Source organism: Dasypus novemcinctus, chromosome 2 (assembly GCF_030445035.2).
Source record: "Dasypus novemcinctus isolate mDasNov1 chromosome 2, mDasNov1.1.hap2, whole genome shotgun sequence".
NCBI classification, from domain to species: Eukaryota; Metazoa; Chordata; class Mammalia; order Cingulata; family Dasypodidae; genus Dasypus; species Dasypus novemcinctus.
In genome coordinates this window covers 143,887,463-144,175,820 of record NC_080674.1, presented here as the reverse complement: position 1 = coordinate 144,175,820, position 288,358 = coordinate 143,887,463, and the positions used below count along the sequence as shown (strand labels likewise).

The 288,358-nt window shown below is 41.8% G+C and overlaps 2 protein-coding genes across 2 annotated transcripts; both read left to right on the top strand.

The window, feature by feature from the left end:
- The first annotated feature begins 98,425 nt into the window (after positions 1–98,425).
- On the top strand, positions 98,426–256,690 carry TRPC7 (transient receptor potential cation channel subfamily C member 7). The gene is made up of 12 exons (XM_004467395.3): positions 98,426–98,834; positions 107,784–108,561; positions 164,881–165,063; positions 203,642–203,806; positions 211,949–212,165; positions 218,779–219,012; positions 222,731–222,995; positions 239,149–239,344; positions 243,792–244,013; positions 246,001–246,081; positions 253,516–253,591; positions 255,824–256,690. Coding segments are annotated over exons 1-12 (2,589 nt in total). The 5' UTR covers positions 98,426–98,832; the 3' UTR covers positions 255,994–256,690.
- Positions 256,691–279,555: 22,865 nt separating this feature from the next.
- SMIM32 (small integral membrane protein 32) lies at positions 279,556–281,134 on the top strand. Its single transcript, XM_058279109.1, has one exon. It carries the CDS (start codon positions 280,142–280,144, stop codon positions 280,448–280,450), a length of 309 nt encoding a protein of 102 aa, XP_058135092.1. The 5' UTR covers positions 279,556–280,141; the 3' UTR covers positions 280,451–281,134.
- Positions 281,135–288,358: the final 7,224 nt, after the last annotated feature.

Genomic DNA, 288,358 nt, shown 5'->3' with positions numbered 1-288,358 from the left:
ACAATAGTGTTTCTATGCATTACCACTGTGCAATCTGGGGGAGGATATCGGGAAAAAATTCCATTTATAATAGCAACTAAAACATTCAAATATTTAGGAATAAACTTAACCAAGGACATAGAGGACCTGTATTCAAAAAACTACAAAATATTACTCTAAGAAACCAAAGATTATTTAAATAAATGGAAGGACATTCCATGTTCATGGTTTGGAAGACTAAATATCATTAAGACGTCAATTGTATCCAAACTGATTCAATGCAATCCCAATAAAAATTCGAAAAGCCTTTTTTGCAGAGCTGGAAAAAAAATTATTATGAAATTTATTTGGAAGGGTAAGGGAGCCCAAATAGCCAAAAAGTTCTCTAAAAAGGAACAAAATTGGAGGACTCACTTCTAACCTTAAAGCAATGACCTTAAAACAGGATGGTACTGGCATAAAGACAGACACATTGACCCATGGAACTGAATCAAGAACTCAGAAATAGACCCTCATATCTATAGTCAAGTGATTCTTGACAAGGTGGTCAAGTACTCCAAGCTGGGCCAGAACAGGATATCCATATCCTGCTGGGAGAACTGGATATCCATATCCAAAAGGAAGAAAGGGGACCCCTATCTCACACCTTATATAAAAATTAACTCAAAATGGATCAAGAACCTAATATAGAAGTGACAACCACAGAACTCCGAGAAGAAAATGTAAGAAAACTTCTTCAAGATCTTGTGGTAGGAGGCAGTTTCTTAAACCTTAAACCCAAAGCACAAGCAACAAAAGAAAAAATAGATAAATGGGACCTCCTCAATATTAAACACTTTTGCACTTCAAAGGACTTTGTCAAAAGGGTGAAAAGGCAACTGGCTCAGTGGGAGAAAATATTTGACAGTCATACATCCGATAAGGGTTTAATATCTATGATATACAAAGAAATCATATGACTCAACAATAAAATGACAAACTACCAGATTAAAAAATGGGCAAAAGACTTGAAAAGACAATTGTTTAAAAAATAAATTCAAATGGTGAAGAAACACATGAAAAAATGTTCAATATCACTAGTGATTAGGGAAATGCAAATCAAAACTAAAACAAGATATCATTGCACACCTATTAGACTGGCTGCTATTAAAAAGATGGAAAACTATAAATGTTGGAGAAGATGTGGAAAGATAGGAACACTATTCACTGTAGGTGGGAATGTAGAATGGTACAGCCACTGGGAGGACAGTTTGGCAGTTTTTAAGGAAGTTGAATATAGACTTGCCAGGGGAGCCAGCAATACCATTACTAGCTTTATACCCAGAAGAACCAAGAGCAGAGACACAAACAGACATATGCACACTGAAGTTCATGGTGGTGTTATTCACAATTACCAAAAGCTGGAAACAACCCAGGTGTCTATCAACCAATGAACGGATAAACAAATTGTGGTGTACACATATGATGGAATATTAGGCAGCTCTAAGAATAAATTAAGTCACGAAGTATATGACAACATGGATGAACCTGGAGGATATTATGTTGAGTGAAGCAAGCCAGGCACAAAGGGACAAAGGCTGTATGACTGTGCTATTATGAACTAAATATATTGTATAAACTCGTGGAGTTAATAATTAGAATATAGGTCACCAGAAAATAGAAGGAGGGAAGAGAATGGAAAGCTGAAGCTTAATCTATGAAGAATTGGTAAAAATGTTGTTTATAAATCTTTGGAAGTGAATTGAAATGGTGAGAGCATATCATGGTGTTTGTTTAACTAGCAGAGATATTATATGGGTATGACAGTGGTTGAAAGGAAAGGTCTAAAATCATGTATATGACTAGAAGGAAAGCTAAAAACTGTAACATGGGACTGTATAAGATAATAAAACCTCATGTAAAATACAAATATGGGCAATATTACATATATAAGACTGTTTTTATAAAATATAAATACAAATATACTAGACAGAAGGAAAAATAATAGTAGCTACATATGGTAGAGGAAGCATAGCAAGATTGAGAGGTGATGAGTCTTGCTTGTTTTTTGTTTATTATTATTATTATTGGAATAATGAAAGTGCTTTAAGAATAATTGAAGTAATAAATGCACAAATATGTGATTACACTGAATACCACTTATTGTACACTTTGTATCCAAAGTGTACAAATTATGCTTTATTACTATTTAGCAATAAAATTGATTTGAATTAAAAAAAATAAAGGCCTTCTACAAATAACAACAACAAAAAAACCTGAATAATAATAAGGAATTATAGCCAAGTCACTGGAAAAGACAACATGGAATGTAAAATGTATTCAAAAGAAAGCAATAAAGGAACAAAGGAACAAAAAACAGGAAGAATAAATGGTGAAAATATCAAGATTTACATAAATTTAATCCAACAATAATAACAATATTAATACTGAGTGTAAATGAGGTAAAGACTTTAATTAAAAGATGATCATTATGGATTTTTAAAAAGTTGTGGTCCTTTCACTTTAAGTAAAAGACACAAACATATTGAAAGTGAAAGGATTGAATAAAGATATGCTATGCAAACAGTAATCATAATAATAAAGCTGGTGTGCTTATATTAATATCAGACAAAATTTTAAATATAAATATTTAGGAGATAAAATTTATCTGAGATATATCATAAATTGTAAGATATATGATAATGATAAAATGGCAATTCAGCCTAAAAGCATTATAATCCTAAATATATATGCTCCTAATTAAAGATCATCAAGGTTAATGAAACACAAATTGACAAACCTAGAGATGAAAAGAGAAAACCACAATCATAGAAATTTTATCACCCCTCTCACAATAATTGATAAAACAGGTAAGCACAATAGCAGTAAGTATATTTAAAAACTGAACATTATTAACCAACTTGACTTAGACAACATTTACAGGACGCTACTCCTAACACTTCAGAATACACATTTCTTTCAAGTATGCACATGAGTATTCACCAAGATAAACCATAAGCTGAGACATAAAAAAGTCTCAGTAAATTACAAAAGACTGAGATATTATAGAGTATGTCCTCAGACTAGAATGTTATTAAATTCAAATTCAATAACATATCCATCTAATAAAAAGCATCTCTAAAAAATCTGCAGTTAATATCATACTTAATGGTGAAAAATTGAAGCTTCCCACCCAACATCAGAAACAAGACAAAAATGTCCACTCTCACCACTCCTGTTCAACACAGGTATAAACCTTCAGAACACTGGACAAGGCAATGGTTTCATAAATATGACGCCAAAAGCACAAGCAACAAAATAAAAGAAAATAGATAAATTGGATATCAGCAAAATCCAAAACTTCTATACCTCAAAAGACACTATCCAGAAGAGAAGAACAACCAGTAAGATGGAGGCAGAGTAAGGAGCTCCTAGGGTCAGCTCCTGCCACAGGAGAGTTAGTAAGCACCCAGACTTCTCTAGAGCTAGCTGAAGCACCTGTGTGGGGACTCCAGGAGACCAGAAGAGCATCCTACAACATCCTTGAAGGAATAGAAGGAGGAGACTGCCCATCTGCAGAAAAGACTCATGAGTAGAACACTCCATGCCACAGAGGCCAGTGCCCATCCCCTTTGGAGGAACAAGTCACCTTGGGAGCTGTTCTGCAGCTGGAATTGAAAGCTCCACTTTCCAAAAACAGAGGAGGAAGAGATGGTTGGGGATCTACTTCAATTACTGATAAGTAAATTCAGCAGGCTAAAGTATAATCCTGGGAACAGCTAAAGTTTGAGACTGTCCAAGTCAGAAAGAGCCAAGAGCCGGCATCTTAACTCCACACCTGTCATGAGGGGAAATGGGGCAGACTGAAAATCACAGAGCTGGTAGGGACCAGTTTCTTTCCATCCAGGTCAGATTGCAGCTCTAGCCTAGGCCCCAGTGCCTCCTCCAGCAGGGAGGAAGCTGCAGGAACCTGCACCAGCCTCTCCAGGAAATTAACATCCAAGCAACGGAGGCTGGTGATTATCCTACTCTGGTGGCATAAACCACCCCAGGAACTATTCTGTGGCTGGAATTGAAAGTTCCATTTCCCAAAAACAGGGGAAGAAGAGATGGTTGGCTGCCAATTTCAGCAACTGATTGGCAGATTTGGCTGGCTAAGCTATAACCCTGGGAACAGCTGGGGTGTGAATCTGCCCAAGTCAGAAAGAGGCTGGTGGCCACCATTTTGATTGCCCCAGGCTGAAGGGAAGCCAGGCTGATCGAAAATTACAGTGACAGTAGGAACCAGTTTCTTTCACCCAGATTGGCCTGCAGCCCTAGACTAGGCTTCAGCCCCACCTCTGACAGGGAGGAGGTTGGCAGGCCTTGCACCAGCCTATCCAGTAAATGCACATACCTTTGGCTGACACAGACTGAAAATCAGAAGCCTACCAGGCAAATGTGGTCATCTTGGACCTGCACTGCCTAGATTGCTACCCACACCTGCAATTCCATCCCTGCCACAGGCAGGGGAGAAAGGGGGATGAAGCTTCATCAGTCTTTCTAGGCAAGTACAGTCTAGGCCTGAACAACTTGGATTATTCCACACAGCTGTGACTCTGTCCTTACCCCTGGTGATGGAGAAAGTTGGGAGCTTTATTTGTCCCTGGTGCAATGCGGGCAGCTTGAGTCTCCACAACCTATAGCACCAATGACAACCTTGGCTCCTACTGCACAAACAGCAAGGGAGAAAGGGCAGGAAGCCCTAAACTAAAGTGAAAAATCAGACCCAGAAAAATACTCTAGTAAGCTAGATGCCAAGACACCAGCAAAAAATTACAATCCACACCAAGAAAGAGGAAGCTATGGTCCAGTTAAAGGAGCAAGATAAGCCTCCAGACTACATAAATGAGATGAGACAACTAATCATAGATGTTCAAACAAATCTCCTAAATAATTAAATGGGAGGGCTCAAGAGATTAAGGATATTAAGAAGACACTGGATGAGCACAAAGAAGAATTTGAAAGCATACATAGAAAAATAACAGATCTTATGGGAATAAATGAAATTTAAAAAACATTGGAATCATATAATAGCAGATTTGAGGAAGAAGAAGAAAGAATTGGTGAGTTTGAAGAAATGACTTCTGAAAGTGAACATACAAAAGAACAGATGAAGAATGAAAAAAAATTGAACAAGTTCTCAGGGAACTAAATAACAGCAAAAGGCATGCAAACATACATGTCATGGGTGTCCCAGAAGGAGAAGAGAAGGGAAAAGTGGCAGAAGGAATATTTGAAGAAATAATGGTAGAAAATTTCCCAACTCTATTGAAGGACATAGATATCCATGTCCAAGAAGCACAATGTACTCCCATTCAAAAAAATCCAAATAGACCAATTCCAAGACACATACTCATCAGAATGTCAAATGCCAAAGACAAAGAGAATTCTGAGAACAGCAAGAGAAAAGGAATGAATAACATATAAGGAATAAGCAATAAGATTAAGTCTGATTTCTCACCAGAAACCATGGAGGCAAGAAGACAGTGGTCTGATATATTTAAGATACTACGAGAAAAAACTTACAGCCAAGAATCTTATATCCAGCAAGACTGTCTTTCAAAAATTAAGGCAAGATTAGAATATTCACAGATAAACAGAAACTGAGAGAATTTCTAACCAAGAGACCAGATTTTCAGGAAATACTAAAGGGTGTGCTAAGCCTGAAAAGAAAAGATGGGAGAGAGAGGCCTGGAAGAGAGTCTGGAAATGAAGATTAGATCAATAAGAGTAACTAAAAGTGTCAAAAGAGTGATGAAAATAAAATATTACACATAAAACTCAAATAGTCAGGAATACTTAACCAATGATGTAAAGCACTTGTATTCAGAAAACTGCAACTCGATGTTAAAAGAAATCAAAAAAAGGCCTAAATAACTGGAAGAACATTCCATGCTCATGGATTGGAAGATTAAATATCATTCAGACATCAATTCTACTCAAATTGATATACAGATTCAATGCAATCCTGACAATTCCACCAGCATTAAAAAAAAATTGAAGGGTAAGGGGTCCTGAATAGCTAAAACATCATAAAAAGGAAAAGAAAACCCTCATCTCCAGACTTTAAATCATACTACCTAGCTATAGTGATAAATACAGCATGGTACTGGCATAAAGACAGACATATAAACCAGTGGAACCAAACTGATGATTCAGAAACAGACCCTCACATGTATAGTCAAGTGATTTTTGACTAGCCTGTCAAACTCACACAGCTCAGGCAGAACAGTCCATTCAACTAATGGTGCTGAAAGAATTGATATCAACAGCTGAAAGAAGGAAAGAGGACCCCTATCTCATGCCTTAACCAAAAATTAACTGAAAATGGACCAAAAACCTAAAAATAAAAACAAGAACCATAAAACTTCCAGAAGAAATTGTAGGAAAATATCTTCAAGACCTGATGGTAGGTGGTGGATTCTTAAAGGAGATGAGAGGAGGACTGAGATGGATTACTAATGTTTAATATATGTAGAAGTTTTAATTAGCTTTACTGTAAAAGTGTGGAAATGTATAGTGGATGGTTATACATAGTGAGTAACAGGTAGTTTATAAATGGGGATGCAGCTCCAAATGATAGTCTAGATTGTAAATGCCAGTTGACAGAATGCTAGAGAATAATCTAGGAACTGAATAGCACAGTAAACCAAGAGATGGATGAGAATTGTGGCTGTTAGTGCAGATGCTAGAGTGTCCTTTGTGAGCTAGAGCAAATGTACATCACTACTTCAGGATGTTGGAAATGTGAAGAAACATGGGAAAAATACAGCTGGAGTGACCTATGGACTGTGGTTAGCAGTAATAATATAACATTCTTGCATCTATGAGAAAGATGTACTGTGTTGATAATGAGGCAGTATGGAAAATGTGAGCCAAATGTAACTATGGACATGGTAACAATCAGATGATATTATCTTATCTGTAGCAAATGTTCCACCACAGTATAGTGTGTTGATGGAGGGGTGTTGTTTGGGAATTCTGCACATGTGTGTGATTGTTTTATAAATTTACAATTTCTGTCATAAAAATATATTTTAAAAATAATCATAGGGTGGGTTGGGGGGAAAACGCACCAAATGTAAGATAAGGACTATGATTAGTAGTAAGATTTTTACAATATTCTTTCATAATTTGTAACAAACATCTCATGACAATGCAAAGTGTTAGTGGAGGGTTGATGTATGGGACCCCTGTATGATGTTATGCATGTTTGCTTTGTAAGTTCACAACTTTTACTATACACTTAATTGTTTATGTATGTTCATATATAAATGATATAAAGATAATAATAATAGGGTTGGTTGGGGAAAAATACTTTGTTTAGTAATAATATTTTAACAATGGTCTTTAATCATTAGTTAAAAAGGTTCAACAACAATGCAAAGTTATTGGTGGGTGAGTTATGAGAGTCCTGTATGATGTTATATATGTTTGTTTTATAAGTTTAAAGCTATTATTATACACTTATTATTTATGTATGTTTATGTATGAGTGATAAACTTCAACAAATTAATTTTTTTTAAAAAGTAGATGAGTGAGTCAGAGAGATGAGACATGAGAAGGGCCCCATCACTGCTGGCTTAAATGACAGAGGAAGGGTGACATGAGCCAAGGAAAAGTGGTGGCTTCTCAAAGCAGGGAATGACCCTTAATTTACAGCCAGGAAGAAAATGGGGACCACAAAGAAGTGAATTCTGCCAACAAGCCAAACAAACAGAACCCAGATTTTCTCCCAGAACTACATAAAGGAATGCAACGTGCTCATACCTTGATGGTGACTTGGTGTGACCCATACTGGACTTCTTCCCTACTGAAATATAAAATAAATTTGCATTGTTTAATTTTTTTAAAAAAGACACTATCCAAGAATGGAAAAAGAAAACACATAGAATGGGAGAAAATATTTGCTAACCATCTTTACCATATATCCAGAATATATAAAGAATACTTACAAATCAGCAACAAAAAGACAAAGACTCCAATTTAAAAATGTGCAAAGTATCTCAACATAAATTTCTTTGAAGATGTATGAATGGCCAATTAGCACATGAGAAAGGGATCGACATCATTAGTCATTAGAAAAATGCAAACCACAATGAAGGAGGCAGCTGTGGTTCAAGCAGCTGAGCTCCCATTTACCATATGGTGGATCCAGGTTCAATCCCTGGGACCTCTGGTTAAAAAAAAAAAGGTGTCCCAGACCCACACGGTATGGAGAGGCACAGGCCCATACCAAAAAGATGATGGCACAACCAGATTAAAACAAAAAATAAAACAAACAAAAAAAACCCACAATAAGATACCATTTCACATCCATTAGGATGGTTATACTAATTTTAAACATGGAAAATAACAAGTGCTGACAAGCATATGGAAGAATAAAAATGCTCATACATTGCTGGCAAAAGTGTAAAATAGTATAGCTGCTATAGAAAAGTTTGGCAGTTCTTCAAAAACTTAAAGATAGAATTACCATATGACCTGGAAATTCTACTATAAGGTATACACTCAAGAGATTTGAAAATATATGTTTACACAAAACTTTGTACCTGAATGTTCATCTCATTATTCTCACTAGCCAAAAGGTAGAAACAATCCAAATGTCCATCACTTGATGAATGTAAAAATAAAATATGGTACAGCCATACAACGGAAATATTGTTCATCCATATAAAGGAATGAAATATGGATACTCGCTACAAAATGGATATACCTATGATGCTAAGTGAAAGAAGCTAGTCAAAAAGATTAATATTTCAGTCGTAAAAGACTACCTATCCACTTACACAAAATGTCATGAATAGGCAAATCCACAAACAGAAAGTGGATTAGAAGTTGCCAGAGGATGGTGGAGCAGGGCATTGGTATGTATAGGATTTCTTTCTGAGGTGACGGAACTATTCTAAAAGTAGTGATGATGGTTGTACCGAAAATCACTGAATAGTTTACTTTAAAATGGTTCAACTGTCTGCATGATTTTTCTGTAAACTTATAACTTTTCTAATTTAAGAAAAAAATGGTTCAAATGGTGAATTTTATCTCAATTGTAAAAAGTCTTGAATGTGAAAGCAGTCTTATAAATACAAATACACTAGAAAGAAGGAAAAGAATAGCAGCTGTGTACAGCGGAGGGAAGCCTAGTGAGATAGAGAGGTGATAAGTTTTGTTTGGTTGATTTTTGTTTATTGTTATTATCATTATTAATATTAATATTGGAATAATGAAAGTGTTCTAAGAATGACTGAATGATGAATGCAAAAATATGTGATTATACCAAATACAATTGATTGTATACTTTGGATAGATTTATGCTTTATTATTTATTATTTATGCATAATACTATTATATGAATATGTGTTTTTTAAAAAGTCATGAATGACAATGAAAATCAATAACAACATGATATCTAGAAAATCCCAATTATTTGGAAATTAAAGAACACATTTCTAAATAACCCATGGATCAAGGAAGGAAACACAAGAAAAATAGAAAATGATTTGAAACGAATGATAAAACACAAAACACTTCATATCAAAACTTGTGGGATGGAACTAAAATAGTCCTGTGAGGGAAATTTATAGCTTTACATGCTTGTATTAGAAAAGAAAGCTTTAAAAAATAATAATCTAAAGGTACATCTTAAGAATCTAGAAACAGAAGAGCAAATTAAACCTGAGTTAAGAAAGAAAGAAATTATAAAAATCAAAGCAGAAATCAACAGAATGAAAGAGAATAAGCAATAGAGAAAATTAAAGTCAAAAGTTGACTCTTTGGGAAGATTAATAAATCGACAAATGTGTAGCAAGGTTAATGAAGGAAGAGAAGAGACTGATAATTAAAATTATATGTTTGAGAAATGACAGAGGACAACCATAAAGTTAAGATGAAGACAAGGATATATTATAAATAACTTTATGCCAATAAAAATCCATTCATGATTAATAGAAACAAAACATTTAGGAAGCTAGGATGCAAAGAAAACTTCTTCAATCAGTAAAGAGAATTTATGAAAAACATACAGCTAACATCACTTTGATGTTGAATGCCTGAATGCTTCTGTGTAAGATTGGGAGCAAGTAAGGAATGTGTGCTACTGCTTCTTCAAATTAACATTGTACTAAGGGTTCCTCATCATTTCAGTAAAGCAGAAAAATAAATGAAAGGAATAGTGATCAGAAAAGAAAAGATAGAACTATCATTTTGCAAATCACACGACTGTCTACAGTTAACATCCTTTAAGAAATACACATGCACACACATATACACAGTCTACTAGAAAGTACATGTGAATTTAGCAAGGCAACAGGATACAAGTTCACTATGCAAAAAGTAACTACATTTCTACCTATTAGCAACAAATAATTGAAAATTGAAATTTAAAAAATACTAGTTTCAGCTCTAACATGTATTGAGCATAGAAGTCATCACTCTTGTCCTTCCAACAAGAAAAACTGAATAAACTAAAAATCAATGACTTGGACCCATCAGAGAAGTAAGGTTTCAGAGTAAACCTCCACCTTGAAATCTGAAGAGAGGCAAATCCAGAGTGACAACTAAGATCTGCTTATTTGGAACAGAAACCCATAGAGCTTAGGCTGGAAGGAACAATTAAATGATATGTTGAAGGATTGCTAGAGACTGAGTATGGACTAATGTGATCATAAGGAATTCCTTGGGGCCATAGTTTTAGGGGGCTACCACTTTGAGATTCTACCTCCAGGAACCCTGCCAGGTTCTCATGGTGAAGATCGCAGAAAGATTATCTCATGGCTCTGGCAAGGGGGAGAAGACTAATCATTGTGAAATACAGCTAGAGAATTTTTCAAAACAAAGGCCAACTCTGTAGGGGAAAAGAATGTATGAGAACATTATGCCATCTGGGGAAAGAACATTCCTCCCACTCCAGACATTTCCCGACTTCCTATCTCACCAAAGTGGGAGAGGAAAAAAAATATACCAAAGGGAAAACATTTATGAAGATCACAGCTAAGAGACACAGGCCATTAAAAGCCTGAAATTTAATCATAAGATAATAAAATACTTCCCTTTCCCCGTACTTTACAAATACACCAATACAGCTCCTGTATAGTAACAGTGTATTACAGCTGAAAAAAACTGCAAAGTGCAGAATATCTCTTAAGAGTAAAAATTAGGAAAGTCCAAAGTCAAAAGTGACAAAAACAGGAATACTAGAGGAACTGGAAAACTCTGGTACCTTCAGATATAGTAAACATGAAACAAAGCCCAACTTCTAATCAAATTAACATAATTTTTCTTGCTAAAGGCCTATTTACCTCAGTTACTATTACCTTCTACATGTCCTACTCCCAAGAAAAAGTTACAAAGCATGCCAAAATCAAGAAACACAAAGTTAGAAGAGACAAATCAAGCATCAGACAGAAACTCATGTATGATATACATTGTAATTATTATACAGGACATTTAAAACAATGGGTAATATGCCTAGGGCTCTAATGGAAAAAAGAAGAAAATGCAAAAGAACAGATGGTCAATGTGAGCAAAGGTATGGAAATTCTAAGAACATGAGGAAATGCTAGAAATAAAAAGCAATTTAACAGAAATGAAGAATGTCTTTGATGGGTCCATCAGTAAACTGGACTTCACCAAGGAAAGAATCCGTGAGCTTAAATATGGTCCAATAAATCTTCTCAAACTGAAAGGCAAAGATGATAAAGAATGGATAACAGAATGTGCAAAATCTGTGGGACACTCTCCTCTGGTGCCCCCTGCAGTAGGTAGTGCAGGGCTCAGAATAATTTCTTGAATGGATGAATACCTGAAGCTTGGGGATAGAGTTATTACCAAACTCCCTACCTAAAAGAACTTTCAATTGTTTCCTCATTCTCAGGGCTATTAGTAGAGGGACAATTTGGAATGTTTTCATCCTCACTAAATATTCAGAGAATGAATGCCCTATTATCCCTTTCCCCCTCTTTAGTTAAAAATGCTGTGACATGAGGAATAAGCTCTTGCTCAGTCTGCCACTAGACTAAATGAAATGGTGTCATTCTGTAATCCAGAACTTATTGGCACAAAGAGAATCAGCCTGGTCCCAAGAATGGCAAGATTAGGTGGAAACTCCAGGTTTGTGGGCAATACAGTGTATACAGGGATGCCAAATGAATGTGAAGAAAGACCAAGTGGCATGGTCAAAAGCAAGAGTTTCAGCTTCCAGCATGCTTTAGAAAGGCATCAGTACCAGGTAACTTAAGTGCAATGACTATCCTGAAACTCCTGCCAGGTTTGTTGGTAGTAAAGGGGAATGGGAATGAGCTAATATTCAGACACGTATCCCCTTCCTTTCTAATCAAACAAAGAGGCTCTGGTGCTACTTAATTACTCTACAAGTGGTATAATGAATTAGTTTTTTAATAGCTGAAAGAGGTTGAGATGTTAGAACAAATTTCCTTTTGAGATAATGGACTTAAATTATTGACCTGCTTCTGGCATTCTGAGAAGGTGAGAGTGAAAGGCCACTCCTACCCTCAGAGGATCCTGGGGGGTCATTTGGGACATTAGAAGGTAGTTCACAAGCTCCCATAGGAGCTTTCTAAAGGCCGGGAGCCACACCAGCTCTTCTGGGATGTAGGTCTGGCTATGACCTGTGGGCACACAAGGGCAGAGAATGACTGTCCAGGGTGGGTGGATATTCTCAGCTCAGTGACTCTGATGTCTAGTGTGTTGGCATGTGGGAACATGGAAGCCCTTTAGTTCCTAGAGAGCTCAGGAGGAATCAGTTGTTACCCCCTGACCTCTGATCTCCTGGACTCTGGGAGAGACCAATTAGAGTGTCATGCATGCCTTCCTCACTCCCCCAATTCAACACCCACATGTGTGCCCCTCCAAGTCATCTCCCTCCCTTATCTGCCTGTTTATTCACTCAGATCCAATGGAAAAGGCACTCTTCCATGAAGCCTTTCCTGATTACCCAAAAACATAATTAGACACTCCCTCCCCTGTGCTCTCACAATTCTTTTATACCATGGAGGAGGTAGCACTAGAGCAGGCCTTAAAGAACGGGTAGGATTCTGGAACAATTGTGTACATGAAATATGTACAGGGGCTAGTTATAGTGTGGAATTTTGGAGGAGTGAATGTAATCGTTCACTTTCTCCCTCATGTATCCATTCACTCACTCAATATATATTTTCTGAGCTTTGGTTTAGGGCCAGGCACTATGCTCATGGCTGAGAATTCACTGGGGACCCTGACAGACATGGTCCTGTCCAACATGGAAGGATGGTCTAGTGAGCACCAATGCTGGTCTCTCTCATATGAACACATCTACTTTCAGAAAACAGTGATCTGCCGTATTAGAAATTGTAGTACCTGTGTCCTCCTGACCTGCTGGTTTGGTCTCAGGGAAAGAGTTGGGGTTTTACAGCAGATTAATAACAAAACCCTACAGGTATTTGCATACAGTAGAGAGAACCACAATCTCTATCTTATTTTTATATACAAATAAGGCTATTTCTTTTCTGTTTTTACTACATGCTAGGTAAGAATCTCCTTAGATATTTTATATCTCTGAAGCTAACAGTGGGATATATTTTTCTGGATTTTTTTTCATTTATTTCCCCATAGAAAGAAACCTTTGTTTCTAAAAGAAAAGAAAATCTCTTCATCAGCTATATATCCTCCGGAAATACAGATGAGCTGGATTATTCCGACCAAGTTTAGTGCTACAGCATTTATCACAAGAAGAGAAATAAGATTGTTTGGATATGATTTCTCTTTGAGAACTAGTCAGAAAAATTGGAAATGGGATTTTCATATATTTAATTTGTGTCATTTCCCAGAGAAGTGATCCCAAAAATTGGGAAGGTTTGACCTCAGTTTGATTTTGCTATAGCTGTCCTGTGCTCCCTGTTCAATGAGTCATGTAACTTAGTAATCTTCTAAGTGTATTAAGTGTAACTTTCTTTTGGAGAAATGGGTGATATTTTTTGAAACAATGGGTGATTCCCTGGAGGGTCAGAGAATGGTGGAAGCATCCGAGGCTGGGGGTCTAGGAGCCAACACTGCAGAGGAGAGGAGAGGAGATCTCAGCTACCACTGCCGGCGACCAGTCCAGGCTCAGGTTGTAAAGGGAATCAGGGGAGACTCTAGCCCTTAATTCATTTAGCAAAGATCCCTCAGCAGGCCAAAGGCCTCCAGACCCCAGTGAGAAACAAATAATTACCCTATCTAGTGCAGGAGATAACCAGGGTGCTGAGAGCCATGAGAAAATTGAGAATAGGGTGCCGGGGAGCCAGGCAGAAGAGCACCTACCCCAGCTCCCATGAGAAGGGAGAGGCACCGTGAAAGGAACAGGAAGAGGTGATGCTTGACAACAAATCTCAAAGAGCCAGTGGGAGTGAGGCAGGTAAGCAGGCGTACAAGCTATTCCAGAAAGCACAAAAGCTGTGCAGAATGTGGAGCATGAACAGTTCACAATGCACTCTGCAGGTCACTTGCTTGACTGGCGTACGGGAGGCACAGGGGGAGCAGGGTAGGGAGGAGGCTGGCTAGATTGTTGGGACCTATTAAGCACAATGTTTAACCCTTGTCAGCGCCCAACCAGCAACCAATATTGGAATCTTCCTGGGTGAGTCTGGGCAAATTACGTCACCTTACTAAACTGGTTTCCTCATCTATAAAATGGAGATAATAGCAGGGCCTTCCTCATAAAGTTGTGAGCACATTAGCAATGAACACAATAGACACAGTTCTGCCCTCACAGACTCTATTGAATAACATGTAATAAGCTTGGCCCAATGACTAGCACAGTATAAGGCTCTTTTATTATTATTACTCTTTGATTTCTCTCGAGAGGGAATGTTCTTCTTACCAACCTGCATTTTCTTGGGACTAAAAAAGTAACTTTCTGTAGAAGCCAATCAGATCATGCTAGCTTTCCTAATTCATACCCCACTGTGAAGGTGTGGCCCTATGTGGCTGTTTCAGTGATAATTAGATAGCACATTTATTTCCCTTTTAATTGGTACATTAAATGCATGCCAAGGGGAGGGACATCAATGACATATGGAATTGAACTATTTGTACAAGGAAGCCAGCCTCTATAAATTAATAAGGAAATTAAACGGACTGCAAAGAACTTCATATAGTCCCCTATGTTTTAAGGAAATGGTCCATCTATCCAAAGTCATAAGTACTAAACACACTAACCAAAGTCATAAGTAAAACATTAGCAAGTTGAATCCAGCACTATGTTTAAAGAACGAAAACTGAGAACTTAAGGAAGGTCACTGCGTCAGTTCCAGAACGGCTACATATTAGAAATGTATTATTATAATTAATCACATCAATATATGGAGGGATAAAAAGGAAATGGCTGTTTGATCATGCCAGAGCAGTTTCCACTGAGTGATAGAGAAAGGGCTTAGACTACAGTGAATACAAGAGCAAATTAGGTGATGAAGCAGAAACAGCAGTTACAGGAGAGACTTTGGAGGCCTGGCAGAATGTGCACAGGAAAAAGAGAAATAGTATGGTAGTTTAAGACAGGGCACATGGATAAAGAAAGCTAGGTATGTGTTTGTGTCTGTTGTGTGTGTCTGTTAAGGTCTTAGGTATTAGCGCACATTTATAACCTGCAAGAAAGAAGGAATATACAAATATAAGAAAAGGGGAGGAAAAGAGGTAAACTATCTATTAATAAGATTAAGAGCACAGACTATGGAGCTAGGCTCTATGGATTTGAATCCTGTCTTTACCACTTACCAGCTGTGTGTTTGGGCAACTTTACCTAACCTCTCTGTGCATTAGTATTCTCACCTATAAAATGAATAATAATGTTACCTTCCTCAGAGAGTTGCTATAAGGATTCAATGAGTTAATATTGGTAAAGTGCTTAGAACAGCTCCTGGTGGTGGTTGTTAAATAAAATCAATTTTCTCTACTAAGTATGCATATGTCCTTAAAGAGTAGATCCTAATGCATTTACATGCTGAGTTTGGCTTAGAGAGTGGCCACATTTGAGCAACATGGAGGCTCTCAGGAGGTAACTCTTAGGCACCCTGCAGCTCTAGGCCAAGTTGAAATTTCAAGCACACAGGCTCATAAGCATAGTCATCAGTTTCAAGGGCTCATAAGCATAGTCATCAGTTTTAAGGACTCATAATTGGACCATCCTTCTTCACTGTCTTTGCTCTTGCACCTGGGGGATTGTTGCTGTTCCACTGGGGAATGTGACAGAGCTCCCCTGGCTAGGGACTCAGCACTCCCTCAGTTGTCATGTGTAACTCTACCCACTATGGCAATACCCAACGATTACCTTCCCCCCAGCATGGGACATGATTCCTGGGGATGAACATCCTGGCAGTGAGGGATGACTACCAATCACCAGCTGGTGATGCAACTACAAAAAGATCTTGAATAAAAGGGGAAATGGTAAACACAAATGAGTTTATATGGCTAAGAGACTTCAAAATGAGTCGGAAGGTTATCAGCAGGGTTGCGCTTATGCACGTCTCAGCAGGATCCCAGAGACAGCCAAAGTAGATACAACCCCAGGTACTGGTGCTCCTGAGGGCTATGAAGACACACAGGTTCTACAGTAATGGCAGAAGTTCTGGAGTTCGTGCCTTGTCAGGGGGCTCTACTTTGGAATTTGTGCTCCTGAGTGTGATGGAGTTAGACTCAGATGTGACCTTTCTACACATGCCACTTCTGTCACTTTTACTGAACCTGTGGCTGGTGCTGGCATTGGTGTACACTCAGGAGACTTGAATCCCCGGACTGACCATGTGCCTCAGCAGAGGTGCAACACCTACACTCCAGTTCATTGGTCTTACCCAGATCAGCTAACAGAGAGGTGAAGATGGTCAACCACCACACCAGGGAACCAAAAGTGCCTACAGCTGCAAGCAGGAAAATCACATCCATCACCATGTGGGACCTAAGTCCCCTCTTGATTTAGAGATGTAGTAGACATCACCATCCCTGGGTCCACAGGATGGAGGAATAAAATATGGATTAGAGTGGACTTACTGTTAGTCTACTATAGAACTATTATGACTCTAGCAATGGAAGAAATTGTATCATTGATGTGGAGACAGTGGCCATAGTAGTTGCTGAGGGCAGGGAGAGGGAAGAAGAGAGGTGATATGGGGGCATTTTCAGGACTTGGAGTTGTCCTAAATGATATTGCAGGGACAGATGCTGGACATTATATATCCTGACATAAGCAACTGAATGGACTGGGGGAGATTGTAAATTACAATGTAAACTATTATCCATGTGGCGCAGCAGTGCTCCAAAATGTATCAACCAAATGCAGTGAATGTGCCACAATGGCCAAAGAGATTGTTGATGTGGGAGGAGTAGGGGCATGGGGGTGGTGTGTTGGGTATATGGGAACTTCTTATATTTTTTAATGTAACAGTTTTTGTGATCTATGTTTCTTTTAAAAAAGACAATAAAAAATTCTAAACAAAAACAAGTAAGCATATAATAAGTGTAGAATTCATACTCAAAAAAGAAAAAAGAGTAGATTTTATTTCTGACAGGATATTTAGAGAAGGTTGGAAACAAGGAACTGAGAGTATACTAGACAATTAAAGGAAGAGTTGAGATCAGGAAAGACCGGTCAGTGTTGATATCACTTACATTCATCATCAAAAAGAGGGTTCCACAGGGTACTGATGACAATGAGTTGGCCAGAAATACCAAAATTCCATTGTCCTGGGAGATAAAGACATGGCATAACCCTGCCCTGCCCATTATAACAAGAGAAGGAAGAAGAATGGCAGGTGAAAGTAGGGGGAGGCAAAGCAAATGAAAGTGGGGTTCAAGGATGAAAAGAGAGAGACTAGGAGGAAAACAGGGTTAAAGGCAGACTTTCACATGTTGTTCTATTTACTTCACTATTATTTGAACCTATGACAATGAAATTGTATTAATGTATTACTTAGGTAATTAAAAAAATAAAGTGTAAGATGTTACCATTGGTGGGAACTGGGTAAAAGGTACCCAGGGTCTCTGCTTTATTTCTTAACAACTACATATGAATCTACAATTACTTCAATAGAAATTTCAATTAAAAAAATAATAAAGAGGAAATGTTTAAAAGAAAACCCCATATCATCATCACTATGTTTCCAGTTGCCACTGCCTTGATGAGCAGATGAGCATATATTTTATATGCAGAAACTAAAAGGATGATAAAAAGCACATTTTCTTTGTACATGTGGTGATGTGCAAGGGGAAAGCCAGCAAACAGTCTACCAAAAGCTGGTCAGAATGTTCTTTGGTTTGGTCTGTTTGCCATGATTCCTGGTCTTGCAACAGAGGATACCTAAGTTTTCAACATACCAAGTGACCCAGTGCCCAGAGGTAGACACATGGGAACCAAGTTCACAAGACTGGCAAAGGAAACCAGACTGCCAGGGCAGCTTGGGAACTCAGAACTACTTTTTTTGCTTAAACATCGACCTGCGTTTAAATCCCTCTGCTGTCACTTACTAGCTGTGCGGCTTTGAGTAGTCTTCTTAAATTCCCTGGGTCTCTGTTTCCTTATTTGTAAAAAACAATTCAATTAAAATAGTACTACCTTATTTGGAAAATGTCATGGGGACTTCAAAACACATGGAACAAACACACCGATGTCCACTTCCTCTGAAAATAACAGTTAAGGAACAAAGTAATTATGATCTGCAAGGCCAAAGAAAATAGAAAGAAGATAAACGGGGAGAGAGACATAAACAACATTTTTAGAAAATAGAAAAGTTGTTGAAGGAAAGTAACAGATTGTCCTGAACAAAAGAAGCAGAAACCTAAGTGTCCATGCAGCCTTCTTTGTAAAATCAAAGTATTAAAACACTAGAAGAAAATTTAATAATTCATGGTTCTCTTTTGAAAGTGCAGAAAGAAGGCAGTTGAGCGGCTGCACCAGGACTAGACTCCACTTCCTAACTCAAATTCCAATATTTTAGTATTAGGCATTTCTTTGTCCTTGACTTGATATCTAAGCGGGAGTCATGCATGCTGACCAAAGTCAAGGTTTTCTATTTTTGTAGGTCAGGGCCTCTAGGGCCATGAGGAGAAAATGAGGGTTTCTGAGGTGGGAAGGAAAGAAAAAGGTCTTAGGAACTAGGAGGAACACCAGGATACATTCTGCAGCCAAACAGAATCTTGGCAGCCTGTTAGACTGCAGAAAGTATCTGCAAGGGCAGAGAAGCACTGCTGAAGACAGTGACATAAAGGAAGCTGCTTTTGATGTTTTGAAACGAGTGGAGGTTCAGAATTAATTTCCAGCTGGTCTGGTCCCAGGTGACAGCGCTGCTGGAAGCTTGAATGAAGTTCAGCAAATTAATCTTGCATATTTTATGGGTCCTGAATGCTGTATACATAGTATTCCTGAGGTTGATTGCCATCTCAACCAGTGCAGGGGAGATTTGTTTTATGATGATTTCAATTACAGATAACTGTTATACCCGGAATCACACATCAGTTACTTGTAAACCAGATTGTGTTATGAACACAGGCTGTTGAGGGCTAAAGGCTGTTCAGAACATGCTTTTAATTCAAAGCTGATAAGACATTAGCTCTGTTCCTAGAGAAAGAACTTCTCTTCCTCCTATGTTTCGTGTGCTTTCCCACTGGCCAAGTCCCTGCTTTGCATCTGGACTCAAACAGAAATGGAATGCGACAGCAGCATTGCTGCTTTATACTCATTTCTGTTTTTTTTTGTTTTTTTATGGAAATAACCATCATTTTAATATTGTTATTTGGTATACAAATCTAGGCAGAGGAAAATGACCGGGTAATCCTGACACCTTCAAGATGAATTCCCTGCAGTATATAAAAGGTGCCTGTCTTCCTCCAACCAACCTAGTGGATGCAAAGGGTGCTGCTCAGTGGCTACGTGTGATGTCTAGAAACACAGGGTGGTACTGCAGGAACCACTGGGCCTGGGCTGCTGATGAAATAAATGTATTTTTTTCTTTTTTCTTTGCCATGCTTGGGTGCCTGCAAGTCAAGACTTCCTTCACATAAGCCATCACTGCATGTGCATCCTAAGGCAATGCTCTGGACGTCCCAATGCAAGAGAGTCCAGACCTTTGCACAAGTGGTAGGCCTTTCCAGACACCTAGGGCATCACAGCTGGGAAGGCAGGTGCTAGCTGAGCCTGACCTTGCATGATACTGGGTGGAGGTCCAGAGAGAAGCAGGGCCCTCCTCAAGTCACAGAGCACTGAGGTCTTACCTCAGACTAAAAGCAAACCTCATTGTTTCAAGTTCAGTGGCAAAGTTTGGAAACCCATTATCTCTATTTTCTTACTGGTTCCTCATATTAGAGTCTTTGAAAGGGGAAAATATTTATGAAATTGTTCCTACAATAATAGTCTCCATCTCTTATATTTTCCACAAAACCTCATCTTGAAGGATGCCGTACTGTTGGGTTCTCCTTCCTGCTTTAAGAACCTGGTGGCCAGCACTGCAGCTGTGCCCACCCCCCACCCCCCAACCATGAACAAATGTGGGAAAGCAGAGTGGCAAGGAGCTAGCCCCACCATCCTCCAGAATTTGTGAGTTTAGGAAAGAAATTTCTTTCCCCTCCTCTACATTTGCATAGGTTTGACCCTGCATGCATGAGTCCTAAACCCTCTCAGACTTTGTCTTTCTAGGCTACAGATAACTCCCCTGTGTTTCCATTCCAGAGCCCTGGCATGAGTCCCATGCAAAATAATGTAATTTTTATTTTGATTTTGATGAAGAGAAACAATGTATTGTTGAAATTTGTGGTGATCCCCAGAAAAAACACAAGTCTACATCTTCACCAGCCTGTGACTCTGAAATAAAGATGCCCTTTTTTAATACCTAAATTTTAACGCTTGTATACTACTCATGTCAACCTCTCTAGCATCTCCCCAGTAATTTCTCCAAGCTCTTTCTCTTGAGCCTTCTTGTCTGGTCAAATACCACTGCCTCTTTCTCCTAGTCTCTGCTGATGATGATCATACCACCCCAACTTTGTGTGTGTGGAGGAGGGTGTCACTGGGCTTTCTAATTCCCCACAACCTGAGAATAACAGTGATGTTAATAAGATTTCACAGGTTCAGGGAACTTCTTCCCAAAAGGTACCGCACTCACCTGGAGCTGGCCCTTCTAAAGGTCCTCAGGCTCTATCTCACTGAGTGGGTACTTAGCAGCCAGCCCTTGCCTATCCCCCAGGATGTCCAGATGCCAAGGGCCTACTCACTGCCTTCACCAGGATGCTCCAAGCATCTTCATGCTCACTACCTCACCAACATCCTCTTAACTCTTCACTCCAGATTAAAAAAGAAGTCATTCCACATACCCATATAATGTTAGCATCCTTCCTGCTCTGGAATTCACTTCTTTCCAGGGTGATGGACAATAGGAACTCCTATTCCCTTCAGGAAGACACCAACAAACTGCACTCGGGAAACAAAAGCCATAAAAGGCAGCATTATATAATAGTCAACAATATGTTAAGCAACAACTGGTTGTTTACTATATAAAATAGCTGCATAGAGATACACCAACAGTCAGATCCAACCTGCCCTGTGCTAAGCCTCTTTTTTTCCTCACCAAAAAGAGATGAGTAGAGGCCCGTGTCCCTCTGCCCTTCTGTGAGCACATGCCAGAATGAAAGGACACGTGTTTTCCAAGAGCAGACATGCGCAAGCCAAATCCACAGGTAAGAGAAATATAAAATAAAACAACAGTCTCTAATGCAGTGGGGTCACAACTGCCAGCATTGCTGGTTGACTTTTCAAAACAGAACACTTAAAATCTCAGTCCGCAGCACTTTCACTTGTCTTTGGTGCATTCGAGACTTCCCAAAGAAAAATCGGGGCCTTATTTAGTGCCCCACAAATACATGATGGAAAGGGTCCCCATCAAAGAGATAGTATGTCCAGAAATTAAAGAAGTTCTGCCCCAAAGACAAATTGTAGTGCTCACCCAGAAATATTGAACCACCTTCGACTCCTCAAATGGCAGAATTTCTAGCTTCTAAAAGAATTTTAGTCTCTTTCAGACTTCCTGCAGCAATCAGATGATGCTCTAAACACCTTCCAAATGGAGATACTAACATGGATGTTTCTACACACTTTAATCCTCTGGGGGTTGCTGAAAGGGCAGCTTCTGTGTTTGGAGAAAAGAAAAAGGAAGTCACAAGACTGCAGGGACATACTCAGCATAACTAGGTATTAAATTTTTGGTAAATTGACACCTTTAAGGAAAAAAAATGATTTAATAAAGATGATGGCTCAATTTGGCATATCAGTTGCTTTAAATGCATCAATTTTTGCCAAATAAAGAAGTAGATTTCTGAAGGTAAATTAGAAGTAGATGAGGACCTAGTCTCCTACATGTACCTGGACCTAAAGAAAGGGAACACTCAGTATTCAATGAAGCTGCAAATGTTAGGAACATGCTCTCTCATTTTAATGGCAGAGGAAAATCAAATCTAACCCTCTGGAACACACCACTCTGTGATTTGGGTCAAAAGCCACCCTGTGAGCTCCACTTCTTTTCCCATAAGTTTCACCATTCCGCCTTGGGCACTTCCACTTTGCTGGACACGGCCACTGGCATCCCACTGCCTGGTCCACATTCCACACCTTCCCTAAGTGGATCATGGTCGCTGAGGTTCTCAAAATGGTTCAGGAATATGAAGCTGGGAAAACTGTAGGCTACCCAACTTATAGTCTCTCAAAGAGGTCCAGAAAGAGTGCTCCTTAGTCATCCTATTCACAAAAACCTAGTCATAACATCCAACAAAGGCCAACAGGGGCATAAGGTAAGGGGTAAGCACTGGAGAAAGCCCTTTCACACTGTGACAAACCACACTTCTCCCTGATAGCTGCACCCAGTTTGCCCTGCCTTGTTCCTTCTTCCTTTGGAATGAGTTCTCTCCAGGAGGCTCCTCAACCCTTCATGAAAAGGGAATTTTGGCTTGTTCACCTAACAGTCTACCATATATGGCAAGATGAGCCTGATGCCCAGCTGACTTTAAGCTCCTCATCTGCACATCTGTGTTTTAGTTTCCTAGCTGCTAGAGAAAATAACACACAAAGGGTTGGCTTAACAACAGGAATTTATTGGCTCATGGTTTCAGAGCTAGAAGTCATGCTTCCTCCCAAAATTGGTATCTTCTGGCTGACCAGCCATTTTAAGATTCCTTGGCTTTTCCAGCTCATGCAATGCACAGGGTGGTATCTTCTCCTTTCTCTTCCAGGTTTCTCTTTCAGATTCTAGCTTCTGGCTGCTCCCCATGTCTTCTCTCTACATCTGACTTGCACTCTCCTTATAAAGGACTCCAGTGATCCAGATTAAAATACAACCTGCTTCAGTTGGGCCATACCTTAATTGAAGATAATATTTTGGAGACTCTTATTTCATTTTTTAACAATAGTCCTTACCCACAGGATAAGGCATTGGGACCTGAGCATGTCTTTAGTGGGGGACACGATTCAATCCCCAAAAATGCTACACCAGCATGGAGGGTAGAATTATTGTGCTTGCCCTTTGTATCCACTCTGAATGTGCCCATGCTCACTGGCCTCCCACTTTAGGTTTTTGTGCCCACTCCTGCCTCAGGTCCTCACAAATGCTGGCTGAATGGACTGTTTTTTAAAGGAGACTCTAAGTACTAGACACCAAGGACAGAGGGAAGAGACATGGCTGGCTGCTAGGATGTCACTTCTGCCTGGTGTTGAGATTGCTTTCCTCAGACTCCTGCAGAGGTGGGAGTGAGGGGGGCTGGCCATACTTCCCTTCCTCTTTTCTAACGACTCCCTGTGGACTACCCCTTAAATGGGCATCTGCCTCAGGAAGAAATAAATTAGATACTACATGTAATGAACTTAGCACAGTGCCTAGCACGTAACCAACCCTGACCCAAACATGCCCGTGCTCCAACATGTTCATTAATTCACATATCTCTTTTGTTTTTTAAATCATCACTGAGTATCATATCACATGCAATCCCAGCTTTAGGGAACTTAGAATATAAGAAACACCACAGACAATACATTACAAACACATATAAAGAGAAACATCAGGAACGTATCTATGAGAGAAGCAACTTCCAGTGTAACCAGAATGTTCTCCTTAGCATTAGAAATAACAATGTCCCATGCTTGTGCTTTCAGGCCCAGGTTCCCCCATTTCTTTGGTGAATTTAACTTTGTCCCTTTTGCTGATGATGTCTTGGTTCCCTTCAGCTTCTTCTTTGGTTGACAAGGAAATGAGCTGATGAGGTGTAATCTTTTAATAAAGAAAGTACATATGGAAACATCTGTTGGCTTCATAAGTCAACCATCTCCATTGCAAGCAGTAAAATTATTCCTATTTTTCCTCAAATGCTCTATGGGGAGTATGAGCGGGGAGAGGAAATCACACCTGAGGCAAAGCAAACACTCTTCCTCTGTCTCTCTTGCCAATATCACTAAACTTATCAACGCCATAATTGGAAACCTTGGCTTTGAGCCAAGTGTTGTCTTTTGACTCTGTGGTGGGAGGTGGGGGGAACCATAAAATTTTAATTGCTCTACATGCAAGCACAGGGCCACCTGCCCTATACTTTTATGTCATGTCAATTATCACAACCTCTAGTCCTACCAAGTGATGAGGCTTCACTAGCCAGACACTCAGAAAGAGGAATAAAAAAAATGTTACCTCCCCAGGGGCCTGCAGCTCTTGACTCCATGATTAATACTTATAATATGGGTCCAAAGTTATTTCAAAGCTCTGGAAATTCTACTCATCAGACTGATAAATGGAGGGTCCCTCTGTTGCTGAGGGTGCAGAATGAAACAGTAGCCTGGAACATTAAGCCACAGCTCCACAACGGCCGTGACCACATCCCTCACTGCCGAACCCCTAGTCCATTGAACAGTGCATGGCACAGAGCAGAAGTACAATAAATATTTGTATCCCCCTTCTGACTGTTCCCTTCACTTTCCCCCCTCCTATACCCATGCACACATACAGGGAAACACAGCCACATAAAGACTCTCCTAGACACTCAAACAACACACACACATAACACACTCAGATATACCACACGCACACACATACATGCACATATCTTTGCCTTAACAACAAGGTTTGGGACTAGAATTACCATTATTTTTTTCATCACTTTGAAACCCCATTTTATTAATGAAAGCAAAGTGGGGTCCTCTTTTGCTTCATTGTTGGCCAGTTGCTTTGGAAGAGCCATTAGAGGTTTCCTAAACCAACCTCTTCATTTTAAAGGTGGAAAAACTGAGGTCTAGGTGGAGAGGGGAATTAGAGATGGTCAGGAATGAATCTGGCTCTTTGCTTCCTAAGCTAAATGGTCCAGAATTCCTTGTGGTGACAACTTTTTGGCCATCTCTCTGACCACAGTTAACCTGATAAACAAAAAGGCTGCCATTTATTGGGTGTCCACCATTGGCCAGGCATGAGACTGGGACCTTGACACACATTATCTCTAATCTTAATATCAGTACTTTAGGGCACATATTATTTATTACCTGCATCAAAGAAACAGTTTTAGAGAGGCAAAATATTAAATCAAACCACATGAAATTGACAATATTCAATCATTTTTGCCCTTCAAATATAGTAAACTAATAATTTGCCCCAGGCCCAAGAGCAGGTAAGCGGCTGAGCCAAGCTATGCCCCCAGAGCCTTTCCCCCTGTGTTGCAGCATCTCTGAGTAAGTACACAGCCCAGCTTCTCAGCTCCTCTGCCCTTCACCCAGTCTTGCTCTCTATACCATTTCATCTTGGCTGAACTCCTGGCCTTCTTTCATGACTTGGAAAAGAGCCTCTGCCCTCTACTCTGCACACTGAACCTCCATCTCAGCTGTCCTCTGGTTCTCTGGATCTCAGCACTTTTTTGCTTTGGCACTTTTCATTTCTCATGAGGTCTCTGACCATCCCTTTAACTCTTCTTTAATCCACAAGGACTTCTCATGCCCGCACTGAGCATCTCCTGTCCACGCTGGGCCAGAGGGCTTCTCTCTTCCCCTGGCCTGGCCATCGTTGTCCTCATGTGGAGTCTTCTAAGCATTTACTCTGCACATTTTTACAGTTTATTTTAAGTATAGCTAGGTACTCCGTTGGCTTTAAAATTATGTCCACAAATTCTTTGACACTCTTGTCTTCGAGAGGTAAAACTTAACTTCCCTGCTCCTGAATAAGGGTTGCACTTCATGAATATCTCCTCACAAATGGAGTATAGCAGAAGTGATGGTATAACAGTTCTGAGAATTAGGTTATAAAAAGACTGTACCTCCAGTTGGATGCTCCCCCCACTCCCACTTCTCTCATGCACAGCTCTGTGGGTGAAACCTACATGACAAGAAATTGAAGATTCCTGCCAAAAGCCACATAAATGACCTTGGAAGAGAAACCTCCAGCCCCAGTCAAGTCTCAGAGAATGCAGCCCTGGCCAACAGCTCAACTACAACCTCATGAGACACCCCAAGTTAGAACCATCCAGATAAGTTGCTCATTGATTGCTAAACCACAAAAACTACAATATAATAAATGTTGTTTTAAGCTGCTAAGTTTGGGATAATTAAACAACTAATGCAGATACCTTTGGTCTTAATTGGCAGAAAGATGCTGCTCCCATCACAGCTGGGCATCCATATGCATTTTCCCTATCTATTCTCCACACCACCTCCCTAAATGAAAACTGGCATGTACTAGCTCCCTTCTTCGTGTCCTTCCTTGCCAGATGCCCAGTGATTTTCAGAACTGAACTAATGAGTATTTTCAATTTAGCCTTTGTTTTCTAGTTCCATTTAATTAAAAAGGAACAAATTAATGAAAAGTAAAAAAACAAACAACAAAATCTCCAAAGATATCATGTACCTGCCTGATGTGAGGATAAGCTGCTGCAAAATGACTTACATAGTTCCAGCATCACCCAAATAAAACATTTCATTGCTTTTGTTCTTGGGTTCTGATTTTGAGCTACAAGATGAGAATTTTCCAGTCCACTGAAATGCATGCTAACATTAAAAGCATCCAAAATGGTGACAAAGACAAAGTGCTGAATGTCTAAAATAAAAAGAATTTTTGAGTCCAATTCTCAGGACTATCACTTTGCCCTGTGTGGGCAAATTATTTGGAACATTTATGCAAGGATAAAATCCTACAGCTATGAACACTGAAGGTCCCTCCAGTTACCTAGTGACCATGGAATTCTAGTGAATAGAAGTTGATTTAATGTCAGTGGACTTAAGAATCCCTACTGGGAGTTCAGAGGTTTTTATCACAGGAGTGCTACTGTGATAAGATAGCAAGTACTTTCTTTAGGCCACATAGGCAGATGCACTTGGCATTTTCTTTCTTCTTGGCTTTGTTCCTCTTGTCTCATCCCTGTCTCACACTCCCTCTTCTGGATGTTAAACCACTCAAGTCTTTTCAGAAGAGTTAGGGACAAGTTTCATTACCTGTGGCAGGCCTATCACCATGGAACTCAAAACTATTATTTTTTTCTTGTTGGAGAATGCTTACCAATTACTTAATTAATTTGAAACAATATCATTTCTAACCTTTGGGAAATAGGCAAGAAAATCAAGTTGAGTTTTCTAGTTATTTAGCAAATAGCTCACAGCAAATAGTTTTGGTTGTGGATACCATCGCTCCCTATTTCTGTGCCATTTCATTCCCCAGCTCTGCTTACCCCCCAAGAACAGCTAATAGGTGTGTGCATCTTTTAGAATCCCAGGACTCTGGTTGGAGCTGATGTTAAAAATCTACCCATTCTTGGAGCCACCAAGCCTAAACCTCATCTCATAATAGGTGCACACTGAGAACAATGCCTAATCCCAAAGGTAAGCCTGTTCAGTTTGGCAGAACCCAGGTCCATGGCTCTCAAGATGAAAGGTGGCCTAAGAAAGAGGTGACATTCAAGGTAAGATATGACTAGAAAAGGTCACATGCATCACACAAAAGCAAACTGTAATTAGAAACAAAAATAAGCCTATTTTTTTTTTAATTTGCTTTTGGAATTGCAGATAAGGAAATTTCAAAATGGAGCATGTGCAGGCGTCCACTCACCAACTCCACTGACTAAATGGATTTCCAAAGCAGCCAATGTCTACATTGTCAAAGCCAACAATGAGAATAAAATCTGTATTTCAAGAAAGCAAAATCAGCTTTCACCACTCAAATCTGATGATTTAGAATCTCCACACATGCAGTAACTTGAAAAAGAGTGAAACAGTTTGAGATCAAAACCTGCCATCACACAGGTGGTTGGAAGAGAAAGTAATTGGGACCATATCAGGGGCATGCATTATGGTCCCAACTGTCAATAAACCCTGGGATTTGCTACCTAAGCTCTCTATGCCTCAGTTTCATCACTTATAAATGGTGATATTAATAGAATCTTCCTCACAGAGTTCATGTGAGAATTAAATAAGACCATATATGAGAACAGCTCCTGGCACATCAGAAATGCTCAATCAATATTAACTATTGTTGCTGATGTTACTTTTATTATCATCTCATTTTTTTCTCTGTAGACAGATCCACATCCAAACGTAATGTTAATAGTGAGAATGGGGTCAGCAAATCAGATAGATTCAATGTTTAGTGCTATCAGCCAAGATTTCTTTATAGGGTAGGTTTTATCAATGGGGCCAGAATATTCCAAACCTGTTGCTTAAAGCTTGCTCTACTCAGGTCAGATGAGTGCTATTTATACAGTTTTCTGAAGCTCTCGTCTATCGTTCCTTTTTATTAATAAATCAAATTCTAGCAGTCTTTCTGGACCAAAAATCATTATTTCTCTTGTAGATCCATTCCTTGATCTAGCCCTTTTATGCACAATATGCATTAAATGTTACATTTACCTCTCAGGGGGCTCTCTTACTTTCTTTACTTTCTAGCTCTTGGTGGGCACTAGAGACCCCAAGAACTTCTTTCATTCTTTCCCAAAAAAACTTTTTTTTGGAAATCTGTATAAAAATCCAAAGAATTTAAGTCAGATATGCTTTATAGGTTCTTAGTAGTCTGATAAATATTCCCTTTCTGAGTCTGATGAAAGCAATTTTCACTGAGGCTTAGTGTTGTTACTTTTTCCTACTTAAAATGGAGTGGGGAGGAAATCACTGACATTAACTTATAACTAAGGTGACTTGAAAATATAGTTTTACTATGTACAATCCTTCTAGAGTTTGGGTTTGTCTGGGCTCATCAAGGGCATTACAGCATAACCGCATTTTGGGACCACATTTTGAAGTTAGCAAAAGCAGTTGAGCAACATCAGTAATAATAGTTTTCGTAAGCCATTTTTCATGATTTCTAAAACTGTCCTTGCTGGTCCCAAGGTGTTTGGACATCGATTTGGAGGGAAGGTAACAGAGAGGATCCGTCTGTGAGGAGGATTCCCTCCTTGGGTAGGCAGAGCCAAGGCAGCTAGCACCGTGCCGAGCCCGGGGCGGGCAGCGGCCAGGGTAGCCTAGCTGGGCCGCGGTGGGCAGCGGGGGCAGGGGATCCGAGCCACGCTGCGGTGGGCGGCGGGCGGGAGAGCCGAGCCCAGCCGAGCTGCGGCGGGCGGCGGGCGGCGGGCGGCAGGCGGGAGAGCCGAGCCGCGCTGTGCCGCGGCGGGCGGCGGGCGGGGAAGCCGAGCCCAGCCAAGCCTAGCCGCACCGCGGCGGGCGGCGGGCGGGAGAGCCGAGCCGCGCTGTGCCGAGGCGGGCGGCGGGCGAGGGAGCCGAGCCCAGCCGACCCTAGCCGCGCCGCGGCGGGCAGCGGGCAGCAGGCGGGGAAGCCGAGTCGCGCTGCGCCGCGGCGGGTGGGCGGGGAAGCCGAACCCATCCGGGCCCAGCCGAGCCCAGCCGAGCCTGGCAGCGGGGTTTCTGTTCTTTGTTTTTTGTTTTTTTTTTTAATTTTTTATTTTACTTTTGTTGTTGTTGTTGTTTTTTTAATCCTCTCTTTCCTGTCCCCAATATTCTTCTTATACTATTTTATCTTAACAATGCAATAGGTCCTACAGGAAATACCTCACATTTGCTGGGTTTCCTCACCCTCCACTGCCTCATTTCTCTGTGAATAGATTTAGCCTATCTACACTATCCCCTTTCCCCTACAACTTGATATCCTCCACCATCTGCTATCTCTCCTATATACCATCTCCCTTTCTTTGATCCATGAAGTGTCTAACTCTTAATTTCTAATACCTTTGTTTAGTTTTCCATCTGGTATTCGTCCCTGAAACATTACCTTTCTTTTCTCTTTCCCTCTCTCACGAAAACAATACCTCTTAGTACGTACCACATTCCTCCCATATTCAGTCATCTACCTCATTATAGGTACTTTCCTACTACTATAACTCTACACAATTTACATGATCTAACCTCCATCCTCCCAGAACTCATATTGTTGCTTTGTTAACATATATCACCAATACTACTTCACACTTTTTCCTCCCTTACACAATTGCCTTTCCCCAGCACTAATAATTTCCTTTAAAGTGAGCTTAACTAGCAATAAGAAAGTGGAATAAGAAGAACAAAGTGACAAAGAGAAGATATAACACTTATGTAAAAACAACAGCTAATTAATCTCCAAGACTAGACAAAGAAGCTAAGGAACTGATTAAACCCGTCAAGAAAAAATGTTGACAAGACAGCAACAAAAATCTACAAACCAAATCAGTAATCAGGAAAACATGGCTGAATCCAATCAGGAAGCGGGGCAGGACTTCGCACAAGCAATGAAAGATCTCAGAACATTTATCACCGACAAATTTGATGAAGTAATGAAAGAGGTTAACAGCATGAACACAACACTTGGAGGGGAAATTGCAGACATGTGCAAAAAAATAACAGATATGATGGAAATGAACACCACAATTCAAGAAATCAAAAATACACTTGCAGCAAATATCAGCAGACTAGAAGAGGCAGAGCAGAGAATTAGTCATGTGGAAGACAGTGCATTGGAAATCAAACAGATAGTAGAAGTGGTCAATAAAAAGGTAGAAAAAATCCAGATAGGACTTAGGGACCTGAATGATAATGCAAAACGCTCAAACATACGTATTATAGGCATTCCAGAAGGAGAAGAGAAGGGAAAGGGGTCAGAAGGAGTGTTGCAGGAAATAATGAATGAAAACTTCCAAAATCTACTGAAAGAGACAGATGTACATATCCAAGAAGCACAGTGCACTCCACAAGTCATAAACCCCAACAGGCCCACCCCAAGACATATACTTGTCAAATTATCCAATGCTCAAGACAAAGAAAAAATTCTAAAAGCAGCAAGAGAAAAGAAAACCATCACATACAAGGGAAACTCCATAAGGTTAAGTGCTGATTTCTCATCTGAAACGATGGAGGCAAGAAGGCAGTGGTATGATATAGTCAAGATACTAAAGGAAAAAAATTTCCAACCAAGAATACTCTATCCAGCTAAACTAGCATTCAAAAATGATGGAGAGTTCAAAATATTCACAGATAAACAGAAACTGAAAGAGTATATCAACAAGAAACCTCCCCTTCAAGAAATTCTTAAGGGAGTTCTGCAGGAAGAAAGGAAAAAACAGGACAGTCAGAGATGGAGGAGAGTGTAAAAGCAACAAGAAAGACAAAAATAGAAGGGGAAAATAAAATAATACAAACAAAATATAACAAACACAAATCCAACCAAAATATGGCTACCATAAATAACTCTCTAAACGTAATAACACTGAATGTCAACAGATTAAACTCACCTATCAAAAGATTCAGACTGGGACACTGGATAAGGAAATACAACCCATCTATATGCTGCCTACAAGAGACACATCTTAGACCCAGAGACTCATGGAGGTTGAAAGTGAATGGCTGGAAAACAATCATACAAGCAAACAACAACCAAAAAAAGGCAGGAGTAGCTATATTAATATCAGACAAAATAGACTTTAAATGCGAAACAATTGTGAGAGACAAAGAAGGATACTATATTTTAGTGAAAGGGAAAATCTGTCAAGAAGATCGAACAATCATAAATATTTATGCTCCTAACAAGGGCGCCTCTAAATATGTGAGGCAAATGCTGGAAAAACTAAGTGAAAGAATAGATGCATCTACAATTATAGTGGGGGATTTTAATACACCACTATGAACTCTGGACAGAACATCTCAAAAGAGAATCACTAAAGAAACAAAACATTTGAACAGTATATTAGAAGAGCTGGATCTAATAGACATATATAGATCATTACACCCAAACACAGCAGGATATACATTTTTCTCAAGTGCACATGGAACATTCTCCAAGATTGACCATATGCTAGGCCACAAAGAAAGGCTTAATGAATTCAGAAAGATCGAAATCATACAAAACAATATCTCTGACCATAGTGGAGTGAAGGTGGAAATTTGCAAGGGACAGAGACCCAGACTCCACACGACAATTTGGAAATTAAACAGCACACTCTTAGAAAAACAGTGGGTCAAAGAGGAAATCTCAAAAGAAATCAATGACTACCTTGAAACAAATGATAATGATAACACAACATACCAAAATTTATGGGATGCAGCAAAAGCGGTACTGAGAGGGAAATTTATAGCCATAAATTCATATATCAAAAAAGAAGAAAGAGCAAAAATTGGAGAACTAACTGCACTTTTGACGGAATTGGAAAAACAACAACAAAGTAACCCAACAGGAAGAAGAAGGAAGGAAATAACAAAGATAAGAGCAGAACTAAATGAAATAGAAAATAAGAAAGCACTTGAAAAAATAAACAAGACCAAGAGCTGGTTTTTTGAGAAGATCAACAAAATTGACAAACCTTTAGCGAGACTAACAAAGAAAAAAAGAGAAAAGATGCAAATACACAAAATAAGAAATGCGAAAGGTGATATCACCACTGACCCAACAGAAATAAAGACTATCATAAGAGGATACTTTGAAAAACTATATTCCAACAAAAATGACAATTTAGAGGAAATGGACAAATTCCTAGAAACTCATAAGCAGCCCATACTGACGAAAGAAGAAATTGATGATCTTAACAAACCAATCACAAGCAAAGAGATAGAATCAGTCATTAAAAATCTCCCAACTAAGAAGAGCCCAGGGCCAGACGGCTTCACAGGTGAATTCTACAAAACATTCCGGAAAGAACTAACACCAATCCTGTTGAAACTATTCCAAAAAATCAAAACAGAAGGAACACTGCCTAATTCCTTCTATGATGCCAACATTACCCTAGTACCAAAGCCAAACAAAGACACCACAAGAAACGAAAATTACAGACCAATTTCTCTAATGAACCTAGACGCAAAAATACTTAACAAAATACTTGCTAATCATATTCAACAACACATTAAAAAAATTATACACCATGACCAAGTGGGATTTATTCCAGGTATGCAAGGATGGTTCAACATAAGAAAATCAATCAATGTAATAAACCATATAAACAGACTGAGAGAAAAAAACCACATGATTATATCTATAGATGCAGAAAAGGCATTTGACAAAATACAGCACCCCTTCCTGATAAAAACACTCCAAAAGATCGGAATACAAGGAAACTTTTTGAACATGATAAAGAGTATATATGAAAAACCAAAAGCCAACATTGTTTACAATGGCGAAATCCTGAAATCCTTCCCTCTAAACTCAGGAACAAGACAAGGATGCCCATTGTCCCCGCTCCTATTTAACATTGTCTTGGAAGTACTTGCTCGAGCACTGAGACAAGAACCAGATATAAAAGGCATTCAAATTGGAAGGGAAGAAGTCAAAATTTCATTATTTGCAAATGACATGATCCTATATATAGAAAACCCTGAGAGATCTACAACAAAGCTCCTAGAACTCATAAATGAGTTTAGCAAAGTCGCAGGTTATAAGATCAATGCGCAAAAATCAGTAGCATTTCTGTACACCAATAATGAGCAAGATCAGGAGGAAATCAAGAAACAAATACCATTCACAATAGTAAATAAAAAAATCAAATACTTAGGAATAAATTTAACTAAAGAGGTAAAAAACTTATACATTGAGAACTATACAAGATTGTTCAAGGAAATCAAAGAAGACCTAAATAAATGGAAGAATATTCCCTGTTCATGGATAGGAAGACTGAATATTATTAAGATGTCTATCCTACCAAAACTGATCTACACATTCAGTGCAATCCCAATAAAAATCAACACAGCGTTCTTTAAGGAACTAGAAAAACTAACTATGAAATTTATTTGGAATAGAAAGAGGCCCCAAATAGCGAAAGACATATTGAAAAAGAAAAACGAAATAGGAGGAATCACACTTCCTGACTTCAAAACATACTACAAAGCTACAGTAGTGAAAACAGCATGGTACTGGCATAAGGAGAGACACACAGACCAATGGAATCGAATTGAAAGTTCAGATATAGAACTTCATGTATATAGCCATATAATATTCGATAAAGCCACCAAACCCTCTCAACTGGGAGAGAATGGCCTATTCAACAAATGGTGCCTGGAGAACTGGATAGCCATATGTAGAAGAATGAAAGAGGATTACCATCTCACACCTTATACAAAGATCAACTCAAGATGGATCAAAGACCTAAATATAAGAGCCAAGACCATAAAGACCTTAGAAAGCACTGTAGGGAAACATCTACAGGACCTTGTAATAGGAAATGGCTTCATGAATATCACACCAAAAGCACGAGCAGCAAAAGAACAAATAGATAAATGGGACTACCTCAAAATTAAAGCCTTCTGCACCTCAAAGGAGTTTGTCAAGAAAGTAAAAAGGGAACCCACACAATGGGAGAAAATATTTGGCAACCATATATCTGATAAGAGACTTATAACTTGCATATATAAAGAACTCATATATCTTGAAAACAAAAAGATAAACAACCCATTTAAAAAATGGGAAAAAGACTTAAACAGACACTTCTCCAAAGAAGAAATACAAATGGCTAAAAAGCACATGAAAAAATGCTCCAAATCTCTAGCTATCAGGGAAATGCAAATCAAAACTACAATGAGATACCATCTTACTCCCATAAGATTGGCAGCCATGAAAAAAACAGTAGAATACAAATGCTGGAGAGGATGTGAAGAAAGGGGAACACTCATCCATTGCTGGTGGGAATGCAGAAGGATCCAACCATTCTGGAAGACAGTTTGGCGGTTTCTCAAAAAATTATCCATAGATTTGCCATATGACCCAGCAATACCACTGCTGGGTATATACCCATCAGATCTGAAAACAAGGACACAAACCGATATATGTACACCAATGTTCATAGCAGCATTGTTCACTATCGCCAAAAGTTGGAATCAATCCAAATGTCCATCAACAGATGAGTGGATCAATAAAATGTGGTATATACACACAATGGAATACTACTCAGCTGTAAGAACTAATACACTACAATCGCACGTGATAACATGGATGAACCTTGAGAATCTTATGTTGAGTGAAGCAACCCAGGCATTGAAGGACAAATACTATATGACCTCAATGATATGAAATAAGTTAACTGACTCAGAGAGCTAGAGTCTGGAAAAGTGGCTTACAGGAAATCGGGGGGTGGAGGAAGGATGTGAGTTAATGTCTGCAGGGGTGGAATCTGTGATAAGCTGGCGGTAAGTATGAGCACAAAGAAGGGACAAAATGGGGGCAAGGGGTTACCTTCGGGTGGGGTTTTCTGGGTTTGAGGGGGGCTGGGGATGGGAAGAGGGGTAATATTGTCCAAGAAATAGGTGGGAGGGAGGGGCAACATACGAATATGGGAGAGTGTCAGAAGTTCGTTGAGAACTAAATGTTGAGTAAAACGTATCAAAGTATAAGTAGGAGGGTTACCTGGTTAGGATGCTCAGGGGGTATGGTCTGATGCGTGACGGACTCCGGAGGGAATAGCTGAAGGCTCATTTTGCCAAGGTGGGTTCTACCATTGGGTAGGGTGGACCCATATCCTGGGGAAGACTAATGCCGTCGAATAGAGAGAACTGTATCTCTCGTGAGAAAGGACGGCTCCCAGGGTATTAGATTGGCAGGCGTTGTGGGCCCTAAGGGGAAGGGAAAATGGATGTGGAATGGATGGAACAAAGGTAAATAAGGGGGCAAAAGAGGAGTTATGTGAGAGTACATGAGGATGAATATAAAACAGCTAATATTACACCAAAAACATATAGGGGACGACAGACTAATAATGAAAACCATAAGACAAAACATAGGATAACTAAAAAATTTAGAAAACTGTACAGCCTAAAATATGGACCACATAGTAAGAACAAATGTCACCTTGTTTGAAAACTATAGTTTTGGAATCTGTACATCAGTTTCAGGAAATATGATATGAATAAGCTAAAAGATTATTGCTGTGCAAGGGAAAAGGTTTTATGGTGGATCTGGGGAAATACTGTATATTGTATATATGAATTTCGGTGATCTAAGACTCTTCTGAAGCTGACAATATGTTGGGATTCACTTTACGGGAAGTTTTGGATCACAGAGTGGTTCAACAATGGCAGCGGAGGAATACTGATATGGGATGTTATTGACAGGATTTATATGGTTGACAGGGAGTTATACAGGGCATATGCCCAGGGTATATGGTAATGTCTATATATACTCGTAGTGGAAACAAAAACAACAGCTGGGGGGGTACTGGGCTCCTGGCCGGGGGGTCACTGTTGTGGGCCCTGGGAGAGCAGCGGCAATCCTCCAGGTGCAACGGCAAGAACCAGGAAGGAAGGAGGGCCCAACAGTGGGCTCATGATACTAATGGTTACACTTTTGAGCCTATACACCTGCAATAAGAACAAGGCCTAGAGTAGCATTGTGCCTGGGGGTTTCCTCCTGACAGCCTTCATGTTACTCAAACGTGGCCACTCTCACAGCCAAACTCAGCGTGTAGATGCGATGCATTCCCCCCAGCGTGGGGCACGACACCCGGGGATGAGCCTCCCTGGCACTGAGGGATCACTACCACATACTAGCTGAAGAAGCAACTAGAAAATGACCTTGAATTAAAGATTCAATGCAGAACAGCAGAATATACCTGTCTACATATAATAACATGACTTCGGGAAGCTGTTTGACCTAATGTAAGGGGGAAATGGAAAGGAGAAATGAGATTATACGGCTGTGAGTCTCTAAAAAAGAGTCTGGAGGTTGTCAGAAGGAATACCCCTATGTACAACTGAACAGAGTCTAAGAGACAGATAAGGTAGATACAACCCCAGGTATTGGTTCTTTTGAGGGATAAAGAGACCCACGGGTTCTATGGTCATGGCAGAAGGGGTTCACTGCCATGACAGATAGCCCTTCTTTGGAGCTGGTGTTTCTGCGAGATTGAATTGGACTCAGAGGGGATCTCTTTTCACAAGACTTGCATGCTACTTTATTGGAATTGTAGTTGGTGCTGGGTTTAAGATATATGTAGGGGATTTGAATCTCTGGACTGATAATATGACACCCAGGCCCAGAGCCTCAACAGACTTCAGCTCCTACACTTTGATTTATTGGACTTACTCCACTCAGCTAACATGGAGTTGAAGAAGGTCAACCACCACAACATGGAGCCTAGAGTGTCTACAACTGGAAGCGGGAGGAGTGCATCCAGTACCCATGTGGAATCTAAGCCCTCACTTGACATAGATGTGCAATGGACACAACCAATCCAATGTCCACAGAGAAAATGTGGAATGGGTGTGGGAAAGGTAGCCATGGTGGCTGCTGGGTGTGGGGAACGGGAGGAAGAGATGAGATGTGGAGGTGTTTTCGGGACGTGGAGTTGTCCTGGATAGTGCTTCACGGACAATTACGGGACATTATAGATCCCCCCAGGGCCCACTGGATGGAACGTGAGAGAGTCTGGGCTATGATGTGGACCATTGACTATGGGGTGCAGTGATGCTCAGAGATGAACTTACCAGGTGCAATGGATGTGTCATGATGATGGGAGAGAGTGTTGCTGTGGGGGGAGTGGGGGGCAGGGGCAGTGGGGTTGAATGGGACCTCATATTTTTCATAATGTAATTTAAAAAAATAAATAAATAATTAAAAAAAAAAACTGTCCTTACAAATAGGTGATCCTACTTAATTATATGCAAGGGATACTTCAAGCTAGATAATTAACCAGGCTTCCTTTTCAATTATAGGGAATGAATCCCCTTTCTCTGAAGTTTCATTCCGACACAATATGGTTGAGCGTGTTACAGGTTCCTGGCTAAGACTGGAAGAGATCTTCTCATGTGCAAAATGCTTTTTATATATTGCCATCATTAAGTTTTCACACACAAAAAATACCTTTGCACTAGGTATTATGTTGATAAGATATTGATAGGTCCATTAGCCTACACAAAGACTAGAACTAGTAAGAGATAGATTTGGGGTTTGGTTTGTTCGTTTTTGAGTCTTAATTCAGTCTGAGAAGCAGAAGCCACTCTAGATATTTCAAGGAGAAAGAGATTTAATACAGAGAAGCAAGCTACAAAATTCTTGAGAGGGCTGGAGGAGCAAAAAGAGGGTCATGGTGTGATTCAAGGATGAACAGCTCCAGGCAGTCAATGCCCCCCAGCCCACAGAGCCTGCATGCTGCTGATCCAGACTTCCTGGCTCCTGTACACCTATACAGATGCCACAGGAGTCCATGGACCTCTTCTGCCACTTCCACAAGATACTGCCATCTGCTGATGCCACTGCTGCCTGGACGAGATGAAGAAGTTCCCTTCTTCCTGCCTGCACCTAATTTCTCAAGTGTTCTCCCTTTGGAAGAACCTAAACAAGATCCCTATTGAAATGGGAATGTGCAAAATGTAGTTTATAGACTTTTAGCCCATGACGTACAGAGAACCAAGAAGTTTGTGAATAAAATTCAAAGGGCTCAAGAACCTGGATGACAAAAATTAATGATATGACTATTTTCACCAACCTCTTACTGAATTTTAGTATATCACTCCATTATGCATATAGGTAACGAACCACATAAGAATTAACAATACTCTTATTTTTTTACCAATACATGTCACAGGTAATTTCATATCAAATCATATTTATCACAATATATCTCAAGAGCTCATCCCTAACAAAATTATAGTGGTTATTAGATCCATCATTGGATTTCATTATTTAATGCTTTAATAAAGAAGCATATATATATAACTAGATCACAATTTTTAATATATTTTCATAATCAAAATATTTGATTTATTTTGAAACCTTATGCATTTTATTTTAGGCATTTAAAAACATTATTCTGAAAACAAAGTTCATAGGCTTCATCAGATTGCTGAAGGGGTCAGTAGCATAGAAATAGTAATTATTCCTAGCCTAGAAGAATAAGGCTTATTCTGAGAACACACACTATCCAATATCTGAAGCCATCTCTGACAGACTCTGGAATCTGTCCTTGAACAGTTATACTCTACAGGGCTTAGAGTAAGAGTAATCCTTTGGGTTTTTTGGATGCCAGCTGGCCTGGCATTAATACAGTCTTGGGAATCCTCATTGAACAACCAAGGAGTAGCTGTATTTTTTGTTTTTCTGTTTTTTTCATCCAAAAGATCAGTCCTTTTGTGATAGAGTCAACATCTTCCAACATCACTGAAGAATTTCACTCCATGTCCCCCACACATTGCCTTTTCATTTTTAAAATGTCTATTCCAGTAACTTCTTCAGAACCAAGCAGCTGGCACCTTTTTTCATCAAGTAGAGTAAAGAGATGTACAAAAAGTAAATGTTGGATACGATTAGAAAAAGAAAGAAAGGTGTTTCCCTTAGCCTTTTGCCATGAAACAGCTAACTCAAAATGCATGTATGTAGTATTTCCTTTTCTGAGAAGGTTTCGGGTTTCCATCTGTGAGTATAGATGAAAAGATGAATGATATTTGTCCTCACACATCCAGAATGTCAGAGCTAGGAAGACCTCATTTACAGATAAAGAAACCAAGAGAAATATTGTATAGTGATTAAAAGCTTCAGCAGTAAATTCAAATGGATTTGGGTCTGAACCCTGGTTTTTTTTAACTACTTGTGAGGCATTGGATTCAAACCCAGGCTGAGAATCTTTTAACCTCTCTAAGCTTCAGGCTCATCATCTATGAAATTGAGAGAATTTACTTCTCAAGAAATTTCCCTTGTAATATTAAATGAGATAAAGCGTGTGAGATGATCAATATGCACAATGAATATTGTTGCACAAACAGGGACAAGACTACACAAGGTCTGAGGACTGCAGAAAAGGGTCTAAGACCCAGAGTTTCTGGCTCCTTCTGGAATATTCTTTTCTACATGAGGATCTCCTATATGATTGCTTTCTTTTTTCTTGGACTTGGCTAGGCAGTTTATAACCCCATGTCAGCTTTGTGAACTGCCTGACGCCTTTCTAACTTGTGCCTAGAGAAGGAAAGGTATAAAAACAGCATGTTTCTGTAACAGGCAAAGGCCCCATGAGCAAAGCTTGTTTCTTCCATCAACAGAAAATGAAAAAATAATAGTGGACCAGCCAAAGACAGATGACAAGGGAACTTTTAATCTTATATCTACTAGCAAGCTGATTTCTGGACTCTAAGCTGCATGTGATCAATTGCCTATACTCTTCCTAAGAGAAATATGGTGGTGGGGAGAAGAGGAGCCTAAAATTTGGGCTGTGGGAGGTCAATCTGACAGAGCACTCTGGACATCAATGACGGAGTCAGTTTGGGAGGTCAAATGACCCACCAGCCTCTCCTCCCACTTAGGTCTAAATTTTCTTCCTCTTTGACTGGGTTCTAATAATTTCAGTCACCTAATGTCTTCAGTGCAGCAGTTCTCTCCTTCCTCAGCATCTTTAATGGCTCCCTTTTACCTGCCTAATTCCTTGGCCAGCTTGGCCTATGAGGCCTTCAACCATCTGTGCCCAACCACTTTCTGAGGCACTCTTTAATTTAAGAATGCCATGCTCTCACTGAATTGAGCTCCTGTTGTTTCCTGTATCCGAGACTATCCCTGTACTTCCTTCTGCCTAAAGTAACCTCCCCATCCAATGCTCTAAATTCTACCTCCGCCATTCCAAGCTATCCTTGAAGATCTGCTCAGTGGCCCATCCTTCATCCATCCTTCTCTAAACACCCATAAGCATTCATCTGAACCTCTCATATGGCACTTATCACTTGCTGTCCTCTGTATTTATTAATATCCTGGTTTTCTGTCCCCTGGTAAAGCAGTCATTCTTTAAAGTGATGTCCATGTCCTTTGGATCCAGTGCCATTTTTTTAATCCTCCCCAAGACCTTGCAGAGGGGAAATGCTTAATACAACTGAGGCCCCGGATTGGAATTTAAACTCTGTGAGGTTCTGAGATCTGTGGACATTCAATAAAATCTTGCATCTTGAATTAAAGAAGTTTCTTTATTTTTCTCCAACACCTTGATATCAAAAAGTTGTTTTATGCTACAGTGAAAGTTTTATTTTGTTTTCCTGAGTAGAAGAGCCAACTGTGTGGACTGCTACCTCACAGCTGAGAAAGCGATGAGCACCCAATAGCAACTGAGGTTTGTATGAAACACAGCAAGAGCCTTAAAAGGGCCTGGAAGCTGGAAGGGCCTCACCGTACATTTATCATCCAGTGAGAAGGAGCCATGCAGGAACAAAGAACACATTCCCACTTAAAAGGCCCACTGCTAGATGGTTTCATCCAGAGATAGGAGTAGACTTCTACTGAGTGACCCACTTAGCCTCTCTCAACCTCTTCATAGCTCAGAACAAGAGCAAGTCAGGATCAGAGGACAAAAAAAATCGATTCAGGCTAAGACGACCAACTATACCAGTTTGCTGGAAAGTCAGGGTATATTAAAAGGGATCAAAAGGGGTGCTGATGCAAAATACCAGAAATATGTTGGCTTTTATAAAGGGTATTTATTTGGGGTAGAAGCTTACAGTTATCAGGCCATAGAGCATAAGTTATGTCCCTCATCAAAGTCTGTTGCCATGTGTTAGAGCAAGATGGCTGCCAATGTCTGCAAGGGTTCAGGCTTCCTGGGTTCCTCTCTTCCCAGGGTTTGTTACTTTCCAGGCTCAGCTGTTCTGTTCTCTCCACAAGACTAGCTATAGACTATCAGGCAAATGGCTCAACTCTCTTTCTAGGGCCTCTGCCTCTAATGACCCTTTTTTCCTTCCTCATGTATCTGCTTCTCTGTGTGTTTACTTCCCAGTGCTCCAATATCAAAACTCCCAACTCTGTCCTTTGCCAGGTCTTTTCTCTGTGAGTCCAACCCACCAAAGGGTGGGGACTCAACACCCTACTGATGTGGCCCAGTCAAAGCCCTAAACACAATTTAATCTAGTAAAAGAGAAAGCTCCAACAGGCCAGTTTACAAACAGAATTCAGGATATATTTTTGGAATTCATAAATAGTACCTAACTGCTACATAAGTTTTCTCAGAACATGAGACTTTCAGTGCCAAATCCAAGAAAGTCCCAGACAGACCTGGACAAGTTGGTCATCTTAGTTCCACCCAATACAAATGCACCTACTCTGTATTGGGTACCAGGTGAGGCTCCGAGAATTCAAAGATAGGTAAGACATTTCCTGCCCTCAAGAATTTCACAGTCTAAAAGGCAAACAGGTAAGCAAAACAAATCCTGGGATCCCATGTAGTCTTGCCTTAAGAGGTAAATTCAAAGAAATACCCAACAATTAACTGTAATTAAAAAGCAATTCTGCATCCATGTGGAATCTAAGCTCCCTCTTGATATAGATGTAGAGTGGACACAACCATTCTAAGGTCCACAGGATGGAGGAATAGAGTACGGATTAGAGTGGACTTACTGATATTCTATTCATGAGCTATTGTGATTAGTAATCAAAGAAAATGTAGCATTGGTGTGGAGAAAGTGGCCATGGTGGCTGCTGGGGGTAGGGAGTGGGAGGAAGAGATGTGATGTGGGGGCATTTTCGGGGGTTGGAGTTGTCCCGGGTGGTGCTGCAGGGACAGTTACCAGACATTGTATGTCCTCCCATGGCCCACTGGGTGGAATGTGGGAGAGTGTGGGCTGTGGTGTGGACCACTGACCATGAGGTGCAGCAGAGCTCAGAGATGTATTCACCAAGTGCAAAGAATGTCCCATGATGATGGAGGAGGTTGTTGTTATGGGGGGAGGAGTTGGATGAGGGGAGTGGGGGGTATATGGGGACCTCATATTTTTTTAATGTAATATTAAAAAAATAAAGACAAAAAAAAGCAATTCTGGAGAGGCGGCACAAGATGGCATCTGAGTAAGTACACCATCATAATCTCTCTTACAAAAGATCAACTATGTGGTGACAGAGTCCTACTGGAGCAAGCTGTTTCAGGACCTGCAGGGCGGGAGGTGTCTGGACATCAGTCTGGAGAGACTGCAGCAGAACTGGTGTTTGCTCAAGGTAGAACTGCGGGTTTCTAACACTGAATGTGGAAGCCATGGGAAGGTAAATCCCTCCCCGCCTAGGGCTAAGAGCTGTGTTCACTGAGAACTCCTGGTCGTGGGGCAGAGTTTCCAAGCCCCGTGTCCCCCAAACACGTGAACCCTAAGCCTGGGTCCCCTGAACCCCCATGGCCCACGCTAAATACTCCGAGTCCACATTCTCCCGGGCCTCTGTTTCCCGAGCCCAGCACTTCCAGAAATCCGGCATTGCCCTACCCCTCTGGACGCAGACTAACTCCAGAAGTGGGAGAGTTTAGGTGGGAGGTGCAGAGGGGCCAAGGAGTGCAGGTTCAATTTTCTGGTCCCCCCCCCTTTTTATTGAGTTTGGAAGAGATATTAGCTGACTTGGGGAGAGCCTAGGAATAGAGAAGAAGCAAATCTCATGAGAGACCCAATTTACCTAAACACCCTGGGATAGGAAACTTGGTCTGGGAGAAGGTGGAGTCAGAAAATTAACCAGCCCCCTTGTAGCACACCTAAGGGAGAGGACATGCTTTACAGGCTTCCAATAGCATATTTAGGGTTCCTGGCAAGGGGTGGGTACTTTCTTGAGAACTTAAGAGTCATTACTTTCTCAGTTGAGTTGGTTCACTGGGGACTCATTTGAATTTCCTACAGGAGCCCTCACATAGCCTTCCTGCTGCCTTGGGAGAGAAGGAAGTGAGGAAGGGAGAAAAAGGGAAGGTCAGACTCCCAAGCAGTTTATTCAATTGCAAAGAGGATTCTTTGCCTGAGGCCTTGCCTGGTCTTTTCTTGTTTTTAATTCCTCTTTATCCCCACCCCACCCCCATTGTCCATTTTTTTTCTTCTTCTTTTTACTCCCCTCTCTCTGCTTTTTTTAATTCTCTCTTTCTTTCTCCTTCCCCTCCCCCTTTTTATATTTTTTTATATTAGTGCTACAGGCAATGTTGCTTATTGACTGTGCTTCCTCATCCTCAATTTTCTCTTTTCTGTGTGTAATGATTTTGGCTTCCAACGCTATCCCCTTTCCTTTACATCATTCTCTTCTCCATCATTTATTGTTTCTCTTACATTCCACCTCTCTCTGTTTAGCCCCCACTATTTTCTGACTTTTTATCTCTAATAGCTCTAATCTGTTTTCTATCATTTATTCACTCTTTATGTTATTGTGCTCTCTTTTCTTTTTCCCTCTCTCCTGATCACACTAACCATTTAATTCATACTATATTCCTCCCCATATTCAGTTTACTATCTCATTATAGGTACTCCACTTTTTTACGGTTGTAACTATACACAGCTTTCATCAGTTCTATATCCACTCTTCTAGATCTCATATGGTTCTTCTGCTAACACTCACTATCAATACCACTATTATATTTTTCTTTTCTTACCCATTCTGCGTTCTCTGGACCTAATATTTTCCTTCAAGGGAACTTAGCCAACAAGAAGGAAATAGAAAAAGAAGAAAAAAGTGACAAAGAGAGGACTTAATACGCACATAAAAACAACAACTAATTAAACCCCAAGGCTAGAATAAGAAGATAATCAACAGAATAAACCCAACAAGATAAAATGATGACCAGACAACAACAAAAAACTACAGACCATATCAATAATCGGGAAAACATGTCCCAATTCAATGAACAATCTAAAAACCAGGAAGAGAAGTGGAACAAGTAATTAAAGCTCTCAAAACATGTATCATGTACCCATTCAATGAAGTGAAGGAAGAGATTAAGCATATTAAGAAAACACTTGGAGAGCATACTGAAGAAATTGTAATCATGCACAAAAAGATAACGGATATGATGGGGATCAACAGCACAATCCAAGAAATCAAAAATACACTCTCAGTGAATAACAGCAGACTTGAAGAGGCAAAGGAAAGAATTAGTGATGTGGAAGACAGTCCATCTGAAATCAAACAGATAGTAGAATTAATTGATAAAAAGATAGAAAAAATCCAGCAGGGACTTAGGGACCTGAATGATAATGCAAAATGCACAAACATATGCATTACAGGCATCCCAGAAGGAGAAGAGAAGGGAAAGGGGACAGAAGGGGTGTTGGGGGAAATAATGGCTGAAAACTTCCCAAACCTATTGAGGGAGATCGATGTACATGTCCAGGAAGCACAATGCACCCTTAACAGCATAAATTCCAACAGGCCTACCCCAAGACATATACTTGTCAAATTATCCAATGTACAAGACAAAGAGAAAATACTAAAAGCAGCAACAGAAAAGAGAACCATCACATATAAGGGAGGCTCCATAAGATTAAGTGCTGATTTCTCATCTGAAACCATGGAGGCAAGAGCGCAGTGGTATGACAATCAAGGTACTAAAAGAAAAGAATTTCCAACCAAGAATACTCTATCCAGCAAAGTTAGCATTCAAAAATGATGGAGAGTTCAAAATATTCACAGATAAACAGAAACTAAGAGAGTATGCCAACAAGAAACATGCCCTTTAAGAAATACTAAAAGGAGTTCTGCAGGAGGAAAGAAAAAAACAGGAGAGACAGAGTTGGAGGAGAGTGTAAGAACAACTGAAACAACAAAAAGACAAAAATAATCAAACAACATAAGACAAATCCAAAGAAAATATGGCTAATATAAGTAATTCCTTCCTTGAAAGTAATAACACTAAATGTCAATGGATTAAACTCACCAGTTAAGAGACACAGATTGGAAGATTGGATAAGAAAATATGACCCATCTATAAATTGTCTACAAGAAACTCATCTTAGACCCAGGGATTCAAGGAGGTTGAAAGTGAATGGCTGGAAAACAATCCTATAAGCAAACAATAACCATAAAAGGGCAGGAGTAGCTATATTAATATCAGACAAAATAGACTTTAAATGCAGAACAGTTGTGAGAGACAAAGATGGACACTATGTATTAGTGAAAGGGATAATCTTTCAAGAAGAATGAACAATCATAAACATTCATGCTCCTAACAAGGGCGCCTCCAAATACATGAGGCAAACACTGGAAAAACTAAGCAAAGGAATAGATGCCTCTACAATTATAGTGGGAGACTTTAATACACCACTATCAACTTTGGACAGAACATCTCAAAAGAGAATTAATAAAGAAACAAAAACTTTGAACAGTATCTTAGAGGAGCTGGACCTAATAGACATATATAGAACATTACACCCAAATATAGCAGGATATACATTTTTCTCAAGTGCACATGGATCATTCTCCAAGATAGATCATATGCTAGGCCACAAAGAAAGTCTCAATGAATTCAGAAAGATCAAAATCATACAAAACAACTTCTCTGACCACAGTGGAGCAAAGCTGGAAATCTGCAAGGGTCAAAGGCCCAGATTTTGCAACAAGATATGGAAATTAAACAACACACTCTTAGAAAAACAGTGGGTCAAGGAGGAAATCTCAAAAGAAATTAATAACTACCTTGAAACTAATGAAAATGATAACACAACATACCAAAACTTATGGGACACAGGAAAAGCAGTACTATGAGGGAAATTTATAGCCACAAATTCATACATCAAAAAAGAAGAATGAGCTAAAATTGAAGAACTAACTGCACACTTGAAGGAATTAGTAAAAACAAAAACAAAAAAAAAACAAACTAACCCCAAAGGAAGATGAAAGAAAGAAAGAAAGAAAGAAAGAAAGAAAGAAAGAAAGAAAGAAAGAAAGAAAGAAAGAAAGAAAGAAAGAATTTCAGAGCAGAACTAAATGAAATAGAAAATAAGAAAGCACTTGAAAAGATAAACAAAACCAAGAGCTGGTTCTTTGAGAAGATCAATAAAATTGACAAACCCTTAGCTAGACTAACAAAGAAAAAAAGATGCAAATACACAAAATAAAAAATGAGAAAGGAGATATCACCACTGACCCCACAGAAATAGACTATCATAAGAGGATACTTTGAAAAACATATTCCAACAAGAAGGACAATTTATAGGAAGTGGACAAATTCCTAGAAACATGTAAGCTGTCTCTATTGATGAAAGAAGAAATTGATGATCTCAACAAACCAATCACAAGTAAAGAGAATCAGTCATTAAAAACCTCCCAACTAAGAAGAGCCCTGGGCCAGATGGCTTCACAGGTGAATTCTACAAAACATTCTGGAAAGAACTAATGCCAATCTTGCTGAAACTCTTCCAAAAAATTGAAACAGAAGGAACATTGCCTAACACATTCTATGATGCCAGAATTATCCTAGTACCAAAGCCAAACAAAGACACCACAAGAAAGGAAAATTACAGACCAATTTCTCTAATGAACCTAGATGCAAAAATCCTTAACAAAATACTTGCTAATTATATTCAGCAACACATTATATGAATTATACACCATGACCAAGTGGGATTCATTCCGGGTATGCAAGGATGGTTCAACATAAGAAAATCAATCAATGTAATACACCATATAAACAGATTGAAGGAAAAAAAATCACATGATCATATCTATAGATGCAGAAAAAGCATTTGACAAAATACAGCACTCTTTCTTAATAAAAACACAGCAAGAGATCAGAATACAAGGAAATTTTCTGAACATGATAAAGGGTATATATGAAAACCCACAGCCAACATTATTTACAATGGTGAAATCCTAAAATCTTTCCCTCTAAGATCAGGAACAAGACAAGGATGCCCATTATCACCCCTTCTATTTAACACTGTCTTAGAAGTACTTGCTCGAGCACTGAGGCAAGAACCAGAAATAAAAGGCATCCAAATTGGAAAAGAAGAAGTCAAAATTTCATTATTTGCAAATGACATGATCCTATACACAGAAAACCCTGAGAAGTGCACAAGAAAGCTTCTAGAACTCATAAATTAGTTCAGTACAGTCACAGGTTATAAGATCAATGCACAAAAATCAGTAGCATTTCTGTACATCAATAACGAGCAATCTGAGGAGGAAATCAGGAATCAAATATCATTTACAATAGTAAATTAAAAAATCAAATACCTAGGAATAAATTTAACCAAATAGGTAAAAGACTTATACACAGAAAACTGCACAAAACTATTCAAGGAAATCAAAGAAGACCTAAATAAATGGAAGAATATTCCCTGTTCATGGATAGGAAGACCAAATATTATTAAGATGTCTATCCTACCAAAACTGATGTACACATTCAATGCAATCCCAAAAAAATCAATACAGCATTCTTTAATGAACTAGAAAAACTAGCTATGAAATTTATTTGGAAAGGAAAGAAGCCCCAAATAGCCAAAGACATATTGAAAAAGAAAAATGAAATTGGAAGAATCACACTACCTGACTTCAAAACATACTACAAAGCTACAGTAGTGAAAACAGCATGGTATTGGCACAAGGAGAGACACAATGACCAATGGAACTGAATTGAGAGTTCTAATATAGATCCTCATATATACAGTCATATAATATTTGATAAGGCCACCAAACCCTCTCAACTGGGAGAGAATGGCCTCTTCAACAAATGGTACCTGGAGAACTGGATATCCATATGTAAAAGAATGAAAGAGGATTATCAACACACACCTTATACAAAAATCAACTCCAGATGGATCAAAGACCTAAATATAAGAGCTAAGATGATAAAGACTTTGGAAAGCAATGTTGGGAACCCTCTACAGGACCTTGTAATAGGAAATGGCTTCATGAACTTCACACCTGAAGCACGAGCAGCAAAAGAACAAATAGATAAATGGGACTTCCTCAAAATTAAAGCCTTCTGCACCTCAAAGGAGTTTGTCACTAAAGTGAAAAGAGAGACTACACAATGGGAGAAAATATTTGGTAAACATATATCTGATAGGAGACTTATATCCTGCACATATAAAGAACTCCTATATCTTGAAAATAAAAAGACAAACAACCCATTTAAAAAATGGGGAAAAGATTTAAACAGATACTTCTCCAAAGAAGAAATAAAAATGGCTAAAAAGCACATGAAAAAATGCTCCAAATCTCGAGCTATCAGGGAAATGCAAATCAAAACTACAATGAGATACCATCTTACTCCCATAAGATTGGCAGCTATGAAAAAAACAGAAGACTACAAGTGCTGGAGAGGATGTGGAGGAATGGGAATACTCATCCACTGCTGGCGGGAATGCAGAAGGATCCAGCCATTCTGGAGGACAGTTTGGCGGTTTCTCAAAAAACTAGCTATAGATTTTCCATATGACCCAGCAATTCCACTGCTGGATATATACCCCATAGAACTGAAAACAAGGACACAAACCAATATATGCACACCAATGTTCATAGCAGCATTGTTCACTATTGCCAAAAGTTGGAATCAACCCAAATGCCCACCAACAGATGAATGGATAAATAAAATGTGATATATACATACAATGGAATGCTACTCAGCTTTAAGAACAAATACACTACAAACACATGTGATGGCAAATATAGTATGAATATGTAAAAAGGTTATTGCTGGGCAAGGGACAAAGTGTCTGATGTTGAATATGTGGGAATACTGTATATTGTATATATGAATTACTGTGGTCTAAAACTTTTGTGAAGACAAGCTTAATAATTAGAAGGAAAAGAAAAAGAAAAAGAAAGGACATAGACACTGAGGAAGAGATGGAAGAAGTTGCCTTGCCAATTGTGCGTATGGGGCAACACTTACTGCAGTGATGGAAGGCAAAACATCAAAAAACAAAGCTTTTTTTTTTAATTTTTTCATACCCCAATTTATTTTTATTTTAATTTTTCTAAATTAGTATGTATTCTATATCTAACCTCTAAACCCATCACTATATTCCATTTTACTATTAATGGAACCTGGCAATATATTGGGCTTCATTTTGGGGGGGTTTTGGACCACAGAGGGGTTCAATGGTGGCAGGTGAGGAATACTGGTGTGGGGTGTTATTGGTGGGGGGTGCATGGTTGGGAGTGAGTTCTCTGGGGCATATGTGTGGGGTGCATAAAAATGTTGGGATATTTTCATAGTGGTTACAGTTGGGAATGATGGCTGGGGGAGTGCTAAGTTCCTGGCTGGGGGAGCTCTGTCGCATTCCCTAATAGAACAGCAACAATCACCCGAGTGCAATGGCTAAGACCAATAAGGAAGGATGGTCCAACAATGAGCCATTGATGCTAATGACTATGCTTGTGGGCCTGTGGGCCTGAAATAAGAACTAGGCCTAGGGCTGCAGGATGCCTAAGAGTTACCTCCTGAGAGTCTCCATGCTGCTCAAATGTGGCCAGTCTTGAAGCCAAACTCAGTATGTAAATGCATTGCCTTCCTCCCAGCATGGGACATGACTCCTGGGGATGAGCCTCCCTGGCACCGAGAAATTACTACCAAGTACCAGCTGATGATGTGGCTGGAGAACGACCTTGAATAAAAGGGTCAACTCAGACTAGAAGAATTTCTCAGCCTACATGTAATATCAGGAGTTAAAAATGCTTTTTGACCCTGAATAAAAGGAGGAAATGGAAAGGACAAATGAGTCTATATGGCTATGAGTCTCCAAAAAAGAGCTGGGAGGTCATCAGAGGGGTCACACTTACGCACACCTCAGCAGAGTCCCAGAGACAGCTAAAGTAGATACAACCCCAGGTATTGGTTCTTGTGAGGGCTTCAGAGACCCACAGGTTCTATGGTCATGGCAGATGGACTTCAGTGCCATGTCAGTTGGCCCTACTTTGGAGTTTGTGTTCCTGAGTATGATGGAGTTGGACTCAGGTGTGATCTTTTTTCACAAGCCTCTCCTGTCACTTTTACTGGACCTGTGGTTGGCGCTGGAGTTTAGTGTATACTCAGGGGATCTGAATCTTTGGACTGTCCATGTGATAGCCAGGCCCTGAGCCTCAACAGACTTGCAACTCCTACCCTCTGGTTTATTGGACTTACCCCAGCCAGCTAACAGGGAGGTGAAGAAGGTCAACCACCACACCAGGGAGCCAAGAGTGCCTACAATTGCAAACAGGACAACTGCATCCATCATCCAAGTGGAATCTAAGCACCCTCTCAATACAGAGGTGGAGCAGACATAACCATCCCAGGGTCCACAGACTGGAGGAATAGAGTATGGATTAGAGTAGACTTACTGATACTGTATTCTGGAACTAATGTGATGATTAGTAATGGAAGTAAATGTAGCATTGAGATGGAGAAAGTGGCCATAGTAGCTGCTGAGGGTGGGTAGTGGGAAGAAGAGATGTGATATGGGGGCATTTTCAGGACTTCAAGTTGTCCTGGGTGGTACTGCAGGGACAGTTACTGGACATTGTATAATGTCCTCCCATGGCCTACTGGGTGGACTGGGGGAGAATGTAAACTATAATGTGGACCATTGACCATGTGGTACAGCAGTGCTCAGAGATGTATTCACAAAGTGCAATGAATGTCTCATGATGATGGAGGAGGTTGTTGTTATATGAGGAGTGGAGTGAGGGGGCTGGGGATGTATATGGGGACCTCATTTTTTTTAATGTAACATTAAAAAAATAATAATAAATAATGAAAAAAAAGTAAAAAAAAAAAGCAATTCTAGGGAAGCAGACTTGGCCCAATGGATAGGGCGTTCACCTACCACATGGGAGGTCCACGATTCAAACCCCGGGCCTCCTTGACCCGTGTGGAGCTGGCCCATGTGCAGTGCTAATGCACACAAGGAGTGCTGTGCCACACAGGGGTGTCCCCCACATAGGGGAGCCCCATGCATATGGAGTGCACCCCATAAGGAGAGCCACCCAGCATGGAGGAGAGTGCAGCCTGCCCAAGAATGGTGCCACACACACAGAGAGCTGACACAGCAGGATGATGCAAGAAAGGGAGACGCGGATTCCCAGTGCCACTGATAAGGATAGAAGCAGTCACAGAAGAACATACAACGAATGGACACAGAGAGCAGACACGGGGGGGGGGGTGGGGGGTGGGGGGTGGAAAGGGGAGAGAAATAAATAAAAAATAAATCTTAAAAAAAAAAAAAGAGCAATTCTAACCTCCATTTGTCTGGTTCCAAATCTCCCCCATCACATGGTGTGTCTGAGCCCCTTGGACATCCTCAAACTCAGCTCCCTCCAAGAGATCTCTCTGGTACACTCCTCACAAGGAATCCTTTTCCTTCTCTCTTCCCTGAACATGCAACACTATATCCCTGCCAGAAGTGCTGCTGGGACCAAGCCTCGTCCTTGTCCATTCCAGGAAGGCTGAGGAACCTAGCAATTCTATAGTCCCAGTCCTCCCTCTCTTCCCAGAGAGAAGCCCCTGGGAAGTTCTTTTCTTGCTCTGACTGCTTTTTTCAAGAAATTGTCCACCTCATTTTACTCACATAAGCATATTATTTCAGACTGCTCTGGTAAGTGCTGTGGTGAGGTTGATGCATGCACAGGGAGGGGTGTGGCGACAAACGTGGGCACTTAAGTAGTTATGCAGGGAAGGGATAAGACAGGGGCATAGGGATACTACTGGGTGGGACTTTGCAGGCTTGAGGGGGACTAGGGTTGGGAGGATGGGTAGGATGGTCCTTGGAATTGGGGGGAGGTTTTGGGTGGAAGAGGTGAATATGGGAGATTTTCAGGTACGTGGTTGAAACTATAATGTTGAGAAAACTCTTAAGAAAATAATAAGGAAGGGTTACTTGTTTAAGGTGTTTGATGGGAGCATATTGCACAAGGTGTTCCTGGGCCAGGCTCCTAGGGAGTGAGTGAGTGCTCATCTTGTCATAGTGCATTATATCATTGGGTGGAGACACATACAGTGAGTGGGAAGGTGTTGTACCCCCATCCTGGGAAGCCTGATGTTCTCAAACAGAGGGAAGGGTGTCTCTCAAGAGCATTGGTGGCTACCAATTGGGGAAGACAGTGTAGTGTGTCAAGCCCTCAGCATTGTTGCAAGTGTCTATGAATCTGGTACTTCAAGCAGTGAAGCTTGGTTGTCACTGTGGGCCCTGAGGGGAGAGGGAGAGAGAAATAGAATAGATGGAAGAGGGTGTAAACGGGGGACAATGGAAGTGTTCCACAAGATCATATAATGATAGATATAGACTATATTAGATTTTACCAAAAATTTATAAAAGTGTATAGTCTAAAATATAAACCATAATGTAACTAAAAATTTAGAAAAGTGTACAGTCTAAAATATAAAACATAATGTAAACCAAAATGAAACCATTGTTAGTAGCTATGTTTCAAATCTGTACATCAGCTGTAGCAAATATAACATCCACATGTAAAAAGATCATTTCTGGGGAAGGGGGAAAAGGATTTGATGTTGGGTATATGGGAGTCTCCTATGTTGTATATGTGACTTTTCTGTGATCTAAAACTTTTTTGAAGACAGAATTAAAAATTTAAAAAAAAAAAAGGATGTAGACACTAAGGAAGGAATAGAAGAGATTGTCTTGCCACTGTACATACAGGGCAACATCTGTTACAGTGATGAAAGGCAAATCGTTGAAAACAAAGTTTCATGATTTTTTTATTTTTTAATACCCCAATTTATTTTTCACTTTATTTTAGTTTTTCTAAACTAGTATGTATTCTATTTCTAATCTTTAAACTTATCATTTCATTTTCCTACTAATTGAATTTGGCAATATATTAGGCTTCATTTTTTAAGAAGTTTTGGATCACAAAGGAATTCAACTATGGCAGGGGGGGAGCACGAGCATGGGGTGTCATTGATATCAGACACATGGATGGGAGGGAGTTCTCCAGGGCATGTATATAGGGTATATAAAAATGTTTCAATATTCGTTGGGTATTGTCATAATAGGTAGAGTTATATACGACAACTGAAAGAGTGCTGAGTTCCTAACTGGGGGAGCTCTGTCACATTCCCAAATAGAAAAGCAACAACCCCCCAAGTACAAGGGTAAAGACCAATGAAGAAGGATGGTCCAATGGTGGGCCTTGATACTGATGACTATGCTTGTGAGCCTGTGTGCTTGAAATTTCAACTTGGCCTAGAGCTGCAGGGTGCCTAAGAGTTACCTCCTGAGAGCCTCCATGTTGCTCAAATGTGGCCACTCTCTAAGCCAAACTCAGCATGTAAACATATAACCTTCCCCCCAGGATGGGACAGGAATCCCAGGGATGAGTCTCCCTGGTGCCAAGGGATTACTACCAATCACCAGCTGGTGATGAAACTAGAAAAAGATCTTGAATAAAAGGGGGAAATGGTAAAGACAAATAAGTTTATATGACTAAGAGACTTCAAAATTAGTTGGGAGGTCATCAGAGGGGTCGCACTTATGCACGACTCAGCAGAATGCCAGAGTCAAAGAAGATACAACCCCAGGTACTGGTGCTCCTGAGGGCTACAGAGACACACAGGTTCTACGGTCATAGCAGATGGCTCTGGAGTTTAGTGCCTTGCCAGTGGACCTTACTTTGGAATTTGTGCTCCTGAATGTGATGGAGTTGGACTCAGATGTGACCTCTCTACACTTGCCTCTTCTGTCACTTTTACTGAACCTGTGGTTGGTGCTGGGGTTGGTGTGTAGTCAGCAGACTTGAATCTCTGGACTGGGCATGTGCCAGCTGGGCTCTGAGCCTCAGCAGAGTTGTAACACCTACTCTCCACTTCGTTGGACTTACTCAGGTCAGCTAATAGGGAGGTGAAGATGGTCAACCACCACACCAGGGAAAGGAGAGTGTATACAGCTGCAAGCAGGAGAATCACATCCATCAGCCATGTGGGATCTAAGCCCCCTCTTGATTTAGAGGGGGAGTGGACATCACCATCCCTAGGTCCACAGGATGGAGGAATAAAATATGGATTAGAATGGACGTACTGGTAGTCTACTATAGAACTATTGTAACTCCAGCAATGGAAGAAATTGTGTATTAATGTGGAGACAGTGGCCACAGTAGTTGATGAGGGCAGGGAGAGGGAAGAAGAGATGTGATGTTGGGACATTTTTGGGACTTGGAGTTGTCCTGAATGATATTGCAGGGACAGATGACAGGCTTTATATATCCTGTCATAACCCACTGAATGGACTGGGGGATAGTGTAAACTACAATGTAAACTATAATCCATGTGGTATTGCAGTGCTCCAAGACGTAGTCACCAAATGCGATGAATGTGCCACAATGATGAAAGAGGATGTGGGAGGAGTGGCGGGAGGTGGGGGGTGGGATATATGGGAACCTCTTATATTTTTTAAGGTAATATTTTTTGTGATCTATCTTTTAAATAAAAGACAATTAAATTTTTTAAAATTAAAAAAATAAAAGGCAGAAAAGCAGACACTTGGTCCCTGAAACTAAAGCAGGCTCTGTCTTACGGAGTTGGGGTTTCCCACTGTTCCAGACTCCAGAGGAGTGTTAACCGTGAAGGCAGAGGGCCCCGGTAAGTCTGCATCCATTCAACCCACAAGCCAAAGGGCTTGAACTCAAAGCAAAATGGACAAATTAAACCAACGGTGCTCTGTTTTCTAGACCACTCACCAAAAAAAAATCGCTTTTTAAAGGGGAATCGGGCAGAGGTAGCTAGATCTGCAAGACATCTACTTGGTTACTAGTAATGGGAATTAATTCTGTCCCAAAAGGAACACAAGACCTCACTACAAAAAGTGCTAGAAACACATTGGTTGGGTGTGTGGCAAACCCTCTGCATTTTAGTTACTATTTACACCTCAGGGCCCTTGCCATTATCCTTTGTGGAACATCATTATTATTGTGAGGCTAGGATCTTGAGCAAGTTATTTCACCTCTCTGTGCTTCAAGTTTCTACCTCTGAAAGGTACCTCCAAGACAATTAAATGAGATAATAGCTGTAAGATGCTTAGAATAGTGTCTAGTACATAGCAAGTATCACAGTGTTTGTTAAATGACTTTATCAGCACAGTACCATTTAATTTACACTTACTTTATGCAAAGCATTATTCTCACAACAGTTCCACAAGGCAGGCAGTGTAAAATGATCAGGCAGTTTACGGCCCAAGGAATTGAGGCTCAGAGAGGAAAGGTAGCTCAGTCCAGGTCACATGGTTGATAAACGGCAAAGTCAGGAGCTAAACCCAGGTCTATCTGGCTTCAAAGCCCAGGCTCTTGACTTTCTTGCTACCCTGACTTCCCAAACCAAGATTTGGAGAACAATCCCTGAGAGAGTTAGTCTACGACTTTCACTTAAGTACCTACCTTCTCCAGTACATGCCACCTCCCCCCCCCCACCCCGAAATCCAGGGCTGGGTATTGTAAGTGGGAGCTGCACTTTGTAAAGAGTCACAGCCATGAGGCAGACCCACCCCACGTAGAAACCCACAGGCCGGGCTCAAGCCAGACCCTGTTGCCTAATAATCAGCATAGGCCCCAAGAGCTCATGGGAGAACCAGTAAAATCATTTCTGCTGAAACAATCTGCTCCTTTCCAGCCACTGTGGTAATGACTCACAAGAGTGCCTCCCTGGGAAAAAAACTCCCTATCCTCATTGCCAAGTGACCCAGAGACCCCAGGTCACCGGACCATGTTCCCTTGCTGCTGCCCTCCCTTGCCAGGAGAAGAGGACCATCTTTGACTCAGGGCAGCTCAGAGGAGAGGCTCAGGCCAGGACAGAGGACAAGGGATTCCCCAGCCGAAAGCCACAGCTGCACCTGAGAATCAACAATAAGAATAGCAATTATAAGAATAAATGCAGTGGCTCTTACACATGGAAATAGTGACCAATGTGAATTCAGGAGTGAAGAGCAGGGAGCTTGTTTGAGCAACTTACACACATCAGCTCATATATTCCTTGCAACAATCCTAAAGCATTATTAATAATCCCATTTTGCAGAACCAGAAAGGGGAAGTGACTTTCCCAAGACCTCGCAGCTATTGAGTGGCAGAGCAGGGGTGAAGATCTAGCTCTGTCTGACTCCAGAGTCTGCAAGTCTCTCGCCTCTGCTCCAGGAAGTATCCACAAATCCATTCCTCCTCAGCAGATCTCACCTGTAAGCAACAAGCTTTGTTTTTCTGCCCCACCCCAGGCCATGGCTTCCTGGCCAAGATGAAACAGTCCAACAATTCTTCAAAGCACATTTGACCAAAGCATGGAATCCCCAGTGCAAATAATTTTCAGAGATCATTTATATCAATAAATGAGTCTGTTCCAAGATTAGAGTCTGTATTAAAGCTTCCCCTGAGGAACATTAGCCTGGCTTTGCAAACTCAGCAATCAAGTACAGTCCCGCTGCTCTATAACGTGACTGCCTCTCTCCTCCTTAAGTGATTCTGGCTATTACCCAAATGTACCTCAACAGGGTTTCTGCATCTTGCTGTGGACCTTAGACTGAGAGACATGTCTCTAGTAAAGCTTACACCTTCTTCCTTCTCAGTGCACAGCCTCAGCTTAAGCTGTGAATCTTCTGGGCTCTTCTTTAAGTTGCTCCACACTGAGAGAATTCTGCCCAGGGCTTCCCTGAGGGTTATTAAGGCAGGTTCCAGCATGAGTCTCCATGACAACTAGTGCCCTTTGCATGATATATTTGCAATTGGATGGTCTACCACAGTCCTACAATCCATTCCATTGGTGGTGACTGGGTGCAGCTGACTATGATAGACCAGATCATTCCTCTACAAGGAAGAGTCTTCTAGTACATGGGAAGAAATCCTCACAAGTAGCTTCTCAGCAGATAGAACCATGGTTGGGCTGAAACCTTAGTGTTCCCCTCTCCCCTGGCACTGACAGCCCCCGTCCTTGCTCACTTCCCCTAGATGCCCTGGGGGTTGGTGATTTGTAGTTAAGAGCATGGGCTTTGAAATTAGACAAAGTCAGGTTTTGTTTCCAGGTAGGCCATGTGACTGTGTGACCTCAAGCAAGTTGCTTAGCTTCTCTGAGCCTTGGTTTCCTCATCTATAAAGCAGAGAATATAATAACACCTACCTCACAGAATTGTTGTTAATGGTAAAGTGGTTAAAAATATACAAAGACAGGAGTGGATGTGTTGAGCACCTGCTTCCTGTTTATGAGGTCCCAGGTTCAATTCCCGGTACCTCCTAAAAACAAAGAAAACAAACAAGCAAATGAAAAAAACCACCTCTCACTGGGGAATGGATGTAGCTCAGGGACTGAGCAGCTACTTTCCATGTACGAGGTCCTCGATTCACTCCCCAGTGCATCCTAAAAAATACATACACACACACATGAAGACATTATAAATTAGCACAAGGCTGGAAAGCAGTAAGCATTCAAAACTAGTAACCATTCATAACACATTGGTTGGTAACTACTCAAGGTATCAACCTCCACACAAAGGCTGATGACTTGCAGGTCTGTGTTTCCATCACTAACTGCCTCCTGGGTCTCTACTTCTGAGGTACATAAATATCTCAATCTCAAAACATACAAAACAGAACCCTATTCTCTCCAAAACAGCTTTTCCTCTTACAGCCTAATACAAAAGACCTTTCATCACTTGGCTAACTTCTAGTCCCTGCCATATATAGCTTTAACTCTCACCTCTGGACCTTTGCATGACTATTTTCTCTGTCTGGCATCCCCATGCCCTCTTTCTCGGGTTAACTCACTCCTATTTTTTTCTGTCCAAGCATCAGTTTCTCTGAAAGGCTCCTCTAACACATCTACAACCCCAGACTGAGTTAGATCACCTCAAACAAACTTCCATAGCACCCTGGCCTTCTCCCATCATTGAACTGGAATGGCCTGTATGTTAGATAAGTACTTCAGTCTACAATATAAATTGTGAACAGCCAAAAAAAACATTCTTTATTTCCTCAATAACTGGACTTAATTCCATTTGAGCTCCAAATCATAATCTCAGTCTCTCCAGGTAATATCAGTTAATTTAAGATTTTCTCAGTCAATATGGCAGCACTCCCAATCTCCGTATCTTCCCCATTTTGGGTTTGGGTTCTGACGGTCTCATTACAGTATTGTGTCATCAGGGGGTAGGGAGAGAGATGGATGGGTTATCTGCTCCTCAGTTGTCATCAGTAACCCATGCTGGCATCTACTGAGATGAGTCCACTCACTTTGATCCTCTGTTGTCAATCTACGAAGGTCTTACCTCTGCCCCATGATCAGGCCCTTCCAAATCCAGCACTACCCTGGTTAATTTATGCTTGTTTGGGTACATGGGAGTCATTTACATATTCTCCATGCAATGCTAAGCTCCATTGACTGTCTCAAAGTCAACTGTCCTAAAACTTCATTACTCATCCCTACTGCCCCTGTGTATCAGGATAAACAAAGAACTTAATGAGTCTTGCATTCCTCCAAGTCTCCATTTAGAAAGTGAAGTTGTCTTCTGCTCTTGGTTGTCCCCAAACCTACGTGGATATTCTATCAATTCCCTCACGCATCCTCCCTAAAACTCAAGGGAGGTCAAGGGATGCTGTCTATGTGAACAGCACAAATACTTATTTCCATTGTGTTCCCTCCACTCTCCTTTTCTCATCCCAGAGAATATTTATCTTTAATAAAGTAGGGGGAAAAAATTTCCCACTGATCTTACATTCTTTAAATCCTGTGTCCCTTCAAGACAAAGTCTTTTGGAGCCTTAAATGCTTAAGCTTTTGAAATACAGAAGTCTTTTCTTTCAAACAGTTGTTTCTGCCATGTTTTCAAACATATTTTGAAACTCAAAAGTCAAGACTTGATTCATATCTTTTGATACTCTACTGTATCAACCTTCCTCTGAGGCAAAGAATGCCTCAAGGTCCAGTTTGAATTGGAAATGTGGCGTAAGACCAGAAGAAAGTTACTATGAACTCAAACACAGTAGTGAATACATACTACCCAACACCCTAAGAAACAGAATCCCACTACGTCTCTTTACTTGTCTGATTCTCCACCCAACTGAACTCTCTGAAAGCAATTTCTTTCACTGATGCTTACTATGTGCTCAATAAATATTAGTTGAATAAATAAATAAAACATGATTACTTCCTGTTCAATGTTTGGAATTTCAAGAAATAAACAACATAACAGACTTTAAAGTGTAGTTTAGATGAATAGTACAAAGGGAGCAAAGATGTTGGAATGGTTAAGTCAACAGAATGGCTATTCTTGATTACTGCATGATATTTTTTCAACATTTACCAAGCAGTTATTATGGATCTGACAACATTAGATGCTTTATATATATTATCTCATTTAATTCCCATCTTAGAGATGAGAAAATGGAGTCTTTTAGGCATCAAGACTCCTAGTTTAAGGGGCTCATTTCTCTCACTAGCAAATGGTCTTTCTCCACAGAATGTCCACCAAGTTCAATGATTTAGCAGATGAGGTACAGTGAAAGAGAAGACATAGAAAGTTACAGAAACTGAACATCTTTCCTGGCATCCGTGGCACTGGCCTCATTCAATCTGCAAGTGAAAAACCCAGGAATATATTTCTCATTTTATTTCATGTTTTGCATTATCAATTTCTGCACTGAGATAAATTCATCGAAGTTAATATGGGAAAACTGGTAATAATTTCAGGAAGGCTGTTGGAAACCTCATAATGCATTTGCCCTGAGGCTCATAATTTGACTTTCAATCAACATAGCTGAAATACGTGGCATGAAAATTTTATAGCAAAAAGAAAATGTGTGTGCAAGGAGGAAACCTTCTTTAATGAACTAATTATTTACTTTCAAAGGGAAAACATTATCATGTAAATCACAGGCGCATTGTTCCTCAGATTCTGGCTGGAATATTGGGATGACAATGCTCTCTAAAACCAAATGTAGTCATTTATTCAGATTCATCCTAAAGCTATTAGTATAGCTTTATTATTTTTTATTTTATTATTTTTGTTGCAAAATTGAAGACTAGAGAGGAGGCAGTTATATGCAAGGGAATGGCCACTAGACTGAGCAAAAGATCTAGCTCAAACCAGGGCTCTCTCTCCCTTTTCCCTTGCTAAGTCACTTAATGACCCTGACCTGACTTTTTCATCTGTTTCCTAGGGATAGTAATATCAGTCCAACCTATGGCAAATGGTTCCTGTGATACAAATTGTGGCATTTTGAGATTATTTATGAATCCCAAAAAGAGAAAGCTTATGTTTGTTAACTAATCTGTTCCTCTGGGTGTGATACTTTTTGATTGTATTAAATTCAAAGATTTTAAGTTTATTTGATAAGATCAATTTAGGGCTTTTGATTTGACCATATCAGTAGGGCATGACTCAGGTTAAGTCGTTGCCCCCCTGGAGGGCTGATATAAAGGGACCCTCACTCAAGAAGACACAAGGAAGAGAAAGGGAGCTCAATCAAGTTTGATCCTGGGGTCCCAGGGAGAAAAGAGCCATTTCACCCAATAGTTTGTAATGAAAGAGAACAGAGCATCTGAGCAGCTGAGAAGGCCTGGAACAAAACTAGCCCTATGCCAGGGACTGGTATAGTAAGCCCTGAGAGACCAGGCAGAGATCACCCGCCATCTTGCTTCAACACATGGCAATTGACTTTGGTGAGAAAGTAGCCTTGAGTTGGACTCTTTAGGGTCTTATAACTGTAAGCTTTTACCTGAATAAATACTCCTTATAACAGCCAACAGATTTCTGATACTTTGCCTCAGCACACCTTTGCCAACTAACACATATATAAAAGAACTATGTGCACTGGAAAACACCATGCCCTTGTGAAAGGAGAGAAGGTAATCTGGCTAACCCTGACTGCGAGTAACAACAAACACTTCTGCAGTGCTCACCCTGTATCAGCACTGTTCTAAGAGTTTTCAAATATTAATTCGTTTAATCCTCTAACAACTCAATGAAGTAGGTATTAATACTATTTTATTCCCATTTTATAGATGAAGAAACTAGTCAAGAAGGATAAGTAACTTGCCCAAGATAGTAAGTAGTAAAAATGGGATTCTTGATCATCTGGCCCTAGGATTTCTGTTCTTAATGCCCTCAGGAAGGATGTCTTCCAACCCACCTCCCAGCCTCTCCTCAGACCTCTTTATCCTTTGATACCACAGTAAAATTATACTTCTTTGGGCCATAAAATCAGTAAAAGAAGCACATCTCTCCAAACTTGTATCTGCTTTGGGGTCTAGTACCACTACCCCATCTAGAACTGTATTTATGTATCCTATAGAGATATGTCCCCTATAACTTCTGCTTCCTGGTCTGCCCTTTGCCTCTGGAGTCATGCAGAGGTAGGTAAAGCACCTCCACATGGGAGCAGTTCAAATACTGAAGACATCCTCAAGTCCCTTATGAATCTGACCCTTTAACATTTTATCCCATTGGATGTTCCGAGGACTGTTCCAATTCCTTACCAGCCACCTCTGGGTACCTCTGGTCTTTTCCCTTAGAGATGGGTTATCTATGATTGGATGTCCGACCCCAAGGGCAGTCTGTCCAGAGGCTAGGTCTGCCATTTCCTATAGCCAGGACTGTGCACAGCACACTACCATCACAACTGAAATTCCTGTTTAATTTTCACACATAGTTGCCTCCATCTGAGCTTAGCTTCCCTCCAGGCCTGATGTCTGAAGACCCTGAGACACAGAAGCTCTTTCTGGTACAGAACAATTTTCTTGATTTAGGAAGGCTCAGCCAACTCTCAATCACCAAGGGACTGATGATTGTTTTTGGAATAAGCCCAGCCCCTACTTCACACAACCTCCTTGATTCTTCTTCTCTTTCTCCCTCCTTCAGGTCCCCTTCCTCAGCTTCTCTAGTCATTTACTAATTCATTCATTCAACAAAGATTTATCAAGGCTCAAATAACTGGCATTTCAGAAGCTATGACTGGAAAATATAAGAACTGTTTAGCAGTTTTGAAGAACGTAGAGATTCAATATATTGATTTTTTTAAGCTTTTAGGAAATTGCATAGATCTGATCTAAACAGAGACTCTCTCTACTTATCACAGTATGATATGATTCTACCATTGCTTATATCAAGTATTCAATAAGTGCTGGCTGAATTTAAATAAAGGTGCATATATCGTATAATAACCTATAATGTGTCCAAATGCTTGTTGCAAGGAAGACAATGGAGAAGTATATTCTCCTTATTTTGTGGGTTCTACCACTGATGTTTTCACCTTGCAAATGCATTGAGAGTAACAAAATCAGGTAATTTCCAAAGAAACTTCTCAATAATGAAAAGCATTTGTAGATTTTGTTAGGGACATCCTTTATTCTGACTTAGTTGTTGACTCTGGGAAATGTTGATACCAAATGGTTTGTTTGTTTTAATAATAATTTCCTTAGGTGTGGGCTTTTTAAAATTTCCTGTGTGTTCATAACATTTCTCTGTATAACAAATTATTTCACCCTCATCCAAAAACAGAGTGCAGTTGTTAAGTCAACTATCCCTGAATGAATTATTATCAATTATAAATCATTTTTCAGGCCTGCAGCTTTTTAGAGAGCTTTCCTTTCCCATTCTACATGGTATCACTTATCTAGTGCTACCTCAGAACTCAGTAGCTTAAAACAACAGCCATTTATTGGCTCATAATTTTGTGGGTTGGCAGGCTTCAGTGGGGATGGTGTGTCTCTGCTCCACACAAAGTCAGCTAAGTCAACTCAGTTAGTGAGAGAGGATCTGTAAAAGCTTCAATCAACCATCTGGGAGCTTAGTTCTGGCAGCAGGCTGAGGTGCCTCTGTTCTCTTCCAGGTAGCCTCCCTCTCCAAGTGGTCTCTCTCCAGCAAGATGGCATGGATTTCTTTACATGGTGACTTGGGTTTCAGTGCACAAGCAGAAGCTTTTGTAAGAAATTAAGTGTATCAGGTAAAGTGCTCATCACAGTGCCTGGTAAAGGGTGAGCATTTAATAAATTAGACCTGGAATAGACATATTTTCTTCTCATGAAAATGTTCACCCTTTCTTGGTGAACCTAGCACTAGAAGACAGACTAGATTTTCTTTGACCTGGAAGCAGGATTGAGACTGAAAACACTTACCAACCTGTGCAGCCTTGGACTAGCCAATCATAAATGAAGTCAGTCTTAGGTCTGGGGCAGGGTCTAAAGCCCCTGCTGTGCTGAGCACTAATCTTGGAATTGATGCATCTTAGGGAGGTCCGGGAGACCCCACAGAAAGGCTAGGGAAGACAGAGGAGCAGAGAAAGCACTTGAAGTATTACTGACCAATAAACACAGAAATATTTTAACTCCAGGTATGATCATACAGATGTGGAACAGCTAAAACAACACCCCAACCTGAAGTTGCAACTGCTCAGGCCCCTCTTCTGCAAGTAATTTGCTTAGTGCAGCCAGCCTGGAAGAGAGGAGCCAAAATCTCATCCCTCATGTCTAAAGGAATAGAGTTTACAGAACCTCAGTGGTACCTAACAATGACTCAAACTAGGAAGCAAAAATACAATCCTGCAATTCTGTTGGAGCCCCACTGCATCTGTTAGCCTGAAAGTCAGGGATGGCAGATAAAGAGCAATCAAGAAACAAGTGAAACTGTACATCAGAGGGGAACAAGTGAAGAGTGTTCAAAGGCTCTGAAATGGAGAGAAAATAGCGAGGAACTCAATGTGTGCAGCAGGTGCAAGTACTTGAAGTCAGGTCAGCCAAAGGGGTAGAGATCTTTAAAATGAATAACTGAGAGGCGAAGTGGGATTCCTTGGGAAATATTCATACAACCACTGTGTGGTAGATTGAGGTATGTACCTCAGCAAAACATTCTTACTATTAATCCATATTCCTATAGTATGAACCCATTTATAAATAGGAAAATATTATTTCTGGTGAAGGTGTGGTCAACTGAATGTGGATGGATCTTAATCCATATTACTGGAGACTTAGAAAAAAGAAGAAACCAGAAGACCAAGAAAGCCAGGGGAGAAGCCAGAAGTCAGCAGAAATGAGAAGGGCGGAAGAAAGGAGACGACAACCCTGGGGGATGGGAGGCAGAGATACAAGCTGAGGAACCCCAAGGATTGCCAGCAGCCAGAACCAGAATGCTACGGATTCCAGGAGAAAGTAAGTCTTGACAATATCTTGATTCTGGACTTCTTCTAGACTCAAAACCATGAGCCAAAAAAAAAATCCCTGTTGTTAAGCCAAAACCACTTTGTGATATTTGTGATAGCAGCTCTGGCAAACTAAGATGTCTGCTAAGTCCAAAGGTCTATGCTTAGTGCTAAGAGGCCCAAGAGCAGTGAAAGCTGTACCTGCCCTCAAGGAGCTCATGTGCACTATAACCAAAGAGCCCACCACCCCTACCCTTAAGCCAGGAACACCAGTGAAACCAGTGAGTACGATAATGCAATTACATGGACAGGAGGCTGGGGGATAAATTCCAGTTAGAAGGGGCAGGATGGAGGGGCCAAACAGTGCTTGGCAAAAACATGTTAATTGTGTGATGGAGACTGTCCTGGGCTAAGCCTTTGAGCAATTATGACAACTTTGTCAGAAATTCACAGAGCGCCTGAGATAAAATTCTGATAAGCCTACAGAATAAAGTCCTATTGCCCCAGCCTAGCAGGCAAGACCCACCACAGTTCAGCTCTGACTTACTTTTCCAGCATCAATGGCCCAAAATGGAATTGTACAGAATGGGGAAACAAAAAAGCACATTGGCCACAGGATTATTGTGAAGTACATAAGTAAAACCTGGCTGGTCTACACTTGGTAAATGCTATGATTACAATGACATTGTACAAAGTTACTCAGACACTCCAAGCCACACTCCCATGGGGGTGAGTCTGCCCAAGGAGTGTTATTTTCTAATTCTTCAAAACCATGCTATAGGCTAGCAAAGCCATGATTACATCATACAGTTTTGCGAGAACTGATTGAGATTATGAATAATACATGCTTTGCCCAGTGTTTGACAAGGATTACATATTCAATAAATTTTCATTGTCGTTCTTTGTTGTTGTTTCTATTACTGTTTGCTCTTCAATCAAAAAAAAAAATTCCCTTTCTAGTCAAACCAGTTTGCCCATTGCCTACAGAGCATGGAATGTGAATCACCACTCTAAGTTCTGCTCACTTGTCTAGCACATCCTCTAACTTCCTTTTAGTTGGTTTAAAGCCTTCCCATATTGCAAACTCTTCAGTTCCTGCATCCTCTCAAAATCCTTTTCTGAAAACTCTCATCTTCCTCTACTGAACCCCTAGAGCATCGACAGTCAGCATAATTTACTTGGTAACCAATCAAGCTCTGTCTTGTCACAGCTTCCCATTACCATTAAGCTGGCTATGCCGAGTTGTCTTTGTGCCTTCCTTACTGCTCGTGTCCTTTCCTCATGTATAACTTTGAGGGTAAAGGTTGTGACATATTGGATGTCCCTGCAGCACCTAACCCAGCATCTGGCACCTAAAAGAAACTAGGTAGATATATTTGGAGAAACACATGAGAAATGGTAGTGACTTGAAGAATTAAGAGCAAAGTACCCATGGAAAATTCTGGAATGGTTATGAAGAAACCTGTATAAAGAATCAGCACATTAATAGTCCAAATGTCCACTTCAGGGTGTCTGTATGGAGATAGTCTAAGTAGGTGGTTCCTGCCTGTGTGCTGTACATTTTCCAGGCTTTTCTATAAAGGACAGGATTCAGTTAGCCCCCATGAACTCTGCAGTGCAGCTCTGTAGGACGGTTGCTAACTACGGAACCACAAGAGCATGAGTGCCTAGGGTCTAACTTCATGATCCTTTTGAAATTGGGGAGAAATGAACTCTTGCTCTCCACCTGTCTTCTCCTTCAGCTGAAGTCTATTCACACAATAAGTACCAAGGAATTTGGCAAAGTACAGAAGAGAGCACGGTCCAAGATGAACCAGTTACAGACCCTGATCTGAAGGAGCTTTGGGTCTGTGGAAGAGATGCTCCCACATGAACAGTAGATTCTCACTCAGTCAACACCAAGTGCCAGGGCCACACCAGGTGCCAAAAGTCAAGACATTCACAGAAGAGATGGTCAGGCAGCTCCCCAGTCCCTACACCCACCGCTTTCACTGAAAAACCCTTCCCAACCTCCAAGGCTCCAACTCCTTCTGGAGCTTTGTCTGGATTCTTTGGCCTCAGGAATCGCTCCCCGAACAGATCAGTCAATACCAGTAGCTTCCAAACTTCCCATAAAGCATTCTGCATTGATGCTTCCAAAGTCCCATTGAGTTTTAGTTTCAGATCTCATTAAAATGCTGAAAAGACTATGTGATGGGAAGTGCTACCATAAGGCCCAATTTCAAATATTTAAGTTCATCAAAGCAACTACACTGATTGAATGCATCATCAAAAATGAATAGGATAAATATAAACATAAAATGAATCTATTAATAAAGTCTACTTTTATCTGTTTTAAAACGTGCGAGATCTTGTTTGAACGTGGGTCCCACTGATAAAAATAAAACAAAAGTTTGAAACGGACTGCTTCATATTATAATCTGATAATTAACTCCTAAGGCCCTGAAAAATTTCTGGCACTGTTGTCTTCGATCCAATTACCAATAGCATTAATCAATTGTGGTAGGGTTTTTTTTTAATATTCTGGAAATTGCAGTCAATTCCAGAAGCATCAGGAACAGAACTTTGTGATTTATCTCATTCTGAGAGAGAAGTTACCACCCTACTAGCCTTTTTATAATTTGAGATATTGTAGCTGTTCACTTCAGAGAAGTATGAGGAGATGTCAGGAAAGGTATTGACATCATTTTTAAAGCTTTTACAGAGATGATGCCCCTCAGCTCTGTCTCCCTAATCGTCCCGACATTGATAAAAATCAATAATCACAAAGGCATGCCTGATGTTTTGCCTCGCCTAGCTGAAATAGCTCTTCTTAACCAACCTGGAGTTACAAATGTCTTCTTCCTAAAGAGCCTGTAGTATTTACCTGGTGTGTGAAGTCCCATCTGAGGATCACTGGGCTTTGAGAGCCATCCAGAGTTCTTTCAATGGTAGAGATGAAGCACCATGGGTTGTCATGACCTATTTATCAGATATGTTTCAAATAATTTGATACCAGAAATAGTTTAAGTAAGAGTTAAAATAAAAGAATGTAATTTAGATAGAGGATTCCAGAATGAAACTAAATTTTATTCCCGGCTTCTCCAACGACATTGGGGGAAGTGATTTAAAGTCTTTGAGCTTCATTTTCCTTGTTTTTAAAAGAAAAAATATGAATACCTGCCTCTTAGGGTATTTCTGAGGATTAAATAGGACAATATATAGAAAGTGCTCAGACAGTCTCTGACTCAATAAATGTTAGCCATTATTTTTAATTAGCAAAGTTTATAAATTGTTCTCTTTTCTAAAAGTAAATTAAGGTTCATTATACCAGACCTACATTCTAAAATGCTTTCTTGAATGATAGGGAAAGGGTGGAGTGGTAGTTAGCCTGCAGAAAGCTGCTCACAGTCTCAGGAATACTAAAATAGAGTGTGTTGTACACACAAATATCATTCATCATGTGTTGGGGAAGAGAAAAAGGAATTTAAGACTTGCTGCTCTGCGTAAAACCTGAGGCAGACCTACCTTCCTAGCATTTTTCGGGGGAAGAGGTATAGAATTCAAAGCTCAGTGGTGATTTTCTTTTTCTGTTGTTGTTAATTATAAGGACTCAGAGATCATGTCTAGAGCCCAAAGATGTTGAGATGCTCAGCAGTAAAGATACTAATTTTACAATCAGAGAGACCTGGGTTCAGAGCCCGGTGTAATCACAAATTATGTGACAAGTTACTTAAATTCTATCCACTTCAGTTTCTTCTTCCGTAAAATGGGACAAGTAACACATCTTTGTGAAATGCTGTAAGGATTAAATCAAAATATGTAAATCACTTAAGCTGAAGTTTTTCCTGTGTGACGCTAAGCAAATTAACCTCTGACATCAATTTCCTCACCCATATAATGAGAATATAAATCATCTCTTGGGTTTTTTAAACACACTATTATTGAGGCATAATTGATATATAATAAATTGCATATATTTAAAGTATACAATTTTTAAGTTTTGATTTCTGTATGCATCTATGAAACCATCACCACAATCAAGATAATAAACACATCCATCACCCTTCTTGTGCATGTTTGTAATCCATCTCTCCTTCCTCTCCCACCCCACCTTTTCCCATGAATTCAAACAACCACTGACCTGATTTCTGTCATTACAAATGTTAGGTTGAATTTCCTAGAATTTTATACAAATGGAATCACAAATATGTCTTTTCTGTCTGACCATTTTCATTCAAGATAATTATTTTGAGAGTCATCTGTATTCAGTGTGTATCCATAGTTTATTTTTATTTTAATCATATTCCACTGAATGAATGTAGCACATTATGTTTATCCATTTGCCTGTTGATAGACATTTGGGTTGTTTCCAGTTTGGAGCTATTACAAATAAAACTGCTTTGATCATTCGTATACAAGTCTTTGCATAGACATATGCTTCCATTCTTTTTTGGTAAATTTTGATTACTAAGATCAGAATGGCACTATTATATATTACAGGTAATGTTTAACTTTTAAAGAAACTACTAGACCATTGTTCAAAATGGTTATATCATTTTATATTCCTATCAGCAATGAGAGTTCCAGTTCCTTCACATCCGCACCAACATTTGGTACATTTGGTCTTTTTAATTATTAGCCATTATAATAGGTGTATAGGGGCATCTCCTGGTCTTCAAATGCATTTTCCTAATGATCAAGCACATTGAACAGCTTTTCAAGTGCTTTTTGCCATCCATATACCTTCTTCATTGGAGTATGTTACAAAATCTTTTGACAATGTTTTTATTGGGCTGTTTCCTTATTTTTGAGTTTTGAGATTTTCCTTCTATATTCTTGATATGATCCCTATATATGGTTTGAAAATATATTTTCTCAGACTGTGGTTTGTCTTCCCATTCTCCTACAATGATTTTCAGAGAGTAGAAGCTTTCATTTTGATGAAGTCCAACTGATCATTTTTTTCTTTTATAGATCATGCTTTTGGTGTCAAATCTAAGAAATGTTCACTTGGTTCAAAGCCAAAAGGTTTTCTCCTATATTTTATTCGACAAGTTTTATAGATTTAGGTTTTATATTTAGGTGTATGATCCATTTTGAGTACATTTTTGCATATGGTGTGGAGTCAGATCAAAGTCCTGTTTGTTAGTTTGTTGCATATGGATATTAATTGCCCCAACACCATCTGGTGAAAAGACCAATTCTATACTGAATTGTCTTTGCACTTTTTCTCAAAATTCAGTTGTCCATTTTTTGGTGGGTCTATTTGTAGGTTCTCTATTCTGTTCTATTTTCCTATTTGTCTGTCTTTGCTCTCATACTTACCACAATTTTATAATAAATCTTCCAGTCAGGTAATGATAGTCCTCTAATTTTGACCCTCTTTTTCCTAGTTGTTTTGACTCTTTTAGGTTCTTTGGCTTTCCAAACAGAATTGAACTGTTTGTCAATATCTACAGAAAAGATCTGCTAGAATTTTTGTTGGGTTTTCACTGAATCTATGTTTAGATGTGTTCTTTGTCCAGACTTTTAAAAAGAGAGTTTTAGAGTGCCTAAAAAAATCTTAAAAGTTAAAATTTTAAAAAACAAAGAATAGAAAAGAAAATCAAAGCTCAGGCTTATGACTATGTTCTAAAATCTTGGTTTTATACATATAACTTAAGAATACCTCTGCTATCATTCTTAGTCTCTTTTCACAAGTCTACATTCAGTCCTTTAGAGTAGCTGAAAATGATTCTTCAAACACACAAGGATAAGTGATATAAGAAAAGACTTTTAAAAATAACTTAGGCATGGTAAGTCACCAATCAAATTGGCATGGAAATAAGAGCATTATGTCTGATATAGAAGGGAATTATGTTTTTTAAATTGTAGACTCTTTCTAAGCCAATTCTGAGCAAAGGGGGAAACTTCTAAATAAAAGGTAAATCTAAAGGGATTGCATGAAGAACACATTCCTGTCTGTTGGCAGAGACAACAGCTGAATCTGAGCAATGCAACATGATTTTGGCAAAACACTGAATCCTGGAATAGGCAGAATCAATACAGATAGGAAGCAGTGGCTTCTTGTGATATTGTTGATGCAGAAGGACTTCCTCCTGGTACGAACTGCTTGATAAAAGACTCTTCACAAAATGTAAAATTCAAAGCCAAATTTGAAAGAAAGAAAAGTAAATCCCCAAGTATCAGAAATGAATAGGCACAGCAATAAGGGGAAGCTACTGCCATAGTGGGTCAAGGAAGTGTGTGACCAGCAAAAGGCTCTAAGGACTGGAAGTTTGGGTTTTAAGACCCCATGTTCCCATGGGAAACAACCATCACAGGGACAGAGAATGGCATGAGGCACCACTGCCACAAGGATATAGGATTACTGTTGTATAGTATTCCATTGTATAATGATGCCAAAACGCATTTTTGATTCTGATGGATTTGTCTATTTGATCGATACTTAGGTATTCCTGGTCTTTATTACTATAGACATTACTCTATGAAAGTCTTATACAAGGCTCCTGGTGTACAGAAACAAGCATTTCTTTAGGGCATATATCTAGGAGTCGAATTGCTTGGTCATAAGGTATTACAGGTTGTTTACAAAATGTGTTATTTTCAGGTGTTTTAATGTTTATTAATACTAACAAATTGGCACAAAATGCTCTTTCACTTTGGTTTTTAATTTGCAACTGTCTGATAACTAATTAGGTCAATTATCATTTCATATGTTTATTAGTTACTTGTGATGTGTCAGTTTATCGTTTGTATGTTTTTCTATTGAGTTTTGGAAAGGTTTTATATTCCGAATACTAATCCTTTGTCAAATATATGGGTTGCAAATGTTCTTTCTCAATTTCTGGGTGTATTTTCACTTGATTTATAGCAGCTTTTGATGAGCAAAATGTTTAATTTTATTGTAGACAAATGTAACAATCTTTCCTTCATGATTTAAATTTTTCTACCTTTTTAAAGAAATCATTTCCTTTACTGCACTCATAATAGATTCTCCTACACTGTCCCCTAGAGTTTTACGGTTTGGGCTTCCACCTTAATTTGTTGTCACATTTTAGTAAGGAAACCAATTATATATTTTTATATGTAAATAGCCCCAGTACCATTTATTGAAAAGCTCATCTTTTCCCTTTTGATCTGCAATGCCATCTTTGTCTGAAATCAACTTTCCATGTATGTGGAGTCTATTTCTATTAATTCCACTGGCCCTTTTTTCTATCCCTATATGAATACCTCACTGAATTATTTTAGCATTAAAATAAGTCTTGATATCTGCTAGGCTCAACCCCACCATCATATTTTTCCCTTTTAAGAGATTTGGCTATTTTGCCTTTTGCTGTTCTGCATAAATTTTTTGTTTTGTTTTTTTAAGAGGTACGGGGATTGAACCTGGGAACTTGTACCTGTGAAGTATGTGCTCAAACACTGAGCTGCACTTGTTCCACTGTTAAGTTTTTTTCTGCATAAATTTTATAACTAACTAAATATCCAAAACAAAACAAAAACACACATGGTACGTTTACCTAAACTTAATCACCAGAAGACATTTTAACACATCTCCCTTGGAAACTGATAGATCAAGTAGGCAAAAAGTGAGTCAATAAAAGGTTTGAACAACAAAATAAACAATATTGATCCAGAAGACATATCCTACAACCAGAGTAAACATGTTCTTTTCAAGCACACATAGATAATTTGCAAAAAATAACCTCATTCTGAACCATAAAAAAAGCTTCAACCAAGCAATCAATGTCAAATGCTGAATTCTCTAACTTCAATGCTGTAAGATTAGAAATCAATAGCAAAATGACAGGGTTTAAAAACCTACTCGGCCCAATGGATAGGGCGTCCACCTACCACATGGCAGATCCACGGTTCAAACCCCGGGCCTCCTTGATCCGTGTGGAGCTGGCCCATGTGCAGTGCTGATGTGTGCAAGGAGTGCCCTGCCACGCAGGGGTGTCCCCCGCAAAGGGGAGCCCCACGCACAAGGAGTGCACCCCATAAGGAGAGTCACCCAGTGCGAAAGAGACTGCAGCCTGCCCAGGAATGCTGCCACACACACGGAGAACTGACACAACAAGATGATGCAACAAAAAGAAACACAGATTCCCGGTACTGCTGATAAGGATAGAAGCAATCACAGAAGAACACTCAGCTAATGGATACAGAGAGCAGACAATTGGGGGGGGTGGGGGAAGGAGGGGGGAGAAATAAATAAAAAATAAATCTTAAAAAAAAAAGCCTATACAGTCTGCTCTAACGAGGTTTTTCACAGCTTGTCAAGCTCTTAGAGAAACCCAGCAGATAGGCTCGCCCGTGAAAGTAGAGGTAAAAAAACTTAATGTGGGCTCTGGAGTCCAGGGGACCCCAGTGGGAATTGTAGCCCCATTAGTTACCAGCTGCATGACTTTAAATAAGTAACAGTCCTTCTGAGCCACGTTTTCCTCAGATTTAGAATGGAAAGCACTTTCTCACAGGCCTGTGTGAGGAGTAAATGAGATAACACAGCACTTGGCATAGGTAGAACAACACATAGAAATTTCTAATGTAATTATTATTATTATTATCATATTAACATTTTCTTCCCAAAATCACAAAGCGAATTTCTCTTCTGTTTCATATCCTGGCACAATCCTTTTTCCAATTAGAACAACTGATTCAGGCTCAAACAAGGCACTTCAGTAGAAGAAGGCAAGCAAAGTAAGAAGCTTCTAGATACTCATACTTGGTTTCTCTTGGTGTTCATGGCCCCCAAGAAAACCCCTCTTCAGTTTCCCTATTTACTTTTTCTCCCACTGCTCCCTAAACTATTTTCCTTTTTCTTTTTTTTTTTAGAGCTTTATTGTAGTTGACATGCAATGAACTGTGATTATCTAAATTGCACAGTTCAACAAGTTTTGACCTACCAACACCCCCTTTAACCATCACCTCAATCAAGATAATAAACGTATCTATCACCCCTCAAGTTTCCTCCTCAGGCACCTTTGACAGACTTTGAGGTAGAGATTTTCATACAGGTTTATACAGGAGGCCTCTCAGAACTACACAACTACACCTGAAGGGAGTAGAGGACCAGAGAGGGGAGAGGGAAGAGGCTGAGTTGGACTACGATGCAGATAGAGGTCTCAGCCCAGCTGACCCCACGCAGAGCTCTGCAGCTAGCACTGAGCTTCAAAGTTGCCCTGCATTGAGACAAGAGAGCCTAGCCTTTGTACCTCACATGCACTAGTCATTGAATATGAGGGTCCCCCAAGGGGGAAGTTATCCTGACAGCTCCCTTTGGTCCAAGGCAATTCCTGCAGAGAGACTCAGCTGTGTGCCTCATTATGCAACACACCCAGCATCTGCGGAATAATTACCTGGCTCCTGAAGAGGGAATCTTGGTGGGGTACTTCAGCTTCTACGGTAAATGGTCAGGTAAAGGAATGCATTGAGCAACAGTCCTGGTCCCTGGCCTCCAGGAGTGCCATGCACTATCCTAAGAATTTTACATTTATTACCTCATTAGTACAACAACCTTATTATGTCCTTTTAAAGTAGATGAAGCAACTGAGGACGGGAGAGGTCCAAGTAATCACCCAAGACCACAAAATTAGAAAGTTCAGAGCTAACAATCACACCAGGCAATCTGGCCCTATTCTGTATTTCTAACCACTACACTCTGAGCTCATATTTCCACTCATATTTTTGCATTATATTTTATATTGCATATGTTTTTTAAAAGGTACTATTTTGCACTCATGTTCAATATGTGAAAATTGGCAGTGTGGCACACACTGATTCTATAAATCATTCAATGCCTTATTAGAAATTACCAAAGTAACATTTGCAAAGCTATGTAATATTTTGTCACCACATTAAGAAAGGCTGTCATTACAGTTTGTAATCATTGACAGAGTGAAAACACCATCCTACAATTAGTCTGGCTCAAAGGAATTAGAAATAGGGAGAAAAAATATGTTCCACTGAGAAAGAGAACTTGAAGGCCCAGGCAGGGGGCCTCACTTCTTATTTCCCAGGAAACAGTCACCTTTTACTGAAATTTTCCAAGTAACTGGGAGATATCAAGCTTGAGCTTCCAGATAGTCTGATCAAACTCATTACCTATTGTAGCTGACAGAATTTGATCAGAGAAGCAAAACCACAGAGAGATATAGATATAATAAAGATATGTTGTAGGGGTTTGACCTTACCCAAGTGGTGGGGCTGGTTAAATAGCCTATGTGACTATTTCTGTTTGTTTCTGGTGCTAGAGCCTGAAGTCTGTAGAACAAGAGCATCAGGAAGAGAAGATGGATATATAATGGGGGAAGCAAGGAAAATCAGGAACCTAAGAGGATCTGCTAGAAAGGATTAGTACCCGCTGTGGTCTCTCACTGCCTCCAAGCCTAATTCTTCATTCCTGAAGGGGAATCTGGCTCCGTTTATCACAGACCTGGTCCAAGAGTCAGAGAAGCTGAAAGCAGAAAAGCAAAGGGAGCTGGAGGTGAGCAGCAGAGCAGCTGTGACAGGTGCTAACAGGCTGCAGGCTGCCGCAGCACCTCGCGACCTGCACTGACCTGAGTATAAAAGAATATGACTGCTGCTTCACTTCCACCCCTCCACATCTCCTGCAAAATGCCTCTTGTGACCCAAATGAGAAAGAAAGCTGGGAAAGAAATCCTGAGAAGTGTAGCTGCTGCTCAGCTAAATTGACAGGATACAAATTCTTCAAGGCAGCTCCAGCACAAGAGGGAAGTTCAGATGTTCTGCCTGAGAAAATTACCACCTTAGATCTGTTCTAAGTAGCTGCTGGCATAAGCAAATAATTCATTTTTTCAAAGAAATACTGATCAGTTAGTAAATGCTTAGCACTATATTAACTGTTTTACATCCACTACCTTAGCTTTTATGGTTAGTACTATGTTTATTACTCCTATTTTTAAAGACATATGTTGAAGCTTAGAGAAGTTAACCATCTTACTCAAAGGCACATAGTAAGTTGCAAATCTGGAACCCAGATCTATCTGATTCCATAACTTCTGCTGTTCACCAAGTCACTCTCTTGCTCCTATGCCACTGGCTACAGAAAATCTTCTCATTAGTCTCCTTTTATGAAAATCTGAGAAGAGCCACACTCCTTGTTCCACTGATGCGGTCCTCCTTCTTCCTCAGGGAACACAGAGAGAATCAGAACTGGAAGGAGGTTGAGGGATGGTCTACCCCAGAAACAAGGAATGAGTGGAGAAAAAAAAGGATGATAAAGAGTCCAGGAAGAACATGAGAAAGGAGAATAATGTGTCCATAAAGGGAATATTCAGTAGAAAGAAGGTGCAAAAAATAAAGGCATATGAACAGAGGAAAGCACATGTGCATTTTCAAAAAGACAAGAAGGTTTATATATAGAGTAATGAATAGATCAAGGACAAGTCAGGAGTTTTAGTTGAGGGTCAGGGTAGGAGAACCAAGTTGCTTTTACAGACCCAGTGAACCTGCATTTTCTCATACACCCAATATGGGATAGGAGGAAATTTAACTCTGGTCTACCTATTGGGAAAATATTTACTATACCAAGAAAGATGAGAGCATCAACAGCAAATGAGGAATTCAAGCACTTGGAGGCCAGACTGAGAGACAGACAGCACAGTGGTTTAGAACACTTTGAGTTAAGTAGACCCCAGATGGAGCCCTGGCTCCGCCTCTTCTTGTAGGACACTGTATGAACATTACTTCATAGAGTTTCTCTGTGAAATGGCAAAAGAGATACGATAATAATAGTACTGGTTGTTTTGAGAGTTAAATGAATCTGCCTGACACTTTATTCCAACTAGAAATAAAGAAATTATCCTAATTATTTACAAAGGAGGATTTTTTCCTCCTAGCTTTTTATTTTGAAATATTTAAAACATAAGGAAAAATTAAATAACAGTACAATGAACAACCATATTCTCTATTCCCAAATTCACCGATTACCTTGGCCTCGTTCTCTCTCCCCATCCCTCTGTCTCTATCTGAACGATTTTAAATTAAGTCATAGACATTATGCCAAACACTTCACTTCTCAATACTTCAGCATCCCTCTCCAGAAAATAAGGACACTCTCCTGTATAACTTAAATGCCATTATCACATCTAATAGTATCTTCTCATATGTAGTCCATATTTAAATTCAATTGTTCCAAAAATATATATATATTGTTTTTTTTTCCCATCCAGGATCCATTCAAGGTTCACATATTTCTTTCGGTTATTTGGACCAATCTGCATATCTTTTTTTTCCCCTTGAAATGGCTCCCTTTTCTGTTTGCTCATTGTTTTTGTTCATTGTTTGCACTCATTTTCTGCTCATTGTTGTTGCTGTTTTTGCTCATTGTCTGCTCATTGTTTGGTTTTTTTCTTCTTCTTCTTTAGGAGGCATCAGAAACCAAACCTGGGACCTCCCATTTGGGCGGCAGGCACTCAGCTGCTTGAGCCACATCTACTCCCTGTTTGCTGTTTTGTTTTTGCTCATTGCTTGTTGTCCTGCTCATTGTTTTTGCTTGTTGTCTGCTCATTGATTTTTGCTCTCTTTTTTTTCATTATCTGCTCATTGTTTTTGCCCATTGTTTGTTTGTCTTCTTTAGGAGGCACTGAGAACCAAACCTGGGACCTCGCATGTGGGAGGCAAGCTCTCAACTGCTTGAGCCCATCTGCTTCCCCATGCATACCTTTCTTATGACTGCATTTTATAACCTTGACTTTTAAAAGAGTCCAGCCAGTAATACTGTAAAATAAAAAATTTCTATATTTGCCTATTATCATCCTCATTATTTGATCCAGGTTTCCCAACAAAAACAGAATACATATTCTTTTCAAGGACACATGGAACATTCACCAAGACAGACTACAAGTGGGAACCATAAAACAAGACTCAAAACTTCCAAAGGAATGAATCATACAGAGTGTGTTCTCTGACTATAGTAGTCTTAAATTAGAAATGAATAGCAATAAGATAACTAGAAAATCCCCAAATATATGGAAATTAAGCAACATATCTAATAATCCATAGGTCAAAGAAAAAATAGCAAGAATAGTTAGTTATAAAATAAACTGAATAATACTGAAAACTCAACATCTCAATATTTGTGGGATACAGATAAACACTGCTTAGAGGAAAATTTATAACTTTGAATACATATATTATTTTTAAAGCATCAAATCAATGATCTAAACTATAAGTTAAGCCCAAAATAAAGGAAATTAGAGTAGAAATTGATATAAATGAATCCAAACAAAACAGAAAATCAACAAAGCAAAAAAATCCTTGGAAAAGACTGATGAAATTCATAAACGTCTACCAAGACTGATGAAGAATAAAAGAAAGAAGACACAAACTACCAACATTACAAATAAAACAGGGGGCTTCACCAAGCACTTACTGACATTAAAGCAAAATAAGAGAGATTTATAACAATGCATTTGACCACTCAGATGAAATGGAAAAATTCCTCGGAAAAAAAACAAACTTATCAAGACTGACACAAGATTTAGATTAATGTTTTTAGCAAATACACTACCATTGTGATTTCTGTACTTCTTATTGCATCACTTTAAGAGGTACATGATATCAGATCATCCCACTTTTATAGATGCCAGGTTTGATGCTTAGTTAAGATGGGGAACATCAGATCCTCCATTGGAAAGGTGCATTTTTTCCTTGTATGCCATATAATCTCTGGGGTCATACTTTGAGACCACATAAATAGCCTGTTCCCCAACAACATTTCACCCAATAGTTTCACCATTCACTGATCATTCTTATTTGAATTAATTATTACATTCAAGGTGCAAAATATTTATTTTTTACTTCTATTATTCCAACTATATTAGCCAGCATTCTTTTATTTAAAAAATACTCTCCCTGCCTTCCCATCACCATGAACTCATGAATTCATTTTTTACTCAATGTGTTATAGTCAATTATCATGATTCTTTACAAAGTTTAATTTGTCCCAAGTCAGCCTCCATGTTTTTTCTTAATTTCCTCTCAATTTTTTCTCCTTTTTAAGTACCAGTGCTGGGGATTGAACCTGGGACCTCGTATGTGGGAATCCAATGCTCAAACACTGAGCTACATCGACTCCCACACGTTTTTTCTTAATAAATCTATTTGTTTCACCAAATGCAATAAACATACCACAATGATGAAAGAGATTGTGGGGTGGGAGGAGTGGGGTGGGGTGGGGTGTGGGGTATATGGGAAGCTCTTTTTTTTTTTCAATAATGTTCTTTTTTTGTTTCTCTCCCCTTCCCCAACCCCCTCCCCCCAGCTATCTGCTCTCTGTGTCCATTTGCTGTGTGTTCTTCTGTGTCCGCTTGTATTCTTGTTAGCAGCACCAGCAATCTGTGTCTCTTTTTGTTGTGTCATCTTGCTGCGTCAGCTCTCCGTGTATGAAGCGCCATCCTGGGCAGGCTGCACTTTTTTTGCGGTGGGCAGCTCTCCTTATGGGGTGCACTCCTTGCATGTGAGGCTCCCATACGCGGGGGACACCCTTGCATGGCACAGCACTCCTTGCACGCATCAGCACTGTGCATGGGCCAGCTCATCACACAGGTCAGGAGGCCCTGGGTTTGAACCCTGGACCTCCCACGTGGTAGGCAGACATTCTATCCATTGAGCCAAGTCCGCTTCCCATTATATTTTTTAATGTAACATTTTTTGTGATCTATGTATTTATTTTAAAAATACGATTAAAAAATAATAACTTAAGAAAAAGAAACACTTCAGAATGTTGAAAGAAAAAAGAAGGAAGGAAGGAAGGAAGGAAGGAAGGAAGGAAGGAAGGAAGGAAGGAAGGAAGGAAGGAAGGAAGGAAGGAAGGAAGGAAGGAAGGAAGGAAGGAAGGAAGGAAGGAAGGAAGGAAGGAAGGAAGGAAGGAACTCCCCCTTCTTCCCACCCCATGAAGGCTGAGAGGACCATGGTCCTACTCCCCAACCTTACCTAGCTTGAAATAAATTAGAACAAACAACCTCAAAACAAGGCCCTTCCAAGTGAATAGGGCGGCTACAGTCTCAGGTGATGCTGCCATCAGGGTCTTTGCCCGTTCCCATTCTGTACCCCTGCCCCACCCCCATCATTCTGAAAGGGGGTCTATGCCCAAGAGGTCACTCCCAATGGGGATGGGAACTCAGAATCTTATTTTGTCCATAGGCCCTTCCTTCGTCACATGTCCCTGCATCCCTCCCCCCTGCAGAAAGAAAGAAAGAAAGAATTCTGTCTTTGAGTACTTCCTTGATTTTTTTTTTTTTGAGTTAGGCTGGTAATTTATTCAATTAGGGAGGAGAGAGAAATGGGAGAAAATATCAGAGCAGGGGTCCCAGGTAGAGAGGAAGGGGGTGAAAGGGATAAAGAGGGCTGATTTACAGACTACAATTCCCCATTATAGGTTATAAATGCCCAGGTTTTACTTGCGTGGCCACATGGCAGAGGAAGAATGGCGAGAGTGGTGCGCAGAGGGCAGGAATGGGTCTAGAGGCAAAAGAGCGGAGCGCAAGAGCCTGATTTTTATTATTATTAATTTTATTTGCACATATTCTATATCCACAAAATATACACTCCTCTTTCCCCTTTCCCCATCTGCTGGTAACCTCTAGTCTACTTTCTGTCTCTGCAGATTTGCTATTTCTAGACAGCTATTTTAAGTGACATCATACAATATTTGTCTTATTTCACTAAGCATAATGCATAACGTTTTCAAGTTGCAGTATATCTCAGAACTTCATTCTTTCTTAGGGCTGCATAATTCCACTCCACACCCCCCGAAATGGCTCCCTCACGTGTTTCCTCATTGTTTTTGCTCATTTCTTTGTGCTACTTGTTTGTACTCATTGTCTGCTCATTGTTTTTTACTCATTGTCTACTCATTTTTTGCTCTTTGCCTATTTGTTTTTCCTTTAGGAGACACCGGGAACCAAACCCAGGAACACCCCCCCCCCCCCCCAAGTGGGAGGCAGGTGCTCAACTGCTTGAGCTGCATCTGTTCCCCTGGCTGAATAACTTTGAACAGTATCTATGTATTACATTTTATCCATTTACTTGTTGATGGACACTTGAGTTATTTCCACCTTTGGCTATTGTGAATAATGCTGTTACAAACATTGATATACAAGTATCTATTTGAGACCCTATTTTAACTTTCATTGGGTATATACCTAGAAGTGGAACTGCTGGGTCATAAGATAATTCTATATTTAACTTTTTGGGGAGCCATCATATTGAGTTCCACAGTGGCTGCACCATTTTACATTCCCACAAAAAATGTCCCAGAGTATCAATTTCTCTGCATCCTCTCAACACTTGATATTTTCTGTTTTTCAAAGAAGAGGCATCTGTGTGGGTATGAAGTGATAGCTCATTGTGGTTTTGATTTATATTCCCCTAATGGCTAATGACGTTGAGCATCTTTCTTTGTGCTTATTGGCCATTTGTACATCTTCTTCAGAAAAATGTCTAATCAAGTCTTTCACCCATTTTTTAAATTGGGTTGTTTGCTTTATTGTTGAGTTGTCGGGGTACTTTATATATCCTGATATTACCCTTTATCCAATATATGGTTTACAACTATTTCCCCCATTGTGTAGGATGCTTTTTTACTTTCTAGATAATTTCCTTTGATGCACAAAAGTTTTTAATTTTGATGAAGTCCAATTTATCTATTGTTTCTTTTGTTGCTAGTGCTTTTGGTACATTTCTAAGAATCCATTATAGAATTCCAGATCATGAAGATTTCACCCCATGTTATCTTCTAGGAATTTTATAGTTTTAGTTCTTATACTTAGGTCCTTGATCCATCTCGATTTGATTTTTGTAATAAATGGGTAGGGGTCTAACAATTCTTTTGCATGTGGATATTCCATTTTTCTAGTATCATTTGCTGAATAGACTACTCTTTCCCCATTTCATGTATTAAGCACCCTTGTAGAAAATCAATTGCCTATAGATATATGGGTCTATTTCTGGACATTCAATTCTGTTCCTCTGGTCTACAGATCTACTTTATGCCAGTACCATAGGTTTGTTTTATGTTTTGGTTTTTTTTTAAAGATTTATTTCTTTCTCTCCCCTTCCCCCCCCCCCCCCACCCCTGCCCAGCCACTGTTGTCTGCTCTCTTATGTCCATTCATTGTGTGTTCTTCTGTATCCACTTGCATTCTTGGTGACACCGGGAATCTGTGTCTCTTTTTGTTGTGTCATCTTGTTGCATCACCTCTCCATATGTGGGCGCCACTCCTGGGTGGGCTGCACTTTTTTCACACGGGGCAGCTCTCCTTGTGGGGTGCACTCCTTGCAGGTGGGGCTCCCCTATGAGGGGGACACCCCTCGTGGCATGGCACTCCTTGCACATGGCAGCACTGCGTTTGGGCCAGCTCACCACACATGCTAGGAGGCCCTGGGTTCGGAGCCTGGACCTCCTATATGGTAGGTGGATGCTCTATCAGTTAGCCACATCTGCTTCCCAATATCACAGTTCTGATTACTGTACATTTGTAGTACAATTTGAAATCAGAAATTGTGGGCCCTCCACTTTTTTTCTTTTTTTTCAGAACCATTTTGGCTATTAGGGGGCCCTTTGCAGTTCCATATAAATTTTGAGGATCAGTTTTTCCATTTGTTCAGAAAAGGCTGCTGGAATTTTCATAGTGATTGCATTGGGTCTATAGATTTCTTTAGGTAGTATTGACATCTTAACAATATTAAGTTTTCTACTCCATGAATGTTGGATGTCTTATCATTTATTTAGGTCTTCTTTAATTTCTTTCAACAGCGTTTTGTAGTTTTTAGTATACAAATCTTTTATATCCTTGGTTAAATGTATTTCTAGACATTTTATTCTTTTAGATGCTATTGTTGATAAAATTGTTTCATTTCCTGTTGGCATCATTCATTGCTAGTGTATAGAAATACAATTGATTTTCATGTTGATCTTGTACCCTGCCACTTTGCTGAAATAGTTTATTAGTTCTAACAGTTTTTCGTGTGTGGATTCTTTTGGATTTTCTATATATGTGATTATGTCACCTGCAAATAGAGATGATTTTACTTCTTCCTTTCCAATTTGGATTCCTTTTTACTTGTTTTCCTTCCCTAATTGCTTTGGCTAGAACTTCCAGTACAATGTTGAATAACAGTGGTAACAGTGGGCATCCTTGTCTTGTTCATAATATTAGAAGGAAATCTGTCATTCACCATTGAGTATATTAGCTGTAGGTTTTTCATATATGCCCTTTATCATGCCAAGGAAGTTTTCTTCTATTTCTAATTTTCAGAGTGTTTTTATCAAGAAGAGGTGCTAGATTTTGCCAAATGCCTTTTCAATTGAGATGATCATGTGTGGGTTTTTTTTTTTAACCTTTATTCTATTTGTATGGTGCATTGAATTAATTGATTTTTGTAAGCTGAATCACCTTTGCATTCCAGGGTTAAATCCCACCTGGTCATGGTGAATAATCTTTTTAATATGCTGTTGGATTCATTTTGGTAGTATTTTCTTGAAGATTTTTGCATATACATCCATAAGGAAAAATAGTCTGCAATTTTATTTTCCTATCAGGCTTTGATAAAGGGATAATGCTGGCCCCATAGAATGACCTGGGAACTGTTACTCCCTCTTGAATTCTTTGCAAGAGTTTGAGAAGGATTAGTGTTAATTCTTTAAATATTTGGTAAAATTTACCAGTGAAGCCATCTGGTACTGGACTTTTCTTTAGTAAAAGGGTTTTTATTTTTGATTATTGATTCAATTTCTGTTATGGGTTTGTTGGAGTATTCTATTTCTTCTTGAGTCAATTTAGGTAATGTGTATATTTCTAGGAATTTTTCCATTTTGTCTAGATTATCTCGTTTGTTGATGTACACTGCACATAGTACTCTCTTATAATCCTTTTTATTTCAGTAAGGTCAATAGTAATATCACAATTGTCCTTTCTGAGTTTAGTTAGTTGCATCGTTCTCTTTTTTCTGGCTCAAGAGTTGTAAATTTATTGATTTTTTTCAAATAACCAAGTTTTTGTTTTGTTCATTCTCTCAAATTTTTTTCTATTCTCTGTTTCATTTATCTCTATTCTAATTTTGTTTCCTTTCTTCTGCTAACTTTGATTTACTTTGCTCTGCCTTTCAATTTCCTCAAGATATGAAGGTAGATTATTACTTTTAGATCCTTCTCCTTTTTTAATATAAGCATTCATAGCTATAAATTTTCCTCTGAGCACCACTTTCTCCTGCATCCCATAAGTTTTGGTATATTGTGTCTTTATTTTTATTTGTCTCTAAATATTGTTTATTTTCCCCTATAATTTCTTCTTTATCCCTTGTTTAAAAGTGTGCTGTTTAATTTCCACATATTTATAAGTTTTCCAGTTTTCCTTCTTTTATTGATTTCTAGCTTTACTCCATCAAACCTGAAAAAGTAAATTTGCATGATTTCAATATTTTCACATTTACTGAGGCTTCTCTTGTGCTCTAAAATATGGTCTATCCTGGAAAGAGAGCCACACACACTTAAAAAGAATGTGTATTCTGCTGTTGTAGGCAAAGAATTCTACATACAATGGGGCCCCTGTATCCACAGGGTCTGTTCCAATACTTACCATGGATGCTAAAACCATGGACAAAAATGAACACCAATATCCTTACCATGCACTATAGCAGTTACTTTGGCAGTTTGAGGTGCAACAGAAAAACTAGCACAAATTTTGTCCTTATGTTCAACACTTCATGAATCGAAGATTCATTCTTGCCACACAAACTGGCAATCTCTGCATAACAATTTTCTTTCTTTTTCAATCATATCCAGAATGTTTACTTTTTTTCTAATGGGAAGCATTTCATGGCTTTTCTTAGGCTTAGAAGCACTATCAGCACCACTACTCTTGCACTTTGGGGTCTTATTACAGTAAATAAGGGCTTTCTTAAACCAAGGCACTGTGATAATGCTACAACCAATGTGATTAGCAAGAGAACTAAATGCAGACTGGTGGAAAGTTTCAAATGAGAGCATGGGTATGGGGACAAAGGGAGATAAGTCATGTACTGGGCTGGTAGACTTTACCATTTTACAACCTGTACCTGCTTGGCAGGTGGTTTGAAACTTATGGACTGTTTTTTAATATCCCCTGGAATTTTCCAATTATTTTGGGGTTTTTTCCTGTGGATACCAAATCAGTGGATTGAGGGGCACAACTATGTGTCTCTTAGATCCAAACCAAGGACAGCATCTGCATTTGTATCTCAGGGATCCACCAACAAGAAGGTGGTGCACTGGCTCTTTGCATCCTAGTGAATGCCGGCAAGTCCAGAAGCACTATTGTCCAGAGGGTCAAACTGGAACCAGTGTCTGCCCTGGGCCATCAGGAATTCCCCAGAATGACCTCAACCTTCAATCCCAACTTTTGGAAGCCAAGGCTTCTTCTGCCCACCCTGGTCCCAACCACTGGCTCTCAGAATTCAGACCGTGTTTCCACAGCCACTGCCACCATTTCCACATCCCTGCAGTGGTAGGGGAATGAAGGCTGGTGGCTGACTCACACTTTCACTTATGAAAGCTGAACTCTCAGCACCCTCACCCTTCATCTGACAGTCCTGTGGTTGTTTGAAATGTCCAGTCTTGGTGTATAGTTACCACCTACATAAATTGGATCCATTTTTCCAGCTTGTTCATTTTTCTGGTGGAAAAAGTGATATGTAAAATGTTCCACTCCACTATCTTGCCTCTGTGCTCTTGACATTTTTTTCTTCTTGTTTCTTGGACTTGCTTTTTACACACAACTTTTCAGGCTTACTTTGTAAATTCCTTGTTTTAGACCCAGAAATAGCCATTTTATAAGTCTTTTAGCAATTATTAGTATTTAGAAATTCAGTGTTAACTATGCTCATAGCTACCGAAATGGTATTGCTTATAAGCCCTGGGAATAGAGCTAGGATACCAGAATGTGTATCTGTCTTGTCTAGCTATTTATCTGTCTATACATGATGCACTCACACTGAAAACTCTGATTGAAATTCAACTCTATAGAAGTTTATCCTCACTTATAAAAATAAAAACCCTGTTCCCAAAAATACAAATCTATTTTACTCATTTGAATTGTTGTGTTAAACACATAAAATAGTTTCAGAATTACACCACCAATATTACTACCAAGAACAAATCTTCTAAGTAAATTTAAAGAGTTCTTTGTAGTTCTTTTTTACTTCATAACATCTTCCATTTAGGGTGTACAACCAAAGTCCTGTGTTTAAAAGTTACTTGACTTGATTCTTTTCTCTCTGTGATCATCATCAATTTGACATAAAATTGGGTTCTTTTTCTGTTTATATTCAAATTTAAGTATTTTTTCATCTTTTTATTATATTTCTGAATATAAATAATTTACATGACTCAAAATTAAAGCTATGTAAAAATGGTCTACTAAGAGAAATCTCAAATGCATCCTGATACCCTCCACACCATCCCCATGCACCCTATAAGAAAGGATTTTTATTCATTTGTTTATCTTTCCTATGTTTTTGTTTTGCAAAAATTAGTTATTTCCCTTTCTTTCTTGCATGATAGGTAATAGATCATAAGCACTCCATTGCAACTTGTTTTATTTCATTAAACAATAGAGATCTTCCTTATTCCTCCTCTTTGATTGCATCACCCTCCATTGTGTTGCATACTGTATTTAATTCAACCGTTCTCCTTTAGGTGGCCATTTAGATTGATTGCAATATTTTGTTGTTTTAAATTATTCCTTAATGAATAACCTTCTACACATTCTGTTTCATACTTGTGGAAGCGTTCTTCAGAGTAAATTTGTAGAAGTGGGATTTTTGGGTCAAAGGGTAAATTTATAGACTGTTTTGTTAGATTTCCTCAAATCCTCTCCATAAGAATTACATCATTTTCATTCCCATAAAAAATGCCTGAAAGTGTCTGAGTTTTGACAGTCTTGATGATAAAATGTGTTGTCAAGATTTGAAATGTTTTTTGCAAATCTGGTAGGTAAGAAATGGTCGCTCCACAAATTTCTAATTTATATTTTACCTTGAGAAAAGTTGAGTATCTTTTCTTCAGTCTAGGCCCGTTTTTATATTTTTGTGTGTGAGTTGTTTGTTTTATTCTTTTGCTTATTTCATATCATAATTTCAGGGTTTTTCCTCTTGATTTTTTTAAATTTATTTCTCTCCCCTCCCCACCCCACCCCCGTTATCTGCTTTCTGTGTCCATTTGCTGTGTGTTCTTTTGTGTCCACTTGCATTCTTGTCAGCGGCACCATGAATCTGTATCTCTTTTTGTTGCATCATCTTGCTACATCAGCTCTCCATGTGTGCAGCGCCACTCCTGGGCAGGCTGTGCTTTTTTTGCGCAGGGCGGCTCTCCTTACAGGGCACACTCCTTGCGTGTGGGGCTCCCCTACGCCAGGGATACCCCTGCATGACAAGGCACTCCTCGCGCCCATCAGCACTGCATGTGGGCCAGCTCACCACATGGGTCAGGAGGCCCTGGGTTTGATCACTGGACCTCCCATATGGTAGGCGGACACTCTATCATTTGAGTCAAATCCATTACCCTCTCTTGATTTTTAAGAACTCTTTATTTATTAGAGAGATTAGCCCTTTAACCATGATATAAGTCTCATGATTTATCATTGTTCTTTTGTTCTGCATGTGGAGCTTTTGCCATACAAATAGGTTTTTCTTTATTTCTATGTAATTGATACCATCACTCTTTTACTTCGTTGATTCCAAATTTTGGATAATAGTGTAAAAACTTCCCATGCCAGGTCATGAGAGAAACCATACACATTTTCTTCTATTATTTATATGGGTTCACTTTTTACATTTAGATCTCTAGATCCATTTGGAGTTGGTATTGGTGATTGGCATGAAGTATGAAACTAGGTTTTTTCCCAAATGAATAGCCAATTGTCCCAGCACATTTATTCTAAACATCCATTTTTTCCAAAACTGAGGGAATTTGATGCATGGAATATATATGGGTGATTTTATATGTATATAAAATGATTATATATAATGATATAAATTATTTTATTATATATACTTACACATATGTGTGTGTATATATATTTTGTGTGTGTATCTATGTAGTGGATGAGCTAAGAAGTCAAACAAGGAACAATGGGATAGCTCAGAGATTGGCAACAACAGGAAACCATTATCACTCCTAGGCTAAAGGGTCAAAGGGAGAAGTAATGTTCCTTAAGCCCAAGATTTGGGGTCACCAAGCAAATTCTGATATCATGGCAGTCTATCCTTCATGACAGTCTACCCAATGAGAGCTGAAGCCATATAGAAGCTGCAGTTGCTTCCATACGTATAGAGAATGGTATAGGAACAGTCACCTTCCTTCCTTCTGCCCTCCAATCTCCCACCAATGATTCCCATCTGCCAAACTCTATTGGAAGCTAGCTAATAGGGCAACCTGAGAAAGGCACCCTGCAGATCTTAGCCCCTTTGCAAAATAGAATAAGGATGGGAAAGGAGGAAGAATTGCTCTGAGGACAAAAAAGAACCAGCACAATCCTCAACAGTAACAAAAAAAATGTACAAATAATTATTTATCTTTTCATTGAAATAAATTCCTAGAAGGTACCATGTAACGTATCAACATTCTAAGAGCCAAACTCCTATAAGTAAATTTAAAAAGGTATATATGGTTTTACAGATAGATCATAATGCAGTCTTCTTAGCTCAAACCACCTCGCTTGAAAATAATCTGAAATAGTAGGATTTTTATTAGGTGTGTGTTTTGGATGAAGAAGGATCGAGGAAATCAAGAATGTGGTTAGAGAACTAAGATTTTTAAAAAACAAACAAACAGAATTAGTCCTACAGAAAACAAAAGTACCCAAAAGATTGCGATTAAGATGATGCTCAAAAAGTTATAACTGAAAACAAATGAATAAAAAAGGAACAAAGAAAAACATTGAACCATATACAATGAATGCAGGAGGACAGATAACTCAGAGGCTTCTTTTTTATCCTTCATAACTTTCCAGGTACTGCATGATAGCATAATGTTTTTAAAATTATGAACTTTAATAAATATAACATTCTATTTTATACTTTACAAAATCCATTACATTATTTATACATCCTACTCTAGAAAAATCCAGAATAAGTCATTTTGAAGCTCTGTTAGTTGATATATAAAAATATTATATAAATAATTTGATATTTTGAGGGAAGGTTTTATTTCCAGAATGTCTCCAAATTAGACAAAATCACTTTTTTGGAAAGAAACCTGTCATGAATTTGTTCAATCTCTTAGAAAACCAAAGGCTCAATATAAAACACCTTGCTAACTGGCAACTCAGTTATTCAAGAAAGGATTCTCCAGTTGGTGGATTCTCTAGGCCCTTTGGGGTTCCACTTATTCCTTCTTCTTCTCTTCTTTCCTCCCTTCTTCTATTTGCCCATCTCCTCTTCTGCACTTGGCAATAGCAACATTTGGGGAAAGGAAAGCCAAAAGAGGAGGCAAGTCATCTCAGCAAAAAAAGTCCAATGCGCAGGAGAATGAAAAAAAAGCAACAGTGGGCACCATTATCATCATAGTTCTGTTTACTTCTTCTCCAATAAAACCATCTTAATCAAAAACCTTGGATAATTTGTCCCAATGACTAACACATACCCACTGATCCAGAACCTAAGGAGTGTGAGTGACAAACAGTAAACCTGCTTAGGATAATGTGATTGATTGTAATTCCCTTTGAAACAAATGTAACAAATGGCAATGAGCCACCTAGTTAAACATGTAGCACAATTGAAATTGTTAAGGTTGTTCATTTCATTACACAATGTCCTTTCTCAGGGAAAAAAAACTATTTTGTTCTTAGGACGGGAAATTGCTGTCCTTCAAATGGTCACATGGTTTCCACTCATCACCTAGCTTATTTTTATTTTACTTTGATTTCTAGAAAACCTGGTGCTTGTTTATAGCCTGTGGATAGGATTCAGGCATATATTTTCATGCTAGCTTAAACCCAGCAATTTTATCTTCCTATCCTTATTATTGCCATGTTCTTTTCACCTATTTCAAATTGTTGTGTATTTTATATAACCCTGTAAGGTATCTGTTACAGGTCAAGTTCTCTAGAAACAGATGTGGAGATGAAGTTTGGGGTGCAAAATGCTTCTTATCGATACTGGTGAAGAGAAGAGGAAAAAAGCATGATTGGACAGAGGAAGAGCACAGGCCTGATAAAACCTTTTCCAACATAGCAGGGAGCTTTGAGTGCTACCCATTAAGAGTCTGTGTCAAGCTGAAACGTCTGGCACACCCCACCTTGCACAGTCACCAAACACTGACTGTCTCAGCAAAGACGTAACTTCAGGCAAAATGGGCCTTTTGACAGAGGTCAGCTGATAGCAACTAGGCAGGACACAAACTTTACCAAGGCTCCTTTGGGAAAGGATTAGGGGACTAATTGCCATGTATAATGGTTCTAACACTGCAGGATTCTTTTCCTGGGAACCAGACCATCTCTTCTGTCAATGGATTCCAGATCTGAAAACTAGATCAGGTCCAGAAACTGGGCAAGGGTCATGATATTTTATCAGAGTAACCACCCTCGGCCTACAAGTGGTCCTTTCTTGGTTTTTCTGCAGGCACAGGCTATCCACCTATGTCTCCCCTGAGAATGCCATGTTCTATTAGCCATTTCCATATCTCTGTGGGTTATGCGCCCTTGACTGCCATTCCAATCTTCCTGTTCATTACAATAATTGTGACTGCCTGGTTTGTGTTGGTTAAGTGCCACCATCTGGCCTCTAATATTTCAGGTTTCTATCATTCCCATTGCTCACTGAGCCAAGTTCTGTAACAGACTACACTGCTGTCAGCCTAGCCTAGAGAGAAGAACCACCACTGAAATTTTAGTCATGCTGGTGCCCCTGGTTACAATGCATTTCTTATGACCTTGGTAAAATTTGTGTCCTCTGGGCCCTATGAACATAATCACCTCAGGGGCCTTCTAGCTGAACATAAAATATCCATTTCAGTATGCTCACTTTCATAAGCTAGATCTTCCCCACCCACCCCACCCCGAGATGGCTCCCTCGTCTGTTTGCTCATTGTTTTTGCTTGTTGTCTGCTCCTTGTCTACTTGTCTGCTTGTTTATTCTTTAGGAGGCACTGGGAACTGAACCCAGGACCACCCATGTGGGACGTGGGTGCCCACCTGCTTGAGCCACATCTGTTCCCTGCTCATTTTTGCTCACTGTCTGCTCACTGTTTTGCTCATTGTCTTGCTCATTGTGCTTGTTCATTGTCTGCTTGTTGTTTTAGCTCAATATTGCTCATTATTTGTCTTCTTTAGGAGACCCTGGGAACCGAACCCAGGACATCCCATGTAGGAGGCAGGCACCCAACTGCCTGAGCCACATCTGCTTCCCTGGTGCTAGTTCGTAATGGGGATAGGTGGGCAATGTGTGAAGGCTCAGATGGTTCAGAGGCACATGAGAAGTCAAACTCTTCAGGCACAGCCACCCAGACAACCTCATCCCATGTGTCAGTGTCCTGGATGTTCCCAACTAGAATCCTAACCTGACATGATAGACCTGTTTTGGTTAAGTACTTAATTAACTGCAAAATTCAGCCACTTTGAATATTAATTTCTGGATGTAGATGTCGACTTTCTCTGCCCTCCTACTAGAGGAGATGAGATCATCTTTGTATGCAAGCAAAGAAGTACTCTATTTTCCTGACTTTCAGTTGCCAATTACCTCAGCTGCTCTTTATACTTCTGTTGGACATCAGTGGCATTTAACAATTGTCATCCAATCCCATTGTCCCTGTACTTGTTATTTTTCCCATATGTTTAAAGCACAGGGTACAGCACACCTGCTAATGCATTCCTTTCTACCAGTATACCACTCCATCTTACCACAAGTAAAAGCTGAACAAATGGATCATCACCTTGTTCCAGGAGCTGTCCATGCTCCACCCAACACCACCCATGACCAGTGATGTAGGCCTTATTGCCAGATGTACGGTGGCCCAAAACCCCATCACATCACCTACCTTCTCAAACCACTTCTAATACCATTTAACACAGTTTAAGATCTCTGGAAGCAACCACTAAAACAGAGTTAGAAGTGAGGATATTTATTAGGGATCAACACTTATGAAACCATGGAAGAAGAACCAGGATTGGGCAAAGAGAGAAATCAAACTGTGATAGAATTTGACTGACATGGCAAAGAGCTAGAATGAATACTGCTCATACAGTATCCCTGACATGGCATATATAACCTTGTCTTGTCCAGTTGCCAGACAGACTGCCCCAGGAAAGGTGTGATCTCAGGTAAGGCACCTCTTTGCAGTGAGGCCGACCCAGAAATAGATGATAACTGGTGGCTATTGACTAACTGCTATTCCCACAATGGAGAAGAAAGTTCTTCCTTGAAGAGGGCTCTCATGTTGACTACACCATCTTAAATCTCTTTTCAAGGAAGATCATAAATAAATACTTATTTCATATTAATTTCCCTTGGTTGTTTTGTTTAAATAAACTTTAATTCTGGTATATACATACTATGGAATATTACTCAGCTGTAAGAAGGAATACAGTATTAACACATGGGATAACATGGATGAATCTTGAGGACCTTATGTTGAGTGAAGAAAACGAGGCATTGAAGGACAAATACTACATGACCTCTGTGATATGAATTAAACAAATTGAGCACACTCACAGAGCTAGAGTCTGGAAGATAAGTTTGCAGGAAATAGGGAGAAGGTGACTGTGAGCCAATGCCCGTATGGGCAAAATCTATGATAAGGTGAATGTACGTAGTTATGTAGTGGAGGTGATGGCAGTAGTGCACTGATACTATTGGGTTAGGCAGTGCAGGTATGTCAGGGCGTAGGGTGTGGAGGGGGAGTTAGACTGTCCATGGAACTGGAGGGAAGGTTGCAATACGAATGTATCATACTAATGAAGGATGTTGTTAATGGGGGTAAGTGTGGGTGGTGTGGGGAGTGGGCATAGGGGAATCCCCAATATTTTTTACATAGCATTTATGTAATCTAAATATCTTTTTTAAAAAATAAAAAATATAGGTCATAGGCCTAAATATAGCTGATATAAATCATGTCAGAACACAGCCACTGAAAGTCATGAAGTTATAGTCCAAACTGGAAGATAAATAAGTTTTCAAAAATGCATAAACAGGCATATGATTAAGTTAGCATTATTCTTACCAACACTTTGAGACACAGTGCCATTTCTAGTCACTTCCTGCCTGTTTGTGAATAAAGACACCATTATTCATGTCTTAAAAACAGACTATAGGGAAGCAGACTTTGCCCAGTGGTTAGGGCATCCATCTACCACATGGGAGGCCCGCAGTTCAGATCCTGCGCCTCCTTGACCCGTGTGGAGCTGGCCCACTCACGGTGCTGATGCACACAAGGAGTGCCGTGCCTCGCAGGGGTGTCCCCCGTGTAGGGGAGCCCCACGCACAAGGAGTGTGCCCCGTAAGGAGAGCCGCCCAGCGCGAAAGAAAGTGCAGCCTGCCCAGAAATGGCGCTGCACACAGGGAGAGCTGACACAACAAGATGATGCAACAAAAAGAAACACAGATTCCTGTGCTGCCAACACAACAGAAGCAGACAAAGAAGATCACGCACCAAATGGATAGAGAACAGACAACGGGGGGGGGGGGGGGGATTAAAAAAAACAACAGACTATATAGCACAGGATTTTTACGAGATCTCGTGCTCACTTTGGAGAAGTTTTGCAAAGATGTTGCCGTAAACCAAGATGATAGACATCCCCTATTCCTTCTGGAAAGGGGCTCCACACAGTGACTGACAGCTATTTAAACCAGAATTTTTTCTAAGGGAATTGATTGGTATCACATTCTTAAATCAAAATTATAAGAAGTCTATAAAAAGATGGAAAACTGTAAGTGTTGGAGAAGATGTGGAGAGACAGGAATACTTATTCACTGTTGATGGGAATGTAGAATGGTACAGCCACTGTGGAGGACTCTTTGGCAGTTCTTGAGAAAGATGAATATAGACTTGCTATGTGACCAAGCAGTATCATTACTGGGTATATACCCAGAAGAACTGAGAGTGGAGACACAAACAGACATCTGCACACCAATGTTCATGGCAGTGTTATTTACAACAGCCAAAAGTTAGAAACAACCCAGGACTGGCAGTTTGAGATTATTTATGAAAAAAAAAATTTTTTTTTAAAGATTGTTTATAAAACTAATCTACTCCTCTGGGTGTGATACCCTTTGAATGGCTTAGATCTAGCTGATATGTCCTGATTAAATTACCTGTTAAGATTTGAGCTTTGATCTGACCACCTCAGAAAGGAATGACTCAGACAGAGTCCCTAACCCCTTGATATAAATAGACACTCACTTGAGAAGACACACGGGAAGAGAGAGAGTTCCATGTTTGATCCTGGGGTCCTGGAAAGAGATGAGCCATTCACCTGATAATTTACAGCTGACCTTGTGATGACACCAGAGCAACTGAGAAGGCCAGGAAAGGAACAACTTCCTGTGCCAGCCTGTAGCTGTGAGAGAGGAAAGCTGAAGCCTCGCAGAGATTGGCAAACATCTTGCTTCAGCACATAGCAACTGACTTTGGTGAGAAAGCAACCTTGAGCTGGACTCTTTAGGGCCTTGTAACTGTAAGCTTTTACCCCAAATAAATACCCTTTATAAAAGTCAACAATTTCTGGTACTTTGCATTAGCACCCCTTTGGCTGACTAATACATCAAGTGTCTCTCAACTGATGATGAGTGAATAAACAAATTGTGGGGTATACACGTGATGAAATATTATGTAAGAAGAAATGAAGTCATGAAGCATATGACAGCATGGATGAACCTGGACGATATTATGTTGAGTGAAGCAAGCCAGGCAGAAAAGGACAAATACTATATGATTGCACTATTATGAACTAAATATATTGTGTAAACTCATGGAGTTAATAATTAGAATAAAGGTCACCAGAAAATAGAATGAGGGTAGAGAATGGAAAGGTTAGGGCTAATCTGTGCAGAATTGCTTAAAAGGTTGCTTGTAGAACTTTGGAAATAAATAGAAATGGTGAAAGCACATCATAGTGTTTGTAACTAGCAGAGACATTACACGGGTATGACAGTGGTTGAAAGGTAAGTCTAAGGTCATGTGTATTACTAGAAGGAAAGCTTGAAAAATATAACATGGGAATGTATAACAGTGAAACTTCATGTAAAATATGAAGATGGGTAATATTGCATATATAAGACTGTTTTTACAAAATATAAATACAAAAAAAACTAGAGAGATGGAAACAGAATAGCAGTTATGCACAGCAGGGGAAGCATAGAGAGATTTAGAGGTGATGAATTTTTGTTTTTATTACTATTATTAATTATTAATGGAACAATGAAAATGCTCTAAAAATGATTGAAGTGAAGAATGCACAACTATGCAATTATACCAAATACCATTGATTTGTACACTTTGGATGGATTTATATTTTATTAATATGTATCAATAAAATTGATTTGTTAAAAAAAAGCATAAGAAGTCTGATGAGTCTATTGTTTTTTATATCTAGAAGAAATAGCCAGATACGTCCAGTAATCAACTAAACTAGCTTAGAACAATCTGAGAGGGAAAAAAAGGGAATGAGCATCCCAAAGGATTCAATCATTTGAAAAAGACTTCCATACTCATGATTACAGTATCTAAAACAACTTAGTCTTCCAATAGACAAGAGCAGTGTTAAGCGTGATTTATAAAACACATGAGAGCCTTAGGGAAAAAATGTAAATTCTCTAGGGAATGGACACCAGGAATTTGTATTTCTTTTTTTTTAATAGGCTGGCTAGGTGATGATGGAGCACACAAAGTCTGAGAACCAGAGACCAAAAGAATGGTCACTGTTCAGTCATAGAGTGAGCTAGTAAGCAATAAGGAAAGCTGACATATACTGAGCTCTAACTAGATGCCAGGCACTGCTCTAAGCACTTTATGTGGGTTGTCTCGTTTCATCTTCACTATAGTTTTACAAAGGCAAGTGTCGACTTTCATTTTACAAATGATAAAACTGAGGGACACTCTTGGGGAATGGAATGTTTGAATTAAAACACAAGAAGTTTGACTAGAAACTGTATGCACTCAACCACTGCTTTATTGTGAGCCAGTGTCTGGTTAAAAGTGGAGAAAGTGAGGCTCAAGACCTCACGCAAGAATCTTAGACACCTTCTAGTCCAAGAGCTTCTGAACTTTTGTTGCTGATAGGAAACACCTAGTTAATTATGTGTTTCACAAATTGGAAATTATATTTTGATATGGACATATTTCAGATCACAAGTATTTGCCAGTTAAGCCAAACGTCTGTGCATGATAACCTCTGGAAGTGCTAAAGCACCCTTAATAATGAGGACTCCGAAGGTTAGGTCTTTCACAAAATATCAACTTATCCTATCACTTTTAAATGGCTGTCTGGCCTGATTATGACCTGTATTCAGTAAATATATCCACAAAATAATTGACTCACTTCCTCTATATATGACTAACTATCATACTGTCATTGGCACACTCTTTAAAATATGGTTTTTTAATGAGCTCATCATGAGTGAAACAATAACATAGTTCATTTCAGGATTTCATGAAAATACGCTCTTGGTTATTTATTAAAAACAGAATAAAATGAGACAACATCTCTATCTTTATCATCTAAAACACACAAACCAGTGTTCTTAGGAAACTATTTTTTTTCTTTTTTCTTTTCATATATCATACAATCAGGAAAGCATTTTATAATCAAGAATATCTTATTCTATACCACTTCACTAATCATGATAGATGAGGATTGCAATCAAAAGGATATCAGTGTCAGAGCTAATCTAACTTCACGGTTGTGTAAAACACTTCTGTTGGTTTCATATATTATATTATATTTTATTCGGCATTTTGGTGCAATATTAAAGAGCCCTAATTCATTAGGATTTTATTCAAATGAGTTAAACATCTGTCTCTAGTACTAATGAAAAATACAATTGTCCTTCAAGACTGTAATTTTTGAGAAAAAGTCTTATTTTTAAGAAAATTTCTTTTTTTTAAAGTATTTTATCCAATAAAGCAAATCATTAATATTGGAAAGCTTGGGTATAGGCTTATAAGAATAAAAATAATTTGACGTCAGTCATTTTTTGGAGACTTTCAACTAAAGAACTATCTTAACTTTTCTCGAACAAGGAGGTTAGGAAGAATAACTCAACCTTATTATGCACCTCTTAAAATTATTACCACGACCACTGAAAGAAGGCATTGTTACTCACATTAACCCCCATTTTACATGTGAGGAGACTGAAACTCAATGAGGTTTACATATTATGTCCAAGGTCACGCAGTTAATAAGTAAATCAAAATCCCAGGGTCTTTCCCACACACACTGTGTTGTCACCAGAGAAAAAGCTGGTAGTATACTAATGAACCAATGCAATATGATTTGTATATACATTATTAGTCATTTGCACACAGAAGTAGTCTGTAAAGAGTGTCAGTTATTAATCCATGAGTTGCTTTCAAAAATTAAATATTCCTATTTATTGTTCAGTGATCCAAATAGATCCTTGGAGCAACCCTGAGTTTTCTTACACAGGCAATATTTCAGTTAAAGAGGCTTTTCTAAGATGAGGCCATCAAAATACTTGAGTGTCTGAGAATCACAGACCATTTGGTAACAGCAATTGGTGAGGGTGGTGTCTATGGGGAAAAGGATTTTTGTATTGGGAATTTCCTTTACAAAATGAAAAGTTACAAATGAAAGCTAATCTTTTTAAAGTCCTGTTACTAATCTTAGACTAGATCTACACCATTGATCTCTTTCTTATCCTAGACAACAAAAAAGATCATGAAACCAGAGGGTAAAGTTAGAAGATGCATCACTCACAGGAGACAAAGTGGGATGTGGCCTTAAGGTTTATTAAAGGAACCTGCTTCTGTCACTCTTTAGACACCTTTCAGGTTTTTTTCCTGACCCCCTCCCCTCTCCTCTGTAATTACACAGACAAAAGTAAGAGGTAGGAAATCAGTTCATGCCTCATTTTTCATTTATTTAAACAATGAATATTCTGCCTCAAGGGCCAGAAACCTGCTGCATTATATAACTGAGGTGTGTGTGTGTGTGCGTGTGTGTGTGTATTTGTGCGTGTGTGATATTCACTGTTCCAGGGCGGGAGTAAGGGGGAGGGGTAATACGTAGAAATCCTGAGAGGATATGGTGGGAATGCAGAGTTGCTACCGCCTTTTCAGAGCTACTGTCTGGGAGAAGGGGTGGGGACTATACCAACCCATCACCACGCCGCATGCCAGCCTCACACACGGATTCTTCTTCGTCATGTTCCCTGGGAAATTTCCCCCAGTTTAGGAAAGGGGACGATAACGCACGTCTGCCGCGGAAGGCGAGTCTTTACCATTTTCGCACAAAGAACCGCGGAGCGCGCTTTCACAGCCTCACAACTCCACTCACTCGTCCAGCTCTTTACTTCAGCACCACGGAGAGCGGCACCTCCTTGGCTACCACCCATGGAGAGCAAGATTCCCGCGGCTCAACACCAGATTCCGGTTATCTAGAGGGACAAACCTGCGTCTTTTACCCTCAATGTAAGTAAGCTATGGTGATTCTTTCATACTGATTTTTCTTGTGGAGATTGCTTTCTGAAATATGAATTAAACTTTTATTTATTCCCCCTATCCTTCTTGTACATACATGGCTTGAATTTTTTATGTAAATTTGGATCTGAAATCTTGTTTATCAGACTCTTATGAAATTTTTTTTTACTTTTCATTGAAAGTCTAAGTTTGCAAAACCATTTATAAATAAACAACTCGTCTTGATCGCTTAGTCCTTTTGTGCTGAAGTGTAGTTTTATTTCTTGAATAGAGTGTGTCGTCTCTTCTACTTCACTACTGACAGCTTTTTAATTTGGAGTTTTTGTGGCTGTATCGATCTCCATATAAATATGGGTGATGGAAGGAGGAAGAGGGCTATATTCTAAATAAATAACCACCATTAAACAACTGCAGGTGGAAGAAAGGAATTGTTATTTTTCTTTTCTTTTCTTTATTGAAAGTAATGTCTGACCTGTATGTCTCTTTCAGGCATCCATTTCAAAATAATGAATATGCTATTAATAAAAGCCATGCAATGCAGGCGGGGTTCTAACACAAGCTCTGCAACTCTAGAGTACAGAATATCCCTTTTAAGTTTGAAGTTGTAATTCAATTATATATGATTGAGTAGACACAAGCAGGATGCTACTGCCATTAATTGTAGTTTAAAGGCTTAGTGGATTCAGGGTAGATTTGAAAGAGGCAATAATGATTGACCCTGTCTAGTGGCACTGAGTGAATTTTTGCCTCAGAATGCCACCTGCTGGCAGGTCTTATTTCTGAAGCACTGGACATACTAATCAGGTTTATGAATGAACTCACATTAAGTCCAGAATATTCATTATGGTTATGATTAAAACCCACTCTCTTATTAACAATGACATTGCTTCAATTATTTAATAGCTTACCAAGGTTCTGTGTCACAATTAAAATTTCATAAACATTTATGTCCAATAACACTTGCTCCTAAGCTCAGGGACATATGGACTAGCTAACTCCTTTAGGCAGTAATTAACCCAGAAAAATTAGAACAATGTGGAGTCTCATTGAGGCTGATTGCAGAATACATGTGGTATTGCATGAGAGCTGCCAGAAACTCTTGCTTAGTAAAGGCCATCAAGATAGCCCACAGATAAATATTCAGCATGTTACTTTTATCAGTATTGTTATTCATGATTTAAAGGCCTCTCTTACTTTCCTAGTAACAGATGTTCATTTCAGACTTTTTTGATGCAGAGGTCAATGAAACCTTTGAAGGATTACACATATCTATTTTATTCCAAGAAAAATCTTTGGAAAAATCATGTACCTCTTATAACTTGTTGGTCCAGTTCTCTCTGGAGCTACACACAATGAGATGAGAGGTAGACATCCCATTTCATAATACTCAGTTTCACATAGACAAATAAGGATTTAAAAAGTAAGAAGAAATAAACAAACAGACAAAAAGCACTAGTTACATTTGAACAGTTAATTCATAGACCAGTTTGAAATTGCTGACAATAACCTCTACTCTAAATGGCATTATCTGGTGAAAATTAATCACTGATAGAATCATTTGTTAACATTCATAAACATTAGATAATATTTTTCATTCAAGATGCAATGGAAAAAAGTATTCCACATTAGTATAACTGGCTGGAAAGTATATCTTAATATAATGATTTTAATGAGAAATTGAGGGATGTTTTGTTTCCTGTAGAACCTGATTGCTAAAATATATGAACTCATGGAGACCATGGGGATAGGTGAATATCTCTTTCTTTGATTCAAAATATGTATGTTGTACAAGCAAATTATTGTCAGCGGTTTGGGAAACCAATTACTGTAATACCCAATTACTGTAATTGTAATGGACCAATATAGAGTTAATAATATCCCATGTTAACATTCTAGGCACTAGTAAATAATTTATATGGACTATCTCACCTAAAACTCAACAAGCTAAGTTAGGTGCCTTTGAAAATAGGTAAAATTATTCAGGAATATTATAAAAGATAATTAATCTCTGAACTTTCTGCCCCAGGCACCCAAGAGACATAATATACCCTGTGATAGTAGATGTCTCATCTAGCAAGTTATGGATCATCATTTGTAATGGAGCTCATTGGAAACTGATATAGCTTTGGAACTCATACCTTATTTTAAAAGTTGTCAAAGTTACAAATAGGAAGTAATGGTTATAGGATTATATACCTCTTGCAATTTTAATAAAGAGGAAACTGGTAGACATTAACACCACTCCTATATTGGTCTTCTTTAATAACCCGCTCAGATCAAGTATTTAAGAATGGGATTATTTACTTAACCAGGCATCAGTGGTGCTGGGCTACAAGATGCACAAACCATATAAACAAGTAATGCCCCTGCCCTCAAGGATCCTGCACTCTAATAGAAGAACTTACAGTCTAAAGAAACTTGAAATACTGCAGAAGGAAGATGTATGGCCAGAGCACACCAGCTTAAAGCAAGGGCTTTGAAATCAGATCTACTGAAATCCTAATAGTGGCTCTACCTCTCAAAAGTTGTGTAATCCTTGGGGAAAGTGATTAATTTATCTGAGCGTCATTTCATCATCCATTAAATGGGAATGATTATAGCACCTATATCATGTGGTAGTTTGTGAGAATTTAAAATGATAATGTATGTGAAAGAATTCAACATGGTGCCTAGTATATGGTTAACATGTAATGTTAATCATTAGAACAAAAGAGACATTTAGGAAAATGGCTAAGCTCATCATATGAGTCGTGTGAATTTAAAGTGATAAAACACTTAGCACAAGGCCAGCACATGGAAAATATGCAACACAGGTTTATTATTAGCCTATAGTCATTTAGAAAAACAGCTAAGGGGAATATTATCAGTATAGAGTAAAATATGAGCCAGCTGAAATAATTGCTTACTTGAGTTCATTGATATGTAAGTTTTTGATCATTACTGTCATGGATATTTGTATAAGGTTTTACAGCATCCAGGGATTTGGTACACATCTTTAATTTTCACTGCAGTCCTGAGGGGCTTGGGAGATGGGTTGTATTTTTCCCCTTCTTTTGAGGGAATAATATTTGCTCTATTCCCCTTTTGAGGTATAGGAGAAGACTCCAAATCACTTGACTACTTCTTCACTGTTGCCCTGGACTGAACCTCATAATGTATACACTTGGGACAGGATACATACACCAGAGACTGAGTTTCCCAGGGTGTCTGACCTGACTTTGGGGTTGTGTTTGGTTCTATATCCAGTTGGGGAATGTTATGGACTGAATTGGTTTCAAGCTTGGATAACTTCCACAGAGACCTCCAAGGAGGCACTTTTAGGGAAAAAAAACAACAAATATCTCTAAAAAAGACATTTTGATTAAGTGGCCTTTACTTCTTCAGTAATTAACCACAATCCCTGTCTGCAAAAGGCTTTATGGTCATGCTCGTTTGCCGCTGTAAAAAGGGTGCAGAATTCATACTTTTCATGGATCACTGGCATATGGTTTCCTTCAGACTGGCTGATGCATCTGTAAAAGCAGCTTGATAAAAATAGCAACTGAGGGATCAAGAGAGAGTTTAATAATCAGTTCTCCTCTCAAATATGTTTTTTTTTACTGTAACATTTCTTCTCAATGACATGAAATGTCAATGTATGCATTCCTGGATAATGAAACACACAGTATTTTAACTAAGGTATTTGACGAGTTTGATCAATAATATATGCAAATAAAAGAGCATTTGCATTCAAAGTTCATTTTAAGAAAAATATTAAAGGGCAATCGAATGCCAGTTGCATTTTAGAGGAAATCATTTTACTCATTATTATCCCTAAAACTGTAACAAGATCACCTGAGTCAAAGTGGGCAACTCCTCTGATATGATTGTGGGCTTTGTCCCCCAGGTGCTATGGGTCCAATGGCTTTATCTATCTGGCACATCATAATCTTTTGTGGTTTATTTCCAATCTATATGATGCATACAACTAAAGCATGGATATCCATAATATCAAAACTAAATGACAAAGACTTCGTGGCTAAGTACATTCATAGATGTATAAATTTTTTAAAAGCATCATTAGAGGGATATCAAGGTAAGAGGGAGTCAGAGCTAATAAGCCTGCAGGGAGGTTAAAAGTCTTCCATCGATATCTGAATTAATTCATATGGCTCTAAGGTCTTCTGTGAAACCCCTTATGTTGGAAATAATCTCATTAAATAGCATTTCCTACTATATGCTATGATTCATACGTGACTTGAAGGCCCTTTAAGGTTTCATCAGTGCCAAACTTTGCTAGGAAAAGAGCAGAATTGACAATTTAGTGAGCATTCAAATGTGTCTCAAAGCTGAGGTTTTAAATCTGGAAAAGAAGAGAGGCTTGTTTACTTCTCACTATGTCTGGGTATTTGTTTTCAAGGTCATACAGAAAAATTCATGTCAAATGGTGAGGGCATTTTATTTTCTGACAAGTCTAGCCATGCACATACATTTTTTGCCTTAATGAAACAATTAATATAGAAATGTCAAGATCTATATCATGTCCTACTTTTGCACAGAAATTATTTGCTCTACAATTTAGACTTTTCACTTCACCTACCTCAGTTTCTCCACTTAAAAATGAGAATTCTAATATCTCGTATTTTGGTTTTAAGAAATGAAGCCTGAACATCCTTTAAGTTTGTAAATTGCAGGGTCCATTATACTCAGATAGACTATGAATTTAGATTGGGTACATATGTGTTCCTTGTGAAATGTTTCTCTGCTCTACTCGGTTCAGTAGTTATTATATTTCTTTTGAACTAATTCCCCTTGGCTTGTTGCTGTACACTAGTTGTGTACCCTTGACCTTGTAATCTGACTATTCTCCCTCTTGAGCAGACCTCTAATGAAAAAGTGGCATGGAATCAAGCTGTAGCACCTGCTCCTTCCAGGACAGCCACTATTTCATCTTAGATGCTCTGCTCAGATCCTCTTGAATGGAAACTGCTGTTTCTTGGCTTAAGCTATGATGACTAAGTCCACAGAATTGGATGTTCTTGAGAAGAGTGGAAGCCATTTCATAGGACAGGAGGAGTAATTCCCTGAGAAAGATTCCCTGAAAAACTCTTTTGTGGGCTCAGTTCCCAAATGAATGTGTGTGCCCAGGTGGCAGGCCTTGAAACTGAATTTATAGCATCCCCTCAAACTAGGCCCTTTGGGGACACAACTAGAATGACTGCTTAGCTTTCAACTCAGTCATGTCCTCTCTTTCTGAAAATCCTACACTACTAAAAGCATGTACCCTATTCCTGAGTCCCTCTCTCTTGTAAAGGTCTTTCATCTACTCCCAACCTACAATCTGCCTTTGGCATCAACAAGCAGCCCCTCTTCCTGGAATGATGACATTGTTGAGAGAAATGGACTAAGAAGGAGCTCATGAACTTGAATCCTAAGAATTTTTTCCCCAGAAGTCTTTTATTTTAATTATCTTTTTAAAAAGTTAATAGATCACACAAACTTTTACATTGAAAAACGAAAGAGGTTCCCATATAACCCCACCCCTCCTTCACCCACCCCTCCCACATCAACTACCTCTTTCATCATTGTGGCACAGTCATTGCATTTGGTGAATACATTTTGGAGCACTGCTGCACCACATGGATAATAGTTTACATTGTAGTTTACACTCTCCCCAGGTACATTCAGTGGGTCATGGCAGGATATATAATGTCCAGCATCTGTCCCTGCAATATCATTTAGGACAACTCCAAGTCCCAAAAATGCCCCCACATCACATCTCTTCTTCCCTTTCCCTGGTCTCAGCAACTACTGTGGCCACTTTCTCCACATCAATGCTACAACTTCTTCTATAACTAGTCACAATAGTTCCATACTGGAATATCAGTAAGTCCACTCTAATCCATATTTTATTCCTTCATCCTGTGGGCCTGGGATGGTGACATCCACTCCACCTCTATATCGAGAGGGGGCTAAGATTCCACATGGTGATGGATGCAGTTCTCCTGCTTGCAGTTGCAGGTACTCTTGGTTCCCTGGCATGGTGGTTGTCCGTCTTCACCTCCCTGTTAGTTGACCTTGGTAAGTCGAACAAACCAGAGAGTAGGAGTTGCAACTCTGCTGAGGCTCAGGGTCCAGCTGGCACATGGACAGCCCATAAATTCAAGTCTTCTGAGTATACACCAACCCCAGTGCCAACCACAGGTTCAATAAAAGTGACAGAAGAGGCATGTATAGAAAGATCACATCTGAATCCAACTCCATCACACTCAGGAACACAAATTCCAAAGTAGGGCCCACTGACATGGCACTGAACTCCAAAGTCATCTGTCATGACCATAGAACCTATGGGTCTCCATAGCCCTCAAGAGAACCAATACCTAAGTTCTATCTACTTTGGTTGTCTCTGGGGTTCTGATGAGGCATGCGTAAGTGCAACCCCTCTGATGACCTCCTGACTCTTTTTTGAAGACTCTTAGCCATATAAACTCATTTTTATTTGCCATTTTCCCCTTTTATTCAAGGTCAAAAAGAAGTATTTTATCAAAGTGCACATTTAAAAAGTGGACAGCAGTTCAGACTTTCTTCCTAAGGAAGTGCGGAAGTTTCTATTAGGATTTAACACCCACATTTGCCTTTTGAGGGAGCAGCCCATAATTATTCCTTTTATCTTATTTTAATTTTTTACAGATGAACAAGCTGCTCCACTGAATGGTTTAGTAGCTTTTCCCCAAGGAAGTGTGACTCAGACCCAAGCAGGACTAGAGTACCAAGTTCTGACCCCCAATCATTGCTTTTTATCAGAGATGGGGCTTCCCAAAGGAACTAAAAGCAAAGAGATTGAACATGTCAAAAGGTAAAATGAAAGGAAAACTAAATGTAGCCCAGAATTAAAAAGTCACAAAACTAATTTTAACTATATATATATTTTTAAATCTCAAAACACTAGGTTTAATTTAAAAGCTTTCTTCTATGACTACTTTCGTTTATTTAACAATATGGCTTAAGTGAAATGCTGAGTGTCCCTTACATATGGAGACAAAACCAATATCATGTTATTTGAAAACATGAGTGGAGAAGAGGTAGACTAGAAAAGGAGAATAGAAAATTTAGGCAACACCAATTGGAGAGTCAGAGAAATTTAAGATGTTCAAGTTGGTAGAGGTTTAGAAACATCTAGTAAAAGCCTCTTCATTTCAGTGTTAAGGTGTCAGAGAGCCAGGAGCTGGGAACCTGATCAAAGTCTCAGTGTTAGCCAGACATGGAGTATCTGGACTCAAGCTCATATGAGTTGTTATTCTCTCCTGTTTTTTTTTTAAATTTCTCTTCCCTTCCCCCGCTCCCCAGTTGTCTGTTCTCTGTGTCCATTTGCTGCATGTTCTTCTTTATCTGCTTCTGTTGTTGTCAGCAGCACAGGAATCTGTGTTTCTTTCTGTTACATCGTCTTGTTGTGTAAGCTCTCCGTGTGTGCAGGGCCATTCCTGGGCAGACTGAACTCTTTTGTGCTGGGCAGCTCTCCCTACAGGGCGCACTCCTTGCGCGTGGGGCTCCCCCACGCGGGGACACCCCTGCGTGGCACGGCATTCCTTGCGCGCATCAACACTGCGCATGGGCCAGCTTCACACGCGTTAAGGAGGCCCGGGGTTTGAACCATGGACCTCCCATGTGGTAGACGGACCCTAAGCACTGGGCCAAGTCTGCTTCCCATCTCCTATTTTTTAAAAGCCATTTTAAAACCTTGGAAAACTAAAGCTTAGGTAACATGTCTAAAGCCACAGGCCAGTAAATGGTGGAGCCAGGATTCTTACTGTAGAGCTTCTGACCTGAAAGCCTCTCATTTCCCTCGCCTCAGTTTCTACATCTAAGATGAGATCAATAAGAGTACCTACCTCATTGGGTTTATGCATTCTTCACACAAGTTAATATATGAAGAGGTGTAGTATTGTGCCTTTTTTGCCTGGCATAAAACAGGTGCTGAATAATCTAAACAGCTCATACCAGTAGTAGTGGTAGTAGCAAAAGTAGTAGAGGCAGCAGTAGAAATAGTAGTGGTAGCAGTAGAAGTAGTAGTAGTGGCAGTAGTGGTTACCATTACACTATGCTGCAATGGGAAAGAGCAACAAGGTAGAAGTGAGCCTGGTGTAGATGCTTACCTATTCCTTCTATGACATAAAAATCCATTTCAGTCTTAAGAAGTTATGACTCAGTTTCTTCAGAAGAGCTTTTTCAGTGGCCACCAATAAATGGCAATGACTCTATGCCTGCTCCTTGCCATATCTTGCCCTTTAGCAGGTACTTAAATTGCATGGGGACCAGAAAACACAGTCCACATAGAGACTAGCACTGAATGCAGAAACATGTGTGTAGCCATGCTTGCACTTTTATTGCAATTGTGTCACAGTGCAGGAGCTCATCAGGGCATGATACACCTGGACCAAATGCAGCACAGTCCACAGTGGCCAGCTCTGTGGCACAGCCTTTGGAGGACTTGACAGAACAAGAACATGTACTTTATACATGCAAGTTCCCTCATTTAATCCTCCCTTCTATGGGCCCCATGGCCCAGATGAAGTTATCCATGTTGAAAAGGTGAGAAAGCCGGAATTCAGAGAGGCTAAGGGACTTACTCAAGTTTACACAAATGAAAATAAACGGGAGAAAAATGATGGCCATCTGCAGGTTTTAGCCACAGCCCTACTCCACATCCAACTCCCATTACGCACCACGAAAACCCACATGTCAGCTCTGCAGCCACTCCTCTACCCAAGAGGTACAGAGGCTAGATGACTAAGTCAAATTCTTCCATTTGAAAAAGAACAGTTCAGGTAATCCCATTTGTCTTAATTTCAGTGATTAAGACAATGATTTCTAATAAGATTTTGCAATTTGTTTGCTCTGCCCCTGAGCAAACTGAAGGGCCCTGGGAAAGTAACGAAGCATCTTTGCCTTGCTGTTCTACAGGTTGGGGAGCAGCACCTTTAAAAACATGCAGCGCCGGCACACAACACTGAGGGAGAAGGGCCGCCGCCAGGCCATCCGGGGTCCTGCCTACATGTTCAACGAGAAGGGCACTAGCCTGACACCTGAGGAGGAGCGCTTCCTGGACTCGGCCGAGTATGGCAACATCCCTGTGGTCAGGAAAATGCTGGAGGAGTCCAAGACCCTCAACTTCAACTGTGTGGACTACATGGGGCAGAATGCTCTGCAGTTGGCTGTGGGCAATGAGCACCTGGAGGTCACGGAGCTGCTGCTCAAGAAGGAGAACCTGGCACGGGTGGGGGACGCACTGCTGCTGGCCATCAGCAAGGGCTACGTTCGCATTGTGGAGGCCATCCTGAACCACCCGGCCTTCGCGCAGGGTCAGCGCCTGACACTCAGCCCACTGGAGCAGGAGCTGCGGGATGACGATTTCTATGCCTACGACGAGGATGGCACGCGCTTCTCACATGACATCACACCCATCATCCTGGCGGCGCACTGCCAGGAGTATGAGATTGTGCACATCCTGCTGCTCAAGGGTGCGCGCATTGAGCGGCCCCATGACTATTTCTGCAAGTGCAATGAGTGCACTGAGAAGCAGCGGAAAGACTCCTTCAGCCACTCACGCTCTCGCATGAATGCCTACAAGGGACTGGCAAGTGCTGCCTACCTGTCTCTGTCCAGCGAAGACCCTGTCCTCACCGCACTGGAGCTAAGCAATGAGTTAGCCCGACTAGCCAACATTGAGACTGAATTCAAGGTAACTCTCCCACTCGCCATCCCCAGGAACAGTGCCCAGTGGGCTCTTCCAGTCCAGTAGCAAACTGGGTTATCTTCTGGTCTTAGAAAGGTTGACAACCTCAGGCTCATGTACAGGAAGGGAACTTCCTCAATCTGTGTCAGATGTAGGTCTTGGGAAAAGCAGCCCATTAGGTGAAATATTTTAAATCATATAAATGTTGTAAAAAGATGACAAGCACAAATTCATACAGTAAAAGACAAGCAAAATACAGACACGATTATATTGTGGTTCTGGTGTAAATGCTTCAGCTGTACCCCAGGTAGCTCAGGAATGCCAGGGATACCTGTGGTTCCTTCCTAGCCTGACTCTTAGACAACTTGATTGTGTCACATGCATGGTTTTGAGTTGTTTCGTTCATATCTCTATTCCATCCTGGAGTGTGCTGTTCTTAGCTTTAGTGTCATAGTCTAATGCTAGAAAGATTTAGCTGCAGCCTCTCTCAAACCTACCAAGCCACTGCTATTGCCTCTGCCAAGGACTGAGGAGCTGGTAAATAAAAATGGAAATGAAACTATCTCTGTAGAGTTGCACTTACCACCCCAGTAGGTGGGCCCAGGGCAAAGCTCTGTAATTCAGCCAAATTAAGAATACCTCGATTTAGTAGGCCAGCCTGCAGGAATGGAGACCCATTCCCAAAGTCCATTATTCAATAGTGGTTCTAGGTGTCTGTTGTCAAGTAACACTACCCCTGAGAGAGGACACTGATACCTCATGGGGGAGAAACTTCTAACACAATGTTTAATAAGAATAAAAGCCACCATTTAATGGGCCCTTACATACCAAGCATTAACTGCCTTACCTATATGATCTTATTTAATCCCCTCAACGATTAAATGATTTGGGAACTATTATTATCCCCATTTTATGTGAGGGTGCAGAGGTACAGAAAAGTTGAAAAATTTGCTCAAGATCATCTGACCAGTTGGTAGCAAAGCCATTGCTCTCATCCAGACACTGACCTCAGAGCCAATTCTGAGAAGACACTCTGGGAAACTGTGAGTCAGAGGCTTGTTCATGTATTGATCTTCTCAGGGTTTTGCTTGTCTTTATTTGAATGATGAAGGGATTCCCACTGCAGAAGGTGTGAAAGAAAGAGTAGGAACCACAACTGGGTTCAGAACCTCTCACTCCACCATTCAATCAGAGTCTACTATGTGCTAGGTGCCATGGGACATAAAAAGAGGTACTGCATGCAGGACTGGCCATCAAGTTGGCAAAGCATAACACCAGCAAGTGAAAAGTTCATTGCCCAAACAAGAGATCCATTCAAGAGCTCTCCCTGCACAGGACTCAATTAGGTGGCCAATGATGGGTACACACAGCAAAGGAGGCCCCTTGGGAATAGTGTCCGGGGGGAGGGGGGATGCTTAAGGGAGGAAATAGAATAGGGGTGGCACTTACTGAGCAGGAGGGAAGAAAGAAAGGTGTATTTGGAGGGGGCAAGTGAAGGTGAGGCCCAGAAAGGCCAAAGGAAGGGAAGGGATCAAAGCTCCATATAGACTTCCTGCAGGGGACACACAGGAAGAATGCTGAAGAGATGAATTACGGACAGATCTCAGAGGGCCCTGTGTGCTAAGATGAGCACTTTGAATATTTTTCTATAGGAAATGGAGAGTGATGAAAAGTTTTTGTTTAGGGAGTAAATGAAAACTATAGTTTTGGAGATTCACTTAAGTATAGTAGATAACAGGATTTGGAAACAATTTGGTTGTGCATGCAGGAGACCACATAGCCTCTCTGTAGGAAGGGGATCACCCACAAGCCAGGGACAGAAGGACCTCATCCTTGCAGGAAATGCCAAGGCACTGAAAATTGTGAACAGATGAATAGAGTCCTGTAATTAAACTAATTTTATTCCCTTCTAACCTCCCATCTTGAACCCATCCACTGAATTAGAACCACTTCCCTAAATCCTCTATTGTTCATGGCCTCAGCAAGAAAAACTGGTGGATGTAGATGTAAAGATTACCCAAAGAAACTCCCAAGGAATACAACAATTGCCTCTTCCTTCTTTGTTTCTGTAAAATAAATCTCGCATTCAGGCCAAGGATGGCCCAAGGAAGCCTGGTGTAACTTTGCTTCATCGCCTGGTTTTGAGACTGAGTCTGAAGGCAAGAATGTAAAAGTAATGATAAAGTCATTCAAATCAGATATTTCTGGCCAAGCAAAACAAATACTGTTCAACAAAAAAAAATGTTTTTTTGGATCAAGTTGGATAATTTCATGATTCTCTACTTTATCTGGGCACATGCCAGCCTTCCTGAACAAAACGATGCTAGACATTTGAAAATAAACCGAGCAGTTTGTTTCCTTTACTAAAACTCAAAGTGTGGCATATTTTAGTGCTGAAAGCATCTACTATGATATTTTGACTTGAAAACTATGAAAATTGTCGAGAATTAAAAGCACTACTAACATGGTAATAAATCCTTTCTACAATTAATTGATTTATTCAAAATAAAAGTTAGCATAAATTCATTCACTGGCTACTAATGTCCTTCTAGTTACCTTTGTTTGAAATAAACATCTTTCAGATATTAACAAAAGGCACATTCTGAATTAACATCAGTGTTCCTTTAGAACTTTATGACTTACTCAGCTATCCTTATGTGTGTTCTTGACATTACACATCTTCTCAGAGTAGAGAGCAGTTTAGCAGGAGAGAAGCCAAATTGTAATAAAAGAATAAATAGCAAATGTATATTTTCTTAAAAGCACTCTGTGTAAGTCATTTCAGTTTTAAAGGGTCTACACATTGTTAATTGTGTCATGTGTAATGGAATTGGCCCAGTATCATCAACTGTGTTTTTAAAAAAAACAATCAGGTCCTCATTGTAAATACCATATGTTATTCTCCACATCTCCTAAAAGACTCATTCTAGGAATAACTCTTTCTAATTTAGAAACATCATCATGAAAACCAGGATTCAGTTGTTCAGGCTGTTGTTTTTGGAGTCATTTTATCATCAGAATAGAGTCCAGTCATTAACAAGAAGTTCAACCAATGCCAAGGTCTCCAATAAATTGGGACTGGAGTCAAGCACCTACTAGCAAGCCATAATTTTTGATGTGGAAATTATGCAGCTGATCAAGGATTTTCTTATGTCTCCTTAATCTTCCTAGGTCTAGAAAGATATTAAAACTTTGTGTGGTCACTGGAGTCTTTCTAGTGCCTTGAATGATGCCTAGTAATTTAGTAAGCATTCCATAAATATTCAAAGATGGGAATTTAAAAATTCTAAAAGGATAGTCATTTCAACTAGAGAAGCAGGAAATTACTTTTATTTATGGCTTAACTTTTTCCTAAATACATGGATTTAATAGAGATATTTGGTGAACATGATGACATGGGGAAGCTCTAAAAATGTTATAAGCTGTTTGGGGAGATAAAATAAGTACACGTTAAACAACTGAAGACCAAGTTGTATGCTGCATTATATGGTGCCAATGACCACCATACTCCTGGAGGGTAGAGTGTCTTTTGGGTCTCACCCACAGTACCTAACAGGGTTTGAGAGTTCTGCCAACAAATGACATTTTGGTTACCTGGTTTATCTATGCAGTAGGAGGCAGAGAATGGGAAGACTAGCATGGGCTGGACTATTTGCAGGTGCTTCATCCTGATGGATCTAGCTCTCTCTATGTAGAGGTAACTGGAGAAGAAGAAGGGAGTTGTCTAACTCAGTTTACATTTCCTGCCACCAGAAAAGACTGAAGTCTCTGCATCTCTCCTGAATTAATCTGCTTGGTTTTCTTCATCCTCCTGATCATCCTCCTGATAAAACTGCTCAGGGCTCCCTTTATTTGACTGTATTCTCTGTGAAATTCCTAGGCATTCTGTCTATGTGTGTGGCTTGTCTGTGGAGCTGGTCATTGCTTTTCAACATTGTTTTTCAGGAATTAATCTTTCTTCCAACTCAGAGTCACAATAGCAGCAATGCTTGGGTTAAGAGGAGGGAGGATGAGGAAGGAAGAATGGCAAGGGGGTATTCTAGAGTAAGGATTAGGACTCTGGAAGGGAAAAGAAAGTAGGATGGGAAAGTGGGTACCCTCTTACTCTCTAATCTTTAGTTTAAACTTAACAGCATCTAATATTCCCGAGTAAGGGAACTGTGGAAACCAAAAAAATACTTTATCTTAGCTGTTTAAGATTTGGTCATTCTGAAGAAGAGCAAAGCTTACAACTTAGGAGGCTTCTGCTATTGCTAAAATAGCATGAAGTCTATCCACTGAGCTTCAGTCACAAGCAATTTTTTCTTATGGACTACACAGGAGAAGAGTAGGGGGCAAGACAGCTAAGGCCGTAACTTCGTCCTGCTTAAAATGTTAATGATTTTTCTGTTTATCAATGGATTGTTAACTACATGTATTATGAAAATCAGATGATGAATTATGTATCAATGTTTGTGCAGCCATTTTAAGACCCATAAAAAACTCCAAGTCTAAAATACTGCAAATTAAAAATGCAAATAATGATCAGACCAATTTGCCACCTGCTATGATCTCTAGTGAGATCCCATTGTGTGAGGTAAAGATGTTGAGATGACAGTTTGTTATCTGCTTGCAAACTTATCAGAATGGAAGAGGGAGGCAGAGGGAAGAAGGAAGAATGAGTTTGTATTATGAGGTGAAGGGCTCAGAACATTTGAACACTGGCCATCTGGAGCCAAGGAGACAGGAAGCTTGAGTAAAGACACACCCTGGGTACCAAAGGTTGTTTAAGCCTGTTGCCCTGGACTGCAGGGGAATCTATATTTGTACCAGTTTCCCAAATGTTTTGAATATTTTTAGGTTTTTAAATATTATATACCAACATCCTGGGAAAATACATTTCGTTGAAGTTTGAAAGCCTGGCTGGTAGTATAAACAAATATCTGCTTACCATACAGAAAATAACTTGAAAATTGTTTGCTTTTCCTTTGTTATTTTTTAAGCTGTGAAAGCTGCAGGTCTTAAAAACAAGGGATTTGGTTTTGTTTTTTTAGGAGTATCTGGCAGAAAACTCCTCAAGATACCTTCCAGGATCTAACTGTGTCACCCAAAGCCATCTAAGTGAGCATCTGATGATGCAGAGGATGTGCAGAGAGGAGGGAGGAGCACAGAGGTCAGGGGATGAGCTCTAAGGCAGTCCCAGGGTGACGTGCGATCAGGGCAAGAGGACCCATCACAGGTCCACACTGGGTCGCAGGCCCCAAAACCTGAGAGCCAGCCCCAGGGACTGGTTTATCTTATGAGAGGGGTCAAAGGTGACTTCTACACACACCCACCTTAGCTGTGTCTTTTTCTATTTTTCTTTTTGTTTGTTTTCTTTTTCTTTTTTCACTTTAAAAACATTTATTGAAGTATATCATTCACACATGAACATACACAAACAGTAAGTGTATAGTAAAAGTTGTAAACTTACAAAACAAACGCATAACATCACACAGGGCTCCCATACATCACCTCACCACAAACATATTGCATTATTTTGAAACATGTGTAACAAATTATGAAAAAGCATAGCCAAAGTATTACTACTGTCTCTTTTTCTACCCAAATTGTCTGGGGAAGCACTTTTAGCAGAGTATTCATTAATGAGGCCTCACAGGGAAAGGAGCCAACTGTTATGTCCTTTGGTGACAATTTTTCATTGGATCACAGCCAATGCCTAAAGTTAGATGACATTCCTCTTCTTAGTACCACCTAAGGTTTCTGCCAAGGGTATCAACCTCTAAAATTCAGGGGGACAGTGTATGTTGGATGGCAAGTATTCAGGTAGTCTAAAGGAGGCTAAGTTTGCTTGAAGAGGATGAGGGCAGGAGCTGGGCTCTGGGGAGCACCCCACGTGGCCATGCTTTATTTCCTCCGAGCTGAGGAGGACAGAGTGAAGAGCTTGGCTCTGGAATCAGACTGACTGGGTTCTATGCTCTGCTCCATCACTTACCAACCATGGAACCTGGAACATCTATTGGAAGTTTTCTTACTTGAAAGATGGGGGTGATAATGGAATGCTTGTTCCCCCCACTACCACCCAAAACCTTGCTCTTATCCTCATCTTTCCATCTTTGTAAGTGGCACTGCAATTCACCCAGTTGTCAAGACTTTTCTGTGCCTCATCCTATTTAACCTCCAGAAAAACCAGGCACATATTAGGTGCTCAGTAATTATTAGCTCAGTAAATAAATAATTGAATTGATGAACGAATGAATAATGACCTTCCAGGGCATTGGCGAGGAATTAATGAAATGAAGAATATAAAACTCTTAACACAGAACCTGACACATGATAGGCACTATTAATGTTTTCTTCCAGAGAGCTTAATGGAGAGCGCTGTTTGCTCTCCAAAATCCCCTGGATGGTCAGTGCCACTTTTTCCTCCCAATAAACACAGCCAAGTTTCAAACCAAATCCTCCTCTATGCTTTTCTGCTAAGCTTCCCAGCCCTTCAGCAGATCTAGAACAAGAGCAAGGCGAGGCTGTGCTTGTGAGCCCTATGGCTAAAAATAGGCCAAGGGAATATTTTCCAACTGGGAAACTGCAGACCACTAAAGCTATTTAACAGTCTAGAGTGCTGCTAAAATATTGCTGTGAAAAGAAGTGATGTAGCCTGGAAAGACAGATAGCAAAGGAGAAGGAGGGAGGAAATGGGCAGGCAGAGCTTCTGCCAAACACAGATTATTTTTTGAAAAATCTCTCCAAGGAAAAGATTCATAGATTCAACACTACACACACAAAAAAAATTGGAAAAAAAATCATTTCCTATGAAAGTACAGCTATCAGTCTGAAATATCAGAGATATATAGAAAATGGAGACTGTTCCTAGAGAGTATTAGCCAATGAGTAGGAGCACAAATTAAATCAAGTGGAAATTCAGAGATTTCATTGAAAAAAATTACAATGCTATATAAATTAATCACAATAGCACAGCATTAATCATGTATGCTATAAATACCATGGAGAAATGTATTGTTGTTATCTTTATTAGAGTAAATTCACATCAGATTAAATGGTAGAAAATATGTCAGGATGATGGCGTGGGATTATACTCTGAAACTCACAGGATATCAGAACTGGATATACCCCAATTACAGAGTTATATGAAAATTCACCTTTCATGCAACAAATGTTTCCTAAGCCTCTAAAATGACCAAGGTTCTTGGTCAGGTGCTAGAGATAAAATGATAAGATTAAGTTTCTGCCCTCAAGATGTTTTTGGTCTAGTGGACGAAATACACGTTCTCCATACAATCACAAAAAGAACACATTATAGACTGTGCTGAATGAAATGAGGTAAAAATCTGTTTTAAAAGAGTTGACCTAGTGGGACAACTGGCTGTGTGTATATGAGGGCTGTGTGTATATGAGCATGTGTGTATGTGTATTCAAAGATGTACTTTTTTTCAATAGTTGAAATATCATTTTATTTTAAATCTACACAAATATGATGTACATTTTTACAACCCATCAAGAAATTTGTAAGTCTAGCACTTTAAGATAATTTATACAGAATCTTAAGAATGCTGAAGACTTCTCCAGTCTGCAGTCTAAAGTGACTGATTTTAAGATCTCGATTTAAAGTCAACGTTTTCATACCACTGTAGATTTACTGGCATTTCCCCCCTGGTCCTTAGAAATGACATCTTTAGAAAGTCTGTTTTCCTCTTTGTGTGTAAGACCTTTCACAGTTACCAAGGTTAAAGTAGGGAATTTATAAATACTATGCTGTTTCTATAATATGTGAAGATAAGAACAAATTTTAAACAGACTAATTGGTGCTAATATAAAGTTAGCATTAAATGTATAGGCATGTGGTGCTTTTTTTAATTATCTTTTTTTAAAGTTAATAGATCACACAAAACATTACATTTAAAAACATGAGATTCTCATATAACTTACTCCCCACTCCCCACCCCCATCAATTTTTAATTGTATTTTTTGAAGATACATAGATGACAAAAAATGTTACATTCAAAAAATATAAGAGGTTCCCATATACCCCCCAGTCCCCTCACCCCAATCCTCCCACATCAACTCCCTCTTTCATCATTGTAGCACATTCAATGCATTTGGTGAATACATTTTGGAGCACTGCTGCACCACATGGTTAATAGTTTACGTTGTAGTTTACACTCTCCCCAGGTACATTCAGTGGGTCATGGCAGGATATATAATGTCCAGCATCTGTCCCTGCAATATCATTTAGGACAACTCCAAGTCCCGAAAATGCCCCCACATCACATCTCTTCTTCCCTCTCCCTGACCTCAGCAACTACCGTGGCCACTTTCTCCACATCAATGCTACAACTTCTTTCATTACTAGTCACAATAGTTCCATAGTAGAATATCAGTAATTCCACTCTAACCCATATTTTATTCTTCCATCTTGTGGGCCCTGGGATGGTGACGTCCACTCCACCCTTGTATCGAGAGGGGGCTTAGATTCCACACGGATGATGGATGCAATTCTCCTGCTTGCAGTTGTAGGTACTCTCAGTTCCCTGGTGTGGTGGCTGACCATCTTCACCTCCCTGGTAGCTGATCTGGGTAAGTCCAACAAACCAGAGGGTAGGAGTTGGAACTCTGCTGAAGCTCAGGGCCCAGCTGGCACATGGACAGTCCATAGATTCAAGTCTCCTGAGTATATACCAACCCTAGCGCCAACCACAGGTTCAATAAAAGTGACAGAAGAGGCATGTGTAGAAAGGTCACATCTGAATCCAACTCCATTACACTCAGGAGCACAAATTCCAAAGTAGGGCCATTGCAAAGACAAATGTGTTTATATGGCTAAGAGTCTTCAAAAAAGAGTCAGGAGGTCATCAGAGGGGTCATGTTTATGCACATCTCAGCAGGACCCCAGAGACAGCCAAAGTAGATACAACCCCAGTTACTGGTTCTCCTGAGGACTATGGAGATCCACAGGTTTTATGGTCATGGCAGATGGCTCTGGAGTTCAGTGCTGTGTCGGTAGGTCAAAGGTGTATTTAAACACTCTCAGAGGAGGGTGGCCACGGTGGCTGCTGATGGTCAGGAGAAGGAAGAAGAGATATGGTGTGGGGGCATTTTCAGGATTTGGAGTTGTCCTAGATGGTGCTGTAGGGATGGATGCTGGATGTTGTGTGTCCTGTCGTGGCCTGCTCGGTGGACTGGGGGAGAGTGTGGACTACAATGTGGACCACTGTCCATATGCTGCAGCGGTTCTCCAGAATGTATTCGCTTGGTGCAGTGGATGTGCCACAATGATGGAAGAGGTTGTTGATGTGGGAAGGGTGGCATGGGTGGGGTGGAGGGTATATGGGCACCTCATACTTTGTGAATGTAACATTTAAAAGAAAATAAAGAAGAAAAAAAATAATAAACACTCTCAGAGGAGAGTGGAACCAGGAAGATATGGAAGAGATAACAGATAGCAGATGGAAAACAGGGTTCTGGGCCTTAAATTGCATATGAAGTAGATGAATGGCAGAGAGGGAGAAAGAGAAGCACATACAGAGAAATCTGAGTGGGTTGGTGTGAGTCTATCATAGGGAGGAAAAGGGAGAGGTGGCAGGTGATGGGGATGCTGAAGAAAAGAGCTCAGCCATGACCCTGCCATTGGCAGTCATGGTAGGAAGCTGGACTAGACTTGAAGGTGAATGGGAAGCCGTTAGATGCTTTTAGCAGGTGTGTGACTTACTCATGTCTGCCTTGGAAAGATCAGCCTGCAGCTGTAGAAAACAGATTGGAGGGGACAAGAGTGTAAGGAGTTGAAAGGCTGCTGTACAAGGGGGAGTTCCTCCCAGGAAGGGGGTTGATGGCACAAGTACAGAAGGACCAACACATCTCAATCACTGTATGAAGCATCAAATATGGAGCTACAGCAAAGTCATAGAAGGTTACTGGCCCTTAGCTGTTCCCAGGCCAGCTTTCTTCTCTGTGAGCTTCCCAGGACCCTGCTTTTCCTATCTCTTGAGTGGCTCAGTGTTGCAGAGTGATGCCCAAGCAATGGAGAAGCAAACGGTGAGGAGGCAGAAGAGAGCCGTCTCTTTGTCTTCTCCTCCAAGGCAGAAGCCTAGTGTTGTGGGACATGGGCAGGAGAGTGAGGCAGATTCCCATTTTCCACTCTGGGCCTTTGGAGGTAGAGAAGGGCATGTCCAGGGCTCAGCCAAACTGTTCACCACAAAGCTCTGGCAGCACAGATGCCTTGGACAATGGGTTCAGACGTAAATAGAAAGGATTCCATTCGATTTAATCTGTCCTGCATTTTCCAAATTCTGAGGATATCTTTCCCTATCTCAGAGCTCTGTGGACCAAGTTAATTTTTCATTAAAACAAAGGAAAATAGTTGAATCTTATCTCTAATTTCTGTTAAACTGAAGCTCATTTTAGCATAAATAAAACATGAAGTAGAACTCTCCCTCTCCTTCCTCTTTCCTTCCTTGTCTCTGCATGTAGAGAATGTCAGGCCAGGAGGTGAGTGGGGCAGGCAAGGCTTTTCTGGGCACCAAAAATACTCCCTGATGGGCACCCAGTTTTGCTACCAAAAGTTGGTTGGCTCTTTCTTGAAATCTGTGATTTCTTGAAATCTATTCCTTTCTTTTTGTGTATAGGTGGGAATAGTATCAGGCTGAGTTGAACTGGGAAAGGCTGAGACCAGGAATCCAGGCAGATCCTCAGAGCAGGATAGAATGGAAAGCCAGGGATCAGTTATTCTGGAAAGCCAAAGGTGATCCTAAAGCCAGGAAGTCAATCTAGAGGAAAAGGGAGAGGTGATTCTTATTTTCTTTTGGGCAAGGCACAAGCAAAGCCAGAGATAGGGGAATTCTGTAAAACTGCATGTGTATGTGGTGTTTGGGGAACAGGGTAGATGAGAGGTAGAAGGGCAACAGACAGAAGCAATGGAAGGCAACTTGGTAAAGGGCACACTGCCCTTCTCAAGTATGAGAAAGCATTTTTAAATGTTCAGTTTGGGCATAACAAAAATTATACACACTCATCATAAAATTGGGGGAGGACGGCGGACTTGGCCCAGTGGTTAGGGTGTCCGTCTACCACATGGGAGGTCCATGGTTCAAACCCTGGGCTTCCTTGACCTGTGTGGAGCTGGCCCATGTGCAGTGCTGATGCACTCAAGGAGTGCCCTGCCACGCAGGGGTGTCCCCCACGTAGGGGAGCCCCACACGTAAGGAGAGCCACCTAGAGCGAAACAAAGTGCAGCCTGCCCAGGAATGGTGCCGCACACACAGAGAGCTGACACAACAAGATAACGCAGCAAAAAGAAACACAGATTGCCATGCTGCTGACAACAACAGAAGCAGACAAAGAAGACTCAGCAAATACACACAGAGAACAGACAACCCGGGTTTGGGGGGGAGGGGAGAGAAATAAATAAATCTTTTTTAAAAAAGAAATAAAATAAAATTGGGGGAAAATATAGAAAAGTGGAAGAAGTGAAAAATAAGCATTAATCCTACCACCTACAAATAAATAATACTTTAGGGTGTTTCCTAGTGCTCTTCTCCCCAGATATACCCCCAGGAGCAAAATTTGAATTAATACTATGACTCAATTAATAGAACATTTTCATAATATTTTTATTTCCCTTCATGCTTTATCCTCATACTCATTCCCTTCCCTCCTCCCTCAAAAGCCACCTGCTCCAATATATTTAGATGTATAGGTATGCATGTATGTATCATTCATTTAAGAAATATTTCTTTTGTACCTACTATGTAAAAAGTTCTGCAGGCTGGGAATACTTAGAGACTATCAAAACCCTATAAATACCTACCCTCATGGTGCTTACATTTTAATGGAACCCTTGACAAAATACATTGTTGATTTATGTATGTATGGGTATTTATAATTTATATAAATGAAATTATGATTATGATCTTTCTTACTCACTTTTACTCAACCCCATTTTTTTTCTTTAAGAAATTGTAGGTTTACAGAAAGATCATGCAGAAAATATAGAGTTCCCATATACCCACTGTGTTTTTTGGAGTTTTTTTTTTTTTAAGATTTATTTATTTATTTATTTCTCTCCCCTTCTCCTCTCTCCCCCTCCGCCCCAGTTGTCTGTTCTCTGTGTCTACTTGCTGCATGTTCTTTGTCTGCTTCTGCTGTTGTCAGCAGCATGGGAATCTGTGTTTATTTTTGTAGCGTCATCTTGTTGTGTCAGCTCTCCATGTATGCACCATTCCTGGGCACCATTCCTGGGCAGGCTGCACTTTCTTTCACACTGGGCGGCTTTCCTTATGGGGCACACTCCTTGCGCGTGGGGCTCCCCTGCACGGGGACACCCCTGCGTGGCAGGGCACTCCGGGTCAAGGAGGCCTGTGGACCTCCCATGTGATAGACAGATGCCCTAACCACTGGGCCAAGTCCACTTGCCCCCACTGTTTTTTTATAAAGGGTATTTATTTGGGGTAGGGGTTTACAGATACCAGGCCATAAAGCATAAGTTACTTCCCTCACCAAAGTCTATTTGGAGCAAGATGGCTGCCGATGTCTGTGAGGGTTCAGGCTTCCTGGGTTCCTACATTCCTGGGGCTTGCTTTTCTCTGGGTTCAAGATTCCTTTCTTCCTGGGGCTGGCTTCTCTTTCCTCTGCATGCTGACTTCCCGGGGCTCCAGCTTAAGTCTTCAGCATCAAACTCCAACATTAAAACCTCAACATCAGAAACCCTCAACTCTGTTCTTTGTCGTGCCACCAAGGGGTGGGGACTCAACGCCCTAATCATAACTCAATCATGTCCAGATATAGATCAGATTACAAGCATAACCCAATATTTCTTTTTGGAATTCATAAATTAAATCAAACTGCTACACTCACCCCAACTTTTAACATTTTGCATTAGTGTGGTAACTTTGTTACAACTGATGAGAGAATATTATTATAATTGCACTATTAAAAATAGTCCATTATTTACATTAGGGTTCACTGTGTGTATAGTACAGTCCTATGATTGTCGTTTTCTTTTAATTCTGGCAACACATATACCAACTAAAATTTCCTCTTTTAACCACATTCACATATTTAATTCTGGCCACACCATGTATTTGATGGTCTCTCCATGTTGCTGTGTGTAAACCTAGATCACTGCTTCTGTCTGTTACCTGATATTCTAGTCTCGGCACCCCCAGTCTTCCCCTTATTCATTCCCATAGTGATGGGCACCTAGATTTCCTCTGACTTCCGTTACCACAAATAATGCTGCCAAGAACATTTCTGTACCCCCTCATGATCCTATTTCAGGGTTCTTGCGTTTCATGCCCAGGAAGGAACATCCGTGGTTAATTTCACCAAATATGCCAAAGACTGCTCCCCAGAAGGCCTGCCCTAGTCTATACTCCCTCAGGGACTTGGATCAGCCTGTGCCACGGGTTCTAGGCATTATTCTAATTTCTAATATTTTCAGTGTGAGGGATATAAAACTATTTTAATTTGCTTTTCTCTAGTTGCTAATGAGGCTAAGTGCTCCATGTAGTTTTTAGGCATGTGGGTTTCTCCTTTCTGTGAACTGCACCTTTCTATTCCTCCTTTGCCTACTTTTTAACAGGATTTCTGTTTTGGGGTATTTTTAAATGGATTTGCAGGAGTTCTCTATGTAGTCTAAATACTAGTTTCTGGTCTATTTTAAACATTGCAAACATCTCTCAGTCTGTCATTCATCTGTGTTCTTTGTTGAACAGAAACTCTTATATTTTAAATAACCTGTGCTTTTTGTCTTATTAAGAAATCCTTCAAAAGATACTGTCCTACATTACGCCTAATTTTTCTTCTATTACTTAACTTCATAGATTTACCATTCACTTTAAAATCTTTAGTCCAAGTGAGGTTTAATTTTGTATGTAGAGTGAGTTTGTATCAGATTTGGCTTTCTTCCATATGGTGAGTTAATTTTCCAACATCATCTATTAAATAATCTAACCTTTCCTCACTATTCTGTGATGCCACCCTTATCATATACCAACTCCCAAATGCACACGTTTCTGTTTCTCACTTTCTATTCTATCCAGTGTTGTATCTGACTATTTCTCCATGAATAGCCCATTATTCTGTGGCCTATTATCTGGTAGGAAGATCCAGTTATTTTTTTCTGTGTGTATATATATATATATATTTGTTTGATTTTACAATTGTGACAAGTCTGTATAAGCAACTGGAATCTTGGTTTTCACACTGAATATTTTAACATTACCATTTGCCCCACACTATGTTAACCCTTCATAAATATCAGTTACTAGAAAATTTTCATGTCACAGTCAATAAAACTAAATATTTGACAATTGAGTAAGTTCCCATAGAGCAACTTTTGCAGCTCAGTTTAGGTTGATGGTGGGCCCTCGGACTGAGAAGGGCCAAGTATGTGAAGGTAGAGAAGGGGGTGTCCTGAGCCCTGGCCAGAGAAAAGAGGTAGGCAATTAGCTAGTTTCTGGGCCCAGATTTGGCTCCCACAGTGTCACCTTCAGCCTATCTCTCCCAAACAGAGCCCACTGCTCCCAACCGCTGGTGGCCATCCAATTAGAAGGGAGAAGGGTGTTCTCATTTTTCTAGAGGAATCTTCTCTCACAAACCCTGCAGTTGGAAGCCCTGAGCAGAATTAGAGGACAGAGTCCTGGGATCCTAGATACTTTCTTGACCACCTTATAGGATGGTCTTGGTGAGCAGAGGGAGGCAGGGTCATACCCACTTGCTAGCACAGCTCTGCCCAGGAGAGAACCAGGCAGGACCAAGACATAGCCATCTTCATAGCCAGTTTCCCCCAGAAAGAATTTTTTACCATTCTTTGATGAGGTTATTTTTAAAAGACGATTAGGAGACCCCTGGAAATCACCCACTAGGGTAAAAGGAAAAGTGGTGGAGTGAGATTTGGGGGAAACTAAGATGATGCTATTACCTGAAGAGCTCTTAGGAAAGAACAGTCAAGGCTGTTCTCTATATTTCCTGAGGATCAACAAAAGGGAGCTACAATTTTAACTCAGTGATAAGAGGGCCAAGATGAAGGATTTGTTTTTAAATAATACAGATATGTTTGATTATTTCAACTGAATTAATCCATAATATGGACAAGATCTAAACCATGATAATATTCAATAATCCCATGGAGTTGCTCATCTTTTAGTGGTTGAAAAGTTCCAGGTAAATACAGGAACTAACCCTGTATTTGATTTCTCCTTGAGGGTTCCCCTTATAACAAGTGGTATGCAGAAATATGGGACAAATGCAGAAATAGCTCATTTTTTTATGTGTTAATCAAATGAATATATGACGTAAAAGAAAAATTCAGATGGATCCAATAACGTATATTAAAATAAGCTCCCCTTCCTAAACTATCTCATTTGTCTCAGTCATAAGCTCCAGACGTAACCTGTTAGTAACTTATTTCATACCTGGGCATAAATCTTTAAATATAATTAGTTGTGTGTGTGTTTTTATATATGTGTGTGTATTACATATATATATCCTTTTGTTTTAAATGTATTAAAACATACTCCAAATTCAGTTTTGCAACTTATTTTTTTCACTTAATAGTAAGATGTGACAGAGACCTCTTTCCATATCAGCATCAACAGATCTACCTCTTTCTCCACAAAAGGTATAGGGTATTCCACAACAGAGATGCACTGTAATTTATGTTACATTCTCTTACTGATGAGCATTTAGGTTAGTTCCAATTTTTTGTTTTAATAAAGAGTTCCACATTGTACATCCTTTTACATATAACTTGTACACTTCTATGGGTATATCAGTGGGATAAACTCCTCAAACTGGAATTGCTGGGTTAAAGAGCATGTGTATTTAAAATTGTATTAGAGATTGGGAAATGCCCTTCCAAAAGGCAGTCCTAAACTAAAATTTCACTGACATTGCATGAGAGTGCCCTTCCCACTCCCTTGTCTACAATGTGTGTTAACAAACTTTTCCAATTATTGTAGATTTTGTAGGTAAGACATGGTACCTCGATGCTTTTTCATTCAAATTTCCTTTATTATGAGTAAGGTTAAACAGCTTTTTCCTTATTGTCCATTTGAATTTCTTTTTCTATGAAATTATTTCTGTATTTTGGCCATTTTCTCTTGAGTCATTACTCTTTTTACTTTTGATTTGTACGAAGTATTTTTACAAAAATTGTTATATATGTTGTAATTACTTTTCAAGTGTGTTGAAAATATTTTTCAGCTAGTTGTTTTCTTACTTTCCTTATGGTATTCTTTTCCTGAACATAAATGATGCTTACATTTTCTTTTTTCTTATTTGTCAGTCTTTTCAGTAATGGTTCCTAGGGTTCATTCCATGCTTAGAAAGGACTTCCCTACTCAAAGATTATTTTTCTAAATGCACCTGTGTTTTCTTCTAATGCTTCTATGCTTTCATTTTTGTGTATTTAACTCTTTAATCCATCTGGAATTTATTTTTCATGTAAGAAAGAAAGTCTCCCACTCTCTCAATAACAACATTCATCTTGTTCTTTTCAGTTAGTCACCAAGATTAGATTCCATTTACATAGTCAAAATTGCTGTTTCTGAAAACATCAATCAAGGAAACAGTGTAATTAAGCAGAATGAAAGTGGCTAACAGTGGAAGTGATTACCTATCTGTCTGTCAAAACCCAGATATATGTTATTTCAGCTACAAATTTTGAAAAGAAACATCCAAAAGCTACATTTAATTAATTTTTATTCTTAAATGCTTTTTTTCAGGTTTTGGGTTATTTTAGTATTTGGTTTGTAGGCTGCATAGCAGTAAAAAAGTGATTGTTTTGTTTCCTTTCCCAATAACCCATGAATTATATAATAAGCTGGCGAATACCATCACAGCCCCTGGATCCAAACAGAGCCTGTTTATGCCAATTGAGAAACTGCATTTGATTGCAGAGTGAAAAAATCTCCATCACTTAGATGTAAAGAGCCAGAAATCGCACTTGGCATTGATCAACTAAGTATCTCTCGCTTCCTTTTCTATTTATAAACTTTGTGATAAATACCCACCATAAATGTTGCACATTCAAACACAGTGTAGAGATAAGGAACCCTACAATAAATACTTTCTGAATGTCCTTTCACACATTAAGCAATAGAAGGCTCTACTACCTGAGCAACAGAAAGTCATGTACTTTTCTAACTGCCCTTGGTAAAATATGGTGGCATAATACCACCTACACTCTTTTGCCAACAAGCCTGGAGGGGTGGGGAGTGCAAACCCTGGTTACAACAGAGGCAGTACGGTGTAAGGTCCTGGAAAACTAAGAAAACTAAAATTATATACCTATTTCTTAAATTTCAGTGATGTAAGAATGATTGAGGCTAAAATTTTCTAAGTACCATCGATTCTCAAGCAAAAAAAGTCATCCCTAAATGCTTGATAGCATGAACAGCTTTTATATTTCTATGATCTCTCAGTCTCCCATATCTCCAATGTGAAAATAATAATAACCTGTTTGTCTGGGCTCCAGAGTAGGCTTAACAATTACTGACTGAAAAAGGCTTTGAAAATTCAGAAGGTCCACACTGAATTACTAAGCACTGCTGCTCTCTCTCAGGTCCAAGAAATGCAACACATTTATTCATAGTCCTGTTGCTTGGACCTGGGCAGTCAGAGCACACATTTGCTTTCTTGGGAGGAGTAGTACGCAGCCACAGGTCTTCTACATGATGAGGACCAGAGTTTTGCCTGTTCACAGCGCTCCCCTGCCTCTCCTACATATTTGTCTTTGAAAACAGTAGTTTGGGCATTTTTCCATCTCACTTAGGAAGACTAAGCCAAGGGGCTTTTGGATAATAATTTCTCTTCTCCAGTGATTATTTACTTGGCTTAAAGTTCATACACCAAAGAATTCACCCAATACCTTTCCAAGGCACATCCAAAGCTTCAAGTTTTATCTGCTTAAAACAGGAATTTAAATATAAGCATGAAGATGAATTTCAGTAAATGTGCAGAAAGGAAAAAATATTTTAATTAGATTGCAAAAAACAGGAACAAGAGGTTATTTCTCTAAATGTTATCTCCACTAAGATTGCAAATTTTAAAACTAGATTTTGAGCAGAGTTGAGTCTGTTCTTTGCTCAAAGCAAATACGTGAAGGGTGCTCTAATGGCAATCAAACTTGGGGATTACTTGAGGGAGCCAAATAGTTTGGCTCCTTGTGACCACACTTGGGCCAGCACATGGGTATATATCATGGTTGAGGGGTCATTAAAAGGCTCCTTTGGGTAGCAGTAACTGGGGCCTTGAGAAGTGAGGCTCCAGAAGCAGAAAGGTGGAAAAGGAATGTGTTGAGTAAGAGACCCAGACTCTGCCACTAACTTCCATGTGACCTTGGCTTAGTCATTTTATCACTCTGCAGCACATTTCCCTCATTCATAAAGATGGGTGCTTAGACTATTTAAATGATTCCTTAATGATTCTTCTCACGTCTTTATTCCTTTCTCTTCCTCATTTATACAAAGCATTTCTACAAGTAACATTCGAACTGAAATTTATGAAGATAGTATTATTCCTATTTTTACAGAAGAGAGAACAAACTTGAGGGTGGTTAAATGATTTATCAACAAATGAGTAGTCTTCCTTCTGTGTGCCAGATATCATACTAAGTACTAGGGCTACAAGTGTGAAGGAGACCCAGTACCTGTCCTCAAAGCAACACAAAAGACTGGAGTGTAAAGATATAATTACAATGAGTTGGGTATGTGCCATAATCACTGTATGAGCAATCATTGTGAGAACTCAGAGAAGAGAGCAAAGAACTCTGAGTGAGAAGCCTTCCCAGAAGAGATCACTTGAAGTGCATCTTGAAGAATGAGTAGGAGTTTAATCAATAGAGAAAAGAAAGATAGAAGAAATGAGCATGTGCAGAGGCACAAACAGATTCAAAATACATGGTGAAGAGGTACAGAGCAAGAAGGAAGTTGCAATGACAGAGGGCAGAAGCTGATGTTTATGACGTATGTTGAGGTATGATAATAGAGATGCTTGATTATCCAGTGGCTTTTTTAAGTATTTTTTCTTTATTAGAGAAGTTGTGGATTTACAGAGCAGTCATGCAAAAAATACAGAAATCCAATACACTATCCCACCACCAAACTGCATTGGTGTGGAACATTTGTTACAATTGATAGGACATTTTTATAATTGTACTACCAGCTAAAGTCTATGGTTTAACTTAGAGATCCCTGTTTGTGTAATGCAGTTCCAGGGACTTTTTTTTTTCATTCTGTTACCATATATACGATCTAAAATTTCCCCCTTTTAATTACATTCAGACACATATTTCAGTGCTAGTAATTGCATTCATATGTTGTGCTACTATCACTACCATCCGTTACCAAAACATTTCCATCATTCCAAATAGGAACCTATATATATAAAGCCTTAAATTCCCATTTCCTATCCCCATCCCATCCCTAGGTAACCTATATTCTTGATCCTTACTCTATGAGTTTGCTTTTTCCAGTTGTTTTAAATCAGTGTCATCAGACAATATTTGTCCTTATGTGTCTGGCTTATTTCATTTGACATGATGTCTTTAAGGTTCACCCATGTTGTTGCTTGTGTCAGGTCTTCATTCCTTTTACAGCTGAGTAATAGTCCATTATATGTATATATCATATTTTACTTATCCATTCATCAGTTTATGGACAGTTGGGTTGCTTCCATCTTTTGGAAACTGAATAATGCTGCTATGAACATAGGTGTGCAAATGTCAGAGCCCCTACTGACAATTCTTCCGGTTATAAACCTAGTAGTGGGATTGCGGGGTCATATGTTCTACACTTAGCTTTCTGAGAAACTGCCAAACTGCCTTCCACAGCAGATGCACCATTTGACTGCCACTAGCAATGAATGAATGTTCCTATTTATCCATACCATTCATTCTGTTAATGCAGTGTATTACATTAATTGATTCTCTTATGTTGCAACCATGTATATAAGGGGAAAATCACACTTGATCATGGTGTATAATTCTTTTAATATGCTGTTGGATTTGGTTTGCTAGTATTTTGTTGTGGATTTTTGCATCTATATTCATAAAAGATATTTGTCTGTAGTTTTATTTTATTGTGGTACTTTTATCTGGTTTTGGTATGAGGGTAATGTTGGCCTCATAGAATGAGTGAGGGAGTGTTCCCTCCTCTTTGATTTTTTTGGAAGAGTTTGAGCAGAATTGGAGCCATGTCTTCATGGAATGTTTGGTAGAACTCCCCTGTGAAGCCATCTGGTCCTAGGCTTTTCTTTGTTGGGAGATTTCTGATTACTGATTCAATCTCTTTACTAACAACTGGTTTGTTGAGATCTTCTATTTCTTCTTGAGTCAATGTAAGTAGTTTGTGTGTTTCTATGAATTTGTCCGTTTCATCTAATTTATCTAATTTATTGGCATACGGCTGTTCAAAGTATCCTCTTATAGTCCTTATTTCATTGAGGTCAGTATTAATGTCCCCCTTATCATTTCTAATTTTCTTAATTTGTATACTCCCTCTTTTTTTTTTCTTTGTCAGTCTAACTAAAGATTTGTCAGTTTTATGGATTTTTTCAAAGAACCAACTTTTGGTTTTGTTGATTCTCCCTATAGTTTTTTTGTTTCCTATTTATCTCTGCTCTAACCTTCATTTCCTTCTTTCTGCTTGTTTTGGGTTTAGTTTGCTCTTCTGTTTTTAGTTCTTCCAGTTTTTGGATTAGGGCTCTGATTTGAGATCTATCTTCTTTTTTAATATAAGCTTTAAGTGCTATAAATTTCCTTCTCATTATTGCCTTCACAGCATCCCATAAGTTTTGGTATGTTGTTCTTTCATGATTATTTGTCTCAAGATATTTCCTAATTTTGCTTCTGATTTCTTCAACTCATTAGTTGTTTGAGGGTATGTTCTTTAATTTCCACATACTTGTAAGTTTTCTATTTCTCCCTCCGTCATTGAATTCTAACTTAATTCCATTGTCATTGAAAAATATACATTTTATGATGTATGATATCAATATTTTTTATTTATTGAGACTTGTTTTGTGACCCACATATGTTCTATTCTGGAGAATGATCCATGTGCACCCAAGAAGAATAGGTATTCTGCTTTTGTTGAATGAAGTGTTCTATATAGATCTGTTAGGTCTAGTTGGTTTAGAGTATCATTCAAGTCTTGTGCTTCTTTATTGCTCTTGTGACTAGATGTTCTATCCATTATTAAGAGTTACGTAAAATTTCCTACAATTAATGTGAAACTTTCTCCCGTCAAATCTGTCAGTATTTGCTCCATCTATTTTGAGGCTCTGCAGTTAGGTGCATATATATATATATATTTTTTTTTTTTTAAGATTTTTAAAAATTTCTCTCCCCTTCCCCATCCCCAGTTGTCTGCCCTCTGGGTCCACTTCACTGGGCACTCTTCTTTGTCCACCTCTGTTGCTGTCAGCGGCACGGGAATCTGTGTGGAATCTGTGTCTCTCCTTGCCGTGCCATCCTGCTGTGCAAGCTCTCCGCATGTGCGGCGCCACACCTGGGCAGGCTGCACTTTCCTTCACATTGGGCAGCTTTCCTTACGGGGCACACTCCCCGCGTGGGGCTCCCCTACACGGGGATACCCCTGCGTGGCACAGCACTCCCTGCGCGCATCAGCACTGAGCACAGGCCAGCTCCACACGGGTCAAGGAGGCCTGGGGTTTGAACCGGGGACCTCCCATGTGGTAGATGGACACCCTAACCACTGGGCCAAGTCCGCTTCCCTATATATATATATATATATATATATATATATTTTTTTTTTTTTAAGATTTATTTTACTTATTTCTCTCCCCCCGCCCCCTCCCACTGTCTGCTCTCTGTGTCCCTTCGCTGTGTGTTCTTCTGTGCTCACTTGCATTCTTGTCATGTGGCACCAGAAAACTGTGTCGCTTTTGTTGTTGTTGTTGCATCATCTTGCTGCATCAGCTCTCTGTGTGTGCAGTACCACTCCTGGGTGAGCTGCACTGTTTTTTTAATGCAGGGTAGCTCTCCTTGAGAGGTGCACTCCTTGAGCATGGGGCACCCCTACGCGAGGGACACCCCTGCATGACACGGCACTCCTTGCATGTGGCAGTATTGTGCGTGGGCGAGCTCACCACATGGGTTAGGAAGCCCTGGGTATCGAACCCTGGACCCTCCATATGGTAGGTAGACACTCTATCAGTTGAACCATAACTGCTTCCCATATATATTTATAATTGTTACATGGTTAGGTTAAGTCTAGTGATGATGAACCCTCTGCTTTGGTTTATCTGAGAATGTCATAATCTCTCCCTCATTTTTGAAAGATAGTCTCCCACATATAAAATTCTTAGCTGGCAGTTGTCCTATCTCATCATTTTAAAGTATTTCAACCCACTGCCTTCTGGCCTCCATGGTTACTGATGAGAAATCAGCAATAAATCTTACTGGGACTCCTTTGTACATAATATGCTGCTTTTCTCTTGTAGCTTTAAGAACTTCCCCCTTATCCTTTGCATTTTATAGTGTGATCAATATATGATGGGGTGTAGCTGTTTTGGCTTTTCACATTTCATTTTTCTTTCTTCTCATCAGCCTGACTCACTTCAAGTGTCTTGTCTTCAAGTTCACTAATTCTTTCTTCTGCCAGCTCCAGCCTGCTCTTGAAACCCTCCTGAGCATTCTTTATTTCAGTATTGGGGTCTTCAACTCCAGTAGTTCTGTTCGATTCCTTCTTAAAATTTCTGTCTCTTTACTAAGACACTCATGTTGCTCATTCATTGTTTTCCTTATATCCTTTAGTTCTTTCTCTGTTATTTTTCTTCACCTTTTTTTAAGATCATTTTTTAAATGCTTTTTTCAATATGTCCAGATTCTCATCTTCTTCAATGGTATTTTTTGGATTTTTTTCCCTCTTCCTTTGGATGACCATTCATTCCTGTTTCTTCATTTGTCTTTTACTCTTTTGGTGCACACTATACATTTTAATATTTTAAAATGTTAACTCTGGGATTTACTCCCTGGGATGTCTGTTTCTTGGTTTTGTAACCAGCTGGTGATAAGACAAAGATTCTCTTGAGCTTCAGCCCTCCTATCAGGAAGGTCTGCCCAAGGCTAATGCAGGGTGCAGGGTTTTCCCTACCTTTCTGACCTTCTGTCTTGTCCTAGGCTTTTACTTGTTTGTTCTTTTGGATGCTCCTATTTATAAGAGTTTAGTTGTCCCCTCTGTCTCCCAGGAGACAGACCTCCCTCTTCCAGGTGTGTGATGCCAAAAGGCTTTTGCCCCAAACTGTCAATTGTCTCTACAGTGTTTTACACTCCTTTCATTGTCTCAAGCTACTTTTGCATGAAGGGAAAATTCTGGAGAAAAGTCACTCCAGAGAGGACTTTCCCAGCCAAAACAGGGCCAGGGGCCCACAAAGGAGCCCACAGGCTCCAAAGTGCCCTGGGGAGGGGGCCAGCAAGGAGCCAAGAGCTTACCTGATAGCTCCCCTAAGCTGAGCTTTCCTGACCTGCCCAGCCAAGGCAGCCCCTCAGTTCACTGTCCCCTGAAGCTCTGAGGAGATGCAGCATCTTTAAGTCTCCACCCCTATCATCACGGCCCATATCCAGGGAGGGCTGAAATAGTAGTTACTACCACCTTTGTCCAAGACGGGTTGAAACAATAGCTGCCCTCAAGAGCCCTGCCCCTCAGTGATCCCATGTCACTAATCAAAAGCCATGATCAGTGATCAGCCATACCTACCCCTGTTCTCAGGAGGCAGGATTTTTATGTCCCTTTCTCTTGCCAGTGAGCTGGCCAGCAGCTGAACCGCTCAGTAGCTTGCCACAAGAATGGGGGATGGGTGCCCATGGATGTGAGTAGCTGCTATGCAAAGAGAGCAACTTACTGTTCTTCACCATAATTTATCAGCCTCTAACTCCTACTCTTCCCTGGATGTTCTAAAGTTGCTTCTGACCTCTGGTATTTTGAAATAGTTGTTTCAGACAGTCCTGCATCTTTAATAGTTGTTTTAGTGGAAGGACTGGGGCCTGGAGCTCCTACTCTGCCATCTCCCCAGAAAGAAAGACCTATCCTGTAGCTTTTTAAGCAAGGAAATGATGGTTTTGCTTTTGGATGAAAGAAGAAACTGTTGGTAAACTGGCCAGTTAGGAGGCTAGCACAAACGTTTAGACATCAAATGATGAGGACTTCAATTAAGACCATGGCTGTGGGTATGGGGAGTAGAGGTCAGACAGAGATACTCTGGATCAGAATCTATAGGTGTTGGTAATGAATTATCAGAGACAAAGACAAACCTGAGGTTTCTAGCTCAGGAAGCTAGATGGATAGAGACTCTATTTCCTGAAACAGAAAGCAGTTTAGGCTTTAATGTAAGGTGGAAGACCCAAAAGTTCATACAAAGTTTGAAGTGTTTGTGGGACTTACCAGTAGATATGACCACTTGCCAGTTGAATATTTAATAATATTTAAGCTTCTTAGACTGCAGGTTGAAATGTAAGGTAAAAACTTTGGAAACATCAGCACAAAGGTGATAGATGAAGCTATGGAGATAAATGAAATTATGTCAAAGAATCAGTCTCCTCATTAACAAAGTAGTATAGGTCCTACTTCACCATATTATTCAGTCATGCATTCAATAAATTCAATTCAAAGCAAAAATCTGCAATCTGGTTTTACTGATTAGAACTGAACTGATTTGAATGCAGTCACTTACTTATCATTCACCTCCCTCTTTCAAGGCCCTTTAGATCATGTAAGGATAAGATGATGGGCATTTTACAGACAGCTTTGGTTTTCAGACAAAGCCAAGTTACCCCATCACTGCCCATGGATCAACACCCTGTCGTCACACACCAGTGCTTACTTGCTCCCCAGCTTCCTGTAAATAAGATTCTTGAAACACAGTATATGTATTAAGTCATTTTATACAGCATTTAAGGCCTGCAATATGGCATGTGAGACTCAGGCCATTTAGAGATGAATGAAGTTAATTAGTTCAATATAACAGAATCAGAAATAAAGAGAGTTATTGAACCCAATCAGAACTATTGGCCCTAAGTATACAATGCAGTGGGAGTGCAGAACATGAAATGGTGGATTTCCCCCAGAGGCATCAGCAAAGTCTCCCTGGAGTTACATTTGGGCTGGCTTTGAGAAGGAGTAGGGTTCCTAGAGGTGGCAAAGAGGAGGGAACACAATGGACAAAGACACCAAGGTGAAAAGCATGGAATGTGTTCCTTGAGCAGAGAAATTACAAGGACTGATTTACCTAGCTTGGTTTTTGTTTTATAATTAGCAGGGCTCTATACTTTTTAATTACCACTTTGCCATCTTGATATTGGCTCCTCTTAATCAATAGCACTTTCAGCAATCACCAGTAAATTTTTAAAAATTACTTCTATACATACACCATACTTTAATTGCTTTGAAAATGAGCCTCATGTACATTTACTATTCTATATCCATAATCAGGTGAGTCATGATACAATCCCTTGGAAGGAAGGGTACATTATCTGGTAATGCCAATTTGAAATTAATGTTTCCCTAAAATGTTTTTACAGTATGCAGTTAATACAAATAAAATGTATAGGTCACACTTGCTCTGAAGCTTATGGGGGGTCTTCTTTCAATTTGGTGTTAAAAAATAAATAAATAAAAGTTGCCAGAGATGGAGTAGAGAAGACTGCAACCTTAGCCAAGAACATCAAGATAAGCATGCTTTTCCAACATTGAGATTTTAGAGTTCAGCAAACTTGATCCAAAGGAAAACAAAGAGATTTAAACACCATGACATACCCAAAATATTTTTCTGATTATATTGGTAATAACCTCTAATTATATTTTTCTGCTTATATTGGTAGTAACCTCCAATAACAGAGGTTACTACCATTATAATCAGAAAATATAACATAATAAAACCATATTATATGGTAATCTAATTAATGTAGAAATTAATTCATGTATAAAGAAGAAAAAATCATCTATAATGCCCTCAGACATTAACATGTCAGTGAATTTCCTCCCAGTGTTTGATGTTCCAAACATGCCACATATTGAATTCTCCTTCTCTCTGTTCCTTAAATCTTAGGGTATTAAAACTTGGATGTTTCCCCAATGCCAATCCATTTCCATCCCTCCATCCTTACCATCTTACAACAGATGATTACTGCCACTTCCTGTCTGTTCCTTCTACACCGAGTCCACAACATCTCCCAGCACTGAGGCTATCCTCCACACACGACCACAAGGATCCCACCAAGGTGCAAATGAGACCATAACATTCTCTCACTTAAAAAGGTGCAATGCTCCCCAATGCCTCTGGAATAAAATCCAAGCTCCTTGTCAAGGAATACAAGGAACTATCTATGACCCAGATCCTGACTTCTTCTCCCACCCTATGCCTCTACTAGGATAGTTCCCTATAAATTCAAAGATCATATTTTTTTTCTGTGTCCCCATGCCTTTATTATACTCTGTCCTCTGCTTGGAATTCCTTTCCTCTATCTCTTGAACTGCACGACTATTATTTAGTCATGCAGCTATGATTTACCTATTCAGGGCAACTTCCCTGAATACCCAGACAGGGCTAAGAAACTGTCTTTGATGTTGATGTCCCAAAATACCTCTCTCTATCTCTGTCTCTGTATTAGTCAGCTACTGTCACAATAATGCTGTGTAACAAACCATTCCAAAACTCAATCATCTACACAGTAAACATATTCTCATGCTAACAAATCTGTAGATCAGTAGAAGAGGCTGCTCTACATAGGTCATTCTGGGCCCAGGCTGAAGAGGTTGTGAATATCTGGGGCACATTTCTCTTAATGGAGATCAGATGCTCCCAGAAAGCCAAAAGAAAATACATAATTCCTCTTAAGACCTAGATTTAATTTTTAATTTTAATCTTCAATTCAGCACCACTCTACAACTATATTGTATGCTTCAGCTCAAACAGGGCAAAGAGAACAAAAAACTGTGATTGTTAGAAACCTGTGTACCATGAACAGCAGTTACTATGCTTCCCTCTTTGGAGTTCAGCTGGCACAACCAATGCTGCTTCATTCTGCCACACTCTGTTTCTCTGCTGTTCTGAGGAATGAGCAGCAAGGTTCCCCAGTCACTACTGGGGAGAATGTCTGCAAACCTTCTGCTTGCCCACCCACCCATGCTTCACACCATGAAAGCAGTAATTCTGGGTGAGTCTGGGGGCCCATTAAGAATACAGTTGGCTCACCACCTAGTGTGAATCATGAGACCAAAAACAGGATGGGGGAATGGACAGACTGGCACTTCAATAAGGGGCTCAGGACCTTGGAAACAGAAGGAATGGTCCATCCCAGTAGGGACAACTTCCACCCTGACATTCTGTTAGCACATCTGCTAGTAATTCTCACCTCTCTGGCCTTACCCCAGCTGATCATGTTTAGGCCAACTTGAGATGTGGCAGCAGGGCAGGAATCAGGGGCAGGGTAGGGGCTGCTTCTATGCAAGTGAACCATGAGGTTCCCTGACTGCCCCCCCTTTCTCTTTCAACACACACATCCTGAATGATTTTCCAAATCACTGCCTAGCCACAGCTTGAAGCAATCACCTGCCGTGGAGAACTGCCCTATGGTTGGTAGACTAAGGTGGGGAGGGGGAGAGAGAAATACAGCACTGAGAAGGAAGAGAACTGGCACCCAGAGGCCAGGAGGCAGTGAGGTGAATGGGTGAAGATCAGGTAGGCGGTCATGCCTCCCAGTCTCAGTTCAGCTGCAGTTCCAGCAGGAAAAAAAGAAGTTGAGGAGAGGTTCCTTTGGAAGCTAAGCAAGAGAGAACCAAGCAGCAGTTTTCATCCAGAAATGAGCATACAGAGAGTATACATGAATTCCCCTCCAGATACGTAAGTATAATACATTCGTGTTTATATTATTTTAACAAAATATGTTAAATTTTGGATAATGTGCACAGCATATGCACAAATGTTATGGCTAAAGTCAGCTAATAGACGTCACAATCCCCACACTGGTGAATGCTCTCTTCCCTCTGGGCCTTTGCACTTGCTGTTTCCTCTTCCTGGAATGTACCTTCCCTATTACCTCTTCTCTCCCCCATCACCACCCACACCTGCCTCACCTCTACCAGCTCTCACAAGTCCCCATATAACTCAGGCTGGTGCCCCAACTCTGCCCCAGGGCCCTTACCTGCCCCTGTGGTCCTCCTCTGGCCACTTGCCCTTCTCTCTGGCAAGACCCAAGGGTAAAAACTGTTTTATTTAGGTTTATGTCCCCAGCACCTGACACACAGTGGGTGCTCAAATATACTTGCTGAATTAATGAATAAAATACACAAGTTGCTAATCTGTTTCCTTGAAAGAGAGTTTCTATTCTCTTTAGGCAAGCCTCTGAATCCATCAAAGGGGAGTTATTAAAAAATCATCAAGCAAAGCAATCCATTACTTGCAGGAATTCCCAAACGTCATGTGGATTTGCTGAGGGTCCCTCACAATGTTAGTAGCTTCCCACTAAGAAACCAAAAATCAAGTTGGAAACAAACCTGTCAAGAGAGACACTGTCAGCAACACTGGCAAGGCAAGGAAGGTGGGCACGCTCACCTACAGTCCCATGCGCAGCATCCAGGACCCTGCACCTGGCTGAGCTATCCAGGACTCAGCTCTGGGCCCTGACCCCTAGCTTCTGTCTTGTTGCTTGCCCCTTCTACCTGAGGACTCACATAGGGTGAAGCTGTGGGAATGAATCCAATGCAGGGATTCATCAGATTTATTAAAAGAGTGTTTGCAGGCCAACCCCCAAGGAAATAAATTATCCATTTTTAATGATCTCTGCTAACCTACAAAGCAAAGATAATCATAATATTAGCTAATACTCGTCACAAACTGTGTTAAGCAACTTACACGGATTTTAATATAATTTACTCCTTGTAACAACTATAAAGTAGCATTATCATCTCCATTTTACAGATTAAACTAGAGCACAAAGAAAGATTAAGCTATACCCTCAAAATCATACATTCAGTACATAGCAGAGATGGGATTCAAACCCAGGTAACTGCTTCAACAGCCCGAGTATTAACCACCCAGTCATACTTCTTATGCAAAGACTGATCAAGACAGTGATGAAAAATTCTAAGATTACCAATCACACACAGACAAACACACACACATAATCATCTTTCCCAAATCATGAAACACTTAGGACAAAAAGACCCCTTTGGAAAATGGAGGGAATACGTTTGGGATGAATAAAGGAAGGCCTCCTACAGACAGCAGGGAGATAGTGGCAGAGGTAAGGAGCAGGGTTTTGAGGGAGTCAGCTTCCTGCCCCACCCCACCCTCAAGGAAGAACCCTGGACTTGAGGACCAAGGTGCTGTCTAAATCCTCCCAGGAAAGCTGAGGAAAGAAATGCTGCCTATCTGTCTCATGTACTGTACTTGAACAACCTTCCCTGGATCTGCGTTCCTAAATTGTGATTAAGTGCTGAAGGATATTTGTCTTTTATGATCCCATGGAGCAGTGGCCGATTGATACAGTGAAGTTTAAAGAAACAATTAGGGAAGCAGATGTGGCTCAACTGACAGAGCATCCGTCTACCATATGAAGGGTCCGGGGTTCGATCCCCAGGGCCTCCTGACCCATACGGTAAGCTGGCCCACACGCAGTGCTGCTGCCACACGCAAGAAGTGCCAATGCCATGCAAGGGCATCCCCACGTAGGGGTTCCCCATACACAAGGAGTGTGTCCTGCAAGGAAAGCCACCCTGTGTGAAAAAAGTGCAGCCCGCCCAGGAGCAGCGCTGCATACACAGAGAGCTGATGCAGCAAAATGATGCAACAAAAAAGAGACAGTTTCCCAGTGACACAGGATAATACAAGCAGACACAGAAGAACACAGCAAATGGACACAGCAGACAACAGGGGGAGGGGGGAAAGGGAGAGGAATAAATAAAATAAAATAAAACAGAATGTATGTTTATGTGTGAGTGATATACAAATAAATGAACAACTAATTATATGCATGAAAGCTAAAACATAGATTGAAGCTTTTCAATTTTCATTTGCAATTATGAGCACTAGGCTCAGGCTCTTACCCAACATTTCATATCCATTACTTATTTTGGTGATTCCAGTTATACAATTAATAAGATTTTAATCACGTGTGTTAAATCTTAACATTCAGAGTTTTCTCACCCATCAGCTGAGTGGAAGATGTGCAAAACAGAATGGGCTGGAGCAGGATGTGGCTTTGAGGTCCTTCCTCAGGTGAAAAGTACCGAGTGTGACTTAAGTGTCCTGCACTGTGCTACATTCTCTACCTGCTTTACCTCATGAATCCTCACAATAGAACGTAATTGAGCATTTTGATCCCTACTTTTGACAGTCACCTTAAGAAGCCACTGTCTCATAAGTCACCCATCAGAACCCATACTCTAATCCTCACAATACTCCTCATATCCCCCATTCCATCATCAGCCCCCCTTTCTTCAACTCCACATTCCCTCCCTCAGGAATTCAGAGTCCCTCCTCAGCAGTATTTCCCACACCCTTGTCCCCTCCTCTTAGAGATGCTTCCTCTTATTGTCTGGCTCCCGCTAAGGACACAGCTTCCCCTGCAGTCCTCTCAAGTGGGGCTGTTTTGTCTCCCTCATCCCTCATCACTGGGACTGGAGAAGGGGGGGATACCCCCCTTGATGTTCCCTGCAACTTCTCAACCATTCTCCTCCTCCTCTCCCTTGGAAACGTATGCTCTAAATCCTATTTCATCAGATTATATCGCCCATTATCCTTCATAGCTGCAGTCTCCAACAAGGGGTCCTGTCATTTCAGCATGGATTTTAGTTCTGCTGTTTACATTCTCAATGACTTTAATATATTCATATACCATCATCCCAACACCTCCCTCAGTTTCATGGACTCCTCACCTCCAGTCATCTTATCCTCCATCCTACCTTAACTACCCATTCCTGTGAGCCCACCTGAGCCTATACTTGTCATGACCAATAAATGTATCCCTCCGTAAGTTTCATATATCCTACTCTCTGACCACCAGCTCTAATTTTTCTATTTCCCCCTAATACCTCAAATCTAGTAATATTTTGTCTTCCCCAAGGACCTCCAACTAATTAATCTAACCATCTTCTAACTTTCCCTCACCTCCTCAGTGTCCTCTCTTCCTTTCATGCCAGCTTCCATTTTATGGACAATCATCACAATTCTCTCTTGCTTACACGTGCAATTCTTCTGCCCTACTCTTTTTTTTTTTTAACTTTTTATTTTGAAATAATTTCAAACTTACATGACAGTTGCAAAAATAATACAAAACCCACACAGAATTCCAATATATCCCCACCCAGACACCCAGGATCTACCAACTTTTAACATTTTTCCACATTTGCCAAATCATTCTATCATCCATCTATCTAACATTTTCTAAACACTGAGAGTAGGCTGTATTTATCATGCTTTTTGAACAGATTTCACTTATGTAATCATTTTAAGTGCACTTATCAAGTTCAAGAAATTTAACATTATTATAAAACTTAGTCTATATGCCAACTTTTTCATATGTCTCTATAATGACTGGGCATTTTTTCCTCCATTATTAGATCTAGTTCAGGATCATGTATTATACTTAGTTGTTATTCTCTCTTAAATCTCTCTCTTTCTCCTTTTCTTAATTGTAGAAACATATATATGACATGAACTTTCCCATCTCAACCACCACCAAATGTACAGTTTGGTAGGATTAGTCACACAATCTTTTACTACCCTTACCACCATTCATTAACAGAATTTTCCCATTACCCCAAGTAGAAACCCTGCTCACATTATACATTAACTCTCCATTCTCACTCCCCTCTCCCTACCACTAGAAATCAGTAATCTACTTTCTTTCTCTATGAATTTGCATATTTTAGCTATTTCATATAAGTGGAATCATACAATATCTGTCCCTTTGCATCTGACTTAGTTCACTCAATAGGATGTCATCAAGAATCATGCATCAGAACTTGATTGTTTTTTAAAACTGAATAATATTCCATTGTTTTTATATACCACATTGTCCTGGTGGACATTTAGGTTGTTTATAACTTTTGGCTATTGTGAATAAGACTGCTGTGAACATTCGAGTCAAACACCTGTTGAAGTCCCTGCTTTCCATTCTTTAGGGAATGTACCTAGAAGTGGGATTGCCAGGTCATATAGTAATTCTCTAATTAACACTTTTCAGAAACTGCTAAAGTTTTCCATAGCAGCTGCACAATCTTACGTTCACACCAATGTCCTAATGTTCCCATTTCTCTGCATCCTCACCAGCACTATTTTCCATTAATTTTAATAACACCCATTCAAGTGGGTGTGAGGTGGTATCTTCCTGTGGTTTTAATTTGTGCTTCCCTAATAATTAATGATGTTGAGCATCTTTTCATGTGTGATTGACCATTTGTATAACTTCTTTGGAGAAATGCCTATTCAAGTTCTTTGCCAGGGTTGTTTGTCTTTTGTTGTTGATTTGTACCAATTCTTTATTCTGGATATTCTAGATATTAACCTTTATCAGACATATGGTTTCCAAATATTTTCTCCCATTCTGTTGACTGTCTTATCATTTTCTGAATAATGTCCTTTGATACACAAAATTTAACTTTTATAAAGTCCAATTTATTTTTTCTTTGGTTACTTATGCTTTTATAAATTCTAAGAATCTGATGCCTAAAACCAGGTTCTTAAGATATTTCCCTATGTTTTATTCTAGGAGTTTTACAGTTCTTATTCTTATATTTAGGTCATTGATGCATTTTTCCCCCCTTGCATTTTTTCCTCCCTCATCTCTTTTGTTCATTGTTTTTGCTCATTTGTGCTCGTTGTCTGCTTGTTGTTTTTGCTTGTTGTATATTTATTGTCTGTTTTTCTTTAGAAGGCACTGGGAACCAAAGCTGGGACCTCCCATGTGGGAGGTAGGTGCTCAACTGCTTGAGTCACACCCACTCCCTGCTCATTTTGTTTTGTTTTGTTTTTGCTTACTGTCTTCTTATTGTCTTGCTCATTTTTTTGCTCTCTGTCTTTTCAGTGCTTTTTTTGTTCATTGCCCATTGTTTTTTTCTCATCTGCTCATTATTTTTGCTCGTTGTCTGCTCATTATTTTTGCTTGATGTCTACTTCTTGTCTGCTCATTGTTTGTCTTCTTTAAGATTCACCAGGAACTGAACCCGGGACCTTCCATGTAGGAGACAAGCATTCAACTACTTGAGCCATATCTACTCCCCCACTGATGTATTTTTAATTTATTTTTGTGTATAGTGTGAAGTAGGGGCTCATTTGCATTATTTTGCCTATGGAAATCCAGTTTCCTGGCACCATTTATTGAAGAATATTCTATCCCCATTGATTGGACTTCGCACAGTGTCAAAAATCTATTTGCATAGCAAGATGTTGTGGTGGGATGGTATATGGGAGCCCTATATGATGACTGCATGTTTGTTTCATAAGTTATTAATTTTACTATACACTTACTGTTTGTTCATTATGAATGATATATTTCAATAAAATTTTTTAAATGAAAAAATCAGTTTGCATAGATTAGAGAATTTATGAACTCTCAAATCAATTACTTTGGTCTATCTGTCTGTACTTGTGCCAGTGCCACACTTTTAACTACTATAGATTTGTAATAAGGTTTAAAATTGAGAAATGTGAATCCTCAAGCTTTGCTCTTCTTTTTCAAGGTGTTTTAGCTGTTCAGGGTTCCTTGTCTTTCCATACCAATTTGATGGTTGGTGTTTCCATTTCTGCAAAGGTGTTGGATGTTTTGCCTGGGATTGTGTTAAAACCATAAATCACTCTAAGTAGTAGTGACATCTTAACAATAGTAAGTCACATGATATATGAATTAGACCTAACAGACATTTATAGAGCATTAGGCCCCAAGACAGCAGAATATAACTTCTTCTCAAGTACTCATGGATCCCTCTAGGATAGACCATATGTTGGGTCACAAGACATGTCTCAATAAATTAGAAAAGAATGAAATTATACAAGTGCATTCTCTGATCATAATAGAATGAAGCTGGAAATCAATAACAGGAAGAAAAAGGGAAAATTCACAAATATAGAGAGATTAAACAACGACTCTTAAATAATCAGTGGGTCAAAAAAGAAACAGCAAGAGAAATCAATAAATATTTCAAGACAAATGGAAACAAGAACACAACATATCAGAATCTATTGATGCAACAAAGGCAGTGCTGGGAGGGAAAGTTATAGCCTCCAATGCTTACATTAAAAGAGAAGAAAGAGTTAACACCAAAGACCTAACTGCACACATAGAGGAACAAGAAAAAAGAGCAGCAAACTAATCCCAAAAAAAGCTAAAGAAAATAGCAAAGATTAGAGCAGTAATAAATGAAATTAAAACAAAAAAATATGGTGAGAATCAACAAAATCAAAAGAAAATTCTCTGAGAAGATCAACAAAATTGAAAAACCCTTAGTCAGACTGACAAAAAAAGAGGGAAGATGCAAATAAATAAAATCAGAAATGAGAGGGGGGGACATTAAAACTGACAGCTGTAGAAATAAAAGAGATCATAAGAGGATACCAAGAACAATTGTACATAAACAAACTAGACAATGAAGACAAAATGGACAAATTCATAGAAACACTCTGTGATGGTTACGCTATTGTGTCAACTTGACCGGTAATTGTGCCCAGTTGTTTAGTCAAGCAAGCATTGGGCTAACTGTGACACAAGGGCATTTATGGACTTTAGTCACCATTGACTTTACTGCAGTGGTGAATCATAGATAGCTGGTTATAATTACATCAATCAGGGAGATTGCCATTAGCAATGAGTGACGTGTAAACCAATCAGTTGAATGACTTAAAAGGGGAAATGATTCCAGCATTGAGAGAATTTCCCAGCTCGTCTTGGACAGCCAACATCTCCCAGAACACATCAAGAAACTTCACTGGACAATCATTGCAGCCCCTGGTTGCAACCTGCCTGCGGAACCTGGAATTGTGCATCCCCATGGCTGCGTGAGAGATTCCTATAGAATCACATACTATTGACAGATGTCTCTTGCTGATTCTGTTTCCCTAGAGAACCCTGACTAATACACATAAACAACCTAAACTGACCCTAAAAGAAATAGAAGACCTCAACAAACCAATTACAAATAATGAGATTGAAACAGTCATCAAAAAATCTCCCAAGAATGAAAAGCCCAGGACCAGACGGCTTCACAGGTGAAGTCTACCAGTCATTCAAAGAAGACCTAACACCAATCTTAATCCAGCTCTTTCAAAAAACTGAACAGGAGAGAACACTACCAAATTCATTCTATGATGTCACCATAATATCAAAGCCAGACAAAGACACTAAGAAAAAAATGTTACAGATCAATTTCTCTAATGAATATAGATGCAAAAACCCTCAACAAAATACTTACCAATGAAATCCAAAAGCACATTAAAAGAATTATACATGGGGAGAACCAGCAAGATGGCAGCAGAGTAAGGCACTCCTAGGGTCAGCACCTGCTACAGGGCAGTTAGTAAAAAACCAGAGCTCTGTGAAGCTAGCCGAAGCACCCATTTGGGGGCTCCAGGAGGCCAGAAAAGCATCCTACCTCATCCTTGAAGGAATGGAAGGAAGAGATTGCCCAGGTAGAGCGCTACACATTGCAGAGGCCAGTGCCCATCCTCCACTAGAGGCACAACCCAATGTGGGAGTTGTTCTGCCACTAGAATTGAAAGCTCCACTTCCCAAAAACAGGGGAGGAAGAGATGGTTGGGCACCAATTTCAGCTACTAATGAGTAAATTCAGCAGGCTACAGTATAATCCTGAAAATAGCTAGTTTGAGCATGTCCAAGCCAAAAAGAGGCCAGTAGCCACCATCTTATCTCTGCACCTGGCATAAGGGGAAGCGGGGCAGACTGAAAATCATACTGCTGGTAGAGACCGGCTTCTTTCCATCCAGTTCTGATTGCAACTCTAGCCTAGGCCCCAGAGCCAATTCCAGAAGGGAGGAAGCTGCAGGAACCTGCGCCAGCCTTTCAGAAAATTACTGGCCAAGCTACGGAGGCCAGTGATTATCCTACTCTGGGGGCACAAGCTGCCCCAGGAGCTATTCTGTGGCTGGAATTAGAAGCTCCATTTCCCAAAAACAGGGGAGGAGGAGATGTTTGGCTGCTGATTTCCGGTACTGATTGGTAGTTTTGGCTGGCTAAGATATAACCCTGGGATCAGCTGGGGTGTGAATCAGTCCAAGTCAGAAAGAGGCCGGTGGCTGCCATTTTGACTCTGCCCCCAGCCTGAGAGGAAGCCCAGCTAACTGAAAATCACAGTGATGGGAGGAATCAGTTTCTTTTATCTAGATGGGCCTACAGCCCTAGCCTACGCTTCAGCCCACCTCTGGCAGGGAGAAGGCTGGCGGACCCTACACCAGCTAACCCAGGTAACTGCAGGTAACTTTGGCTGGCATGGACTGAAAATCAGAAGTCTACCATGGCAACTGCTGTCATCTTGGACCCACACTGCATAGACTGCTACCCACACCTGCAGCTCCATCCCCACCCCAGAGAAGGGAGAAAGAGGACTGAAGGTTCATTAGTCTCTCTGGGCAGCTACAGTCTAGGCCTGCACAATTTGGATTATTCCACACAACTATGACTCTGTACCTACCCCTGGCAAAGGAGAAAGTTGGAAGAAGCTTCATTGTCCCTGGAGCAATGAGGGCAGCTTGAGCCTCCACAGCTTACAGCATCAACTACATGCTTGGCTCCTACTGCACAACCAACAAAGGAGAAAGGGCAGGAAGCCCTAAACTAAAGAGAAAAACTGCATCCAGAATAAATATTCTAATAAGCCAGATGCCAAGATACCAACAAAAATTACAATCTACACCAAGAAACAGGAAGATATGGCCCAGTTAAAGGAACAAGATAAGTCTTCAGATGACATAAAGGAGTTAAGACAACTAATCATAGATGTTCAAACAAATCTCCTTAATAAATTCAATGAGATGGATAAAGAGACTAAGTATATTAAGACGACACTGGATGAGCACAAAGAAGAATTTGAAAGCATACATAGAAAAATAGCAGATCTTATAGGAATGAAAGGTGTAGTAAATGAAATTTTAAAAAATTGGGATCATACAATAGCAGATTTGAGGAGGCAGAAGAGAGGATTGGTGAGCTTGAAGAAATGGCCCCTGAAATTGAACATACGAAAGAACAGATGAAGAAAAGAATGGAAAAAATTGAACAAGGTCTCAGGGAACTAAATGACAGCAAAAGGCATGCAGACATACATGTCATGGGTGTCCCAGAAGGAGAAGAGAAGGGAAAAGGAGCAGAAGGAATATTTGGAGAAATAATGGTAGAAAATTTCCCAACTCTATTGAAGGACATAGATATCCATGTCCGAGAAGTACAACGTACTTCCATCCAAAAAGATCTGAATAAACCAACTTATTTGGAAGGGTAAGAGTAAGGGGTCCTGAATAGCCAGAAACATCATAAAAAGGAAAAGCGAAACCTCATCTCCAGACTTTAAATCATATTACATAGCTACAGTGGTAAAAACAGCATGGTTCTGGCCTAAAAACAGACACATAGAACAATGAAACCAAATTTATGGTTCAGAAACAGACCCTCATATGTATGGTCAAGTGATTTTTGACTAGCCTGTCACAAGTCACACAGCTCGAGCAGAACAATCCATTCAACAAATGGTGCTGAAAGAATTGGACATCCATAGCTGAAAGAAGGAAAGAGGACCCCTATCTCACACCTTATCCAAAAATTAACTCAAAATGGATCAAAAACCTAAAAATAAAAACAAGAATCATAAAGCTTCTAGAAGAAATTTTAGGAAAATATCTTCAAGACCTGGTGGTAGGTGGTGGATTTTTAAAGGAGATAAGAGGAGGACTGAGTGGACTACTGATATTTAATGTATGTAGAAGTTTTGGTTGGCTTCACTGTAGAAGTGTGGAAATGTATAGACTGGATGGTAACACAGAGTAAGTAAAGCTAGTTTATAAATGGGGATGTGACTGAAAATGGTAGTCTAAGTATGTAAATGACAATTGACAGAATGCTAGAGAATAATCTAGGAACTGAATAGCACAGTAAACCAAGAGGTGAATGAGAATTGTGGTTGATGGTACAGACGCAAAAGTGTCCTTTGTGAACTAGAGCAAATGTGTATCACTACTGCAGGGTGGTGGGAATGTGGAAAAGCATGGGAAAAATATAACTGGAGTGACCTATGGATTATGGTTAGTAGTAATAATAAAATATTCTTGCATCTATGCAAAAGATGTATTGTGTTGATAATGAGGCAGTACAGAAAATGTGAGCCAAATATACACTATGGACATGGTAACAATCAGATGATATTACCTTATCTGTAGCAAATGTTCCACCACAGTGTGGTGTGTTGATGGAGGGGTGGTGTTTGAGAATTCTGCACATGTGCATGATTGTTTTATAAGTCTAGAACTTCTGTCATAAAAAATATATTTAAAAAATAATAATAGGGAGGGTTGGGGGGAAAACACACCAAACATAAGATAAGGACTATGATTACCAGTAAGATTTTGGCAATATTCTTTCATAATTTGTAACAAACGTCTCATAACAATGCAAGGTGTTGGTGGAGGGTTGATGTATGGGACCCCTGTATGATGTTATGCATGTTTGCTTTGTAAGTTCACAACTTTTACTATACACTTAATTGGTTACCTATGTCCATATGTAAATGATATAAAGATAATAATAGGGTTGCTGGGGGAAAAATACTTTGGTTAGTAGTATTTTGACAATGCTCTTTAATCATTAGTTAAAAAGGTTTCATAACAATGAAAGTTATTGGTGGTAGAGTGAGTTATGAAAGTCCTGTGTGATGTTATATATATTTGTTTTGAAAGTTCAGAACTATTATTATACACTTATTGTTTATGTATGTTTATGTATGAGTGATATACTTCAATAAATTAATTTTTTCAAAAAAGAATTATATATGGAAAGCAGATGTGGCTCAAGCAATTGGGCTCCCATCTACCATATAGGAGGTCCAGGGTTCAATACCCAAGGCCTTCTGGTGAAGGCAAGCTGGCTTGTGTGGCAAAATGGCCCACGTGGAGTGCTGCCCCGCGCAGTGGTGCTACCCTGCACAGGAGTGCTGGCCCATGTGGAGAGCTGATGCAGCAAGATGATGCAACAAAAAGAGACACAGAGGAGAGACAATGAAAGCCGCAGCAGGCCAGGAAGCCAAGGTGGCACAAGAGAATGATCACCTCTCTCCCACTCTGGAAGGTCCCAGGATTGGTTCCCAGAACCACCTAATGAGAATACAAGCAGACACAGAAGAACACACAGCAAATGGACACAGAGAGCAGACAATGGAGGGAGGGGCGAGAAATGAATAAATAAATCAAAAAAAAAAAAAAAAAGAATTATACATCACAATCAAGTGGGTTTTAGCCCTGGTATGCAAGGTTGATTCAATATAAGAAAATCAATTAGTGTAATATACCATATTAATAAATTGAAGAAGAAAAATCACAAAATCATCTCAATGCATAAAAGGCATTTGACAAAATACAGTATCTTTTCTTGATTAAAAGGAAACATATATTCCACAAGATAGGAATAGAAGGAAACTTTCTCAATGTGGTATAGTGTATATATGAAAAACCCACAACTAACATGGTACTCAATGGTGAAAGACTGAATGCTTTCCTGCTGAGACTGGGAACAAGACAAGGATGCCCTCTGTCACCATTGTTAATATTTTGCTAGAAGTAATAGCTAGAGCAATTAGGAAAAGGAAAGAAAGAAAAGAAAGGAAAGAAAGAAAGGAAGGAAGGAAGGGAGGGAGGGGGGGAGGGAGGGAAGAAAGAAGTGGCATCCAAATAGGAGAGGAAGAAGTAAAATTTTCATTACTCACTGATGATAAGATCCTATATCTAAAAAACCCTGAAAAATCCAAAACAAAGCTACCAGAACTAACAGACAAGTTCAACAAAGTGGCAGGATACAAGCAAAAATCAGTTGTGTTTTTATACACTAGTAACATGCAATCTGAGGAGGAAGAAAAAAATTTCATTTAAAATAGCTACTGAAAGAATCAAATATTTCAGAATAAACTTAACTAAGAACACGTATTCAGGAAACTACAAAACATTGCTAAAAGAAAACAAAAAAGATCTAAATAAATGGAAGGACATTCCATGCTCATGGATTGGAAGACTAAATATTGTTAAGATGCCAATTCAACATAATCTGATTTATAGATTCAATGTAATCCCTACAAAAATTCCAAGAGCCTTCTTTACAGAAATGGAAGCAATTAAATTTATTTGGAAGCTTAAGGGGTCCTGAATACCCAAAAATGTTTTTAAAAAGAACAAAGTTGGAAGACTCTCACTTCCTAACTTTGAAGCATATTAGCTAGATACATTGGTTTAAAAAAAACAAAACAGCATGATACTAGCAAAAAGATAGCCACACAGACCAGTAGAACTGAAATGATAGTTCGGAAAAAAGACACATCTAAGTTCAAGTGATTTTTGACAACGCTATCAAACCCACCCAGATGGATCAGAATATTTGTCTACTCAACAAATGGTGCCAGGAGAACTGGAAATCATAGCTAAAAGAAGGAAGGAGGACCCCTATCTCACACCTTATACAAAAATTAACTCAAAATGGATCAAGGACCTAAATATAAAAACTAGAACCATAAAACTTCTAGAAGAAAATGTAGGGAAACATCTTTGAAATCTTTTGGTAGGTGGTTGTTTCTTAAACCTTATACTCAAAACATGAGCAATGAAAGAAAAAAGAGATAAATGGGGCCTCCTCAAAAGTAAACACATTTGTGCTTCAAATGACTTTGTTAAGGTGAAAGGGCAACCTACTAATTGGGAGAAATTTTTCAGAAACCACATATCTGTTAAGGGTTTGATCTCCATGTTATACAAAGACAGCATACAACTCAACAATAAAAAGACAAGTAACCCAATTTAAAAATGGGCAAAATACTTGAACAGACATTTTTTCAAAGAAGAAATAAAAATGGCCAAAAAACATATGAAAAGATGCTCAACATCACCAGCTATTAGGGAAATGCAGATCAAAACTAAACTACAATGAGATATCATTTCACACCTTACAGGATGGCCATATTAAAAAAGCAGAAAACTGTAAGCACTGGATAAATGGGAACACTTCTTCACTACTGGTGAGAATGTATTACAATGCAGCCTCTGTGGAGGACCATTTGACAGTTTCTCAGAAAACCAAATATAGAACTGCCATGAGATCCAGCAATCCCACTAGTAGGAATATATTCCCAAGAACTGAGAGGAAGGACAGAACAGACATTTGCACATTGATGTTCATAGCAAAATTGCTGAAAATTGCTAAAAGATGGAAACAACCCAAATGTCCATCAACCAATGATTGGATTTTTTAAAATGTGGTATAAATTATCCCTTCCATGTTTGCAGGAATTAGGAGCACAGTGCCCCCACAATCTGGAAAATCCACATAAAAATCTTTGGACCTCCCTTCATACCAGAAAAGAAGTCTAACTTTTTCCTTTTTCTTTATAGGGTGTTTACAGTACCTTATTATAAAATTTGGGTACATTTGTGGTATTAAAATTTAAAATATATTGATATTATACAGTACTATATATATATTTTATGTATCTATGAGTTTCTAAAATTTTTCCGTGTCATCAGCTGGCCTTCATATGTTGTCTGAGGCTAGCGCAAAACTCAAAAAATTCCCATTTAATTTCTTATGCTGACCTGCAACATATCAAAACCACGATGGGGAAAGTCACAATGTGGAAGGGATAACTGTATACATGCAATGGACTATTTAGCTGTAATGAACTTGAGATGCATATGACAACACAGATGAACCTTGAGGACATTATGTTAAATGAAATAAGCTAGGCACAAAAGGACAAATATTGTCTGGTCTCACTAAAATAAACTAAATATGATGAGTAAAGTCATGTAGTTAAGAGTATAGGTTACTAGGCAATAGAATGTGGGTTGAGAAGGGGGCTCTGATGCTGAATGTATGTAGAATGATTAATAAGGGAGATTGCAAATGTGAGGAAATGATTTGAGTTAATGGTAACACATTATAGTGAGTATAATCAACACTGCTGAATTATAAATGTTATTGTGGCTCAAGAGGTAGTTTAGGGAGGTTAATGTCAATTGAAAAAAGCTAGATTTTGTGTGATCTATGTATCTTTAAAAAAAGATAATAAAAGAAAGAAAGCTAGAGAATAATCTAGAGACTATATAGCATAGTGATTTCAGTAGTGGATGAGGATTATGGCTAATATTCTAAATAGAAGAATGTTTCTCTATTAATAGACAGTGTTAAGAATAAGGAGATACATGGGGAAAATACAACTAATGTGATGCATAGACTATAGTTAACAGTAATTCTGTAATATTTTTACAGCAATAGCAAAGAAGGTAGTATATCAATTCTAAGGGTCAATTATGGGGATAAATGGGGTATGGAATTTTTCCTGTTGAATTAATGAAACATTCTGAAATGGACTTAGCTGATGACAGCACAACTCTGTGATGAAACTGAGAACTACTGAGTGCACACTTTGGATGGACTGAACAAGACAGGAGACATATAACATAGTGAACCCCGAGGCGAATGATGGACTGTGGTTAACAGTACAAATACATTCTCTCATAAACTATAACAAATATACAATACTAATACATGGTGTTACTAATAAGATGGTTTGTGGGAAAAACATACCAAGTATAAGCTATGGACTAGAGATAACAGTAATATTATGATGATATTATTTCATTATTTGTAACAAATGTATCACAACAATGTAAGGTGATGGTGATGGGGAGACGTATGGGAATTCTATACAGTATGCATGATTGCTTTGTTAACTCACAACTTCTTAAATTAAAAAAGAAATACAACCCTGGTAAAATCTAACTTTCTGCCTACTCTATGCTAGCCCCCACAGAGATGAATGTGGCTAGAAAAAGACAACCACATAGGTTGTTTACAGTTTAAATTTATGGCCATGAACTCAAATGGGCTCTTTTTTAAAAAAGATTTATTTATTCATTTATTTTCTCCCCTTCCCCTCCTCCTGCCCTGCTGTTTTTGTTGTCTATGTTGTCTTCTCATTTTCTCTCCTCTAGGATTCACCAGGATTTGATCCTGAAGACCTCTGATGGGGAGAGAGGTTCCCTGTCAATTGCACCACCTCAGTTTCTGTTTTGTGCTGTGTTTCACCTTGACTCTCCCCTTGTCTCTCTTTTGATGCGTCATCGTCTAGCTGCATGACTCACTTGTGTGGGGCACTGGCTCACCATGCAGGTACTCAAGCAGACACTGGCTTGCCACACAGACTTGCTTTCTCTTCTTTTTCACCAGGAGATTGAACCCAGGTCCTCCCATATGGTAGGTGGAAGCTCTATCACTTGAGCCACATCCACTTCTCTCAAATGGTCTCTTATTGTTCTCTGGCAATCATATTGTTTCCCTGATCCATTTACTCTTTTATTCTTCAAAAATTATTTTGAACCTCTTCTCCTCAAACTTTTATCACCTCTTCTCTTTTCTAGCTCTCAGCTAATAATTTTTCTTCCTTTTTCACTGAAAAAAAAAATTGAAACAGGAAGAAAATATTTATAGATTTCCACCACCAATGCATCTACCTAATAGTATCCTTACCCACATACTCAATCTTCCCTCCTCTTACTACAGATAAACCAAATATGATACTTTCTCAATTCATTCCTCCACTTGTGCACTAGATCCAAACCCCAATACTGAATGACTGAATATAATTATCTACTGATATCATATACAGTGATCTGCATAATTGTCTATTAGAAAAGTTCCATTAACATACAACATGTTATGGTTTCTCCCAAAATGAAGGAAGAAAGGGAGGAAGAAAAAACAGGAAGGCAGGGAAGGAGGGAGTCAGGAGGGAGGGAGGGAGTCAGGAGGGAGGGAAGGAAAGAAGGAAGGAAGGTAGGAAGGAAGGATGGAAGGAAGGAAGGAAGAAAATTTCTCTTAACCCTACTTCTCAAGTAAGTTACTAATCCATTTCTCTGCTCCCCTTTCCAATAGAACTCCTCAAAAGAGCTGTCTATATAACTGTTTCCAATTCCTCTCCTCCTGTTCTCCCTCTGCCTTCTCTAGTCATACCTTCCACTCTTCCAAATCTGTTCCTGTCAAGGTGACTGTGGCAGTTTGACATTATTGAGAAATTCCAAAAAAAATAATGGATTATGTTTGTAAACTGGTCTTTTCCTCTGGGCATATTAGATCATATTGGATTGTGCCAGTAGGGTATTGAGTCCCCACCCCTTGGTGGGTGGGGACTCACAGATAAAAGACATGGCAAAGGACAGAGTTGGAAGGTTTTTGATGTTGGAGTTTGATGCTGAATCTTAACCTGGAGCCCCAGGAAGTAAGCACACAGAGGATTAAGAGCCTCTAGAAAGCCTGAGAAGAGAGAAACCCTGAACTCAGAGAGAAGCAAGCCCTGGGAAAAGAGGAACCCAGGAAGCCTGAACCCTCACAGATGTCAGCAGCCATCTTGCTCCAACACATGAAAATAGACATTGGTGAGGGAAGTAACTTATGTTTTATGGCCTGGTATCTGTAAGCTCCTATCCCAAATAAATACTTTTTATAAAAACCAACCAATTTCTGGTATTTTGCATCAGCACCCCTTTGCCTGACAAATACAGAATTTGGTACCAAGGAGTGGGGAAGTACTTTTGCAATTGCCGAAATGCTGGAACAGTTTTATAAATGGGTAAGGGGTATTTTTTGGAGGAATTGTGAGATGCTTGGAAGAAAAGACCTACAGTGCTTTGAAGAGACTGTTGATAGCAACATGGATGCTACAGAGCCTTTTCATGATGCCTTAGAAGTAAATGATGAAACTATTATTGGAAACTGAGGAAAGGTGATCTGTGTTTTAAAGTTGCAGAGAACTTAGCAAGATTAACTCTTGGTATTACATGGAAGGCAGTATTTGAAAATGGTGAGCCTGGGCATTTAGCTGAAGAACTTTCCAAAGTAAACCCAGGAGAATGCAACTTGGCTTCTGCTTGCAGCTTATAGCAAAATGCTAGGTGAGAAAGAGATGCTGAGGACTGAACTGTCAGCACAAAGAGAAACTGATTTGAAAATTCCAAGCCTCTGGAAATCAAGCTCCCAGATGAAAGTGCCCCATTGGAGGACTTAACTAAACCTGGAACTTGAAATCAGTTCCAAGTTTGGAAAGTACAGTTATGTCAGAAAGACTTGTGGAAAGTCTTACTGTCTAATGGCATGGACCCCTGCTTCCTACATGCTAAACCAACAGACTTTTTAAGACAGCTATTATGAACAAAACCACTGTCAGCCTGGAATAAAAAGAGCATGGAAAGGAGAGACTGAAGGGGAAATGACTTCAAGAGGAAAACCATGGAAGTTGAGATCTGGAATTAAGACATCACCTTGGGTCAAGAGAGGAACCCCACCCAAGTGTACAGAGGGTGAGTTTGCCCCAGCAGTTGAAGAGGGTAGATGTTCCTGCCCAGTGTTCAGGGAGAGTTTTGCTGCTCCAGGGTACAGAGAGAGTGGGGCACATTCCCCAAGGATTAGGGTGATTAAGGTCAGCATCCCATAGGTCTGAGATTAGGAAAGGTCAACTCGTTGCTCTGAGGGTTGAGCCTGAATACCAAAGGTTAGGGGAAATGATGTCTTCACGTCACTGTACTGGGGGGTTAAGACTCTGATCCAAAGATTTGGTAAGGTGTGGCAATCACCCAACACTCTTCAAGGGTGAGGTCTGGAACTTGGTCAACACCCAGATGCTTAATGAAGGTAGAACCAAGAAAATGGCCATTGGGCAAGCCTGTGGAAAGGGTGGGTTCCCATAAGGTCCCAAGGAGAAGGAACCATCTTAAGAATTGACTCTCAGATTTTGAAGTCAAAAAGAGATGCCCTGCAGGTTTACTGAAATGTAGAGGACCCGTCACTCATGTTTCTCTCCCAATTTCTCCATATTGTAATGAAAATGTTTATCCTTTGTCTGCCAATTTGTGTATTGGAAGCAGATAAATTGTTTTGTAAGTTTCAGAGCTCTACAGACGGGCTGGACTTCGCCCCAAGACAAACTGTATTTCTTTAAATTGTGACATGATTTAGTACTCGCATTGTACTTGATTTTTTTTTTTAATATTGTAATGTCTTTTTGAAATTTAGGGGGTGGAATGTAGCAGTTTGATAGTATTGATGAATTCCAAAAAGAAATGTTGGATTATGTTTGTAAACTAGTTTTTTCCTCTGGGCATATTAGAATACTGGATTGTGCCAGTGGGGCATAAAAGACATGGCAAAGGACAGAGTTCGAAAGTTTTTTATGTGGAGTTTTGATGTTGGAGTTTGATGCTGAATCTCTAACTGGAGCCCCAGGAAGTAAGCACAAAGAGGATTAAGAAGCAAGCCCCGGGAAGAGAGAAATCCTGAGCTCAGAGAGAAGCAAGCCCTTGGAAAAGAGGAACCCAGGAAGTCTGACCCCTGGCAGATATTGGAAGCCATCTTCCTCCAACACGGGAAAATAGACTTGGTGAGGGAAGTAACTTATGCTTTGTGGCCTGGTAACTGTAAGCTCCTACCCCAAATAAATACCCTTTATAAAAACCAACCAATTTCTGGTATTTTGCATCAGCACTCCTTGCCTGAATAATACAGTGACCAATGACTTCGAAGTTGCTAAACCCATTGGCCGACTCAATCCTCCTATTTGTGGAAAATAATACTATGAACTTTAAAGGACAGTTTCACTTTTATTGTAAACAGTATTTTAATCATTTCTTAAACAAACTCAATTTATGTGTCAAAACAGAAACGTTTTCCAGCATGCACAGTCTTTTGATTTATCTCTACTTGTATTTCAACTGGAGCTTTCAATAAATATTCCTCCCCCATAACTGGGTCCTAAAAAGGAGGGAGAGAGAAGTGAGTTTGAGATCCACATTCTTTTTTTTTTTTTTTAAAGATTTATTTATTTATTTAATTTCCCCCCCTCCCCTGGTTGTCTGTTCTTGGTGTCTATTTGTTGCGTCTTGTTTCTTTGTCTGCTTTTGTTTCTTTGTCCGCTTCTGTTGTCATCAGCGGCACAGGAAGTATGGGTGGCGCCATTCCTGGGCAGGCTGCTCTTTCTTTTCACGCTGGGCGGCTCTCCTCACGGGCGCACTCCTTGCGTGGGGGCTCCCCCACGCGGGTGACACCCTTGCGTGGAACGGCACTCCTTGCGCGCATCAGCACTGCGCATGGCCAGCTCCACACCGGTCGAGGAGGCCCGGGGTTTGAACCGCGGACCTCCCATATGGTAGACGGACACCCTAACCACTGGGCCAAAGTCCATTTCCCCACATTCTTTTTTAATCTAATTTCTAAGGTCTCCACTGAGGAATGAGTGTTAATTATCCTGTACGTGTGGGCGTCTCCACAGCATCAGTCTGAGAAATTCATTTAACTTTTCACCGACCAGAGTAATGAGATTCTCTCTCTATTCTGATTTAAGTTTGTCAGTAGCTTTAGTTGGAGAGTTGGAATTTTCAAACCAAAGTCAAGTGAACTAATAATTACCTGAATTTGATGCTGTCAAAACAAATGCCACAACACCAAAAGTTCAGGGTATCCACATATCATTTTAGATGGTTTTGGTTCGTCCCCCATGTTGGAATCAGAGATTCATCTCAATAATAAATGAGTTTGTGAGATTTATAGACAGAAAGGAAAGGGAAGAAACTCTGGGCCAACTGAGAATCAAAGAATCTCTGTTAACATCTGTGTTGAGCAGAGCACAGGAAATAAACAGTGGGTGAATATTCTAAAAACTTCTCTATGTATTGACCAAATAAAAAGCTCTGAACCAATAATTTTGGATTGAAAGCCAGGAAAGACCTGTTGGCAACATTTCATTCCTAAAAATAATACTTTGGAATCTTCAGAACATTGTAAAAGCATGCTGCCAACAATTTTATCAGTCGTCTGGATAAATGCTTCTGAGATATGTGCTCATTCAAGAGTCAACAATTCCTATTTGCAGATGGCATGCTTGTCTATGTATAAAATTCTTTGGAATCTATAAAGCACTAGTGAGTTTAGCAAAGTCATAGAATATGAGGTCGACATATAAAAATTCTATATACTAGTAATGAACAATTATAAACACATATTTTAAAATATTTCCAATAGCTTAAAAAATTACATACTTAGAAATGTACAAAGCATGTGCAGGATCTATATGCAAGCAACATGTCATATCATATGTCAACATATGGTAAGCATTCAATAGAATATTAGCTTCTATTATTTTTTACAGTAACTCACAAGTAATGTTGAACTGACTACAGAGATAGAAAAGGAGCAATTTCTGGCCTCTTCATGATCTAGTTGAAAGGAGTCACCTTTACAACTTTTTTAAGGGTTTGGAGTTTGTTTTAGGACAGAATGAGGGCCCTTACCTGGATGGTCTTGATCTTGATAACAACCGTCTTCATTTACAGCAAATAAAGCAGATATCTATGCATGTGTGTTATAACCCCTAAAGCCCTGTGTCCTCTGTTACAGCAGGGGTGGATGGGGCTTCCTTCTTGGGCTCCCCTTTAGGCAGGAAGCTCCCTGAGGATATAAAGCACATCCTACTCATTACTATATCCTTCATAGTACCTAGACCTGGAAGCTTGACTAGAAAATGAAGAAGAGGAAGGATGATGATAAAGGAGAAAGGAATGAGGAAAAGAGATTGTTTCATGCATGGGAATTCATGCAGATTGCGAAACTGATTCCTCCCCATGTTCTGTCTGTTTAAGTTATTTATCATACCACCCTCCAGCTCTCATACTGGCTTGCCTCATTCTGACCCTCCATTGGGTCTTCCTCCACCCTTCACCCAGGTATGCAAAGAAGCAGGAAAATATAGCCCATAATGGAGACGTAAATCAATCAATTGAAAACAGAACAAGAACTGGCATAGATGTTGGATTTTGCAGACAAGAACGTTAAGACAGTTATTATAACTGCATTCCATATATTCAAAATGTTATGTAGCAATATGGCAGTTTTTTTTTAACTTGAACTTCTAATATAAAAACTACACTACCTGAGATGAAAAATACATTATATGGGATTAAGCAATTAGCTCTTGCAAGACAAAAAAAGTTAGTGAAATTGAATCATAACAATGAAAATTATCCAAAATGAAGCACAAGGAGAAAAGTAAATTTACAAAAAAGACCAGAATATTAGTGAACTTCAGAAAAACTTTAAGCAGCCCAATGTGTACAAGGTGGAGTTCACATAAAAAGTGGAAGTGGACACAGAAAAAATACTTGAAGAAAAAAAATTGATTAAAATTTTCCAAATTTGATGAAATTATAAGCCCATGGGCCAAGAATCTCAATGAACTCTGAGCAAAGCACTTCACCAAAGAAAATAGACACATGGCAAATAAGCACATGAAAATATGTTTGACATCATTAGCCATTAGGAAAATTCAAATCAAAACCACAATCAGCTAAGAAGGTATGATAAAAGAGGATGGTGGCTTGGATTGGGCTGCTGTTAGCAAAGACAAAAACAAGTAAATAGATTCAGAATAAACATGTAATTTTTAGGTTTTTATTATGGCAACATACATATAACACAAACTATACCATTGTCACTATTTTAAGTGTACAGTTCTGTGGCATTAATTACATTCAAAATGTGGTACCATTACTCCATCCATTATCAAAATTTTTTCATCACTCCAAACAGAAACTTTGTACTCATTAAGCAATAAGTCCCCCTTCCCTCCCCCCACAGTCCCCACGCCCCCTCCAGTTTCCAGTAACCTCTGATCAACTTTATGTCTCTGTGATTTGCTTATTCCAGACATTTAATGTATGTAAAATCATACAATATTTGTCCCTTGGTCTAGCTTATTTCATTCAGCATAATGTTTTCAAGTTTTATCCATGTTGTAGCAGGTATCAGGACATCATTCCTTTTCAAGGCTGAGTGATAGTCCATTGTGTGTATATATATATACACACCACACTTTATCCATTGATCTGTTGATGGACACTTGGGTTGTTTCCACCTTTTGGCAATTGTGAATAATGCTGCTATGAGCATTGGTATACAACTATCTACTTGAATCCCTGTTAGGGGATTCAATTCTTTAGGCTATACACCTACAAGTGGAATTTCCAGGTCATATGGTAATTCTAAGTTTAACTTTTCGAAAAACTACTGAACTATTTTCCAAAGCATTTGTACTATCTTCCATTCCCACCAACCATGTACAAGGGTGCCAATATCTCCACATCCTTGCCAAACTTATTTTCTGGTTTTTCAGTAATAATCATTCTAATGAGTATGAAATGCTTAGGGTGTATTTTTGATGTAGAGAGCAGTGCTCAAGTATGAGAGAGAGAGAGAAGAATCAAGGATTTCTCCAATATTTTTTGTTTTACTACTATTCATGGGCCAGTCTTGCTCCCACTCCAGTAATTAAAAAACACAATGGACAAGAGGTCGGAATTGGATATCACTAGTCAAAATGATGTGAGAACAATGATGAAAATTTCCATTTACTGGTTCTATTTATTTACTTAGGTTTTATTTGCTATTTGTGTTATTTATTATTAACTTTACTAAGCATTTTACATCATTTTGGTATGGAATTCTCCCAATGATTCTATAATAAACATATTATTATGATGTGAAAAATTTAGATGCAAATGAGTTAAATGACTAGCTCAAATTTCTATAAATGTCAAGTGTGAAATAGAAGTTCAAACCCCAGGTCCTTCTGAATTTATAACCTGTGTGTTTACCTATGATATTATAGAATATTCTGAGGTTTCAAATAGTCATACCCCTGCCCACACTTTATTTTCCCCTAGTTATTTGAGCGTTAGCCTCAACTGGGCCTCTAGTTTTAGAGTACATTAAACAGAAGGGAGCATGTTGTTCACCATGAGGCAATATGGTGAGAAAATAAAGAAGAAGAGTTGGGTCAAACTAATCTGTTTTGAATCTTGGCTCTACCAGTTAGTAGCTATGTCATTTTAGACAAATTCACTGCTCTGATTGATTCAACAAGTAATTACTGAGTACCTATCATGTTCCAGGAAATGTTCTAAGATATGAGGATACATTTGTGAGAGAGAGAGAAAAAAAAACAACAGAAAAAATCCCTTCCCTCAAGAAGCTTACATTCTAGTGGAAGACAAAGACAATACATAATAATAAATGCATAAAATATATAGTATGTCAGGTAGGCATAAGTACTACAAAGAAAGTTTAAAAAAGGAGGGAAGGGGAGATAGAGAGCAAAGGAGAGTTGCAATTTTTTACAAAATAATCAGGGGAGACTTCACTGAGAAAGTGACATTTGATCAAAGACCTCAAGAATTTGAGTTGTCCATGAAGATATCTAGGAAAAAAACAGTTCAGGCAAAGGAACCAGCCAGTGCAAAAGTCAAGTCCATTACAAGTATGTTTGAAAGACAGGAAAGAAAACCAGACTGGCTGGAGTACAATGAATGAGGGAGAGAGCTATAGGATATAAAATCAGGGAGAAAATTGGGAGGTTAGGTAATGTATGTCTTTGTAGGTCAGTACAATGACTTGGCTGTTAGTTTGAGTGGATGGGGGACATTGGAGGGTTTGAGCAGAGCAGTGCCATGATCAAACTTAGTTTTTCAAACTATCCTTCCAACAGCTGTACTGAGAATAGATTATAGGGGACAATGACAGAAATCAGGAAGACCAGCTAGGAGTCCCTTGGATTTGTCCAAACAAGAGATGACAGTGGTTTGGAACAAAGAGGAAATAGCGGAAATGGGGAGAAGAGGTCAGATTATGAATATATTTGGAATGCAGACCTGACAGGATTTTCTATTGAATTGTATGTGAGGCATGGGAAGAATAAAGGAATCAAGGATAAATTCAAGATTTTTTGTACTCATCAACCAAATGAATAAGGAAGACTAAGGCAGAAAAAACTAGATCCAGAGTTTGCTTTGTTAAATTTGAAATACCTACTAGACAGCCAAGTGGCTATATCAAGTCAGCAGTTGGATATGAGTTTTGAGTTCAGGGGAGAAGCCTGGACTAAAGATATAAATTTTGAAGTAATGAGTCTATGGATAGTACAGAAAGCTATTTCATTAGATAAAATCATTAACGGAATGAGTGTAAATAGATAAAAGGAGAATTCTAAGGACTGGACATATCTTTGGGGCATTCCAAAATTAAGAGATCAGGGAAATGAGAATGAATTAAAAAAAAAAAAATCAAAAGAGTATTCATTCCGAAAGGAAAAAAGAAGAGTACGTTATGCTGGAAGCAAGTGAAGAATGTGTTTCAAGAAGAAGTATGTGATCAGTTATGTCCCAACACTTGATACATCATATAAGATGAGGGCTGATAATCAACCACTGGATTTAGCAACATGAAAGTCATTTGTGACCCTGGCAAGAACAGCTTCAGTGGAAAGTGTTATTGAACAGGACAAGAAAGAATGCCAGGAGAGCAACTGCAGTCAATGACAGCTTAAAAGACAGCTTTATTGAGGAGATGTGCTATAAAATGGAAGAGAAAATTGTAGTAGTAGTTGAAGGGGGATATAAGGGCAGGTAGAATTTCATTTTATGGCAAAAGGAATAACAATATATTTATATGTTGAGCTAGTGGGGAAAAGGAGGCAAAACAGGAAGGAAAAAGGAATATTGCAGAAGCCATGTCTTTGACTAGGCATAAGGGCATGATACCCAGGGCACAAGTGGAAGAGTTGGCCTTTGAAAGGAACAGGGACAGTTCCTTCCACAGAAACAAAAGGGAAAACATACATGAGCACAGATGCATGTAGGCAGAAATGTGTGATGCAATAAGTATTGAGAGCTTCTCTTTTGACAAAGTCTATTTTCGCAATAGAATAGGAAACAAGGTTCTCATCTGAGAGTGAGGAGGGCAGGGAGAGAAAGTACCAGAAGCCTGAGTGGAGAAGAAGGTATAAAACTTGTTCAGGAAAATGGGAAAGTAAATTGCCTGGGAGCACTAAAGATCATTTGAGGTTGGTTGTAATGGGCTTAGAGCATGACCAGCCAGTGTAGTTGTGTATTCTCCAGCCACATTACTACACAAAGGCAGGAGAAGAGCAGTGTGGAGTTAGACTCAACTGAAGTTGAGTACAGTGAAATAAGAGGAGGGCAAGAGAGTTGAGGATATTTGCAAAGATGATGATGACTGGTGATGAAAGTTAAGCTCTGCAAGGAGAGGGGCAGGTACTAAAGGGGGTTGAAAACCAGTGAAAAGGTGGTATGTTCAAAAGATTTGTGGGTCTGATGGAATCAAAGAATTGCTAAACTCAGTGTCCAAGAAGAGTGAGCTGGACATATAGGAGATGTTGACCTCAGAGAGAGGGAGAACTGAATTGAATTATGGATAAGCTGTAGTTGAGAATAACTAAGAGAATGAGTTACGGTTGCACATAAGGTCATTGGAAGAGAGATAGTCAAGGAAGTGAGTGGGCAGAAAAAAAGAAAGGTCATCTTCATGGACAATTTAAAACACCAAGAAGCAACACAGTAATGCTGGGGAGAGTGACAGCGAGCCAGGAACTAAAATCTTCAAAGAGTGTGAGAGTGGTGCAGAGATCAGTAATTGACTAAAGGAAGGGAGGGATTAGCTTCAGTCCACAGTTAACCTGAATCTTGGTTTCCTTCTCTGTAAATTGGAATGGTGATAGTCCCTCCAACATGGGTTTTTATAAGGATTGAATGAGATGATGTGGGTAGAGAACCCAACACCAATTGGGACTTGCAGATCTCAGTATGCAGGAATATTAAGGGGGAAATAAAAGCAACTGTGAAGTCTTAGGTGTATATCTCATCTATCTCCAAATAAAGTTGAGGAGCCAGGGTGTGGCTTGAATGGCTGCATGAGCTCTGGGCTGACCCAATAAATCATAAGCATCATAATTCCCCCAAAGATGTTCATTTATGGCACTCTGGTAAGCATGGGCCCAGCCATGACCCTCCTATATGAAATCACTTCCAAGTCATCTCCTGCAGGAGATGGGTTCTTTCTGTCCCTGCCAGCCATCTGCAGACACCAGAAGGTTTGTTTCCTTCCCGTCCGAGAGTCTAATGCAGAAGGCAAAAAGCAAACTACCTGCTTTGACTGCTCTGATGTGTCTCCCCTTTTTATGGCCAGGCTGGTTTTTGAAAACCCAGGGAAGTGAGAGTCTAACGAAATAGAACCTACTGTTCTGAAATACAGGAACTCACAAAAGTGCGGAGGTGCTATGACAATAAAGCCTGACTTGCTCCTAGCACCTGTTCAGCTCTAGGCAGAAGTTTCCACCACTAGATGAGGTCTGGTTTAGCCAAAAGGACAGGGTCTGTTTTACCAGCAACAGGGTATAATGTTCAAAGAGACTCCTTGTTTCTGTGGAAAAAAATAAAGTTGATGGGGTAGAGGCTGGAGAATTAGGGAATCTGCAGCAGTGGGGATGCCAAAACTGAATCAGTTCATTGTGGGTGGGGAGGGAGGTAGTGGCCTATTCTGTCCATTTTGCTGAGCCCTTGAGTCTTCTACCTCCAGCTCCTCAGGGCTCTGCAGAGCATCTTGGCTGGAACAAGTCCTGAGAAAGCTCCCACACTACTTCTTGGCATTTCTCCTCCATTCCCACAGTACTCAGAGATCACATTGCTTTGTTCACTGATTATGTTTCATAGGAGGCCCTCAAGAATGAATGAATAAATGAATGAATGAATGAATGGCGGATGTGAGGGATGAAGGGGACACAGAACATAGCTCTTGCCTAGCTCTTGCTAGGTGCCAAGACCTAAAATGCTCCTCGTATACTACCTGAATTTTTCTCCGTGACCACCTGCCTAAGCTGAGCAGTCATTTTTCTATCCAGTGTTTCTGAAACCTTTTACTGAATATGTATATGAAAATGAAGGGTAGTCACTCTCATTTGAAAACATTTTCTTGATCCTTTAACTTTTTCTAACAAACATTTACTACCCCTTACTCTAATGCAAAGTGACATTTTGATGCAGTAGCCCCGAAAGGAGACAAGAATCATTAGTTCAGAAAAATGAGTGAGCTTCTGCTGTCAGCCAGGCTTCCACCTCTTTGCTGAGGAATCCGGGTTTTGGAAAAGCAACACTGCACTTGTTTTCACCAACTGCTATTTACCCGTCTAAGGGCTGTTGACATTGATTAATATTGACAGTGACTTTTGATTCTTGAGTAGTTTCTGAATAGACTTGTGTCAACTAAGAAACTGGCAAGGAAACCTCAGGGGAAAATAATTTGGGGCAGTGGCATGAGGGTGACATGAAATATTTTTTTTGTCTAACATTTGGATCATTATCTGGAATTTAAACAGTCTGTTTAGGAGAGAGAGAAGTTGGCATATCACTCATAAAGGAAATCACTCTCTCAAAGGTCACTCAGAGAGGTATAGGGAAAGGAGGAAAGAAATCCAGGGCACCTCCTGAAAATAAAAAGCCAGGGTCTGAAACTGTTTACTCAAGAAACAAACAAATTAAGAAGCTATGATCTGTCATACAAAAGGATCTGTAGTACAAAAGGATTCTATTAGATTTAAATTACATTTGCTTTTTAAATTCATAATTTACAAGTACGCTTTCCAGGACCTAAAAGGAAAGCACACCTGTGTACATATTTTCCCCAATTGTAGTATATCGGTCATATCTTCCCAAGAAATTTCCTATGTGGAGCAGGCTGGTAGAAAACAAGTCAAGTGTTATTTGCATCAGACTTAGATGCTGCTGTCCTTATTACTCTTCCCTCACCTGGCTCAGAATTGGGCACAGACTACTTCTGTTTGACAGAAGCTTTAGCAGGCATCAGAACCAACTGGAGAGCAAGTTTTAAACAAGAGACAGATTCCTGGGCCTGATGCCCAAGAAATCTGACCCAATAAGCCAGGTGTGTGGTCCAGGAATGTGTAATACTAGCATGTATCCAAGGTGACTCTGATACTGATGGCCATGGACCACATCATAACAAATACTGGCCTAGCAAAGATGGTCCTCTAGGTTGTTGTGTCAGGAGAAAGGATGTTGACTTCTGGATCCAGCATATTCCTTTGGTTCTGAAGCACTCAGTAAGCTCACGCTTGGTGGACAGCTGATAATCGTCACTGCTGTGCTGGGCAAGCCGATCTGTGGGGCTCCATATGACCCACCCCTGATTTCTCTTTATTCTGTTAGAACGATTACAGGAAGTTATCTATGCAATGCAAGGATTTTGTGGTGGGCGTGCTGGACCTGTGCCGAGACACAGAAGAGGTGGAAGCGATTTTAAATGGCGATGTGAACTTCCAAGTCTGGTCCGACCACCACCGTCCGAGTCTGAGCCGGATCAAACTCGCCATTAAATATGAAGTCAAGAAGGTAAGTTTCCCATGACTCCCAGCCTTCCCATTGAGCAGGACAACTGGCCTAGCTTTGCACTCATGGGTCACAAGGTGACTGAAATGACACTAATTACCCTACTTCTCTATAGACAGGGAACTGCCAGTCTTGCAGGACCTCTCAGAGCCATTCTCACCAACCCCTCCCATCTCTACCCCCAGCCCACCGAGAGAGAAAGGAATGACAGACATTCTGTGAATATGCCTTGAGCCTAGAAGAACAAGTGACTTTTCTGCCCCAAACCACAGGCAGGGACAATGTTGCAGTGAACGCTCCCAGAAGATAACACGCCAATTGCCAGGTGTTCATGAGAAACATATTACTCAGGCCTTTCAAGAGCAGTTATTGAGCTTTTTCTGTGTGCCTGGGGACTAGCTGGATAGAAAATGTTTTCATGTTGACACCCTGAGGGACCCAGGATCCTAGGAAGCTTAGAAGAATTTCACTCCAAAGATATACAAAAGTCTTAGTAGGAAGCCCTGGTAGATTTTCCAAAGGGTCAGTTCATTCCACCTCCTCAGTCAACATCAAGGTGACTTTAATGGCCGTTGGCACCCAGGAGCTCTCAGATCCACAGTGTCTGGTAGGATTGAGGTCCTAGGGAGCAAAATTCAATTATGTTTCACTTCGGATCTTCTCTAGAGTCTGAGAATCTGCTCTGATGTCAAATGATACCATTCTTCATGATAAAAACTAGATAATTCCAAAGATCCATGAGTTAAAATATCAGTGTACTTTCCACTTAAGGTCTAGGCTGATAAATCTTTAAGGGCCCTCCCCCGCCCCCAGCTATTTCACGTGGTCAAAGGCGAATAATATTTTCAAAGCCCCCAAATTGGCCTCTGGGCATTTCTTCCCTTCCCTGATGGTCTTAATTTGTGTGAGTTAAACCAATCTTCCACAAACAACATATACCTGTAGGATTCATCTAGAAAGAGCTTCCAAGCTTGATAAAAACCTTTCTGCCCTTTCTCTTTTCATAATAATCACAAATTCTAAGAAAAAAATATTTTTTAGGCTCTGACTCCCAAAGACAAAATTGATAAGCCATGGAAAATATGACTTTAGAGATTAATATTGGAAACACAGGCTTGCTCTGAGGAGAGTACTTTCAGGTTGCAATTTCAAGCACAATCCTGTTTTCCTAGCTCTGGGAAACTCATTTTTCAGCCTCACCCTAACGGAAGAGCCCAGCAATCACTTCTTGAAGCTGTCAAGACATTCACGGTCTTGGGGTTCAAACAAACCCTATTGTGGAGACTGTTGGGCAATGTTAAGGATAAGCCTGAGTTTCAGGAAACACAAGCATTTCCTTCCTTCCCTAACCCAGAGTACCTGCACACCTGGTAAAAGGTGAAACCGTCTCTGAAAACCCCCCAAAACAGTAAAGACCTAGCATTTTCCAATTTATATGTAGTTTTGGCTATCCATGAGCAACATCAAAGGTCCAGGACATAAAGGTATTTGTCATTTTTATGAAACATAAGTTCAAATCTCCTAGAAAAACTCTTATTAAAAGGAAAGTCCCTCAGCTAGTCCAGAAGTCTAGCCATTCTCCCATAGCTACGCACTCCCGCTCACTGTCAATTACCAAGTACAAAATGGTTCCTGAATGAGAAGAAAAAGTAAAGCTCTCCATGAACAAGATCCTTTGGGCTAGAATAAAAAGGTTTTATGAGGAAAATTATTTGCTCTAGCGGTATTTGCCAATTAGAGGAGTCATAAAGGCCGTAAGAAATAGCCATCGGGAATGTCAAGTGTCTGCAATCCATAAGTACTATGATGATAACTGGCCTGCAAAAAACACCAGCCTTGCTCCTTTCAAAAACCTCAATGAATAAATTCTCTCAACCCGTGTTTTCCGTCAAGAGACTGCAGACATTTTCAGTGTTCTTTGACATTTATTCTACTGTGAATTATTGGTGAAAACACCTAATATTAAAAGGCTTATTAATGTTATAATGGGCTTCCATTTTTAATTCATAAGCAAAAGTATTCTTGCATAGGCCCAATCCAACCCTGGGTCTTCAATTTATGAAATGACTATAACCAAGATCTATTTACAAATATATTGCTCTTTAGACCTGATCTATTTATGTATGTCTCACAGCTAGGATATGAAACTATAAAAAATTCCTAAGATTCAGCTCACATGATGGCAAATCAACTCATTAATTCAGTGATTAAAGCAAACTAGTTGGTTCTTGGCAGTTCATGGGCTGTTAATAGATGTTACTTTAAGTTGGACACCTTGAATTAAGCATAGTCAATTAGTTTTTTGCTGAAAGACATTTTAGAAAGTTTAACATGCATCATTATTTTAAAAGAAAAAGAGGACATTATGTATTCCTTGACCACAAAACTCTTTTTTCTCAGGGAGCATCTATTTTTCCAGGTATGACTGTAGGAAACTCTAAAAGAAAATCAGCCTCCATGTCCATGAAATTCATAGATCTGAATGAAGTGGGTGCTACTCTATGGCTGGGTCTAGCGCACTGGATCATGTCCTTCATTTGAATGATTGCCTGTCTTCAGGTACCATCCTAGTGTCTGGCCCTCTGGTAGCTTTGCTCCTAACATCAGTCTCCTTTAGATGAAGACAATTATCTCACCATGTCACAAGGGACCAAGTGGTAAATGGGAAAGAATCATGAACTGAGAATAACCTGTTCTTATACTTACTAGCTATGTGATCTTAGGCAAGTCATTAAAGCTATCATTGAAGCTTCACTGCCCATCTGTAAAATGGACATATAAGCTCTTGCTTCACAGAGTTTTTTGGTAAACTTTCAAATGAACTGATAAAGGAGAAAATACTCTGGAAACCATAAAGTTCTGTGCAGCTCCAAGGAGTAGCATCATTGCTATCATTCAGTGATGACTTCTTCCTTTGGACTATGCAGGCTCTTCTAGTGCTGGAGACATTTCCTGTTTTCTTCTTTGCCATCTCCCCACAGAATGCTAGAAAGTACCCTAATAACAAGGTCCCTATAGCCTAAAATTTTTCCCTGAAAGTCCAAAGGCTCATATTTGTGAAGGTGTGCCTTAATTAATTAACTTAATTAACTCAGCCTCCACAGTAACCCTGGTGGATGTTAACTGCAATATTTGGGAGGCAGTGCTGAAGATATGGCTAAGAGGAGGCCCTATATGGCCAATCCTGGGTTCCAACTATGGCTTCACCATTTATCAGTGGGCTCCCTAGATCAAGTCACTTAGCCTCTCTTTGCCTCACTCTCCTCATCTTTACAGTTGAGATAATAATACCTACTTCATGGGATTATGATGAGAATCAAATGGGATAAAGCACATGTACTTCAAATATTGCCAGCCTGTGAGTATAAATGAGGCAGGATTAATATACACATTTCACTGATTTACAGTCTGCCAACATTCATTCAGAATGTTTCCATTACCCACCTTACCAGATCCCAGGCTTTACAGCCTGCAGTTTTTCCAAATCCAACCCTTCATGAAGAAACAGGAATCAGATCCTCCACCAGGTGCTGAGTCACACCTATGCTCATCTGTAACTCTGTTTGTACTCCAGAGCTAAAGAAAACAATCTCTCCAATGCTGACCTGTAGGCTTTCTATATATACAGGCCTTGGCTTTCTCCTCCAGGGCCTGTTTGGGTAACAGCCCTTGCTGTCTTCTCCATCTCTTCTCTGTCCCCAGGGAACCCCAAGCCTAAACAGCCTTCTTCCCCTGTATGTCAATTCCAAATAAATGCTTAGTGGACTTCCAGCCCCACCAAGTGGGCAGAGCCAGCCAGTCTCAGAATCTCAGTTTAGGTTTAGCTGGGTCCCAAGCTCCTCCTATAAAGGGAACCCAGTATTCAGAACAAACAGTCATTGCTGGTAACCAGTAAGAGACCCAAACACGGCCGAGTCCTGGGTGCTCTGCTCAACTTATCTAATGGAAGACACACATCTGAGGTCTTCACTTTCTTCATTCCCTCTCTCCTCTCTGTCCCCTCACAAGCCTGATCTTTTCATTTTCCTCCCCTATATCTTCCTTCTTCCTGACTCCAGATATGCCTTAATGAGAATCAAGAGAACTTTGTAGGCACGAGTCCTATGTTCAACTGCCAAAGGAAAGGAAAGCAAAGAGACCCAGAAAGTCCCATTTTGCATGGTACAGGACTTACCACCACCTGTAGGGTAGATAGAGGTCCCCCCTTGAGCATAAATAAGCAAAAGCCTAGTAGTAAAAAAGACAAAGAGAAGATGCGAATCTTTTTTCCAAAATATATTATCCCATTTCAGAAAGCATTCTATGACTAGGTGATAACAATAATAAAGGAATCAATTAAATCTAATAAATGATTTCAACCACTATGAGCTACACAGACACTGAGCTCAGCATGTCCGGGATCCTGAGGAGAATAAGAATTAGCCTTTCCTTCAAAGAGCTATCAATCTAGTGAGTAAGATGTAGACAGAGAGTCAATGACTTTAACATTGGTAGCCTCTGCACAGGGGAGAGTCCTCTAAGAACTTCACTAGAGTTCACAGCAATTAGCTCTTTCAGACTTCCAGGTAGACCCCAGTAGTAGCAGCCTGGGATGTGGTTTATGAGTCTGTGCCTCCCTCTACACCACATTCTTAATTTGGGGGACACTAATCATGGTGCCAGCCATCTTTCTTTCCATCTTTCTTTCTCAAACTCTCCTCAAGAAGCAGCTCCACTCTTCCCCAGCCTGCCAGAACCTGAAACTTCTGAGTCTCCCTTTCCTGGCTCTGCCAAACTCCCTAGGTTATTACAAACTCAGAAAGTTGCTCCTTCATTAAATAAAGACCTAGGGCAGAACCAAAAGAAGATGGAGAGCGCGGAAGGAAAAGGACAATCATTACAAGCACTATGTCAGGAGCTCAATTCCTTTTGCCCCATGCTCTTTTATTAAGGAAATTATATACCTCATGATTTTCATTCCTTTGTTCACTCATCATTTAACAAACATTCATTGACATTTACTCCATCACCAGCTCTGTGCTGAGTACTGGGGATACTGAGAACACCAAGAACCAGGCCTGTACTTGAGGGGCTCATGTAGCAATGAAGAGAGATGTGTGAACAGTGAACAAAGGGGTTGCAATCCTGTCTGAGCAGGGCACTCAGAAGAGCATGGAGGGCAAAGGAAGTGCTGACCAAGGCCCAGCTCTGTCTGGGATGACAGGAGTAGTTTTCCAGAAATAGAAATGCTTATTCTGGGGCATAGAGGATGAGAGGTGTGGGACAGAATGCCAGTTAAGAACAAAAGAAGTGAAAATGAAAAGTCACAGAAACTGAAGAATAGCATGTTCAAGGAATACATCTAGAGCAGGAGTTCTTAACCAGGGGTCCCCTTGGAGGTCCATGGAAAGATTTCAGGGGGTCCCTGAGCTTGAATTAATTTTGAATAATTCTAAAATTTAATTTAAAGACATACCAATGGTAAGTGTCATAAAACTATCTGCCTCTACATTCTGAGAAGGGGTCCATGGTTTCACCTGACTGGCAAAGAGGTCCATAGAAAAAAAAGTTAAGAACTCCTGCTCTAGAGGGTAATGAGTATTTCCCTGTGGTTATATCACTATGGGAAAGAAACAGTCTGGAAAGATTGTCAATTACAAAATCCTTGAGGGCATCACACGTCATGCATAGGCACCTAGACTCTTTACTAATAGCCCTATCCAACAGAACTTTCTCTGATGATGGAAATACTCTATTCTTTGCTGTCCGAAACAGTAGCCCCTAGCCACATGGGGCTAATTGCACTGAATTGTGGCTAGTGTGACTAAGGAACTGAATTTTTAACTTTTTTAAAGTTTTAATTATTTTAATTTCAATAGCTGCATGTGGCCAGGGCTACAGTATTGGATAGTGTGGTTATATACCTTCATTCACACATTCTACAAGCTTTCATGGAGTGACTTCAAAGTGCTGTGCTAAAAACCCTGGAGCTATGGGTGGGGAATGAAAATTCTGAGATGATCTCAGCTATCACATAGTTTATAGTCTAATTGTGAAGCGAGGCATTAATCAAAGTGCCACACAAATAACTTGTAGTATTGCTACTGTACCTAGTGCTAAAAAGGAGAGGAATATAATACTATGAGAACTTCTAAAGGTAGATATAACTCAATAAGGGAAGTCAATAAAGTCTTCGCTGCAGTTCATCCTTGCTTTGAGTGATAAAGGAGAAAAGTTAAACAGAGGCAGGGAGGACATTTCTGTCAGAGAGAACAGGTCCATCTGTCAAAGTACCCATGGTTAAAAGAAATATAGCATATAAGAACTGAGAGAATATTAATGTAGCCAAATCAGAGGGCATAACAGAGAGTGGGGTATGAGATGAGGCTAATGAAGTAGATAGGGACAAAACCATGTAAAGCCTGGTAGATGATGCTGAAAGGTTTGATTTGATTTGATTTAAGAGCAATAGGAAGCTATTGGAAGACTTTAATCAAGAGTGAATATAAAGATTAGGATAGTTGGAGGGGGGCAACTTTTCCTTGGAAAAAGTCTAGAAGTCAAAAAGGATGGATATGGATGCAATATATTTGTTGGCCAAAAGGTACAGTACATTAGTTAGAATAGGCTAAGTTATGCTGTGGTGACAAACAAAACCAAAGTCATAGTGGCTTTTAACAACAACAAAAACAAAGGTTTATTTCTTGAATATTCTATGTTTCCATCTTGGGAGAGAATGCACTCAGAAATCCAGGCTAATAGAATAGCCACCATTTCAAATATTTCCACCATGCCTGGAAGAAAGCCAATTTTGTAGTCTCACACCAGAAATTAAATGCTTTAACCTGGAAGTGACACACAATTTTTCCACTTAGAAGCCATGGTCAAGAACTAGACATGCCATCCATCCCATTACAAGAGGTGCTGGAATTGTAATATTACCACATGTCTCGAAGGAGAGAGGGGGAAAAAAAACAGAGCTATTTGGCAAATGGCTCTAATGAATACCACAGGGGAAAAGTTCAGGGAATTCATATTGATTTCATCAGTAACTCTAAATAAGAAGCAGAATTGCCCCCTGAGGTAGAAGGCAGCCTGAGGAAAGCAAAAGAGGTTTGGGACAAATACTGTGAAAGATGGGTAAGAGGACTGAATGGTAGATTCAAAAGCCCAGCCAAAACTGGGATTATAAATTTTTTGGCAGAAGCTTGTGTTCTAAATGAAAATGGAAAATCTCTCTAAAGGGTGATAACATACCAAACTAGGGAATTCCATGGACCTCAATCACTGCTGTCATTTTCATTTTAAGATTCTACCATGGACATGGGGCCCAGAAGTGCACACAGGATATAGCACAAAGGAAACTTGCCCTCAGAGAAGAATGCCCACCCCAGTAGGGATGGAGGGAGGTGAGGGGGAGGGGCTGTCACCATGCTACCTAAAGCTGGGCCAGGCCTCTGACCCCAATAGAAGTCCCTTTGCATCTATCTCCTAAAAATGACCATCATGCATACATTTTACACTCATGTCACAATTGGACCCATTTTTCTGCCTGGAAAAAGTTCTAGGAGAAGAAAATAAAACCTGCTGAGTTGCAGTATATAGCTATGACCAAGTGCCTGACCACCCAAGCCCTCCACTTACTAGACCTGTGGCTTTAGACAAATTATTTAATCTGCTGGCCTGCAAGGGGTCTCACAGATAATGTGGACACTGCTCCAACTCTCAAGAGTCTCCTATCCTGAATATGGCTAAAAGAAAGAGTGACGTCCAACAGGAGATACATAATTGGCTGGAATCCCTCTCCCTAGTACAGTGACCACAGCTAGAAACACTGGCGCGAGGGCAGATAACCTATGCTGAGGTTCCATTTCATTTTCTCTGCCTGCACAAAGCACAAGTCTGGCCAGTGAACATAGGGGATCTGGGGACAGCAGGGCTTTCTGGAGGACGTCTGAAAGGCCATTCAGACACTCACTTTCTCTGAACAGACATTCTCCCACTGTGTTTTCTTACTGAGGCATCATCTTAACAGATGCTCCAAGTTAAGAAGATCAGAGTTGTCACAAACACAGTCTGGATGGTCAGGCAGTACACCAAATTGCGCTGCATGATGCCCATTACCTGCCAAACACTGTTGGAATCCATTGGAGTCAAAAGCATCAATCATCATCCTCTTTGGGGGATTCCTTTAAACACTTCTGTGGCTCTAGCCTGGCCATGTGGCACAAAAGTGATCAATGTCCATTAATCTCCCGGAGCAGCAGGACCATCTTTTGCAAGAGGAAGCCTTTTTCCTTCAAGCAGCAAAATTTAAGATGATATAATCCAACTGGTAGGTATGAATCATGATTCCTTTTCTATTTGGAAAATCTCCCAGGAGAAGAAAAACAGGATCTGTTGGGGGTAGTATATAGTGTTGTAGCTGGAAGCCTGACTGACCATGTTCAAGTCCCAAGTCCTTCACTTACTAGATACATGACTTTAGACAAGTTATTTAACTCTGGGCCCCAGTTTTTTCATCTGTGTAATGGGAATAAAATAATAGTATCCACATCAAATAGGCAGTGTTTATTAACCATGCAATAAACCTGGAACATACTAAATGCTCACAATAAATGGAAACTGTTTGCCATGTTGGTTGGAACTCACTTTCAGATTGAATGAGGTTTTCTTAATCTCAGCACATTTTGAGCCAGATAATAATTTATTGTGGGAACAATCCGGTGCATTAGAGGGTAGTTAGCAGTATCCCCAGCCTCTCCCCCACTAGATGCCAGGAGCACCCCACACCAGTTGTGACAACCAAAAATGTTCCCAGACATTGCCAAATGTCCCAGGGAGGGGAAAGGAGTACAAAACCACCGTGTTGAACATCTCAGGGCTAGTTTTCAGGATCTAGCCATAACTTCAAAACTGTAAGCCCTTGAGGGCGGGGACTGATATTATCCAAGGATAATAATATCCCTCTAGACCAGTGGTTTTCAAACTTATCTGCATAATGGAATCTCCTGGGAGCTTTGTAAAGAACACCAATGCCTGGGCCTTAAACACAGAGTTTCTAATCCAATTGGTCTGGATGGGTGTCCTGAAACTGGTATTGTTTAAAGACTCTGGTGTTCCTTAATTTTTTTTAAAGACTGGAAGGCAGAACCTCTCCTCATTCACCTTGGTCTCAGAGGCCCAAGTACAACACTCACCTGCACTTAATGAGCAGCCTCTGTGCTGAGTAAATGAATGAATAGGTGTGGTCAGTGGGAAGCCATCGTCTTTAATGCTTCTCCAAATATTGGTGATTCCCCTTGTGATTAAAAATCCAAATAACAGAATTCAGGTGATGCTCCAGCCTGCCCCCAGGGGATGGGGACGTCATTTCCTCCACTCCTGCCCCATGACCCTTTGGGGTTTGTGACTCTGGAAAAGAGCTCTTACTATTTCAGGAAGCCAACATTCGTTCTGGCCTGCCAGGCTTAAGAGATGGAGCAGAGCTCCACAGTGTGTCTGGGGCATGCTCCTGCCATTCACTAGCCCCACCGCTGCTGCCCCGCCCCCACTTTCCCAAGGACACTCTCAGCCAGGCTCAACACTAAGAAGAAAAGCAGAATGCCCTGGGGCCTCCTCTCTGCTCTTCCTCAAGCATGCTGTGAATCCTCTGACCACTTTCTCTAAAGTAAAGATATTACTGAATATTTGCAATATTGGGTGCCTTTTGTTCATCTCTTTCACTACATAAATACTTGTGTGACTGGATGATCCTTTAAAGCATTTTTCTTCTCGGTGATCATGTTTGCTAAGCCACGTAGCTGTAGTTGTTTAACTATCATTAGATTCATCATGTGCTGCGCAATGCTAAGATAGTCAAAGCCTGATTACTATCCTGATTTGGGGGTTAACAAGAAGAGAGGAATTTGAGGGGCATTCAAGGGAGGAGCATAAATCTCAATGCCCCCAAGAAATAGATGCAAATCAGATGCATTTACTGGTCCAAAGTAGAAAGAACAACAAGACCCATTTTCAAACATTGTCATTTTTTTCCCAAATTCAAACAGATCTTAGAAATTACAGTCCCCTCTAAGGACCTATGACTAACTATAGTAATTAAGCTAAAGACCAACTAAGCATTTCTATCTCATCATTTCTGCGCTAAATGCTCATATATGGATTCAGAGTTTTAATGAGCATTTGATCTTTCATATATTCTTCCCATTATGTACCATAATGCATTATTCTTGCATTAACATTCATCTGCCTAAGGTCACTTGCAAATTTTCCTGATGGAAGGGCAGTTTTGTAAGTATAATTGTGGATGACAATCTTTGATGAATAAGGATGCTTTATAATTTACATAATTCAAGCCACCACCATCTTTTGCCTAGATGATTACAAGAGCCTCTAACTGGTCTACCTACTTCTCCCGCCCCACCCCACCCCCATCCCCACATACATGCAGCAACCAAAAACCTTTTTAAAAGTAATTAGATCATGTCATGCTCCTGCTTAAACCTTCCAACTAAGAGTGAACAAGATAAGCACAGTGTCTGCTCTCAGGGAGCTCATCTGCTGTCTACCAAACACCACTCCTGGAAAGAAGAAAGCGGTTCAGGAGAAAACTGCAACAAAGTAATAGAGGCAGGATGAGGCAGGACAAGCAGCTAAGCAAAGCTGTGGTTTCAGTGAAGACTAATTTTCAGCCAGATCTCTCGTGGGGAGCTCTGGAGTATGAATGGCACCACAGAGTTGTCCCACCTTAGAGCAAGGGGACTGGCCTTTGTATACCTATAGCACAGTCATTAGGTACAACCCACCCCCAGGGGAGGATATAGCCTCCCGCTGGCCGAGGGGAATTTCTGGAGACAGGAATATCTGTGAGCACTTGGCAGCCGACACTTCCGGCAGCTGGGCATTGATGCACCTCACTGGTAAGGGAATCTTGGCAGCACACCAGTACATCTTCTACGCCCCTAAAGCACTTAAAACCCAGACTGCTAACCATGGCCTGCAAGGTGCTGAGTGACCTGGCCCCTGCCTTCCTCTCAAAGCTCAAGCTCCCTCCTGCTCACAGATCTCCAGCCACACTGCCTGCCTCTCTGTTCCTCAGACACCGCATTCTAGTTCTCACCCCAGGGATGTTGCCCGTTCCTTTGTCTCAGGTCTCAGCATGGCTGGATGCTTCTCAGCATTCGAGACTCAGATCAACTATCTCCTTCCCAGAGGTGCCCTCCTTCTCTCTCTGAAGCTGGTCCCCATGTAGCTGTCTCCCTCAACAGACTCTCTACCCCAGTGGCCACTTTTGCAGTAATCATCATTTGTTTCATTTGTTTCCTTGTTAACTGTTTCCCCCAGCAAGGTAAGCTCTGTGGTGACAGTTCACAATTGCATTCCTAGCCTAGAGCAGTCACAAGCAAAGAGAAGACTCTCAAAAATGTTTGTTGGATAAATTATTTTATAAGTGAATTAACTAATTAATTAATCTACTGCTTAATTCCATACCTGAGTTTGCTTCCAGTTTTTATGTTTCTGAAATACAAATAAATCACAAATTCAAGATGAAATGCATTCCTAAAAAGCTGTTAGGGTTCTCTTGAGTTCGAAATGAGACAATGGATAAGAAAATATCCCATAAAGAGCTACTAGATATTAGCATCATATGTCTCATTCTTGAACTCCTACAACTACTGGCACTTATTCCATGGAAACTCAGGTCAAGACTGATGGCCTTATTTTACTTAAACTCAACAAAAAGAAATGTTATTTGAACACAAAATACTTGTTGTTTAATAAAATTAATAATTTGCTCACCAAATTGTATCCTGAAGAAATCTCAAATTAATGAATATTTTTATACTTATTATTTCATAATGAATTCATCTGATGCTTCATCATCTGCCTGCATTACCTGCTCCTGTTTTAATAGATGCCAGCTTTTCCTCAACAGGCAGCCTTGAAGAAGGAGGGGATAATCATGTAACACCTATTAACAGCAATAAATAAATAAAAATGGAAGTATGCCCCAGTCCCTGCCTTCAGGAGCTTACAGCCTAAAGGGTGACACACGTAAATCCAGCTCTTTATCAAACAAGGAAAGGAAAGATTAATTCAGGCAAAAATGATCAGGGTTCATGCAGAAGGTAGCTTCTGAGTCAGACTTTGAAAGGTGGGTGTGAGCACAACAGCAAAGAGGGAATGAGGACATACCAGACAGAGGAAAGAGTGGGTAAAGCACAAAGGTGTGATAATGTCTGGGGAACTGCATGTGGTCTGGGTCTGGGTATAAAGGAAGAGAGGAGCCGGGGGAGGAGAAGGCCAAAAGAGAGGGCGATCTGGAGCCTGGGGAGGAGGAAGTACCACTGGCTGGGGAAGCTGGGCCAGCTGTAGTGAGCAGCGAAGGTGTGCTGAAGTGTGCAGCCTTCATTTCATAACAGAAAAGGAATCAGGAATCCCCAAAGTTGTCTTTGCAGTTTGTATGTATAGTTTTATTTATTTTACTTCTTTTACAAACATTATAACAATGAGAACATTTTAAAAGAAAACAATAATCCACAATCATATAGCCCATATGTCAATTGTTTTCATGTGTTAAACTCTTTCAACTTCTTCCTGTACATGGCCATGTATTTATTTTTTTTTAATATTTATTTTATTTCTCTCCTCTTTCCCCCCATTGTCTGCTCTCTGTGTTGACTCGTTGTGTGTTCTTCTGTCCCACTTGTACCCTCAGTGGCACTGGGAAACTGCATCTCTTTTTTTTTGGCATCACCTTGCTGCGTCAGCTCTCTGTGTGTGCCATGCCACTCCTGGGCGGGCTGCACTTTTTGCATGTTGGGCAGCTCTCCTTGCAGGGTGCACTCCTTGCACATGGGGCTACTCTATGCACGGGGACCCCAGTGTGACACAGCACTCCTTGCGCACGGCAGCACTGCACATGGGCCAGCCCACCACATGGGTCAGAAGGCCTGGGGTATCGAACCCTGGACCCTCAGTGTGGTAGGCGGACACTCTATCAGTTGAGCCACGTCCACTTCCCTAGCCATGTATTTATATAGTTATAACTATAGAGTAAATAATTTTGTGATTGTATTCACCTAGCATTAGATATGAACATCTTTCTGTTTTCTATAATTATAATTTTTTTACTTAGCATGACCTTGATATGCCATTATTTACATTTTTTCTGTTGAATCTTCACTATTTAAACATATTTTACCATCTCCATAAATTGAGCTTTTATTTCTTTTCTTTCCTGTTATTTCCTTAAACTGAGCTTCAATTTCTGGGAATGAGGTTACTGGGTCAAAGGACATAGGTATGTATTAAGGTTCTTGAAACACGTTACAAAATTTTCCCAAAGGGCTTAATTAGTTTTTTTTATTTAATTTTATTTATACATAATAATAAAGCATACAATCAATGATATTTGGTATAATCACATAGTTGTGCATTCATCACTTCTATAATTACTAAAGCATTTTCATTATTTCAGTAATAATAATAACAAAAAACAGATGAACAAGAAAATTCCTCACCTCTCTCTCTGTTTCACCTGCTGTATATAGCTGCTATTTCTGGCTATTCTTGTACAATTATTTGTTTATTAAGCAGTTTTATTGAGATATATTCACATACTATGATCTAACCAAAGTGCATAATCAATGGCTTTTAGTATAATCATAATGTTGTACATTCATCTCAAAAATTTTAGAGCAATTTTATTACTCCAAAAAGAAAGACTCCACACCCCTTAGCGTTCCTTCCCCAGCCCTAATTTTACCTTTATAAACTGATTTATATTTATTTCCTCTACTATTTTTTAAAGATTTATTTTTATTTATTTCTCTCCCCTTCCTCCCCTGCCCCAGTTGTCTGCTCTCTGTGTCCATTCACTGTGTGCTCTTCTGTGTCTGCTTGCATTCTAGTCAGCGGCACCAGGAATCTGTGTCTCTTTTTGTTGCATCATCTTGTTGCTTCAGCTCTCTGTGTATGTAGTGCCACCCCTGGGCAGGCTGGACTTCCCTTTGTGCGGGGCGGCTGTCCTTAAAGGGCGCACTCCTTGGTCGTGGGGCTCCCCTACGCGGGGGACACCCCTGCATGACATGGCACTCCTTGAGCGCATCAGCACTGCACATGGGCTCACCGTACGGATCAGGAGGCCCTGAGCTTGAACCCTGGACCTCCCATGTGGTAGGCAGATGCTCTATCCATTGAGCCAAGTCTACTTCCCTCCTCTATTATTTTTAATTCCACCAATTCCACCAGTTCTACAACTGAACCGGCTTCATCAGTACAAGCATTGGATTGGATAGTATTAGAAATTTTCCCCCTAATTCAGTAGGTGGAACAAACTATCTTACATATACTTTTAAATGAATTTACTCTGATTAATAGGCCAATGAGCACTTTTCTGTGCTTCCATGTGTATCCCCCATCACCACCACAATATCGAATATCCTTTAGCCATTTCTAATTGAAGCCTTAGGAAGTTCCTTATCGATTTGTATGACTCTGGTGCAAAACAGAGCTTTTTACACATTTGTGGCCAAATTGGAGCTATTTTAGCAGGGACATGTCATGACTGTACGTAGCCTTATTTCAGGGAGACAATCCTAGTAGTAAGGTTTGATGTGCTAGCATATATGAGAATGGGCGCTAGATGCTATTGGAAAGGTCCACTGAGAGGTGGTGAGGGCCTAAAGTAAGGCACTGGCTGTGTTCATGGAAAAGAAGGAATACATATACCCCATTTTGGAGGCAGAAAGCAAAACTCTGCACTCTAGGTGACAAATCCAATATGAAATCTTCTGTGAGAGTTTGGCCTACCAACAACTCACCACAAGATAAATTGCTCTGAACAGAGACTTAATGTAGTTGAAAGGGGAACTGGAGGCCATTTAGGAGCCCTGAGGACTTTGTGATGGGATAACAGACAGCTCTGAACTGCCTTGAGGGAAGTTATGGGCCCACAGTGGTGGGCAGCAGGGGGAGAAGAATCAGGACTTGAGAGAAATGCTCAGAACAAAAGGAGCATGCCATGTTCCCTGCTCTTCACATGGAGGTTGCCTTCTATCATCAGTCATATTCATGTTATCCCCATTTTACTGATGAAGGAACAGAGGCCCAGAGGGGGAGAGGAAGTCATCTAAAGTTACACAGCTGGTAGGAAGTAGGGAAGAGACTTGAGAGCCTCTGTTCTTCTACTTTTTTTAAAGATTTATTTATTTCTCCCCCCTTCCTCCTGCTCCCTCCATTGTCTGCTCTCTGTGTCAGTTTGCTGTGTGTTCTTCTGTGTCTGCCTGTATTCTCATCAGGTGGCTCCAGGAACCTCTCCTGGGACCTTCCGGAGTGGGAGAGAGGTGATTACTCTCTTGCACCACCTCAGCTCCCTGTTCTGCTACGTCTTCCTATTTTCTCTCCTGTGTCTTTTGTTGCATCATCTTGCTGTGCCAGCTCTCTGCATTGGCTGGCACTCCTGCACGGGGCAGCTTTCCCACACTGGGCAGCATTCCCATGCAGGCAGCACCCCTGCACACGGAGGCATTCCCACATGGGCTGGCACTCTGCGTGGGCCAGCTTGCCCTCACCAGGAGGCTCTGGGCATCAAACCCTGGACCCCCTATGTGGTAGACAGGAGTCCATTTGATTGAGCCACATCCACTTCCCAAAAGCCTCAGTTCTTAACCACATTCTGCAGGGACCAAGGGGGCTAAGAGAAGCCTTCCCTGCCTTGCAGGCTGCCAGAGGAATTCAGGGGAATGGGGGTGAGATGAACCCAGAGAATGGGGCTCTTGCTCAAGTCCCCAAGTCCTGTTCACCAAGGCAGAGCAGTGTGAGGAAGGGGAGGAGGGGTCTGGCTGTACAGACTAATGCAGCTCAAGATTCTCAGAGATAATGAACCTCTCACATGATCAGAACTGCCCCTTCTGATCCAGTTTCCTCAGTTTATTTTCAGGGGAAGCAAAATAATACTTGTTTTTCTAACAGGGATTCTCATTCAATGGGCAAAAAAGGAAATGTTAAAGAGTTAGCCAATTTGGAAGCTGATTCAGTGACTATCAGGCTGAAATTTAGTGACATTAAGACCCATTAGGGAGTATTTATAAAGACAAACTTCCAAAAACCAAATCCATTAGCACCAGTTACAGATTAGTTAATAATAGGCCACTGCCCAGAGAAAACTGACTTTGTATTATGGTGGTGGGAGCACATACATATATATAGATATTTCTAGTATACTTATAATTGGCTGTTATATTTACAAACAGTGCACAAATATCCTCCAGGGCTCTTTACATGGTTGCTACAGACTTCTTCCTGAAATAATTTACTCCCTCCGCAAGAAAGCAAGCATGTTTCTGCTGAAAAACAGACCTATCAACATGATGTGGAAATAAGAGTCCGTAGGGAGAAATCATGAGCTCTGGAGTGAGACATTTGGAGTCACCAAGGCAAATGACCTAACCCTGCCTTGCCCTCCTCTCTGAAGTGGGGATAACATACTTGTTTTATGAAGTGCCAGTGCATAGTAAGGCCTGGATAGATGTGAGTGACCAGCACATTATAAATTATATCTTTTAGGAATTGTTCTGGTCCATCTCAAGTACTAGTTAGGGGACCAACTACATATTATCAGCGTGGCAGGCAAGACACAATCCACTCCAAGTTGTTAGACCTATTGGAAGAAAAACGTTTTTCTCTTGTGTTTTGTCAGAATTATTTTATTAGATTATCAAAATATTATATATAATGTTAAATATGTATGTATATATAATATTAAATGTATAATTAGTGGAGAAACAGGTATAACCAGCATGAATTTGCTCCATGACTCTCAGGCATAAGAAATCTCACATCTTAACTTCTACGTGGTGTAAGGCAGGCACTGGAGTCAGAAGGTCCAGGTTCACATCCTGGCTGCATGACCTTGGACAATTACTTATCCTCCCTGGGTCTCGGCTTCCCCTTCTGTTATAAAAGAGAAAGAGCACTAATAATTTTGCCTATGTCCTAGAACTGCCGTGAGGATTGAATTAATTAACACATGAAAATCATTTGGAACAGTGTCTGGCACATCATAAATGCTTAATGAACGCTGACTCTTACCATTTATTTTTCTAAATCCTATGAGATCTGGCTCAGCCTGTCCTGCCTGAGTTTCCAGGAAATCCTATCTCAGTCACACTGAGGCACCTTCCATACTCCGTGTCATACCACAATCCTGGGGACTCACCTGTATACTCAAAGAAGGGCTCTTGGTTTCCTTGTAGAAACCTGATGCCACTAACAAGCACTGATCACCAACATCTGCCCCAAGTTGTGGCTCCGTTTTCTTCATTTAGCAAATCTGTTTTTGAGCACCCACTGTGTTCCAGGTATTATGTTAGGTGCTGAGCATATACCAGTAAAACCAAAACAGACAAGAACCCTTCCAGGGGTTTCCAATGAAGCAAGTTCCCTGGGACAGACTGGTGCCAGGACCCTCCTGAGAACTCACACTAGCACTTTAGAATGATCCCCACTTGGAGGTCCTTCCACCTCCAGGGCAGAGTCCAAGTGGAAACTTGTGTCTGTCACTGGGTGGAAGATTCTCAAATATTATTCCCCTGTTCATTTCAGGAACCCATTCCTTCTCTCCAATACTAAGTGCCTTCCTGCATCCTCTCCCTCTCAGTGGGCCTCAATGCCCCCTCAAAAAACCTGCATGTGATTTTCAGAACAATCCCCAAAACCTCCACAAATGGGTATCTTCCTCCGAGGGAGGACCATCAAGAACACAGAGCCCTGGCCACCTCCTCAGGAGGTGAGAGACCCCTACTACTCATCCTCCCATAAGCCTTCAGCCAAGAAAACAAGACAGGCTCATCTCCCAGGCAGGGTATTCAGTCACCCAGCGACTCAGATGGGATCAAGGAGGAGGTTGTTTGTGGCTCAGCAGGTAGTAGGCAGCATCTAGATGCAGAGCTGTCAGAAGGAATGAAGACACAGAACAGACTCCTGGATCTGACATCCAGAAGGAAATTAATTAGATTTTGAGAGAACAGTTTCTGCAGAGTTCAGGTACCAGATTTCAGGTGTTAGGGAGGGCATAGAAATCTGGGAGTAGATGGCTTCAAGAACATGGGTAGAGAGCTAGAGTTAGTTGTGATCGGGAATGGGGTTGCTTCTTCCTCTGAAAAGGGAGCCAAGCAGAGGATGAGCATCAAGGCTCGTTGTTTTTGTTCATTGTTTGCACTCATTGTCTGCTCGTGTTGTTGCAGTATAAGAGGACAGGAAAGGTCTAAGTAGGAGAGTCAAGGGAAGACTTCTATTTTGGAGACGACCCAAGAAAGCCTTGGCATGTTTCAAGAATAGTGGGGGTAGGGGATGTAGCTCAAGCAGTTGAGCACCTGCTTTCCACATGAGGTCCCAGGTTCAGTCCCTGGTATCTACTAAAAACAAAATGCAAACAAACAACAAACAACGAAAAAAAAATTGGGGAAGCTGATAAGGCTCAATGGTTGAATGCCAGCTTCACACATAATAGGCCTCAGGTTCAATCCCTAGCCCCAGTACTTCAAAAAAAATAAATTAAAAAAGAATATCGAGAGGGGGCTTAGATCGCACATGATTGATGGATGCAATTCTCCTGCTTGCAATTGTAGGCACTCTCAGTTCCCTGGTGTGGTGGTTGACCATCTTCATCTCCCTATTAGCTGACCTGGGTAAGTCCAACAAACAGGAGTAGGAGTTGCCGCTCTGCTGAGGCTCAGGGCCTAGCTGGCACATGGTCAGTTCAAAGATTCAAGTCTCCTGAGTATACACCAACCCCAGTGCCAATCACAGGTTCAGTGAAAGTGACAGAAGAGGCATGTGTAGAAAGGTCACATCTGAATCCAACTCCATCACGTTCAGTAATAACACAAATTCCAAAGTAGGGCCCACTGAACTCCAGAGCCATCCCAGGGGCCACAGGATGGAGGAATAAAATATGGATTAGAGTGGACTTACTGGTATTCTACTATAGAACTATTGTGACTAGTAATGGAAGAAATTGTAGCATTGATGTGGAGAAAGTGGCCACCGTAACTGCTGAGAGCAGGGAGAGGGAAGAAGAGATACGATGTGGGGGCGTTTTTGGGACTTGGAGTTGTCCTAAATGATATTGCAGGGACAGATGCTAGACATTATATATCCTGCCATTATCCACTGAACGTACTGGTGGAGAATGTAAACTACAAACTATTATCCATGCAGTGCAGCAGTGCTCCAAAATATATTCACCAAATGCAATGAATGTGCCACAGTGATTAAAGAGGTTGTTGATGTGAAAGGAGTGGGGGGGTGGGGGGTATATGGGAACCTCTTTTATTTTTAATGTAACATTTTTTGTCATCTATCTTCAAAAATATATAATTAAATAAATTAATTAAATAAAATTTTAAAAAAAGAATAGTGATGGGAAGCAGATGTGGCTCAAGTGATTGGGCTTCCATCCAGTATATGGGAGGACCTGGATTCAAACCCTGAGGCCTCCTGGTAAAAAAGGTGTGCCCATGCGGTGAGCTGAGTGGCCAGGTGGCAAGTCAGTGCCTGCGCAACTGAGTCACACAATAAGATGATAAGGCAACAAAAGAGAGACGAAGGGGAGAGTCAAGGCATGGTGCAGCAGAGACCAGGAACTGAGGTGGCACAAGTGATAGGGAATCTCTCTCCACATCAGAGTTCTCCAGGATTGAATCCCAGTGAATCCTAGAGTAGAAAAATGAAAAGAGAAGACAAAAAGAGAAATAGAGGCAGAAGAATCACACAGCGAATGGACACAGACAGCAAAAAAAAAAAAAAAAAAAAAAAACCAGCAGGGCAGGGGGGAGGGGGAAGGGGAAAAAATGAAAAATAATAGTGAGGAGGCCAATTGGGATATATTATAGGAGCAAAGGGAAGTGGCAGCTTGAGAAAGCAACATGCGTCTTAAGGTTGCAATCAATGAACATCTGCAAATTCATGCTGGTCATGGGGCTGGTCTACACTGGAGACAAAAAGTAGACAGTAAAAAGAGAGAGAAGGGAAAGAGGATGACAGTGGAGCCTGTCCATTTGTCTGGCCTCTTGAGTTGGATGGCATTCAGTTCTTAGCAGAAACCCATCCTCACAAGTCAGGTAATACCCCGATCATATGCCCTTGGAGAGGTGAGGGGTAGGAAGATTACAGAATCCACATCATCTTTGCACCCTCTGGCTCATCCCTGGGCCACTGGGCTTCCCTTCTGGATTTGCAGTGCCTGGGGGTATGTCTTTGCTATAGGCTTGACATTATAGTGACCAGAAGTCATCCAAATTCAGTCTGGAAAAAAAATTTAAAAGAATTTTGCATAACTCCAGATGGCCTTGTAAATTAAATTAAATCCACAACTGGACCAGGAACTTTCTCCATCATCATTACATTATTGATCATTAACATTAAAAGAGATTGCAAACAGAATCCTGGACATGGCAATAAATTATCATTGTCCGCTGGGCAGGTTCCATGATTCAAGTGTCCCTGGAACCTTTTAAGGCTCTCTGACATTATAATTTAAATGGAGGATACTGCTCTGCCCTTTAGTAAATGGGGGAATGGGGAAGGAGGAAGGCAAGTGTGTGTGTACACAGAACCTACACTATTGATATCTGGCCCATACATCTGAATATAAAAGGTGATCACAATATCCCCTTGCTCTGAAGTACCCTGCTTTTCAGAACCATATTTAGTCTTTACATTAGCATAGTTTGCAAGACCCGTCAGGGCTTGCCTCCCATTCCTACCTGATAGTCCAGTCACCCTGAACCACGTGTACCTCTCTTGACATGCCAGGCTCTAATGCTTCAGTAATAGTAATACTAATAACAACTGCAATAGCATTTAAGTGCTTTGTTCCTATCACCATGGGCAACTATGGGTACAACTTTGAATGTACTCATTCAATGCGACCATCAATATCATCATCCCCCATTTAGAGATTAAACAGACAAGTCTCAGAGGTGATTTAACTTGTCCACTATCACAAAACCATTAAGAGGCAGAGTCAAGATTCAAACTAAGATCTTTCTGACTTTAAAGTCAAATGTTTTACAGTTCCTATTCCTTGCCATGCCCCTCCTGAGTCTTTCAGTGACCTCATTACAGTTTTCACAGCTCACCTCAAGAATCCCTCCACCAGGAAGCCCTATCTCACTGTTCCTCCACAACCCAGCCTGAGTTAGGTGCCCCTTTTCTATTTCATGGCACCCCATTATGGCACAGGTTAATCTATATTGAATTTGCCTGTTTACTTGTCTGTCTTCCTGACTTCAAGGGTTGTGAAAGCTAGGATCATTATGTGGAACCTCTGGGTTCCACATATGAGGGCCAATAGGTAATTACTGAATAAATGAATGATGAATGAGTGAAGGCATTTAGACCAATAGGGTTTATATATATGTATAAATATGTGACCTTAAATCTATCATATTATAGGACTCAGTTTCCACTTCTGAATATATATATACACATATACATATGCTTAGAGAAAGACAGAGATTTTATTTGACATAGGTTGATGAAAAGCAACATTCAAAATAAGACCAAACTTGAGTCAACCTATCGAGAAATTTTCTCTATATCATGGCTTGGGAGTGGACCCTGAATGACAAAGAGGGCTACTTCTTCTTCAAATAGCAAACACAAGTGTCAAGGGACCTTTGCATTCATTGCTGAATATTCATATCTCTCATTTGACATCTAAGAACAGAAAGCCAGCAGCTGCCTTCACATCCACAATGTACCTTCACCAGAATTAAATGCGAGATGTTTCCCATTGTTTTTAATAATTTCACATTTTTCAGAGAAGTGAAGAAAGCAGGTTGAGGATAGCCAGGCTGGAAGCCTTGGGTGGCGAAGTGGGCACAGATACTACCACAAGAGAAGAAACCAATGTTTACTAAGTATCTGGCTTGTGTATGTGTCAGGCTTTGTGTCTAAATAACAGTGTCCTTTAAAATAACAGAGGGTTGAAATGAGCAGTGTGACATGAAATATGGAGGCACCCTTTAAAAGTTCTCTGTGTGCTCCAGATGTGAAGAATAACAGTGGTTGTTTGGTTTTTTCAGGTTTTTGGTTTGTTTAGGGTTTTCTGAGGGGGGGAGAGGAGTGTTCACTGACAGGCACACTCTATTGTTTGCATATGGCCCAGATCCACAGGGAAAAGGACCTGAACTCTGTCTCCACTGTCTCTAACTTGGTCTGTTAGTCAGATTGGTGCTGGGAAGCAGAAGAGCATGAAATAAAAGTCTAAGAGAAAAATCCTCAGAAATGAGGGAAAGGTCTAAGTGGGGGGACAAAATAGGAGTCCTGGGTTTTGTTTGAGGTGGCCTTTGGACACTCCCCAAGAGCCAAGATGAGCTATGCGTAGGCAGCTACAAGTACTGGTTTGGGATTTGGCAACTCTCTCCATCCAGCCTTCAGCAGGAGACTAACTAACATAGTCAAATGGAGATAAAATGAAATGAGATGGGTAATCCTCATAATGGGACCATCAGAACCAGAATCACGCAGGCCTGAACCCCACAAAGGAGCAACTGTGGAAGAGTGGAAGGCGTTACCTCTTCCTGTACTCTAGCAACTTTGTTGGGGGGCTGCCCTTTTGAAAAGATGGGGATGAGAAGAGACAGGCATTTCCCACAGTCAGAGAGAGATAAATGGAGATCTGGAGACAGGAGTGATGGAGAACAAGTGGCATATATGAAGAGAAAGCAGTCATCCCATAGACCAAGGAGGCACACATGGACCAAAGGAATTCAGCACCCACTACCACATAGGAGGCCATATGGCCCATCTGCAAAACTGCAGGGGAAAATCAGCCCAGAACAAGCAGTCCCTGAGGGTAGAGTTCTGGACATATACCACAGCAGGGTGGACCAGGGCAGGAAACTACAATGCAGGCAGAACAACAGATCAGAGAGGCAGAGCAGGCCTACAAAGATCCAGCAGCAGCTGTGCCTGTGTGCGGGACTGGCCCTACCTGGGGATCTTCCAGACAGCAAGGAGGAGATAATGTCCTGTCATTGGCACATTTATTGACTAGTGGCCCAGGGATTTGTGACTGAATAGAAATACATGAAAAGACCACCATTAAAAAACTCTGCAGTCCAGCCTGCAAGGGCTCCAAACCATCAAAATTGGGGAATTCCCAAAGGCAGGGACCTTGACCATATTCTTCACTGTTCTGTCCTCCATGCCTAAAAGTTCTTGGTACGTAATATTAATATTACTAGGCATTTAATAAATGGCTGATGGACAAATGCCTACTAATGGGACTTGGTTTGTACTCACCAGCTCCCAAGGCCTGAAACATTTGGGTTAATACATGTTATTTCTAATTCTCAAAGCACAGGCTATGCTATTATTTCAGCATTTATGTCTCATAATATGAAAATACTGGTGATGATCACAGTAATTTATAAGTGTTAAAAGAATTCAAAAGCAGGGGAGTGGATGTAGCTCAGTGATTGAGGACCTGCTTCCCATGTATGAGATCCTGGGTTCAATCCCCTGTACATCCTGAAAAAAAAAAAATTCAAATACAAAATTTAAAATCAGTGATACCAAATCTTGAACATACATGTTACACACATATCCATATTATAATACAAATTAGCAGTACAAAAATGAATTTTAAAGTGCTATTTAAAAAATAATTGCATCAAAATAAAAATTTAAAGAGTGATTAAAAAATAAAACATTATCAAGTACATCACTGCTGAGTGATATGCACATTTCTGTGCAAATTTTTCAGCTGCTAAAAGTAACTCTTTTGGACTACATTATTTATTGGAATCATGAAGAGATAGTTATAAGTAAACTCTATCTTCTTCTGATTTCTTCATCTGCAACTGACCTAATCTTAATCTTTTATTTGATAATTTGAGGAATTCTTTTTGAAAAATGTATTGCCATCCCATCCTACCACCAGTCCCACCAACCTAGAACTATATTTTTTATATTGGTTACAAGCTCTGGTTTATACTTCAAGAAAGCAATTCCAGTTTGTCTCTATGTTATCCTTGTTGAGAAAGTCTTTAAAACAGAGTAAAAATTACCCTTGCAAGAAAAAACTTTGCTTTTATGGACTGTCAAGTTTCTTCCTCCACTTAAGTTCTACAAAAGTGTAGAACACTCTTTAGATGAATGCATACATTTGTTTGATTTTTTTTTGTTTTTTTTTTTAAGGATGTACCAAGAATCAAACCTGGGACCTCATACATGGGAAACAGAAGCACATCTACTGACCTATATCTGTTCCCCAAAATATAATAAAGTTTTCTTTTTTTTTCTTGGAAGTACCAGAGATTGAACTTGGGACCTTATACATGGATGGGAAGCAGGAGCTCAGCCACTGAGCTAAATCCACTCCCGCAAGAAAAAGCTGAGTCACACTAGATTTTTACAAGCTGGTAAACACTGACAAATTATTTCTCCCACAGAACTATAACCACACATTCCAAGACATTATAAATGTATGGCTGTACACATCACCATTTTACCACTTACATAATAAAACAAAGTATCAAGTATCCAAATATTAAGTTACAGAGCTCAAAAGACATACAAAACATTAGAAGTCTGCTGAATTCACTAGCAGAAACCTATTTCTTTTCTTTGCAAGAGGTTGGGAAGAGAAGTACAAAAAAAAATCACACTTCAAAATACATAATTACTTGTAAACAATTTCTAATAGGTATGGGAAAAAATTATAAGAATTTCCGAAATTTTACGATTAAGAATAATAGGTAGCTACCATAACAAAGCATCTCTACCTTTTAAAATGTTTACTAAATTAAAGGGCATATTCTACATGTTCTGCAAAAGATGAAAGCAACATTTCACTCAAAATATTTACTTCGGATAAATTGCATGATTTATTAATACATACCAATAAAATTGATTTGGAAAAAAATAATAGTCCCCCCCATTTATCTGTCAAGTCTTTCCAGTTAAATGTTCCCCAAAGTGCAAACATTAAATTAACTGTAAGCCTTTTTTGTCTGAAGACATTAAAGACATACTTCTACACCATGCATATTTTCAAAATGGAGAAATTTTCAATTTCTCTAAAGTCACAAAATGAGATTTATATATAGACATTAAATAATCACCATAAGACTTGTCAAAATCCCAACAAAATTCATTGGTTGCACAAAGCTGATGTATACTGGTACGAATGTGGGAGATGCAACTAAAAAGTGAACTAGCAAATAACTATACCAGGCCCTACTTTCAAATGTTTGAAATGACTAAAGGAATAAAATACATAAGGTCTAGAGAGTTCATAATTCCTGGGATTTTAAGTTCTGTATGATACTAAAAATATACAAGTATTGTGCTAAATATTTGGGCACCTTATCTCTCTAAATTTCTTATCTATAGGTAAGATTCTGGCATAGGAATAGATTTAAAGAAGACATAACTCAGTACTGCATGATTTCAGGAAAGGTCAATTGTATAATAAAAAGTGATAAGCCCATTTTAAATGCTGACCAGCAGGAATCTTTTGCTAATAAGTGTCCAAATAGGCTGGCTATAATCCACAAAGGCTGTAATTCTGTCAAACTAGTACAAAAGTAATACTGCTGGAGTACTGAGAAGCTTCACTGGATTTATTCACCAACATGTTGGCTAATATATATAACAAATTAGGTAATCTCAAATTCTACATTCAAGGCAATAGCATCAGGCACCCCAAAATTTATTGAATGCAACATTTGTTTCTATGACCACTCCAGTCTTTGAAACACAAGCCCCATTTTAGGACTTTTCCAAATAGAAAAGTTGCTTGCTGTTAAAAGCTCCATGCCACTTTTGTCTTACGAACTATACAGCAAGTTCATATTTCATTCCACCTTCAATCATTGCTAGGGCAACTAGCACTGGGGCTCTCCCAAGACTTATCATGAACAACAATGTAGCAACCAGGTTCTTCACAAAACTTTTTTTATAAGACTTAACCAATCAACAATCTGGTTGGATGGTTGGTACACCACCATCAAGGTCAGTCAAAAGCATGGAGGCCTTCTTTATCCACAAGAGATGTTATCATAAGTTGCTTCATATACTCTTACTATTGTGATAACTTCACACTTCTTATATTCCTCTATCAATTTGCTTAAGGTTGCATTGGTTGTATAGTATGTGATAAGAAATTTCATGTTTTTGTTGTTGTTGTTATTGTTGTTTTTGAAGTACTGCGGCTGGACCTCAAAAAAACCCAGGACCTCATATGTGGGAAGCCTGCACTCAACCACTGAGCTACACTGGCTCCCCTGAGTTATTTTGTTTGCTTGTTGTTTTTTTTGTTTTTAGCAGGCATCGGGAACCCAACTCTGGACTTCCCATGTGGGAAGCAGGCACTCAACTGCTTGAGCCACATCGGCTCCCCAAAATCTCATGTTCTTGAATATGACTTCCAAAGGAGCTTGGCAGTTCATTCAAGCCATGTTAATTTAGTTTTAAAAAACTCAATAGGGTTATAAGAGAATTTTTAAAAATTGAATACAGAAATGATGTAGAGAAACTAAAGTCTACTTTGATACACTCCACTTGAAATTCTCAGTGCTCTGAATACGAAGTTGGGAGTAATGGGAAATGAAACGAAATTCGTAATAAGCAGCAGCAATTCTTCAGTCCAGTAATACTGAGACAATATAAAGAAGTGCACTGAGGTTGTTCACCCCGTCCAAATCAGAACTCTTGTAAATGCTCTGCAGATTTCAACTGAACACTTCTGTGTCCAGGTTAACCACTCTTATGGGGGTTCCTTGATGGAGAAGTAATGAGTTTCTACAGTTCGCTTGTCTGCACAGAGGTCGTGCTGTGCCTGGTAGTCATCTTCACTCCCCTGCAGAAACTCCATAATGTGGGACGGACCAAGAACCCTACAGAACTGAGAAATGTGTTTACTCATTAAATACTGGTCCCAAGGCAGCAGCGACACAGGCCGCAGTGGTGGTGGCAGCTGCAAGGCAGGAGGCAGCAGTGGTCACTGGGGGGCAGCAGCAGTGCAGGCAGCAGTAGGCACCAGGCTCTATATTACGTAGTGAGCAGCTCCAACGAGAGAGTGTTGCAGAGCTGACCGGCAGCCAATACAAGCACCAAGGCCTGAATTTAACATTTTAATTCATGCTATATAATTCCTTGAACAGTACTAAAGATATAAATGATTTACATTTCTTATTTTTATTACAGAAATACAAAAAAAAAAGTAATTGCTGTAATACTTAAAAATTGCACCGTAAATGAAAAAAACTGGAACTACATTATCTAAAACCTTAAAACCTCCTTTGAATTAGTCATAATTATGATCATTTTATAGATGTAGAAACTGAGACCTGAGAAGTGAAGCTACTTACTCACTAGTCAGTGGAGAAGCCAAGACCTAAAACCAGACAGGCAAACTAGAGCCCATGAATCTTTGGACCCACAGGAAAGCACAGAAAGTCTGCAGTTACGGAACCAAATGGGGAACAGAATTCATTTGTCTTCAGGCTCGGGGAAGTGTCTGAAATTGCATGTCTTCCTAATAAAATGTATCAGGGATCTGGCTAGGGGCCTGTAATGATCTGAAGCTGTATGGACCACACTAAAGTATGTCCTTAAATTTAGTCCACTCCTGTGGGTGTGGGCCGATTGTAAGTTGGATCTTTTGGTGTGCAGGATCTTAAGATGTGACCCACCTCATTCAGAGTGGATCCTAATCCTCTTACTGGAATCCTTCATTAGAAAATGAAATTCAGATGAAGAGGAGAGAAAACCACAGAAGCAGCTGAAAGCAATGAAACCTGGGAGAGAAGGAGAGACCGTGTTGCAGAGGAGCCCAGGATTGCTTTCAGCCAGTCTTGGGGAAGAAAGGATCACAGTGATGCCTTGATTTGGACATTTTTCTCAGCCTCAAAACTGTAGGCTTGTAAGTTAATGAATTCCCATTGTTAAAAGCCAAAGTGATTTTATGGTTATCTGCTTGAACAGCTTAGCAAACTAGAACAGGGCCTAAGATCCTAATCAGGCCCTTCAGCAGAGTGGTTTTTTGACAGAAGTCTGTACTTTTCAAGCCTGTAAATCTGGGCTTTGGTGGTCTCTACATTAACCTGATTCCTGGCAAATTGGTGAACAGGTAAAGGAGGTATTGTGGAATCAGGCAGCTGCTACCTTGTCTGTCCTGGTGAGAGAGCATCCAGGATTTCATCTTTAGCATGATGACTCACTCCTTTTAAGAAGATGCAGTTGTCGAGGAAACCGGCTTGGAGCCCTTCCCCTTGTGTATTACTGACTTTTTATCTCCACTGAAACTTGGCTAACCAACAGAAAGAGGCACGGAGAGAGAAAGATGACAGTTCTAACAGCATCTTGAATTTTGAGTCCCCTGGCCTTTAAGGATTTGGAGAAATTACCATGGTCCCTTGTGCTGTGCCTGCCTGATTTTAAATCTTTGAAGTCACTGACCTGGGCTCAAATCTAGGCCCTGTCACTAACTTCCTATGTGATTATAGGCAAGTTATTGAATCTCTCTGGATCGCATGCCCACATATTTAAATTAAAAATTGGATAATACCCACCTCAAGGAATTGATGTGAGGGCTAAATAAGACAATGACTGCTAAGCACAGAGTCTGACACAAAATAGTTACACACTGAATATTAGTCAATCCTTTGTATTGTCATAATTACTATTGTATAAATATTTTCTGGACTGATGTCAGTTTGCATTAGAACATGGCATATATAGAAATGAATTTAAGAGAAAATCCTCAAACCCTATTTTAGACTCACATTTCAATCTTCTCCTGTGCAAGAGACAAGTTTAGCTTCCAGCACTCCTTCCTGTCTGCCCTTAAGATATAAAAACAGCTAATAGTTCATTAGACCCAGAATAATAGAGTATTGTTATATTTAGAAATTATTCTGGGATGATGAATCTCAGAAAATCATAGAGCAATCTTAGAGGATTCAGAAGAGCAGTCAATTGACCACTCAGGAGATGTGTACTAAGCACCTGATATGTGCAGAACGTAAGGCTGCTCACTCTTGGGATACAAAGAGAGTTGGCCCCTTTGAGGAGCTTTAAAAAAATCATAGAAGAGCTAAGACACAAGAGCACAGCTCTTCAAACTTGAACCATGAGTAACTGCCAAGCGGGAGGGCTACAGAGTAAAACGCACAGAAGTCTAAGACATCCCAGGGGAATGAAGGACTTGGATAGGACATGAAGGTGGAGAGGAAGTTGACTGGAAGCTGAGCCAGAGAGCAGGACGGGCCTTCCTTGACAACAGGAGGGCAGGCAGCTACAAATGCCATGTTTGGGAACAGTATGTACAGCAGGATGGCTGGGGGGAAAGGCTGAGGAAGGGGACTAACTGAATATAATCCAAGAACCGCTAGAAGCAGCTTTCACTTCTCCTTTGGTTTCAGGGTAGACCACAGTTCTGGGGTGGGGTAAGGAGAGTGCTCCTCAGGTATGGAAAATGGTCTTTCTGTGACACTTGGGAAGAGAAAAGGCAGTCATCTGGAGCCCATCCAGAGGCAACTCTGAACCCTCACTGGGATTCCAGCCATGACAGCTTAGCCCAGCTGCAAACCGTTACCTCATCAGCACCAAGTGGGCTCACTGCTTTGGGGAGGACTACTGGTGAGCACTGAAAAATCACAGCACTTACCACTCACCTCCACGAAAGACCAGCCACAGCCTCAGGCATTGTGCTAGTACCCAGGAAATGGTCCTCCCACAGCTCTGGGGAAAGTTGAGCTATTTATTTTGTTTATTTTTTATTTATTTCTATCCCCATCCCCCCCCCACCCCAGTTGTCTGCTGTGTCCATTCACTGTGTTCTTCTGTGACCGCTTCTGTCCTTATCAGCGGCACCAGGAATCTGTGTTTCTTTTTGTTGTGTCATCTTATTGTGTCAGCTCTCCATGTGTGTGGTGCCATTCCTGGGCAGGCTGCACTTTCTTCTGTGCTGGGCAACTCTCCTTATGGGGCGCATTCCTTGTGTGTGGGGCTCCCCTATGCGGGGGACACCCCTGCGTGGCACAGCACTCCTTGCTTGCATCAGCGCTGCCCATGGGCCAGCTCCACATGGGTCAAGGAGGCCCAGGGTTTGAACGGCGGACCTCCCATGTGGTAGGCAGACGCCCTATCCATTGGGCTAAGTCCGCTTCCCACCATTTGTTTTTAATCCTTATACCTCAAAAACTGAGCACATGCTGGTTTATGAACTGTCTTCATCAGAAAATCATTCCTTCTCTGGTAAAAAGATGCTGCTGAGTCACGGATAGTCCTCACAGCAACCCACCAATTTGAACCACCCATGTAAGTAATCCCTACTGATCTGGAAAATAGGAGGTTTGCTGAAGGAGAGGTGGGAGACAATGTTTCATGTTTTGCCGTCTCCAGGAAACAGAAACAAAGAGTTGTCTTTGAAGATAATGGACCAAGTTACCCAACTGACCCAGTGATGATTCAAATCTCTGTGGGAGTGAAGGGCCTTCAGATGTGCCTATCTCCTCTTGCTGGCTGGTAGACTTCCAGAATGGTTCAGTAAGTGGCTGACTGGCAGGACCCTCAGCTGCGGGAATAACCAAGAAGCATACCACAGTTGGTAGGGGTTGCAGGTGCACAAGTGAAGAGGAAGAAGGAAGGTGAAATCAAGTGAGAGACATTGGTACTACAGTAACCACACTGAATCTTCAATCAATGAAGAGAGCACTGGACAGACTCCAAGGTGGTCAAACAATGTAAACTTTTGAAGGTGGTTCTGTAAAAAGGTGGCCCTTGGGGGCTTGCCGAGACAGTACATATGAAATAAAGAAACATGGGGTGTAGCCAAAAATCCCCTTGAGCTGAACTCCAATTCCTATCCCCCTTCTTGGCTCATGTCTTGGGACACCCCCTTCAGATAATGGTACGAATTTTTCTTAGTAAGATCTCCAAACTCCTAGCCCAATTGCCTTTGGGAATTAAGGTAAGTCTTTGTGTGTCTTTTTATTTGTTTTTAACAGTCTCCAGGGATCTCTACAGTGAAAAGAGATTCAGTGGAAATATGAATTCAATCATTTATCCATGTATCATGTCTCCCAAAGAGCAAGAAAACTTACAGCCTCTGATATCCATGTGCCTCTTCGAGATGTGGTGACATGGCCAGAAGTGCTGGGAGTCTGCCACAGGGAAGAAGAGGAAGGCCATCCTGGTCTTATAAATGGCATCAGGCTTGCATTCTGACAGCTGAGAACTCCTGGGTGCACTGTTTGCTCATTCAAACAGCACTGCCTGAGCACCCTCTCTTCTACACCATACTAATCACCTTAGGAGCCTGCAAGGAGGAGGTTGCTCTCCGTGGCAGAGGACCATGCAGGCAAATGACTATGATAAAAGGGAGAAACAAAGAATTACATGAGAGGAGAGAAAGATTCTCACTTGAGCTTAGACTTCAGGGAAGAGAGAGTTACTGACCTGGAGATGAGTGGGAAGACATTCCAGGTCTGAAATACCTTGAAATTGTAAAACTTGGGGCAGGCTCTGGGAATAGCTTTGCTGTGGTTTAGTCAGAGACTAGGGATGGGAAGGAAAAGAGTAGAGCCAAGTTGGAAGCACAGTTTAAGGTCATGTTGTTAATATTTTCTCCTACTCTCCTTAGCTCTGTTCTTCTCTTCTCCTTCTTTTTCCTTCCTTTTGTTCCCTTTCACTTGCTTCCTTTCTCCCCGACTAAAATCCCCTTCATCTATGCATCCATCCTTCCATCCAACCCAAACAGTGCAAATGAAGAGGGCATGGGCTTGACATAGCAGCTTCTACTGTCTTGGAAAAGGAAGTCAGAGATCCACTGTCTTCTCTAAGAAGACACAGCCCACTGCCAGAGGATGAAAGGAGGCACCCAAAACTCTGGCAGGAAAACCACACAAGTATCTCCATGGCACATCTGAAATCCACAGGCTCAAAGAACTGCTCTCCTGCTTGACAGAATAAGACAGTGATCTGGTCCAGAAGAGATGCAGGTAACTTTGACTGGGAGAAGCAATACAGTGAAGTGGTTAAGGATATCTGTTCTGGAATCAGATCTGAATTTGAATCCTGTTTCTGCTACCTAGTGATAGTCACCATGCCATTAGCTTTAAAACATGCATAATGATAGCTCCCACCTCATGGTATAGTGAGGATTTAATGAGGTAATGTTCATACTCTGCCTGATCCACGGTAGGTGCTTAATGAATTTTTGCTTTTCATTATTTTATTTATGGCAAGGAACTAAGACTAGGAAGAGTTTAAAGTCAAAGCCAACCAAATCAAGGAAATTCAAAAAGGAGCTTAGTGGAACAGAAAGTCTTCCAAGTCAGATGAACCAGAGTTGAAATCCTGATTGCACCACATTCTAGCTAAGGGACTGTGGGCAACTTGATCTGACCCAGCCTGTTTCCTAAACTGCAAGGATGAACATAATATCCTTTTTTTTCTTTTACTTTTTTTTTTTTAAGTACTGGGGCCAAAGAATGGCCCCGGAACCTCATATATGGGAAGCCAGCGACCAATCACGTAGCTACACCAGCTCCCCCGAGTTGGTTTTTTTCATTTGCTTGTTTGTTGTTGTTGCTGTTGTTTTCAGAGGTGTCAGGTATCAAACCCAGGACTTCACAAGTGGGAAGCAAACACTCAACCACTGAGGTACATCTGCTCCCCAATAATGCACTTTTGAGGGTTACAGTGAAGATTATAGATATCTAATTAAAGTTCCTTCACATTGTAGGTCCTCAACAAATAAAAAGCTGTGTCTTTCAAACCTTTTGCTTTGCCTGGTACCCTTGGTTAGAGGCTCCTTAAGAGAGGTACGACTTTATGGGCTCCTCACTCAAAGCTCTAAGCCCCACACCTTTCTCTTACCACTAACCACCACCACCCTCCCAGAACTATCATGGATTATCCTCTTGTGATGGCCACTCAAGAGCTACATGGCCAAAGAAATCAACACAATAAGTAGAGTGACAATGCCCAGCTACTGAATAAAAGTGGTAGTTCTGCTTTCTTTTTTACTGCACCCAAGCACACTAAGTTCTCTAGGAATGTTTAACTCTAAAAATACCACACCCACACATCACTGTCTTCTGAGGGCATAACCTCAGCAATGGCAAGAGGTGAAAAAATATTCAGATAGCCCACCAGCCCTGGAGGAGGGCTAGAAGTGAGAGCAGCAGTAGTCACGCCAATGCCCACTGTAGATACTCACTAAGCACCAGGCCATACATGGAGCGCCCAGTGCACATTTACCTTTCTCATGGATCATGAAACTAGGAGCAGTGAAGTGGCTTTCCTGGGGTCAAACAGCTAGAAAATGGCAGATCTGGGATTTGACCCTAAGTGGTCCAACCTCAGAACCAGTGCACTTAACTACTTTGCTAACTGCTAGTACAGAGAAGAGCACCTTAAGGGATAACGTATCAATGAAGGCAAAGAAACTCGCTATGTTAAGGATTTGGAACTGACAGTGAAAAATCTCACAAATGAGGAGGAGGAGCCCAGGAGAGAGAATACCAAGGGCACCTGCTAATAGTCCATGTTCCAATGAGCATTTGAAGTTCATTCATTCACCCATCATGGAGGGCCTGCTCAGGAACTGTTAGGATGTTACCACTAAGCCCCCTCTGCCTCCAGAGGCACAAAACTGAGAGTGCCATGTGGACAAGAACTGTAATTTCTCTCTGTAGCCCCAATGCTGAGCACAGTACCTGGTGGGAAGAGTCTCTCAGTAAATACTTGTTGAATGAACAAATGAACGAATGGATTGAACAAACAAATTAAACTAGCAAACAAAACAGCTTCTCCATCTCTCTTCTTCCCTAACTTTGCTGACTTGAGAGCTTTTCCAAGACAAAATGGAAAGGAATAACTTTAGCACCATAAACACAATCCCATGAGAAGCCCCAAACAGGAAAATTCTAATTCAGATTGTCTACACTGGGAACAGCTACCAGATGACTACTGCAGTGTCTGACTCCCTTTGTCAATGCAGGTATTTGTCAGAAGAAAAGATTTCTGTAAGTAAATGCTGATAATGAGCTAAGTAGAAAAGCTTGGCCACAGTCAAACTGGACATCAGCAGGGCCTTTGATGGTTTATCTATATAAAAGAGAGTCATTTTCTCCATAACCTTTGGATTTTATGAAATTTTCTCCAGCTAAATTATTCTTCAGCTTATCAAATCATTCACTGCCACATCTCATTACTGTATAAATGAGACCTACTGTCAGGGAGAAAAGTCTGTACTTAAGGGATATGGAAATTACACAGCCTCTAAGCCTTTGAACTCAAATGTTGTCCTTTTGGGGAGTGGATGCGGCTCAAGCAGTTGAGCACCTGCTTCCCACATGGAAGGGCCAGGATTCAGTCCCTGGTGCCTCCTAAATACAAAAACAAAACAAAAACAAAAGAACAACAAGCAAACAAACAAACTCAGGAAAACCAATGTGGCTTAGTGGTTGAGTACCAGCTTCCCACATATGAGGTCTGTGGCAATCCCTGGTCCCAGTACCTCAAAAAAGAAAAAAAAATGTAGTCCTCCTTCCCCTCCCCCTAAAAAGGGCAAAATGCAGAACTCATGGCTACTAAGATAGGGGAGAGGCTTTAAGGGAAAAGGAGAAGCACTTGCTGCAGTTTCAGTAACCACTGCTCCTCAATGACGGAGGGTTCCAAAATAGGTAGAGGGATGACTATTGGGGTATATGATGAATAGACTTGATCGTGACCCTGACTGCCCTAGCAGACACCAGCCCATTTTGAGCTAACTGCCTGGATGAATCAAGCCATTTCTTCACTGGAGGATCATGACAGACAACAATAGAGAGAGGAAGCAGCCAAAACTCTCAAGTGCATAAATGGGGATATGTCAGTGGACCTTTTCAAAGGCACTACCACATTAAGGAAATGTCTGGCGAAACAACATGGAGGTCACAAATAAAGAAGTGGAGGTGCTAGAGCTGTAGGGAGTGGGGTAAGGAGGAAGGGAGAAACAAAAGGAAGAGAGGAAGGCAAAACTAGGAAAAGGAAGGACAGTCATGGGCTTTATTTTATCAAATACTTAAACAGTGCTTAATAGTTACAGTACCATTTTAAGCACTTTGCAAATACTAACTCACTTAATCCTCATTATTAACCTCATTTTACAGAAAAGGAAAGCTAAGCAAGTAAAGAGTCCAGAACTGGCCTAAGATCATGGCCAGAAAGTAGCAGGGCTAGGATTTAAATTCAAGACAGTCTTGCAGCAGTCCACATGCTTAACCACCCACCAATAAATGTCTCACATCCTGTGGTAAACGGTGTCTTACTAATAGGTACTAGCCCTAAAAATATGCAATAGCTAGTTAAGAAATGTTTACAGTTAGCTCCTCAACACCAGATATGGGGAGCTGGTTGATGTTCCCCATGTGGCTGAGCAGCTGCTTCACATGTATGAGGTACCGGGTTCAATCTCCAGTACCTCCGTTTAAAAAAAAAATCAGACATTTCCTTATGGATGAATATAAAGCAAAGAGTAAAGGGGATGGCTTTCTTTAGGGCTATACAAAGGAAAAATAGTAGTCTCTGGACCCATTAAAAGCAAAACAAGGGCCAAGATTTGGCCAACATGCCAATGAGTGCCCTGCCAGTGGTATATTCTTATTCTGTCAGCAGGGTCCCAAAGGAGCAAGTTTAGGTGATATATCAGCATAAACTAACTTTGGGTACAAATACTGTTACATTAACCATGAAGGCTGGCACAAATGTGCCACCAGGACAGTTGACCTGGGATGGACTCAAGCTATACATATTCTGGTCCCTCTTAACCCTCAGGTATTGTTCTCTAGTCAGGCTCATCTCACCAGCCTCCTTTGCCATCACAAGGAATTTTGTCTAAGACACCCCTCCTATTTCTCCTTGCAATTTGACTTCTCTTAGCACCTTCATCCCAGTTTTGAGTAGCTTGATTTCTTTTCTCCTAAGAAGGTGTTAAGCCCCATATAAATCCACCTAACAGAGTCTCAGTTACAGCCCATTACAAAACTGCCTGCTATGAAGAGTGTGAATCATATCACTGGAAAAGTCGGAATGGTTACATCAATTCATCCCATGAAAAACTTCCCTAAAAGTATAACATGCTCCGGGTCCAGAAGAGTTTGGGGAAGGAACAGCCTGGGCAGAGCCCTTGACAACATCCATCCTATGATCATTCCATTCTTTTGTGATCTAGATGCCAAAGAAAACAAGCCCAGACCAAATGATTTCCTGAGGTCCCATTCTGTAGTAGTCATGAGCTTTTCTTCCACCAGTTCCTCGCTGACCCTGCTTTTGAAGATCATCCCACACCAAGTTCTTCCTGCCTTTATTCTCTGGCTGTGTGCCTTTTTAGATAGAGTTTTCTTTGTGTCCTGTTGGTGTACCACATTTACTCTCATCTTCCTTGGGTCTGAGATGAAATCTTTTTGCGCTTCAATAGTACAGGAGAAAAACATTTTTGATACACACTGAACTCTATGTCACTAGGTTGTCATCAAAGGCCTGCCACGGGTACAAAAAAGTGCCCATATAAAAGTAAACACTCGTTTAGGTTTCTTTAATACACACAGCTATCAGCTATTTCTGAAAGCATTATAGTATAATCTATGTATAAATAAATAGCATGTTTGAAGCTTGCTTTATTATGGAGGAGGAACTGCAGCTATGGCAATTAGCAAAGGTACACTCAGAGGAGGACCAAGTAACTTGGTAGCTTTAGTTGGGACCACTGTCTTCCTCTCAGCACTTCTCTCAGGCAGTCTCTGATGCCCAGTCTTCTTGTACTGACTTGTCCACAGGAGACAGGAAAGGAAGCACAGGATGGGTTCTCCCATATACGGCAAAAAAACTAATGATGGGGATTAGGACTAGAGGCCTTCGAAAAGCATCAGCGGTGCAGGGAGTCACTGGGTGAGCCGGGAAGGCTTCCACTAGTTCATGTGCGTGTCCTACCTTCTGAGCAGACTGTGTGTTTCTCCAGAGCAGGGCCATTTCAGTGCCTGTAGAAAGCTGATTGTTGAAAAACAAAATGACTGCCATACCTGCATCCCCACTGTCCCAATCTGGGATCGGCATGCTACGGCCAGGTCCCAGGAATTACTGAAACAGCTGCATGATTTTCTGTTGCTTTCTCCACTTGGTTTTGAGTCAGAAAGGGACGAGGAAATAGTATCACCTGCTGGTCTGGGGGTTCCTCCCTGGATTGATGAGCATCTTTTGCTCTTGTTCTCTGAGGGAAAGACCACAGTGTTGCTATGAATCCAATAATGCTACAAAAAAAAAAAAAAAACCCTCACTTGCAATATTGCCTATTACCAGTTGCCATGAGCCAGGACTCACAGTCAACTAAACAAATGGCAAATATTAATAGTAACAAATGTTTACAGAAAAGAAGCATGCTTTGGCTGCAGCAATTCAAGCCAACCAGTTATATCAAGCCAAAAGAGAAAATTTTGTATATGATTGTAGAAGTGGACCATGGACCACACAGGCAGAGTGGAACTGGGCCCGAGGAGACAGGAACAACCGCAGCCTCTCTGCCCATCTTCAATTTTCTTGCTCTTTTTAACTGCCTTGTTTTGCTACTTAGTCCACACAGTGGAAGTTGGCTCTCTAGCTCTCCCAAGTTCGTAGGTTAACTCCTCAGTAAATAAAGAGACTGCCTCTCTCAATCCCAGTTCCAAATTCCCAGAAGAGAAAACCCAATTGGCCCAGCTTAGGTCAGGGTTCCACCCGTAGTCCAGAAAACCATATCCAGGAGACAAAGTCACACAATACAGACCTGGCCACCAGCTGTCCCTCTAATAACCTATGTGTGAGGGGAAAGCAGTTCTGAGAGGGAGATGGTGAGGAGCAGAGTCCACACCCCAGAAGGAAACTACTGCATGGGCCTTACAATGTGTCAGTGCTCCATCATGCCACAAAAAGCTAACACCATCAAGATCGAAAGTGGAGAAATATTGAGGAGTTCTAGCAAGTCCTCTGGAAGCACTGTAACCATTTTCTCTTAGATTCCATAGGAAAAGAGAGGGGAAACTTAGCATATTCTCATTTAATCTTCTACAACGTGATAGGCTCTGTTTGGCAGATGAGAACATTGAGGCTCAGAGCAGTTAAGTAACTGCTGGGTCCACAGTCACCCAGCTAATAAATGATAACACAAAATTCAAAACACCTGACTTCAAATCTCAGCCCATGCTTCATTCATTCTTCAATGTTACCCCCAAATGAACTCTGCCCAGAAATGTTTCCCCCATCAGATGAATGGTCTGAATTGGAGACAAGCATTTACCCAGCTGCTGGCTGTCCCTCCTCAGTTTGCTAAGCACTTGTGCAGCTGATCCTGTGAGGACTGTGGCCACAACACAAAAATCCCAGCATCCCTGAGGTGGAAGGGCCCAGCAGGGATCTGCCACAGCTGCACTGGCTCTAATGCTCAGGCCACAGCCCAGGTGGAGCAATTAGATCCTGAGCTACTTGTAGTTCATATACTGTTCAAGTGCTACCGATGCCATTTTCCTGTTTGCGTTTTGTTTTTGTTTTGTTTTTACAGTTCGTTGCTCATCCTAACTGTCAGCAGCAATTGCTTACCATGTGGTATGAAAATCTCTCAGGCTTACGTCAACAGTCTATCGCTGTGAAATTCCTGGCTGTCTTTGGAGTCTCCATAGGCCTCCCTTTTCTCGCCATAGCCTATTGGATTGCTCCGTGCAGCAAGGTACAGACTGCTTAAGGTGCATGTCATTTGCGGTTATTTCTTCTCTCTTCTTAGTATGGCCTGAAGTCAAATTCATTCAAATTAGCAGCTAATCTTTTCCACACATTTAAAGAAAATAATCTTGAGTTACCAAACCAAGTGAAAAATCACCTAAGAGGAAGAATATTAAGATCTGATTTTTCAACGATCATTTATAAACAAAGAGGAGAGCTGAAATGGAAAATTTTAAGCATGTGAGGCATAATCTGAACAGAATAGAGAGGAAATAAAGGCATTTTCCTCTTCTGATTATGCAATGTCCTAAACATGTCCTCCAAACCCATAGCAGTAAGTGTCATAACAGCCAACATTTATTTGAGTACTTTTTCTTAGCTAAACCCTTTTCATGAGATCTCACTTTACTCCCTCAATTGCATAACAGCGTGTATACTTTATAAAGCAGGCTCAGAGAAACTAAGTAACTAGTAAGTGATGAAGCTGATGGTCAAATGCACCTCACACTGGGGATCTGCAGACCCATCTCATCATCTTCCCACGTTCCCTGGCTTCCTTGACTGGTTCTGGTCCACATGGGCTGTGAGTAGTTTACAAGGAGGAAGAAAGCAAAGGAAAGAGAGGAGCGCTCCAAAGGATGCAGGACTGGGTTTTCTCCTCATAGGGAATAGGCAGCATCTGATGCCCACTGGTCATGGAAAAGGTGGAAGCTGCAGGTGCCAGGCTGGTGCTTCCCCTTGCACCATCCCCACAGCCAGGTGGGCCAAGGCCACAGGAGCACCAGCAGTCTCCCCAGCTTCAGCAAGAGTTAGCTTCTATCACATCACAAACCATGCAGAAAATTCAAAATATGTTTCCTGGGCTAAAGATTGCCATTAATGATTTTCCAAAACTGCACTTACTTAGTGATACATTAAAACAGGAATTTAAGCTTAGGTAATCCACATTCAGTACAAGAATATAACTACCAGAGAGTAGTCTCAGAGAGAACTTGGTCATCTAAGCAGTTAATAAATGTACCATTAGTGAACCTACACCCACCCTCTTGTCAACACCACTAAGAGAACTCACCCCAGAATGATGGACCCCAAGACTTCAGGGCTGCTGGTGAGGCCACCTGACCAGGCAGGCAATGAGCTGACTACCTCAAAGTAGGAAGGGTGTCCCTGAGAAATGTCAGGACACAAACTCCTGCCTCTGCAGGACAGTATTAAAACTAAAAAACCTCATGCTAAATATTTAAGGTCTTCAACCTTCTATCAAGAATTTTGTTTCCATGGAAGTCTCTCACACCGTAGAGTTTTAACTCAGAATTCCCCGAATGATACATATATAAGTAAAAGCAATTTTTTCTTTCACTATAAGCTGAAAAAAGCAGAGTAAGTTAAAAAACTAACCAGATATGAATCTGGAAGGGAGCAGGTCATTGGTTTTAGGCAGGTGTTTTGATGTAGGAATTATCTAGTCTATACTGCAAGGTAAATCCTTGCCTTCACCCAGAGCCTTGATGGATAAGAAAGCTTGCCTCTATGCTTTCTGAGCCCCAAACTAATTCTAGGCTGTTAAACCATTAAAATAACAACAAGTTGGTGGGCAAAAGTCTGTCGGTTCTTCAGTTCTTAGTTTTGCTGCAAAACTAAATATGACAGCTTCTAGGAATGTGAGTCTAGCCAACACTAGCAGATTGTCTTGGTTTTTCTCTGCCTGTCTGGTGACCAGGAAAAACATTCAGAAAGAGATTATGTGCCAAATCCTGATTAAATTTTTTAATTTCATGTAAATGTGAAAAGAAGAATCTTAGCCAACACTATGCAGATGTGATGGGGGAGGGGGGGTAGAGAGGTAGATAAATTCTGGGCTTTCTTGGACCCAGTAAATCCAAAAGGTTGATGCCACTATGGACACAAGAGTCAGGCCTGTAGAAACCTTCCAGAACATTCTGAAGGAAATTATTGCAGGGAGTTTGACACCATGGCTGGGGCTTCTTCTCCTCTCTTCAACTTGTCTGATTGACAGTTGGTGCTCCAGGGTTTCCAGGAAGACTGAAAAACCAAGCTCTGAAGATCAACATGAGCTGGTCTTGTTGCATCTCTGGACGTTGCAGGCTCCAAGTCTGAGCCCAATGAAGTGGTGGGAGTGTCAAGAGCTGTGTGACAAGTCTTAGTCTGTGGTATGACACAAATCCTGTTGGTACCTCTCATTATGAGGAAAGATTCCCTCATTAAAGTGCTTGTCAAACTTGCTCAGAGACAGCCGAAGGGCAGATAAAACAGTCAAGATATTTTTAGTTTTTCCTTTTACAATTTACAAAGAAAGCTTTTCAAGTTTGGCAGAAATATTACTGGGGATTACAGAAGGGTCAGCTCTGCCATGGAAAGAAACAAACCAGCTCTTTCTAAAGGCTTCTGATTCCCAGAATACAGTGTCCTCCAAAAAGAAGTGACACAGTGGAGAAATTCGTTAATGTGCTCGTGTCCTTTCCCCAGGGGTCACTGCCTTTATCGCCATTTGATAATTCCATGAAAATGCAAACATCATTCCAGTGATTCCATGTTCTAATGACATTACTGCACTCCTCTCAAAAAAAATTTAGACCTTGATATTCTTTTAATAAATGTATTCATAAACTATCACTGCTAAATCTCGTAACCCAGCTAATGTCCATCAACATCTAGCAAATGTTCAGACTCCTGTTTAACTTAAAGGCGCATTTAATTCTTAATGGTTGCTATCCTAATTTAGAGACTCTTCAGGACACAAAAATTACTTGATTAGACTGCCAAAATGACCTCATCATATCTTTCCTATTGAATTCTCAGGCTGTCAATTCAATTTTTCACTCATTTATATTTCTGCATGTTCCTTAAAAAAGTCAAATTAGAAGATGATAAGGTTATGGGTGTCAACAGAAGTGCTGTTTACTATTACATTGGTTGCACAGGGTAACCATGTCAGATGTGTAGATATGGTGAGATAACTACAGGCCTAGAACATGGGACAGGTATGTCAGTGTCAATAAAAAGAACGGTGATTTAGTTTATCATTTCTCATTATCACCACCAACATGGTTAAGGTCCAGTGGCCCACTGGGAGGCCAGTAAGATCTTATCTCTATTGATGCTCTCCTGGAGAATCTTTATTCTCTTGACAAGGGCTCCAATGCCAATGGGCCTTTATGTCCAATTAGGCTGTTTTCCATCTTTGGCTATTCCATTCTGATTCATAATTTAGGTGCTTTCCTGTTAAAATTCAAGAACTGAAAGAATAGCAGTCAAGAGTCTCTATTACCAAGTAGGCTGGGACAGAAGTCAACATCATGAAAATGCTGAGGAACTCCACACACTGTAATGATAAAAGTGCAAGAGGAGGTGCTGACTTCCCCCATTACCAGTTAACCTTCATTGTTCAATTATCCTTACAAATTAGTCCCAGAACAAGGCAGAAAGAACTGTAAACATTTCAGCATCATACATGACATCTTGGAAATGTGCAATCTATCAGTCCTTACTGCCACATAGCTCTCGCTTGAAAGATAGCAAGCATTAGTCAACACTCCCCTCATCCTCCAAACAAAAAGAAAGAGGAAGGCATAAGTCACTGGAATTTTTGAGCTGAAAATAAGCTGGAATGGTTTCAAACAGAAATTCTCAAATCATGTGGTCCAGGGACGAACCAGGAGAGGACAGTGCCTCCAAAGCCCTCTGTTTCCCCCACATTTATCCCCACCAGAGAGCTACACTATACTAAGAAAAACCATGATGTAATTTCTGAAGCATTGCCATAGAGAGGGAATTTGTGCTAGAAAATAGAGCATCGAAATTCTTACTATATAAATGCTTCTGCCTCCAAGTCCAAGAGTACAGTCCAGCACTTGTCACCCTGCTGAGATAGGACTGAGGAGTGCTATAAAGCTGATCACTTATGCAATTAATCCAGTCTGAGTCCTGTAACCTTCTCTCTCATCTCTCCATCTATGTACCTTCCAGAGTTTTTAACCTGTGTCTCTCCAGACTAGAGAACTTACCAACTTTGAGGGACATATAAACTCTCATAATTTGTTTGATCTCCATCACTTCCAGTACATCATGTTGCTCAAAGACAGCAACCTAGGCAGGCTCATGGCATAAATACATAAGGATTCTGCGTGGGAACCCCTGTGTGAACCCTTGTATATAAGTTTTTCAAAAATCAGTATTGTTTCTTTCAGTTTCCCCTTAGGGTAATTCCCTATGTTCTTTCCAGTGTCACACATTAAGTGCTTACTATGTGCCAGGCACTGTTCTAAGTACTTCATGCATATTGCATCATTTATTCCGTATATCAATCCTATGTGCTGGTATGATTATTATACCTATTTTTCAGATGAAGAAATTGAGACACAAAGGGATGACATAACTTGCCAAAAAGCCATGGAGCTTAACCACTGCACTTCCTGACTCTCAGGTCAGCAGCATTATAGTCTTCAATGCCGAAGAAAATATCTTGGCTGCTGACTAATTGACTTTAGAGTGGACTTGATTCAGATCTTTGGACTTGGCAGGATTTTTCTAGAAGGCAGGAGTCAAAACCACAACATGACAAACTCTACCCATTCCTCATCTTTCCTTGGAGGCCCTGGCTTGGAAATCCCATCTTCACTCAGCACCTCTTCAACCCCTGAGACAGAGTTGAACTTAGAGTGTATTCTAAGAACATCTTTATTTAGATACCTAGTGAACCCCCTGCCAAAACCAGGGGAGATTCCTGACTCTACATTGGATGTTTTGAGTAAGATTCTTGGGGAGAGCATTTTTAGGACTATGAAAATTTAACCAGGATTTCTCTAACAATTGAGAGCATTCTTGCTTTGAAGACGTGCATGTCTTTTTATGGAATGTTTGATCCAAAGTTTGCCCCATCCAGTTTTCTAAATTGTAAAGTGAGCCCTTGCTTGAGACCCACAGGTACCTGAAGAGTGAGGGTCGCATTTGGTGAGGGGGACCATGATGGTACAAGGCTGGAAGGAGACGGTGGAAACACTCCCTGCATTATCCACCGCAGTTGCGGTCACAGGACTACCTCGTTAGGATGTGGGCACCCACAGGACACCAGGTCCAAGTCAGGTGCTTATACTTGTGGTTACTGCTAAGAACCCAATGGTATGAATACACAGGTGTGTCAACCCATAAACGCGAGTCCCCTCCCCTGAGCCTCCACAAATGTAATTTGTTCAGAGCTAATTCAGTGGCACTATTTAGTTGTTCCTACATTCACATGGCACCCAGGTAGTTTGGGGAGAGCCAGAGACTTAGATTCTAGAAGCCTGGATTTCCTCTATGTTCTCATAAGGTCAAAGTAGTGATAGAGGTGCTTTAGCCCATGTTTTCAGACTCACCAGTTCTTCACTCCCAGCAGAGTGGACCAAAGCTTATGTCTTCCAAAGCACTATCATCTCTTTTTACACCTGAATCTGCTACCTGAACAGCTTTCATGGTTCCCTAGTTAAGAGCTGATGGCAAATATTGGTTGACTTTTCTCCTTTATCTTAGCTCACCTAATGGCATTTTGTAGGGAAAAAGTTCTCCCCAAGTATAATTTGCTTCAAAAAATGATCTTTGTGAATCAAATAGGGAGTGTTACACACACACACACAAAGAAAACCACTGAAATGATTTGACCTCATTTGACCATTATCAAAGTTTTCCCAATTAAAAAGCTACATTCAAGCCCAGAAGAATAGGAAAAGAGCATAAATTACTAACCTCACTTTGGCTCCCTAAACCTAGATCAAGTGGGAACTGAGCCCAAGATAACTTTCCAAATCACTGCATGGCCTTATAAGGGTTTTTTTCATATAGTTTGAAGTAGGTATAATAATTTTTATAGACCCATCTTCTATGAGGAAACTAAAAACTTGGAGGTAATAAAAAGAACATTAAACTCCTCAAATCAGGTCTTCTGGGGAATTCTACAGGAAGCTTGGGTACAGTTGTGTGCAGATTCCCACAGTCAAGTACCTAATTTGGATGAGAAGATGAAAGGGACCCCACATCCTTATCCAGGTGGTCACTGAAAGACCAGGAGCCCACAGATAAAGGATAAGGGAAGACGAGCCAACAGTCTCTTAAGAGCTGAGTAGATCTCAGCCCCAATCTTTTTCTGAGATTTCTGTGACCCTGCTGGGACACACAGCACCTGGTATGCCTTGCTCTCTCCTCAGTCTCCCTTCTCACGGAATGCTCCCTTCCCTGTGGTCATCCTCCATCTTCCCTCACCACCATGCCAGTCAGGACACAGTGACAGGAAACAATGGATGCCTTTTTCACGATGTTTCTTGGCTATACCAAGATATCCCAAGGTCCTGGTTAGAAAATGGGCTCCAAGGTGCCAAGACAGTCAGCTAAATTGTTATCAAATTCCAACTAGCAATTTTATATCATCTACATCAATGGGACCCAATTTAATGTCATATTTACTGTATTTATGTACAATATTTATTTGTCCTTATATTTAATCTCCACATTCTGAATTCTCCACATCTACTGATTGCCAAAAATAAAGTTCAGTCCATATTTTTGCAAACAATAAAAGTAAACATAATAAAATTAAACATTACATAGAAATGTCATCAATAAAAGATTCTTGTGGGCCCCATAGTTTCCAGGTAAATATCTTTTTTTTTTTCCATTTCTGAAGTTATTCTACTGTTATATGACAAACTGACATTGCAGGAAAACCCAAATAAGTATTTTTCTAGCACACTCAGGGATTCCCAATGACTTGACCAAAGATGGAAGATTTTAAGAAAAATAAAAACTACCTTTATTTACGTAGGTGAGTTCTATGGCATTAAATCATAATAAATCATGTTACACTATAATTAGAATAATTAAAGTGGATAATTACCATAGGGCATATTAAAAGAGCATTATCGAACCATCTAATTTATAAATGTTAAACATAGTAACAATTAGGGAAAGGACATTTTACCTGGATCCACATTTATCAGGATCAATCTCCTGAACTACCTTTCAATCTAGGACTCCTAAATGAGGCAAAATGGGAACATCAATTTATCAGTCACTAGTTACTACTGAACATCCGCACTGGAAAAGGAAGTGAGCTTCAGAAAAGGTTCCCTCTTTGTTCTCATTTTATTAGTATACCTGGCAGAGGGGTAAGAATTGGCACTTAGGCAATAGCAATAACGGTGACCTGGAAAAGGCCCAAGTGAGTCCATCAACAGAGTGGCAGCAGAGTCCCACTGTGATCCCCCGATTGAGTCCTCAAAGATCTAAGTGACCTGTGGATGGCATGCTATGAGCTAGAGAAGATATGACCAATAGTTGTTCCATAACAAAGGCATCTTTTGGATCATTTCAGGTTCACCTGGAACAGTCACACAAATTTTAACCATGTACTAGGCCACAGGACAACTCAATAAATTTCAGAGTTGAATCATATGAGGTTATGCTCCATAAGTTACTGCTGCAATAAAATTAGAACTTTTAAAAGCAGAAGAAAGTCATATATGTCTAGAAACTAGCAACATATTAGTAAAGAACCCTAACATAAATATTAAATCAAAAGAGAAATTACAAAATATTTATAATTGAATATCACTGAAAATATGACATGTCAAAGTTTATGGAACACAGCTAGTGCAGTACTGAGAGAGAAATGTATAGGTTTAAATAATTTTACCATAATACAAGAAAGGTTGAAAACAATCTAACCATAAGACTCAAGAAAATGGATAAAAGAGCAACAGGGCATATCCAAAGAATAAAACTTTTTAAATTCCAAACTTTATTGAGACAGATGTTATTCCCATATTTGAAGGGCATAAAATGCATATCCATCTGGTTGAAGATGTTATGCATCAAATGTAATGTGATGACTATATCACTGCACTGCATTCTTTTCTCTTAACCACTTCCACTAAGTCCTCTAAACAGGAAAACTTGAGAACAATAGAAGTGAGATTTCATCAGGCAGGAGCTAACAAAAAAGTACAAAGAGAAAATGTCCTGGTATTCAGTTAGCAGTTTCTCTCCAAGAAGGAGAATGCTTTAGTTAAACTTTTGGCAAAAGCAATTCTTTAAAGAGAAAACTGCAACCATCCAGGGGCTGCAAGTTTAACATGTCTTATACATATTTTGCTTCCAGCTAGGACGGACCCTGAGGAGCCCTTTCATGAAGTTTGTAGCCCATGCAGTTTCTTTCACAATATTCTTGGGATTGCTAGTTGTGAACGCATCAGACCGCTTTGAAGGTGTCAAAACTCTACCAAACGAAACCTTCACAGACTACCCAAAACAGATCTTCAGAGTGAAAACCACGCAGTTTTCCTGGACAGAAATGCTAATCATGAAGTGGGTTTTAGGTAAGCAAGTCACTTTAGCTTTTATTCTCTCTTCCCTAATTATAATAGAACAGTATTATACTCTGTTTCTTGCTTCTTCCTCTCCTCGAGTGGACACTTGGCTAACAAAACGGTAAGCGGATGACCAACAAGAAAGTCAAAGTTAATTTCCATATGTGTTAGTGTATAAGATGCACAGATCCATAATAGAAATCCCAATTTTGAAAGGAAATACTTAGGGAGAAATTTTTTTAATATATTTCATTTTATATATAGAAAGTGACTTTAAAGTGCTTTTGTGTAGGAAAACATAGCATTTTGATCATTTAAAAATAGTCTACTAGAAGTCATTAGGAAACCAATGTCTGAAAAAGAAAATTTTTAAATTGAATAGCTTAAGATATTTTTTGCTATCATTGAATACTGAAATGTAGTAGAACTTTTGAGATAATAAGTATACAGAGCTAGGGCAGTAAATTTTTTCATTATTTGTGTTAATAAAAGCACTAAAAAGCTGTGAAATACCTCTTTGCAGTGTTTTTTTGTGCTGCCAAGTCCTGCTACTGGAATATCCCAAGGAAGCAGTTCCCAATTTTCTCACAGATTATCTAAGGAAAGTGATCTCTCTTTTATCAAGTTCATAAGAACTATTACTAGTAGGAATAAGCAAAATAAAATAAAACTGGCAATGGCTAAAATTGTACATGGCAAAATGTGTTATAGTTTTTTCTAAACTGCAAAACTGATTGGTAAAATTAGCCTTGGTTGGAAAAAAATGAAAAATTTCAAAAACTATTATCAGTGATAATTCTATATAAGCAAAACCTGATCAATACATGTAAGATTTATATCTGAAAGGTTTCAATTTGGGAATATTCTAGATCAAACAAAACTGAAATTAGAAAAGACAAAAAAAATTAACTATGTAGTATCAAGATTTGATCAATTAATTAAATTGGTCTAATGATATTCACCCCATATTTTGCTTTCTTGAAAGAAATTCAATATTGATATAATATTTATGTCTATGTTCTCAAACATGAAGTCAAACTATATTCAGGGTCAGAGTGTCCGTGCCATCAATCAACAAAACCACAAAACAACAAATACTTGAAAAAGTAACCCAAAACCTGGCCTGCGCTAATTAAATTATATAGCCTAAGAAAGCTACAAGAGTTGAACCCCTGAAGATGCCCAAACTGAGAACAATTGGGAATATGGTCTCTAAATAGGCAGGTGGATATGAGAAGAATGGTTTGATCCAAATGGTGAGGACAGGAAAGCTTAATGGAATCATTGGTACTAAAGTTGGAGACTTTGGGGTTTCTTGCAGAGTGAGTTTGCTTTGTCCCTGAAAGCTGATCTGTTGTAGTCCCTAGGACAGGGTAGAGGAAGTCCTGGGGGCCTTGATCACAGAAAGAATGTGCATATATTTAAGTCTCACAGGAATCTGAAGGGAGATCCCTTCTGAATAGATCTGAAGTAGGGATGGGAGTGGACTAGCCTTTCGAGCTCTCAAGCTAAATCTCTGCAGCCTACAAGCCATTACCCAAATAAAGCTGTTCCTCCCCACCCCCAGCTCCCAGGCATTCCTGTACTTCTAGCCGGTCCTCTGCCAATCACCCCAGTAAATTATTGGTGACCTTGTCCTCAGAGTGCCAGCATCCCTAAGTGAAGGAGATTTTGCCTGAAGGAGGCTCAAGTACCCAGCATCCTTACCCTCTAAGCTTCTGGGCTCTAAATACCCCTCTGATTGTCACACTGGAGGCAAAAGACCTTGGCGCTCAGCTTGGATGTAGAATTCTGAACTACCCTTGGCACCCTGGAAGTAGGGGGCCTAATTTCACTCAGTAAAATACTTAATTTCACACATTTCTCTTTCCATTAAGCATTCCTGCTGCTCAAACCCTTGGGCCCATGCTACTTTTACTTACAGCCTTGAAATAATTTAAATTAGTCCGGGTGAGTTAACACTTAAATCTAGGAAGACTGACGTGGGCATCTGTCCATGGAAGAAGTAATTTGCAATGCCCAATGAGCAGGTCAGAAAAGTCAATTTTCTGTAAATAATTTGCATTCCATAGATTCATAGAGCCTTTAGTGCTTGAAGTTACCTCAAAACCCCAATTCATTCATTTTATAAATATAGATTCTGAGGTTCAGAGCAAATCAAGCAACTTATTCAAGGTTATACAGCTAGTAAGTAGACAAGCTAGAACTGAAACCAGGGCTATGTGAATCAAGGTCAGTGTTATTACTCTAAAGCTACTACCTGTGATTCTCCTAGTGTCCAGCTAAAAGAAGCTCTACTAAGATATTAGGAATTTTAATTTGGAAGTAGAGGGAAGCAACAAACATTACTTTATTCCACCACTGATGGTTTTTCTAATAACATTTTTTAAGTACCTATTTAAATAGGCATAGATGAAAGTACATTTCAATGTTAAGAAAATGATTGCTTCACTTTATTATCACCTAATTTTGGTGGGGTACTTTTGGGAAATGTGGCTTTAAGAAAAACAAAAAAAAAAGGCACTAGGGAGAGGGATGTTGCAAATGAACCTGCAATGTTTTGGGGTATTTCTTATTGTAGGACTACAAGTTGACACAGATGTGCAGATCTGGAAGTCTGTTTCATCAAACAAATACATGATTATTTTCTAAAAAGATGCTCTCAAATTCTTTTCTCCTTAGAAAAACATTTAGTTACAACTTCTTTCCTCTGATGGGCCATTTTCATCCCAAGAGGGAAAGTTCTGATTAAAACAATCCCTGGATACAGGGCATATGTCCAGGGCACATGGTAATGTTTGGATATACTCATAGTGGCAACAATTAAAAACAACAGCTGGGGGGGGTACTAGGTTCCTGGCCGGGGGTGCTCTGTCGTGGTCCCTAGGGGAACAGCAGCAGTCCCCCAGGTGCAACGGTAAGGACCAGGAAGGAATGAGGGTCCAACTAATAACTATGCTTGTGAGCCTATACGCCTGAAATAAGAACAAGGCCTAGAGCAGCACTGTGCCTAGGAGTTTCCTCCTGACAGCCTTCATGTTACTCAAATGTGGCCAATCTCAAAGCCAAACTCAGCATGTAAATGCAATGCATTCCCCCCAGCGTGGGACATGACACCTGGGGATGAGCCTCCCTGGCACCGAGGGATCACTACCAAGTACCAGCTGATGATGCAACTAGAAAATGACCTTGAATTAAATGTTCAATGCGGACCAGCAGAATATCCCTGTCTACATATAATAACAGGAGTTTAAAATGCTGTTTGACCTAATGTAAGGGGGAAATGGAAAGGAGAAATGAGTTTATATGGCTATGAGTCTCTAAAAAAAGAGTCTGGAGGTTGTCAGAAGGATTGCCCTTATGCACACCTGAGCAGAGTCTCAGAGACAGATAAAGTAGATACAACCCCAGGTATTGGTTCTTTTGAGGGCTAAAGAGACCCACAGGTTCTATGGTCATGGCAGATGGGGTTCACTGCCATGTCAGTTGGCCCTTCTTTGGAGCTGGTGTTTCTGCATGATGGAGCTGGACACAGATGGGATCTCTTTTCACAAGACTTTCATGCTACTTGACTGGAATTGTAGTTGGTGCTGGGGTTTAAGATATATCTAGGGGATTTGAATCTCTGGACTGACAATATGATAGCTAGGCCCTGAGCCTGAACAGACTTCAACTCCTACACTCTGATTTATTGGACTTACCCCACTCAGCTAACATGCAGTTGAAGAATGTCAACCACCACACCATGGAGCCTAGAGTGCCTACAACTGAAAGCAGGAGGATTGCATCCAGTATCCATGTGGAATCTAAGCCTCCTCTTGACAGAGATGTGCAATGAACACAACCAATCAAAGGACCACAGAGAAAATGTGGCATTGGTGTGGGAAAAGTGGCCATGGTGGCTACTGGGTGTGGGGAATGGGAGGAAGAGATGAGATGTGGAGGCGTTTTCGGGACTTGGAGTTGCCCTGGATGGTGCTTCAGGGACAATTACCAGACATTGTAGATCCTCCCAGGGCCCACTGGATGGAACGTGGGAGAGTATGGGCTATGATGTGTACCATTGAACATGAGTTGCAGCGATGCCCAGAGATATACTTACCAAATGCAATGGATGTGATATGATGATGGGAGAGAGTGTTGCTGTGGGGGGAGTGGTGGGGAGGGGGCGGTGGGGTTGAATGGGACCTCATATTTTTTGAATGTAATATTTTTAAAAAATAAATTTAAAAATTAAAAAAAAAAAAAAAAACAATCCCTGGGCAGAGTCCCAGAGGAGTAGAAGTGATCAGCTTGTCACTCAAATGCAGCCAGATGTGGCTGTGATAACGTCAGTCATGCTGTGGCCAGGACAGACTGCCTATGACCATCTGTCTGCTCTCAGCATCATCCTCGACTCCCAGCTTTATTGGCAACTAGGTCCACAAAGCCCACTGGATTATAATGTGGGATATGTCAGTAGGCTTGGGTTGGAGGTCTGGGGGAGGGAAAAGAAGGAACGCAAGCAAATGCTTAAGGACATGACTGTTGTGGGACTCTTTGGTGGAGCTGCCTTGCTGGATATACAGAATGTATGGAAATAGCAGGAGATCATGGGAAGGTCTGACAGCCTTGCTTTGAAGTCTGACTTCATCCTGGTGTTCTGGGGAATAGACTGCTGGTGTCTGAAGATGGAAGTGACCATGATAGGACGGAGTTGATAACTGAAAGGCAAGAAAGATCTGAGAGCTGACCAGAGCATACCTGGGGTGACAGGGGATCCACAGTGAAAGCCCAAGGAGTCAGGGATGTTAATAACACAGAGGGATTGGACAATGGTGGGACTGTGAAGGTGGGTGAGATGGGGAGGTCGGCTTAGGATGTATTATTTCTGGCACAGGCCAGACATACACTTTGAGCAGTCTCTCTGTGTGGTGGAAATTGAAATTTGAGCCACTTAGAAAGTCAGAAGATATTATTTGTCTGTGATCAGTAAGTTGGAATGGGACCACTTAGTGATTCTTTTACCATGGTATACCGTAGAGTGGGATGGTTTTGCAACAAATCATTCTCAGCTTTGAGTAGATGTAAGGCCCTGTGAGGCCATTTACAAAATGTTCAAGTCTTTTCTACATATTATTGTTTTAAACTAAATTTTATTTCCCAGAGAGGCAGAAGAGCATAGTGGTCCAGAGCATGAACTCTAGGGCCAAACCTTCTGGGTTCAAATTCCAAATCTCCTGCTTCCTGGCTGGGAACATTACAACTCTCTTTGCCTATTTTACTAGCTGCAAATTTTAGATAATAGAAACACTTCCTAGGTTTGTTGCAAAGATGTAAGGGAGTTAATATACATAAAATAGTCAGAGCACTATTACCATGTATTAAGTTTCAAATTGTTATTGTTAGCGAATGGTTAGGTTTTAGATTGGTTTGGGGTTTTTTTTGAGGTTTCAGGGATTGAACCTGGGCCTCTGCATGCAAGAAGCCAGCGCTTAAGCACTGAGCCACATTGCCTCCCTGAGTTGGCCCTTTCACCTATTCACTTGTTTTTTGTTTGTTTGATTTTAGGAGGCACTGGGAATCCAACCTGGGACCTTCCCACAGGCACCCAACTGCTTGAGCCACAACTGCTCCCCAAATTTTAATAATTTAAATGAGTTTACTTTTAATTATCAATGAAAATAAAGGTACAAAATAGAACTATTCAAAAGAAACATAATGCAAGCCCCAAATGTAAGTCACACATGTAATTTTAGATTTTCTAGTAGCCACATTATAAAAAGAAAAAGGAGAAACTAAATTTTGACAATATACTTCATTGAACCCAATGTATCCAAAATATTTTAACGTGTAATTGATGTAAAAAAAATAATGAGGTATGTTACATTCCTTTTTGTGCTAAGTCTTCAAAATCTGGTGAGCATTTTACCCTTAAGGCACCTCTCAATTCGGACTGGCCACATTTCAAGTGCTATGTATTCACTTGTGACTAGTGGCTGCCTTACCGGACAGGACAGGTATAAAAAGATACACACCAAACTGTAAACTCAGACTACTTCACAGGGCGGGTTTAGGGGTGGGATGAGAGAACTAGTAACACTTTTTTAATAGGTAATAGTTAGTAATAATAAGCACATGTCTTGGAAGTCCAATAAGTCACGAGAGTAAGACAAAAACCATGAAACTAATGCTCATTTTAAGTCCTAGAAATATAGAGAAAAGTAGTCTAATCTGTAGAGTAGAATTTTCCAGATCAAATGCAAAGCTTTCAGAAAGCTTTCTTACTCCCGAATCTCAGCTCCCTTATATTTTAGAATCAGATCATTCTTTTAGACCTTCCAGTTCTTAATGTGCATAAACATCAGCCACTGTCTTTCTCTTACATTAGCTCCAATAATCTATCAAATGATGAGAACTCTCTGATCATTTCCAGAGATCGTTTATCTGGAAGCAGAGGGAAATATATTCTGGCCTTTGAGATTTTTTGGTTCTGAACTTGCCTTTAAAGCAACATTTCCCTTTGCCCTTGGCTATCAATGGCTTCAGCAAGAAGAACTTACATTTGTACCCTAGTTCCCCCATGTGGCCACGAAGGCCAAGGGAACTGAAAAATAAATCTGAACTTCTCTTTCCTCCACAGGAATGATTTGGTCCGAATGCAAAGAAATCTGGGAAGAGGGGCCACGGGAATACGTGCTGCATCTGTGGAACCTACTGGATTTCGGGATGCTGTCCATCTTCGTGGCCTCCTTCACAGCGAGGTTCATGGCCTTTCTGAAGGCCAGCGAGGCTCAACTGTACGTGGACCAACACGTGCAGGTCGACACCCTGCACAACGTTTCACTTCCCCCGGAAGTGGCGTACTTCACCTACGGTGAGTCGGAGGCGCCTCTCCGACCCCCTCTCTATGCGCGTACTTGTGGGCGTGAGGTTTTGCAGTCTGTGACCAGTCAGGCAGAGGATGGTCCTCTCCTGACAACTCAGAAACTCTACGGAAGTCCTGATCCTGGCAGTATAACCAACAAAGGAGAATGTGCAATTAGTGACTATGAGAAATTGATCTTTTTATGTTAGAATCGAGGGTTGGTTTGGGAAAGTCTCGTGAAGCGTTTTGTGGAATTTTCTTTTTTTTTTTTTTTCTTTTTAGAATATGTCTTGTTTCTGATGTACATCCACAAGTACCAGAGGATATGTATATACCAGAATTTTCCTTCTTTATAGGAATCCTGTGTTTTTTTTTGTTTTATGTGCAAACATAAATCCTATTTTCCCAGGTCAAAGTTTCTTTTCTTTGACAAAATTGGTTCTTAGGAGATGCCTTAATTCTTTCAAACCAAGTGGCCATACATTTCAATGTAGTAGGTCAGAACTTTAGACATAACAACAATAGTTATAGCATCCCTTTATTGAGGACCTGCTATATGCCAGAAACTGCATAGACATTTTACACATATAAAAGCCATTCTTTGAAATAGCCCTGCAAAAGGGGTCTTTGTCATCACAATTTACAAATTTTCATGGCCGGGCTCATGGTATTCACTGAAATACAGGGATTACCTTGGATGTCAGAAAATCCTGGCAATATGTGAATGAAAATCCTACAGAATGGCATAGTGGTTGTGTCCCTGGACTTTGAAGTTAGGTCTGGATTCACATCCTAGTTCTGCAGCTTACTACTGTGAGATCTTGTTTACCTAACTTTTCTGAGCCTCACATGTAAAATGAAAATAAAACATATCAGAACACTTGTTTTGAGGATTAAATAAGATAGTATATAATAAAGAGTTGTGTACTATGTTTTGAAAATATTAAATGCTAGAAGGTAACAGTTATTATCACTATTACATCTTGGGTCATTTCCTTCCTCAAACACTGTACTTTCTGTACTGAAAGAGAAAAATGAGGGGGGAAAAGGATCAGTAGATATTTGAACACTTGGTAGGCACACATCAGTAGTAGCTGCTACATTATAAAAAGTTTGAGTGCAAATGATGAAGCCACATGACTCCTGTGACCACAGATCTTCATGGTCAGGTACAGCAATGACCTATGGACAGTTGGCTGCTTAACTCAAAAATTGAGTTGCTGCCCATTTTCAATGTAAGTCAAATTTTTACAACACAGATTGTGTTACATGTAAATTGTGAAGTGGGGAGTTCTGGAGCATTACAAATTATCCACCCTTTGTTGCTTTAGCAAATTCAGACTTTCTTAAAGCAAAATGGGCTTGTATATTTTCTCTTCTTGCTGCTAGGGGTTCATCGGGAAAACCTGAGACAATCTTGTTATTGTGTTGGATACTTCTCTTAATGCCATGATCCAAGCTGCAGTATTGCCCACCAGTGACTTCTGTTCTTTTCATGGGGTTTATTAAGTCTCACCCAACCTAAAGCATGGAGCATTCCCGCACTTGATGCGTGGTATATACTGTGCCCTTGGAAGGAGTCTGGTCCCTTGTGTTCCAGTTATGGATGAAGTGCGCCCTCTTGTGGCCAGCCGAAACTCTTCAAACCTCTACAGCAATAGGTGGGCGGATCCCAATTTTTGGGGTGCTAAAGGAGAATTTTTTTTTTCATTGAAACAGCTCCAAGAAAATGTCTCGGAGCTGTCTGAATCATCATAGTGCAGTTTTCTTCACATTCATCAAAACTCGTACAAGCTAGTCCAAGTTAGTAGAATATTTTCCACCAAAGGATATGACCTGGTCACCAAGTCCTGATGACAGCCAAAAACTACCTTAACAGATTACAGGAGTGGTTTTTATTATTACAGCTGAGGTTTAAGATGATAAATTAAAAGTGGCAGAAAGAAGAAATTCCTTTTTGGTGTCTTTTTCAAGAAGCCCAATCCTATTTCATGTTATCTAATTGAGTCATTTATCCATAGAGAGCAACAGATATCTTGGAAAATACATCATTTTTTCCCATTTGTCTTTCGTGGACTACGGAGTTATGAGCCTCGATGAAAACAGCATAGAGTCTATAATTTTATTATATTTCCACATGTATTTTAGAGTGCTCTATGTGAAACTTTGTGGCAAATAGACGCCTGGCTTCCCTTACTAAAGGCTTCTTACTGTTCTTTTATTATTGTAACTATTTATAATAGTTTATAACTATTTCAGAGTCTAGCTTTGGAAATAAAGAACATTCTTTGTCTCCCGTTTCCCTTGGGGTGCCAAGACTTGCTATGTATTATCCTTGCAATCTGCATTTACCAGGCTCTGGAAAGGACCTCATACCCCAAATCCAATCTTAAAAGTGGCAATAATAATATCTACTCTACACGACTGCAGTGAAAATTACAGCTAATATAAGTGTAAGGACTAATTTTAGGTTTCTCAGTGTTTCTCAATTTAAGTTTCACTCAGCATTTCTCCACGGGGACACTATTGGCTTTTTCAGCAGGGCAGTTTTCACAGTGTGGGACTGTCTAGAGCACTGCAGGATATTAGCATCCCAGTAGTACCCCTGCCCAGTCATTGTGACAACCGAAGACAACCGAGCACACTTCCACCAGGAGGGAGGTACTACCCCCATTTGAAAAGCACTATCTGCTTGACACATCGTCAGCAGCTTATTAATGATAGATGCTGCTACTTGTACCACTAGTGCTGTAATAAAACATTTTACAGGTTTGCTTTTGCTATAGGAATATCCCCAGGGCAGCTCAGGCCTCCACTGCTGACTATAAGTAGAGTCTCCCCAGCTGGGGACAGGTCCCAGGACTCTTGCTCATCTGGCATAAGGCTGTTCTGGCACACCTGGCTAAGTGGCCACCACTCACCCGACCTTAGCTCTACCAGGGAACAGCCCTCCCAAACACTGCCTGGGCATTTTCTCAGGCCAGACTCCAGATTCCTGGTCCCCATGTGAGCTCAATTGTCTGATTCATGTCTATTCTCTAAATTTGTGGTGAGGATTTCATTCAGTCTTTAAATATAGAGAGATATAAATATTCATCAACACCTGAGATTGCCAGACCCTCTATTGAGCACTTTACATTTATGATCACATTCATCTTCGCCACAGCCTTATGAGGTTGATTATACTATTCCCAAATGAGGTGCCAAAAATTAACGGACTTGCTCAGAGTCTTACAGTCAGTGAGTGGAAAGGCCACGTTCAACCTCGGGTCTGTCTTGATCCAACTCCATGCTCCTCCTCACCACCTCCTGGTGCTGTTTCCCAAGTGAATGGGACAGCACCCACTGTGAGGCACAAACATTGGTAAGGAGGACAAAAGAGCAAGCAGTGTGGTGAGTGCCAGGGCAGGAGTGTACAGGATGCCGTGAGAGCACAGAGGGGATCGGGGCTCCTGCCCCAGCCTGTGGGAGGTCACATAAATCTTCCTGAAAGAGGTGTCACTGCAGAGCCCAAAGGACAATCGTGAATGAAAAAGACCTTGAAGTGAGGGAAGGGCCCCAGCACATGCCAGGGGAAGGGTGGCATCTTCAGTATATCGGGATTCATTTCAGGACAAGGGCAAGAATGGCAAGGGATGAAGTTGGAAACCTCTAATGATGCTTAACCCATTTCTCTTCCAGAGCACATCCTGTTTTCCAGTGAGTAACCCAGATTGTTGTCTTTTAGCCAGGGACAAGTGGTGGCCTTCAGACCCTCAGATCATATCCGAAGGGCTTTATGCCATAGCCGTCGTGCTGAGTTTCTCTCGCATTGCGTACATCCTGCCAGCCAATGAGAGTTTTGGACCCCTGCAGATCTCCCTGGGGAGAACTGTGAAAGATATCTTCAAGTTCATGGTCATTTTCATCATGGTGTTTGTGGCCTTCATGATTGGAATGTTCAACCTCTACTCTTACTACCGAGGTGCGAAGTACAACCCAGCGTTTACAACGTGAGTATCCCCTGGCTCGCCCCAAGGGCTCTCTCCAATCCCAAGAATCATTGGGAGTCTCTTGCAGACTCAGGTTTCCTTCATATTTCTCAAGGCTAAAGGCCCCTTTATTCAAGGATGGCTTAAAGTTCAGGTTCTGGAGTTGGAAGGACATAAGAGCTGAGTTAAATTCTTAGTTTGCCACTTAAACGCTGTGTGATCAGGAGCATGTTCCTTAGCTTCTCAGAACCCTGGTTTCCTTATCTCTAAGAGGGGATAATACTGTTACCGACTTCATCAGGATAATGTGAGAAGTTAATGAGATGATTAACCTGTCACACAGTCAACCCTCAGTAAATGGGAGGAATTAAGATTACTATGATTATTGGTTTAGCCAGTGTTCCCTAGAAGACAGAGCCCTCTGGCAAAATCTGCTTGCCAACACTTTGTTGGAGTGGGAGGGTTGCAATCCCAGGGAAATAAGATGGGGGGAAGGGGCATGAGGCATGGGAGGCGGGGAAGCGAATACAAGGTGTGTCACTGACCTGGCCACACACCTTGGTCTCAAGAGGCTTCTGCCAGGAAACCGCATGGAGATACCACATCACAGGATAGCCCATCATGGTGAGAAATAGACGAGAATTTGTCTGCCATGTCTTTCCCATCTGCTGTCTCTCATTAGTCAGGCTCACCCCACAGGACATCAGCTCACCTACACTTCCAGGCCAGTCCCTGGGGAAGCCATCGCCACCCAGCAGAGTGGTGCAGGTCAGCGTATCTCCATGCCTGACTGGGCAGTCTGGTGCCGGGGCATCAAGCGAGTCCCGCAGCATCGTGTGCCTCCAGCAGCAACTGTTAAACTGCTGAGAGGGCCCAGCCCAGAAAGGTAGGAAGCCTGTGGTGGGAGGCAAGGTGCTGTCAGGTCAGCTGACATAGGGGGCAAAGGAAGCCGCTGCAGGGGATCCTGCTGGCCGAGCAGGCAGAGCACCATGGAGGGGGTGATGGAACTCACTGAGCCTGTCTCCAGGAAGACCCAAACCTCCTCCTCTCTGTGGCTGCTGCCAGGTGATCTCCTGAGGGGTCACCAGGAGCGCTGAGCAGTGGTATAGTGAGAGGCTGGCAGACCTGAGCCTATATCCTGGCACCGGCATTTACCAGCTGATGACCTTGAGTCAAGTTACCTGATTTATCCACACCTCTGTGTCTTTGTCTGTACAATGGAAAGAATACTTCCCATCTTATTCATAAATCTTTTTTTTTTTAAGATTTATTTTTTATTTATTTATCTCTCCCCACCCCCTCATTGTTTGCACTTGCTGTGTCTGTTCATCTTAATTATTTCTTTAGGATGCACTGGGAACCAAACCCATGTGGGAGGGAGGCGCCTAATCGCTTAAGCCACCTCCATTCCCTGCTTCGTTGTCTCTCATTATGTTTTTCCTCTTGTGTCTCTTGTTGCATCATCTTGTCACACCAGCTTGCTGTCCTGCTCGTCCTCTTTAGGAGGCACCGGAAACCTCTGCTCCCTGCTTTGTTGTCTCTCATTATGTTTTTCTTCTTGTGTCTCTTGTTGTGCCAACTTGCCATGCCTGCCCGTTGCACCAGCTTGCTGTCTTCTTTAGGAGGCACCAGGAACCGAACCACAGACTTCCCATGTGGTAGACAGGAGCTCAACTGCTTGAGCCACATCTGCTTCCCCATAAATCTCTTTATGAATAAATGAGGTAGTTTATGTAAACTGTCTGAAGCACAGAAATACTTCCAGTCTAGGTCCTTCCCCAGGCCAACCCAGGCCCAAAACTTCCTGCCTTCATAAAGCCCCTGCCCATAATCTTGAGAACTGGAAAGCTTGGAAAAAGAGCCAGCTCACAAGCCACAAGCATAGCAGCTGGGACCAACAGGGCTAAGCATTTTCTGACACTTGTCCTGAGGAAGCCTGAGTGGCTGGAATTTAAGTTTTCCAGCCAGTGGAAATGGCTCTGAGCCTCACCTGTATACATTTGCTGAGAAATTCCCACCACGCATCAGGGCCTCACCTTACCCTTCTGGAGAAATCAGCCATCAAGAGAAGATACTCTAATAACCCAGACCAAATGCAGGGAGGCCTTGGCTGCTCAGCTCGGAATCGTGGACTAGGCTGCCCAACCCAGCTGAAACTACCTGGAAGGGCAAGCTCCTGGGGTTGCCGAACTGCAGAAGTTTCACTCTCTGAGGGAAAGAAGGCATAATCTGTGTGTCCACAGAGTGCAGGTGCCTGCCTCCATGCTGAGAATTGCACCTGAGAGATGTCTGCCTCCACCCCTCAGCCTGCAGGCTACCCTGGGTCAGACTGACTGGGTTTGGGTCACAGCTCTGCCTCTTCCTGGTTGTGTGGTCTTGAGCAAATGCTTAAATTGCCTGAGTCTCAGTTTTTCCAGCTCTAAAACTAGGATACTTAGAGAAGGAGGAGAAGGGGGGTGATAGACTGAAAGAAAAGACACCTAGGTACTGGTACAGCTCTGGGCAGCAGCCCTACTTACCGGCTGTCCGCTAGCTCAGGCCAAGTGCATTTATTGAATCAGTTGGGCCTCTTGGTCATCAATCCAATACCCAGTGATTAACTGTTCAAGGGATGGAATAAGCTTGACTCACCCATGAGCAAATTTGCTCTAGATCTGCTCAGGTATCTGCTCGCCTGGGATGCACTGATACTGAACATGGCGATGTCGGACAGTTCCGAAGACTCTTCCTCCAAGTGGTCAGGCCCTGCTCCTCCTCCTCCGTGGCCAGTCTGTCATGTCACCTTGCACACAGCATTCACTCACTAGATGGTTCATGGACAAGAATGAGGGAATGAACAGGAGGAATGAAGCCAGATTCGAAGCAGTGGGGCAAGCAATAGACTGGGAATCTGAGGATGAGGAAATTGGTCCCATTTCTACTGCCCTGGCATCCAATGCCACCCCTCTTCCCTATGCTTTAATGGGCACCTGTATCAACCGCCCGCAAGCCCTTGGAAGGCCAGTGCCATGACACACAGGAAAATGAAGAAGGTCATGTTCTAAGAGCAGAGCTGTACCAGACAGCTCCTGGTACATAAGCAGTTAGTCTATGGACTAACAAGAGGAAGCAAAGAAGATGGTCTTTGGTATCAGGAATAGTCATAGAGAAAGGCAAAAGTAGGAAAAAAGAGCAGGGAAGCAGATGTAGTTCAAACGGTTGAGTGCCTGCTTCCCATGTACAAGGTCCCGGGTTTGATCCCAGGTAGCTCCTAAAAACAAACAAACAAAAGAAAAAACAACTGTCATTGGGGAACAGATGTAGCTCAGTGATTGACTTCCCATACACAAGGGCCTGGGTTCAATTTCTCCTTAAAAAAAAAAAAAAAGAGCAAAGTAATTGGCTGGTCCCATGACCTGGGAACTGAATGAAGACTCTGGAGGTGTGAGAGACCCAATCAAAGACAAACCCCACACACACACATGCACACACGAACACAGGCCTTTGGGATGGAGGATGGGGGAACGTGTGGAGGCAGCAAGCACAGTGAAGAAAGGACAGGGTATTTATCGCCTTGGCAGTTCCTGAAATGGGATGCACAGCTGTGAATAGGATTTGATTGAACAGGAAAACAGTCAATAGAGCAGCAAAGTGGAGAGGAAAGAATGGATTTTTGTAAATGCCATCTTTTACCTTTTGCCTACTCTCTGGAGCGTGTCACACCCTCCCCCTAAAGGATCTTTAATAATAAAAAAGCCACATGAAGATGAATGAGACTCGCACCTGAGGGGACTCGGGGCTGTTCTGAGTCCACACTGTGCTGATGATAATGTCCAAGGATCCTAAACTCAAGAACGTTTGCTCCACAGCAGCGCATCCCCAGGCTATTCTTTCCAGTGTGGAATCTTCCCTTAGGCCCACCCAGGAGTGGCCTGTCTGTGTAAATCTGAGTTTGTGGGATAACACAGGGGCCTGTCATCTGTTTCTGTAGAGTCAGAAGACTCAATCCTTCAGAAGGGAAAGTTGAGCTGCAGCACATTGCAGGTGTTCTCCCCACACACACCTTTGATCCCTGAACCCCACCCCTGCCACGCTAAGCAGCAGCTTGGTTTCCTTAGTACTGTTCAGGAGCCTACTTTGAAATTCAGCTGTTAGGAACCTATAGAAAGATGTCTCTTGAGAGCCCTGCTCACTCTACAGGTACAGCCCCCAGGCTCGCTCACAAACCAGTCCCACCTGAGTCCACTGAGTCACAGTACTGTCCCAAAGGGGAGGGAGTAGACATGCTGGTACAAAAGGAAACAGAAGAAGAGAGCTTTTTCCTAGAATAGGCATACTGCAGGTAAGTTTTTTTCAAGAAGAGCTAACATTAATAATTATTATTATAATTATAGCTACCATTTTCTAAGTACTTACTATATGCCAGGTCTTGGTACTTAGGATGTGCCAGGAACTCTGCTAAGCACCTTGCATATATTTTCTGATTGAATGTTACAAAACTCTACTAAAGATTACAGACTCTACTAAAGATTACAGAAGTCACCCAGCTAGTGAGGAAGGGGCAGAGACCAGTACCAATCCTACTCTGTCAGAGACTGTGCTTGTTCCTGGAAAAGGCCACATTTGTCTGTGACCTGGACTGACCCCGGCCCTCAACCCTTTGCTAAGCCCTGCCCTAACTCCCAGTTCCAGAATGGCCTATCTCCCTCTCCACTCTGGAATTCCCATTCCCTCCATTCAGCAGACCTCAGTGAGAGGGTTACAAGTAAATAGACAGGTTTAACTAATTCAGCCCAAGGTGTAAATAAACATAGATGGCCTTAATTGAGATCAGTGGTTCTCAAACTACCCCAGAATTACCTGGGGAGGAAAGGTTAGACTTGTGACTTCCTAGGTCTCAGCCTTTAGAGAGTCTAATTACAGTAGTTCAAGAATAGAGCCCAGAAATCTGCATTTCACATGCTACTGGGGGATTGGATACAGGTCACCTTAGGGCCACATGGTGAGAATCACTCATTTGACCCAACCTCACCACTACACAGGTGGGAGACTGAGGCCATTCACTCTCAGTTCTGTGCCTTTCCAAAAAAAAAAGAAAGAAAGGAGCTTGTTCACCAAAGTGAGTATCTTAATTGTTAGAATTTCAGGCCTTGTGCACATGTACAAGTTACTAAGCCACTGAATAGGTAGCCACATCTAAAGTGGAATGAGGCCCGGAGTCAGATCCTCTGAGCAATTCCCAATATTTCCACTCCTTCCACTTCAAAACCAAGAATTCTCTGAGAGGCCTGGCTTACTTTTCACAGCCACTCCTGTGTCAGGGGCTGGCCTGAAGGGGAGGAGCAGGGATGCATGTGCACAGGTCATTGGCTGGTGAACTGGAACCTATCTGAGCGTGGCAGATTGTGACCTGCTGGCAGATCATTATCTCCAAGGAACTTCTGTTAGAAAATGAAAATGACCAAGAGAAGGAAGGTAAGGTGTTTGGATCAGTTTTATGCTCTCAGAGAATAAAATCAGAGTATCCAAAGACATGGATAAGGAAGTGGAGAGAAATTTGTCTAAGAAAGCATTTCCTTTCAGAAAGTCTTAAAGAAAACCTTTCAGTTCAGACTGTTCAAGATTTTGTTGTTATAGGGGAGATCTTATGGGAGTCAGAGGACAAATAGAATCTCCCTTTTGGAGGTTTGTTTTGTCGTCAACTTTAATGAAATAAACTTATTCCATAAAGCAAGGACTTTCTGCTTAAAGATTACATGGAAACTTTGGGGTTCCAGCACTCTGGTTACAGTGCTAGAAAAAGAGAAACAAAGTCCTTGGCTCAGAGATGAAATCCAACTGGCTAAGAATGGAGAGGAAAAGGATGGCATTCGCAGTCCCCGGTGGGGCCCTGGCAGGCGGGCACACAGAGAAGAATGGGAGGGGTGGGGGGCAATGAGGTGACCCAGAGAGGAACTAACACAACCCACAGGTACCTGTGCCCCCTTTCGGGTGAAATTGACCTCCCCCACTTAATTCTGTTTGGAGATGAGATGTAGGTCCTATCCCTCAAAAGACAATCCCAGCAGATCATTTCTATAGGATGTTGTGGAATCAGATTCACAGCACAGCTGGGTTGAACATTTTCTAATGAAAAATAACACCTCTCCTAAGGTGGTTGTGTCTCCCCAGGAGTCATTTTAATGGAAGGCATTTCAGCTGTGCTAGGCAAAATTAGAAGCATCTACTTTCCATGGCAGTTCTAGAAAATTGTCCACACTCTATATAGGGAGGATTCATGTGCTCCCCTGCACAGGAGGCACTGATTCAGCCCTGCCCAGCCCATCCGGCCATCGCAAAGCCAGCTTCTCCTTCCAGCCACCCCAGAGGGGCTGAGGGGCTGGGGGAGAAGAGCCTTACAATTCTGTCCACACACAGCCCAGTCTGCCTTTACACCTCCCTGCCTACTGTGCACTGCCCAAGTTTCAGGGCTCAGCTTCACATACTGGTTTAGAGCTGAAATCAAGCCTCCTCATGTCCTTTCAGAGTAAATAGTAAGGAACAGGAATAAGGATCATCATAGAAGCTGCTCCCATTTGTTGAACACCTCATTTACGCTGAATTTAGGCCTCTGCTCTCTCATCTAAGCTCTACAACAATGGGATGACACAGATAGTACCACCAGGAAATTGAGACTCAGAGAGGTCACAGGGCCAGTAAGAGGATTCAAAACAGGATCTGCATGACTCGGAGTCCTTCCTCCGTCATTTGACCTGAAATTCCCAAGAGTGGGAGTTCCACTCCCACCACGGAGCATAATCCCTGAGAAGGAGGCTGACTCTCACAAAAAGTTGGATCACCTTCCTGTGGAAGTGCTCAGTTGTTTCTAAAGAGTAGCATACTAACTTGAAATTTCAATTATCATTGAAAACCCTATGATTCCACATCTCATTCCTAAATATGTAGCCTACAATTCTCCCCTGGGTAGAGCAAGTTTCTACTCCAAAGTGTGCTCATTCATTTTGCACACATGTATCTAGTGGCTGCTCAGTGCCAAGTTCTGGGTTTGACCCTGGGGCCATATTTAATAAAACAAACTTCCCACTTCTGAGGAGCACATAGACAAGTTGGGGGATTCAGAAAAGAAAACAGCAGGTATTAGACCACATGTCATCGTGAAAGAGTTCTTGACAGCACTAAACTTCGCCTAGTGAAGTTGGGAAGACTTTGTGGTGAGGGTAACCCCAAATGGAGGGTCTTAGAGGATAACTAGAAGGGCATGTCAGCCTAGGCAAGGTGTAAAGGGGCAGGGCATTTTTGGAGAACTGTAAGTGGACAAGAGTTTGAGGCAATGGCAGAAGATTAAATCAGAAAATCCAGTAGGAACCAGGCTGTAAAGGGCTTTATAAATTGCTGTTGAGTGTTAACCTCTCTGCTGAGGCCTTTTTAAAAGGAGGAAGGCATGATGATATTTTCCTTCAGAAAGCACTGTGGCAACTGTGTGAAGGATAGGCTGGGAGGGGTAAGAGTGGAGGCCTGCGCTTAGCCTGAACTTGGCGCTAGGGGTTCAGCGTTGAGCAAAAACAGACCCAGGCCTCCTGGAACTGGCAGACCACTTGGGAAGGCAGGTGATTAATCAAATAATCACAGGAATGGGGGCATGTTTACAACTTGAGAAAATGTTCTGAAAGATAGGAACTTGAAAGAAAGTTCCAAAGGGAGCTGCGCTGGAGCTGCTAGACACTTAAGGCAGGAAGCCACATGAGGCAGGCTGCGGACCTGCTCTGAGGGGGTGGCCGTGGGACTGGCGCCTGTGGGATGGAGAAGAGAAGTGAGGGGATGAAGGCATGAGCCTGGCGGTGGATTAAATGTAGGCTCTGTGAGGGGAGGAGGCATGGAAATTCCCGGGGTTTTGACAACAGGAAGGCCCTGAAAGGATTTGGGGCATGGAGTCGAAAGTGTGTGTGTGTGGGGGGGTGTCCTTTGTGAGTCAGGGAAAGGATAGGGGCTTTGACTTTGCCCCAGGGCCCACACCCATCAGAGCTGATGCCAAACTCAAACCCATTTCCCAGAGGCTGGAGAGGAGTCCAGCTATAAGGAAATGGAGTGGCAGGAGGGGAGGGTAGCCTTGAGGAGGAGAGCCCCAGCTCAGGATGGAGACTTTTCTGCAGAGGTAAAACAGGCTCTTTAGCTTTAAAAAAAAATGCCATATTGTGCTGTGCAAATAGAGGACAAGAGCCTGAGATTTCTCTCACCCAAGGAAGGGAAAGGAAGACAGCCATAGGGGCCATACAGGACCAGAGACACCAGGACAGACCAGAGGGACCTCCTGACTGCAAAGAGTTTTGCCCCCAGGAAGGATCTGGCTGCAGAGGAGGCCCTGCTGGGGACTGTCGAGTGTGGGCTGTGTCGCATGCCCTTTTAAGACCCACCATAGCCAATGGCCTGTTAAGAGGACCAGGGAGGGAAGTGCCTGTGGCTCAAGCAATTGAGGTCCCATTTACCATATGGAGGACCCAGGTTTGATCCTGGGGACCTCACGATAAAAAAAGAAAAAAGGCCTCTCAGACCTGCATGGCATGGAGAGGTGCAGGACCCACGCAGTAAAGCGACACACCCAAAAGACAATGATGCAACCAGATAGGAAAAAAAGAGAGAGAGAGAGAAATCAGGGACAGTTTACCTTGTGGCATAATAGGATCTTGGGGCTACTGCCATTTTCCTCATGCAGAGCATGCTGCACGTGTTTGCAGGTAAGGATGAGCAGTCAGCCTTACAGAGGACAGATTTTTCCCAGGATCAGGGTCAGTGTTGAAATATAGACATCACTGACACAAAAGCTCCACATGCTGAGTTTAATCATCTTTTTTTAATTTATTATACTTTGAAAGTCCCTACCTTTCCTCTAAACAATTCAGGTCAGGCATTTGGTCATGTATAATAGGGCCCAGATCAGGCTCAAAGAAGCTGAGCATCTGGAAATGACCTTTACGTATCACTAAATAGTTTGGATCCAATATCATTTCTTAACTTTGCATAACTCTCCAACATGTGATTAAAATATAGATGTTTCCCTGGACTACTTTATTTTTTTTTATTATTTATTTATTTTTTAAAATTACATTAAAAAAATATGAGGTCCCATTCAACCCCACCGCCCCCACCCCCCACTCCCCCCACAGCCACACTCTCTCCCATCATCGTGACACATCCATTGCACCTGGTAAGTACATCTCTGAGCATCACTGCACCCCATAGTCAATGGTCCACATCATAGCCCACACTCTCCCACGTTCCATCCAGTGGGCCCTGGGGGGATCTACAATGTCCCGTAATTGTCCGTGAAGCACCACCCAGGACAACTCCACGTCCCTGGACTACTTTAGAAGAACAATTAAGCCTGTTACAGCAGACACTCCACTGTCATGTAATGTTTATTTATACCCTCATGTTTATTCATGGCATGGGTTTAAAAGCCTGCTACCTCTGAGCCTTTGGTACAGGCTGACAGCTCACAAAGTTTTGAGGGAAAAGACTTCATGACCCACAGAAAATGTCTATAAAGCACAATTTTCAGGCACTACCCCCCAGTCCTGCATCTCATTCTCATACTGACCATAGGCATCTTAAAGAGAAGAAATCTCTATCTTTTTTATTCACCAAAGCTCAATTCTAGGACAAAAATAAGTTTTAAACCATGTCAGTCCTCAAAACAAACCAGGTAACAGGAAACTGGACTATCCAGGATTAACTCTAGAGGTTATTAACAAAAGGGACAGTTCTAAGGCCTGAGGCAGGCCAAGTCACCCTGTGCTCAGTCTCCCAGCATTCATTCATTGACACATTAAGCCAGGCACTGTTCTGGGCAGTGGGGACAGAAAAGGAGCAAGTCAGCAGGCCCTGGGCTCATGGGGTACACACTCAGAGGGGGAAGAGGCAAAAAAAGAAAAAGAAATAAACAAATGGAGAAACAGGACCATTAGGGAAGAAGTGCTGTGAACTAGCCAAGAAATAAAAATGCTGTACAAAGGAGTCGTTAGAAGAGGGCCTCCTTCACAGATGGAGGCCTGGCAAGCTCTTGACATTCAGCCTAAGACATAAAGGATAAGAAAATGGAAAGGTGCAGCCATGTTGAGAGCGAGGGGAAGAGCATTCAGCAGAGAGAACAGCAGCGGGCCAGATGCAGGACAGAGAATGGCCTGCACGGCGGGGACACAGCCCAGTGAGTAGGGCCGCAGGAGGCAGGGGCAGCTGGTCACACAGGGCCTCCAGGGCAGGGCCTTGACTGTTAGGCAGTAAAGGAGAGGGACATGATCAGATCTATATTTTTTAAGGATTTTGCTGGGAATCGGTTGTAGAGAGCAAGCATCTTTCAGCTTGATGCTGGAGCCTATTGCAGTTAAGGGAGAAGAAAATCTAATACTAGTAATAAAAGTAGTAACATAGATTGAGCATTTGTTATAGCCAGGCAGTATTTTATGCATTTCCCAACAATCCTGTGAAGTAAAGACAGTCGTTTTCCCACTTCATAGCTAGAAGAAAAAGAGGCACAGGGAAGCTATTATTTGGCCAAAGGTGAATAGTCCCACATGTGACTTGAACCTGCACTCTGACTGCCTCACCAAGCCCTACCTCACCACCGGAATCAGGGAACAGGGAGTCAAAATGGGAATCAGGGGTGCATTCATTTATTCGACAGACATGGAATTTATTGAGCACCTTCTGTGTGCCGGGCTTTGTACTAGGTTTGGGGTTTCAAGGGTGAAGAAGACACAGCTTCTGCCCTCAAATTGTTCCCAAGCCACTAGGAGTAGAGCTTGACCTTCAGTATGAATCAGTATAAATCAATCTGGGCTGCCCAAGCCTGGTGCAGCCCAGTTTTTCAGCATCAATTCTTGTCATCAGACTCTCCCACTTCTAGACTATCTAAATCAATCACCAAGAGGTGACTCTGAGCCTAGAACCTGGCAGGGGTGAGGTTCAGACTTCTTCAGCCATTTGACTCTCCCCTGACCTTCGGACCTGGTCCAACTGCTTTCTGCCTCTGGGCCTGGGGCTTGGAGATGCACAGCCCTCCGATGGGGTCTTGCTCTATTCCAAAAACCTACCTCCATCACCCCGGCTCAGGTGGCAGGCGGGCCATTGTTTCTGTTTCAGTAGAACTCTAGCACCGTGCCAGCTATTGTCTTTTGAACTGGAGAAACAACCTTTCAAGATCTGATCCTCCTGCTTAATTTTAGCCTGCTATGTGCAGATTTGGGTAGGTAACTGAACTGAACTGTTCAGTGGTGGGGGGTGGGAGTCATGGCTTGGGAGGGAGGGAGCCCTGGCATTCTGAAGAGGCAGCAGTTTTCAAAACAATGGCCTCAAATCCTTGCTTTGTTAACTGGTGTGTGCTCTGAGGCCCATACACAACTGCCTCTTCAGGCAACCTGTTATTAAAGTCCCATTATCCAGGCGAGACAGACCTGGTAGAGAACTGATTACCTCGTCCCTGCTTTGTGCATGACAAATCAGCCCCAACCTTCCCCCCCACACATATACACATACACCCACCCAGTAAGAGGAGGGTGAATCACCAGTCTGTTCAACATCACGCACAGGCACTTTCTCTTTTACTTCATTAGAAGCACTTCTTGTGCTGGGGTGGCCTATTGACGAAACTTCAGTCCCTTCCCCTGCAAGCCAAGAGTCAAATATAAAAAGACAGCATGGGCTGGTGAAATCAGAAAGAGGATTTGCATGAAATCAAGGGTTTGTAATGATCTCTGCAGCTAGAAAGGAAAACGAGACTTGTTCAAAAAGTCAATAAGCAGCCAAATTATTAACTCCATTCAGTCCCATGTAGAGGGAACCTGAGGGGCTGCTGGAGCTGGGTGTGCTCCTGAACCCAGCAGAGGCAAGTGGCGCTTCCTTGCTCACGGCGCTCTCCTCACCGTATTGGACTTGGTTTTAGACCGGGATCTCCACAAGGACAGAGATCTCCACAAGCACAGTGTTTGTTCTGGGTACCAGTGTGTCCTCCTGACTTGCTAAGAGTGCCCAGCACATGGGAGTTCAATAAATATTTAGCAAATAAATGCATAAATAAAGTAAAAATAATAGCCACCATTTTAGGGGTTCATACACAGGTTGCTCACTTAGTAATCTTAACAACTTAACAAAATGGGAACCATTATCCCCATTTCATAGATGAGTAACCTGAGACTCAAACAGGTTTTGTAACATGCCCAAGTTCACACAGCCAGTCATGGGATTGCTGGTGAATCCAGGTATAGGTCTTTGCTCTTGTAGGCTTCCCTAATGCCTCTTTGAAGTATCCTGGGATTGACATAATTTAAAGAATCTCTGGCAAACTCAGTAGTTGGCCACTGGGGGTGAGGAGGGAGGCGGTAGAGCCAATGGCTGCTATCCCTCTTAGTAAAGAACCTGAATTTAGCCTTGTGACCAGCTAGTCGATAGTGGGAGCTTTCTGTGAAACAGCAGTTTCATGCTGAAACTCAGTAAGCCAATTCCAAGATACTTTCTTCCTGAAAGACAGCCCCAGACCGCCCTGGTGACTGGCTGCCTTCCCTGTGCCCCAGGTTCCATAGCTCCTGAATATTGTGGGTGATGATTAATACATGACTCAGAGGGTGTCGATGACCTCACGCGACCCTGGGGACGGCTCCAACACCAGAGCCCTCAGGAGCAGTAACGTGCTATTGACTCCTTTCCAAGGCCAGCCTTATCTCTGAGAATATATTATTGTAGGCTTCCAAGGTCAAGTTAACACAATTTTTTTCCCACTCAGGGCACTGAGGCCAAGTTTAATTTATCTCCTGCCACATATTACACAACATGGCATCTCAAATTGTTGAGCTCCATCACCAAAAAAACCATCAGGTTTTCATTGACTTTTCCCCCTTTTTATTTCCTCCTGGGATGTTTGTCATGTTCACATTGATTTATAAGAACTCTTTATGTAAGAAATACATCATCCCATTGTTGGTCATACGTATTATAAAAACTGCTTCCTCACTTGATCTTTTGCCTAATTTTTTATACATATGAGTAATGTTTTGTGTTCAAATTGCTCGATCTTTTTATCTGTAGTTTCTGACACCTCCCCTTAGCCCCAAATTATATAAACATCCACCTATATTTTATTCTAGTTTTCTGACCATGTACTTTTTTTTAACATTTAACCCTTCAATAATTCCATTCAGAATATATTTAGTTGTATTGTTTGAGCTATGGATAACTCAGCCCATAATGCCCCCTCTAACAAAACAACAAGAGTAGGCTATTCTGCTAGTCCATGGAATGTTCATGTCAAGAGGGTCGGGTACAAATAAAAGTACCAAGAGACCCAAACAACAGTCTAGCCATATAGAATGATCCAGGCCAAAGAAACTACATTTTCTTTAAAGGAGACCTTTATTACCCTGACTCATTTTACCCCTTAAGGAGAGGCTATAACCAGGGGTTCTTAACCAGGGGTCCGTGAGCTTGGATTGAAATTCAAAAAAACTATTCTTGTGGGGACGTGTTGGTGCGTGTGTGATATATTTATTAAATAATACACAGTATAGTGTGGACTTAGTAAGGGCTGACTGGAAAAGGGGTCTGTGAAACAAAAAAGGGTTAAGAACCCCTGCTATAAACACTCTTTAAAAAGCTTAGAAGAGATTGTTAGAGATGCATAGTTTGGCTGAGACCTCTTCCTGCCCAGGCAGATGCAGCAGGTTATCGCCCTGGGCCGGGCAGCTTTCACTTTGGTAATCCCAGCCTCTTATAATTAGATTTGCCTGGAGATCAAGTTTAGAGGCTAATCTTTAAACCATAGAATAGAAATGAAATAGGTATGTGATAGTGAAGACTGGAAGCCAGATAACAAATGGAACAGGTAAGTGTTCCAAGCCAGGTTAATTGCCCTGACCTGGAAGGTCAGGGCCAGGGACATTGTTTGTCAGGGAGGGGGGTGCGGCTAAAAGAGAGGTTTAATAAGGCTCTATAAATATTATTTTACTGTAACACACACTGCTTCAAGGGCCAGTTCTGCCTCATTCAGATTATTGACATAGAGTGTTTAAAAAAGGCACCAAAGATGAATCAGGGCTCCTTGGCAAAATCCATAGCAAGAAGCAAATGAGAAAAAAATGTTTGCAGAATATAGGCCCATAGTCCCTAATCAAAATTCAGAAGATTTTCCCTGGATATGTTCTATAATTGCTGTGCTTCACTTGTGGCAGCCAAGGGTTTATGAGGTTTTCCCAAGGGAAGAAAGGGAAAATGGGTTTCTATACAGCATCTCTCAGGTGCTTGCATGGTCCATTTCTTAGATTGTCCGTGGCAACGACGCCACGAGCACGGCCAGGACGTGCTCCTGGGCCCTGTCTGCCCCACCCCTCCCGCAGACAGTGTGTCCTCTGGTTTTCACCTGGGCTGAGCAGACCTCGACCCTGCGGGAGGAAACAGCCGCCAGAGAGCCCACGTCCTGCCGTCCCCTCCCAGTTTTGGATCTGGGGCTCCTGCAGGGGTCGGGCATCCCCTCTGCCACTGTTCTCTTCCCTAGAGTGAAAACCGGAAGACTGTTTCATCATGGAAGACAGTACCAGCAGGGAATCATGCCCACACGATGAACGGCACGCTGCACCTCACACGAGGAGGCAGTTGTCCCCCTTCTCAGGATAACAATAGGAGTTGGAGCTTGAAAATAAGGGCTTGATACCCAGTTGTTACTTCCCAGTACTCAACTAAGTTCCTTCTCATGAACATGGAAATGAATTACATGATCCAAACTCACAGTTTTAAAAGAAACTAAAAACAATGATAACAAAAGCCCACTTCAAATATCAGTTCTTCCGGCTCAGGGGTGCCTAGCAATTGAGCCAAAGAGCTGTCTAGACACACACAAACACACACAGCTATACCCACACATTCTCACACTCAAAAGAGCTGAAAATTAATGCAAGTCAGATTTGGATTTTTAGGCAAAATGACGAGTACTAGTATTTTTGTACATCTTGTCAAATAAATACCAATCCTTAAGAAACACGGTGATTTTTTTTTTTTTTTTTTTTTTTTTGAGAACTAGCTAATCCTAGCCATTTGTGGGTGGGTGCTAAAAACCTGAAATGTTAAAGAAGAAGAAAGTGCTTTCTCATACTGCTACCAAAAATCTGGATGCAAACTAAAACAACTGCACTTAGCCATTCAGCTGTTGCCAGGTACACCTGCATGTTCTAAACCACCCAGCCAAAATACAGCTTTCTGTTTGAATTCTGTGTCATAAATCTGATATAGCAGTTAGTAAAATGTGCTTGGATTTGATTTTTAAAGCTGATGAATTTTGGTAACTTCATAGTCTCAAAAGGATCCCAGAGCAGTATTCTAAAAGCCAGATCTTAGCTGAACTGTCCCAGGCACATGCAGTGTCAACCCTGAGTGACCAGCAGGTGAGTGAAGCCTGGGCAGTTACCTAGTGAATTGGAACAATGTGGACATACCAGTCTCAGCACTCTCAGTCCCTGATAGTTCAGCCCCAGCGTAGAGGAATTGATATATTGACTTGACCTCACTCACTACCCAGAGCCAGGCATCGTGGTTAAAAGTACATGCTTTTAAAAACCTGGATTTGTACCCCACTTTCCAGCTGCATGCAGTGGGAAAGGCACTCAAGTCTCTGAACTTCAGTTTTTTCATGTGTAAAATGGAGGTAATAAGTGGCCCATCGCCAAGGACGATCCTGAGGCTTACGTGAGTCAAGTGCCCAGCAAGTGCCAGGCACCACTGAGGCTCAAGCAATGCCCGCGGGTTTTATTGCCACCCACTTCTCAGGGTAACAGCGAAAGCTCCCCTTTACGTGGGGCTGAGTAGTCTTAAAAGAGACCCTCAAGAGACTGTTGAAAGAATAGGGTGCTTTCTGGGGCTACTACCACTCAAGAACAAACATTTGCCCTGGTGTTTAATTTTAAATGTTTAATTAATCAAAGCAAGATCAAGTTGATACCACAGCCAGGAGTCCCAATAAATGGAAAAGAAAGAGCTTATCATTTATAATATTCTTTCAAAATATTCTTAGAAATTCGGGTATCTCATTATTCAGAATACAGGCACCACCAACAAGCCTGTGCCCTACTCCATGGTAACCACTAAAGCATAATGACAACATTGCTTTTAAAACTGTTAGCCTGGGGCAGACTGCGTGAAAGGACTGTCTGTTTCCTTGTAGGGTTGAAGAAAGTTTTAAAACCTTATTTTGGTCTATATTTGGCTTGTCCGAAGTGATCTCAGTGGTGCTGAAATATGACCACAAGTTCATCGAGAACATCGGCTACGTTCTCTATGGCGTTTATAACGTCACCATGGTGGTGGTACTGCTCAATATGCTAATAGCCATGATCAACAACTCATATCAGGAAATCGAGGTAAGCCCAATTAATTGAACACGCTCTTTTCCTTTTGGTGTAATTTACATTGCTGTTTTCAGAAATGAGGGTAGTGATGTTAGAAGTCCGTGCGCTATCAAATGTGAAGGCAGAACAGCAGGCATGCTTCCTGAACTGCATCAAGAAGAGTCTCCAGTCAATCTGCCACATGGCACAGCGGGCACCATCACACAAAATGGTTCGATCAGAGCAGGAAGAATATGAGAACCAGGTCACCAGTCTTTCCTCTTTCATATATGTCCCCTCATGACATCATTAGGTAACATGGCAAATCAGAAATACTGTTTCTTACCCATGGCCCCTACTGCTCACACGAAATTTATTAAGCACCTACTAGATGTAGAGTGGCTGGGCCCTGGAGATTTACAGATGATTGAAGCACAGTCCCTGCCCTCATGGAACTCATAGTCCAGTGAGAAAAACAGACACATCAACCATCAAATCACCATACTCTGGGGTCGGTGCAACCAGAGAAGTCCCACCAGGTGCAGGAGGTGCAAAACTGGGACAGCGACTGACTACGGGGCAGAAGGGAGGGGAGGAAGCTTCCGGAGGTGATGCTGGGTGGCTGTGTAAAGACTGCTACAATTTTGCCAGACACATAAGGGGATCAAGAAAGTGTAGCAGGAGGCAATTTATCAAAATCTAAAATACACAAACCACTAGCTATTGATCTCAGCCTTATTTGGAATAACAAGAGATTAAAAACACGTTAAATGAACATTAATCAGAATCTAGTTAAATAGATTATCTTGCATCGATATTATGCAGCTGTAAAAATGAATGAGGACATTCATTGAAGACCTCCAAGTTACAGTGTGAAGTGGGAAAAAATCAAGTTGTGGAACAATGTGTATAGTGTGTCCTTTCCTGTAGGAGAAAAGGAAAATCATTTTTTATTATATAAGCATTTTAAAAAGCCTCTGAGAGAGACACAAGAAATGCATGACAGTGGTATCTGTGAAAGGTGGGGTGTGGAGGAAAGGGTGTATACCTTTATATGCTCTATAGATCATATTAATGTTTTACCTATAATAAAGCAAAATACATTAATGAAAAATAAAGGCAAAATAAAATGTGCTAACATTATGGCCCAACAATTCCAATTCTGGGAATAGATCTATGCATAAATATCATTTTGCAGAGATGTTCTTTAAAGGAAAAACGTGGAAATAGTCCATCAATAGCAGAATGTTTAAATGTGACATAGTCACACTTTAAAATACTATGTAGCTGTTAAGAACTGAGAGAGGGAGCCAGTATAGCTCAGGGTTGAGCATCAGCTCCCCACATATGAGGTCTCAGGTTCAAATCCTGGCCCCAGTACCACAAGAAAAATAAAACTAAAAAATAAAAGAAAGAACAGAAAGACCTTTTTGTGCTGACATGGAAAAATCCTAAAATATTTTGCTAAGTGGAAAAATACAAATTGTAGAAAAATACACATAGGCAAATCTCATTTCCATAAAAATACAAAGGGAATATACAGAAAGAAAAGCTAGAGCAAGAGACCTAGAAGAAGACTTGGGCATCTTCTAAGGAATGGAGTGAAGGAGGAAGGAGATTTCAAAGGGGACTTTCTCATTTGCTTGGTGTACCTCAGTATGTACATCTTTTACAAGAAAGAGTTGTATATTTCTTATATTGAAAAAAATAAATACTCTCCCCTAATTAAAGAATCCCAAGCAGTAGAAACAGCATGTGCCGAGGCAGGGAGATGAGAAACACTGTGGTATGTTCAGCGCCACAAGAACATAGATGTGCAAGCAAAGGCAGCAAGAAGTGAGCCAGGATGGAGAAGCCTTAGAGCACACAGACCTCGTGCCACCCACCACCTCCACGACAATGCAGCCCTGCGTCAATGCACAAACAATAGATATTTTTGAAAAGCAGTTTATGTATTTGGTCACCCATATAGATGAGCTGTTGCTAACTAGTCCTTCCTGCCCCTCTGGGCCTCAGTTTCCCCATGTGTAGAACAAAACCAGTTGGTGACTAGACAGTCTGTGGGTCTCTGTCACACTCACCCCGGGCAGTCTGCCACAGCGGAACAAGCAGATCAGGCTTTGGTCCAAATGAATGTGGCATGGGAAGCACATTATTCCTGCGGGAGAACCCCACCTGTGTGGGGCAGGAGAAGGCAGGCCCTCAACTCATAATGCCAAGTTATTCCACCACAAAGTGGTGCCACAAGGTGAAGAAAGCACTCTGCCACTACTCTCCTCATGGGCCACAGCCCCCTGTCTCTCCAGGTGCTGGACATCTCCTTTGTCAGGTGAGAGCACACCTCGCCACCCAGGTCACTGGTGATTCATGTGCAAGTGCTATCGGAAGTACCACTGACAAATGCCACACATTCATGATCACATTTATTGTGATAAAATAAATATTTGGAAATTCTTCCATGTGCACACTTATTTATTCAGTTAATCAATCTTAGCACCCTACTGTCCACATCACGAACCTGTCTACACCTGCACCTGCCACCCTCCCTCTGCACTGCCAGGGCAGGGAGGCCTTTTCCACCTGAGGCAGCCCTGCCCATGTGCTCTCTTCTCTTTTGCATCCTCCGGAACTGCCATTACACATTATCCCTGCTCTGCCTGAGTTTTCGCCCTCTCCTTCTCAATATAATCCTTCCTGTCAGCATTTAAATAAGCCTCTTGATCTTAAAAAAAAAAAAGTTAACAAAAAATCTTCCCTCAAGCTCACTTCCCAACTCTCAACTTCTTTCTCTCCTGCTCTTTACTGCCAACTTTCTCAAGAGTTGTTTACACTTCTCACCACCACTTCCAGTGACTGATTCCCACTCATCACCAACCCCACTGGGCCTGTTTGAGGATTACTCACCCCATGGATCTCAGCTCCAACACCAGCCATCAGGGCAGCCTTTCATAAGCCCCAGACCAGGTGGGGGCCCTCACACCCAGGACCCTCCACAGCCTTTAGCACAACCCTGGGTAAAAGACTGGCTGATGACTTGTTTCCTGTGCTCATATCATTGGCCAGATAGTGTGTTGCACGTGAGCATGGATCATCCATGTCTCCTCTGCCACCAAATCCCCAATGCCAGGCACATGTAGGTGCTCCATAAATGTTTGTTAAATGAATGAGGGGTGAACACTAGGGACTGCACTAGGCTATGGAATTTCTAAAAAAAAAATGCTTTTGAGAATTTACTAAGTGCCTGACACTCCTAAGAGCTATTCATGTATTGAGTCCTTTAAGTGGGTATTACTGTTCTCATTTATGAGAAGAAGAAAATGAGACCCAGAGCTGCTAGGTCACCTGCCATGGTTGAACAGTTAGAAAGGAACAGAGCCAGAACTCGAGCAAGCAGGCTCCAGAACCCATGCTCTCTATTTTACCACCCACCTTCTCCAGTGGGGTGTCCCTGTGATAGCCCAGGAGAAACCCCTACCCCCACAAAGCTCCCATTCTAAAAGACCAATATAGGATGTGCCCAGCAAGACCAAGTGAGGTGCCAATGGGGTCTCAAAAAAAAGAAATGGTCAAGCCTGCTGGTTCTGGTCGTATACTCTTGTGGTATGCCATAGCAACCTCATGCACACTCTTTGCTGGGTTCCCAGCCCTTTGTGTGGCCATTGGCTGTGGGAAAAGGAACCTCCCATTCATCAAGTGCATACTCACTGCCTGTCTCAGGGCCATGTGAGGGAGGCAGTGTTATCTCCATTGTAAAGATGAGCAAACTCAAGACCCTTAACCAAGGGCACATGGTGTCTTAGTTTGCCAATGCAGCTATAACAAATAGTACAAAATGGGTTGGTTTACACAACAAATTACCATCTCATGATTTTGGAGATTAGAAGTCCAAAATCAAGATGTTGGCAAGGCTAAGCTTTCTCCAAAGATTGTAGCATTACAGTGATGGCAGTCCTCCGTCACATGGCGACCTGTCTCTCTGGCTTCATCTATGTCCAAATTTTACTTTGCTGACAAGGACTCCAGTCAAATGCTTTAAGACCACTCTGATTCAATTTGGCCTCATCTAAGAAGGTCATCTATGGTGCAGCTCTGCTGTAAAAGATTTATACCCTGATGCTATGGTGGTTGGTGAATTGGCGAGCAGAGTTGTAGAAAATGAATGGATTAAGCAGCAGTGAGGAAAATTCTTTGATAAGTGGCAAGTGGAGCATGTTGGTGGTAACTTAAGGGAGGGGTGGCATGAGCTGGTGTGGAGTCCTCGGGGGTTATGTGTAGAGCTTTGAGTGACTCATTGCATATGATTGTAGCATAAACAAACTCCCCATCTTGTGCCACTATAGTAAGGGAGCATATCAGCCACTGCCCAGCGTTCATTTAGAAATCTGCTCTCAGAATTTGTATACTGTATCCCTGCTCTGTAGATTTAGCTGAGTTGTTAATTCATGACCTTTGATGGTGCATTGTTTCCCTTGTCCCACAGGAAGATGCAGATGTAGAGTGGAAATTTGCTCGGGCCAAGCTCTGGCTGTCTTACTTTGATGAAGGAAGAACTCTACCTGCTCCTTTTAATCTAGTGCCAAGTCCTAAATCATTTTATTATCTCATAATGAGAATCAAGATGTGCCTCATAAAACTCTGCAAATCTAAGGCCAAAAGCTGTGAAAACGACCTTGAAATGGGCATGCTGAATTCCAAATTCAGGGTAAGTGGCATCCAGTTTATTTATTTATTTATTTTTTATTTTATTGACTTTGTAATAATATTACATTAAAAATATATGTATATGAGGTCCCGTTGAACCCTACCACCCCACCCCACCTCTCCCCCCCCCCCCCAGCAACACTCCCTCCCATCATCATGACACAGCCATTGCATTTGGCAAGTACATCTCTGGGCACCCCCACACCCCATGGTCAACGATTCACACCATGGCCCACACTCTCCCCCATTCCATCCAGTGGGCCCTGTGAGGATTTACAATGTCCGGTGATTGCCCCTGAAGCACCATCCAGGGCAGCTCCATGTCCCAAAGACGCCTCCACCTCTCATCTCTTCCTGCCTTTCCCCATACCCATCAGCCATCATGTCCACTTTTCTCAATCCAATGCCACCTTTTCTATGTGGACATTGGATTGGTTGTGTCCATTGCACCTCTATGTCAAGAGGAGGCTCAGATTCCACCTGGATGCTGGATGCAATCCTCCCACTTTCAGTTGTAATCACTCTAGGCTCCATGGTGTGGTGGTTGTCCTTCTTCAACTCCATCTTAGCTGAGTGTGGTGAGCCCAATAAGTCAGATTGTAGGTGCTGGAGTCTGTTGAGGCTCAGGACCTGGCTATCACATTGTCAGTCCAGAGATTCAAATCCCCTAAATATATCTTAAACCCCGACACTAACTGCACCTCCAGCACATTAGCATGAAAGTCTTATGAAGAGAGATCCCATCTGAGTCCAGATTCGTCACACATAAACACCAGTTCCAAAGAGGGGCCATCTGACATGGCAGTTAACCCCATCGGCCATGACCATAGCACCCATGGATCTCTTTAGCCCTCGAAGGAACCGATATCTGGGGGTTGTATCTACTTTATCTGTCTCTCTTACTCTGCTCAGTTGTGCATAAGGGCAATCCTTCTGACAGCCTCCAGACTCTTTTTTAGAGACTCGTAGCCATATAAACTCATTTCTCCTTTCCATTTCCCCCTTACATTAGGTCAAACAGCATTTTAAAGTCATGTTATTTTATGTAGACAGGGATATTCCGCTGATCCATGTTGAACCTTCCATATGAGGTCATTTTCCAGTTGCATCATCAGTTGGTAGTTGATAGTGATCCCTCAGTGCCAGGGAGGCTTATCCCCGGGTGTCATGTCCCACGCTGGGGGGAAGGCATTGCATTTACATGCTGAGTTTGGCTTCGAGACTGGCCACATTTGAGTAACATGAAGGCTGACAGGAGGAAATTCCCAGGCACAATGCTGCTCTAGGCCTTGTTCTTATTTTAGGCTTATCAGCTCCCAAGCATAGTCATTAGCGTTATGGGCTCATGGGCATCCAGTTTATTGAGCTAGAGAAGACAGCAGGTGCGGGAGAAGCAAATTGTGTGTGTTTGATTCAGATAATGTCCCCTGATACAAGGGAAGCCAGGCACTCGAGCAGGTCATTGCTCCTCAGAATGTGTTGGACACATCTGCAAAGCACTGCCACCTGCAGAGGCTGCCCGTGGTACCTCCCCTTCTCCCTTGAACAGGTCCTTGGGGAGGTGCATTCCTGGGGACTTAGAAGCTGCCCAGCTGAGCCAGAACGCCAGCAAGGAGAACTCCATAGTGGACTTGGAAGTGGAATGGCTGTAGCTAGAAAGTTTCCTGGAGAAGACCCCTGAGAAAATGATTCCCTGTCACTATCTCCCCATCCTAGAGATTTTCAATGCCATTCACATAGCAGAATTTCTGAGAACTCCTGGAGGAAAGACGCCCCTGTGACTTTGTCTAACTCAGAGCTTCCCAAGCAAATATGACCAAACAATACCCCCTGCTAAGATCCTAGAGAACTAAAGCTCCCAGCAACAGTGTTCTAGGAGGCCAAGCAGTAGTGGGCATATCAGCCTCCTGAGTGTCCTTCTTTTAGGGACAGCACCATCTGTACATGCTGCATGTATGCATGTGTGTATATATCTATTTTTTCCCCAGAAGACTCGCTACCAGGCTGGCATGAGGAATTCCGAAAACCTGACGGCAAATAATACTTTCAGCAAGCCCACCAGATACCAGGTAACCACTACTGGGGCACAAGTAGGCTCCATTAAGAAGAAGGGTCTGGAGAGACAGAGAGCATCAGGAAAGGCCAGGGAAGTAACTTGGCAGGTTCAGAGCAGCTGGATCCCAATGAGCATGTAGGTTTTATTCTGTTTCCTAAGAAGGCGGCAAGAAGATGGTACGCTTTTACTTATGCTTCAAGAAGACCACTCTTGATGGCTATCATGATGAAAAGGATGTGGATGTTGCCCAGTGGCAGCCGGCCGTAGCTTGGATTGGGGTGTAAGTAAGGCAATGGAGAAAAGCAGAGAGATTCAACATCCATTCTGGAGGTATCACCAACAGGAGTGGCTGCTGGGTGGATGTGAGTGTACAGAGTGGGGGTACCCAGAGTGATTCGATATCTGGGTATCTATCTTAAGCAACCAGGAAGATGTTGATGTCTTCAGTGAGCCCCTGTCCTTAGACCTCCAGCCTGCAAAGCCTGTTGTTTTAAAAATTAGTAACAAATCTTTTGTACTTGAAAGCTTTGCACCACATTTGGAAATTAATGCCAAATCTCTATATCAGCTTGAGTCAGCCCAAGAGCCAGTGATAAGTGGTAACTACAGGCTATTGATTCTAAAAGAATGGGCCATTCTTTCTGCCTTCCACTTCTTGATGATCTGTAGTTTTATCTCTGCTGATCGTTTCTTACCTGATGTAAACTTGAAGCTGTCCTGAGAGTTCCGTTGGGCCCAGATGATGTATCTGTGGTGTACCTGGATTTTGTCCAGGTTCTTGACTATGCTACAGAAATGAATTTCAAGAGCACATCAGATGAGTTAGGCCAGTAATTTATTCAGGTAGGGAGGGAAGAGAAATGGGAGAAAATAACAGATCATGGGTCCCAGGTTGAGAGGAAGGGGCTGAAAAGTGATAAAGTGGGCTGATTTACAGACTACAATTTCCCACTATAGATTCTAAATGCCCACGTTTTACTTGTATGGCAACCATGGCAGAGGAAAAACGGCCAGCGCAGGGTGCAGAAGGCAGGAACAGGCACTCGGATCAGCACCGGGACAGGGCAAACGCAAGAGAGCAAGAGGTCTTCATGCTTGCTTTTTAAAACATTAATTATTCCACCCCTTTGCTAATGGCAGGGGAGGAGTTCCAGCTGTTTGCTGTTTTGATTGATTACCCCACCTATCAATTCCCCAGCAGGGCCCAATGATAAAGTCCTCGGGGAATATCTGGGGCTTCTGCTGGCTTCCAGAGGAAATCGTGGTCTGAATGGCAGAAAATTGTGTGGTGGGGGGCAGGGTGGATCTTCCAGCAGCCATCTTGGGGTTTTTGAAAGAGATCATGTGGACTCTTTGCCAGGTTCCAGATCCATCTGTTAATTCCCTATCTTACTAGCTGGCTTCATCTGGTGCTGCCTTCCCAAAGGGATAAATAACAGAGTTAGCATCTTCCAGACACAGGTCTCAATTGAATCTTCATCCATATTTCAGAAGCCAGTGTGCAGTTAGGAGAATTTAATTGTACAACTAAGAAATATCTCATCCCTCAAAACATGTATAATTTGATCAGATGACACAGCTTAAAATTGACAATGGATAAAACTCATATGGAATTGTGCACAAAACTGAGACTGGCGAGTTTGACCTGCTTTGAGTTATTTTATACGCCAAAAACCTTTGGTCAGCAGAAGGATTATTATTTCTCAGCTTCTCAGAGAGAAGTATAGATAAACTAGAACACTCTAACTGGTTAAGCCCAGATCTCTCCTGGGTTTTTAACAAAATCAGCTACAGAGATTAAGGAATATTGATGATTGTGAATGTCCTAAATCCACAATGAATCCTTTATGAACAAGACCATTTTCAAAAGCTGCCTCAGATGAGTCTCATCATTGATGGAGTCCCTGATGCCTTAAATCTCCCCAAGAATCTCCTGCTGTGATTACAGAGATGGGTTGGTTTGCAGCTTCAGGCTACCGGTGACCTTGGAAAGCATAGCTCACCTTGTATTTTGTGAATCCACCAGGAAAAGCCTGGGGCTACTGATTCAAATAGAAAGAAAAATTGGGCCAGTCAACATCAGAGGAAAAGTCTTGTGAAAGCAGCTAGCAGGCCCAGGCAACAAGACCTTTGCATTTGCACATTTGCACTTTGCACAACCCTGCTCAGCTAAACATGGGCATTTTCCTGGGCTATCACTGCTTGTGAGAGGAGTAAACCTGAGCTGACAGTAAAGGACAGCTGGGACTGGACTAGTCACTAGCTCAGGGTAGGCTCACTGCATTCAGGTGAGAGAGGTGGTTTCTTTTAAACACATTTAACAGATGAGGGAACTGAGGCCCAGCAGTTAAATGACTTGCCCAAGGTCACACAGCTGGCTAAACCAACATCCGTTTCCATTTCACTCAGAAGGCACCTCTCTTTCCACCATGTCACTGCTCCAGCACTTGCCCCCTTATTCCTCTTCGTAGTTTTGCACCGGAACCTTCCTTAGAATCCACCCCACCCCCACCCCCACAACTGTGTTTTACAGTAACTAGGAAGAGCCTGAAATGCAGCAGTGAGGACCAGGAAGAGGTTCTTTTGCTATCACCTGACTACAAAAGGTGAAGCAGAACCATGAATATGGGCAGGGATTTGATGTTTGCTCTTCTGTTCGCTTGCGCCCACTGGTGACCTTCCCAGCTGCATTTCTTTCCTCCCAAAGCAGCTTCCAAATGGGCACTGGACAAGAGGAGCCCACATCACTCCCTCTATCTCACTATCCAGGTCATCCCCAGAACACCATCGCTCTGAGGGCATCTGCTGACAGCCTCCTGCTATGGAGAAATTCTGTAGTGTTTCCAAGAAGACAAAGGCACCGTCGTTCATACGTGTTTAGTGGCTAAGCTTCTGTTTCCTTTTCGTCTCTTCGGTATATCTACTAGATTGTTTAAATGTAATGTTCTGGGTGTTTATTTAAGCCTATCAATCCTTCCACTATATTTGGGCCTTTGCTGTAAGGAAAGACAGTTCCTTCAGACTTCAGAGGCTCGCTGTGCTTCTTTTTCTTAGGTTTCAGCGGTTTCAGTATGTCTGCATTGTTTTTTGCACAAATTAGTTCCATGCATTTGCCTTTTTCCCCCCAATCTGGGCTTTGTGGACATGACCATTAAACAATAGAACAAAACCATGATATGACTGAGATGGCCGAAGCATGCCTCCTATGAAAACTATGTATGACCTGTTCCAAGATCCAGTGTGTTAGTGGGGTGTGTACCAATGCCCTATATTTACTCACTATATTCATAGTCAAAGCAAACAAGTCACATCCCAAATAAACATAGAATCCAGGCACAATCCATCATTTGAAAAAGTCCTAATCTTCATGATACAATCCCTTCCCTCAAATGCAGTGGGGCATTCTCTTTTTCACCTTCTAGATGGCCTTTACTATAGATATAAAACAAGTCAGATAGGCAACTTACCAATGCTTATTTCTTCTATTTTGGTGTCTGATAAACCCCAGATTAACAAATGATTTAACAAATGGTAAATGAGCCATTTTGTCCACTCTCTGCCAAATGTTCCTCAATTTCTGTTTCTATAGGGGGCAACATTGCTTTCCTCTTCAGCCATCTTCAACATATAGTATGTGTTCTCTTTTTCGCCTGTGCTCTTAGCTGCCTTGCCTGTAAAACAGAAAGTTGTCTCTTCCATTGAAAGACTTGGGAAACACTTTCTCTTTTCCCCTTCACCAGCAGCAGCCAGAAGCCATCTGGGCTCCTTGGAGTCCGGGCTAGGGAAGTTGTGTGGCTTCCTCCCTGGATTTAGGTCTCAGTGTTAATGACCATTCTTACTCATTGTTCATCTCATTCTCATACACTCCAGTATTCGTTCTTTCACCTATATAATCTCTCTAAATGTACTCCTCTCCAGCACTTGCTAAATACATGGGAGGCAGGGTGGGGAAAGCTGTCACTGTCAGAGACATATGAACTTGGGAAAATTGTATTATCTTCGTGAAGTGAAGAGACTCTAGGGAAGAGAGCAATGAGATATCTCAAAACCATCACATAGGAAGCAACTTTCCGCCCACATAGTGAAGGAGGAGAGGCTTTTCATAGCTATCTTTTCTAGAAACCTATATCTGTGGCATCCATGTTAAGTAGGACCTTGGGGCATTTTCCAACCATTTCATATTTTCTGGGGGCAAGATTGGCATCTTGCTCTTATGGATCTCAAGTTGTCTAGCATGCACATACCAGAGGGCAAACTGGATCCCTATCAGGACCATGGAGTCTCTAAGCAACTGACAGGCAGTTAGACTGTTCTCCCTTAAGATACCTGTCCCTCATGGGAGAAGTAGGGTGGGAGGAAGGGTATCTTCAGTGCTCATCTTCCTTTGCTTCAGTATTGAGCCTCTATATCCCTCATGCATAGTGAAAGATTTAACATCAAACGTTTGCTTTCCTACCCTTTGAGCAGCAGGTTTGCAGCTCAAGTCAAGGACACCAGTGCTCAAGAGTGGGCTATGAACGTTCATACCAATAACATGTCAGTGACCCTCTTCTCCAATGGGGAAGGCCATCTATCCTCTAAAATCTCGCTAAGGGTTCCTCCTGCCCTAGACTTTGGTGCTTTTTAAGAGGAATATTGGTACCTGGAAGCAGCCCAAGCCCCCTTTGACCAACAGGAGCCCACTTCCTACATCTCATTTCCTAAACCATTTTGCACTTACTCTCTTTCTGAGGCTTGGATAAAGCTTTGGTTTTGATTTCAGTGAAAGCCAATCTGCCTCTTACAGGCTGTGTTGCCTTGGAGAAGTCATCAAGCTCCCTGAGCTTCAGTGTCTCATCTGTAAATTAAGAGTTAACTCCCACCTCACTGTGTTTCTGGGATTCAACAAAATCAGTTTTATCAAAGAATTCGCAGAACTCCTGGCCTATAGAAAGTACTCAATATATTTGTTTCTTTACTTGTCCCCCTTTTTGCCTTCCTCCCAGAGGGTAATTCTGTACATTTGAGGTCTGTGAGCAAGGTCACACCTCTTCAGAACAAATGGAGTTTGAGGGGCACATTTTTGCATTAATATTAAATGAATACACTATGGAATATTTTTAAATAATCAGTTTAATGGATTGCACTACAACACAATGTCTATGCTAAGGCAGGAGGATTGGGATTGCTGTCAGAGCTATAATATAAAAGGATTTGACTCAAAGGGAACATATCACTTCTGGTCTCCAGCTTATAATTTTACATCATAAATATAAAGATCCTTTAACTGACAGATGCAGAAACTGAGGAATCTTTAATTCTTAAAGTTTGCCTCAAAAAGATGGCAAATGTTAACCAGATCCCCTTAACTTCTGTCAGCCTGAGAGTTTGCAGTATAAGAATCCTTCTGAATTTCCTACTCTGAATGGTGGATACTTAGTGTTTTAGTTTGCTAGGCTGCTGAAAGTAATACCATGAAATGGTTTGACTTAAGCAATGTGAATTTCTTCACTTACAGTTAGAGTCTAGGAAAATGTCCAAATCAGGTCTTCAGCAAGGCAATGCTTTCTTCCCAAAGACCGGCTATGGGTGATCCTTGGCTTCTCTGCCAAGGCACATGGTGGCTTCTACTGGTCTCTCCCTTCTCTTCCTGGTTTCGTTGATTTCAGCTTCTTGCTTCTTTGACTCTCTCTTTGTCTGAATTTAATTCTCTGATAAAGGACTCCAGTAAGAGGATTAAGACCCATCGGAATGAGGTGGGTCACACCTTAACTGATGTAGCCTCCTCAAAAGGTTTTATTTACAATAGTCCCATACCCTCAGAAATGGGTCAGCTTTAAGAACACGATTTTCTGGGGTACGTACAATTCCAAACCAACACACTTTGGTAACTAGATTTTTTTGCCATGAGAACAAGGTCAAGACAAAGATTATTTTGTGGTTTTTTTTCCAATTTAAAATGAAAACAGCATTATTAGTCTCATGGAAAGGTATATATTCTTATATCTTAAGTGACTAGTTTTACTGAGAAGGTCAATAAGAAATTGAGAAGTGCAGTTTAGCCACTCATATGATAAGACCTGGGCCTCTCTGAAAAGTAGCAACATGAGCTCAACTTGTTAATTAACTGTTCAGCCCAAAACTTAAATCATGACACAAACCACAGAGTCAAGTGGCCCATGATCTCAGGGCTGAGGATGGGCCATCCCTGGCCTAAACGAGCTGAGTCAGTGGCTCACAGGAGAAAGCCTTTGATAGGTTTAAGTGAAGTCACAGAAGCAAGGGCCAAGATTTGCCTCCTTGGTAAGGTTTTCACCCTTGGACCATGGAGAGAACCATCCAGTTGGTGATAATAATGAGTTCAATCCTCCAGCTTTTTGCATCCCCACAGTTCATTTCCCTTTCATTTACAAGAAGCTTTTCCTTCGCCCAGTTAGTCAGAGAAGCTGGCAGCCTGCTCAATGTCACACAGCAAAGCCAGGGGCAGAATCTAGGTCCCTGCAGCCTTCCTCAATCTAGAAATTGCTGCTTCTCCAACCTCTGTCCTCAGGTATGAATAGGTGAGCAGGTCACAGGAAGGGATAACCAGGAGCAGGGTAATCCCTCCCTCTTTACCATGCTGTTCATCTCTTGCAAGATTCAGAAGGCTCAGCTCCCAGAATATTTTTAAATCCTGTGATTTCACAGGAACCCTGGAACGACTGCTGGCAAAATCAAAAGTTCACCTCCTGCAGTCTTTCTTACACTTGGCTCTATTCTTGGGGCTTCTTAAGTATTTATTCATGCTTTGTTTGCTTAAGGAACACAGTATCTGCATAACAAATGGGCTATGAAGGCCAAATCCTTCTTCTGCCTCACTGAAAGTGCAGTGTCAGGAGTGTGGATTTCATAGGCAGTGGTGGCGAAACATCCACATGGCAAAACCTCTAGAGGCCCGGCTGTACCTGTTTCTGCTTCTGGTAGGAATTTTCCAAGTGACAGGAGACATGTCCTCCAAGCTTGGTCCTGGTTTCTGTACTAAGCAAATCTTCCGTCATGAATTGCCCACTTCACTGTCTTCTCAAAATGAGGCAGTTCCACTTGGGCTGGGCTGCTAAGACATCAACAATATTCCCTCCTGGATGCAACAGTTCTTAAAATGGAAGGGTTTCAGAGCTGAGGTCCAGCCAGGGAAGAGGATATACCTGGCCAAGCCACAAAGGGGATCAGGGTTGAGGAGCACCCATGGATCTAAGATGGTTCTCTCTGCTTGGCTCAGCTTCATGCCATCAAATTGTTCCCTTCCTTCACCCTGGGTCAGGTGGATATTTAGCTTGGGGTGTGGGGGGAAGGGTGGTACTTAAAGGAGCCCTCAAAAGTGAGGCACCAGATGTAGGAGCCCCAGTGGCTGGCCAGGCTCCCGGTAGCACGGAGGAGGCTGCCTCTACGCTAGGCCGGGGTTGTTTGATGCCTTGTGTTCACATTACAGAAAATCATGAAACGGCTCATAAAAAGATATGTCCTGAAGGCCCAGGTGGATAGAGAAAATGATGAAGTCAATGAAGGTAAGTGTATTTGTTTCCTGTTGCTGCCCTAGTGAAGTAGCACAAACGTGGTGGCTTAAAACAACTCAGATTTATTATCTTACAGTTCTGTAGGTCAAAAGTCCAACACAGGGTCTCTTGAGGCTAAAAGCAAGCTGTCGGCATGGACAGGGCTACTCTTCTTTCTGAAGGCCCTAAGGGAGGATCAGTTCCCTTACTCATGCAGATACTGGCAGAATTCATTTCCCTGCAGTTGTAGAACTGAGTATCCATTTCCTCCAGGCTTTGCACCCAGCCCCACATCTCAGCATCAGCAACAGGGCAGGGAAGCCTGCTCACCCTGCCACTGCACTTTCCATTCTGTCATCACATCTCTCCAACCCACTCTTCTGCCTCCTTCTTCTACTATTAAGAACTCATTAGATTGGACAGGGTCCACCTGTATAATTCACAACACTCTCCTTTGTTTAAGGCTAGCTTATTAGCAACCTTCATTCTACTCGCCACCTTAATTCCCTTTGCCAGGTAAGATTAACCTATTCACAGACATGACGGGGATCAGAACATGGCCATCTTGGGGAGCCATCCTTCCGCCGGCCACAGCAATGCCTGCGCTGAGTCTGCCCCATGACTCTTGAGTTCAGGATGGCCCAGAAGCCTGTTGCTGGAACCTCATTCCATGAGCACACCTAGATTGGGCAGACAGCATTTTCAGATGCTGCCTCTAGCCCAGCTGCTTTCCAGCTGGCCCTGTCCTGTCTCAGTCCCAGGCTCTCAGAATCTGATGACCAGCCGTGTTTCCCAAAGTATACCCCGTCTTGGAATCACCCATTAAATAGGCAGATCCACACACCCCATTCCAGTCCTAAGGAATCAGCATTTCTGGGGCGAGGTTGAGAATCAGCATTTGGATAACAGCACTGGCTGTTTATGATGCACAGTGAAATTTGTGAACTACGTTATTTTCATTGTACAAGATATTTTCCAATCTGTTTTAAGCCATTACTCTTAAGTGAAATGCAGACGATCTCCTGCCAGGTAACTAATCTTCATGAGTTATCTAGCATAAATCCTAGAAACAGCTTCATCCATGAATTAAGACACTATGTCTTCTCCTTGCTTGGACCCACAAGGGACAACCCAAAAAGCCTGGTCATTTAATGCCCTTCTGCAAAATGGCCCTTTGCTCCATCCTGGGGTACCCAACATTCAACCTGAAGATCAGCATGACCAAACTGACCCCCAGGCTGGCATCATTGAGGGGTTCATCTACCAACCTCACTTTGGGCTCTCTAACATAAACAAGCTTCAATTAATGTGCAACTGTGAGTCAAGTGAGTGTAGTTGGTTCTAGGATGTGGAGCTGTCCAGGTTTCATGCCTAGAATCACACCATGAACTTAGACCTGGTGAAGCACCTGGTGAAACAGGGGATATCTGCATTTGTCAAAACTGATCACATGGTTCTAACCACATGGTTCATGGTAGAAATAAAAAGTGAGAGTCCCCACTTGGTGGCCCCTCATTATGGGAGGAGGAGGCAGGCACTGTGGTGGCTTGTATTACTGAGGCAGTGTTGCTTGCTGGTGTACTTGGAATCTGCTTTGACAGCCTGCTCACTCCTTGAGAGAGTGGCCAGCTTCATGGCTATACCAACTCTGCTGAGCCATTCTCTTCAGATATCTTCAAGTTTCTTCTCTCTGTAAAATTGACAACAGAACAAAACATGAAAAAAGCATTCTAATTATTAAGGGTGTTGGTCAGAGGTCTTGAAATCTGCCTTTAATGGCTTCAAAATCAACCTTCTAACAATCATTATATGAAATATGTGCTGAGAACACAATTCATGATACTGATCTTTATACCCTCCCACCCCCATCCCTACCCATCTACCTCAAACCACCCATAGAAAAGGTTTCCAGAAAAAGGAGAAGGATTTTCTTTTCCTTTTTTTTTTTTTTTTTTTAGGAGGTACCAGGGATTGACCCTGGACCTTGTACATGAGAATTAGGAGCTCAAACCACTGAGCTATACTTGCTCCCCAAGAAGGGTTTTAAATGGATGAAAGTGTCCTTCAGTGGTGGGAGCTGAATGGAGACTTAGGTCAAAATAGAGCTCCCATCCCCTTACCTCCACCTCTGGTGGATCCAGCCAGCACCCTGATGTTTCACTGGAAAAACACACACCCCAAATACATGTAGGATGAGCCCCTTCCACCAGCTCATACTCACTAGGCACTCATCTGTCTTTGCAGGTGAACTGAAGGAAATCAAGCAAGATATCTCCAGCCTGCGCTATGAGCTTCTTGAAGAGAAATCTCAAGCTACCAGTGAGCTTGCAGACCTGATCCAACAGCTCAGTGAGAAGTTTGGAAAGAACTTAAACAAAGACCACCTGAAGGTCAACAAGGGCAAAGACATTTAGCAGCCCACATGGGCATCTGTGACTTCTACCAGCATTCCAAGGCCAGGATGGATGCCCTGGCCACCAGCCCTGCTGGGAAGGTGTCCCAGGCCACTCCTCTAGGACACTAAGACAATACACTGGCCCACTCTCGAGCAGCATTGCTGACATCTCCAGCACAGTGCCTGCCTGGATCTGGAATTGTTGAGAATCTACAAAGTCTGGTAGGAGAAGCTACCACAGAAGAAGGGCGGGAAGTGCCCCTGGACACATGTGAAATCTTCAGTCCAACCACAGTTGAAGTGTATCCCTGTGGCCAGAGCAGGAAGAGGCCATCTTGATGCACACACGTGCCCTCCCATTGCACATGGGACAGCAGCTCTCTCTGTGCCCTAGAAAGACAAATCACCTCATCTCATGAGCCCCCTTCTTTCTCCCTCCCCACCACACACACACACACAAACATACACCAAACAGAACCGGGAGGTGACCTGTGATCTATTCTTAAGTGCCAGATGAGAACACAGATAGCCTAATAGCAAAATAGTTCTATTTGTTTATAAAAATAAGTTTAATAATCCTAAATCAAAAATTGTACTGTAGGCAGAACTGTTTAGAAAACAACAAAATCCAAATGATGTATTTTTACCTTTATTAAGATTCTCTTGTATTTACTATTTTTACCTGAAACAGAAAGAAATAAAATTACCTCATCATAGCCTGGAGAGCCTCTAAGGATGGCTGCAGGGGCCATCCTTGCCCCCTGTCTAGAGGTGCTCTTGGGTCGCAGGACCAGGGCGGCCCTGGGAGGAGAACAGGGCAGGGGTTGGGGGTGCCAGCCAACCACCTAAAAGCCATGCGATCAGGACCCCCAGGAAGTTCCTGGCTCCGGCCTCCCCACCCCTCAAACCCTCCCCCACTCCTATCCCCACCCCTAGTGACCTCAGTCTCACCAAGGTCAAGGAGACAAAAGAAATGGTGATGGAAGTGGAATGTTTTCTCCTGCGCCACCTCTCACCTTTTCCCTGGAACTCGGGTGGGTGTGGGAAGAGGACGTAGTGTCAGATGCAATGAAGCCGCCAACGTCATGGACCACCGGGGCCCAGGAGTGGGAGAACTGCCACCAGAGGGCGCCCAGTCCCAAACAATGCCCTTCTGAGCAGATCACCGAAGATGCCACTGGGGGCCAGGAAAGCCAAATGGTTCCAAGGAAACACTAAAATAGGAATAGCCCGATGTACTGAGCAACTACTGTGTGCCAGGCACAGATATGGATATGGATTTAGAGACGGAGATACAAATGGAGAGGGGTTCATGTTTCAAGAGATATATCTTCAGGGAAACTTTTTTTAAAATTTAGATCTGCTATAAAAAATAAAAATCAACAGATCAATAGGGTGATAATCAGAGCTAATATTGCTCTCGGCATTTAGAGGGTGGGGAAGGGCTATGACAAACTAGGCAGTCTGTGCCCACTAACAAGTGGCACAGCCAATTGTTGCCATAAGGAATAATGGCCTAGTTTGGCCAAATCATCCCAATTTTTATTTTTAAAAAGTAACTTTTGCTGGACCCCTTGCAGTCAAGATAGGTGATAGTGGCTGGAAAGATGGTCCCAGTGGGCTGAGGGATCAATGGGTACAAAACGCAAAGTATATGTCCTGGGTGCTTGTATTAGTCAGCGTTCTCAGGGAAAGAGAATCAACAAGGGATATCTGTCAATAGTAAGAGATTTATCAGAGTCACTCATGCAGCCATGGGGATGCACAAGTCCAGGTTCTGCAGGCAGGGTGCAACCAGAAGCTCTGATGAAAGTCCAATAAAGATTCTTGACGAGTTGTGGGAGATGTTGGCTGTCCGAAGACAAGCTGGGAAATTCTCTCTCAATGCTGGAATCACTTCCCCTTTTAAGGGATTCAACTGATTGGGTTAAGAGTCACTCATTGCTGATGGCAATCTCCCTGAATGATGTAGCTATAACCAGCCATCTATGACTTACCACTGCAGTAAAGTCAATGGTGACTAAAGGTCATAAATGCCCTTGTATTACAGTTAGCCCAGTACTTGCAAACAACTGGGCACAATTAACTGGCCAAGTTGACATCACAATCCACCCCTTGTCAGCACGGCAACCATACGCATTACCTTAAACCATACTTAGTCTCTAAGTAAAAACAATAACAGACATGCTTATATATATATTTCTGCCTAACAACGTTCAACTCTCTTGCGTACAACCAGAAACACATTAATTCCATACAGAATAGGGTGCAAGTTCTTGGGTAATATTCACTCTCAAACTCGACATCCTCAAATATTATGACATGAAATGGATACAACTTGTTATATGATAAGGGGAAAGTTTGGGGAAGAAGACAAATTCATTTTGTGTGCATATACTATCATCATAATGAAACAAGGAAGAAAGATTTATGACCATTATAGTCCTCGTTTCTATAACTGGTCACGCTGTCGAAGGTCATATTTATCACCACTTTCTTCCACTACCCATTCCATGTTTCCATTACTCTCAGCAAGCACTTCAGCTGGCTGTGGTTCTTTGCCTGGTGGGGTGACCCAAAATTTGGTAGTCCTGCTTGGATTGGGTTGTTGCAATTTTCCATTGACTTTAATCATAGGACATGGCAGTACTAGGAGATGCCCTAGAGGATCTCCTGTATTCCAGGCAAATCCTTCTTTACCCCCATTATGTAGATGCAGTCCTAGTTCCCCTTGATAGTCAGGATCAATCACCCCAGTCAGTATAGTAATTTCTTTCTTTGACTGTTGATTCAGAGGTAAGAGGAGCCCAAAGTGACCAGGAGGCAGTTTTAACTTCCAGTTCTATGGAATCATTGCTGTGTTCCCTATTGACAGCACTCCTCCTTTTGGGACTAAAACCTGTAGACCAGCAGAGTTTGAAGTTGCAGGGACAGGAAGCAAAAATTTTCCTAGTGGATCACTAGGGGTAATAGTGGGTGATGCCACTCCCATTTCCACCCCTTGATTCCTGAACCCATGGATCCTGGTTATGGGAAAAACAGCACCATAGAGTGGATGCTGATTTAAGCATACACAGCCTCCTGGAGAACATTGCCCCAGCCCTGCAAGGTATTGCCACTTAGTTTGGTGCCATAATTGAGTCTTCAAAAGGCCATTCCACAGTTCTATCAGTCCAGCTGCTTCAGGGTGATGGGGAACATGGTAAGACCAGTGAATTCCATGGGCTTGTGCCCATTCCCACACATCATTTGCTGTGAAATTGGTTCCTTGATCAGAAGCAATGCTGTGTGGACTGCCATGGTGGTAGATAAGACATTTGGTAAGTCCACAGATAGTAGTTTTGGAAGAAGCACTGCATGCAGAAAATGCAAACCCATATCCAGAGTTTGTGTCTATTCCAGTTGAAACAAATCACTGCCCCTTCCATGGTAGAAGTGGTCCAACGTAGTCAACTTGCCACCAGGTAGTAGGCTGATCACCTCAAGGAATGATGCCATATCAGGGGCCAAGTGTGGGTCTCTGCTGCTGGCAGATTGGGCACTCAGCAGTGAATATAGCTAAGTCAACCTTGGTAAGGGGAAGTCCGTGTTGCTAAGCCCATGTATAACTTCCATTCCTACCTCCATGGCCACTTTGTACATTAGCCCACTGGGCAACGACAGGAGTGGCTGGGGAAAGAGGCTGAGTATCAACCACAGAGAGGGTCATCTTATCCACTTGATTATTAAAATCTTCCTCTGCTGAAGTTAACCTCCAGTGAGCATTCATGTGGGACACAAAAATTTTCATGTTTTTTGCCCACTCAGAAAGGTCAATTCACATACCTCTTCCCCAGACCTCTTTGTCACCGATTTTCCAATCACATTCCCTCCAAGTCCCTGACCATCCAGCCAAACCATTGGCAACAGCCCATGAATCAGTGTACAAACGCACCTCATTGCTGATGGCAATCTCCCTGATTGATGTAATTATAACCAGCTATTGATAATTTACCACTGCAGTAAAGTCAATGGTGACTAAAGTCCATAAATGCCCTTGTATTACAGTTAGCCCAGTGCTTGCTTGACCAAACAACTGGCACAATTACCTGGCCGAGTTGACACAATAGCCTAACCATCACAGTACTTTACAGAGTTGAGCTGCCAGAAGACTAACAACAGGGTCACTCAACTTGCTCATAAAAATCATAACTCACACCTTGGAAAGTAAAGGAGAATTTAAAATAAGAACTCCCTGTATGGGCATAGAAACTCTGGTTCAGGAATTTCTAACCTGGGGTCCATGTGAGGGTCCATGAATGGGTTTCAAAGAAAATACAAATCCTGAAAGTGTCCATCAGATTGTGCTTGACTTTGTGCTGGTGCATTTGTTCTGGACAGAATACCTATAGCTTTTCTCAAATACTCACAAGCATCCATGGCCTCCAAAAGCCTGACTTCATTTTGGAAGATTAGGAGTGAACTTGAATCCTCAGCAGATACTGATGGAATCCCATGCCAAATACTGGGTATAAGACAGATATGCACCCAGTGGGGCTCCTTTTTAAGCCTGGACTCCAAACGGGGAGGTTGATCCCTTTGTAGGGGAGAGATTACCAACACTCTGGAAGATTTCCTTTTGGATCCCTCATCTATCTTCATCAGATGCTAATAAATAGTCTGAGATGCATTATTCAACTTCCCTGTATACCCTGGACCAGAGGCAACTGGCAACCCCATTTCTGAACTTGGGGTACCCTTTCCCTATCAAGCCTAAGTCTCAAATGTGCTCCTTAAGGAGATAAAGGAAAAGAAGCTCCTCTAAGTAATTAAAAACTGGAAAAGTAAACTAGCACCATCCATTAGGCTTTCGATACTGTGTCTGAGCAGTGAAGGTAGTCTAGGAATAATGGATTCATCACTGCCAGATAGATGGGTGTGGGGAGGAAGGCAGAGGGGCCCCTCTTGAGTGGAGGATGGTCAAAGAGCTGGAACTGAGGACTGGCAGAGCTCTTTGGCCTGGAGCCTGGGGTAAGAGCTTAGTTCCTCCATTTGAAACCACCAGGCTATGAAAAATCTTGAAAAATACAAGCCATCCCTGGCTGCACCTCAGACCACCTCAGGTGAAAGCAGCAGCCCCCTTTGCCTTCTCCTCACAATGTGGAGAGAGGCCCAGCTGCCTTTTACTCAATAAGCAAACTCAGGTATGCCCAGGCCGAACCCCAAGGGAAACCCAGCAGGCGGCAGCTGTGGGACTTGGGAGTGGTGGCCCCTGTCCAGGCCCAGGGTAGCCAGTGCTTATGCAGTGAATGCTCCAGTGACTCGTCACCTTTCAATGGCTGCTGGTAATAGGACTTGACAAATCCTAGTGACACTTAACAGGCAAAAACCCCCAATTAATCCCCAGAGGGGTTCCTCAAGGACTTGTGTTCACACACCCGAGAGAGCACAGCCTCCCTCCTCTGCCCATCACAGATTACCTCCCTCCTCCTCGCAAGGTCCTCCAGACCAAAAAGTGGCCAGCACAGTCCAGGCTGGAGCCAATTCCCCAGTGCGGGTCAGACTCCACAGAGGCTCCCGCAGGCGCCGCAGGCCCGGAGGGGCACCTTCAACGCCTGCCTGCCCTGGGAGGCAAAGGCACCGTGCCCTGCTCAGGAGCACTCACTGTCAGGTTAAAAATAAATGGCCTCATCGGCCCCACCGTTCTCAAAGTGCTCATTAATGCTTGCTTTAAAGTGCAGAGTTTGAGGGCCTCCGGAGGCTGGCAAGAATTAGGAGTTTTGATCTGCTGAGGCGGGAGGCACGCCCCCATTCTATGTTTATCCCATCTCTTCCCTTCACCCCTCAAAGACTGAAAGTGCTAGAGGGAAAGAAATCTAGGAGAGACATAGATATATATCAATCATGCTGGCTAACCATGCAGTGAAACCACTCCCTGCCCTAGGCACCCTGGCAGAGCAAGAACCTGAGGCTCCCACATCCAGGTCCTCATCCAGGTCCACGTCCAGGTCCTCGTCCAGGTCCTCATCCAGCTCCATGTCCAGCTCTACATCCAGGTCCTCGTCCAGGTCCACGTCCAGGTCCTCGTCCAGGTCCTCGTCCAGGTCCTCATCCAGCTCCACGTCCAGCTCTACACCCAGGTCCTTGTCCAGGTCCACATCCAGGTCCTCGTCCAGGTCCTTGTCCAGGTCCTCATCCAGCTCCACGTCCAGCTCTACATCCAGGTCCTCGTACAGGTCCTCGTACAGGTCCACGTCCAGGTCCTCGTACAGGTCCACGTCCAGCTCCACATCCAACTCAACGTCCAGGTCCACGTCCAGGTTCTCGTCCAGGTGCATGTTCAGGTCCACGTCCAGGTCCTCGTCCAGGTTCTCATCCAGGTGCACGTCCAGGTGCACGTCCAGGTCCATGTCCAGGTCCTCGGGGAGACCCAGGACTGGGGTGGGGAGGGCTGGATCATATTGTAGAAATACCAGTTTTTTGCCTGGTGATTCTCCCTTCACCTCCCCAATCCAGCAAAGTACTAGGATATTCTATGTCCTTTGCTTTAGGAAGAAATGGATGGCACAGAAAGCAGGAAAAAAGTATAAGTTTTGGTTTCCAAAGGTCTGGTTCTTTAAAGAGAGCGAGAAGACCAATGGATGATCAAGGGGGATGGAGAAATGGTGTTTGAGGAGCATAGGGCTCACCCCTACCCCAGAAAAGCTTCCCTCACACTGCGTAAGAGGGAAATGGAGCCGCGTCAGGACAGCAGGGTGGTGGGAGCCTGAGAGAGGGCTGGCGCCATGGGCACCTCCCTGTGGGAGAAGAGTGGCCCCTGGTGCTGACGGGATGTCATCAGCCTCCTCCCCGCGCCTGGCCTTCTGTACAGTGAGCCCAGTGCCCACACCAGCTGCCTGCAGTCAGCCTCCAGGGAGGACGTCAAAAGAGCCAGCCCCTCCCCTGGACCCCAGCGGCACTAAGGAGAAGGAAGGCGCCTCCCTAGAGCTGGGGCAGGGGCAAAGTTTACTCTCATTACAGAAATTTTTAAAAGGGCTTAGTTAACATCCCCAGAGTGTCTGAGTCAGAAATAATTGGGTCAAATAGAGCCTGCTGTGTCTTGACATGGATGCAGCGTCAGCTGTGCCAGCCGACAAAAGAGCCTGGGTGTCCTGTGGCAGCTGACATGGGGCGGCTGACTCGGTACCCCTCAGCAGGGAAGGCAGGGCCTTGGGGAAAGAGGCAAAAGAAGGTGACTTAAAATCCCAAATAAAGATTTAAGAGGACACTTTTAGGTGTCCAAACCCTCATGGGGGAGACAACACTTCTAACTAACTCTACCACTTCCACCCCCGACTTCCTCTTTTGACTGTATATCCATGGAGAAGGCAGAGATGGCAGGGGAGAGAAGAGGAGCAGGGCAGGGTGTGGGGTTCAGAGGCTGTGCACTGGCTGCTAACAGATCTCACCCCACCCTTGGGTGTAGGCTAGGTCCGCAACCCCAAACCAGCCAATCAGAGTAGCCTTCCCAGAAACCCACCCCAGACCTGAGCAGGGCCAATCACACTTCTCCCTGGAGACACTGGGAAAGAGAAGCCCTTTGTCCAGTAGGGCTGCTAAACAGAATGTGAGTCTGGGACACCAGTAGATATGTCTCTGCCACATCTCTCTGACTCATGACTTCCTTGCCCCACCTTTCCCCTGGGGCTGGCTTTGAGTTTCTATGATTACAGAAGCCAGGGAGGGCCAGAAACTGCCAGGACCATTTTTCTTGAGACATGGTGATTTTCCTGACTCTGGACAATGGGTGAGGGCCAGGAGCTGTGTAAACCGTTCCAGAGAGAACCTCTAAGATTGTGGGCAAAGGCAGGGCTGCTCTGGAGCCCAGGTGATGGATGTGTCTCAGGACTGGGAAGAAGAGCATTTCCCTGCCTCTGCCCAGACTCCAACTTTGGGAGTATCCAGGTTTGGCACCCGGGGCATGGATGCCAGCAAGTCCACAGTCCCCGTGAGGTACCTCTTAACAGCTTTGGAAGCAGCAAGCAGTGGGGAGGCCAAGGGGGACACAAAGCAGAGAAGAGGGGCAAGGCAGCCAGCATGATGCTCACGCTTGGCACCCTTGTTCATGGGCAGACCCTTTGAAGACTCCCAGGAATAGCCAGTCGATAGTTTGAGGGTGCCCAGTTTCTAGCCAGTGAGGTTCCTGCTATAAATAGGAAAGGTAGGCTTATTTTGTAGGTACAGGATGGTGAAGTGGACAATTTGAGTTATATACAACTCGAGTGACATACAATTCAACATTGGAATTGGGGGGTGTTTTAGTTTTCTGGTTGCTAAATCAAATACCATGCAAGGGATAGCCTTAAACATTGGCAATTTATTGGCTCACAGTTTTGAGGCTAGGAGAAGTCCAAAATCAAGATGTCATCAGGGCAATGCTCTCTCCCAGAAGACTGTGGTATCCTGGGGCTGGCTGCCAGTGATCCTTGGGCTTGGCAGTTCTGTCACATGGTAATGCATATGGCAGCCTCTTCTGGCTTCTCCCTTCTCTTCCAGTTCCATTGACGTCCGGCTTCTGACTGCTCTAGCTGTAGCTTTCTCTATTTGGTCTTCCCTATAAGGTCTTCAGTAATAGGATTAAGACCCATCCTGATTCAGCTGGGCCACACCTTAACTAAAGCAACATCTTGAAAAAATCTTACTCATAATGGGTCCACACCCACAGAAATGCACTGAGTTTAAGAACATGTTTTTCTGGGGTCCATAGCTCCAAGCCACCACCAGAGGCTTCTGCTGCTTTCCATGAACATAGATTATTGAGAGTGCAGCTGGACAGTGACTCACAGGGTTTTCCAAGTGGTGAAGCCAGGGGAGAGCAGTGACCACCCAGACCTGAGCTGGTTCAGTTGGGAGAAGGAGGACATAACTATTTGGATCATATTAGTGAAAGAACAGAGACTTGGGATTTGATGCTCAGCTTACGTCCATCCCAGGATAGACACGCAGGCAAAATAGAGCCTCCAGAGCCTTCCTAATCTGCAGAATTAAATGAGAAGCCCCCAAAGTCTGCTGAGCCCTGCTGAACATGAGCATTCTAACTGAGAACTCAGGGCTGTTTTTTTTTAGACACAACACATCTTCACGTAAAGATGCTCACGGCATCATCACCGTCTGTCACCGACAGCGTGAACAGAATGTGTATTTATTCTGTGCTCCTGCAAAGGCCATGGGGGTGTGGGGCCTGGGTGTCTTCTCATGACATTTCTCCTTCAAAGATACACAGATGTTTTTGCTGTGTCCTGGGCCTTCTAAGCCTACATGTCCCCAGGCACCAGCTCAGAGGTGAATTATTTCCATTGTGTTGAGACTGAGGAAGAGGATGGTATAGATTAGTATTCTAGTCACTTCGGACAGATTTTCTATTTTTCTCCTGAAGGGTAGATAAACCATTTTCCAGATTCTTGGAAACTTCCAGTCTGTCCTCCACCTGCATATAGACAACATGAAAACTTCAGCCTGAGGGGAAAATAGCAGACATCTTCTAGTAAATGGCGCTACCCAGCTGTGTGAGGAAACCCAGGGAGTCTCCATTCCCTTCACAGCCTGCACGGGTGGCCACCCACAGGGTCACGGGTCGGGTAACTCAGGAACTTCAAAGAGACGGAAGGTGTGCCCCCCGCCCACAGCTGTGGCTCCCTCCCAGTGCTCCGTCGCTCAGTCAGCAATGAGGAGGGGGATTTGGGGAGTTGGATGGGTTCTGGGCCCCCAGCCTCCAGCACACAGGAGCAAGGGAAGAGGAGGAGGAGCCCGACACGTGCTCACGCATGGGTCCACCTGCAACAGAGGCCTGCAGACAACCCAGGGCGGTGCGGAGGGCTTCATCCGTGGTGGCTTCATCTCCATGGGGCCTGGGAGCCGTGTGCAGGGCCTCCCTGACGCCCATCCAGGCAACGGGGCAGATGCCCTATTTCCCAGGTAAGCACAAATGCCTAGTGTGGCTGCTGTTCTGTTCTGTGAAGTATTTGGGTGACTTCCCAGGAAGGAAAGGGAAGCAAGGTTGTAGTAACCTGTCACATTCGTGTCCCCAGTGAAACATGCCTCCTGGCACTCACGCCCTTCCAGATTCCACTCCCACATTGCCTCTATGCTTGGCCTGTGACTTGCTTTAGCCAATGGGACCTTAGCACATATAACACCAGCAGTGGCTTGATAAGCACATGCCCACTGGGGAAACCAGCAGCCATGCTCTAAAGAAGCTCGGCTTGACTACTGGATGTAGAGGGGCCTTGTGGAGAGAGACCTGGGAGGATGAGAGGCCTCTCATACCTTCCAGTCTAGCCAAGCTCCCAGTGAAGGCAGCTGCATTGGCGATTCGGCCGTGTGGAACGCGGTCAACCACAGAATCATCGTAAATAATAAAACATTGTTTTAAGCCTCCAAGTTTTGGGGTGGCATGCTACCTGAACAATAGACAGCTAAAACAAAAGAGCTGAAGGGTGAGCCTGGAACTTTTCACAGCACCTTCAGTCCATCCATAAGAGAGTAATCTCCCCCATTCACCCCAAGAGAGTGATGTACTCCTGAACCATAAGGCCTGGTGCCTCTCTCAGCCATGCAAGTCAGTGGGTATCCATGGAGCCACAGTCAGAGGTTCCCAAACTACCCCAGGTCCACCTCAAAAGAAATTCTCGACACCAACAGAAACTCCAAAAAACACTTTGGCCATCTTGCAGCTTGTCTAAGCTGAATGCAGCCAGTCAAAACAGTTACCACCTTGCTTCTTACATTGCAATGCACAAAGGATCAAAAGGATACCATGAAGTAACAGCCTGAGAATCCTGCAGTCTCTTGGAGAGATGAGAAGCAAGCCTGGGAACAGTTAGGCAAATTAGAGAGAAGTAAATAAGAGAGGTAAACAATACAAATGGATGTGACAAGGCAGTCAGTAAATCATTGCCCAAAGAGCAATGATAACACTCCCTTAGATTTCCAGTCTGACATCTATCCACGCATTTTTAAAACCCTTAGTTCATTTAATTATAAGAACCACCCAATGAGGTAGGCAGGGCAGGATTTATTATCCCCTTTTCATAGCACAAGCTTAAATAGTGCAGAAGTCTCATTGAGGGGGACCCCTAACAAACTGGAAATTCAAGCCGTGGGGTCCTGTCCTGGGTGCAGAGTGAATGCTAACACGTCCCTGCTGAACAGAACAGAATGGGAGAAATGTGCTTAGGCTGGACAACAAGAGTGGGCATCACTGTTCCTGGCAGGTACCCTGAGAGAGAGGGACACTCCTAGCAGGGTAAGTCTCTGTGGTCCTGGGACCTCCTGCCTCAGAACCACCTGGGACACTTGTGGGTAATGTATATTCACCATCCGGGGATGGGGGCCCAGGAAACCCCAGGCGATGCTGACGGTCAACCATGGTTGCCACGTGTCGTCTTGCTTGATGGCTGGGTCATCAGGTCACCTGACCGGTAGGTAGAGGTGCTGGGCCTGGGCTCCAAGTCTGGGGCTTCAGGGTCCAGTGCTCTAACCACTGCCCTGCCATCATCGCTTCCAGTTCTCTGGTCCTCACTGAGAAAGCAGGAATGATCCAGTTTTTTAAGTATGCGTATGATTTGGAAATGCATAAAAGATGAGGGGAAAGCTTTGGAGACACCGAGAAAAAGAAAACAGGTGAGTAGCTCAATCCCACCCTCTTATGCTGCATATTATGCATTATTAAACAGCATAGTTATGAAGCAAAAACTCAGTTAAAAGACAAAGAACACCAGCAAGGGTTTGGGGCTGAAACCTTCTCCAGGGATCGCCTAGTTTGGATTTTGTCTCGGGTTTCCTGGAGGTGAGGAAATGTCATTCTTGCCCTGGGGTGTGGGCAGGGTCCCCTCCCTGCTTTGTCCTAGGACGTCAAGGCTCCTAAAGACAGAGCAGAGCCCTGAGGCGGACCAGCAGCCCCAGGAGAGACTTCAAGCCCGGGTCTACAGGCCCAGCTCCGGCTGCCCTCAGCGCCAGCCTGCCAGTTTCTGACAGAGTGGGAAGAAGGGCTCCAAACGGAGGGGCAAGGGGCGGGGGGGGGGGGGGCGCACGTGGGGGAGGGGGGAGAGGGTGTGTGTGAGGGGCGGGGTGTGGGGGGTGCACGTGAGGGGCAGGGGCGGGGGCGGTGAGGGGGTACGTGTGAGGGGGTGGGGGGTGCACGTGAGCTGAGCAGAGGGAGGGGTGGGCGTGAGGGGTGGGGGAGGTGGGTGCGGGAGGGAGGGTGTCCACTCCTCTTCCCGCAACTTCAGGACCAATTCTTTTCATCGGGAGGGAGCAGGAAGCTCATTTGAAAGATTCAGGGAGGGGGTAGTTCCTTGGATTTGAGATTTACCTTTTGTTTTTATTACCCTTTCCTAGTCTTGCTGACTGACACTTAGGCACTTCCGATCCGTACCAGGAGGAAATGTGCGTTTTAAGTGCGTTCATAATTAGACCCAGGTAATTTGCTCTTTAATAATCAGCGCGTTTCTCCCTCCAGCCCACAAAACCTGCCCCTCGAGCCTCCCCGGATCTATTTTCAGCCCAGCCCTTCCCAGGTGGGGATTCCTTAAAGGGGCCAAGCTGCTTTGTCATCTTCCCTTTCCTTCCGAATGGCCCTGGTGGGACCTGCGGGCGGCGTCTTCCTGTGTGTGATTCAGAGTGGGGCTCTACGCAGGGGCTCCACGGGGCCAGAGAAGCAGAGTCACAGAAAAGATGCTATTTGGGGAGCGTGGACGGTGAATAGGCCCGGCCCACCTGTCCCAGACAAACCTGCCTCTGCCGTCCTGACAGAGCAGAGCCAGCGCCCCCACCCCCGCAGCCCGGGCCGGGAGGGACCATCTCCCCAGAGCCAACCCCCTGCAGGACCTTCTCCCCACCCTGCTGTCCTCTCAGGTGGGGTGCACACAGGATGGAAAATTGTCCTTGTCGGTGCCGCTGTACATCGGGGCCTGTGCCTCCAGGCCCCAGGGCCCCAGGGCTGGCTCCCCTCCTGCGGCCCCCACCCCCGCCGCCCCCGTCCCCAGCCCCTCCTCCGGGCAGGAAGGTGGACGCTGTGGGAGGCAGGAGGGGCTGGGACAATGAGACCCGACGAGGCTCTGAAGAATCAAAGACCCCAGAGCGGGGAGAGAAGTAAAAAAGCAAATTTCTTTGGCTGTTCATTTAGCTCTATACTGGTGAGTTTTTTGTTTTCGTTTTTTAATTACTATTCCCTCATTATAAAAGTAAATCAGGGTCACCGGAGACATTTTCAAAAACCTAGGCACTTGGGAAAAAGAAAATATAAATCACCCCTAACCCTACCACCCACTGATAATTATCAGGGGGTGTTTTTTATGGTTTCCTCTGCATATGTCAGCCCATATGGAGCCCTGCACCACCCATCGCTCTGAGGTGGCTGAAATCTAAACTCAGCCGCGGCAAAGCCCTAGCCCCGTTTTCCTGGAACTGAGCCCAGTTCTGTTTCCGTGGTGCCAGGTACCAAGGCCTGCTCTGTGCTGGCGCCCACCAAGCACCCATTGTCCTAGCTCCCTCCTAAAGGCGGGTCCCTGCCAATCCCCAGCTCACAGACCCCCAGTCCCATGGGAAAGGCCCTCAGGGCCTCCTTGCCCCTTTCACACCCTTCCTGGGGCACCGACTCAGAAACCTTCAGTCTCCACTCTGGGGCGGGGGAAGCTTGGGCCGGTCTCAGCACCTCTACACAGCTGAGCTGAGTTTGCAGGAATAACTCTATCACCTCACACCTTGGTGCTGGGGTCGCTGTCACCCTCTGAGGGTGTCCCCCTCCCTAGGGCTCTACTCAGGAAAGGTATCTGTAATCCTCAAAACTACATGGGTTTCTCTCATCCTCCCGCCCCAAGACCCTTCTTAGGGACCACCAACTCCAGGGTCGCTTTGTCTCTCCACCAACTCTCCTCTCCTCACCTCCCACCCCTCCCTGCCCCAGGGTCCAAGAGAGCTCTTCTGATTTCAGTCATGGGAAAATCCCCTCTCACCCAGGGCCACTACATAAGGCTGCAGTATGTGCACTGCTCAGAGGTGCCCTCCCCTCGCTCATCAGAGATGACTCCAAAGCTTACACTCAGGTTGAGAATTTTGAAACTCAAAGGCCAACGCTAAGATTCCTTTGTTAAGATTCCTTTGTTAATTGAGTTCCGTGATGTCGGCCCCTCCCTGAGACAATCTGGCTGCCCTTTGCAAAGAAGGATCACGAGTACCAGGAAATGCAGGGATGCTTTGGCTAATGTGAGCTCTCACATACACACACACGTGCACACATGTGCTTGCAGCTACAAATACTGGATATGAATCTTTGGGACTGGGCCAAAACCTGAATTTTTCCCCAGGTGTTTCTGAAGGGTTTGGGGGAGAAGCTATAGCATGAGGAGAAGATGAGGCCCAATCCCTGGAGAACAGGAGCTGGAGAACGATGCTCCCCCTGGGAAACTATACAAGGTGTTTTTCTTCCTGGGTTGGGTGTGTGCAGAACCCTGAGGCCCTGGCTGGGTGGTGGACTATATATTTTGAAATGTTCTTAGTATCCTCCAGCATCATCTTGCTTTCTCTGTTGGGTTCTAGTCAACAGGCTAAGAAAATCGGTTCACTGGTGAGGAGGCCCAGCACCATTTCTTGGGGAGTGTCACCTTAAAGCCCTTCTCAGAGAAGGAGTCACACAGCTCACTTCATCCCATGTCTCCTGGAGAAGAGCCACAGGGAGCCCTCCCTAGGTCAGGGTGGGAGAGCCCCTTCCCCTGCAGTACTGAGGTGCAGGGGAACACATGCACCTCCCCAGAGGAAACCTTCCAGGACGCAGACAACCTCTCCTCGGACCCGGAAGTTCCAGGAGAGGAGCAGGTTGTATTTCTTTTGCCTCAGCATAAAATGGCAGTGCTAGCTTAGTTTCCAATTTAGGTTTTAAAATGTCATGTAAAGGACAGCTTCAGTTCTCTCACTTAAAACTTTTTAAAATAATTGCATTTCCTCATGAATCAAACCATGAACATATTTTCCTTCCACCCCTGGCAAGGACTGATGGAGCAAAAAGGATATTCTTTCTCGGATTTTTTGGTGACAAGTGGGCTGTTGCTTTGGCCAGGGGCCTCTCTCAATCCCTGAGAAAGGCCCCACATCTATAGGCCTTTCTGCACAGGCCTCAGGGCAATCGCCATGGCCCAGCCAGGCGCAGGAAGGACCAGGAAAGAATTGAGAGATGTCCTCTAGGCAATGGCCAGGGGGAAGGTTTGGAGCAGGGGGTGGTTGGCTGTAGGATGGACTTATTTGAAACTAAGACAATGGGGATCCCTAGGAGTTAGTGGAAGAGAAACCAAGTTATTTTTATTTTGTTTTTTTTTTAACCTTTGGGAGAACAACAAAAAACCCACACACATAATTTCCAACCCTGGAGGAATATGCTCCCAAATTTTGTAATCTTGGATTGTCCTCTTCTTTCTAGACAAAGATGGAAATTCTCCCTTATATTTTAAGCGTAATTGGGAGGGAGAGGGATGCATGAAGAGTGAATGTTGTCAAAAAGAAGTCTCTGCTCTGCTACCCCACTAGCTTGGGAAGTGACCTTAGGATTTCTGCCCATGAAGACAGGGTCTGCAAGAGACCAGGACAGCTGCCAGGGACCCCAGAGAGCAGGAAGACCGACCTTTCTCTAGAGAGACAGGTTTGGACGATTGGCCAGGCTCTTGGAGGAGTGGGAATAGCAGGGAGGAAAGTACCTATCCTTACAGGGCTGGGATGAATGCCCTGAGAAGGATGGCAGGCCTTTAACTGCCCACCCAGGATCTCAGCTCAAGAGGAGACCCTGGAGGCACCTCCCAACCTGGCCCCAGCTCCCCACCAAATGGCCAAGTGCTAACTCTGGAGGAGACAGAAGGATAGACAGATGGACAGGATTCTACAGGTCCCCAATCCTAGAGCTTCTTGCTAACTCAGATCCAGTCTTTCTGGCTGGTGCTGCCCTTCGCCATGGGTGGGGTGACAGATCCATTGGGCTATTTCCCCACCTACGGGCAGGCCTGTTCCAGAACCCTAAGAAGTTTGAGCCAGCTGGCCCAGGTGGAAGCAGGACAAGGTCCTCAGTGTGTCTGTTCTTGGGAACCCTCAGACATGCAGATCTGAGTCTGCAAACAAGGAAAGAACATCTTCCCACCCCCAAACATGCTGGAGCCAAGACTGGCATCTGCTTTTAAAGATCCCAACTGTGTCATGTTTATTGATCAGGTCCTTGTTTAAGCCATAAAAGGGTCTGAGTAAGAACAATATTAATGACTGACCATCAGGAATGTTGTAGAACTAGCCAGACTGAATGGGGGGAAGACATGGCAAGCCCATGTGCTGATGTCTGGACAGTCAAATCTTTCTGCCTTAATGTAACGTCAAATCCCTAGCAATGAATGAGGGAAGAGGGGAATTCTAAATTGCTGCTGCTTGCCTATAGGGTTTACTCAATGATGACTTCTATTTTCTTCTTTATTCATGTCCATATTTTCCCAGTTTTCAGTAATGACCAAATATTGTTTTTATAACCAGGATGAAAATCGGGGGGGGGGGGGGGGCGGAAATTGTTTCTGTTTGAAAAAGGTCAGTGGGGAGCCATTGAGTAGTTGACTCAAGCAGTATCCTGAAGATAACTTGGGTTTGCTCTGGCAGGGGAAGGTACCCAGGGTAGATCTAGGTGGATTCACCATGAAACAAATGAAGCTTAAGCTCTAGGACCCGAGCTCATGTTCATGTGGTCATGTGTTTTTGTAAAATTTGCCAAAGTAAGGCATTTAACCATAATGAGATCAGACCACTATCTTATCTACTACAATATCTACTCAGCCACACCTTTCCTCATGTCAAATGGTGCTGAGCATTTTGGGGATCCAGCAGAAGGGAGTTTGAGTGCTTGTGGATATAATTATGTGGCTTTCAGTTATTACGGTTCAGGTACTAGCAGTACCTTCCAGGCATACTCCCCCTAAGTGCTACGTCTGCACAGGCTTCAGCACACAAGGCACCCAGGCTTGGGGAGTGCGGAGCCCAATATGATGTTGTCCTCAAACACCTGTTACCAGAGCACTGTGAGTGTGGGAAGGAACTGAGGTCTGAGAGAATGGAGCCAGAAGCCAATGTGCATGATTTTTATGTAGTTTGGATCTTTGTCGGCTTTTTAAAAGTTGTGGTTTATTTCTATTCTGTTTCTCATTCTAAATAAATGTTAACTGTAAAACCCAATTTTGTGGTCTTATTCTTAGAAGGACTCCTAAAATGTATCAGCTTTAGGCTCCACAAAACCTGACTCTATACCTAAGGATGGACGTTGCAGGGGGCTCAACAAAATGAGAGTGAAGAGCAGGAGGCTGCTGTAATCTCAGTGTCCAGCCTGGGCACTGGCAATCCCTGTGGAAATACTGATGACGAGGAGAGAGAGAAGGTTCAGGCAGGAAGCACAGTCCAGGGCACACATGGCCCTTGCACAGCCAATTGCAGAAATGAGGCACAGCAGGAGCAGCGGTCTAGATGAGACCCTGTTCTCTGCGACCTCAGTCTCAGACTCAGAAGCCAAAACCCAAATAATGAGCCCTGATGCTCACCCTTGAAAGAATGTGAATCTAAGGCACATGGCCCAAACCAGTCGTAAACAGCTGGAGACTGCCTGGGGCTCACCTACCTCAGGAGAGGCCCCAAAGCCTTGGGGCAGGGGCTGGGAAAGGGGACTTCTGAGGATGGGTAAGTCTGGCTGGGACTTAAGTCCTGGCACCAGCCCCTTCCTCCAGGACTTACCAGCCCCTCTGCATAGGGTTGCCATCCCCAGCCTCAGTGGAGGAAAAGATTATTCTACTCTTGACCACCAAGCCCAGCCCTGCTGCCAGCTTCGTGCATCCTGCTGGACCGTGTGTTCTTCTAATAGGCAACCTTTGCTTAGGGCTCTCTATTGGCTCGATAAGGCTTTTCAAATCTGACGCTCTTCCTATCAAGTCTTTCCTTCACGCTTTGCTTTCACAGTGGTCAGACCTGCATGGTGAGTTGAAGTCTCTCCCAGTCTACTGCTGCTCTCTCACCCCTTGTCCACCACAGGCATCTCTCCCAATAAATCCCTTGCACGTGCCTCTCAAAGGACCCAAAGTCATACAACACCAAACTGGGTTTTTCTTCTTGCCATAATCAGAATCAAAAGAGATTAAAAGGCAGTAACTTTCTTACTGTGTGATCCAATGCTGTTTAATGCCATATCCACGCACTACCTAAAGTAATACTGCATCCTACTTAAAATATGTATATCAAAATTTAGGAAATATAAGTCTAGAGAACAGCAAATTCACCAAGTCCCAGACCTTGCCAGGGAGTGGTTCTACATCAGGGCTTCATTTGGGATGGGGGGCCTGGGCTCTTAACTGACTGAACACACCTCCTCCCCTCCTTGATGCCGTATCCATTGTTGAGGCTGAGGCATGCCTCCAGCTCCCAGCCTCCCCCAACTGTAGCCTCACAGGCTGTGGCAGTTTGATTATTGATGAATTCCAAAATGAAATACTGATTATGTTTGTACACTGGTCTGTTCCTCTAGGCTTGTGATACCCATTGATTGCATTAAATTCAGAGGTTTCACTTTTACTTGATTAAATTAAGATTAGGACTTTTATTTTGGCCACATCAATAGGACGTTGAGTCCTGCCCCCTTGGTGGGCAGATGTTCACACAGAAAATGACATGGCAGAGGAAAGAGCTGAGTTTTGATGCTGGAGCCCTGGAGAAAGAGCTGAGTTGTTCGCCTGATAGTTAACAGTTGGCCTTGCGAAGAGAGCACAGCAGCTGAGCCTGGAAAGAAACAAACCCTGAGAAGAGAGATGAGCCATATACCAGTCTGCAGCTGAGATCAGAAGAAGCTGGAACCATGGAGCCTTAAGAGGAAGAGGAAGGCTGAACCTTGCAGAGACCTGCAGCTATCTTGCTCCAAAACATGGCAACATATTTTGGTGAGGGAAGTTATGTTACTCTTCACTGTCTTATGATTGTAAGCTTCTACCCCAAATAAGTGCTCTTTATAAAAGCCAACAAATTTTGGTACTTGGCATCAGCACTCCTCTGGCTGACTAATACACAGGCCAAGCACCCCTCCCCTGAAAGCACAGGGAGAGGGACCAGAGGACCCAGCCAGATTGCCAGGTGCCCCAAACAACCAGTCCTGTTACTCAAACAACCAGTCCTGTTCCCTGTTCTCCTGACTCCTTTTGGCATATGCTGGCTCTATCACAGCTTCAGCCTCCTTCCCAATCTTTGGCTGGAGTGCTGGCCTACTCCTAAGCATGCAATGATCCCACTCGTGACACCACCCCAACACCCCTGGCCAGGCCCAGGCAGCAAAAGTGGTGCAGTTTCACCATCGTGCAAATCTCCATCCCTTCAAGAGAAGGCTGGCTGGCCAAGTGAATGACAGTCAGGCTGCCATCAGTCCCAGGAGCCTGGCAGCCTTGTGTCTCTGTTGTGCACTTGGCTAGGACCACATAGCTAAAGGGACCCCATAAGGCAGGTGAAGTTAGATATTGCTGTGACAAAAGAGAAGGCTGTTGACTCTGTCCAAAAAAAATGGCACATCCAAATCATCCCATCACCAAGTCAGAGCCAACACCCATGGCCTTCAGATCCAGATTTTACCCTCATCTGGAACCTCTCGTTGCCATCCCTAGGTTGCTAGTCCTTTGGGGAATGTGACAGAGGTAGGCTAGGAACTTGGCACTCCCTCAGTTGTCGCTTGTAACTGTACAAACAATAGTTGAGCAGATGTAGCTCAAGCGGTTGAGTGCCTGTGCCCCATGAATCGAGAGAATGACTCTTTCCATCCCACCATCTGATCCAGACAGGAGAGATGGAAGGACAGAGCCAGAAGATGACCCTTCTGGACTATGGACTAGGAGCCCAAGCTCTTTTCTGAACTCTCCCCTACAGTAACTTCTCTCCTTCAGGCCCCTCCTGCATCCCTTTCTCTGGTTGTTGCACTCCACAGACTCAACTGCCTTCAGAGCCCTGACATGACCATTCCTCTAGCCTACTGCTGCCTCATTTCCTTTTGAAAAATTATCTCATTTCAGAGCCTGGGCTTGTCCTAACTGTTATTTAATTCTCAAAACAGCCCTTCTAAAATGCCACCTGAAGTCAGTCACCAACCACTACAGTTGCCAAAGACATGTCAAAAAAAGCAAAAGGCCTGCAGGTCTGCATGTGCCAGCCTCCAGAGCAGAGCAGGATCCACTCCACAACACTAGAAGTCCACCCCACCTCACCCCCAAAACATAGAGAAAACCCATTTCAGCAGCAACAAACTCCAGCCTTCAAAGAGCAACTTTCCACTTTCGATCTTCATCCTCAGCCTCAGTGTGAAGCTGAGCGGCTTAATAATAATCCCCCTAGTGTGTGGAAGAAACAAAAATAGCTTCACCAAGCACCAGAGGCCAGCGTGGCACTGTTTATGAAATCCTGGGGCTCTAAAGCTCCCAGGCTCCCAAGTTACCACTAAAACAGATGCCAAATGGCTCTCTCGTGGCAGGAAAAGCACCCTCTCTGGCCTCTCTCTGTCTCTCCGTCGACAGCCTGCACAGAAGGAACACGTGTCACTCAGCAACTAAGTAATGGGAAAGAGGCCACTCTCAGGTCCCACCCTGTGACCTCTGCCTGTCAAAGCCAACCTCCAAACTCCTTTTTATAATCTTTTACGAGGATTTAAATGTATGGGCACACAAAGCTCCCTTAATGGAAGGTCACTCTCGCTTGTATAACAAGCTGTGTAAACTTCATCTCTGCATTTACTCAGTACCAGCCTTGTTTAATTTCCTGCCTGGGGACGTTTGGGGAACGTGACTGCCCTCTTCGGGGCTCTGGACATCTTTCAGAAAAGAAACATGCCCTCCCCGCACCAGAGGACCCCCAAAAAAGGACAAGCTACCTCCTCTGACTTTAACAACAGGAAAGGCAGTTTGACCACGAGCTCTTTGTTCAGTTTCACAAATGAAAGAGGAGCTTAAAACTGAATGGATGAGCACAGGCTGCAGAGTTTGAGGCCCAGCTGTACCATGAACTAGCTGCACGACCTTGGCAAGCGGTACTACCTCTCTGGTTCCAGTTTCCTCCTGGGGAAAGCAAGGCCGACTGCAGTGCCCATCTCACAGAGCTGTGAGGAGAAAGCAGGTAACGCTGAAGAACACGCGCAGTGCTCAGCTTGAGGTGAGACTTCCACAGGTAGGAGCTACAAGGACCATCTTCTCCTTGGAGGTGGTTTATTGCACTGGCTCAGTGTGTGACCTCTGGAGCCCCCGGGCTCAGGTTCAAATCCCAGCCTCCCCATTCATAGGCTGTGGGGCTTTGTGCGTGTTATTTAGCGTTTGTCAAAGTGATTAAAAGCAGCAGCTGTGGGGAAGGAATGAGCAGTGCCAGGCACTTCAGATTCAAAGAGCTTCCCCTCCGGTGGGCTAAAGGGGTCCTCTATCTACACCAAGTCTTTTGCAGGCTCCCTAAGCACTTTTCCAGAGTGGGACCAGAGATCACTGAGAGCAACCCTCCATTTTATAACCCAAGTTGCTGGGCTCCACTCCAGATTCCACTCAGGACCTCTCAATCGAGTCGGAAATGGAAGCCCGGAGCCGGGCTCTGACCTACTTCATGACCTGAGAGGAAGCAGGACAAGCAAGGCCATACTACACCCCATTCAGACCCGTGGAGGAGGTCCAGGCCGAACCCCAAACTAAGCTACTCAAGCCCTGCCTCCAAGCCTTACCAGGACGCAGAAAGTAACTGGCAGCACGGGCTGCACCGGGATAAAACCTTGTCCAACCAATCCCACGCTGACCCTCCCCATGGCTGAGGATGTCCGTGAAGGGGCCCCCTCTGGTTTCAGATAATGTCCCCCAGGATCCTGCTGGCTGAGTGAAATGCTGTCTGAAGTAGGTCAGGCCTTGAGAGAAAGGAGCTCCCTACCGCTCACCTGACCGGCCCACAGCCGTCGCTGCCACTGCATCCCTGTTAAGTGGTGACTGCGCTGTGCACAGATAAGCCCTTGCCCCTCTCTGAGCCAGTTTTCCCATCTGGAAAATGAGGTGTTAGTCTAAGCAGCAGCCAAGCTCAGGACCCAGGGGAGCGCCACAGGACCCAAGAGGGCCCTGTCGAGGCTAGTGACTGAGTAGTGGGTGCAGTGCTAAAGCCTGCAGCGTTCTGCCCTCCACCCCACAGGCCAGTCCCTGGGCCTGAGAGGGAAGCACTGAAGAGGCCTCTGGGTATTTCTGCACCTCACTCAGCAGTCACTCTGTAGAGTCAGGCCTTGGGACCACAGTTTGAAAAGTCACACAAAGAGGTCACAGAGGTGTTTCTGCTGGGCTGAGTGGGGAACTGTGGGATGAACTGTGGAGGAGGGGCGCCTTGCTTACCTTGGTATTCCTGTTATGCCCAAGTTGCTGGGAATGAGGCGGGATGGGGGAGGAAGAATAATGAGCTCGTCTTTTCATTCAGCCAATGCTTACCTAGCTCCTGCCATGGGCCGCAGTCTTTGATGGCAGAGGGGAAAAGAGGGGTAGAGAGAGAGACAGGAGAATTTGGTTGACCCTGTGGGGATCTCATATAAGTGACCCAGGCAACAGAGCCCAGACCAGGGTGAGGGAGTGAGAGGCCTGGGGTAAAAAAAATGAAGGAGGCACTCGCCCTAACCCTTCACTTGTACTGCCCTGACAGCAAGTGCCTCCTTCATTTTGCTCCCTTAGGCAACTTATTCGCTCCAGCAAGCTCGGCCCTGCCAGGCCACGACAGTCTGGGGCAGTAAGCACCTCCTGAGTAGCTCTGCAGGGCCTGTGAGAACCCAGGGCCATGGTTCCTGTTCTAGTCTGGCAGGCTTGGAAGACTTCTCAGAGGAATGAAGAGTTTTGGACTCCTGGAATAGGAGGGCCTCCCTCAGTCCCGCTGCCTGCCCACCTCTGTCCCAGCCACAGAGCCACTGCGAGAGCTGCGAGGACAGGCAGGCCATTGCCAGCATCATGTCCTCCAATCGACCCTCTGTATGCGAGCAGAAGAGGCAAGGACAGCTGGAGGAAGTAGCTCATGGTGGGGGAAGCATATGTGCCTCAGGACCTAAGGAGAGAGCATGTCTGGACCCGTGTGACCAATGCCACCTTAAAAGGCACTCCTCTGGGAGGCTTCTGTGTTTGCACTGGGCACCCCCCAAAAGTGGTGTGCTCACCTGAGCAACCCTGGAGCCAATGGGGAGCTCCTTGCCAAATGGGCCCTGCTGGGAGAGAGAATATAAAGGTGGGTGGAAGCAGGTGTCCACGCACAGCTGAGCCTGACTCTGAGTATATTTGCTGTCCTCAACTGATCTGTCTCTGTTCGTATGTCTGTAACTGTGCCTCTGTCAGTCTTTCTGTGACCCCTAGTTTTGTTTTTGTTTTTCTTTCTCTCTTGGTACGTCCTTCTGTCGGTGAGTGATTTGCAACCCGGCCGGGGGCAGTCGCGGCTGTGTCCTCTCTCATCCTCATTGGTTCACAGACGCTCCCTGGGGGCAGCCGCCGCCAGTCCCGCCCCGCGCCAGGGACCAGAGAGTGCTCCGAGCAGCCTCAAACCTCAGTCTCCTGTTTGAGACAGGAGCGCAGCAGCCAGTGCGGGGACAGTCTCAACGCACACCAGGCGTCTCGACAGGGGCCCGAGGCTGCAGGACTGCCCCGAGACACAGCAGTAGCTGCTCAGGAGAACGCGGAGGACTCCCCGGCCACCCACCCTCGGTGGATTCTGCATCCCGGTGCTGAGCAGGGCCCCCGATCTGCGGCCGCGCTCACCCCGCACCTCTTGCAGCCGCCGCAACCCAGAGGCGCCTGGGGATTGCCCGAGCCGGGGGTCCGAGCGGAGGCCGGCTGTAAAACCGTGGTCAGTGATTCGTGGCGACTACAAGGAAACCGGAAAACCCGAGGGGCGCGGGCGCGGAGCAGTGCAGCTCCGAGCCCTGGGGGTCTGCCGCCCGGCGGGAAAGGAAGCTGACTGCCGAGTTGAGTGAGCGGACGCGTCGCAGAGTCTCTGCAACCCCAGTTGAACCTGAAGGCACCGACTCTCGGTCAGTTGCGCGCAGCAGGGTGGGAGGGGCGCGCCATGGAGGCGCCCGGGGGCGCGGACCCGTGCCAGGCGAAGTGAGGCTGTCCGCCCAGGGTCAGCAAGACCCACGGGCCATGTACGGCGACGTATTCAACGCCACGGGTGGCCCCGAGGCGGCGGTAGGCGGCGCTCTGGCTCCGGGAGCCACAATCAAGACAGAGGGCGCTTTGCCGCTGGAGCTGGCCACGGCGCGCGGTATACGGGACGGCGCGGCCACCAAGCCCGACCTGCCTACCTACCTGCTGCTCTTCTTCCTGCTGCTGCTCTCCGTGGCGCTCGTAGTCCTCTTCATCGGCTGCCAGCTGCGCCACTCGGCCTTCGCCGCGCTGCCCCACGACCGCTCGCTGCGCGACGCCCGTGCGCCCTGGAAGCGGCCGGTGTAGCAGCAGACTGATCCCAGGCCAGCGGGCGGGCACCCTGCCCAGGCCGAGACCAACCAATATGAGCCGAGCAGAGTGGGCCTGACGCTGGGGGGCGCTGGTCCCTGGGAACCCTGCGTTCTGACCCAGAGATCCTTTTCGACCTAGGGCCACAACCTGCAAAGGGAAGCGGAAGCTTTGAAGGCTGCTAGGTCCCGATCCCAGCAGTCAGGGATCCCAAGGTTCTGATGCCCTGGCAGAGCTTTTCTTCCCCTGGACAGCGGGTCCAGCCGGGGGGCCTTCTTGAAAGACGTTGCGCCTGCCTGGGCGCAGGAGCCTTCCTCGCCGCCGCGCGACTTTTCTCACTTTCTAAGCTGAAGGGGCAGGTCCGGCGAGCGCGCAACTAGTGGCGAGCTGCCTGTCTGGACTCCCTGACTCTGTGGACCGTCTCAGTCTCCTCCCGGCTGCTGCCGCCTCTCTCATCCCTTGGCACCGAGGACCCCACTAGGATCTGAGCGTACACTCACCTGGACTTTGGAACGATGGCTGTTGGGGGCCTCGTCCTCACAGGAAAGTGACGGGGTTACAGTGGGTCCTACCGGGGTCCAAAGATCCAGTTCCCTCTGAGGGCACGGGTGGGGCGGGGACAGTTAAAAGGTCCTTTATCTACCGGGCCGCATTTCTACAATAAAACCTCACCGAATTAAACCCAATGTTGAGAACTCTCTGGTCATGGTTGATCTTCATTAGATGGGATAAAGGCAGTTGCCCTTGGCTCTAAGCAGGCCCACCTACTCCACCTTTCAACCCCGCCAGCCTCCACAACCCCACCTGCCACTCTGTGTGGCCCAGGGTAGTCTAATGACCAATACTTCCTCTCCAGCGTTTTACGCAGAAAAGTCAGTTACTTGCTCTGGGAAGTTTTTCTCTAGACTAGTCACAAAGTGGGCATTGCTGCCTGAGGTGCTGAATTAATTTCCGGTAACTGCTCCACTGAGACCTTCATGCAGGGTAGTTCATTCTACCAGGCATCCTCTTTGCAGTCAGAGCCTCCCATTGCCTGAAGCCTCAGAAGAGCCCTGACTTTACCAGATTTGTCACCTGGAAGGGCCTGAGGATTAAGCCAAGCAGGTAGCTGCTCAGCCCTTCTTCCCAAAGCAAGCAAGGGGGAAGCTCTGGAAAATCTATCAGGAAAGAATTGGATGAATAAACCCAGTTTTGGGAAAATGATTTCAAAGAACCTGAGAGAGAATAGAAAGGTTTGTGGTAACCTTGACCATTTACAAAGTTAACCTAATTCTAGGAAGTCTTCCTCTAGGGTTTAAAGTAATTTCACAAGTCACCTGGCTCATTGGGGACAGAAGATCTTAGAGAAGGTTAGTCTAAAAAAGAACTTTGAAGTAGTTCTAAATCATTTGGGAATCACTCCCACTTTGAGAAACTGAAGAATGCTAAAGATTCTTACTCCAGAGTAAACTACATATAGGCACAAAATCCTGCAAACCTAAGAACCCCAGAGGCTCAAAGTGAGGCTCAGGAAAGAGAGCTCCCAGGCTTCAGGGTCTCCACCCAGGCCTCCCCACCTCTACCACCCCACCACTGCCCAAGAATCCCTACTGGCTCCTATCCCATGAAGTTGTCCCTGCATTGGCTGTACCTGGTCTTTTGAGAGCAAACCCAGCCAGGCTCTAATAAAGCAACTTCTATGATAACCTCACAGAACATTTTAGCTTGGTCTTTAAGCCAAAAGTCTCCAGCCTGCAGTAACAATAACCTAGCTATCTGTATGAAACTTGGTTGCAGAGAGGACTAGATGGGAATAAATGTGACAAGATGTGAGGACCCCGGACTGGCATACTGAAACCACACACTGCTGCTATGGGGAAGCATTCAGCCTTGGTCTAGGGGGTCTGAGGGGCAGGAGTGAGTGCAGAGGCAGAGTGTTCATCCACCACATCTCCAGACAGCCTGATTTTAAGGTAATGAACAGAGTGGTCAGAAGTACAAGCTCTGGAGTCTGACTACCTGGATTCAAATCCCAGCTCCACCTCTCACTAGCTATGTGATCTTGTGCAGATTAATCTAAACTTCATCTATTTCTTTATCGGTAAAATGCTAATTATATTATTTAGCTCCCAGGGTTGAATGTTACATAACCCAACTCACACGCTAGCACTAAGCTTGCACACAGCAAGCACCCAAATGTTAGCTATTATTCTGAGTTATGGACTTGAGCAGCATCTGTCGGTCTCCTATGGGAAAAGTTGTCCAACAAATAGGATGTACTCTCACTAGAGCTCACTCTCTTCTGAGATCACAAAAAAATGCAAGGGCCGGTCTTGCAAGAGAGAACACACATGGATGATTAGCTTAGAAGTCACCTAAAGTTCCTGGGTCAGAGTCAGCTAGAGCAAAAGTCATCCAGGAGGTTCTTGGGTCCTTCTGTAAAATACTGGTCCAATGCATCAAGGGATCAAAGCCTAAAAGTGCTAAGATGGAGACAGTTTAGACAACATCTCTCTGATATCTCTACAGGGTTGTGGTGACCTCAGCTTACCAAAGGCCTGGCCAATTTAAACAAATACTTCTGGAACAATTCCTGGATAATGGGACCAGTATAGAGTGCGAACCTAGAAACAAAGCAGGAACTAGACCCGGGTTCTATCTTACAGCACTATGACGACCCAGAGCAATTTTGTTCCTCTCTCAAGGCCAGTGTTGGACTGAGCAAGAATGGGTTCTTTCTCACATTGGATCCAGCCCCAGAATCTCCCCTGGGCAGCAGGGATGTGGTGGAATTTTCATAGGTCCTCTACTGAAATCTAGAGAAAGAGGACTACAATGTGGTGAGTGGACACTAAGGTGTCCACTTAGGGAGGTGGGTCTGTTCACACAGCCTCCTGCCCTTTGCTATCCCAATCATCCCATGATGCCTTGGAAAAGCCTTTGGTGGGTCTATGAGGCCAAATATAGAATAGAGCCCTTGTCTCTTGACTATTTGGGTTGTTCTGCCATAATAAAGCAATAGGAGCTGACAAGAAAGTTGAAGAAAAAATGCTTTTTATTTGCAGGAGGGGGAGAGAGCAGATTGGGGTGTTAAGGTTGGTTGTAGGTGCTAGTGAAAAGCAGCATAATGTAGTGACCATGAGTCTGAGTGCTGGAGCCAGGTGACCTGAATTTGGTCATCATTCTATTTCTTCATGTTTCTGAATTTCTGAAAACCTTAGCTTCCCAGTCTATAAAAGAGATAATAATAGTACCTGACTTAAGGATTTTCAACATTGAGTGAGACATTATAGGTAGTGTTTAATACACATGTGTCATGTACTAAGAGTCCTGAATAGGAGCTATTATTAATCAGGATGACCATTTCAGAAGGGCCTGCAGGAGCAGAAACAGTAACTACTTTCCCTCAGTAACTTACAGCTCTTTTTTAGGCATTTTCTATCACAAAACAGTAAAGAGGTTTGCCACCTGCCAGTAGGTATGCCTGGAGAGTGGAGGGCAGTTCTAGGTCTTTTCTCACTCTACACTTTCCCCCTAAAGTATACACTTTCCCCCTAAAGTATCCCATCTACTCTCGGGGCTTCAGTTACCTTTCAAATGACTCTCCAGACCTTATCCCTGAGTCTACTCAATACCTCCACTTGGCTATGTCATAGTGAACCTCAAACTGAACATGAACAAAAGTCATCATCATTCCATCTAAATTACATCCTCTTCATCTTCTCCATCTCAAAAAATAGCAGTATCTGGTTACCCAAAATTTTAAAAATATGGTGGTCATTTGTGACCCCAAATGCTTCCATGTACAATCCATCACCTCAGACACCACTCATCTATACCCCTCCATTTCCACTATCACTAACCCAATTCAAGCTCCATGTCTACTTTGCCTCTCTTCAGTCAAAACACCAATCGGATCATAACACCTGCTGACTGTAGCCCTAGCTTATACTCCTATGACTTCTCATTGCTCTCAAAATTAAACACAAAACTTTAACCTTAGTCTACAAGCCCAGGATGATCTTGTTCCCACCACCTTCTCCCACCTCATCACCTCGTGCTCCTCTTGTATTCCAGGCTCTAGTCACAGTGGTCTTTCAATTCCTAAGGTCCTTTTGCCTAAAATGTTTCTCTCTCCTCTTTAATCTAATGACTTCTCAACATTCAGGTCTCAATTTTCTCTTCCTCATAAAGTACTTGCCTGAGTCCACAGAAAAGGTCAGTTATATTTTCTCATAGCCCCTGAACATCCTGTATCAGTTAAGTAACTAAATAATTAGTAGCTTAATGTCTCTCCCTCTACAAACATGGAATTTGTATAAGGTAAGGGACATCTCCCTTGTTCTTCGTTTTCCCAATGCCTAGCATGTATTAAACACAAAACAGTCAGTCAATGAATTTTTTTTGAATGAAATACAGTAGAAAAAGCTAAAGGCTAAGGTAAATTTGCCTATGCTTTATTCATCTGAAAACTTCACCTCTGATTTTCTGCCTTAAACTAAACTTATATCAGATGAAATATTGAGTTGAACTCTCCTTGATTGGTCTTCCAAATGGCCAATTTCCAAGGAGTGGTAATCCAAAATTGTTAGCAACTGACATTTCCTGTCTCCATCTATGTAACACCTCAGTTATTATTGTATCTCCTGCTGAAACTAAAGAACATGCAATTTAAAAGTTTGTACTTATATCTATTTTTGCTTGAATTACTACTTTTCCTGCAGGAAGCCCAGATCTTCATATTATCATTCATAGGCCTTCTGAATTACCTTAAATAAGAGTCTGTTAAATCACTACTTCACACACCAACTCATCTCTTCCTGGACTTTGACCAAAGGTTACCTTCTCATAAGACCTTCCCTGGCTACTCACCTAAAATTTCAATCCTACTGCCGACCCACACCTCCAGATGTTTTAAATCTCCCTAGCTCTTCCCCTACCTAGGTTTATCTGAAAGCATTAATAAAGGTTTGGTGGGAGGGATGACTAAGTAATCATTAGTTAGGTTACATCTGAGTTATTATAACGAAGATTACCTCCACCCCACAAAAGAAGTTTCTCACAAAACCTTCTAGAGGTAGCACAGCTCTATCATCCTCATCCTTTGGCTTCCATGTCCAAGTTCAAGGAAGCCTAGTTCCTGCCCTCATTGCTGTATTCTAGCCGATGAGAAGCAGAAAGGAGCAAGGAGAATCATTCTTCTTCGGAGCACAATCCAGAAGTGGCACATATTTCTGCTCATAGCCTACTGATGAGAACTTAAGTCATGTGACCATGCCTAGCATGGTATCCAGCTGGGCATAGGTGCTCTATAATTAAAGGAGAGTGGGTTTTGGTAAGCTTCCAGCAGTTTATTGAACAGACAAAAGGCCTTTTTATTCATATGAAGTCCATCTTTGCAGTGTATCATACACTATTAGTGCTTACATTAACTACCATCTTCACCTTCACTGTGATCATTAACGTAACCTAAACAATTCTAAGTTAATGAAAATCACATTTCACAGAATTTTATATAAAGAAATGGTGATCAGGTAATGTTTACTATTAATTAAGCCTCATTGTTGGCCAAACTATGAAGAGGGCTAAACCTGTCAAATCTCTCCAAATACCCGTTTCTTTCCTCCTCAATTTCTCTCCCTACCTCACCCATACACACTCTTCAACTCTATTAATCTTTTATCGTTAAGTACAAATATAGGCCACTATTGTTTTCTCAAAGGTACTGCTTTGTAGTACCCCATCTAAGCGCAATAAAAGATTTGTCCCTTGGGTTCAGTAGTTGGGGATGGATAGTATGAAGTCTGGACAAGGGCTCTAAAATCAAACTACAGGTCTCTTAATACCCCTACCTCTGAAATAAAAAATACACCTTTTCTGGTTATTTTCTCTTGCTATATACATCAAGGAAACCATGCCCTTTCCTTTCTCTGGGAAAATATTAAATGTCAACAGGCTAAAGCTCCACCTTGACTATTAACTTGACTTTAAGTTCTCAAAGCAACAATTCTAGGAACATGGTAACTTTGAGGCAAAGGTCAAAAGGTTCTGAATAAGAAAAGATCTGAGTTTTCTAAATTCTCAGTTGAACTTCCTTTTTTCTCTTATTACATGATTTTAAGAGTGAATTCTAGTATTTAAAACAATCACATCTTGCTTCAGGACTGTCATTCAACAAATATTTGAGTGACTATAATTTACCAATTTAGGAGTAGGAACACAGGTCTGTCCTCATGGAGCTTACATTTTCATGAAATGAGATAGCCAATAAAAAGGGTAAAGAAGTAAAATATACAGTATGTTGGGTAGTGATAAATGCTTTGGAGAAAAAAGTTTTTTCTTTTTTGATTCCTCCTTTGTTTCCATGGTCTCATTTTCCTTTTCTTAAAGCCTGCCCAGATTAATTCTGAATGACTTCTTTTTGTCCCTTCAGCAACCACCTTAAAATATCTGGATAACTAGGCTTGATGTCATACATTCTGAAAATGTCTGCCATTCAACAAAATAAGAGATAGCTAAGAGATTTAGGGTATCCAAAATTCAAGAAACACTTTGGAGCCAAACCTATTTCTCCAAGAACCTTTACCAAAAAAAAGTTGTTACAGCTCTAACAACTATCAGCTAAGTTTCTGTCAAAGGTAAAAACTGATGTACAGTGACTACTAGACAGGTTAGAAGTGTACACACATACACATTTAGTGGTTAGGTGTGATTTTTTGTTTTTAATTTATACTTTTTATATTGTAACATTTCTCAGCTTTTATTCTCAGATAAAAATATTATTGAAAATGAAATAGTGGGTGAGGCTCTTACTAGATGAGGGAACGGATAAGAGAATAGGAGAAAATAAAAAGGAATCTTTCAAAATTTATTCCCCTCCTCAAACATTAAAAAACTGCCTCAGGAAACAGCTCTCTATGGAAGCAAACACATATCCACTTGAAACAATAGGGTAAATTAAGTCTTAACCACAGTCCAAACTATCTCCCATCCAACATACTTTAAAGATGGAGATGGTTAAACAACCCTCCCACAAAGATGACTTAAACCAAAAGAACACAAGATTTTTTTTTTCTTTACAAAAGTCAGTTTATTAAGAATGGGCTTACAAATTCAACAAAAAACTCAGTAATATTTAAAATGACAAATAGGGAAAAGGTTTTTTTTTTAACATTTCCTATTTCCAATCATATATCTCACTAAGTGTTGCTCCAGCCTGATGGCAGTCTTCCTATAAGGATTTATTTAAAAATGAATATTTAAATAAATATTTTAAAAATGAACCATATCTAAACTGCTGTTATATGGAACAGCATTATTAGCCATTGAATGTCATGTCTAGTAGAAACTGAAGCAGATGTCACAATTGACCCCCTTATCACCTGGAGCAGTTTCAGCCATAACAATTATAAAACTAAATTAAACTGAAGAGATGCGAACACCTCTCACTGCTCATTGAAGTGTTTGCCAGGAAAATATGCTTCTAATGGGGCAGGTACATGGCGACTCTGTATTTTCTGCATGATCTTTCCATAAACTTACAGCTTTTATCTAATTTAAAAAGGGGGGGGGGAGGAATATATGTACTAAAATGGCCAGTAAAATTGCTACTAAAATATAATGGCATATGGAAAACTGTTTACAGAGATGGATTCTTTTGAGGAAGTTCTTTCTCTAAAGAGAAGAAAAGAACTTTATATCTATTATTTTAGGTTAAACTATTCAGTTTTTATTTTGTTTTGTTTTTTACTTACTCTAGCCAGGGCATGTGAATTTATACCATCCCTTCCTAATTAGTATGAGTTTGCAATTCTTATATATACAAGAGGGTGGTAAAAGCAAGCACTGTGGTGGGGTAGTAGGAATGATAATGCTAGTCTGTGATTTAAATTTTTAACAGAAGTTGGGAGTAGATAGGAAACAGAC

Bases quoted from the DNA above. Each gene is read 5' to 3' on its own strand.
- TRPC7 (XM_004467395.3), top strand. The intron at 203,807-211,948 runs GTACAGACTGCT...TTTTGCTTCCAG, and splicing joins GGATTGCTCCGTGCAGCAAG to CTAGGACGGACCCTGAGGAG. The intron at 222,996-239,148 runs GTGAGTATCCCC...GTTTCCTTGTAG, and splicing joins TACAACCCAGCGTTTACAAC to GGTTGAAGAAAGTTTTAAAA.
- SMIM32 (XM_058279109.1), top strand. From the start codon at position 280,142: ATGTACGGCGACGTATTCAACGCCACGGGTGGCCCCGAGGCGGCGGTA.